We start from the raw sequence: 283,618 nt of genomic DNA on the forward strand, positions 1-283,618 counted from the left end.
AATCCACACCTCAGGCAGGAGGGTTTTTGGCATCTGGGAGGAGGGGCCAAAGTGCAGAAGATTCAGGGAGTACAAAATCAAGCCAGCTTTCTTTGATGGGGAGGTGGAAGGCCTGTGGCACGATTTTTGCTGCTGTGTTTTCTTCGGCTACCCTAAGCAAGTATCGGGCGTATTCCAGGTCTAGGTGGGCCCTGGGGGAGCCAGGAGAGTGGCCATTATGGCCAACATCTGCACTGAGTGCTGGAGGCTGCTGTAAATAGAGCACGGAACATGCTCAGTGCTCACAATGGCTCCGTAGGGTTGGTTCAGTTATCATTTCCACTTTTTACAGAAGAGGAATCTGAGGCTCAGAGAGGTTAATTAACTTGCCAAAGCCACACAGCGAATAACTGGTCCCTCTAGGATTTCAAAACCAGGCGTCATGCGTGGCTCCAGGCTGTGTCCCCAGGGAGCTCTCAATTAAGCAGAGAAGACAGAGGGGCCCACTGAGCGTGAAAACATGCTGTGGCCAGTTAGGGGGTGCAGAGGTCCCCAGCGATGCAGAGAGATACCCGAGTAGAAGAAGAAACAGATCAGTTGGACTTTATCATTATTGTAGGTATGCCCACTCGTCCAGCATAGGAACAATCTCAAACTTCATAACAAAGATCAACGTGCAACACGCCACCTGAGGTCAGGGAGGTGTAATGGGTGGGCTGTGCCCAGGTCCCAGCGCTGCCTCTCTTGCTGGTACAGAGGCCAACGGCGTCCTGAAGCCAGAGTTCAGCCAGGGGTGAGGCAGGCCCTCACTATGAGCGACACATGTATTCCTGAGATGCTGCATGTGAATTTTAATAAATCATATGTTTCATTTTCAAAGGAATATATGTTTAGAAGGAATGTTATGTTGACTAACTCTTTGTAAACTAGTACCATTTTCTCAATAACTCCTGGAACTTGTGTGTCTGCGGTGCGGGGGGAGAGGGACAGAAGGAGAGGGAGGCGGGAGAAGCGTCCTCTCTGGTCTCGTCTTTCTGCTCTCAGGTTCCTAATTGCTAGCTGCTCCCGCCAGCCTGTGCCAGCAGCATCCCAGGCTGAGGCTGGGAGTTAGCCGTGCCGCCCTGAGCGCGTCACCACCAGGGCAGACCAACGGGTCAGGACCCTGCAGAGAAGTTTCCAGATTCCCTTTTCTGCCCAGAGAACCCAGAGTTAGGTCTTTCTCATTTCCTCTGATGGTTCTTGAGGGATAAAATCGGGATAAAATTAAGTGACAGTGTTTACTTTGATCCACGGAGTGTTTGTAGTTCCAGGTGCTTCTGAAGAAAATCTCCTCGGTTATAGAATTGAGGGAAGTTTAAAAGTCGTTATCATGGTGCCTGCACTAATATGGGAATAGGGCCTGAGCCCCCGAGAGCCCCAGGTGAGCACTTCGGGGACCCGGACACAGTGAGGGGGCAGATGCTGCCTCAGGAGGGGGACAGAGATGTGGGAGGGCTCCCTCCTAGGGTCTCCTTCTCCACGGAAAATGGCATGATTGCCCAGAACACTAGGAAACTGTGCTCCAAGCCCCCTAGACACTGTGGTACACTGTACAAATGACACAGCGGGAGCTGTAGGAAGGGTGCTGTGAGGACGAAATTCGCTCCCGGATGTGCTGAGCTGTGAGTCGGTGAAGGCCTGGGCCAGGAGCTGCCACGCTGGCAGGCCTGGGAGGGGAAACCGGGGAGGCTGGGCAGACCCCACAGTGGCCAGTGGACCTGCTGGGCTTTTCTGGAGTCAGGACGTCTGCACTAAGTCTAAAAGGGACAGGAGGGGCCCTGCCAGGCAGAGTGACGGGTGCCAGCCTGGCCTGATTTTCCCTACATGGGAGTCCTGGCCGCATCACGTGTCCGCAAAGTGCTTCAGGCTTCCCGGTGGAAAACTGCTGAGCGAACATAAAATATCTGAGCGACTCCTTCTGTGATTCGTAACTGTTTAAAGGCCAAAAAATAAATAAATAAATAAAAACAAAGCAAAACCACAAAGCCCCAGGCCAATGGTCTGTCTGCTTTGGTAAATATTTATTTCTATGATGTCCTCTGGAAATGGGAACAAGAGAACGGACTGGCCCCAGGCCCCATGGGACCAAGCAAGGTTAGCAAACCAGGTCTCTCCCGGCACCCGGCCCTCAGCCCCACCCTCAGCCAACCTCCGCATCCCACGCAGTCACGGCGACCAAGGCTGTTCGTAGTGTTCACACTGTGTGACACCCTGTGCGAGGGCTGCAGGAGAACCGTCTCAGCCGTCCTCGGGCAGGCTGTACTTCAGGTTTTTTGGGGTTTTTTTTGTTTTTTTGCGGTACGCCGGCCTCTCACTGTTGTGGCCTCTCCCGTTGCGGAGCACAGGCTCCGGACGCGCAGGCTCAGCGGCCATGGCTCACGGGCCCAGCCGCTCCGCGGCATGTGGGACCCTCCCGGACCGGGGCACGAACCCGTGTCCCCTGCATCGGCAGGAGGACTCTCAACCACTGCGCCACCAGGGAAGCCCTGTACTTCAGTTTTAATAGCCTTACTTTCCCGATTGGAAAACCGAGGGTCACAGACGTGTCTGTGGTACAGCTCCAAACTTCTTTGTCAAATTCCCCTCCTTGCCCTGGACCTCGTATCCTCCAGCTGGGCTCTCACCTCTGTCCCTGTGCTGTCCGCTCCAGGCCACGTCCTCGAATACCTGTGCCCAAGCTCAGGAAGGCCACCCTGGCCCCCCATACCAAGGCCCCTGCTTTGTGCCTGCAGTCTGCTCCCCGCTCTCCAGGGGTACCCTGCACACTCCCAGCTCCTCCAGGGAGCTTCCCCAGGGCATCCGCTCCCGCCCTGTGCCCCGTACCCTCTGCGGAGTCTCCAGAAGGGCCTCACTGCCAGCCAAAGCCCTTCCTCACGGGAACAGACGGGCGTTTCCGAAGCTGGGTGGTCTGCACTGTTGGAAGCCTTCAAGCTGAGCCCAGTGAGCCTGTGTCAGGGACGGTAGAGGGGACATCCTGGCAGGCAGGGCAGAGGCGAGGGACTCTTCCAGCTGGAAGATTCTGGGATCCTCAGACCCACCCAACTTTGCCTACTGTCAGTCACCTATCTCAGGCCCCGGCCTCTCACTGGGGTGATCCCAGAAGCCCGGGCTGCCACAGGATGAGGGTAAACGTTCAACTCTACAAACACACCGTGAGGGCTCGGCATCCAGCACAGCCTGGGCAAGCATGTGCGCTCTGGAAAGTTCTGTCGGCTGGATGTTAAGTGAAGGACCTGACAGCATCTAACTGCCCCGTGCCTGATGCAGAGTGGTGTCTGGTGACCGACCCTTCATTGAATACACAAATGCATGAATGAATGAATGAATCAGAGAGTGATCTCCATGATGTGCTTTAAGCCAACAATTGGGGCCCCTGCATTAGTCTGTCTGGACTGCAATAACGAAGTACCACAGATTGGGAACTCAACCAACAGTTTATCTCCTCACAGTCCGGAGGCTGAAAGTCCAAGATCAAGGTGTCTGCAGGGTTGGTTTCCCCTGAGGCCTCTCTCCTTGGTGTGTCCACGGCCATCTTCTCCCCTTGTCCTCATAGGCTCTTTCCGCTGTGCGTGTCTAGGTCCCAATCTCCTCTTCTTATAAGGATACCAGTCAGATTGGATTAGTCCCCTCTAACGACCTCATTTTACCTTAATCACCTCTTCACAGGTCCCATCTCCAAGTACAGTCACAATAAGACACTGGGAGGTAGGACTTTAACACATCCATTTTTAGGGGACACAGTTCAGCCCGTAACAGCCTCTGACTAATAAGTCACTAGTAGGAGGTGGCTGAAGATGCCTGTGAGCTGCAGGAAGGGCTGCCTGATGGGGCTCCTTGCTGGGGAGCTCCTGCCTGCTGCCCCTCATGTGGTCTTTCACCCCTTGAGCCCCGAAGCTCTCTTCTGCGTGCTCATGTCCGTGTCACTAATGGCTTTGGCAGTGGCGGGGACTCTGTGAAGCCCTTCTGTCTTCAGTTTTGGCAGTCCCGTTCCTCTGTTCTCACTGTCCTCTGAAGTGTCAGGCCCGGGACTGCAGACCGGCTCGCAAATGTTAGCGCAAGCTTGTGTGCCCGACACACGGTGAGGTCCAACAAACCGAAACATCAGAGTGCGGAGCAGAGGAAGGTTTATTGCAGGGTCATGCAAGGAGGCGGGTGGCTCGTGCCCCAAAGAACCCCAAAGTCCTAGAAGGGTTTTGGCAAATCACGTTTAAAAGCCAGGTGAGGGAGTGGTGTCGCAGGGTGTGTGATCACCTAGTGCACCATTCTCTGATTGGCCGATGGTGAGGTCACAGGGCATTGCCACAGGGGTTAACATGATCGATCCTCAGGCTCCAGGAGGCCTGGGGGCTCTGTGCTCGTGGTCATCAAGTAGTTAACCTCTTCCATTTGGTGGGGGTGTTCACATCCGTAAAACAACTCAGGAAATGTGCATCAAATACTATTATCTAGGTACCTCAGAGAGGAGCTAAAGCAGAGGATATGGGGGAGGAGTCTGTCCTGGGAAGGCCCCATGGGGTCCTGCTTGGTTACACAAACAGGCTTTTCCTGGCCTTTCTTGGCCTCAAACAGGGGGCTTCCCTGAGTTTGAGTGGGAGCGAGCCTTCCCTAACGAGGGTCCCCTCCTGACCCGAGGACGTGATCTGTCTGAGGCCTTGCAGGTGGGGCTGACACGGGACATGGGAACATGTCTGTGGGTCTATAGGGAGGGGGGTCTCTCTGTCCACTACCCTGGGCCCCGCCCTAAACACCTTCATTCTTCTGTTCTTTGGTGGGGAAATATTGCTGTCCAGGTGGTCCATCTGGACACTGGGCGGGTTGGTGATAACTGTGCAACTGGCCAGGAGATCCAAGCGCAGCCTGGTTCTTGGTTGGTCAGCCATGGTCGGGGGGCTGACCTCAGCAGGCCTGGAGGGGTCTGTGCAGGAGATCAGCTCTCAGCGGTCCTGGGCTCTGTCTGGGTGGCCCCCAGAGCCTGCTGGGACCTGAGAGCACAAGTGGGCAGCCCAGAGACAACCATGAACTCCCCTTCTGCAGGCTCTGTTGGGGTAACCCCTGGGTCTTCTGGGGGCCCCCGAAGATGGCACTGTGCAAGAATCATAACTTATCTTGACGTGAATGTCGTGAACCGCTCATTTCACGTATTTTTGAATTAGGTGCTGAGCATGAAAAAAAAAATTGAAGCACCATAGATTGGATTATTACTGATTTCAGCAATATAGTAGGCTTTACTGGTTAGATACATATAGAGCATAAAGGAAGAGGACGGGAATATATTTGTTTAAAATGAAATTGCTGTTATTATTATAAAACACTGCTTATCAATTCATTCTGTCTGATTTTGTAACATGTAATGGGTAAAACGGATTACTGTATTTTTCCTTTCATGTCCACAGGATAAGAGTCAGATGTTGTTATATTCTAAATTTGAATTAAATATCCATGTTATCTTAAGTAATCATGATATGTACGTTTTAACGATTATCTTTAGCAAAGACTAAATCATGTCTTTTTTCACAGTGTGTATCCTGAATAGTGCCTATTATTAATGCTTAAAAGTATAAATATAACCATTCGGCCATTTATTTCCAAGACACAGATTCAGAAGTAATATTATTACACAAATGCTTCATCCAGGAAATTTCATTTCTTTTTGAATAAATCTAGAATTTCACTTAAAAAAGAAAACTTTTAAGAAGTGGTGAAATATGGGGCTTCCCTGGTGGCGCAGTGGTTGAGAGTCCGCCTGCCGATGCAGGGGACAGGGGTTCGTGCCCCGGTCTGGGAAGCTCCCACATGCCGCGGAGCGGCTGGGCCCGTGAGCCATGGCCGCTGAGCCCGCGCGTCCGGAGCCTGTGCTCCGTCACGGGAGAGGCCGCAACAGTGAGAGGCCCGCGTACCGCCAAAAAAGAAAAAAAGAAAAAAGAAGAAGTGGTGAAATATGAAGGTGAACGGGAAACTGAGGGAACTAGCTTAGCACTTCCATGAATTCTAGTTTGGACAATTTCCCCTGGGTAAGGTAAGCACGTTTCTTTGTAGCCAGAGGTTCATAGAAAATTTGGGAGGACTTGGGTTACCCGAGGATACAAAGGGCCCATCCGCAGTGACAGCTCTGCATTGGATATTTGCAGTCAGAGAAGCACAGCCGTGCTGCCACCTGCAGAGAAGCCACTTTCTTCCTATAGCTTCAATAGCATTTTAAAAAATAAACGTTTTATTTGGGAATTGCTTTAGATTTACACAAAGGTTGCAAGGACTGTACAGAGTTCTGTTCGGTTGCCCCACCCCAGTTTTTCCGGCCCTTAACGTCTTATATCACGATGCCACACGGTCACGGCTAAGGAACCAGTATTGGGACATCGCTCTTAGCTCAGGTCAGCAGCTTATTTGGAGGCCACACCTTTGCCCGTACTGTCCTTTCTCTGTCCCAGGATCCCATCCAGAACACCCTGTGACATTTACTCATCGTGTCTCCTCAGGCTCCCGGGCTGTGGCAGTTTCTCGGACTTCCTCGTTCGTGCTGACCTGGCCAGTGTTGAGGAGGCCTGGTCAGGTGTTTTGTCCCTCAGTTGGGACGTGTCTGATGCTCACTCACAGTTAGGCTGGAGTTCCTGGTTACCGGGAGGAAGACCTGAGCGCCATTCTCGCCACGTCTGGTCAAGGGCACACACTCTCAAGGTGACTCACCACTGGTGACCTTGATCACCTGGCTGAGGTCACGTCTGTCAGGTTTCTCCACCTTACAGTTACTCCTAGACCCCCTCCACCCTTCACACTTGACTCTTTGGAAGGAGGTCCTAAGCACAGCCCACCCTCTAGGGCTGGGGAATAAAGGGCCTCTCCTTGGCAGGGGGAGCTATCTACAAAGCTTATTTGGAGTTCTTCTGGAAGAGAGTTTTGCCTGTTCTCCCCATTCGTTCATTCATTCATTCGTCAGTATGGACTCATGGGCATTGAAATTTACACTTTTTAACCCAAAATTGCTCAGGTTTGGCCACTGGGCGCTCTTTCGAGTTGGTCCCTCCGCTGTGTCCCTTCAACGGGGCGGCCCTGATCCTTTTGTTCTCTGAACACGTCCTTACTTTCTGGCGCTACAAGACCCTCCGGCTCACCTCGTAGGCTGCCTGCCCCGGTCTTAGAACCAACCACATCCCCCCATGTCTGCTAGGGATGCAGAGCTGCGAAACAGAGTCCCTGCACACAAGGAACTAGTGGTCAGTCCAGCTAGAAGGCAGGGGGATGGCTTCGTGAGCAAGGGTCCCCCGCCGACCAGATGTGTAAGGCGAGGACTGTGGGAGTAGAGGTGTTGGTGGTCAAAGAGAATGGCGTGGAGGGGAGGACGAATCTAGCCGCTCCTCCTTGAGTGGACCTGTTACCTCCCCTTCCCTCCAGATGGTGCGAGAAGCACGGGCAGACGGATCCACGCGTCCTGATTCTGTTAGGAGTGCGCTCGGCTGCAGGGACGGCAAACCCCACTGTTGAGCCTTTGACAAGCACCAGATGTTCACAATCACACACACACATCTGGCTCGCGTCTGCTCAGGACAGTCCGTTTTTCTTTCCTCTCTACTGTTGTCGTATCTGTCCTCATGCTCTTTGCCATGGTTTCCTGGGCTGCTGCTCTAAGCTGGTCACCCTGGGGGACCAACAGGTAGGAAAGTGCAGCACTCCTGCTTTCCCCATGGGGCCTGCTTGTCACGGGGGAAGGGAAAGCACCCCAGCACTCGCAGGGTGGAGCCCAGCAGGGTTCGATCAGCAGGCTGCTCCTGGGACACAAACGGGGTGGGCAATCCTCCCATTCTCAATATGGAGAGAGAATGGAGAGACCAGTCAGCTGTTCCTGGGGTAGTCCCAGCGCTGGGCACAGCTCTGGGGCAAAGAGCATCCCAAGAGAGTGCAGCCGGCCCTGCAGTAGTGACTCAGATCCCTCCTCAGTGAACATTTTTTTGGCCCGGCCACTGGGAAGCAGCCCTCTGTCATCAGCCTCCTTTGGGGACAGCCTCAGCTGCAAAGGGTGGCCTTGCTGCAGCACTCCCCAGGGCGGGTCTCAGCACTACCACGCCACGTCTCCTGCCCTCCTTTCACTTCCCAGGGTGTGATCCCTGATCATGGCTGTCTAGGAGCCCACTTCCCAGAGACCGGGTGGTACCAGCGGCACAGAGAGTTAATCTGTGCCCAGGCAGTGGTCTCCTGGAGCCCACCGTGCAGAAGTTGGTGTGTCTGTGCATTTTCGGGGAGAGGGTACCAAGGTTCCATAGGTTTGCAAAAGGTTTGCGGATATAGAAAAGGCGAGGCGTGTGGTTGTGGGTAAGGACTGTGCGTTGAGGGGGAGAAGGAAAGTGAGGAGAGGGTGACAGTCCCAGGGAGGTCTTTTTTTTTTTTTTTTTTTGCGATACCCAGGCCTCTCACCGTTGTGGCCTCTCCCGTGGCGGAGCACAGGCTCCGGACGCGCAGGCTCAGCGGTCATGGCTCACAGGCCCAGCTGCTACGCGGCATGTGAGATCTTCCCGGACTGGGGCACGAACCCGCGTCCCCTGCGTCGGCAGGCGGACTCTCAACCACTGCGCCACCAGGGAAGCCTGCCCAGGGAGGTCTTGAGGGTATCTTAAGGCACGTGCACCCACTCCTGCCCCACCCTTTCCTCACAGCATTTGTTACAGCTGGGACCAAGAATCCCAGCTTCCTAGCTGTGAAATCTTGGGCAAATTTACCAATCCACCTATATCGCATGTAATGCTTCCAGCTACCCCTTTCAGGGGCTCTTTGAACAATATTAATTTTCAGGGCAAGAAAATAAGAAATAGGAAAAATATCCAAGTCATTGCTCACATATTCCCTTTGATCTAAAGGACAAAAATGGGGCTTCCCTGGTGGCGCAGTGGTTGGGAGTCCGCCTGCCCATGCAGGGGACACGGGTTCGTGTCCCGGTCCGGGAAGATCCCACATGCCGCGGAGTGGCTGGGCCCGTGAGCCATGGCCGCTGAGCCTGCATGTCCGGAGCCTGTGCTGCACAACGGGAGAGGCCACAACAGTGAGAGGCCTGCGTATCGCCAAAAAAAAAAAATAATAATAAATAAAGGGCAAAAATGTATCAGACTTCTGCCGTGGCCAAGACCATCTTTATGGCAACGACAAGCTTCTAAAAAGTTCTTTCAGAACTCCTGGCTGAGAAGAACAAGAGTGAAGCTGCAGAGAGGAGGGACAGAGACACCAGGGTTTCCTGCCCAGACCTCCCTCCTCACCCACCCCTGCAACCTGCTCCCTATGGAGTGCTGGGAAGGGAACCGCCATTCTTGGTATACGCCTGCTTTTCCCTCATTTAAATTGGTTTGAGACTTTTCTTTTCAGGTTTGAGACATTTTTGGGTGGGTAAGGACGGAAAAACTGCGCATTCTCTTTTAGATAATTGCTGCGTGCCTTGTTTTTGTTTAAATTCTTGGGAACTCAAAGTTTCAGCCTGTGAAGTGTGGAGTCCCTGGACCCAGGGTGGCTTCGTGGGGCATGGGTCACCCCTTAGGAGACTCTGGGCCAGGTGTAGAGTCTGCACTTTGGTGAATCAGGGAGCCAGTTGCATGGGCTAGCAGAGATGGCGAGAGGACACCAGGTCCAGGGTGCCTTCTACCTTCTGAGGACACTGTATAGGTGTGAAGACAGACACTGCGTGAATTGGCATCTAAGTCACTGTGGTCCCAGAAATAAGGGTGTGGTCAAGGCATCCAGCCCAGTAGAGGGCAGCAGGGTCAGTGGGACTGGCTGGCCCTGGTGGGGGAGGGGAGGGGAGCAATTTGCGGGTAGGAGGGCCTTCCCGAAAGGGACAAAGAACCCCAGCTTCGTAGCTGTGAAATCTTAGGTGAACTTACCAACGCAGCTTCTGCAAGCGGATGTTGGATATTGTAACATCTCATGAAGTTCAAATTCACTCAATCAGTCGGCTAACACGGACCTTGATGTTGTGATAGATTCCGCGATGCAAGATGGATAGACTTGTTGGCTGTGGGTCTGAAGGTTCCCACCACCACCATCACCCCCTGCCCCCGTCCTGGGAGTCTAGTGGAAGAGATATTTCAGCAAAGACACAACTCAGTGCAGTTGAGCTGGATGGATGGGCAGAGCAGGGCAGCTTGGAAAAAAACCAGGGTAGCTTTTCGGCCTGATGGTCCTGGGTCCTTATCATATTCTGTAGCTGACCAGCTGGTGACCTTGGGCAAGTTCCCTAGGATCTTAGCCTATCAGTAAAAAGGGGATAGTAACAGGACCTGCCTCACTCCCACTGAGGGGTCCACTGGCTGCGACCTCCCCAACTCCCCTGAGGCTCTTTTCCTCCACACCTCCTGTTTCATCCTGTCACCTCTTGGGCTGGGGTGTCCTAGAGGGCAGGAAAAATGTCTGCTCTGTTTCCGAGGCCTGGGGCTCAGGGCCTCAAGGAATGAATGCCCTACTCAGCTGGGAATGAGAGTCCAGGGATTCTGACTTCTTGAGAAATCAGAGCATTGCAGGGATTCTTCAAATCCTTCTGAAGAGACGGTGAACAGTGCGAGTAGAGTCTGAGCGTACCTGGCCTGGGCCCTCAGGGATGCGAACAAGGGGTCTGTCGTGTCTCCTCCCTGGACACGCTTACTTTGTACTTTGGATTCAGGGCCACAAGGTTTTTGGTGGCTGGCTACTTTTAAAGAAGCCCATTCAGAGATGATTTTCCTGCTCAGTCTCTCCACTGGTCCCGACAAGCCATGTTTTTCCTGCTCTGTGCTCGGACAGGACAGGCAGGGCTGCTTCTGAAGAGCCAGGGTGGGCCTGGATGTTGCATTCCTGAATCAGGGACAATTCCTGGTAACTGCGCTCCAAGATGTGCCCACTTTTCCAGGTGGGATTCTAAGAACATTTGGTCCGGGTGACAGATGCAATCTATGTCTCTTCCGCAGGAAGTAGGGTGGAGTGCCTTCCGGGAAACGTCTTCCTCGTGTAAGGGGCTTTGTGCGTTCACAAGATAAAGTGTTGATGAAACTGTTCTTTTGTACGGGAGGAAGAGCACTTCTAATTCTGCAGAAGGGCCCACATTTTACAAGGGGATCTTCAAGAGCATGCTGTCCACTTCCCAGTTTTCACCAATGGGGAAACCGAGGCTGTGGGACTGAGTAAGGGGCATCTGTGTCTTGGGGATGTTGGCATCTATCTGCCTTTCCTCCTCTGAGCATCCCTCTGTCTGGGACCTTCTTTCTTGTCCACTCCTGGCCTGCCTAAATCTTGCTAATTTCAAGAAGACGTGACTTCTAAAGTCTTTCCCGACCCTCTGCCTCCGTTGGCCGGACTTTCCAGGGCTTCCAAAGCATCTTGGGTTTCCTCTGTTACGGCCGTGCTGCTTTATGTGTGCACTACCCCCAGCAGACTGTAAGTCACGGGCGGGCAGCGAGGTTTCGCTTTCTTAGAGCACAATAATTATGGCGCCGAACGAATGAATGAACGAACGAACCAGTTGTGCAGGAACCAGGACTTTGCCTGCCTATTCGGGACCCGCCAGCCCGTGAACACTTTGAGTCTGGGCTGCTCAACGGGTCTAATAATTCTCAGTCCCACCTGGCCAACGCAGAGAGGTCGCAGGGCCGCACGGGGCCCCGGGCGCGCCTGGAGCGCGCTGCTTTGTTAGGGCGATGAATCCAGGTGACCGGCCGGCCCGGGCGTGGCGGCGGCGATTGCCCGCGCCGCCTCGAGGGGGCCCTGCGGCGGGCGCGGCCGCGAGCCAGGAGGACGGGCCCGCCCGCGCGCTGCTCGCGCTGCTCGGCGCCCTGTCTGCTGCGGCCATCGCCCCACGGGACCGCGCCGCCGCTCGCCCAGGTACTGGAGGGGGGCACGCGCCGCCAACCTCTTTGTCTCGGGCGGGCGGGCTCCGGCGTCTGCTCCTGGGGAGCGGGCAGGGGGCTCTGGGCGCGCAGGGGAACGGAGCTCTGGGCGCGCGGGGACCTGAGCTGGGGGCGAGAGTTCGGCCGGGGTCCGGGAACGGGGGAGCGGGGCTCAGGGACAGAGTCGGGTGAACGCGGCGGGGGGCGCGGGCGGGCTCGGCCGGGGTCCGGGACGTGGTCTGGGGACGGGGGCGCGGGGACGCGGCTGGGGCGCGCGGACGCAGCCGCGGAGCGGGCCGTGTGCGTCAGGGGCCCTCTGCGCCGGGGCGCCCCGGACGGCGGGCGCGGGCCGGAGCGGCACTGTCGCGGCGGCGCCCGGGTGGACTTCGCTCTCCAGGACGGGTCCCGAGACTCCGGGGCGGAGAGCCAAGTTGGAGCTTCAGTGGGAAGGCTCAGGACCCTTCTCCCGCTCTTTGCAAGCGGGCTTTCCGGTGCGTCTCTGTTTCCCTTTCCCTGTGTTGGGCGGGAAGTAGGGGGTCCCTTGGCGCTTCCTTCCTGACTTCTGAAGGAGCGGGAACCGGGCGCGGGCGTGCGGGGCCGGGGCCACCTGCGGCACGTGCCTGCTGCCACGCCGGCGCTGTCGCTGACAGGCAGGAAGAGGGAGGGTCCGGGGCTCGGTGGGCGCCGCCTGGGTCTGATAAGTGAGATGGGGTCGTTTGCCTGAAGTGATTTGAAAATCTGTGTGGCGGGAAGGGGCTGAAGAGCTCCCGTTGAATTCTTGAGACAGCGCTGGCGGGTGCCCCCCATTCTTCAGTGTGGTTAAAAAAATAAAAGCCCATGGGGTGTGTGGCCTGCAGAGACCGCTGTTGAGGGAGGTCACTGCCCACTTAGAAGTCCCCCAGACCCTGAGGGTGTCCCTGTCCTTCACACACTTTGATCTTCTGGCAGAGTTTCCCCCCATTTTCGCTCTTTTGTCATGTGAATGCGTGTTCATGGAGGACTCTTTAAATATTCTGAAAATGTGACTGAAAATTATCATTGCATGGATATCGCAAAGCCCTTCAGAACTAACCGTCTTGGCATTTTGGTATACATGGTCTGTGTGTATTATTCTTCGTGAAGTGCTTTAGTTCTTTGCCTTTTGAAAGAGATTTGTGTGTCCTTGTGATTCTCTCCTCTTTAGGGCCTGGGAGGTTATATTTGCAAATCAATCAACAAGTATTAAGAAAGGCATTTCTGTGCGGAGGCCTGGAGGGGCCGGGGAGTCGCTGCAGCTGGAGGGTGGAGGGGGCAAGGCCATTCTGCGGAGAACGAGGGGACCTCTGTGCACAGGGAGCTGACTGTGGGATCTGGCAGGAGGCCAGGCTCCTGACCTCAAAGACAAAGTAACAGTAATCTTACTTAGTAACTTTACAAAGTAATAGTGACCCCAGAGACGAAGTAATAGCGAAGTCACAGCATGGTCGTAGCAAATGCTCATGGAGTGTTTGCTTGGGCTAAATGCTTTGCATCCACCTAACAGCCCTTGGAGGGAGCTGGGATTCGTGGTCCATTTTACAGATGTGCAAACTGAGAGGCAAAGAAAGGCTAAGTGTCTTGTCCAAGTTGTCGCCCCACGTGGGGGTGCAGCCCAGGATTCGGCCAGGACAGTGGGGTTCCAGGGCCCCGAAGTTGCTGCTGCTTGTCTGTCAAGTGGATGCATGTCCTGGCCGCAAATTCCTCAGCGGAGGTGCCAAAGTTAGCAGCAGCAGCAGATGAGTTATTTCTTTACAAACCAAGGAGAAGATAGAAAGAGTAGTAGCCTCAGGGACCTGGTGTTCCTGGGTGCAAACTGGCTTGGCTTTTACAGAGCGTAGCTTCGGCACCTACGGGTTTTCAATGGACCTATTTGCACACGTGACCCTGGGAGCTAAAGGTCACCAGGTCAAAGTATGTTCCTGGGCTGCAGGAGATACTACTGATGGGATTAAAAATGGCCTGGGAATAAGGCAAAAAGGCAAGAAAAGAGAGGGGAAAGGCCAAGAGGGGACGATTTCTGACCCACCATGTGGCGACGGCAGCTGGTACACAAGGCCCATTTTACAGGTGCCTACATTTATTAAAGTGCAAAACAGCTGGGGACTAGATCAGACCCAGCCCTCTGGCTCTCCCTGCGCGCGCAGCTCCTCCTCCAGGGTCAGCCTGGCAAAAACCACCACCACGCTAGGAGAAAGCCTTTTGTACCCGAACCAAACCCTGCTCCACCCCTGACCCCTGCCCCCAAACTCCTGTGCGGGCGAGGTGCCAGCTCTTCCTGCTAGAGAAATAGCCCGCCTCCAGCAGGCAGAAAGTTACTGTTGTATCCCAGCCACCCAGTGCATCCACAGCTCCCTGAGTAGAGAGGCTTCCTTACAGCGGCTCTGCTTTCTCTCGGAGAGGCGCCTGTTTTGTGGCTGCGTTTGACGGGTCTTCTGGTACCAGGCGGTGGGTTGGGATGGGGTCCCGGAGGTACACAGACCCTGAACCCTAGGCTCTTTCCTGTGCGACCCGGTAAGCACGGGAGTCATCAGTGACCTAGAGCCGGCCCTGTCCCCCTGGAGTCCTTTGCAGTTATCTCTGTTGATCCAGAATAAGGGGTCTGGCCAGTTGGTTAGTTATATAGGCATTCTGTTAACTCAGAGTCGCTACATGTTCCTGGTGGTTAGCAAGAGTGTTCAGAATCATCACTGCTTTCATTATTGTCCGGGTTCTGGGCACTACTCTGGCTACTGAAAGAGTCACCTCTTTGAATCCTCTCAGTTAAGCAGAGGCGGGTGTGAGAGGGCGTCGTGTGGCCTGTCCACGTGGAGTGACATTTAAACCCCAGCTGTCCGACAGCGAGGGTGTATTTTTCCGTGCTGCCTCACTGATTTTAAAACACCTAGACATTAAAAACTGCCTCAGGCAGAATGCTGCTGAATGTGAGTGAACCGTCTCTTAGGGTTCAGAAGATGTTTTGAATCTTCCAGGCTGTTGAGTCCCTAGAAAAGGCAGATTTGCTGCTCTGTAGTTGTGAGTGAGCTCAGCGTGGGAACACTTACTTCCTTGATGTCTGTCCTTTCCCCATAAAAGCAGAAAACTAGAATCTCCAGGTTTCTGGAGCTTCCTTTTGCACTTGCGTTTGGCGAACCGCACCCCTCCCCCTGCCACCCGCACGCATCATTTTGCTGTGGGTCGGCCGGGTGTCCGCCTGCCAGGGCCACGAGCCAGGCCCTCTTGCAGGGACATCTCTGTCTCTTGCTCTGTGTGCACTCGGGGTCCCCACTGCACGCCTGGCCCTGGTGCGGGCCGGCCGGATGTCTTCTACCTGCTGTCCCAGACCCCCGCTGGGGACTGCCTCTGCTGGATAGGAGGGAGGAGGCCAGTGAAGGTGAGGGTGACCGCCACCTGGGGCCACTGATCGGAGCCATCAGAATGCCCTACTGTGTCACTGAGGGGAGGATAGTCATTGTGATGACCCCTAGACATTTAAAAAGAGCTATGTTAATTTTTTTAAAAAGAAGGCGATGATCTGGTATTAATATGTTTGGTCCCAAATGGGCTAAATTAATGAAAAATTTATGTCTAAGGAGTCTGTGTCAGTGATCAGGAAAATTCCCTCTGGTGGAGCATTTCCTGATCGTGCCAAGGAGGTGCCCCCCAGAGCCACCAACTCTGGGAGAAGAGGTTTCCTCACATTCCGTGCCCACCCACCCCAATCCCCCTACCCCTGCCCGCCTGGGCTGGAAGCCCTGGGAGCCCTTGGCAAGTATCTCCCCGGCTCCCAGCCCAGTAACCTTGCAAGATTAATGCCTTCTTTTGATGGTGTGGTTACCCATGCGCGATGGGGTGCTTGCTATCCGCGATCAGAGAGATCGTCACCCAACGTTGCAAGATAACATTTTTGTCTCTGTTTTCCGGAATGGACACTGAGACGCAGTGAGCTGAAGTCATTTGCCTGTGTCATGGGGCTGGTTGGAACCCAGGTCTGTCTGGGGACAGAGCCTGTACCTGGCCCTCATCCACAGAAGGTGAGTGCCCCCTTGGTCACAGGGGCCTGAGCCTGTGCATGGAGGGGGCGGTGTGGTGCTGGGCGGGGTCCCAGAGTGGAACCCAGGTCCCTCCGCGATGCTGGGGCTTCTTCCCAAGGCCAGGGGTCTCCATGGTCCCCTGCCCGTGTCACCCCTCCTTGAGGGCCTGGCGAAGGCTCTGAAAGCTCTCGAGTGCCCGCCGTCCGTAGCTGGCCGGGGTTCCGGCCCCAGCTGCTTCCTCGGATGTGGAGCCTTCGCCCCTCTTCCTCCTTCCTCAGCTCTGACTATGGCACGTGGCCAGCTGCCTGCTTTCCCCTTCCTCTTCTCCCTGGGGGAGCTGATAGCACTCAGGACGCCCTGTGCGGGCACGGCTCTGTTTCTAAGATTGAGGAGACATATGAGGGAATCCTCATTCCAGCTTCCCGAGTGGCAGCCTGTTGGTGCCACTCCCAGCCAGTCTGCGCCCGTGCGCTGGGGGAACCCCCCCAGGTGGGAAGGGTGTCACCTCCTTTCGTCGCGTCTTAGGGGGTGGCAGCCACAGGGTATGACCTGGAACCTCTTGAGCGTAGGTTTTCCGAAGCTGGTGATGAACAGCAAACCCCGAGGTTTTAAAGACACACGAATGAGTTAGGTGCCCCAGTGGAAGAAGGCGAAGGCTCTGGAGAAGGGGCAGAGGGGGAGGCAAAGGCAATGCATGCAGTGAGGCCCGCCTGCCTCTTCTTTCCAGGAGAGGCGGCTGTGCCCCAGAAACTCGGGAGCCGGTCGTTTCACACTGGAGGATTCAGGAATCCGCTCCCCTCATTACCCTGGACCACAGCTGCTCTGTGTTGCGTCTCACTCATGGTGGAGCCTCCCAGGGCGCGGGGGAGCAGCCTACAGCTGGCCGTGCGAATCGCCCCGGGGCCAGGCTGGGCCATTAGCTGGGGCGTCTGCGTTCTGTACACATTCCTCCCGTCGGGCTGCGGGAACAAAAGGGCCCCATTGACTCGGTCCTGGCGTTCTCCTCCGCTCGCAATCCATCACCTTTTTCAGAGGTTTCCTGAGTGCTCCCCCCTCACCACTGGTGATTCTGGATGCACATCAAAGGCAGCGTGCTGGGAGGAAAGAGCTGGGCTCTGGCGGCCACAGGTCTGGGGTAGAAGGCGCCCTTTGTCCCGTGACTGCCCTCTTCGTTCCCCACCTGCAGCCCGGGGACATCGCCGACCTCTGCGTGACTCGTACCGGCGCTCCTCCTGGGCGCTGTTTTGTCTGACTGCGGGGGTCCCGCGCGTGGCCCTGCACATCCCTCCTGCTTGCCAGCTCCTGGGCCGCTAGGTACTCTGGTTCTGCCAAATTTCCACCGCCCCAGGGGCTCCGGCTGAAACATCACTTCCCCATTCTCGGAGGCCCTATCTGGTCCCCCTGGGGACAAGCCTTTGTGATAACAGGAGGACGCGGTGGGGACTCAGGAGTTTGCCCATGAGCTTGGACAGGTGTGTTTCCAGTTTCTCTTCTCTGGAAAGACCAGAAGCGCCCAGTGGCTGGGGGTGGAGGAAAGGGAACACACCTCTGCTCGCGTCCACTGGGCTGGCGGCTGAGTGAGGCAGGCCCGGCTCTCAGCTGGCCAGGCACATGTTTTCTCTTGTCCTGCCCTAGGAGGGGAGGGGACGTTTGTTATCTGTGTTGCTCAGGGGGTGGGAGAGGATTCGCAGGGAACGGACATGCCTTTGCTTCCTAAATTATTTTTTGATTCTTTTTCTACAAAGTAATTTTTGTCTAATACGTTTGCTGTAGACTTGGAAAAGAGGGAGAAATGTTAAGAATGCAGGAAAAATGTCCTAATATTACCACCCAGGGAGCGATGTTTTCACCCTCTTGGATGCTGTGTACATTCTGTGCTTTTCATGTTTACCAACTTGAGATCAATGTATTATTTTAGCATCAATGTGGCGATAGAAGCATTTCCCCACTTGTAACTAACTCTGCATACACACGGGTGTTGATGACAGTACAGAGCCCAGTAAGTACGTGATGACCATTTGTCCTCTGGTCACGGACGGCCTGCGTGCATCCTTGCACGGAGATCGTTGGGCAAGATCCTGGCCAGTCATGTTCTTGGAGGGACTCCTAAGGTGGTTCGAGGTCAAAGAACACAAACTACTTTTTTTTTTTTTTTTTTGCGATACATGGGCCTCTCACTGCTGTGGCCTCTCCCGTTGCGGAGCACAGGCTCCGGACGCGCAGGCTCAGCGGCCATGGCTCACAGGCCCAGCCGCTCCGCGGCATGTGGGATCTTCCCGGACCAGGGCACGAACCCGTGTCCCCTGCATCGGCAGGCGGACTCTCAACCACTGCGCCACCAGGGAAGCCCCACAAACTATTTTTGATTGTGGTAAAATACCCATAACATAACTTAACCATTTTCAAGTGTACAGTTCCATGGCATTAGTACTTTCGTATTGTGAGACCGTCACCACCATCCGTGAACAGAACGCTTTTCATTTTGCAAAACAAACTCCATCCCCGTTAAACACTTACTCCCCATCCCTCCTCCGCCAGCCCCTGTCACCCACCATTCTACTTTCTGTTTCTATGGATTTGACTACTCTAGGTACTTTATGGAAGTGGAATCATATAATATTTGTTTTTTTGGAGGGACTGGCTTATTTCACTTAACATAATGTCCTCGAGTTTCATCTGTGTTGTAGGATGTGTCAGAATTTCCTTCCTTTTTAAGACTGAATGATGCTCCATTGTACATAAAGACCACCTTTTGTTGATCCATTTGTCCTCCAATGGACACTTGGGTTGCTTTCACCTTTGGGCTATTTTGAATAACGCTGCTCTGAACATGGGTGTGCAGGTATACGTTTGGATCCCTGCTGTCACGTCTTTGGGGTGTATACCTAGAAGTGAACACAAGGTTTTTGAAGCCCCTTGAGATACGTGGTTGGATTGCAGTCGAGAAACAGCGTGCTCGCAGAACCCTCTTCGTGGTCTCCCAGGGTGCCTGAACTCCTGGCCGGCTTGGCGCACGCTGGGAAAAACCAGGCCTGCAGGAAAAGGAAGAGGGAGACTTCTTACCGAGCTATTTTGACAGATTGTGTAAACTCAGTGATTAATGGAATGAGAAAGCAGGAAGAATGTCTTTCATTAAGAAAAAAAAAAAGAGCCTTTGGGGTTGCTTGGTTTTATTTTCAATTAAAAGGGTCTGATTTTGTTTCTGGAGAATGGCTTTAATTTGGATAAATGGTTCAGTCTGGGACCCGCATGCCAGAACCTATGATGTATGAGTGCAATTATTCCGGGTTTCCTCAGGAACAGCACAGATCCGGGCCCTGCTCTGGCCTGGCCTTGGTGCAATGGCGATGACGGCCGCTGTGCCTTAGAGGGACACCGCTCTTCTGATCAGTACTTGGGGCCTGCGGGGCCCGAGGCCCAACCAGGTGGATGCTGGTTAATTTTTACCCTCCAAGAACGTGTTCACAGTCTCAAGTCAGGAATGCCAACCAGCAGGCCCTACCCCCGGCACTGGAACACGTTGGACCAGAATTACTGGCATCTTTTCCAGTGTGGGCATTTGCAGAATTGGTCAGGCTTGGGGGATTCAAAGGCGGGGGGACATCCTTACATTGTCCCCTATTTATGGAGGCTCCCTGGCCCAGGCAGGGTTCAGGCCCTGGGCGCTGGGCTCTCTGCAGGGTGGTCCGGTGGGGCTTCTTTGGAAGGAGATGCTGGACTGAAGGATGTGATGGAGTCAATCCTGGGCTCTCTGGGAAGGATCCATTGGGTGGAGGGCCAGTGAGGGCAGAGGCCTCAGGTGGGAGCCGCCTGGTGCGTTCCCGGAGCAGGGAAGGGATTGAGGAAGGCGGAGGAATAAGAAGACACCAGCATTCTGCTCCTGATACTAGGAACACCGTGTCAAAGCCTTAGCCTTCCGTGCTAATGGGGGTGGCAGGTCCGCCATGAGTCCTGGCCAGCCTGGGGCCTGTGGGAGCTGGGGTGAGGGCGGGGAGTCTACACAGGAATGTGCGCGAGTGCAGCCCACAAAGGAAGGACAGTTTGCTGAACCGGGTGGTTGGAGAATCGTGGAGCCTGGAGATATTGTAACCCCGAAGATCCCGTGGCCCAGAATGAGAAGCATGCCCATTGCGGCGGGCTGGGGTTCTGGGATGCGTGGGCCTCGGCGTGCAGGAGAAAGGAGCGTGCACCCCGCTTTCGGGGGAGTGAGGGACTGAGCCCGCCAGACCGCAGGCCGCCCGCCTGCGAGAGCTCCTGTGTGCTGTTCTGCTCGTGAAAGGCCGCTGTGCACGGGCCCCTGAGGAAGGGCAGTTCTCAGCATAACAATAGGAGCGTCTTGGGCTGAGGGCTGGCCAGGCTGATGAAGACTTTGGGTGACATGGGTGACTGGCAACAAGAGGGTTGATGTCTCTTGCACTTCACTTCCCCCCACCGCCATTTAAATGGAAAAAATCCAAAATATAGGTCATCTGTAAGAGCCTAAGTCACTTCTACAGAATTCGTTTCTTGCTAGAGGCACTATCGTGATACAGGATCGTCTTCCTCTTCCCGGCTTGGTTTTTGTAACAGTTCAGCGTTAGGGGTGGGGTGTGTATTTGTATGCTGGTGGTTTTCCCAAACCTATATCCTATGCTAAGCATTTCCCGTGTATCTGCCTCGACTTCACAGTTCTCACAGCGATGACTCTTACAGCCCTTCAGCGTGATGACCGTACCTGCATGAGCTCCCAGCCGCTGGGCTGGCTACTTGCGGGTAAGTGATTCTCGTTAGAGCTGCTTCTTTCAGAAGGTGAAAGAAGAAGGCGCTTGGCTCCGGCTTGCTGGGGACCTGCCGGCCTCTGGTTTTGTGTGTAGCCCACGGGGAGGTCTGTGCAGCCTCAGGCCTGGCCCGGACACAGCCCCTCCCTCTGCCTAGGCTGCTTGTCCTGCCCCAAGGGGCCAAGTTTTCCTTCCAGCTTGCGGGGCCTGCGCGCCACAGTGGGCGGAGATGAGCGTGGCTCTTGCTTGGTTAGGTCCTCACAAAGGCACCGGGGTCAGGGCCCAGCACCGCACCCTGTGGCCCGCTGTGTGCTGATGGAATTACGTGCACTGGAGCAGCAGTGCTTCTGACCTCGGCTCTGGGAGCCTTTGTGACCAAGAATCTTGGCCAGTGTCCAGCTAGGACCTGTCGGGGCTGAACTCAGCTCTGCAACCAATAATGTTCTAGTGGGGTCCAGACAGTCTCAGCTTTCAGGTTTCACTGCCAAGATGAGTTGGATTAACGGGCTGGAGCTGACGAAGACTTTTGGCCAACGGTGATCTTTCTTGTGTGCTCTCCCGTGACCCCTGGTTTACTGCCTTCCTTCCATTTGGCCTCACTGGTTGTTTCTGATGTATTCTGTCTGTTGTCAGACCCGTGCGCTTTCAGAACCTCAGCTTCTCTGTGTACCCTGGTGCTGCTGGAAATGGCATGGTCCTGCTTGTTTGCTCTGGGGCCGCGGTACAAAGGGAGTGTGCTCTGCAGTAACCACTGTGGCCTGGGTCCTGCCTCTGCGTGTGACCCTGGGACGGCCGTCTTGCGCTTGAAGTGTTGCTGAACACGGGGGGGTTGGTATCACGGACCCCCCCCCACCAGGTTGCTGCGGTAACTGTGATGTCGTGTACACACTAGGTGTCGTAGTCATGACTCTTCTCTCCTCTTTAGTCATTAAGCCTTTCGAGGAGCTGAATCCAGGAGAAGCCTTCCACCCACTCCCCACCCCATGCTAGCCCGCCTCAGAGATAGAGCTCCTGGGAAGGAGGTGAGGGTGTGGGACCCCCGAGCTCTTCTCAGCCAGGCCCATGTCCTCTGGGTGGAACCTGGCAGTCACAGGCCCACGCTGCCCTTCCTGACGCCCAGTTAGCACATCCTTGGTCTTCTGACGTACTCTGGGATTGGGCTGTATATATTTTGTTTGTATCTCTCCTCACTAAAATCTGAGTTCTTCCAAGGACAAGATCCAGGGCGTCCTATATCTTCGTGTGATAAGGGTTTTGGAAGGAGCCCAGGGACAGCTCCGTGACCTTGGGCAAGGCCTTTGCCACTGGAGCCTCCCTACTCTGAGGCTTCAGCATGGGAGTGGACGATGCCACATCTAAGTGGAAACATTTGAGAAGCTGGCTCTTTACTAGAAGAGAAGGAGGTGCTTGCATATTTTCCCAGGGTTTCATTAATTTTTTTCAGGGCCACCATTTTCTACTTCCTGGGAGTTTTGCTTTGCAATGTACTCCATGAACTTTCAGAGGAGGGCAGTTGACGCTTATCTTACAGACTTGAGAATCTAGCCCACTGTAATTTTCTTGGAAAACAGCCATGTTCCAAGTTGTCGTATTATAGAAAGTTGATGGTAAATGTCTGCTAGGAATTCATGAGGGCTCCCTGACAAGAGTTGGGAACACAAAACCGTTACTTTACTATCTTGGTAGCACAAAAGAATATTCATGTCGGACAGAATGTGTTGTGGGATTCCTTGAAATCCACAGTGCTAAATGGCAAGAATCATTTCCTTTGTCTTTCTCTCAGAATGGATTCCAGTCTCCATACAGATCCACTAGCAATGTATAAATCTCTTGTCCGATATTTAAATGAGAGTTTTGTTCTTATGAAAATGGTGGGCATCCACCAGACTCGTGCTGAGAAAAGAGTCACCTCTCCCACTTACCTGCTTTCTGCCCAGGCTGCCCAGATCATGTTCACAAATTCTTTCTGTGGGACTGAATGCATTTTAAAACATGGCTACATTTGATTTATTTATTTTTCAATTATTTATTTTTAATTTTTTTGGCTGCGTTGGGTCTTTGTTGCTGCGCGCGGGCTTTCTCTAGCTGCGGCGAGCGGGGGCTACTCTTCGTTGCGGTGCGCGGGCTTCTCAATGCAGTGGCTTGTCTTGTTGCTGAGCACGGGCTGTAGGCACGAGGGCTTCAGTAGTTGTGGCACGCAGGTTCGGTAGTTGTGGCTCGCGGGCTGTAGAGCGCAGGCTCAGTAGTTGTGGCGCACGGGCTTAGTTGCTCCATGGCATGCGGGATCTTCCCGGACCAGGGCTCAAACCCGTGTCCCCTGTATTGGCAGGCGGATTCTTAACCACTGCACCACTGGGGAAGTCCTAAAAAATGGCTAGATTTTAGAGGGAAGTTTGGATGTGCCGTATGATACCCTTGGTGCCTGGAGGCACACAACTCGTTCAGATGAAGGTGGGAGCGCTGATGGCAAGAGCGTGGCTTTGATTGCCCTCCACAAGCTGGATCTCTTCATCCGCTGATCCATCCATCCTGCCCCAAATGGCCGGCAGGCGCTTCAGGGCCTTAGCCCTGGCTAAACGCATGGCCGGGTGGTACATGACCCCCCATCACTCGCCTCCGTCTCCATGATGCTGTTCCGTTCCCAGCCTGATGAATGAGATGTGGTGTGTTGGCAGTTCATAGACCTCAGGCTGGTTGCTGGGAATAAAAGGTACACACCTGAGGGTGGCAGAGGCGGGCTGACTGACGTTAATTATTGACTGTGTGTGAGGCTCTGTCAGAGAGTGACTCCTTGGTTCCTTCCTTTGTTGGTTCACTCACTCCCTCACTCTCAGGCAGCTAACATTTATCGAGTGCTGACTGGGTCCCAGATACGGTTAACCCTCACAAACACTGAAGAAAGGAGCACTCAGCAGGGCTTGCTGTGGCTTGACTGCTGTCTAAGCTTGGATGTGGCAGAAGAGCGTGGAGGTGGGGGGTCCTGAGGGCCACGGGGCTGGTGGGCGTCTCGAGGACCTCGGGGTCAGAGCTGGGGGATCCGTCCCTTCACGGCTCTCTTCGTATCCATCTCTAGTTACTTCTGATCGTCCGATTCTGAATGCTCACTGTCATTTTGAGATTGAGGCTACATCTGCTAGAGGCTCTCTCTCGGGGCCAAGGGGCCCTTTGGCTCCTGTGTGTGAGGCTTCTTTGCCATCGTTCGGGACCCTGAGAACTTAGCACTGGCTGGATCTGTGCTTTCACATGAAAGGAAAAGGAGACTGCAGAAGTACAGATGGACCCAGTGGATGGTTATTGAACTGAAAAGGCTGTTCTTTCCCCAACTTCCTGTTTTGAAAATGGTCACATTTTCTGGAGATAGCATAATGAACACGTGTATACCCTTCACCTAGATTTGCTGGGTTTTTTTTTTTTGCCGTTTTGTCACATTGGCTTTATCTGAAAAGTGAAAAGTTGTACCCATTGTGAACGGTACCCACAAATGCTTTAGCCTGTGTTTCTTGAGAGCAAGGACGCTTTCCCACATCCCTCAACCTCAAGACCATGATCCCTTTAAGCAATTTAATGTTGATTTGTGGACACCAGCTAATGTCCGGTCCCTAAAGTGCTTTCCTGCTGTCCTTAATCTGGTCTGACTTGTGGTTACGTGTCACACTGGGTGACTTCATTTCTCTGTGCCCTGAAAGTGAGAGCAGGCTGCCTGCTTTCTTTCTTTAATATTATTATTATTTTTCATGACTTTTCTTTTTCCTGAAGACATTTTTTTTAATTAAATTTTTTATGTTGAGGTAGTTTTCGGGCAGTTGTAAGAAATAAGACAGAGAGATCCTGGGTAACTTGACCCAGTTTCCTCCTATGAAAACATCTTGAAAAGCTGTAGGACCATCTCACAACCAGGATGTCGGCATCGATAGAATCAAGGTACAGAACATTCCATCCCCACAGAGATCCCTCACACGCCCTTGATAGCCACCTCCACTTCCCACCCATCACACCCAAACTTCACCCCAGCAGTCTTCAGGTCGGTAATTTTGTCATTTAAAGAATGTTCCATAAATGGAATCATACAGTGTGTAGATTTTTGGAATTGGCTTCTTTTAGTCAGCATAATCCTCTGGAGATCCATCCAGGTTGTTGGTGTTTTAATAGTTCATTCCCTTTCATTGCTGAGTACTGCTCTGTGGTGTGGATGGACCACTGTTTGTTCACTGGTTGAAGGTCATCTTTACTAATATGTGTCCCCAATCCATGAACATGGTATGTCTCTCCAGTTGTTTAGATCTTTGATTTCATTCACTAGCATTGTGTAGATTTCAACGTATGCGTTTTGTTAGATGTACACCTAAGTATTTACTTTTCTTTGAGTGATTGTAAATGGTACTGTATTTTTCATTCTGGTCTCCGTGTGTTCACTGCTAGTACATGGAAATACAGTTGCCTTTTGTATGTTTATGTTGTATCCTGTGTTCTTGGTAAACTCACTTATGAGTTCTACAAGTTTTATTTTGTAGATTTCCTGGGATTGTCTATGTTGACAATCATATCTGAAAATAGGGACAGTTTTAGTTCTTCCCTTGCATTGACCTTTTGAAGAGACAAGGGCAATGTCCTTGTAGGATATCCCACAGTCTGGATTTGTCTGAGTCTTTTCTTATCATCACATTCAGGATCACGTAGGTGTGAGGTGAGGTACTCTGCTCACTTCATGTCAAGAGGTGCAGTGTCTGTTGTCCCACTCTTGGTCCACCAAGCTTAGTTACCTGGTGAAGCCTCCTAGAGGTCCTTGGTGTCAGGTACCTCTTCCCCTTCGTTCCTTTGAGACTCTGAGCATCCTGCTTCCTAACCACCTTTCACTCAGTGGTTCAGCATCCAAGGGTGGTCCTTGCCTGAATCAGTAATTATATTGGGATCATGAAATGTTGGACTTTAACCATTTAAGTACTTTGGAGACATTATCTCACAAGTAATCAGACTGTTAATTACCAATCCTCTTACCTGGGTAGAGTAAGAGAATTTTATTTATTGTGTTTATTCTTTAAATGGCCTGTAAATTTGGCAAAAGAAAAATGCTCTTTAGTTTGTCTTCCTCACACTGTAACTTTGCAACAGTGCTCTCCAGTGCACCCAACATAACCTTCCTCGGGAACGAGACTGTAGCTGTCATCACAGCCACGCAGCAGATACCTACCCAGGGCTCACTTGCCCAGCTCAGCCCACTGTTTGGGTGGCTTTGCTGAGAGTCTGTGTTTGCTGACATTTGTCTAAGTCAGGGCTTCTTAAAGTGAGGTCTCGGGACCAACGTGAGCATCCCTTGGGGGCTGTTAGAAACGCCAGCTCTGGGCTCCACCACAGACCTCTGTCACACACTCTGGGCTGGGAATGACAGTTACAGGGCGTCCAGATGCCCACTCAAGTCTGAGAGCCATTCGTTAAGTTTATCCATTCCATTCTCCAGTATGGAACACTAGCTGTGGAACTCCAGTGACATTGTTCAGTCAGATATCTTTAAAATTCAGTTTGGCTTTGCCGTAATCCACACATATTTTTGTGTCAGACTGTGGCTGGTAGCTGTTCCAAAGCCTCCCAGGGGTCTGTGCCGGGAAGGAGCTGCGTTTACTTAGGAGAGCTCCATCCTTCAGCCACCTGAACCCCCAATTCCCGTTCCTGCCCAAGGCTAGAACACCCAGCAGAGTGTGGGATTGCAGAGTGAGGTTCGCATTAACAAGTATAAATTTGGGCATGTTTTCAGCATTCGTTCATATTTAACTTTGTCCCCGACTAACTGGCTTCCTGCCTGAATGAGTGATACTCTATGTTTCTGGAGGCCTTTGTTGCCAGCTGTACTGGTTGAGGATAGTTTATTCTTCATCAAACACATGTAGACTGAACTTCTTTTGTGTGTAAGGCCGTGTGCTCTTCATACAAAGTGGGACTGGAGTTGCTTCGAGCTCAGGAGTTTAGCCCTGTGCACACAGGAAACTTGATGTAGGAAGGGGGCGTGTCCATAAGAGCAGAGGAAGGTGCTGTGGGCACTGAGAGGTGACTAAGAGTGAGGCAGCAGAGAGCCTAGTGTTTAAAGCAGGGTTCTCCAGAGAAACAGAACCAACACGAGCTATATAGAGAGAGATAGATATCTGTAGGCAGATATCTGTATAGATCTATCTATCTATCTGGATAAATATATGAATTTGTGGGGGGCTGGTGTGTTTGAAGTTTGCAGGGCAGGCTGGAGATCCCCACAGGTCTTGATGTTACAATTTTGAGTTGAAAACAATCTGGGGCAGAATTCCTCCCTCTGTCTCCTCCCTCTAGTCTTTTCCCTTAAGGCTTTCAACTGATTGGGCGAGGCCCACCCAATTATGGAGGAAAAATATGCTTTACTTGATGTCTGCTGATTTCAGTGTGAATCGTATCTGAAAAATACCTTGACAGCTATGTCTAGACAGACATTGGGTGCCATTACCTAGCTATGAGGACACATAAAATTCAGCACCGCAGAGGGGAATCTGGATTACACGCAGTCAGATTCAAATAGCAGAATTGCTGTGTGTTATCTTGGGTACCCTGGACAGTTTACTTTTCTCTGAGCCTCTGAGGTTAAGGGCTCTTTAGGTCATCCAATGGCTGTTTACTGATTTATATAAGTAGAATAACCAGAGGTAATGTGGACATCAGGCTTGGTTTGATCAAGCAGCTCAACCATGTCACTGCCCAGAAACTCTTCTCTGCCTTGTTTAGTTGTCACTTTCTTTTCCTAGTGGGCCTCCTGTGACTACAAGATGGCAGCCAATTGCCCGTTGCCTACTTCCAGAGAGAGTGTGTCTCTTCTGTGGCCATTCAGCAGATGTCCTTTGGCCACAGTAAGCCTTGCACTGGCTGGTTAAGCCTAAGTTGTAGGATTTTCCTGGAGTCAGTGACTGTGGTGGAAGAGGGGAAGATTTATGTGGGCTGGGAAATGTAAGCCAGAAAAGCCACCAACTGTGTCCCCTTGCTCAGTGGCCTCCGCCCAGGGCTGTCATGAGGTGATGCACCGTCTTGTTCAGCACACGTAAGTGCTGAACAAGTGGGCTGTGATGATAGTATCCCCTCCCTGGAGAAGCAGGAAAGGCCTTCCGGAAGTTGGCTTAGAATAGAGCTAGGTGGGGAGGCAGGGATTCCCCAGAAAAGGGTCCTTCTTGAAGGGGACTTGCTGGCAGGAGGGGCAGAGTTCTCTGCTGCCCATGAGCCCTGCTCGGTGGCTTACCAGCCCATGGTCTTCAGTTCCCTGCATGTCAGCGTGTTTCTCCTGGAAGACAGGTGATAAGGCCTCTGTAAGGGTGTGTCTTGGCATGATGGCCAAATGAGAAGTGAGTGAAAGTGTATTTTCTTCCTTCACTTCTGGAGTGCCTCTCAGCTTAGGAACCAGTTTTATATGTTTTGTCTCACTTGGTGAAGTTGACACAACTATTGAGTTTAGAACCGTTGTCATTGGCTTAGGGTTCGAGAGTCCTTGAAGGGTGAGTCCCAGGCAGCGGGTTCCAAGTTTCCTGGCTCTGATGCTGCTTCCTGCTTTGATGGGCTTGGCCCGAGCTCTGTTGTCCGTGGTAGCGCTGTGCACCGGGCAGAGAGCCTGGCCCTGGTGGTGCCCAGTGAGTACTGGCTTGGCTGCCAGGTGGGGGAAGAAGCAGGGTTGGCCATCACGGTGCCCAGAGCGGCAGTCTCTGGCACACGGCTGGGCTCCCCCCACCCCTGCTGGCGGCTTGGCATGTAACTGGCCACTGATGAGTTGTCTCCAGGCCCTGATAGAGTTGCCCAGACCTGACACCTACTTCCCTGTGCAAAGTATTGATAAAGTGACAGGCCTTGAACTTCTCAACACTGTTCTTACCTTCAGGCAGATTGCCTAAGAGACTGCTGACCTGCTCTGTAGGCAGTTACGAATCCTACTGGAAAGGCACACCATCTCCGTGGGTGTCCACACAGCGGATTGGAGAGCTTCACCCAGTGACCCACTTCAGCAGGATAAAGGAGGTGGCTGTCCAAGCATCTGTCCCGTCCATCATGGACCAAATAATTCTAATTCCATTTCCTGAAGTCTTTTAAAATGGTGGTAAATGGTGCCAGAGATATTCTTTGCAGAATCCCACTGAGGAAAAGTGGGCCGACTTTACATTTCCAAAGTGATCACCCTGCCCTGTGAGTTGTCGCCTTGGAGATAAGGCGGTACAGGGGGTGTTTGCCCTCACTGCTAAAAGGGAGAAGTGTTCTCCTATCAAACTGCATTGCATTGGGGCCCCAGTTCCCTGTTGGCCTTGAGCTGTCAATAGGCTTGACCTATGCGGGCCACTCACAGTCTGGCATGGGTGACTGTGCCAGTTGCCCACTGTGACACAGGCCACCCCAAACTTAGTGGCTTAAAGCGACAAGATTTAGTTCTCGTGGCCTGGGGGGATGGCTGCTGGCGGGCAGGCTGGGATGGGGGATGGAGCTGGGCTCAGAAGGGGGTCTGACCACCGGCCTGTCCGTCCTTAGGGCCACGGGCCCTGGGTGCTCCTCAGTAGAGAGGTTTTGGGTTGAAGGGGTCAAAGGCAGAAGCTGTGGGCCATCCCTACCTGCGTGCCAGGACTTCTAGCCGTTCCTGTGGGCCACACGCAGCAGGATCCACGCGGATTCAGGACCCCTGTTGGGTGGGGAGTACGGACCGGCGTTTCTTTCTGAAACGTTGCTAGGCGCCCCCTTTAGTGATGGAGCACATTCCGTTTTACTGTTTGGCCCCTTGCTGATACCAGCGGCGCACGCACCTCGGGAATCACCCAGCTTCTTCTGATTTGGGGCCTTGGGTCGGGGTGTGTGCTGGGGCCATGAGACCACGTCACCCAGTCTTCCTGCTGGAAAGAACAGGCCCTCACCTCGTCCTCTCCCCGCTCCTCCCGTGTCTGCACTGGGCTCTTCTTACTGCACCTTCATCCTCCTAAGGCCTGTAGGGATGGGCTGTGCTGTTGGCTAGCATCCTGGGACAGGGTTTGCTTCTCAGAAGACTGGGGGTGAGGTTACGTGCTCAGCACCACTTCCAAGATGGGGGTCCCCGGGGGCACGTGGCCGAGAGACGAGTCCAGAAGCTGACTCTGGGTCCCCGCGGCCTGTGGACCCCTTGTTCCATGGATGCACTGACTGTACCTGTCAGCTGATGCTCCTCTGAGCAGGTGCCCGGCTGTGAGGACAGGTGTGGAGCCTGCAAGATGCTCAGGGCCTAGGTCATGGCCACTTTCACCCAGAAGTAAGTGTGTATGGCCTGAGGATGTGGGAGAGCTGCTGTGTGACCGGGTCAGTTGATTTACGTCTGGGAAGTGTCTGTCTCATCTGTAAGCTGGGAGAGTAGCCTGTGAGGTCTGTGAGGATGATTTTAGTTCACGGTGATCTAGAAACAGAGAGAATAAATCTGGAACTGGTATGGCTCAGGGGAGGGCTGGTCCTCTGCTCTGGTGTCTGCAGTCTTGCTGGTGTTTGTGTGGGAGTATGGTACTCTCATGCTGCTGTCCTGGGTGGGAACCTGTGGGGCAGCCCCCAGAGCCCGGGTTGCCCAGACACATGCCTTTTAACACAGACATAAATGTGCTTGTTATGTTTATCCTTGAAACCTCCAAATCCATGTTCTAAACCCACAGAATTTTAAAATTTCCAAAATGATTTGAAAAGCATGCGGAAGTATATCTATCTATCTATCTATCTATCTATCTATCTGTCTATCAGGATTAAGTATTCAGAAAGCAATACAGAGAGAAAGAGAGAAAAAACAGATCTGAGAAGCCTGTGAGGCCTGTGGAAGGTCAGCATCCAGTGGGTATACCAAATATCCTGGTTACCACAATGATTTAGCTGTGAGCTACCTGGCAGCCAGTTCGATAAGGGAAACAGTTGTTTTCAATTGCTTCATAATGTCTATAGGACAAAAATAATGAATTCAAGAAAAACAGACAACAGAATCAGAAACAAGTTATTCCAAAGAGCAGAGATGTTTCTGAGACCGAACTTTTTTTTTTTTTTTTTTTTTTTTTGCGGTACGCGGGCCTCTCATTGCTGCGGCCTCTCCCGTTGCGGAGCACAGGCTCCGGATGCGCAGGCTCAGCGGCCGTGGCTCACGGGCCTAGCTGCTCCGCGGCATGTGCGATCTTCCCGGACTGGGGCACGAACCCGTGTCCCCTGCATCGGCAGGCGGACTCTCAACCACTGCGCCACCAGGGAAGCCCTGAGACCGAATCTTGAGGGAATGCCTCTGTAGGGTCCCTGCAGTGTTGTCAGTCACATCCTACAACCAACATGGTAGAGAAGTAGAGTACAAGTCTCTTTAACAACCTCAGTGGTGGCCAAGGGCATTGTGACGAAATGCGGGTCTGCAAGAGGAACATTCCAAGGAATATGAGCATGCTGCTCTGGGTGTACAACTTAGATACAAAGATAAAAGGCTAGAATATTGCCCTTGAGCTACAGGAGAATGAACTCTAGGGTTCTGCAGGGCCAAAAAGACATTCAGATCTATTCCGGTCCCCTCTGTGCCTGACAAGCTGTGTTTGCCCCCGCTGGCTTCCCCTGGAGGCACCGTGGGGGACCCATGCTTCCAGTGACTGGATAGCAACTGCCTCAACACTGCTAATTTAGCAGATCCTCGCAGAGAGCATTTGTGCTGCCTCCTTTGCGTTTTGCTTCATCTTCCTCTGAAAATGATGAGTGAACAGTTTCCGCTGAGGATGTGCTCTCAGGAGCCCAGGGCTGCCCGTCCAGCACGTTGATGACGGCCATGTGCGTGAAGTGTGGCCGGTGTGACCGGGGAAGGGAATTCCAAATTCCTTGTTAATTTTAAGTCATTTACATTCAAAAAGCTGTAGCAGGGTACTGATATCTTCCCACTGAACACAACTTTATTGTTTTGCTAGGCCTACATTTCACTTGAACTTGAAAATTTAGTGTCCAAACTGAGATGTGCTGAGAGCGTGATACGCACACAAGATTTTGAAGACGGTACAAAAAAAAAGGTAAAAAAGGTAACCTGAATAATTTTCATGTTGATTGCATGGTGAAATAATAACCGTTTGGATATATTGGGTTCAATAAAATAGATCATTAAAAATTGCTATCACCTGTTTCTTTTCAAAACGTGGCTACGAGAAATTGGAAAACGACCTATGTGGCTTTGTGATAACTCCATCCGGCAGCGTGGGTCCAGGGATGCCCAGATGTCCTCCTGGCTTTGGCGCCCTCTTGACCCTGGGGCAGAGAGGGTGCTGCCATGTGGGCCCGGGGTCCCCGTCTGTGGGTTGGACTCGGGCTGCACCCCCTCTCCAGCTAGCGAGTTAGAATAAGAGGGCCAGGGGGTAGAGGCCAAGTCAGTAGCCGTCCTCTCAGGGACAAGGAAGTGTTCCCAAGGCACCCTTGGACTTAGGGGCCTGGACTCTGGGGGGACGGTGAACATTTGTTGTAGTTATTCAGTCATCGTGGGTGTTATTTAAATTTCTCAGGTCCTTACTGTTGCTCCCTTGCCGGGGAGGTGAGAGGAGGTGAGATCTCACATGTTCTTGGGAATTTTGGTTTTGAGACTCCTCGCTCTTCTGAGCAGTTCCTTCGTGGATCCTGCTGCTGGGATCGACCATCGCCAAGGAAATTTTAAAGTTGGCCTACAGTCTGCCTTCACTCCGCTTCCTATTTGTTTATTTCGGTGGCCAGTCAAGGGGAGAGGAGGTGAGATTGTCCTCTGGTCGCCAGCACGGACAGAACTCTGCCTGCGCCTCGGGCTCCGGTCGGGTGCTGGGCGAGCTGGGGAGCAAGAGGCTACGGACCCTGGTGTGCAGGCCCCTGGGTCAGGCAGGCCCGGCCAGCTCCCTGGCAGAGAGGCTGCCCACCCAGTCCGGCACGTCCCCATCCTGGCCAAGGAGCTGACTTCTCTTTGCCTGTTTCCTCCTGGAGGTGGTATGATGGTTCGGAGAAATCACACGGGGAGGCCCAGGTGCGCACATGCCAGGAGTTCGTGGCGGGAGCCTGCGGGGTGCTGGGCGGGGCAACTCAGGAAAGCCGAGGGCTGGGATGCGGGACGGGAGGCCCCAGGCCAGCTGGTGCAGTACTCGGGGATGCGACAAGGCCCGGGTTGGGCCATGGCTGGCCTTGGTGTTGGGAGACCCTTCAAAGGGAATGTGAAGGTGTGTGTGTGGGCTGTGGCTTTCAGGGGCTTGGAGGTTCATCAGATAATCACGACCGCCCCCACCCTCCCCAAACATGAAGTCTCGTGTTGATGTGAAGGACCTGTCTCGGGCGCGGGGTCCAGGCTGTTAGGCACCTGCTGTCAGGCCCCTCTTCATCCTGGTCCCCTCTGCTTTAGCGAGGGCATTGGCTCTGTTTTCTCCCCTCCTTGCCAACCCGAGCCTCAGTTTCCCCAGCTGTAAAATGGGGCAGCTGTCACTATTAGTAGTTGTCCTTACTAACACCCGAAACCCCACAGAGTTATCGTGATGCTATAGGAAGGGAGCTATAGGAAGGGGGCCTGAGCTTGAGCTCTGTGCAAACCTGAGGCTGAGTGCTGTCCTTGTGTGTGTTACGGCTTCCTTCCTTTTAAAAAATATTTTATTGTGAACGTTTTCAAACATTTCCCAAAGTAGAAGGAGTATAATCATAAAACCCAACAGCCAGGTTCAACATTTACCAAGGTTTTGCTGTACTTGCTCCCCGACCTCCTGTCCCTGTGATGATAATCTTGGTGATGTTGCAGCCAACGTGACTTTTCACCTGCACGCTTAGGTGTGTGCGCTCTGGAAGTCCCAGGCACTTTGCTTATATTATGGTGACGGTAATTCTTTGGCATCGCCACCCAGTTGCTGTACTGTATTCAGATTTCCCTGATTGCTTCAAAATGACTTTTCCAGTAGGTGTGTTCGAATCGGGGTCCTAACGAGGTCCCACACTGCGCGTGCCTCTCTCTTAAGTCCTTTTTCAGCCATCTACTCTGCAGCCCTGTTCTCTCTTGTTGAAGACGGCTGGATGGAGTGGGTCTTGGCATGGGCGGAGGGGGTAGGGGGTGGGCAGAGATAGACGGGGCGGGGAGCAGCCTTCAGAGTCCATGTGGTGCGGTGTTGAGGGTGGGTCAGGGGTCATGCCCTTGACCTTGATGGAGGCCTCGAGGCCCGGAGAGCAGCAAGGCTCTCTTCTCTTGCTGGGTGGGTCACGGTGGTTACAAAGGGAAGGTCAGCTTCTTTGTGCCGCCTCCTAGCTGGCAGGACATCTGTATGTCCTGACGTGGTTTGGGGCTCTAGGAGGTTTTAGCTGGTTTTCTCACGCCCTGGTCCACGGACTGGCTCCCAGAGGTCCTGCAAAGCCCCCTCCTGCCCTGTAAGGAGGCTCAGTCTGGTGGCAGAGCTAGGTTTTCCCGCTGGGTGTGCACAGAGGGACACCCCACAGGGGACCCCCAAGCGGGCACTGAGGGATGGAGATGGTTGGGACCATGAGTGAGGCTAGCACCTCTGTACCGGTCACCTGCCTGTCCTATGCCTGCTGAGTGGGGCTGGGGTGATTCTGTCCCAGTTTTTCTAGGGAGGAAACACAATTGAATTTTGCAAGCAAGTGAAGGCAAAGGTGGGCCTCAACCCCGTGTCCGTGCAATGAAAACCTGGTGCCCCTTCCTGCCCCCCATACTATGTAGCTATAGTGAGAAGTGCGCCTGGTCGGGCTCCTGAAATCTGGGCTGATGGACACTTGTGAGGAAGGTGGGAGCGTCTGGTGAGCACGTGAGGCTCTGAAGAGTACCAAGTCAGCTGAAAGGAGGGGCACAGAAGGGAGCTTTGCATTTTGCCTTAGGCTGAGAAAAGAAAAGAAAACTGTGAGCAGAGGAAGCATTCCTGGTGGGGATTACCTGGAGGTGACCCAGAATCTTTGATCTCGCGTGCCCTGGGCTTGCTGCAACTTGCTACCATCAGGATAGCAAATTTCCTTTCCCCCTTTATGTTGAGAACCTGCACAGGGCTCTGAAATTGGAAGCGCTTCTTTCCTCTTGCTCACGGGAAGCATTGCCCTGTCTGTAGGGGGAGAACGTGCTGCGGCCTCGTTGATGGCGGTGGGAGTGGTCCCGAGGCTCAGGACTGACAGACAGACAGGCAGGCAGACAGCAGAGGTCCTGGGGACCTGCTTACCGCCCACCTCCTACCCGGCCCTCCTGAAATAGGGCATCCTTCCAGTTTGTAGACTTTCTGGAAAATTCCATGATACATGCTTTTGAACCGTGTGAGGGCACCCCTCAGGGCATGCTTCATTGCATTTGGTGGGATAATTCTTTTTTTTTTTAGTTATTTTATTTATTTGGTCGCGCTGGGTCTTCGTTGCAGTGGTGGGATAATTCTTGTTGGAGGGTTTGCACTAGGAATTGCACAGCATCCCTACCTGCTCTCAGTGCGAGTTAGTGGCTGCCCCCCTTGTGGTGATGATTGAAAGAAAAAAGATTCCGCATATTTCCAAATGCCTCCGACATCTCTCCAATTATTCGTGGCTAGGGAAATCACTCAGTGCTTAAAAAAAATGAACTAGGATGAAAAAAATTCCAGAGTGCTCTACAAGTTGTCAGGGTTTTTTTTTTTTTTTTTTTTTTTTTTGCGGTACGCTGGGCTCTTACTGTTGTGGCCTCTCCCGCTGCGGAGCACAGGCTCCGGACGCGCAGGCTCAGCGGCCATGGCTCGCGGGCCCAGCCGCTCCGCGGCATGTGGGATCTTCCCGGACCGGGGCACGAACCTGTGTCCCCTGCATCGGCAGGCGGACTCTCAACCACTGCGCCACCAGGGAAGCCCGGGACCTTTTTGTGTTCATGCTCTATTGCTGGCATCCAGCGCCAGCACTTGGACACATGGCCGGGGTCTTGAGGGGAATGTGCACGTGGGGAGGACCCAGCGGCGCCCAGGCTTGGGCCCTGGGTTTGTCTGTCTGCTGGGTGACAGGGGGCCCTGCTCCTCTGTCAAGAAAGAGCAGTGGGGGACTGCAAAGAGAGGCCTCCTTCGGGGGCCAGGGGCCTCGGGGGTGCTCCTGGGGTTCACCTGGAGGCCGCTTTGCGAAGTAAGTTCACACTCCTGGGCTGGGAATGAACCTGGACGATGATCTCCGTCACCCCAGAGCCAGCTGTCCTTTGCAGTGGCGAGATGCCTTGGGAGCGGGGCAAGACCGGCGGGAACGATCAAAACTGAGAAACTTGCATTCTTTTGTACCTCTGTTAATTTATCCTGGGTATTTATTTCCACGTCAATGAACACGCATCTGATTGCTGTTTTTTCTGACGGTGTACTATTACAGATTCCTCGGCCTGTTAGTGCCATCAGTTGCCTTAGGCACTTTGTTGGATATTAAACTGCGTCCGGTTTTTCCTGCTGTGCATACTTCTGTGATGAAGGGCCTTCCAACTAAATCGATCTACTTGTGTGCTCAGTGACTTAGAATGCGTTCCTGGACGTGGAATCGCCCGCCATGTGCTTGTTTTACACGAAGAAACGGAGATTTCTGTTTGCATGCGCTGTGGTGGTGGAGTCGCTGCCTAAGCATGTCTTGTGCTTCTCCTGCTTTGGGACAGGACCCCTGTGGTCTGGCTGCCGCCGACTTGCCCTACGTGCTTCACTTTGCAAAGGGCAGTGCGCCGAGCTGTCCTGCGGGCGCTGCTGGGCGGGAGCCCTGGCGGCGTCCCTGATCCCGTTTCCGGCCTCCGTTGCCCATTCATGCAGTAAATAGGTGCGGGCCTTCCCACGGTGACGCGTGACATGCTTGGAGCGGCGGCGAGCGCGGGGCGCTGTACGCACTTAATGGGCGGGGGCCAGCGGACGTCACCCACGTCACCTTGAGAGGACCCCGCAGGGAGACGCGTGTGGGTGTTTGGGATGAAGGGCCTCCGGGTGGAAGGCAGGAGGCGAGAGAGGAGACCAGGCGCGGGGTGGGCGCCCTCTGCCGGGAGGAGCCACACGCAGCGACTGGGCTCTGAGAGGTGGGGAGCCCTGAAGGGGTCAGGGAGGGGCCTGCTGAGGGCCCTCAGGAGCACCATTCATTCAGTCATTCATTCATCGCTCAGCTGGTACTTAGCGCTGTTCCAGGCATAGGGAACCCTGTGCCAGCCAGGCACGCGGGTCCCTGCCCTCTTGGATGGACAGGCAGTAAACCTATCCACATTGCCCCCCGGGACAGGAAGTTAGGTAGCCATAAGGACACTGAAGGAGAACAAGACAGCATAGGGGGAGCGAGTATGGGCCGAGGTGGGAGGGCTGTGTCCTCAGGTGTTGTGTAAGGCCTCTCGGAGAGGGTAACGTTTTGGCAAAAATTTGAAGGAAGAGAAGAGTAAGCCACACGAGTTGCAGGTGGTGGGAACAGCATGTACAAATGTCCTGAGGCAGCAGCTAGCCCAGCAGGTGGGAAAAGAGCAGGGGAGTTGAACAGGTCCAAGGTGGGCAGGGGTTGGCAAAAATGGTCTGTGGGCCCAGGGTCAGAAGTTTGGGGTTTTTTTGGTTAAAGGTGTCCTTGTGGAAGCTTGGGAGTGGCCTGTGCTGGAGCTTTGTCCAGTCCTGATTCCTATTTAAGGCAGGGCCTGTGGACGCAGAGAGCCAGTCAGCTTGCTGATGGGGGGACTGGGGTGGTGGGGATGGAGACCAGGGCAAGGTCTTTTGGGGGTTTGTTTTGTAGGGCTTGCTGACACGTTGGTTGTGTGGTCCTTGTGCGGAGAAAACCCAGAGTTCTGACTTGGAGGGCTGAGGTTAATGATGCTGAGGGGACGGCCCGGTGGAGGTGTGGAGCTAGCGATGCCCGGGACTCAGCAGGTCGGGAGAGAAGGCCTGGAGGGGAGGTGGGATGCCATCAGCGACGATAGGGTGGGTTGGAGGGGACAGCTGCGGGGGGAGCGTGCACAGAGGAGAGCCCAGGACATGTAGAGGTGCCCAGGGGACAAGAGCTCTCCAAGGGAGATGAGGGCAGGCCCCAAGAGAGAGAAGGTACCCAGGACACGGGGGCATGGACTCCAGGAGAGGGAAGTGTGGCGGGTGGGAAGCAGCCAGGTGAGCTGAGAGCTGGGGCAGGTGAAGAGCAGCGTCGGTGGCTGGGTGTCGCGAGCTAGGTGGGGGCTGGGGGGCAGTTTGGGTGGATGGGGAGGGAAGTCTGGCTGTCGACCCTGGGCATGGACCCTGGGTAGTGGGCATGGACTCCAGCCAACCCTTGAAGGAGTTTCCCTGGAAGGGGATTAGGAAATGGGCCGAGATGCGGGCCCCAGGAGGGCCATCTTTAAAGATGGGCGTCAGGCAGCCTCTTGTGTCTGCTGGGGAGTCAGCACAGGGAGGAAAACGCTGGTGAGGCTTGACCGCGGGGGAGCGAGAGTCAAGGCTGCTCGGAGGGCCTCACGGTGCGGGCGCCTGCCGTCCTCCAGGTGTACCTCCTGCGAGCTGGGCAAAGGGTCAAGACGTTCTTCTGCATTTGATTTGCCGGGAGCACCAGGCTCCGCGTGCTGGTGTGCACGGGGCAACGAAGCACCGCTGGGAGCCGACTGTGGAGGGCGGTGGACGGCAGCACCCACTTAGGGAGGTTTCCCGAGGCCACGCTGAGCGCTCCTTGCAGGCAGTGACCTTGGCTTGCGTCCCTGGCCTTGGCCTTCCCAAGCTCATGCACAGTGGGTGCGCAGTGGACCTGGCCAGCCGATTGAACAGAAGGTGGGCCCTGAGACCCCATACTCGTAATAGAGGAGATCGGAGAGCTAGTGAGCGGAGCCCTGCACCCGTGCTTACGGGGGCCCATCCGCACCCATCCCACCCGAGACTGCAGACATCTAAGATCTGAAGCTGCAGTCCCCCAGTGAGTGCTGATGACCTCTGAAGGTCCCGGCCCTACGCAGACCCCTCATCGTCTCCACCAAACTGGATCTTTCCCCCTTAATTCCCAGCCCAGCTTCGGTGGTTGTGACCCCCTCGGAATCAGCCTCCATTTTTCCTGCTGCACCAGCAGGGTCCTGGTTGAAACACCTTTCCCCTCTCTGCTGGCCCGTTTCACGGGAGGTCTGCCCCCTCCCATCCCCACCCTCTGCCCCCTCCTACCCCTTTGCTTGTCAACTTCTGACTCCTCATTTTCTCCAGAGTCAAGTCTGACCTTGAGCCTGGCACCCAGTGCCCCGACCCTCGCCTTCTCATCACTGGTACCATCTCCTTCTAGCGGGCTTTATCAACTCTGTCCCTCCCACGCAGTGAACTGTGGGGAATGAATGGAAGGTTGGGTGCGTGGGCGCTGTGAGTCATTGTCCGTCAGCTACTCAGAAATCAAAGGGCAGCAGATATGAGGCCACAGGTTCCAAGGCCTAGCCCAGCTGTGAGCACAGGGTGTGGCCTCCAGTGACCGTTGCCTTAAAACCTGGCGTCTGTCTTTATTGATTTACAGTCATTCATTCCGCCAGGAATGTGTGTCCCGTACAGCCTGGCTCCCGGGAGGACATGTGTAGTTTGCTGTGAGTGGGTGCAGGGCCTAGGGACGCCCAGAGAAAGCTGGCCATGGGACAGGGCCCAGGCAGTGTCCCTTGTCTGTCTGACCTCGACGGACAGGTGTCTGCTGCTAGTTTAGACACCAGATGAGAAGCCCCAGTGGTCAGGTGGGACTGGAACTGGAATAACTTAAAAGAAAAAAAAAAGGAGAATTAAGAGGATTGTCAGTACTGTGCTACGGATATATTTTTAAACTTATAAGCGTTAACTTTTTAAAATTATAAGTTATAAAAGTTGTATTAACCCTAAGTTTTAAAGATTATAAATGCAACCTGACTGACGTTTCAGCAAATTTGGGAACTGACAAAGAAATCACCAGCTAACCCACCACCCGGCCCATCGCGGGCTGTTGGAGAGTGGCTGATACGGGGCTGTTGTTCTTGGGGTTGGGAGCCAGCAGGAGACCAAGGCGCTGGTTAGGCGAGTGGCTGAGGCTCTGCCCCTCGTGTGGGGTGGGTGCTTCCTGCTCTCTGGGCATGTATGGAGGTTTTGCTGTTTCTTTTTTCTGAGTTGCAGCGAGCAGCGTTATTTACTGGAAACGTGCTTTCCACATGCCGGAGCATCTTGGGGCATGATTTGGGTGAAGTAGAGATTACTTCAAGTCAAGAGCATCACACTAGGCTGGGGAACTTGCTTGGCCAGGATTCAGATCAGAGAATTTAGTTATTCGCTCTCTTTGAGAACACGTTGATTGGGCCAGGTGTGTTCCCAGCTTCGTCATGGCCTTACCGAGTTTGAGGGTGACCCAGCTACCGGGGAGTCACCCTAAAGTCCTGGCTTCCCCAGAGCAAGATGGGACCCAACCCTGCCTGCCTCACCCCGGCCCGGGAATACAAACACCGGTTCACAGTGACAATAATAAACAGAAACAAGGTCTGCTTTTTTTCAACTTCAGGAATAGTCAAAACTTGTTCATATGGATGGAAACAGCCCAACTTTCTCAGAAACTGTGATGCTATCTTCCCATTGTCTATTTGGGGCCTCTCAACTTAGTCCCCCAAACTCTTCTGGCTGTGCAGGGACCCCTCTTAGCAGGGGAAGAAGGAATATTTAGTGGGCACCGTACCAAAGCCTCTCTGGGCATCATCTGGAGGGAAACTCACAGAACTGTTTGAGGTCAGTCGTGAGTTTATCATTCTCGTTAGCAGATGAAGAAATAGAGGCCCAGAGTGGTGACTAATAAACTCGCAGACACACAGCAAGGAGTAGAACGGGTCCAGGGTGCCCCGAGGTGCTCTCTGCGGCCGTTTCTCCAGCCCACCTCGGTCCAGCCCATCTCGGAGGAGGCAGCATAGCGCTTTTATGGGCAGAGTCCCTCCCCAGAGTTCCAGATGTGGTCTAGCCAGGTTTGGTCAAAGCCAGGGAATACTGGGGACTTTTTGGTCCGCAGGAGACCTATGGAGGAAGGAAAAGGCTGGGGTTAATCCAGAGATGAGGCTTGGTGACTCAGAGGGCGCTCTGTCGGTGTCTCCTTTCCAACCATACCCTCCTCGTAGGAGCCAGCTCCCTGGCACACCGGGGGAGGATGTGCTGGGGCCAAGTGGACAGGAGGGCTGCCCGGCTGCTGTGTTCTAGCAGAAGGACAGGCCAGGTGTGGCCCCTCCATCCTCACACCCCGCCTGGGGAAATGGCTTGGGTTTGGGACCACCCATGGGAGGCTGGCTCTGCTCACCAGGCTAAACTTCCCAGAGCCTCTGCTGGTCGCCGACAGATGGGGATGATACCCCCGCAGAACCGGCGTTTCTGGAGGGGGTGGGAAGTGGAGATTGTCTGTTGCACTGCTGGCATTTTGCGGCCCATCACCAGACCTGACCATGACCTAGATTTTCCTCTGTTAGGGGAAACCCACTCTGAAGCATTTCAATTTGATTGTACTGGCACACCTCAGAGATATTGCGGGTTTGGCTCCAGACCATGGCCATAAAGCGAATATCACAATGAAGTGAGTCACATGAAGTTTTTGGTTTCCCCGTGAGTATAAAAGTTACGTTTACGCTATACTCTTGTCTATTAAGTGTGCAGTAGTGTTATGTCTAAAAAACAATGGACATACCTTAATTAAAAATACTTTATTGCTAAAAAATGCTGACCATCACCTACGACGCAGGGTTGCCATGAACCTTCAATGTGTGAAAAATGCAGTAGCTTCGAAGTACAATCAAAACAAGGTCTGTCTATACTGGGAGGAATTTAAAAGGCCAGGTGAGCCATGTCTGTTCTCTTCGGACTTGCACGTTCTCTCTCCACTTCTGGTGTTCTGTGCTGAAAGCAGCAGAATGCGTCTTAAAGTTGTGGGTCTCAAGGTCTTGCTTAGGAGCTTATTCTGGGGGGTCTCTTTGCACTTGGGGTCAAGGGATGGTGCAGAGATGCCTGGTGGCGAGTGAGGAGGAAGCTCTGGTTGTCCTCAACGCTCATCTCCCCTCAGTACTAAACGAAGGCCACCTACCAGTTTTCTACTGGCCCATTTCCTGAGGTTAGCTAGGCTAGGATGGGGCCCCCGCTAGGTCCGGGACACTGTCAGAAACCACAGAGGTCTGAGAATGGACGTGGGGACTGGGGCCTGGGGGCTCGGGGTCTTCAGCTCTGCGACCCTGGGCAGGTCTCCGCGTGTGAGATTCTGGTGTAAGAGACCAGAATCGCTGGCGGAGGGCAGAGGGCCCTCCAGCCTTAGAGTTCCCTCCCGGTGGGGTCCTCTCGGCGTGCAGAGAGAAAACTCGACTTAATGCACTAGTCTGATATTTATTATTTCAATCCCCTGCCCCTTCCTGCAGATATTTTCCCCCAGAGCAGGGGGAGCCTGTCCGTGTTGAGGTGGGAGGATGGGAGGATGTCCTCCGTGCCTGTGAGGGCAGAGGCAGGAACATGGTGCGCGGGGTTCGCTTTCCTCTCTTAGGTTTGAGTACGAGGCCTTGGTGTCCGCTCGGGCAGGAGCGCACACAGCCAGGGCCCCCGTGGTTTGCTGGTGTCTCCACAGACCCTGCCCTTATCCTCACTGCCGCACCCTTGTCTCCCTCCACAGGGCAGGTGAGGCAGCTAGGATGCCTCTGCCGCCCCGCCAGGAAGCAGCCGTGTCTCCCTAGCCCCTTCCTTCTCTCTAGGGGTGACAAGGAGACAGAGGAGGAATGGCTGGGACAGGGGGACATAACCGCCGGGGGTGGGGGGAGGCGCCAGCCTTTTCATCCATCCCTTTCTTTTGCTCTTCTCTGCCTGTTCTTTAATGAAACAGTTGTTGTTTTTGAGCAGGAAAGGGGGGAAAAGCACATACCGGAGGCTGATTTTTGTAGAGGAAGCACGTTTTCTGTGCTTTTTGCAGGCGAGGGAAGGAAACGCGTGAAAGGGGAGAGTGGAGGGGAAATGCGAACCAGTTCTCACTTTCTTAGCGTCGGCCCAAAGCGGTACGCCGAGGAGGTCCCCTTGTCCTGAAAGGGAGCCACGAGACGTGCCCGTGAAGAGCCGCACTTGACGCACCCGAGGATCTGGGTCCCTGGGTGGTGCGCCCACCCCACGGGGCCGCCGTTGTCGCCGCCGCAGGACTCCCCTTGAGGGGAGGGGCTTGTGAGCTCAGGCTGGGAGTCGCCTTGAATTCTGTAGCCAACTAAGACATTTTGGCTTAATTGGCTGGACAAGATGACCTCCCGTGAGGTCAGGGGACTCATGGTACAGGTTCATTGAGGTTGATTTACTATGACTTTGGTGAGACACAGAGGGGTGTGGGGGACAAAACCTGGAGTGGGAACACAGCCCTACAGTCCTGTGTCCTCTGGACTGTCCTCGCCGATCCAGCTCCCAACATGTGGCACCTTTAACCTGACTCTTGCCCCAAGGATGTCCCCGGGTTAGGTGATGTGCCTCTGCTCGCTGGCTCTGCAGTCTTCTGCCCCCTCACCCCACATCCCTGGATCCCCTGGGGACTTGGTTTCCCCTGTGTCCTGTGCCCCATCCTGCGCTCCCTCATCGTCTGAGGAACAGGCCCTACTGCCATCAGTGAGATGGACTCATGGGGCTCCTGGGTGTCGTCAGGAAGTACTGAAATGCGACCAGTGCCTTCGAGGCCCACTGTGTCCTGTTGCCCTCCCGGGTGTGGGATGGAGCAGGGGCCGGCTGAGCGGGGAGGGGTGGAGGCGGATGGTCTTGAGAGTTAGGATTCGCCCAAGGGCTGTGCTTGTGCGGGGCCCACGTGCGAGGCCGGCCTCTAGAGATGATCCCTGGGCCTCCAGGGCCAGCATGACTGGTGTCCCTGCCTTCCGACCAGGAGAGAAAGCGAAGCATGGAGTTTTCTGCAGATGAGAGCTGGCGACAGCTTACTGGTATCAGAAGCTCCTTAAACTCAAGCAAGAGGGCTTCCCTGGTGGCGCAGGGGTTAAGAATCCGCCTGCTGATGCAGGGGACACGGGTCCCATCCCAGGTGTGGGAAGATCCCACATGCCGCGGAGCAACTAAGCCCGTGCGCCACAACTACTGAACCTGCGCTCTAGAACCCGTGAGCCACAACTACTGAGCCCACACGTCACAACTACTGAAGCCCACGCGCCCTAGAGCCCGTGCTCCCCAACAAGAGAAGCCACGACAATTAGAAGCCTGCGCACCGCAACGAAGAGTAGCCCCCGCTCGCTGCAGCTAGAGAAAGCCCGCGCGCAGCAACGAAGACCCAACACAGCCAGAAATCAAAACAAAAAAATAAATAAATTTATTTTTTTAAAAAAAGGATTGCATTAAAAAAAGCTCAAGCAAGAGTCTTTTTTGTTACCAGAAGCAAAGTGCTTTTGAAAGTGCTTTAGGTGGTTCTTGGAAACACCTTGGCACTTGGAGTCACAGAGCCATGGATGGGTGTGACCGGCCCGTGGCGGATCTTCTGTGTGATGGGGATGGAGGGGTGAAGACAGGAGTCATTTGCCCGGAGTGTTTGGTGACCCCCACTGCAGACTCTGGGGCTGGGAATGAGGGTGTATCTAGCCAGCAGATGGACCCTCCACACTCAGCTCCCAGGGACCCCAGATTTTGGCCCCTGTGTCCCTCGCTCGGATCTGGTGATACCTGGTCAAGATCAGGGTCAGGCTGTGCCTCTGCAGGAGCACCGACGGTAGAGCCGTGCTCTCATGGTGGGTGTGTCCCATCGAAGGCCACGGTCGCTCAGGCTGGCATGGCCAGCCGGCTCTGTCGCAGACTTGCTGTTTTCCCTTTTATAACAAATAAGGGACAATGCTTTGAGGCTATGTGAATCTTCTCCAAAGAGTGACGGGGCAGAATGGTGGCTCATGGCTCTCCTCTGTGAGTTCCCATAATGAGTAGAGGCTAAAAACCTCCACGATCTCCGTACCCCGCCCCCTCCACCTGTCTCCTGCCACCCTCTCCTGCCCTCGTCCCTCCAGGTCAGGAGGTGCCTTGACACCATGCAGGCATCTATGTCTCATCAGACCCACAGTGTGTTCATTTAGCTATTTATTTCTATCAGTAGGACTCATGAATTCCTATTTAATTGAATGGGTTATAATCAATATTATCACTATTTATTTCGATGTTCAAGCTGTCCCAAGTTTGGCCAGGGGCAATGTCTGCAAGCCCACTCCAGTCCCCTGGTGATGCAGCCCCGTCATTCTGGGAGCATTCCTTTACCCTCTGGCAAAAACAAACAAAAAAAACATTGCAGGTTCATTTGTAGTATCCCTGGCTCAGATCTGAAACCAGCCATGTCTCCAAGGAGCCCTGATTTCTTTTACTGGGAAACAGTACTTTAAAACCGGGACGTGGGTGCTGGATGTAACCACTACTGTTGGGGGCCGCTTCGGGCCACCCACCACGGACAGAGCTGGGGAGTGTATATATGCGTGTGTGTATATGGGTGCATGCTTGTGCATGGGTGTGTGTGCATGTGCGTGTGCACATTTGCATCAGTTTTGATTTCTGTAAGTATCTGTGTCTCTACATTGAAACCACGAGTTACACCAGCATCCGATTCCAGTCCCCCAACACAGCAATCACTGTCATTTTCTTCCTTTCCGTGTTAGTAAACCCCTTCACCACCAGGTGGTCCCCAGGACACAGGGTGTTCACGTGGTTCCTTCCCGCTCACCGCTAGAGATTCCCGCTGCCCTCGGGGTCAGGCCCTGGCTTGCACTGAGGGTCCCCTTCCTCTCCACTCCTTCCGGGACCGAGCTCACCCCATGCCCGCCCTTAGGATGCGGCCTCTGCCCGCCTGCCTGGGGTCCACGCCCCGAACGCACACTGTGCTTCAGTTCATGCAAACACCCTGCCTTATGCACAGTGCTTGGTCCCCCGGCTCTTTTCCTGTCCACTTCTCCTCCAGGTCTCAGCCCACCCGTCGCCTGTTTTCCCGAAAGTCCCATGAGTGGCTCAGTGCCCCCTCATAACGCCACATGCAGATATTTCTGCAGTCGTTCGTCACCGGAGTCCCCGTGACGTCAGGCACACACAGGCTGCTCGTCAGCGTTCCGGGATGGCTGGGTGAGTGTGTGAGCGAGAGGCCCTGTGGCAGCAGCCCTCCCTCCGCTCAGTCGGACGAGAACCCCGGGGTCCTGGATGGGCCAGCCTCGCATCCCGTGTTAGGGTCGGTCTCACTGCAGGGCTTCTGTCCCCAGTCCAGTCTGGGTTCCCAGCCCGGGTTGGTGATGCAGCCCCGAGGCCTGGCGTTGTAGCTTTGCCCGCACAGTCTGGACCCGGGCCCCCTGAAGTCCGTCCTGAGCACAAAGAACCTCCTTTGTCGCTGGGGACTCGGTGCAGCCGCAAGGCAGAGGCAGGCGGTCCGGCCCGCGAGAATCAGGGAGGACCGCCGTCTTACCAGGGGCAGGCCAGGCTGGCAGCACAGCAGTGGGTGAGTCCGGAGAGGCCAGAGTAGCTGGCTCCGTACCTGCCCTGGTTCCTGGGGTCCCCTGGGGTCCCTAGGCTGAGCTGGCCTCAAACCCTCACACTTCAGCTTGCCTCTGAGGGACGCAGAGCAGGAGAAGCCTGGGGGTGGGTGGGGCCGGCTGGTGCAGGAGGGTGGAGGTTAGGGGGCTAGAGAGGGGGCCGGCTGGCAAAGCGGGGCGTCCGACAGGGGTCCCAGTTTTGTATTTGGGGAAGTTCGCTTGGGCTGGGGTGGTCTGGGCTGTAGCCCGACGACTGTCTCTGGTCCCTGGTTCCCACTTTGTTGTCATTATCTGTGAGGTGTGGTCGCATGCATCTGACGGGTTATTAGTAATAAAGTGTGGGAATCTTCTGAACGATGTACCTTTTGATCAAGTGAGAGGAGATTCGGATGTCCCCTGTGGAAACACCTGTTTGTCTTCCAATCTGCCAGCCACGGGCCTGGGAGCTCTGGTGCTCAGGACCATCATTTCCAGGGGCCCCATAGAGTGTGGAGCCCGGTCCTCGAGTTCACGGAGCTTTATCATTCTGGGAGTTACCTGTTCTTTGCTGGGATTCAGGTTCCTTCTGCTGGTTCCATGGGTGAGACTGGTGATGGATCCAGCTGACGTCTGGAAGAAGTGTTTGCATCGCGCGCCCCCGACAGCAGAATCATGTGCTTCTAGCTCAGCTTGCAGACACGGCTCTGGGCTCCATCTTGTGTTAGATGTTGGGGACTCAGATGAAGCTGATACAGATGTGCGTTCCTAGGGATCCTGCAGTCACATGGGGGTGAGGGATACCTATGAAGAAATAGCACTGGGAGATGTTTGCAAAAACTAAAGTTCAACTACTCTGTAGAAAAAGTGAATAATAATGAATGAATCTAGAAAATGAATTAATGAACAAACGAACAAATGACTATAGAGACAGATGAATAATCATCTTATCTGAAGGATGGAGGGAAATGAGAATGAATGGGTGGCTGCCAGGCAAGGAATCAGAATGGTGTGTTCCTGTTGTTTCGTGTGTGTGTGTGTGTGTGTGTGTGTGTGTGTGTGTGTGTGTGTGTGTGTATGTGTTTGAAAGTTGAAGAGCAGCTTTGCTATTCCACCCCAGAAATGGAAAGATGGGTATTCAGTGCCAGAACCTGAGAGGTTAATGCTGGCCTTTGAATTGATGGCTGGAATTCGCACATGTGTTAACCATAAAGGCCCAGGTCTAGCCCACCCAGACTGCTCTCCGAAGCTAAGACATTTGGAGTTGCAAGCGGAGTTGAAGATCTGAAGTGTTACACCAACACAGGTCATTAGGATCGCACCCTGGGCTGGGCGTGGAGGCCGGCCAAGCCACTAGGGCACACAGTTCCGCTATGGCTGAGGCCATTCAGCTCCCGAGGCCATGTGCTGCTGTGCATGGACCTCCTCTACAGGACCCCACGGGAGGGAGGACGTGGCCCCAGCCGAACATGTCCACGATCAAGGGAGCCTTTCCCAGGAGTGGGTTCCCAGAGCTTTCCATGGTGGAAAGCTTAGATCCACTGCTCCACGACCCCAGCCCAAGACAAGTCAGTCCTGTGGGGTCTGACAGGCATCGAAACAGGGCCATTCTGTCTGTGGATCATGCCCACCCACCCCTCTGGGCTGTCCTTCAGGCGAAGTGACCCTTCCACTTTCCAGGTGTCTGACTACCTCTTCGTGTGACACCTGGACCCCACCATCCCAGTCACCTCCATCTCCTTAAAAAAACATTAAGAACAGGCTTTTCATTTCCTTCTAAAATCACAGACCCAGAGAGGAAAACGGGTTGTGCTTTGCTGGGAGCTGGATGGCACTCTGGATGGGAAGGGGACGGAGGGGTGCGGTGGATCCCAGACCCCAGGTGTGCAAGGCGCCATAACCGTTCACTTTGAGCTTGCTGGGACCTCTACCTGGTTCTCAACCCTCTTTGGCAAGGCTGCTAATGCTTGCTTTCCTTAGTTGAAGTAGCAAATTGGAAAGAGGCCTTTCTGCATGAGAGTTTTCCTTCTTTGCACTCCAAAGCCACTGTTTGCTAGCAGTGTAGATTACCAGTGATACTGACCCTTACAGATGCAGGTTTACTGGACAGTATACAAGATTTTAAAATCCCCGAAGGCAAAGAGCCTGCGGGTTTTGATTTTAAGCCCCAGGGCCTGCATTCTTGGAGAGGTCTGAAATCCTAGTCAAGCTGTACTCCAGCCAGAGGCGGGGGTAAATCCAGTGGGAGGGCGGAGGGCGACGGAGGGCAATGGAAGGTTTGCCCCCCAGCCCTGCCCTAGGAGGCGTTTCTTCTCCACTTTTCCCGGGTTTGGCTGAGAAGCCTTTTGCCTCCTCTCTGGAGCTGCGTCTGGGGTGGGGGAGGGAGGGCTAATTCGTGTCAGATGGAGGGGCGCCGGGGGACCGTGCGCTCACTCTTCTGGCTTTTGTTCCCGGCATCTGACTTCTGACGGCAGAGTGGACTTGGAGTTGGCGGCCGCTTCTTTCCGGGGCTCACGGGGTCGAACTTTTCCTGACGCCGAGGCGCAGGGGCTCAGGAGGCATACCTGCCTGGCACCGCCGCCGGAGAGGTGTCCGCGCCTGCCTCTGCCTTCCTCGCCCGGCCCGGCTCTCCGCGGGCCAGGGCGGCCATGCGGCTGCGCGCCCTGACACCCGGGCCGCCTGGAGGGTGCGCGCGCGGGGCGCGGGTGCGCCGGCACCGGCGCCAGGTGAGTGGGAGCCCCGAGACGGGGGAGGGGCGCTGGAGCAAGGGTCAGGGTGCTGGGAGCGGCGACGCGGGCGCGCCGGGCGCTGGGACGGGGTGGGGGCACTTTTGGGTTGGTGTGCGCGTGTGCTTGTGTGTGCCCGCGTACCCCAGTCTGAGTGCCGACGTGCAAGTGTGTACGGGTGCCCGTGCACTCTTGTTTGCGCGTGCACGTTCGTTCACTCCTGTGCCCTTGTCTCTGCGCGTGCTCATGTGTCCGCGAGTGCGCGTGTGTCCTTGTTTGTGCGCGCGTGTGCACTTCCGCGCGCGTGTCCCCCCACGTGTGCCCGTGTATGCGCGTGTTACTTGCGCAGGAAAGGAAGAGAGAGGGAGAGCAGGGCTTTGCCTGGTGGGAGGCCGGCGGCGCCCTGGTGAGCCCACATGGGGTGGGGGACAGTTCTGGCTTAATTTTCTGATTCAACTCCCTCTTGAACACACTTCCTTGGACTCCTTTCCTGGAATGGAAGTAGGACATTGGCAATTTCGCGGACTCGCTTCGTAGCCTGTGTTTCTTGTAAAGGAAGAGGGTGCTTAGCTCTATGGGTATGTGAGGGTGCACTAGCATTGTTGCAGAAATGTAAGTTAACCAGAGCCATGTAACGATACCTGGTCCTGGGACGGTCCTCCATGGCGTTTGAATTAAACAGAGCAGATGCCGGGAGGCGGCTCCTTACTAGGTTCAGCAGTCCTTTCTCTGAGTCTAATAATTAGGCATTTATTGCATTCGTCTTCCCGGAAATTTATGTAAGGTTCTGAGGAGTGAGAGTTTGTCAAAATGTCAGCTACTTCACATCACTTTGAGTTGTGCTGCATTCTGTTTTTAGTTTAACAAACACTATTGCTGGGAAGCTTAGGGACAGTGTGTGGTATGCAGAGGGTGTCCCTGTACCCTGGGTCCTGTGGCTGCTGGTGGGTGGAAACATCTCTGGGCAGGAACACCCCAGAGGTTTGAGGTCCACTCTGCCTATGCAGGAAGTTTTTTTCGCGTTTAACTTCAGAGTCAAGTTGCTTGGTGTTTTTTGCTCAGTATCTGCCCCCCCCCCCCCCCCCCCCCCCCAGAATGCTACTGAAAGCTTCCAGGTATGAAAACCCACACCTAAATCCTCTTTCCTGGAAGGAAAATATAGCTGGATTGTGCTAATTTAGCCTTTGTGTGGGTAACTGTTGCTTCCGGAACATTAGCCCAGAGAACCTAGCAGAGAGGTCTGTGAGGTTTTGCATTCTCGCAGAGCAGAAGGTTACCCTTCTGCGCTGCTGTGGAGCACTTAAACTCGCTCAATTCTGCAGAGATTTTTCTTTCTAAAAAGAGACCTCACAATCAAGACCGGCACTAATTACCCCGAACCCCTCAGGGAGTCCTTGTGGAACCCGCAGCCTTGCTCTCTACCCTTCCAACTGCCTGCTCCTAACAATTAAATGCAATTTAGATTCCTGAACTGAGCCTGCTAAATGCTGCAGCATTTTGGCCTCCCCCTCCCCCTCCCCCTCCCCCCTCCCCGTCTCCCCCCTCCCCCCTGCACTCACTGGCCCCGCCTCTTTGGGAGAAATGAAAGCACAGTATCAGGTGAAAACAAAGGCAGTCTAATCCTGTCTAGGCTCACTTCACAATGGAGATGTTATGTACAGATGAAGCGTGAGCAGATGTTATTACACTATCTGAAATGAATTCCTCCGCCATCCAGCCATTGAAATGGCTTCGGCCTCCCTACAGCACCTCTGCTGTTTCCTTCCTCCAGGCTTCTAGCTGTCGCCCAGCCCGCAAGACTATCACAGGAACACAGTGCCTCTTTCTCCCTCGTTATAATAAAGGTATTTGCAAGGAATAAAAGGTCACAGTCTACCCCGCTGGCCCACAGAATACGGCCAGTTCATTCAGTCAACAAATATTAATTGAGGGTCCGTGGTTCACTGTCTGCCAGGCACTGTGCAGGGGCCTCATAAGACACATGGATAAGCGCCTGGTGTCCTGCCTCTAGGAAATGACACAGGAGAGAAGGCGTGTAAACAAATAACTGAAATATGAGGGAGGGGGCGAGTATGTACCAGCTGCGGGATCACGATAGAGGGCTGTGTTTGTCAGCTACCTGAATGCCGACTCCTGTCTGAGCCTGAGACCCGGGTGGAGACTGGGTCTGAGCCCATATCCCTTATCTGTTGGCTGTGTGGTCTTGATCTTGCATGCTGGTGCCCCGTTTGTTGAACAGTGGTTACAGTGCAGAGGGGCCCTGCCAGTGTCATGAACTTCATGATAGCGGTACCTTCGTCCCTCTTTTGTAGGCATGGAGTACAAGAGCCCTGCTATCAAACAGTATACCGTCTCTTGAGAAAACCAGAAACAGACATGTGAACAAGCACGTAATAACAGTGCCTTACCACGTAGGAGGAATAGCTTCTTATAGTGTGGTCCATTATGTCGTGGAGGCTCTCAGTCCCAGCTGCAGCTCAGAATCCCTGGAGGAGATTTGAAAAAATTTGTCGTCTGGTCCCACCTCCAGATAATCTGTTTTAATTGGTCTGGGGTGGAGCTTAGGCACCGCTGTTTTAAAAACTCTGCCCAAGTGATTCCCATAGACGGCCAGCGTTCATAACTGGTACCTGCCGTAGCATTTGACTATTTACAGTAGCTTGGTTAATAGGTAGGAGGGGGCGGTATCCTTTCCCTTGAAGAGAGGTATGACTTGCCCTGGGTCATAGAGCTCGTACTGCAGGTGGCAGAACCGGCGAGAAGACTGCTGCTTGGGGCAGGACACTTTGCCTCCTTTGACAGGCTTGACAAGATCGACACCAGGGGATATGTGATTGAGTGATGAGACTGCTGTAGGATTGCTGAGGGACTTGAAGTGGTCAGGAAGGACTTGGGGCAGGGTGGGACTAGAAATGGTCACAATAGAAAACTAGAAGTTACCAGCATTCTAGACAATTTGAATAGCAGGGGAAAGTTTGGGGATGGGCAAAGCATGCTTTAAAGTTGGAATGGCATGTCGGAAAGGGTTCTCTGCCAATTCCAGTCCATTAGTAGTTGCACATGGGGTTCTCCTTGTCAGCCGTTGGTCAAGGAATACGGGGTTGTGGTCTGTGTGCTGCGTATTTGCTTTTCCTTTTTTCAGTATCAGAGGAGCGTTTGCTTTGTTGAAAATTAGGATTCAAGGTGTTCATTCGGTACCTCATGTTTATTAGTTATGTAGAATCCCAAGAACATACTTTCTTTGAAACTCTTTAATGTTTTTGTACTAAAGACACATTTTCAAAATATAGAAAACATCACATTGTACACTTAAATATGTGCAGTCTTCAAAGTTGTTTTGGGAGTTTTAAGTGCTTTGCATTTAAATATGAATTTTAGAATCAGTTTGCCAATTATAAAAAAAGAACCTTCTGGGATTTTGATTGAGATTTTGTTGAATCTATAGATTCTATGGGAAGAATTGTGTCTTAATTACATTGAGTCTTCTGACCCATGAACATGGTGTATCTCTCCATCTATTTATATCTTCTTTAATTTCTTTCCACAGTGTTTTGTAGTTTTTAGTTTAGAGGTCTTTTGCAGTCTTGTTAGATTTATCCCTAAGTATTTCATATTTTTCATACTAATATAAATGGTAATATTTTTCGAATTTCAATTTCTGGATGTTTATTGCTGGTATGTAGAAATACAATCAGCTTGTACATTCATTGATCTTGTATCCTTCATCTTTGCTAAACTCACTTGTTAGTTCTGGAGCTTTTTCATAGATTTCATCAGCGTTTTCTCCATAAACAGTGATGTCATCAGTGATTAAAGACAGTTTTTACTTTCTCCTTCCCAAACTGGATACCTCTTATTTACTTTTCTTGCCTGATTGCACTGATTAGAACTTCTGGGACAAGGTTAAATAGAAATATTGATTGCAGAAAACCTTGCCTTGTTTCAGATCTTAAAGGGAATGCATTTAGTCTTTCATCGTTAAGTATGATGTTTGCTGTAGGTTTCACATAGACAATTTTATGAAGTTGAGGAAGTCCCTTGTTATTCCTATTTGGCTTTTTTACCAGGAAATGGAAGTTAGATTTTATAAGAGGTTTTTTGTTGTTGTTGTTGTGTTTTGTTTTGTTTTAGTTAATTGATTGACATTTGAATGTAAAACCAACCAAACTTGCATTCTTGGGAGAAACCCAGTTAGCTATGATGTATCGACTTATGCACTACTTAGAAGTGTGTTATTTAGTTTCCAAATACTTGGGGAATTTTACTGAGATCTTTCTGTTTCTGATTCCTAATTTAATCCCATTGTGGTCAGAGAACGTATTTAGTATGACTTGAATACTTTTAAATTTATTTAGACTTGTTTTATGTCCCAGAATATGGTCTACCTTGCTAAATATTCCATATGCATTTGAAAACAATGTGTATTCTGCTGCTGTTAGGTCAAATGTTCTATAAATGTCAATTAGGTCAAGTTTTTGATAATATTGTTCAAAGCTTATGTATCCTTATTTTCTGCAATAATTATCAATTATTATTATTGATAAAAATAATTATTAATTATTGAGAAAGGGTATGTTAGTTTGCTAGGGCTGCCATAATAAAATAACACAGGTTGGGTGGCTTAAACAACAGAAATTTATTTTCTTACAGTTCAGGAGGCTGGAAGTCCCAGATCAAGGTATTGACAGGTTTGGTTTTTCCCAAGGCCTCTTTCCTTAGTTTGTAGATGGTCACCTTCTCACTGTGTCCTCACATGAACTTTCCTCTGTGTGCAAAGCTTCCCTAGTGTCTCTTCTTCATATAAGGACACCAGCCCTCTTGGGTTAGTTTCCTACCCTTATGGCCTCATTTAACGTTGATTACCTCTTTAAAGGCCCCATCTTCAAATATGGTCACATTGGAGGTTAGGGCTTCAATATATGAAATTTTGGGGGACACAGTTCAGTCTATAACAAGGGGTAATGAAATTTCAGACTGTGTATGTTTGCCTATCTCTGTTTGCAATTCTGTCAGTTCTTGTTTCATATGTTTTGAAAGTTTTGTTATTAGATACATAACTGTTCAGGTTTGTTATATTCTCTTGTTGCTTTTACCCTTCCATCATTATGCAGTGCCTTTCTATATCATTGGGAATGTTCTTTAATCTAGAATCGACTTTGTTATTAATATAGTCATTTCAGCTTTCCTTTGATTAACATTATCATTGTATATTTTTTCTATCCTTTGTCTTTTTTGAAAAAAAAATAATCTGACAATCCCTGCCTTTTAATTAAGAGATTTAAACTATTTACATGAATGTGATTACTAATATGGTGAGGTTTAAATCTATCATCTTGCTACTTGTTTTCCATTCCTCTCACCTGTTCTTTATTACAGCTTTTTCTCTTTTTTTTTTATCATTTTAAGTTAATTGAACTTTTAAAATAACTTTGTTTTATCTTCTTTGTTGTATTATTACCTATAACTCATTATTTTAGTAGTTGCTTTAAGGTTTATATTATACTTTTTTAGCTTGTCACAGTCTACCTTCAAGTGATAGTGTTATTACTTCACGTGTATTATGAGAACCTTACAGTAGAATACTACCATTTCTCCTTTCCTGAGTTTTGTGCTATTTTATCATAAATTTTACTTCTACTTATGTTAAACCTCACATCACATCATTATTAGTTTTTGTTTAAACAGTTAATTTTCTTTTAGTGAGTTTTAAGTAATAAGTGAAAAATCTTACATATTTGTCCATGTAATTACCGTTTCTAGTGGTCTTCATTCTTTTGTGTAAAGCTGTATTTCCATCTGATATCATTTTCCTTTCGCCCAGACTGTCTTTAACATGTCTTGTGTACGTGTCAGCTGGTGATAGATTATTTCAGCTTTCAGCTTTTGTATATCCTAGGAAGTTTTTTTTTTGGCGGTAGGCCTCTCACTGCTGCGGCCTCTCCCGTTGTGGAGCACAGGCTCCGGACGCGCAGGCTCAGCGGCCATGGCTCATGGGCCCAGTGGCTCCGCGGCACGTGGGATCCTCCCAGACCGGGGCATGAACCCGTGTCCCCTGCATCGGCAGGAGGACTCTCAACCACTGCGCCACCAGGGAAGCCGCAGCCTGAATTCTTAACTCCTTTCCTTCAATCCATGTAGTACGCTGGTTCCCCCTTCCCTCTCTGCATCCTGGAAGCTTTCTCCATGTAGGAGTTTGGGGCATTCGTAGAGCTCACCTAATTTTTTTCCTGCCTCTGAGGCACTAGATAGGTTAATTTACCTGTTCATGAACACCCTATAAAGAGAATCTTTCACTGTGTGCTCGTGTCTGACTTCTTTCATTTAGCGTAATAATGCCTTTGATGTTCATCCGTGATGTTACACGTATTAGTAGCTTGCTCTTGTGTATACCCAAATGATATTCCATTTTATGAATATACCATGGTTTGTTTATCCAGGCTCCTTGTGATGGGCATTTGGGTTACTTCCTGTTTGGGGCAGTTTTAAATAAGGTGGCTCTGATCGTTATTGCACGTGTCTTTGTGGACGTATGTATCTTGGTGTCTGTAAGAGTGGAATTGCTGAGTCATAAGATTGGTGTAGGTTTAAAAATATGTATAAGAAATTGTCAAGCCGTTTTCCAAAGTAGTTGTACCATTTGTCTCCCATTCTCGGTAACATGTCATCTTAATGAATTTTAGTAGCTATTCTGGTGTGAGTCATGGCCTCTGTGAGTCCATGTGGATACAGGTTACGTTAGAATACACTGTCACATATCAGCAAATGGGAATATGATTGGTGTTTGGTTTCGAAGGCAAATTGAATTTTTATAAGATCCTCAGCACAGCTGTGAGCCTTGACGCTACAGACACGGATTTGGTGCGTAAGTGTTTCCCCTCGTCCCAGTGCCGGTGTGTGTAATGGGTTCAGTTCTGTACCAGGTTTAAGGAGGAACTGCTATCTTGTCACCCTGGTCTGGTGACAGCTTCTCCTCGGTACAGCAGTTCAGAGAGGCTAAGTGGCCAGGAAGGCCAGTTGGTTAGTGACCTCTGCTATAATTGTGCTGTTTGCTGATCGTTTCTTCCAGAGGAAGAAGCGTTAAGATTCTGGGAATGCATGTGGATTCCTTTGTCACAGAAGCAGTGGCTGTAAGCCTGCAGTTTGTAAGCTAATACGCAATCACATAAGCCCTTCACCCAGGCGATTATGAACTGGTAGCGTGTGGGCCGCCACCAGGGCCCTGGCACCGGGCGTGCTGACGGGGCATCCCAGGCCCCTGGGATCCCGGCCTTGGCAGGGTGCTGTCTTGTTCTTTTGTGTTTGCCTGGTCAAGTTCCTGTTTCAACCCTTCACCAACTCGGCTGGATTTATTATCTCCTGAAAGGGAAAAGAAAGAGCAAACGGACTACGAAGGGAAGAGCTGACACTTTCTCTCTCTACTTTTTCAGCCAGAAGAATTAACTTCGAGTCTGCACAGTTTTAAGAACAAGGCCTTTAAAAAAGCCAGAGTCTGTGGGGTTTGCAAACAGATTATCGAAGGTCAAGGGATTTCATGCCGAGGTGAGTCCGCGTTTATCGTTCCCATGTTGATGAAACCGAAGCAAGTAAACAAACAAAAAACCGAAATGAAACCTTCTTTCAGGAGTTTCCAAAAGTTAAATCACGGAATTCCCCATCTCAGCCTGAGTTTCCCCCTGTCCTCACTGGACCGGGACTGACCATATTTACACAGATATGCACTCATGAGAAATGTTTCCAGCAAGAGCAAAGCTAGTCCTGTGGGAGAGGGCGCAGCAATGAGTGGCTCATGACGTACCTTCCGTCTGCCCTGTAGTGTCGGGAGCTCGGGTTTTTCTACTTTCTGATCTCTTACCAGAGTTTACAGATGAAAACTTTCGGCTCTTTTGAGTGAGGGTCATCGCGTTACTGCCCTTTCAGCGTGTTGTCAGGCATTGCTCCTGTCGGTAAACAGCCACCAGCTTCACTCTTTGGTGCTCAAACCCCAGGTAATCAAGGCAACTTGCTACTTTTTGTGCTTTCACGTTAGTAAATCTGTCTAAGGGACATGTGAGCAGGACGTCTCTTGTTTCCCTTAACCCTAGAACCGTGGTTCTGTGTCACAGAGTGGAGGCAGGTTGGGGGACCTGGCAGAAGGCTTTGGGCCGTTCCGGGGCTTCTCATCACCGGTGGGTTTAGGATTTCCTCCGTAGAACGTTTTCAGGGCTGCCTCCAGGCTCCCTTTCCCCCGTGTGGACACCCTGGCACATGGTCCCTGATGGCTGCTTTGGGGTTGGGCAGCCTCGAGGAAGGATGCACGATGGTCACACTTCGTTGGGACCCAAGAGCGGGCAGGAGGCAGCTGTGGCCCCTCCTCTGAAGGGCCCCTCCACGGTCAGTGATGATGGTGCCCTGGTGCCGTCAGCACGTCACCAGCTCCCACCTGTCCTTCCCCCGCTGCGGCCTCGTGGGGATGCCAGAAGGCCCCTCCCTCCCCGGCCCCCCAGGGGTCTCTCTTTCAAAGTTGACACACCTGCTTCTCAGAGTGCATGGCCCTCTCACCTTGTCCCTGGATGCAGCCCGTCTCACGGGGCCTGGTGTCTCCTCTCCATGTAGAAAGGGTGAGCCGGGCCCCGGGGGCTGAGGGGTCACCTGTGGAGGTGCACATGGGACATGGATCCAGCGCCAGGCCTCCTCAGCACGGGCCCTCTCCCCACATCAGCAGGCATGCATGGGTGTGTACGTACACGAACACACATGTGTGCGTGTGCAAACACACATGGACACGTGCTCATAGGCGCATATGCACACACACGGAAACGTAGAGGAGGGTGTGACAGAGACGTGGCTGGGCTAGGAGCACAAGCTGGTGCTCTGAGCCTGTCAGGGGCAAAGTCTCCTGCTGTGAGTCCATGACGTGGGTTGTAACCATTCCTCCTCGGGACGGCTGGTGCGAGGTCCGAATGAGACGGGTGTGAGGTGCTTAGCCCACGTTCTGGTACTTAGCTTTGCAGTTGCTGTGAGGATTCTTTTTCCTCAATGCCCCCAACTGAATGTGCCATGGGCGATTCCCACGTGGGTGACACCCGGGGTCCTTGGCTGGCTGCCGTCCACACGTGCAGGTCATGAGCACAAGTGACGGTGGTTTAGCTCCATAGGCGCAAGGGCTCTGTTTCCCACATACGTTTAACACGGCCTGGTTGTGACAGATTGTCTCTGTGGAGAGCCAGTTTCCTTCTCGTCTCTGCACAGCTGAGGCCCGAGCTGACTAAGGCCCAAATGTCCTTTTTAAAATCTCAGTGCCTCTGCTCTAACCACCTACAAGAAACAGTTATTCTTTTCAAAGTAAATAGAAGCAGTGAGATCTGACCAGCTTGGAGACGGCGGTGCCCAGTAGCCAGGCTCTCCTCTCAGGCCAGGGCCTGGCTCCCTGCTTGGTCCCGAGGATGCTCACGGCCCCCAGCACCGTCCAGGGCTTGGCGTGAGAGTGCACGTCCGGGCTTGTGCCTCCCTCCCTGTCCTGCAGCTTCCCGGGCCCATAGGGGCCAGCAGGGGTCCCAGATTATCCTTTGGCTCTTAACGGTCTGTTTTAGGGCATTTTTAGTGTGTAGTGCGTGAGATGTCAGGGAGGACCGAGGGGCCTGTCGGAGTGGTGTGGATGGCACGTGGCTGTGCGTGCACCTGCTTCTGCACCCTCTGGAATTCTGTTGGGGGAGGGCAGCCAGATCTCAGGATCCCACTGGGTGCTGCGCTGCCTGGGGCCGCCTTGGCCCCGAGGACCCTGTGCGTGCCCAACACGGAAGGGCGGGAGGGCGGCAGGGCGGTGACGGTCCGGCCTTGTGCAGTGCCGTCTTGTGACCTGTGTGGCCCACGCTTCTCTGCTCCAAGAATCGCCGTGTGGTTACGTTTTATCTCACAATCTAGCCCCATGGAGATCACTTTTTTGACCCACCTAGTTTTCTTTTCCTTGAAGAAAATCATTCACTGACAACGGTCCCGTAGGTGCCCTCTCCCTCAGGGGGGTTCATCTCCACGTCTCATTTCCCCTCAGGGACACTCTGCCACGGTCTCCTGTGCAGGGAAGCCAGGGCAAACACAACGTGACCCCAAGGCGCCCGCGCCCGTGTGTCGCCCCAGCGCTTGGCTGGGACGGTTTGCATAGTTTGGAGGCAGTGGAAACAGATCAGGGGTTGGGGGCGGGTCCCGGGGCAGCTCCTCTCTCACGCTTCCCTTCCCGGTGCGTATGCCCCAGCAGACGTGCCACGCTCCCTGTGTGCACACCTGGCCTCTCCTTGTGTTATCTCAAGGCCACGTTCCTCTGTTCCGAGCCCTCCAGCCAAGGGGATGTGTACGGACTCTCCCTGAGGGGCCCTGGGTCCATCCCTCGTGGCCGGGTGGTAGCATTTGCTGCCCTGAAGCACGTGGCCGGGACCGCTGGCTCGCAGAGGCCACCTCTGGGGTCTGTGTGGCTTGGGGAAGCCACGTCCTTGGCCCAAGGACTCAGCCGCCTGGATGTGGGCCCCGGAGAGCTGTGCTACTTGGAGAAGTAACCGGGAGCAGGTCTGCGTGAGGGCCAAGGCCTAGGACTTGGTGGGGAGGCCCGCTGACATCAGGGATGCCTGTGTGCCCGGGGCCCCACGTGGGTTCCAGGGCAGGCAGTGGGCGGTGTGGAAGGAAGCCCAGTGGCGGGTGCCTGTGCAGGCATCAAGTCCTGATTTCTGGGTCCTGCATGGAGGCCGTTCCTAATGTGCTGAGTGTCACCCCTTGGGCCCATGTGCATTGAGGGGCTGGGGACTCACCTGTATCACTGTTAGTGAGACGTCTGCCGATTTCTCTTCAGAAAAAGGTTTTCTAGAACTTCGCGCGGCGGAATTTAAACACCTTGGAGAATACTCAATGGAATATCGTATTTATGTACCTAACTGTAATAATTGTGTGAATAAACAGTAGCTACTCTTTTCTGAGAAGGAAAGAACTCTATGTGCCAGGAGTCCTTTAGACGTTACCTTCTTAACTTAAACTGCTGTGTGCGGGAGATGCAAGACTCCATCCCAGGGTGGTTGTGACAGTCTGCCTCTCACGGATGCCATCGTGTGTGAAGTGGGGCTGCTGCTGGACTGGGAGCCCGGCAGAGTCTCTGCGGGTGTAGACGGGGCCTGGCAGGGTCAGTGGTTGGCTCCTGCAGAAGTCGCTGTGGCCCTGGACAGGCCCCTTTCCCGGCCCTGAATTTGGTGACCTTTACAATTTGCGTGTCGAGTAGTTAATGTCTAGGATTTCTTCCTTTTGTCAGTAAGCTATACAGGTACCGTGAAACACTTGGACAGTATAGTCGTTTCCTCTCCCTGTAGTTTAGATGTATGTCATATACATTTGCACGTCGAGGCCGTGTGTGTGTGCTGCCTGTAGACATCACGTGTCTTCTCTCAGTAACCACGCACAAGCTGTGTGAGGTCTCGGCGAAGAGACCCTTCCTTTGGTTCATTTCTGGAGAAGCAGCAGGGCATGGTGGAGGGGAGCATGGACCCTGGAGACAGGCTGCCAGGGTTCCTGCCCTGCCACCCTGTGCTTGAATTCTCTTTTAGAGTCATTGTGAGTAACAGATGAAATGCACGAGGAACACAAAGAACATTGATTGGCTCAAGGAAGTGTCCAGTAGTGTTAGTGATGACGACCGTGTCGACGTTGTTATTCCTGTTGGTCATGGTGACATTGGTGATGGTGGAGAAGAGTTAGGTGTGTCTTCTGTGACTCGGGCTTAATATTTTTACTGTTTTTTTCTAGTTCCTTCCTGACCCTCAAGTCCCTTATTTTCACCTATTAACCTATTTTGCCACAAGTTTTTTATGTGGTTAACTTAGAAGAAAAAATTTAATTTTTTTTTTTTTTTTTTTTTTTTTTGCGGTACGCGGGCCTCTAACTGTTGTGGCCTCTCCCGTTGCGGAGCACAGGCTCCGGATGCACAGGCTCAGCGGCCATGGCTCACGGGCCCAGCCGCTCCGTGGCATGTGGGATCCTCCCGGACCGGGGCACGAACCTGCGTCCCCTCCATCGGCAGGCGGACTCTCAACCACTGCGCCACCAGGGAAGCCCGAAAAAATTTAATTTTTAAGCAGCTGTCGTTTGCACATCGAGGCTCCCTTACCCCTACTTCTCAAACTGTAGCTACGGGGAAAGCCGCAGATGGCCGGTGAGTGATGGGTTAAGTGTCTGGTGTGGTTTGCCTTCTGCTGCTCAGAACCCCGCTGAAGTGGTTCCTGCTCTGCCCTCCCCACCAGCCAGGGCTTTGAACAGGTGACCTCTCCTCACTGCTCCACCCAGATCCCTCGGGTGGCTTACGTGGCCCAGTTTCCACGGACGGTCTTGCTCCAGACCCACACTTGAGGGCACTGGCGTGGTGGCTCTTGGCGTTCTAGACCTCAGCGGGTGAGTCTTTTCCTGGGTGTCGAGAATTGTGAGTTCTGCGAGATTTGGCCCCTTGGGGGAGATGGACCCAGAGAGGATGCAGTGTCAGATCAAGCCTGGATCTCATAATGGAATAGGAGAGAACAGACTGGAATGGAAAAAAATAAAGAAACGCTTCTCAATCGTAGGGAGGAGCCTGGAGGGAATGAAGGTTGAGAAAAGGAGCGAAACCAGAGGGAAAAGGGCACGGAGGGGGTTTTGTAAGGAATATTTGATAATGACTTTCCCCCTTCAGTTAACGGAACACATGTTAAGCACCCGCTAGAATAAAAAGGTGGAAAAGCTGTGACCTGTGAGGGGGGAGCTCCGAGGCGGAGGGGGGAGTCCTGTCTGTCAGGCCGTCACTGTCTACCATATCCTAAGGGATAAATAGGCAAAGCTTAGGGCTGGATGGGCAGATCGGTAAGTGTAGATAGCGCTGCTTTGTGCCAGGTGCTGAAATAGAACCGCAGGACCTGGCGGCAGTGATGACCAACAAGGCAGGGAAAAGGAGCGAGTGGCCAAGCAGTGAATGTGGCGTTGGGCCCTCTGCCCTCTGCTGTGGGCGTCCGGTCCCCTGTCACATGTAGCTGGTGACTGTGGACGCGGATAAGCTGGGGAGCTTGAGGGCAGAGGCAGGAGAAGCAGAGGTGACGCCCGGGGCTCGTCTCTCTCTTGGTAAATATGTGTAGAGTATTGTGTGACAGGCCTGGAAGCCAGTGGCCTGGCTTCCCGAGGCTCCTGGAGACGTCGGGAGAATAGCAGTTCCAAGACAACGTGGAACAATGTGGGGCGTTTCAGAGCCAGACGCTCTGGGCAGCGGCTGCTGTGGGAGCGGATTCCTCCCCATGACGCTGGAAGCCCCTGTTTGACCAGGGAGCCGAGTGTGGAATGCAGACCCCAGACTTGTGGAGGTGAGGATTCGTGTGTCATTAATTGCAGGAAACTCATGAGAAATGCACTGGGAACATACCCCCTCCCAGGGTGGAGAAAGGCTCCTGATGGGAAATGCTGAGGGAGCGTCAGGGAGTCTACCCTGGACCTTGGCCTTGAGCTCAACCCACTCTTTCACTTGACTGCTCTCTGCTTTTCATTTTTGCAAGTCAATGGATGAAAAATGCTGTCTCGCTTTATTAACGTTTTTCATTCGTCTGGTTATCGCTGAGGCGCAGCATCTGAAGAAATACAGAAAAGATGTCTGTCGTGTTTATTTAGTAAACTAGCCTTCCAAATCCTTGGCTCATTTAAAAACTTAGATAATTTTTCTTCTTGATTTCTAAGAATTCATTATATTATAATATTAATCTTTCTATCATTAAATTAGGTAGGACTTTTGCGGATTTTTGATGGATGTTGACCTACAGAAACGTCAGTTCCTTACCAATTCCAACTTACGTATTGCAGACATTGCGAGCAGTTGCTTGCCTAATTTTGTTTGTGGAGTGTTTGTCATGTGAAAGTTTTAAGGTTCCGCTTATTCAAATCTACCCGTCATTGCATTTCATTTCTGTTTTTGTTCCTATTTAAGAATGCCTTCCCTTCTCTATGGTCGTAACGATGTTCTACCGTACTTTATTCTAATATCCATTTCTGCTTTTCCAGTTCTCATCCAGTTTCACAATTTCATGGTTGATTCATCTGGAATTCATGTTATTTAGGTTATTTTTAACGAGCGAGCTGGTTTTTCCAGCATGATTTATTGTGGAGCTCGTCCTTTTGTAACTGAGTATGACGATGTCTTTCCCCTATGCCGCGTTCGCACATGAGGACCAGCCCATGGCACATGTCTGTTTTTACAGAGTTTGTACTGTACATAGTTTTATATCTTTTCACCTTGCCTGTTATAAGCATTGTCACACATTGGCTCTTTAGAAGTTATGATTTTTCAATAGTACTCAATATTTTATTTGTGGATATAAATTTTCTTCTTTATTGCTTCAGTAACTTCTTTTTTCATGGCAGAAACGAGTCTTTGGTACCCCTGTGTCCTGCTCCTCATTACGTACAATGAGAGGAGTGGCATTGTTTTGCATCTATACATATGGCGTATGCTTTGTGTGACTTAAGAGGCTGGATCTTCCTAGCTGTGTCTGCATTCAGTGTTTTTCCCCACGGTATCAGTTAAAGTTCTTCAGCAAAAAAGAACCAACAGGATGTATATGGAGAAGGAAATTTACTGTAAGGAATTGGTCCACACAGTATGGAGGCTAAGTCCCACCTGTAGTCGGCAAGCTGTGACCCAGGACAGCCACTGTGTAGTTCCTTTCTGAGTCCTAGTCCCAAGACAGGAGAAGACCGATGTACCAGCTTGAAGACAGTCAGGTAGGGAGAAAGAATTCTTTCTTACTCCCCCTTTTATTCTGTTCAGACCCTCAGTGGATTGGATGAAGCCCACCACATTGGGGGGGGACAGTCAGCTTCACTCAGTCTGCAATTCCCAATATTTTCCTTATCCAGAAACACCCTCCCAGACACACCCAGAATAATGTTTAAGCAAATATCTGGGCATCTTGTGGCTTAGTGAAGTTGACACCTAAAATTATCCATCAGAAAACATGGACAAAACATTGTTTTGGTTGAAGTATTTGAAGAAAATCCAGCTCTATACAGATACGTATTTGGAAAAGAAAGCATATTCTCTTTTGATATTACACCAAAAATCAAATGATAGTTTCTTAAAGTTTAGTTTCCAAAGAAGACATGTAAGTGGCCAACAGGTACATGCAGAGGTGCTCTGCATCACTAATTCAGAGGGAAATGCAGATCAAAACCATGATGAGATAACACCTCGCGCCCGTCAGAATGGCTGTCATCAAGAAGACAAGAAAAAACAGGCTTTGGCGAGGATGGAGAGAAAAGGGAACCCTCATACACTGGTGGTGGGAATATAAATTGGTTCAGCCACTGTGGAAAACAGTATGGAGGTTCCTCAAAAAGTGAAAAACAGAATTACCGTATGATACAGCAATTCCACTCCTGGGTATATATCCAGAGGAAACAAAATCAGTATCTTGAAGAGATGTCTGCACTCCCATGCTGATTGCAGCATTATTTACAATAGCCAAGACATGGAGACAACCTAAGTGTCCATCAGTGCACGACTGGATAATGAAAATGTGGTGGGTGTGTGTATGTGTGTGTGTATAATGAAATATTCAGGTATAATGGGTGGGCCTTGAGGGCATTATGCTAAGTCAAACAGAGAAAGATAAATACTGTATGGTATCATTTATATGTGGAATCTGAAAAAAAAGAAAACTCATAGAAACAGAGAGTAGGAGAGCGGTTGCCAGGGACTGGGGGCTGGAGAAATGGAGAGATGTTGGTCGAAGGGTACAAACTTCCAGTCATAAGGCGAATTGGTTCTGGGGATGTCATGTACGGCGTGGTGCCCGTAGTTAACACCACTGTTCTGTGTACTTGCAGGTTGCTGAGAGTGTAGATCTTAAGTGTTCTCACCACACACACAAAATGGTAACTATGTGAGGTGATGGATGTGTTAATTGACTTGACTGTGGTGAATGTTGCAGTGTGTATGTATATCAAATCATCATACTGTACACTTTAAATACATACAACTTTGTCAATTATACCTCAGTAAAGCGGAGAAAAAACCAGCAAAGTAGGAGCTGCCAGTGGCTGGCTCCTGAGAGAAGGGGTAGATGAGAAGCTGACGGTCAGAGTAAACGTGTACACTTTGTCTTTTCATGTACGTTTTGGCCTCTGCAGTTGGGGGGGTGCATTCTGTTGGGGAAGTTCTGGTGCCTTCCGGGGCCTTCCTTTATCCTGGGGGCTGTGCTGCACAGAGGGGCAGTCGGGTGAAGAGGCTCCCGCCCTGTGTGGTCCTGCCGGCACTGGCTTCTGAAAGCAGACTCGGAACAGAGAAGGGTCATACGCCGTTGTCCAGGGAATGACACCTCAGGTCTCATCCATGAGCTCCAGGCTCCCATCAGGAATTAGGCAGAAGATCTGTAGCACCTTTGTGGGATATGGTGACATTTGGTGGTGGCTGTGGGATGAGAGCTGTGATCAGACTGTCCATGGTGGGCGCTCAGTCTGTTAGCCTCTGTCCCTCCTGTCATGTCGCTGTTCCAAGAAGCTGGAGGTACACAACAGATGATACCTTCCCTGGATGAGCTTGGCCTGGTCAGGAGATACGGACGCACAGAAACTACTTTGAAATGATGCACGATGGGATGGGTGCTGGAGGGAGAAATGTGGCCAGGGCTCCCGCAACCCTGTCAGGCACTTAGCCTTGCCTGGCTGGGCAGGGTGGAGGGAGGGAGGGCTTCCTGGAGGAGGCGGCAGCACTCGCAGTCTGAGGAGGGTGTGTCCGAGGTGCTGGAGCCGGGGAGGCTGGGAGTGCTGGATGTCGTATCTGTGCTGAGGAGCTGCCCTTGCTACTGTGGGCAACAGGACTGGAAACCGGGTCTGGACGCTGTTCCCGTCAGTGTTTATAATATGTTGGAAAGGCAGTGTGTGGCGGGGTGAAAAGTGGGGGCAGATACGGGCTGGAATGCCAGCCTGCATAGGCCCTGCTGGGTCCTGGCACTTGCCCAGTTTCTCTCTGACGGTGGTCCCGAGGATTGAAGGCAAGGGGTCGCTTGGGGTCGCCCACAGCTCCCACAAGCTGAGGGTGAATTGCTACTCCGAGGAAAACCTGAGGGACCATCCACGCTGCTGGCATTTGGGTGGAAAGTTCATAATACCGTGGGGTCACCTGATTACATCCCAGGAACGGTGAGTTCACCTCTCAGGACCCCCGCCTTAGCGCGCGGGTGGTTTATGCAATTCACTATGATCAGTTAAGCTTTGTGAATGTGATGATTTGCCCTATAACGGCCTGAGGCTCTCTCGTGGCCCAGCCGTCCACCATGAAGGTGTCACACCGCTGTCATCCTGCTTTCCACCGACCACAGCCCTTTTTGGGTTGAACTGGTTTGTCGATCTGCTGCTGCATAAGCAGTTACCCCCAAAGTTAGTGACTTACCGTGACAGTAGGTTCTCTTCTCACTGCTTCTGTGGATCAGGAATTTGGGAGTCACGTGGGCCGGCAGCGCTGGCTCAGGATCCCTTAAGAGGCTGCCTCATCTGAAAGCTCTCCCGAGGCCGGAGGACCCACTTCCCAGGTGACTCCCTCGCACGCACGGCTGGCTGGCAGAGTGGAGCTGCCTGCTGGCGGGAGGTCTCAGTTCCTTTAGGTGGGCCGCCTCCCCAGGGCTGCCTCAACGCCTCACAGCGTGGGCCAGGCTCCCCTCAGAGGGGCGATCCGGGAGACCAGGGTGGAGGTCACTCGCCATGCCCTGTGCCATCCTGCCTCGGCGCACGACCAGCTCTGTCACTGTGAGGGGACTGCGCGGGGTCACAGGTGCCAGGAGGATCCCTGAGGCCATCTCCCGGCTGACAGCCGCGGGAGGTCGTGCTCCTGTCCTGCCTGCTGAGTGGACAGGCCTGCCCCATCCAGCGTGTGTGGACAGAGCTTCCTTTGGGGCAGGGGGAAGTCTTCACCTGCATTTCTGCTAATTTTCACTTTCCCAAAGGCCAAAGGGCCCCTCAACTGCCTTTCTCTCTATCTCAGTCCTTCCGGCTGGCCTCTGGCCCCTGGCTGTCCTCTGTCTGAGATTTTAATCTGGTGTGAAAGCCTCTTTTATTCCCATGGCCAGCTTATCTCAATTAGAAAATCACTCATCGCCTTTTCGGGGGGGAAGGGGGGACCCGTTAGAAAATGTAGAATAAATATTTGTTTTTGTGAATAATTTCACAAACCTCAGATGCACAGAGAGAGTTCAAAAAATAGATCTTGCAAAGATAATAACCCTGGCTCTTCCCTGCTGGAGTTCCAGGGACCACCCCCCAGGCACGGGCTGTTTTTGTTACTTTGTTGTACCCTCATTCGGGCCCAGGTAGACTACGAGTTCCGGCTTTCTGTCCTCAGCTCATACACAAGAGAGGGGGAAGATACGGTGGGTGGGTGGGGGGGTTGGTGAAAAGTTTGGGCCTCGAAGCGCTAACCAGGATTTTGGGCCCGTCTCCTGCCCTCCAAGGCCTTATTCTTCCAGGACCACACACTTCTATACGTTGACATTGTGCTTTGCAGTTTCAAAGCAGCGTCCCGTGAACGATTCCGTTTTGGCATCACGATAACCCTGGGAGAGGAAAGAGGCCCAGAGAGGTCACTGGTCCTGCCTAGAGCAGCCCAGCTGGACAGGGCCAGGAAGCCCCCAGGTCCTGTGCACCTAAGCCCAGGTCCCTGTTCCCCATCTCACAGCTGCCCCACGGGTTCGCCAGATGGATGCCCGCTTGGAGCCCCCATGGGAGCTCGCACTGGGCTTATCTGGTGCAGTGGCTTCATTCTGTGCCGTCTCGCTGTCCTGCTGCCTCTGCCTGGAAGCATCGGCAGGCAGGCCCCCGTGCCCCGAGCCACCGCGGTGTGGGTGAAGCCTTTCATGTCCTGTCAGCACAGCTGCAGCCTCTGGACGGCGGGCCTGTGAAATCCGCATTGGTTCCGGCTCTATCTGCATTGTTAGGGCCTCCGAACCAACACATGCCTCTCTCAGTCCACACAATGGCCTGGGTTGAAGGATCCCCTGCAGGAATTTAGACGTGGATTTGTTCTGACAGTCAGTTCTTAAGTTGTCCGGAAGCGGAAGGAGCGTGGAACTCAAATGTCCAATTTCTGACTAATTTAAAGGCGCCAGTCCTGAGTCTTCTGGGGCACTTTCAAGTTTCTCTCCTTTCTTCAGGGAGAAGCTGTGATTTCCAGCCAAACACGGATGCTTTCTACTGCTCAGGTTCACCGCCTTTCTCCTGCAAGGCCCTGATTTGGCCGCCTGAACCCCTGGAAAAGCCAGTGTGTTTGTAACTGCTCCCCAGCGTCCCCACCTGCGCCCTCTGGGCCGTCGCCGACACTGCAGAGGGTGGCTGGGTTCTTGGACGCCGTGTCCATCCATCCCACACTCCGTTGAACTCGGCGTCGTGTCTAAGGCGTCTAAGTGAAAAACCTCCCTCAGTCCGGACGTTCTCCAAGGACTGAGAATTTGGAGATGCAGAAAGTACTGAGAGACTGCTCAGCACACACACATTCTTTCTCCTTCTCTTGCAGCCTGCAAGTACTCCTGCCACAAGAAATGTGAAGCCAAGGTAAGTGTTGCATTGCTCTCCCATGGGGCTTCTGGAGCCGAATTGGCCCGCGTTGAATGATGTACATGGGAGGGGACTGCTCTGGACCGTGGCCACAGAAACGGAACGCTTAAGAAACGGCTGCTAGATGCTTTTCGATAGGGTGTATAGTTTTCATCTGAAGAATAAACTGAGGAGCTATGAAATCCATGTTTTTAATTATAGAAAAATAGCTCTTAAGAATTTGGTTTCAGATAAGAATTCGGTAATTTTGTCCTGGCCATCTCACAGCCCTTTCTCCACAACAAATGATCCCTTCTTTCCAATCACATCGACGTACTGCTTTTTTTTAGTGGCAGAGAGGGGGTGGGGATAGGGGTGAGGGCACATGCCTGGCCTTGAGAATTTTTCTGGCTTCTTTTCTGAGGGTAGTTCATAGATGGGCTGGGGTTTTCAGGCTGTCGTGGACGTCTGGGGATCCTGAATCACGGAGTCCTGCGTTCCCCGGTAGGGTGGCCCTACAAAGTGCTTGAGGCCTGGGTGTGCTGGGTTGGGTGTAAGGCTTTGATTAGTGGGGAACGAGGAGGCCTGGAAATGGCATATGGAAGCTGCAGGCACCCCTAGACGGGGCCCTGGTTTTCTACGCAGGTCCAGGTGTCTGCACCTCTCACGCTTTCCAGGTACGATGTTACCTTCAGTGGAGCCAGGGCCCACGCATCGCTCCTTGCTGACTGGCCGGTCCCACCTTTGTGGGACCCCCTCAGGTGCCCTGCAGGCTGCCCCTGGTGGGTGGAGGTCCAGGGAGATGGGGTTTTAGAGAGTCTTGGGATTTTGCTGCTGCTCTGGACCTCACGGCTCAGCCTCTCCTGAGAGTTTTCGACTGGTCCTTGGGCTCCGAGTGGAAGGACCGTGTGCTGGACGCGGGCTTCGTGGAACTGTGGGCTGGCTTCACGTGCGTGCGTTCTCCCTGTGAGGACCAGGATCCTGCTTTCCTCCACTGTCCCCACGATCCACACAGGCGCGCACGTGAAGTCACACACATGCACACGCTTCACGTTCATACGGGCACTCACACACAGTCCACACTCACACGTGCCCACATACACTCACACACACACACACACACACGTCACACACATGCACGCAGTTTACCCGCACGGGCACACGCACACACAGATGCACACGCACAAAGCTAAAGAAATTACAGGTGGGTCTAGCCCTGCTTTATTTTTCAAGAAAGAGATTAAATGACTTTGCTTATTAAACTTCTCGTCATGGAGCATTTGGGACGCATGCAGAAGTGGCGAGGCTATAGGATGGAGCTCTGCGCTGCACTGTTATCCAGCCCCCAAGTCGGCAGCCCCCTTGCCCCTGTCTCTTCCGAGGTGTCACGTGATGTGTGTTTTAGTCGTCTCAGGATCAGGCCACGTGGCGGAGCTTTGGGACATTTCTGCTGTCACTTGCGGTCTCACTGTGGAGAAGGCTTCCCCTTCCTGTCCAAGGCCAGGCATTCTTACTCACACTGACCTCTGGGCAGGACTGATTTCTGACCTTGGTTATTCTAGGTCTGCTTTGCCCACAAATTGCTTGTCTTTCCAGTGTGCTGTGTACTTGAAACCTAAGTGACTGTGTCAGAGCAGAGATTCCTGCATGCAGTGGAGGTGGGGAAGATGCCACCTTGGGGAATACTTCGGATTTCCCAGAGGGTTATCCCCCCGTCTGCCTGCCGAGGGTTTGGACGCGCCCCCAGCCCCCGAGGGTCCCAGTTGCAGCAAGCCTTGTCCTGCGGAGCTCGTGCCTCGTCACCCCGGTGGGGCGGACGGTGGGGAGAGCCACTGCCAGAGCCCTGCTTGTCCCGTGTCATGCTGCACGTGTGAGTGTGCGTCGTGTGCACGGGCCTCCTCCCGTGACACTCTGCCTGGCCCGGCCATTCTTGACCCGCAGCTGCAGACTGAGCCCTGCTGCCCTTGGCACTGTTTCTCAAAGGGGGCCCTGTGCCAGCTACTTAGGGGATTGAATTCTTTGGTTCAAAGAATATTCCAAAAGTCTTAACTATCACTGATTATGGCATTTCTAGCCACAGTAATTGGCAGTTTGCTAGGGATAGATAAGCTTTTATTCTTATTAGATCATGGTGGAGGGGGAAATGTATCCGTAGTCATTTTTTTTTGGATAACGCAGCTTTGAATGGCAGGAGAGAATGCCACTAGCAATAACAAAGACTCTTCTTATTCCAAAACTATAATGCCATTGCTGCTGAGCAGACGAGGGCCGCCCCTGGAGATAAGCACGGGGTTGGGGGTAGGGCAGCTCAGTCTCCCAGGAGCTGAGACGCAGCTCCCGCAGACGGCTGGGTCCTTGATCACCACACGTCTGTGCCTAACCGTGCGTGCCCGGATTTCTTTGAGACTGAGAAAGCTTACGTGAAGCTTTGGTCAAAAACACAGGCTTTGGCCTAACGTCTGGCCCATCCATCCACTTACTGACTTGGGGATAGTATGGGCTGTGGGTCCCCTCTGCGCTGGGAACACTGAAGGCGAGGGCACGGCACGAACCCCGGAGCGTGTTCGTGTGCGTTTAACCCAGCTGGCATTGTCGTTGCCCTGCTGCTGCCAGGGCCACCATCAGAGGCTCCCAGCCAGGCCCGGGATGTCCTCTTGGTAGAGCAGGAGATGTGGAAGGAGAGGGCCATCCTGCAGAAAAGGGGCTGAGCTATGGACTGGGGGCTCAGGCAGGGAAACGGAGCCTTGAGCTAGGACCGAGGGCACTTTCTTCCTGGCCGTCGGGTAGTATGACCCACCCCCCAGGGGAGGCTATGCGGTCCCAGGGTACACGGAGGCAGAGACCTGGGCTTTCATCCTCCTTGTCTCCTGGAGCAAGTCCGGTTCCCCAGAGCCTCAGTTTCTTCATGCATAAAATGGGTCAATAAAAACTTCTGCAACCCACCTGAGACAGCTTGCTTTTAACTGTTGATTGTGGTAGTAGTAATTATTTAAATTTTAAGGAAGCAGAATAATGTACGTATAATTACTGGAAAGTTTGGAATTCTAACTGTCTTGCTCCCTGGGAGGCTGTGCTTGTTCATGGGTGCCACATGAGCTGTTTGGGCAGAGTGACTTGGTTTTTTTTTTCCTGGCCCCTGGTTGACTCCCTGGCAAGAGAAAAGAGGAAGTAGGAGAAAGAAGGCTGTTTCAGGAAGGCAGATGTTGGTGCGGAGACACTTGGGGGATGGGGGTACGGCAGAGGGGGTGTTCCTTGAGCTTTGGTGCACTGGCGAGAGCACCGTGCCTCCAGCAGGTTTCCGCACATGTGAGGCCCCGCATAGGGGCTGAGCCGGCAGAGCTGGAGCGCACACGCAGTGTGGAATAGCCCTCTCTGCCCTGAGCTGCCTGCCGCCGGCTCAGAGACTGTCCTCGGACCCCCTGTGTCCCGTCCCTGGCCTGCACAGCACACAACCCGGGGCCAGCTGTCCTCTTCTCTTTCTGAGCCTGCCTTGACGGGGCGCCTTGTTGGAGATAAAGACCAGGACCGCAGGTGCTGCCACTTGGTTTCCGGACAGGAGAGGATTCCCGGGCTCGGCTGGCTTCTTCGTCCGTCCACCACGCGGTAGCTCTGCTGCCCACTTCCACCTCCACCTCCCACTGCCCACTTCCACCTCCCGTAGAAGCAGAACTCTTTGTCATGGGCTCCTCTCCCTGAAGAGAGACCATGTGAGGCAGGTGTGGCTCTGGGCGACCCCAGGACCCCTGGGGCCTCTCCTGCCTCGGGACCCCTGCAGGATCTGCTGTCGTCACCTCCTCTGCCATGCTGGCCCCTCGGCCCAGTGACCCCAGGTTCTGGCTGTGGCTGATGCAGGAGCCTCAGTGACCTCATCAGACAGGCTGGCTTCAGATGGCATCTCTGTGCCATGGGAAGGATGAGGGCCACAGCCTGCGACTTCCTCGTAGACCACCCTAGACGTCTCTCCTGGGTGTCAACAGCTACCCACCGGCTTCATTCATGAGTTTTAACCATTAACTTACATGTCTGGTCATTAACCTTTGTCTGCAGACAGCTCTCTTCTCCGAGTAACAAGGGCAGCAGCTTCCCCTTTGGGGCCTGCTGTCCCAGGCTTTGTCGGCCAGCCCCTCCCTTCACTGGATGAGCAAACAGAGACCCCCGGTGGTGAAATGACTTACCCACTGTCACCTGGCATCCAGGTGCCAGGGTTCAAGGGTGTTGGGCTTCCAAGTTCAGGTTTTTGCCGCCCCACGTATTTTCGCTCTTCACGGATCAGCCGTGGAGCTGATGTGGGCCTGTGCACCTGGTGCAGCTGCTCTGATGCCTCCAGAGCCCCCCTTGGGAACCCCAGCCCCGTGGCCAGCTTCCCTGAGACACCCACACGTAGGTATGGGCAAGGCTCCCCCTTGGCTCGGGGGTCGAGTCCTTCCCTGTCCCGCGTCTTCTTTCTCTGCCGTGAAGGATGCCCTGAGGATCCGTGCCCCCTGCCTGCCCCCTCCCACACGGCTTTGCTCACCTCACATGCATGGCATCTTCTGAGACCCCAGCCCTCCCCGGAGACACAGGCGGGAGCAGTTCCTGTCAGCCGTGCGGGGCCCGTGCTGACCGGGGTGCGTGGGCACGTCCGATGGCCTTGCCGCTGGAGCTCGGCGCGTCCCTGCACAGAGGAGGTGGAGAAGCCAGCCTGCCCGAGCGCTGAGCCCCCAGCCCCGGGGGGCCTGGCACTGCCCCATCTTCATGTCCAAATCCTACTGTGCCTCGAGGCCCCGAGGCCCTTGCTCCCCAGAAGCCCACCAGCCGGCCCCGACCTGGGCGAAGCGCCCCATCCTTCCCGGCTCCAGGGCCGCCTTCTCCCTGCCTGCTCGGGGCCTTCGGAGGCATTTGGGGAAGGAATGGGGGCGGGGAGTCTGTCTTTACCTCCCCACAGGATGTTGGTGATGACCTTTCTTTCCTGGGACACAAATCGTTTCCTGGGAACAAATGACCTGAATTAGTAAAAAGGAAAGAGTGAGAATGTTTTCATAACACTCCCGGTCGGTGGAGCACAGAGCCTCGTGAGGGTCTGTGTGTTCATCACCCCAGGCCTCCACATACACAGGCAAGCCTGAGAGTCTCATTTGAAGCACGATGGCTGACTGTAATCCCGCAGGGTGGTTTGGGGTGACGTGAGGTCAGAGAGCTAAACATCTAGCCCGTGAGTGGCTTCTGACCTGGGCTCAGAAGGAACAGAAATCAGCTACGGTACTGAGGGATGATCAGTAATGTGCTGAGCCTTTGCTTTTCTATCTTTGATCGTCACAGCCTCCCTTGGAGGGCATCGTGTCCTTTGTCCCAGCCTTACAGGTGACCCTGGAACTTGAAATAGTCACACCACCCGCCCCGGGGATGGGACCTGAGAGCCGTGTCCTACGCGGGCTGAGCTGCAAACCCTGGCCTGGCCTCTCTGCCCTCTCAGTGAATGTTCACACTTCTCTTCCCTCCTCCCACCCCTTGCCCTAAGGCAAGAGGAGGTTAATTTTCAAACTGCCCAATTCAACAAACACTTCCTGATTTGCTGTCGTTCAGGCCCTGGGCTGGGTGCCCCGGTGTAGCTTGCTGGACCGCAGGTCCATCTTGGCCTGCTGTAGGACCACCCAGGGAGGCCAGTCCTGGTAGAGGATTCCAGTTACCCACCCGTGGTAGACAGATGTTGCCTCTGTTTTGATGCTTGGCTGTTGACTTTTGTTTGATTGTTTTTTATTAATAGTAAAATAATAAAATCGAGGGGAAGGTACGAAGAATTTACATACTCTCACAGAACCCCTCTTACCATCAACCTCCACACAGGTGTGGTGCACTTGTTGCACTCGATGAGCCCGTATCCAGGCGTTACTATTAACTGAAGTCCATTGTTTACATTAGGGTTCACTCTTGGCCTTGTTCATTCTGTGGATTTCAACAAACAGTATAATGACACGTATCCATCACTAGGGTATCACGTAGAATAGTTTCACTGCCCTAAAAGTGCTTCCCCTCTTCATCCCTCCTCCCCCATAACCCCAGGCAACTGCTGATCTTTTTACAGTCTCCATAGTTTTGCCTTTTCCAGGATGTTATATACTTGGAAGCATACAGTGCCTAGCCTCTTCAGACTGGCTTCTTTCACTTAGTGAAATACATGTAAGTTTCCTTCATGTCTTTTCATGGCCTGATAGCTTGTTTCTTTTTAGTGCTGAGAAACATTCCATTGTCTGGATGTACCACGGTTTATTTATCCATTCAACCACTGGAGGACATCTCGGTTGCTTCTGTGTCTTGTTTTTTATTTTTGCCCGTTGTCACTGGGGTCAGAAGAGCCATTAAGCCCTGGTAAGTTCTGCACTTCTTCTGGGCATTATTATTTCTTTTCCCGTTCAGATCCCTTCCCTGATAGGCTGTCCTCACTGATCCTTTTTTGACTCATTACAACTAGAAGAAGAGTCACCTTACCCATTTCACGCTGCTAAAGGTACATTCACGGCTGTGGTTCTTGCCCCACTGGAAACGGTTACTCTGAGGCCAGAGTTTGGGGAATGGCCTCCATGTGCCCGTTCCTACCAGGGGGTTCTGGGTCTGCTTTTCAGTCAGCAAGCCATATGCAGCTGCTCTAGGAAAATGCTATTTTATATAAACCTGGCAGTTTTCTTTGTATGGGAATTAATGTTTTTAAATCCCAGATAATCTGGGCCTGAACAGCGGCGTTGGTTGTGGGGTCTTTGGGCTTGAAGGTGGCCGGCAGGACGGAGCCACTGTAACGTGGAGAAGCTCATCCCCTGAATAGCACTGTTCCAGGTGGTTTTGGAGCCTCCTTCCTTCCTTTCTTTTTTTTTTTTTTTTTTTTTTTTTTTGCGGTACGCGGGCCTCTCACTGTTGTGGCCTCTCCCGTTGCGGAGCACAGGCTCCGGACGTGCAGGCTCAGCGGCCATGGCTCACGGGCCCAGCCGCTCCGCGGCATGTGGGATCTTCCCGGACCGGGGCACGAACCCGCGTCCCCTGCATCGGCAGGCGGACTCTCAACCACTGCGCCACCAGGGAAGCCCATCCTTCCTTTCTTTGGGCACTTCTCTGTGCAGGGCCCTTACCAGACCCTGACGGGCAGCACTGAATAGGCCGGCAGGCACTGTGTTCATTTTACACGGGGGGAAACAAACAGGCCGCTGAAGCTGGCGGTGGTGTGTAGCCAGGTGACAGGACCGAGTGGCCGTGTAGTTGACACTCTCACTCCATCACGACTGATTTGCTCTCTAGAGCAGCCTACGTTTAAGCTATATTTATGTAGGATTCACTAGCCCTTTCCCAAAAAAGCCCAGAGGGAATTATAATCTTCATCTGAAATTTATTTATTTTAAATAAGTCATATAATTTAAAAATAGGCCCTTCTGTTTTCTCGAAATCGTCACTTTTCATTCCGCATCACGTAGTGGCTAACAGGGCAGCCTCCACGCATACTTAACTGCACTCACCTGCTGCACAGTTGACCTTCTGGCTGGTTACCGAATGGGCAGGGGTCCTCCATCCTGAGCAGGGCGCGGGGAGGGCAGCGGGAGGAAGCCTGGGCCGCTCTGGGTCCAAATGCGCTTTGTTATTTAGACTAGGACCTCTGGGGTGCCCTGGGAACCTACTTTTGAGCCACATCCTTCTCACTCCAGGCCGACTCCCCTGGAGCCAAACCCGAGGTTGGGGGAGCCCCTGGGGCCAGCTGTCACAAATTCTTGCTTGGCGACATCATCTGTGAGGGGAGGGGCGCCTGAGCCTAGGCATTGCTCAAGTTTCCCAGAATACCTTTTGAAATCCTGGGAGCAGGTGTTTTTGTGACTTCATGAGTGGCGGGGCTCCGTGCTTTCTGGGAGGACACTTGATGTTTGCAGAATCCTGCGATCGATCGTGGTGCTCGCACGCTGTGCAGGTTGCCCCTGCCTGCAGTCACAGCTCTGCTCCAGGATCTGACTCAGATCCCAAAGGCAGTTGCAGCAGGGTTTTAGTTTTAATTAATAACACAGTGACTGGAATATGTGTATAGTGTCTCAAGGTGACTTTTGAAGAGCTGCAGTCATTTAAATGTGTCTATTCGGGAAGGTTCCTTCAAAAACAGTGCTTCCAAAAAAAATAAAAAAATAAAAACAAGCAAAAAAACCCCCAGCGCTTCCTGCACCGTCATCTTCGGCCAGTGCATCTTGTGGTCCTTTCTAGAGAGACCACTTGGGTGAGGCCCCCGTGACAAATTAGCCATTGCCCTGCTTCCCCGTCATCTGTAGGACTTAGAGGGGACGGGAGGAACGATCGCGGTAATGTTTTGGAATATTTTTAGCGCATTGATCCTAGTTAATTATTGGAGCCGCCTTGCGAAGGGGACTTAGTTACACAGGAGATGATCAGACGCGGTCAGGCAAGCGTGCTCACTGAGGCCGGAGATGGGGCGGGGACAGGCGCCTGCCCGCAGGGCGTCAGGAGCGTGGTACCATCTGACCCACGCAGCTGGGCTCTGATGACAGAGCAGGGGCACCCAGGACTGCAGGGCCCGGCGATTCAAAGCAGACGTCACTCTTGTGATGCGAGTAACCAAGGTGTGTGTGTGTTTGTCCTGGGTCAGACAGCAGGGCGGGAGCCCGGCCGTGGAGGGTGCCTTGTGCGGCCTGGGACACCTCGCAGAGGAAGAGCTGTCCTGGGGCCAGGCTGCTGCGGGCACCTGTCCCTCAAATATAAAGAAAATCAAGAAAAAGCGCTCAGTGACGGTTTCCCTCCCTCCTCTCTGAGTGTGAGTGACTGGATTTGCTGGTTCATGAAATTCTGTAATAGGTGATTATTTCCCTGCACCTGCAGTCTTTTGGGGAGAATAGAAGCAGAAAATGGAAATTTCCACACGTAGCTGTTGGAAGCAGCTCCGAAAGCCACGAGAGCCAGGGGAGAAGGGGCCCTGGGACCTGGGTCTGTGTTCTGATGGCCCCGTGGCATCTCTGTGACCCTGGGTGTCCCCCTCTACAAATAGGAGTAAAGCAGCGTGTCCTGCCGGCCCTGGCCCACGCTCTAGGCGCTGCAGCGTGTGCTCCATGCATTGGCAGACGGTCCTCACGGCGCCCTCCTTCCGTGCCCATGCCCTCTGTTCTGGGGCCTAGCGTGCGGTCTCCAAAGGGGCAGGTTCCAGGAGGTTCCTGGAGGTTTTGGGAGTGCGCTCCAGCTCTGGCCGGCGACACGTCCCGCCCGGTAGAGGAGGTGCAAGCCAGCTCTTGTTCTCCAAGGTCACCTCTCTGCTGCCCTTTCCCTCTGTTGTCCCCAAGCACTACGTTCAGGCTGGGAGAGGTGACCGAACCCTGCACGACTTCATGGTCCCCTGTTCCCTGTGGGGAGGACACGCTGGTGGGCCTTGGGGACCTCTGCAGGCCTTGTGCTCAGGGCGCTGGCTTTGGACCCATTCCCACCGTACCTCTGGACACCCTGTGCCTCACGGCAGTACCATCGACCCGCTCCCTGCCTCTGAACATGTGTGTCTGTGGACAGCACCGACACCTGGGTGAGGGCCCCCGAGGACAGAGGGCCAGCACTGAGATCAGAACCTGCAGTGTGGCTCGCCCACTTCTGGTGATGACCAGCGTGTGTTTGGAGGTGTTTCACGCGGGTTTGTGTCGGCATCTTTGAGCCTCTCATTTGAAATCGCTTACAGTTGTACACGAAGAAGGACATTTCTAATCAAGTTGCTGGTTTTGTTTTTGTGTAGCTACTTCTGGAGGATAGGTTTCATATTAAAAAAAACCCAGTTCTTTTACATTTTTAGCAGCAGGATGGAAATAATCAACTACACATTTGAGTCGCCAGCTTCACGTTTTAATTTGTAAAGGTAAACTCCAGTTGCACCCTGTGCTTTGTTTTTTCTCTAGTAAAGCTATTTATTTTGAGCAGGGATTCAGGAAGTGCTTGCCTCCCATTTTCCTTCAAGTACAGAAATAGCTCCTGGGATGCCCTCTGGTCACCTCTGGGTGCAGCCAGCACGGTTCATTTTTGTGTGTTTCTAGGCACTTTGACTCGGGCCTTCTCATGTGCCCTGTGTATCTCTGCACCTTTCAACTCCTGAGTCCCCCAGGAACTTCTGGAGCTGGCAGGCCTCCCTTCTGTTCTAACAGAGCTGAGTACTGGGCTCTGGGCTGTCAGCCTCCCCTTTCCCTGCTCAGACCATCTTTAGGATAAACCCACAATAGCTTCTTTTTGGAGGGTAGGAGGTAGACGGTCTGAGTGCCTCGTACAGGCTATGAAGTTAGAAATTCTGATTCCAGAGTCTTTATCTAGAACCTTTTGTCCTTTTAGAGGTTTTCTCCTTTACTTTTTTTTTTTTAAAGCATTTTAAAAAATATTAATTAATTAATTTCTTTTTGGCTGCGTTGGGTGTTCGTTGCTGTGTGCAGGCTTTCTCTAGTTGTGCCGAGCAGGGGCTACTCTTCATTGCGGTGCATGGGCTTCTCACTGTTGTTGGGGAAAACGGGCTCTAGGCATGCAGGCTGCAGTAGTTGCAGCACGTGGGCTCAGTAGTTGTGGCTCGCGGGCTCTAGAGAGCAGGCTCAGTAGTTGTGGCGCATGGACTTAGTTGCTCCACGGCATGTGGAATCTTCCCGGACCAGAGACTGAACCCATGTCCCCTGCGTTGGCAGGCGGATTCTTAACCACTGCGCCACCAGGGAAGTCCCTCCTTTACTTTTTTTTGGGGGGGGGGGGTATGCGGGCCTCTCACTGTTGTGGCCTCTCCCGTTGCGGAGCACAGGCTCTGGACATGCAGGCTCAGTAGCCATGGCTCACGGGCCCAGCCACTCCGCGGCACGTGGGATCTTCCTGGACCAGGGCACGAACCTGTGTCCCCTGCATCGGCAGGCGGACTCTCAACCACTGCGCCACCAGGGAAGTCCCTCCTTTACTTTTAATAAGTATTTCTCGGGGGAGTTGCCCGGCCGAAGGAGGCCCGTTGGAAGCTTAGCGGTGCCCAGCAAGGGCGGAGGGCCTGGTCCGGCGGACGAGGCAGCAGGAAGGGACTCGTGGGCATTTGAGGGAAGAACTGGCAGGTAGGATTGGCGTCCTGCTTAGATGGGGACAGGGTTGCCGGCAGTTCTTAGGCTTTCCGTTTGGGATCCTGGGTGGAGAGTGACACCATTAGCAGGATTTGGTAAACGTGGATAGAGATTTAGCTTCATCAGGGTGAACGCCTGCGGGTTTAGTGGGACATATTTCTGTGGACATTCAGAGTAAGCTAGCTGGCCCTATGCAGCCTAATGCTAAATTCAAAAATTTTTCTGGGCTTCCCTGGTGGCGCAGTGGTTGAGAGTCCGCCTGCCGATGCAGGGGACACGGGTTCGTGCCCCAGTCCAGGAAGATCCCACATGCCGCAGAGCAGCTAGGTCCGTGAGCCATGGCCGCTGAGCCTGCGCGTCCGGAGCCTGTGCTCCGCAACGGGAGAGGCCACAGCAGTGAGAGGCCTGCGTACCGCAAAAAAAAAAAAAATTTTCTACTAAGATTTGAGGATAAGTTACGAGCTATTAAAATTTGTCATTTTTTTTCCTTTTCTTGTCAGCCAAAGGGCAAGTGGCAAAAACCACACTATTCATTATAGTATTCTTAGACACTTTAAACAAAATATTTTGGGGGAAATTTCCTTGGTATCCCACTTTGTGGCATGTACTATTTCCATCCTTTAAAAACTGTTGTTTCTGTTTGTGCCTTTTCTTCCTTTCCTCTTTGTGACAAGAAGGAGGGTGTTAAAGTCATGGGGGTGGTGCCATGATCATTTCTAAGCTCTTCTCTTAAAAAAAGCAAAAGCACACACTGTATTTGTCCTGAATTTTTGGTGCAGCTCCTGGCTGTTTCTCCTGGCTCCGCCCACCTTGTACAACACAGAGTTGCTGTTATTTAGGCTGGTCTGGTTGACCTGTTCAAGCCTGGGGGAGGGGGTCCTTATTCCAGTGTTGCTGTTTGCAAAGATGTCCCAGCCGTGCAGGTGTCTCTGTAAAGTGAGAGAGAAGGCAGGAGCTTGGTGCCTGGTGCTGGGGAGAGGGGGGAAGGGAGGAGCTTGCTGGGGGCGTAGGAGAGGGGGAGGGGGAGAGGAGGGGCTTGGTGGGGGGAGAGGGGAGGGGAGGGGCTTGCTGGGGGTGGGGAGAGGGGAGGGGAGGGGCTTGCTGGGTGTGGGGAGAGGAGGGGAGGGGCTTGCTGGGGGGGGGGAGGGGGGAGGGGCTTGCTGGGGGTGGGGAGAGGGGAGGGGAGGGGCTTGCTGGGGTGGGGCGAGGGGAGGGGAGGGCCTTGCTGGGGGTGGGGAGAGGGGAGGGGAGGGCCTTGCTGGGGGTGGGGAGAGGGGAGGGGCGGGGCTTGCTGGGGGTGGGGAGAGGGGAGGGGAGGGGCTTGCTGGGGGTGGGGAGAGGGGAGGGGCGGGGCTTGCTGGGGGTGGGGAGAGGGAAGGGGAGGGGCTTGCTGGGGATGGGGAGATGGGAGGGAGGGGCTTGTTGGGAAGAGGGGAGGAGAGGTCTTGATGGGTGGAGGGGCTTGGTGGGGAGCAGTCCCATCTATCTTACCTGTGGGTCTCCTGAAGAAGGAGCCTCTGGTCTGGCCTTGAAGTAGGGGCGTGGCTAGGTAGGAAGGGAGAGGTGGGCTTTCTCAGCAGAGGAGCCAGCCTGAGATGCCTCAGGGAGTGAGATGACCTTGGGCCTGTGTCGATGGAGAAGGGGAGGTGAGGGCGGAGTGGAGTGGCAGTACGGGGTCCCATGCCCTTCCGGGGCCGTGAGCTCCAGGGAGGCCGGGCTGCTGTGTGCAGCCTGCCCACCGCGGGCAGTGATTTTCTTTCTCTCTCTTCGGCACCCCACCCCCGGGATGGGGGGAACGGGCAGGACCAATAGGCTTAATTGCATTGGTGGGGTGGTGTGTTCTTATGGGGATTAGACAGGTTAAATTGGGCTTTAACGCACAGTGGGAGAACAGTTTCCTGAGGAATGTGAACCTAATTAGGGATTCCAGGGTCACACCTGATAAAGTTAAGGAAAAGTGCTTGAAGGAAGCAAGTAAGTTAATAAAGCCTGGAAGGTCGGCATTTTGGGAGCCATCCCTTTGCATGGGTCCTGCTGTTCTTTGGAGGTTTGTGTTGGACCTCTCGCTGGAGCTCCCCTGCCCCAGGTGCTCCGAGACCCCAGAGGAGCGTTTACAGGCCACCTGCCCAAATCTGCCTGGAGGACCTTGTGAGAATGGCCTGTGTGGCCCTCTCAGGCCTTTGATGGTGGATGCTACGGGATGAATGTGTGCCCAACCCCCAAATGCATAGGTAGGAGCATCAACCCCCAGAATGAGATGGTATGGGTGGGCCCTAACCCTATACAACTGGTGTCCTTGCAAGAAGAGATCACACAGGGGCTTCCCTGGTGGTGCGGTGGTTAAGAATCCGCCTGCCAATGCAGGGGACACGGGTTCGAGCCCCGGTCTGGGAGGATCCCACATGCCGCAGAGCGGCTGGGCCCGTGAGCCATGGCCGCTGAGCCTGCGCGTCCGGAGCCTGTGCTCTGCAACGGGAGAGGCCACAACAGTGAGAGGCCCACGTACCGCAAAAAAAGAAAAGAATCCGCCTGCCAATGCAGGGGACACAGGTTCGAGCCCTGGTCCAGGAAGTTCCCACATGCTGCGGAGCAACTGAGCCTGCGCTCTGGAGGCCACAAGCCACATTTACTGGAGCCCGTGCTCCGCGGCAAGAGAAGCCACCGCAATGAGAAGCCCGCGCACCGCAATGAAGAGTAGCCCCCACTCGCGGCAACTAGAGAAAGCCCGCACGCAGCAAAGAAGACCCAACGCAGCCGACAGTAAAAAATAAATAAATAAGTAAATAAATTTATTTAAAAAAAAAAGAGATCACACAAAGGGGAGACCAGGTGAGGAGAAAAGGTGGCTTCTACACGCCAAAGAGAGAGGAATCTGGAGAAGCCAGCCCTGCCAACACCTTGGTTTCCGACCTCCAGCCTCCGGAACTGAGGAAATACATTTCTGTTGCGTTAAGCTGCCCAGGCTGTGGTGTTAGTTACGGCATCCTGAGCCTCTAAGATAGCTGATATTTAAGCAGACGTGCTCTCTCTCATGATGTGAGCACTAGGGCAGAGGGGGGCTTTCCTCTTCTCATTATTCTACCCCCCTATTTATAATAAATGGGGTCATAGAAATAATTGAACTTTTATCTTTACTCAATCATCTGTGATGGGCGCATAAAACACCTTGCTACTTCACTGATCAGTATCATAAAATGCAAGAAGTAAAAGCTGTACATAATACAAGATAAAGGTGACGATAAAGTTTCTGTCCCTTGAGGAAAGGCCCCACCCTCCTCCCACCAGGCTGCTGCTCCGTGCAGAGATGAGGGAAATGTCACCCTCCCCCCCCATTAGTGTGACGTCCCCATGGCCGGTGTGTCCGTACCCGTTCCTCCAGCTCCTGACTCAGAGCCCGAGATGGAGAAGATGGCCTGTGACTTAACAGGCTGATGTGGGAAAGAAAGTGTTTCAGTCTTGATCTCCCTGTGAGTTTCCTTTGTAAAGAATCACCTTTGCAAAGATAAAACAGAGGTAAACTTTACTGCAGAGTTTGCACAGTCTGTGTTAGAATTCGAATTACTGTGCTGAAGTGATTTTATTTAATGATGCAACGTGTGCACAGAGCGATGCCTTTATACTTGACGTAGCTCAGCAGACCGCCTGGCATCCCCCCTGCGAGCAAGTCGGCTCACCCCGTCTCCTCCCCGTTTGCTCATCTTGCACTTCCGTGCTGGAGGACCATTCTGCCTTGGCACGTGTGTGCAGTTACAGGATGCACTTTGATAACTATTAGCTGCTGCTTATCCACCCTTCCAAGATCCTGGCGTGAATCGGATCTGCTCAGGCCGGCTTGATGCCAAACTGGAGGGATTCAGCCGTGGGCAGAGTTAAGTACATGGCAGGAGGAGAGACCAAGCCGGGGACTTTTGTGGTAGTGGCTGAACATGTGGTACGTGCCACGCGCTCTAGGGCACTGATGTCTGGGCTTCTGTGGAGCTCATTCACAGGACTCAGCAGAATTGGGATCCCCGATGGTTCAAGAGGTTGTACTCTGATTTATCTCTACTCTGTGCACACAGTGATAGGCAGGGCACCAGGGATGCATGCGTGTTTTTGGAGAAGCTGGTGAGAAAACATCACTCTTTATATGGCTTTGTCCATAGTAAAATTTAATAAGAAGCAATGACAGCACAGCTGAGCTCATCGTTTCGTGGCACTCATGAGAAGGGAAGCAAATCTCCGTAAGGCACGCGGAGACCTGAGCTGTAGTCTCTCTCCAGGATTAACCTCCAGAAGCAGGTAGACGTGCCCCCGCGGGCTGTCAGAGGCGGCCTCACGCCTCCAGAGAAAGAGCCTCGCCGCAGACAAAGCACCATGGTTCCCCCCGGGAAGTGAAGTGCAGGGCTGGGCTTTTGTAGTGTGTACCCACACGCACACTCACACACTCAGTTACACAGACACACGGTCACGTAGACACACACACAACGCTCACACTCACCTTCTGCCCTCCCTCCCCCTCACACGCACTCACCCACACTTCCATCCCCCAGGGGCACAGTCACTTCTGGTGCAGGGCCCCCTCGTCCCTCCTCTGTCCTGCTCACCTGTCCACCCGCTGGCTTCGGGAGAGGTTGCTGATATCAACAGGCAGCAGGCGCCACGTCGCCAGGTGTGCTGGGCACGGCCCTGTTTGTTTGTGGTTGCCCTTGGTAACGGTGACTCGGCCCTACCTGGAGCCCAGACAGGCCAGGCCTCCGGGGCCTCCTCTGGGGCCACCTTAGTCACTAGTGGGCACTGGCTCTGCCTCCTGCCCTGTCCCTCCCACATCCTGTGTCCCCCCCACCCGCTCCCGGGCTCCTTCCGGTGAGAAAGGGGATCCGTTTGTATCAGGAGAGGAATGTGGAGTTTGACCTCTGTGGCCGCGCGTCTCCTCCCTGGAAGGATCCGTGGCCCGGCCTCTTTGGGACTCAGCGCCCCGGGGCACTGACGGGACGCTCACCAGCTACCCGGGTTGTGCGGGGCCGGGGAGAAGGACCTGCGGGTGCCCTGGCCCAGTTGTGACTGAGCTGCAGGCGTCCCCGGGGGGTTGCCCTGCCGGAGGTGACGCAGCCCTGTTCCGCTGCCACTGGCTCAGGACACCTCACAGAGCAGGCAAGGGGCTCGGCGAGGGGAGGCACTGCCAGATCCCTCTGAAAAAATGCGCTGGCCATGCCCTCAGGGAGCTGTGGGCCTGCTCGGTTTTCAGCTCCATCAGTGAGATGGGACTGGCCCTGCAGAGGCCGAATGCTAAGGCGGCACCAGCTCCTTCATGCTGAGGATGACCAAGGCCACCCGCAAATGACCCAGAGCCACTGTCTTTCCTTTTGTCAAACGAAAATAGAAGACCCAGACGGTCCTGTGAGGGATGCGATCAGAGGACGCCCTGGAGATGGGGAGAGAAAGCAGGTGAGCCTGCACCGCCCTTACTGGCCCGACCTGAACCCGGGACAGCAGCCCTCGGCCTGGTTACCTGGTAGCTCCATCCCGAGGACGTGCAGCCCCCGAGGGGGAAAGCAGGCGGGTCTGCAGAGCCGAGGGGCGGTGGAGCGCCTGCAGCCACGTGGGCCCCAGCACTGGATGTAGCCCCTCCGGAGAAGCCGTGCGCTCCTGTCCCTCTGGTCAGGCTGCACAGTGCTTACGTTTTCTGATGCCGAGCAGGGTGGTCCACGTGAGAACATGCTGTGTCCTGACCATGATTGCTCCGTGGTCCTGCCAGACCGTGGTCAGCTGCTTCCCTCTTTCTTATTTGAAGGGAGGAAAGAGGAAATGTACGTGAAGAATCTCGTCTGTTTTCACGTAGTTCCCATCCTGGGATTTTGGTGTGAAGGGACACGTGTCAGTGTGTCCACTTGATGACGATCTTTACTAAAGTAGGTGTTTGCAGTTCTTGATGTAAACATTAGTGTTCTCTGTACGGACAGGTTGCTTCCCCCCGCCACCCCCCACCATCCCTTTTTCTCTGAGTTGGTACTTCTTATGCATTTTCATTTGCAAGTTCATTCTAACTCAAGGTCCTTCCTCAGACATTTGCTGTCTGCATTTCACAGCAGCGTGTAAAAACAAGACAGTAGGGCTTGTAATCGGTTCCCTGGACCAGAGGCTCTTTTCTGGCAGGAACGCAGAGAGTTGCCGCTTGACATTTGCTCCCGTGAACTGGGGAGCCCCGCTCACCGCACCCCACGCCACAGCTCACTTCCCAATGAAGAGTACAGTTTATGCAGTTTGTGTTAGCCAGTGTCTCCTTCCTGAGGACTTGTCCGTTTTTCTACTGATGTATTGCCGTGAAGACCAGCGAGCGCCTGGCAACACAAGGCACTCAGTATAAATGAGAAGATTGGGGTGCGGACTGCACAGCGCTTGGTGACGTCAGCCACAGATGGGGCTTATTGTGGTGGTCCCGGGAGGTGGGACTGGGAGAGCCCCAGAGCACAGAGCTCTCTCTCGTTTTCTGGGGGACATTCCGGGGCCACGCCAGGTGGTCGGTGTCATTGCACTTCATGTGGCTCTAGGGGACACGGGAGGTGCAGGACACGCCTGGCTTCTGGACTGTCTTCCTAGTGGTTGCTCTTTTTAAAACTCAAGTTTCTGATACTGCATAGGGCTTTTGCTTTTGTTCTCTTTTTTTTTTTTTGTGGTACGCAGGCCTCTCACTGCTGTGGCCTTTCCCGTTGCGGAGCACAGGCTCCGGATGCGCAGGCTCAGCAGCCATGGCTCACGGGCCCAGCCGTTCCACGGCATGTGGGATCTTCCCGGACCGGGGCACGAACCCGTGTCCCCTGCATTGGCAGGCGGACTCTAAACCACTGCGCCACCAGGGAAGCCCTGCTTTTGTTCTCTTAACAAGCACATCTTCCAGACAATGAATGAAAAATAATTAACGGACTTTAATTTTTAGGCCAGTATCAGATGGACAGAAAAATTAGACAAGTAGTATAGAGAGTTAACCTATACCCATTTTCCTCCCTCATAATTTCCCCTATTATTAATATGTTGCATTAACGTGGTGCATTTGTTATACTTGATGAGCCAATATTGATACATTATTAACCAAAGCCCATAATTTACATGGTGCTATACATTCTAGGATTTGAGCAAATGTATAGTGACACACACCCACCATTACAGCACCACAAAGAAGAGTTTTTCTGCCCTAAGGCTTCTCCGTGCTCCACATCTCATCCCTCTCCCGATACCTGGCATCCACTGACCTTTTTACTGTCCCCATAGTTTGCCTTTTCCAGAAAGTCACAAAGTTGGAATCCTACAGTATGCCGCCTTTTCAGATTGGCTTCTTTCATTTCGCAAGTAGGTATTTAAGCTTCTTCCATATCGTTTCATGGCCTGACAGCTCACTTCCTTCTATTGCTGGATTAGTATTCCATTGCGTGGAATACAGATAACGATTTGTCAAAGGCAGGACTCTGGTGGCTTGCACACTTCTCACCAGTGTGTCAAGCGTTCACTGAAGCCCCAGGACACAAGCCTGCACCACGTGAAGACTGTACACAGGGGAAAATTAATCACCGTGCTCCATGACCACAGGGGCTCCTTGTCTGACTGCCAGCACCATCCTACGTGCATCTGTGTGTAGCTCCCTCTATTTCCAAAGACTGTTCCTGCTTCCTAAGAATTCTCAGTGTAAAGTGAAGCAGCTCTGAGCTCAGCGATTCTGGACAGTGAGAGCGGCTGCTAAGTGTATGCTAGGTAGGGGGGAAGAAGATGGGGTGCCAGGAGAGAGGGCCCCTGTCCCAGATGAGAACATGAGTCAGAATCCTGGTGGAGTAATAATATGACCCAGACAAATGACTGAGTGTGTATCACGCTCCTTAAGGAACTTTGTAAGACAAGCTGAGGACTATATATAGTTACCATGGCAAGAACCAAGGTTGCACTGCTGCCCACTGCAACCCACGAGGACAATTAGTCAGATCCCTGGGCGTTCTCCTGCCATTACACATTTTTAGAAAACTCTTTGAGGATGGGGCTACACGTGGTCCGGAGGGCGGAGAGCCAGGACGCAGCTATGGGCAGCTGAATCCTGCTTGCAGGTGCCAGGATCGTGGCCTTCCAGAACTGCAGGAAGCAGGTCTGATTCCCTCACCTGCCGACAGCCCTTTCTGCTCAGGGAGGGCACCGTGTTCCCCGGAGGAGAAGCTGCCCTGTGTCAGCCCCTGTTCTCAGCGCCACAAGCTCTTACAACTTCCAGTTCTCCAATGGGGAAACAGAGGCCCAGAGCGATTAGAGCCCAAGGGCCCATGGCGAGGAAGTGGTGGAGCGGAAGTCCTACCCAAGACGGGGTCTCCAGAGCTGGGGTCTTTATCTCCACTGGGTCTGTTGTCCCAGGTGCCTGTAACTGCGTTTCTTCTGACGTGATTGCAGCTGTGGCCTCATCACATTGGCCTGTGTGTCTCTCTTAACGTTCTTACGTCTGCAGGGGCCCGGGGTGGAGTCCAAGGGACTCCTCCCCACTGTCTGATCACTAAGCTCCAGCCTAGAGTGAAACGTCCACATTTAGACTCTGGTTTTGGTTCCGCTTGTGGAAATAGTTCTAGAAAAGGCAATCTGTTTTGTAGAGAACGCGAGCCCTGAGCGTGTTTGTGAGGTCCTGGGGCAGCTGGAATACCCCCCCAGGCAGAGCCCCCAGCTCCCTCTCCTGGCCCCCGTTCCCCCTGCTCCCTGGTGAGGAGAGGCTCGCCCCAGTCAGAAGTTCCCAGCCTGGGAGTCTGCTCCGTCTTCCACATTAAAGAGGAAGTCCTGTATTTATGAGCGATGGACATCTCTCTTGGGGAGAGGCTCCATGGTTTTCATGACATTCTCTGAAAAGCTTGCGGACTTTACAAAAGTGAACAAAAATCTGGACTCTGTAAACGCTAGGTCTTTTTTGTCTTGAGATGCGAAACTTTGTGTGGATGTGGTCAGAGGTAGTTTCAGGTTTGGGAGCCTCGCTTGATCACGATGCTGCGTTTTTTTTTTCTTGAGAGAACCCACCTGTTTACCGTATTTCTTCTCCCTTTAGGTGGTGAGTCCCCACTGTGCTCAAGTCCACCTGGAACAGGTAAGTCCCTGGCATTTCCTTGGGGCCCTTCCTGCCGTGCCCTCTTTGGGGAGTCTCCCGACCCCTCCAGGATCCTCTCCCTCTGTTTGAGCTGTAGCGTTTGTTCACAGAGCTCTGTAGGGACCCTGGACCACCTTGCAGTAGCTGTTTGCACACTTTCCTTAAGATGAGTGAATCATACACTCCTTTGTAAGAACTACCTTTCCCAGCAGCGATAATTACTTCAGGGGTTCATTTCCCTGAGCCCGAGTTTCCCCTGTTGTAGTGCAAAGATGCTCCTCGTTCATTTTCTTAGTGATAGAGAAGTGGGCAAAGCACTTGTGTCCAGGGTGTCCGTGGAGGGCACGATGCAGTGGCTTTGGAGCAGAGGCTCTGACCGATGCCTGCTTTCTATCAGATTGAAGGTAAACTCCGTGATAACACTTTCACTTTGGCAGATCTTTATTCTTGTCTGCTCTTTAAATGGATATGTTCCTTGAATGTCATTGTGCCGCTGGGTGTTTTCTTTGCCCCCCACCTCCTTACCAACCCTCGGAGGGGGTTGAGCCTGGTGTTAATGACGTAGCAGCAGCTTGCGGGACACCTGGCGCAGCGCACTTTCGGGACAACAGGATGCCGACAGCCCTCTTATTGCAAATTGGAAGTGACTCACTGTGCGGGGAGTGTGTGCCTTTCCCAGCCTCACCTGTGAGGAGGGGAGACAGGTGTGCCCCGGCGCCTTCTCCAGGATATCTACTAGGTGCGTCCCCTGTGCTTCCCAGGCTGGACGCGGCACCTTGCCCTTGGCCCCGGTTTCGCCATATGCAGAATCCAAAGTCCTGGTGGGGATTTCGCCCACCTTCCTGCTTCCTGTGCCTCTGATGGCACGGGTGCCCTGCACCTGCTAAAGCTATGCTCTGTGAGAGTCTTTGCCGGGCAAGGCACCTCTGTGACCACCTGGGGTGTTTGGGACACAGGAATCAAGGAATCTTCATGTGGTTGTCATGCTCTGAACCCTTGGATGTTTGCCCCATGCTCGTTTTCCTAGGCCTTTTCTGGTAGCAGATCCTCTGTTTTATTGCGATGCCTTAAAAAGTGGGTGTGAAGTTCGACTAAAAATGGCAGGCAGTGGGGCTGAGAAAAAGGTCTGGGAGGCAAACCTCCCTTTGTAAATGTTAACTGAGCGGATGAAACGTGCAAACAGGCCTCCGAGATTCCTGGAAGCCAGTGTAAAAAGGAAACCACATTATTGGCATGTGCCTTATCGGCAAGGAGGGAAAAGGCAACTCAGTGGAGAAAGTGCCACGTGGGAAGTTACGCAGGGTGTTGACTGCGTCTGGGAAAGGTGCTGAACCACAGCTGCACAGAAATGCTCCAGCCTGTGCCCAGATCGCGATGAATTATTGTTTTAGAGGGACATCGGATACAAGCTTTGAAGGGCAGCTTATCAAACCCGTTGGCATTATGTGGCCGTAACCATTGGCATGGCGTTTAGAAACAGGCAAGGGGACCCAATACTTTATTGCCTGTTTGGGTCATACCTGTGGGACTTGCACGGAACGTGGTCTACTGGGCTGTACAGTGGACGCATCACTGTTTTTCTAGGTAACCATGATCATTAGTGATGGGCGAGGTGGTTAGGCTCTGTAAGACTGAGTCATGTGTATGTTCTAGATGTTTCTATAGATCTACAGACATGTTCACATGCACGTATAGCACAGAATATAGCAGCGATTATGTGGGGCTAGAGTCAGGTCGGGGTCCCACACGGGCTGTGACAACAGGAGAGCGGAGTGACCTTGAACTGAGCCCTCTTGCTTCTGGGCTCCACTTCCCTGTTCGGTACAGTGGGGATACGACCCGCTTCCTCGCAGCTCGCTGATAAGGATGGGATGAAATAACGTGTGAAGATTCTTAACTCCGGCTCTGGCACAAGGAAAGTACACAGTGAGCGGGGAAAAGCCTTATTTGTTGTTCGGTGAATTCAAGAGGGCGATAACAGGTCTCAGTTCCCGCAGCCTTTGCTGTTGGTGTTTTGCTTTTGATGGTTGTTCTCTTGCCGTCTGCTGGGAGAGAACCAGTTCGATCGGTTCCAGAGCGTGCCCTCTGCTGCGGGAGGGTGATGGCCCCTTGACGGGCACTTCTGAGACCTTGATTCTTGCATCCCTCATTTGGAGGCTTAGAGGAACTCAGTAAGCCCGTGGAAAAGCGCCTGTGGTCAGGCTGTAGGTGGCGTGAGAGCATCCAGCTGGTGGTCGGTGGACTGATTGCAGTATCTTTCCACAACACAGGCCTCGTGGAGCTCTGTACTTGGCCTGACAGCTTTTTTTTGACGTCGGGGCAGTGTTGTTTGTTTTTCCATTTTATCTTTGCCTTTCCACGGCTACCCAAGGGAGTGGATTCATATCAGGGCACCAACGGAAACTCTTTCCCAGGTGCCAGTGCAGCTTTCGCTGGGACACTGTGAGTCCACGTGTATGAGTCGCACCCACGGGCAGCACACAGCCACCTCCCCAGAGCATCCAGCCCTACAGAAGCCCCGCGCTGCTTTGCGTCTGAGAGGTGCATTCTCTTCAGAGCAGCCGCCGTCCTTGAAAGAGGCCGTGTGTCTGCCTTTCGGCCTCTCGGGGCCACGTGCGGGAGGCGGTTAGGGCAGTGCCGGCCTCCGCCGAGGACGCAGGTGCAGGCCCTCACCTGGCGGCTGGCACGCACACACCCATTGTCTGGCTGGGCCATTGTGGTCTCTCCCACTGGAGAAGAGGTTGTCTAAGAATAGCTTCTGAAATTTGAGTCAGCTGTTTACTGAACTCAGATGGCTTTATTTCTCCTTGTTTAATTAAAGTGAAGGCAATGGGTGGTTTCTGTCAAAGGTGACCTTAGGAATCAGATTACACTGTCTGAGGCTGGAGGTTCCAACCTGGGTTCTGACAGCTACACCTCTGTATTGGCGTGTATGTATGCGTGTGCAAGTGCGTGTGTGTGTGTGTGTGTGTGTGTGTGTGTGTTGGGACTTTGTTCAATGTCATTTGCTTAAACTCACAAAGTCAGAGGAAGTGGTGATGAACGATGAGGTTAACACGAGGGCAGCGTGACTGTTGAGGACACATGCCCATGCGCATGTGCTGTCAGTGTCACATTTCCCACCAGTGGCTGCATGACAGCGTCTCTCAAAAGGATTGCATTCTTTCAGAAAGAATGCCTACCAAATTGGATAACTGGAAGTTTGAGATAGAGGGAAAGGAATCTACTCTGATGACATTCCCTTTATTTTATTGCAATTTGGTAACAACTACACATTTCAAGGTTTCTATCTGTCAGATATTGATTTGTAAAGAAGTGTTACTGCAGCTCATGGAAGCTTGGTCCCTCCTGCTGGCTCCTTTCCACAGCAGGCTCTCTGTACGAATTTCACGTCCTCATCTATAAGTGCAGGTATTCGACTGGATGCTGGTTATTCCTGCTTATAGGTTGTTTCCACCCCAATAGTAAACCTTCAGAAGCGTAGACATGGATCTGCCTACCACAGCAGAGTCTTAGCTGAGCGATAGATAGATGCTGTTTTCTGAAAGTCACAAACACATGTACACGTGTGCACGCACACACACGTTGGGACGCACGGCTGCCCCTTCAGAGGCTGTATATCTCATAAGAACGTATTTGACCAGAATCACAGTGATATTAATTTGTTTCAGGCCAACAGAGACGTGCAAACTTCCTTTGCTCTTTAATCTCTCTGATCTTTAGGAAGTAGAGAAAAAGTCTCAAGAATCCTGTTGGATCAAAGTCCAAGTCTTCCACTCGGTCAAGAGAACCAAACTTAACATCTATGTTTTTGGTAAAAGCCGGGTGAGACCCAGAGATAAAAGTATAAACGATGCTGCATTCCCGGAGTTTAACCTTGAAACTAAGTCATCTGATAGCTGTGCTCCAAGTAACCTGTCTACACAGGGATGGGTCATCTGAGGAGCCCCATGGAGGATCACTGAAGGGGCCTGTGGAGACTGAAAGGCTCAGTTAGGAGGGGAGAAGCATGACAGGCACACCTGGACTCGGGGGGCCGGGGCACGCCCAAGCACTCGAAATGGAGGGACAGGTGTGAGGCCAGAGCTTGGGGCACCATCTCCGCTGGAGAGGCGGGGTGTTCTAGCCCTGCGGTGCTGCTGGAGGCTCTGTGTGTGCTCGCGGACAGCCTCACGCCCTATTTCCGCAGCTCCTGCACCCGAGTGGGGGCACACGCTGGCTGCTGCTGTGTGTTCAGCAAGTACGGATGGACAGGAGTGCCCGGGGATTTACAACTTGGGGGAAGAGTGAGGAGTGTTGAGGAAAAGCTGAACAACTGAGTTGAGAGGCGGCCCGGGGGCTCCCTGTTCCTGAGGTTCCCGTGCGCTGGTGATCCAGATGCCCGCCAGCCCCTCCAGGGCATCTCAGAGCAGGCCGGGCTCCTGGGCTGGGTTGATGACTTCGTTACTTCCTTTCTCAATTGCTCATTTGTTGTACTTTTCTCAGTTCAGGGTCCTTTGTGAAGCTTGGGGTGCTGGACTGGCCTTAAGTCAGGGTGAGCCCACAGTGGGAATGGGAAGACCCCCTTCCATTCCTTCCGGGAATCAGCAGGACCCAGGCCAGACTGGTCAGGGCTCAGCCAGTTCGCGTTCCGGGAAGGGGGCCCTGACCTTTGCCCGGTCTCTGGCTGCAGCTGCCGTCAGCACCTCTCCTAAACGCGGCCCTGGGCCATCCCCACAGCTGGGTGTGGGTTCTCGTAGATTTCCAGGAAGGAGGCACTTGCCTCCACCCTTTCCTTACCCCAGGCCAAACCTGGGTCTACGCTAGCTTTGATTTCACCGTTCCCTCCCTCACCTGAAATAACATCCAGGCCCCTGGCTTTGTTCCCCTTTGCGGGTGGAATTGTCAGGATTTCTGGGAAGGTGGCCCGGTGAAGAGGCCCGGCGTTTGCAATTCCTTAGTGGGAAGTCCAGGTCGGCCATCAGGAGCCTTTCCTTAAGTTTCAGTTCAGGGACCTTCTGAGAAGGAGGGACAACCCTCCGCAAATTAAGAAAACCCCCCGCCATAAGCCACCCCCTTTGTAGCTGGGGTCTGAAAGCTGGTGGCTACGCGTTGCTGGCCGCCAGGCCCGCCTGCAGGTGTACGAGAAGGCTGCAGGGGACACGTGAACTCAGGGTCAGCTTGCATCCAGGGCAGCACGGAGCCCGGCTAAAGATTACAACCCACCCCGACTGCAGACGGTCACTCCGGCGATTGCTTCCCCGTGTCTGTTCCCGTCCTTGTGTCAGACGTCGGCATCCCCTGCACATCCACCGCCAGGTGTGGCACACACGGCGTGGCATCGCCACCACTCTGGCTCGGGTTGCCCATCCATGTCCATCCTTGTCCTGGGCCCCCGCGCCCAGCGCTCTGGGGTGACAGCGGTCAGCTCGCCAGGGCCTGCAGCGTCCAGCGTGACAGCTCCTTCCCAGGGAAGGGCCTTGGGAAATGTTTTCAAGGAATGACTGGGGTGTCCCCAGGTCCGAGGGCTGGAAGTCTGCAGTGGATAAGAAAACGCAGGTTGAGTGTTGTTTCTTCTCTTTTATGACACTGGTTCCGCAGCAGTCACAGGTTTTAAGTGTGGGAGGGATGCTTGAAGACGATGGTTCTGTGTGATCAGTGGTGGAAATAGCAGTAACCATTGAAGGGGAAAAACAACTGCTTATTTTTTTAATGCCCCGGATTGGGACGAAGGAGAAGCATCATATCGCCATAGCAGTTGAATTACCTGAGTGTATTTTTACCTGCAAGAGGAGTACTCCTTAAAAAATGCACACAGCAGCGAACTCGCCCAAGTTTAAGTCTCTGCCCGGGAGCAATGGCAGGGGGGCGAGTGACCCTGGCTGTCATTTTGGCAGCCCAGGGTTGTGGAGTCAGATTCTTCTCCAAGTTCTATATGCCCTAGGGCCCTCCTCCCCGGCCCTCTCCTGGGACCCAAGGAACGTTGGGACACGGGGGCCCGTCTCCGGAACTGGGTCTGGAGCGATCCCCCGAGTGCAGACATTTCCCGAATCGGCGTTGTAACAGCTGTTAGCTTTGTGACTTTGAGACATCATTTTCTGACCTGTACAACAGACTTTAAAAAGCACTTACTTAAACAAGCAACAAAACTTTGTTAGTTACCCTTGGTGGGATGTTAGGGGACCAACTTGTGAAATCGGATGAGAGAAGCAATGAAGCATTTGACCTTCTTTTCTTGTACGAACTGTACCTCAGAGTTAAAAATAGATAAAGGGCGGAAGTTTAATTTGGTGAGGAATTCCGCTAACAAATGTTGAGAAAATGATAGCGTTAGAACAGGTCATGTTTCAGACCACTAGTAACTGAACAGCTGGCTCTAGGCTGTGACCTTCTGTAACCTCCTTGTTCACAAAAAGGAAGCTGCTGGGGTCACGTGGACCTCACGTGAAGGACAGGCCGCCTCTTGGCCCAGTCCCTACCAGAAATCAAACCAGAATCACACCAAGCCCAGACCCACCCACAGCTTACAGGAAATACGGGGCCACAGTGATCTGAAAAATCTTTCCAGAGGGGTCAGCAAAATCAGAACAGGGAAATTCTACTGGGTAAAAAGAACCCCAGTTGTTTTCCAATACACTGCAAGAAGAGGAGGAACCTGTGCTCCTCCGAGGAAATGAAGAGACAGGTTAAATAAACACTGTAAGACTTGATGTGGGTCCTGATTCAAACCATCAGACTGAAAAAACAAAACCACAACAAAACTTGTGAGACAGGGACATCTGAACATTGATTCCATATTTGTGTACAAACATGATTTCATATTTGCTTACATTAAGGAATATATTGCTAACGATACTGGTATTTTGTTGTATTTTTTTAAAAGTCTTCATTCTAAAGGTACTGAAATCCTTATCAGATGAAGTGATGTGACGTTTGGGTTTGGCTTTACAGTGATTCAGTGAGGAGCTGTGGGGATTGGAAGCTGGTGGTACCTGAAGCTCAGGACCCTGGTCTCCACATCCCAGGGTTATAGTGCAGGATGCAAGTAATAAGGCACAGAGCTCAGGGTGGGCTGGTGATGGACACCCAGTGGCCAGTAACTGTTTCACCATATGAATCGCCCACCATGTTTCGAGATCCGCTGCCAGCTCCCCATCCTGCCCAGTTATCTTCCTGAGGGCTCAAGGCTTGCCCGCCAGCGGCCAGTGTGGCCTCCTGACTAGTTGACATCTGGAAGGACACTGTGTCTGCTTGATGAAATGCTTCACTGAAAACCTGCTGAGTTCGTCAGCACAGGACACAGAGGTGATACGTTGTTTTCTAAAATGGCATGTTTGCTTCATAAAGCCTTTTTAAAACAGTCATTCTACGTGAAGTTAGTTTCAAACCAGCCAAGTGCATTCTTACTCTTCTCTTTGGGAAGATCGTACATCTTCCTCCCCAGAGGGACTGACTTCAATATGATTTGCTCGTGAGGTACAGACGTTGAGTGAGCACAGATTTAGACCCAATGTGACAAAGGACTTTGGAAAATTAAGAGTTAAAAATGGACTTGGAAGTGTGTGAGGTGGCGAGCTCCCTGTCCTTGGGGATATTCAAGTAGAGGCTGACAGCACTGCTGCAGTGGTCATTCCGAATGTGATTGGGAGATTGGGGGACTGAGTGAAAACGACAGCGAGGGTTGCTTTAGCAAAGCCAGCAGCGTATGTGATAACAAGGTTTTAGTCCAAACCAAGCAATGCAGGTAGTTTATTTAGTCAGTGGTTCTCAAAGTGTGATCTCAGAACAACAGCGGCAGCATGAATCTGGGAACTTAGAAACGCAAATCCTCTGGTCCCACCCCTGACCCCAGATCTCTCTTTTCCTAAGCCTGCCGAGTGACTGTACTGCCAGCTGAAGTTTGAGCACCAGCTCTACGAGGAGATGTCTTCCAGGGGTGCGGCCACGCTGAGCGAGCCTGGCGGGCTGTGCGAGCTGGGCATGGGGATGACTGAGGACGCTGCAGCCTAGGGGGACGGAGAGGGGGTGGGCTGGGCTGCCTCACCGAGATCCCTTCCTCTTGGGAACAGTCTCTCACCTCCTGATGCCCTTGTCCTCTCCCTCCTGCATAGACGATGTTGTAGTCCTTTTGTCCGCTTTCTAGAACACAGAGCCAGCTTCTTCAGGGTCTCTGTCTAGAAAACTCTCCAAGCGGCTCAGTGCATGGCGTCGGAAGTCCTCAGGTGGAAACAAAGCTCTGGCAGAGACAGTGCACGTCTTCAGAAGGAAGCGTGGCAGCATCAACCTGTCAGCCTCTACCTTCCAAAGAGGAAGGAGAGGGCTTCCCTGGTGGCACAGTGGTTGAGAGTCTGCCTGCCGATGCAGGGGACACGGGCTCGTGCCCCGGTCCGGGAAGATCCCACATGCCGCGGAGCGGCTGGGCCCGTGAGCCATGGCCGCTGAGCCTGCGCGTCCGGACCCTGTGCTCCGCAACGGGAGAGGCCACAACAGTGAGAGGCCCGTGTACCGCAAAAAAAAACAAAAAACAAAAAAACAAAGAGGAAGGAGAACTCCAGGGCTTAGCTTCCCAAGGAGCATAAGGCACCCTTGGTATAAAAAAATGATATCACATAAACTTACAACTATGACTGGATACTGTGATTATGATTCTTGTCATAATGTTATTGTGACAAATATGGGGACATTAGAATTGGGAAGTTTTCCAGATAGTTCTTAAGTGAATCAAAGATTGAATCACCTACAAATTTAAAAAGATTAAATTACAGTCACACCTCATTGTTAGTGGATTTTATGTTTGCAAACTTGCCTGTTTACTAAACTTTATTTGTAATCCACAAATCAACACTCACTGTGATTCTGTGGTTGTCCAGGGATGTGCGCAGAAGGGCAAAAATTTTGAGCTGCCTGTGGGCACGTCACCAGCTGAGGCTGTACAAGGTGCCTTCTTGTTTCAGCCTTCAGACTAATAGTATCAATAAACAGGTGTCCTTTTCAAGGTATATTTCTTTCAGTGCCACATTTTTTTCTTTTTGTTAGTGATTTCTGTTTACAATGGCTGTTGCTCATAGGCACAAGAAGGCCGGCCAGTGTCATGGTGACTTTTTAGAACATGACAACCTTGAATGAACTACAGCTGATTAGTTTTTTTTTTAAATTATAAATTTATATATTTATTTTTGTCCGCATTGGGTCTTCGTTGCGATGTACGGGCTCTGTCTAGTTGCGATGAGCAGGGGCTACTCTTCGTCGTGGTGTGCAGGCTTCTCATTGCGGTGGCTTCTCTTGTGTGGAGCATGGGCTCTAGGCGCGTGGGCTTCAGTAGCTGTGGCTCGTGGGCTCAGTAGTTGTGGCTCGCAGGCTCAGTAGTTGTGGCTCGCGGGCTCTAGAGCACAGGCTCAGTAGTTGTGGCGCAGGGGCTTAGTTGCTCTGTGGCATGTGGGATCTTCCCAGACCAGGGCTCAAACCTGTGTCCCCTGCATTGGCAGGCAGATTCTTAACCACTGTGCCACCAGGGGAGTCCCCAATTGATTAGTTATTGATTAGGGGTCCTCAGACCTTTTCCCCTCACTTGCCCATCAGAAAGAAGAGACCCTAGCCCACTTCCCAGCTGCCTCCCCACGAACCTGCAGTGGGCAATTCTCATACAAACCTGAGAGGTGGGCAGGAGGAGAGGCCAAGCTGGGAGGAATCCACGGTGGAGGGCTGAGTGGTCTTGGTTTTTGGGGTGCTAGGGTAGCCGGGAAGTTGGTGGCCCACCGTGGTGAGTAAGAGCTGGGAACCTCTTATGCATTTGGCATAAACAGGTTTGGGAGCAGACATGGTGGCCTCTGGGCTGAGTCCCATCGCTGCTTCTCACTGGCTGGGTGACTTTGAGCATGTGGTCCTCAGCTCCCTTTTGGCAAAGTGTGGATGGTAAGGGTTCCCGGCTCAGGGGGCCGCCATATGGGTCATGAGAGATAGTGCAAGGAAGACACTAGGATGGGTCTGGGCTCGAATAGGTCTGGGATAAGTGGCTTTAACCATTTCTCTGCTCCATGTAATAACAGTCATGAGGAGGGTTGTCACATGTCATCGATTTGCTTTCACATTCAGTCAAACCTGTCATTAAAAATGATCAGAATGTGTAGGTGGTTCTTGAATTGACCTGTCAGTTAACCCGCAGAATCCTGACCGTGACTCACTTTAGTATTTAACTGTGTCGACACAGACAACAGTTGTCGACACAGACAACAGTCGCCGTATGTCCTTGGTGTATTGATAGCCCTGTCTTTGAGTTCAGTCCAGTGGCTGAGGCTCCCCTGTCCTGTTTTTGCATAATGTACACCCACAATGAGTCCTCTAAACTTCCCTGCAAGTGTTATGAAAGCTGAAGGAGACTTAGGAGATGACTGGACCACATCAGTCCTCTGGATTTGCCCTGGGTTTTACACAACCTGGTTAGGTCGAGAGCGCTGATGACTGTGCGTTTCCGGGGACGTGAACACCCACCCGTGTTTGTAGCAACAACAGATCTCTTTCTTTTGAGGCTCACGTTTCAGTGGTTTGCACAATGTTTCCTTAAACTCGGCAGCGACAGAAGCCAGCGGACGTGGTCGTCTGTGGGCTGGTTGGTGGATGAGGCAGTACAGGATTGTGGAGGCTGGGCAGCCCCGGGTAGCAGGCATTTGTCTTCCAGAGTGAATGGAGTGACCATACAGTTATTGATTGGTGGGGGGGCCAGTCAGTTATGGTGTGACCTCATTTATTTGGTTCTCGGAGGGCAAGACAGAGTTTAAATTCCAATCAGTGAGCAGTAGGTCCCAAACTTTGACGTGGCTTCCCAGCTGCTCCAGCCAAGACTCATCTTCCATTTTAATTCAACATGTGTTTGTCTTTTATTTATTTATTAAAAAAAATTTTTTTGGGGGGGGGCTGCGTTGGGTCTTCATTGCTGCACGTGGGCTTTCTCTAGGTGCGGCGAGCGGGGGCTGCTCTTCGTTGTGGTGCGCGGGCTTCTCACTGCGGTGGCTTCTCTTGTTGCGGAGCACAGGCGCGTGGGCTTCGGTAGTTGCAGCACGCGAGCTCAGGAGCTGTGGCTTGCAGGCTCAGTAGTTGTGGCTCACGGGCTCTAGAGCGCAGGCTCAGTAGTTGTGGCGCATGGGCTTAGTTGCTCTGCGGCATGTGGGAATCTTCCTGGACCAGGCATCGAACCCGTGTCCCCTGCATTGGCAGGCGGATTCTTAACCACTGCGCCACCAGGGAAGTCCCTGTTTTTTCTTGAATGTGATCCATTGTCATCCAGCATTTAATTCCACATTCACAGTCTTATATTTACCTCTCTGTTTCATTTTAAGCAACTTAAATGTGGGAATTATCCTCACCTATAAAAAGGGAACACCATTTCAGAGATGTTCTCAGAAAGGGGGCCTGCCTTTTCCTCTGGACCCCTGGATTTCAGTGGGGCCATCCTTGGTGGGAAGCTTGGGCACTGGCGCAGGATGGGCCTACAGGACAGAACACTGCCCCACTGGGCACCACCTGGAGTGGCCTCACGTCACTGCTGCTGAAGCCCTCTCTCTGCAGAGAGCTCTCGCCCTCCCAGGATGAGTGACACTACCCCAGCGATAATCACGCAGGTCCTTACTTCCTAGAGAGTGTGTCTGGTCTCTCCTGGGGCTGCACGTCACTCCTGGGCTCCTCATATCCCTGGCTGGCACCGAGAATGCTCCTGTTGGGAATTTGATGGTGTCTTTGAGAGCTGGATCCTCAGGCTTGGCGTGTTCTCCATCACCACGGAGTAAGGAGTCAACAGCCTGTCCTTGGGGCACCACACCTGGCCCCGTCTGCTCCCCCACCAGAGTGCACTTCCCCTCCCAATCACGTCTCTCACGCGTGAAATGCGGGAGTTGGGCTAGGACCGTCTCTCCCTCTGGGGCCCCTGATGGTGAAGAGTCTGGCTTTGAGCCGATACCGCCGTGAGACACGGGGCTAGGTGCCTCTGGACTTCTCCGGTCCTCTCATGGAGCCAGGGGGCTGCCATCGTTGACCCATTTCACAGACGTGAGAAACGATGCTCAGAAGAGTTAAAAATCCTGCTGACGTGACAGGTAAAGGGACAGGTGGCCCGATTACCCTTCACCCCCGCGGCCCCTCTCAGGAAGCCCCTGCCGTCCTGTGGGGACCGAGCTGGCCTAAGACAGAAACTGGAGCCCCTCAGCTCGGGGCCTCCACTGCGTCTGGCCTGGAAGGAGACCCCACGTGGTTTCCTCCAGCGCGGACCCCTCCACCCCCTGGCCATCCTTCCAGGGACAGGGCTGTGAGAGCCTCCCACAACCCTCCCCGTGGTCCTCTATGGGAAGAAATGAAATGTCCTTGTTGTGGAATAATTGACAAAGAATAAAAGAATGCCTGTTTAGATGTAACTATAAAATGGGCCTACATGACTCTCTCTCTCAATTTAAGGAGCATATCCGACCATTTCATAAAATGAAATCCATCAGACAGCCTCCAGGGTAGACAGCTGGGGAGGGGAGGGCGGTTCTGAAGTGGGGGATGGGGCCCCGGTTCCGACGTGGGGGATGGGGCTCTGGTTCTCGGCCGCGCCTGGCCCGGCACTGGCTGTCCTTCCTCTTGTAGCTCCGGGTGTCCCGTGAGCAGGTTGAATCCAGCCTCAACAGGTTGGGCCACCTGTTCAGCCACAGTTTTCCCCACGGTCTGACGTGTGTCCAGCCACCACCTCCTTTTTCCTTTTGGCCTCCTGGAAACTCGGGGCCCAGGGAGCGTGACAGTTCAGGAGCTAATGGAGGTATCGTGGCGCCTGCTTCTTCTTTCTGGTCCAGCTATGCTCTTTGACTTCGTTTGTGTGTTTGTTTCTTGGTTTTGTGCTAATTAAAAAGGGCAGAAGGAGGGCAGGCGGGCGCGTGGGCACGCACCTGTTAGTTTCTGGGACACCTGCCTTCCCAGGAACCCTGGCAAGTTTCCTGGGGGAACTTACGAGGATGGGCCTAACCTTTCTGCACCCCAGGGAGGTGGGACTCGGCAGTGCCAGCAGGACGCGGCTCCCCGCCCTGTGTGGTCCTTCCTGGTCCCTCTCCGGTCCCTGCAGGGCGCTGGCAGGCAGCCCTCAGCCAGAGCCCGTGTCCCTGCCCTGAGCGCAGGCCTACGTGCTTTCACTGAGCCCTCTGCTCCGCTGTGGGGCTGGGGCCCCTGTGCTGCAGCCCTGAGACTGTGCTCCCAGCCACCCCTCCTGTCACCACTCCTCCGCCTGCATCAGGCCAGTGGCAGGGAGGGAACAGGGCGCGAGGAGGGAGCTGCTTCTGCAAGGAGAAGCTGCCTGTGCCCCTCCGCAGCACAGTGAGTTCCTCCCCAGAGGGATCTGCAGGGCCTCCACTTGCACTTGGCACGGAGTCTGTCCCTGGTGTCTCTCCTCTGTTTGCCCCTGTCCTCGCTGGGTGGCGATGGGGCAGTGAAAGTCGCGTGGAGCACCGAGCCCTGGCCCTGCCCCCCGCCCTCTGCTTCCTGGGGGCGGCCACTGCCGGAGCTGAGGACCTCTGCCCATCACCCCCTCTGGGGACATCGGACTTGATTGTGAAAGCACTGTCTCCACCCTCCTGCCCTGGGGACGCCTCCCTCCCTTCCTTCATCAGCCTCGGGGTTACGTATGGTTCAGACCAGCCTATGCAGCTCAGAATTCTGATTATTTGGTGACAAATAAGCACAGACATAATCTCAGTGTGAACAAAACCTTGCTTCTCATAGTTGAGCTTGGGGGTTACCTTAGTTTCCTAACTTAAGAGGGGTGTGTATTTTCTAGTAATTCATCGTAATCACTGCTCACCTGTAGGAGCATTAAGAAAAGAATTCTTCAGGTGGGCAATCCTAAAAAAATTCTTAAGGTGGGCAGTCCTGATAATGAATTTGTTTTCTGGTATTCTCGTTCTGGAAGGGAACGGTGTCTTGCTGGCTGTCTGACTTTGGGAAGATTTCTTTCCCAGAGTCTTATTTCTTTGAATGGCGCTGTGGTCCTGGATGGTTACTGTGTTTGATGTGGGCTTGTGGGGAAGTTGCGTTTCAGGGGCCAATCCCTGCCTGGTGCCCGAGTGCAAAGCTGATATTCATTTAGCACTTTCTACCTGCTAGGTGCTGTTCTCAGCTCTGCACATGTTTCCTTATTTAATCCTCCCAATACCTCCACTTTCCAGATGAGAAAACTGAGTAACGCAGAGGTAATTTCTGAAGGTCAGACAGCTGGGGCCTCACCTAGGCGTTAGGATTCCAAAGCAGGTGCACATCACCCCTGTACCCTGCTATCTGGGCAGTGAGTGAATGAATGAGTGAACAAATGAATGCCTTTATATTTGAACTGGATGTGGGTAGCTGTTACCTTTCAAATTTTTTTTTTTTTTTTTTTTTTTGTGGCTCTGCCCCACAGCAAGCGGGATCTTAGTTCCCTGACCCGGGATCGAACCCATGTGCCCTGCAGTGGACGCGTGGAGTCTTAACCACTGGACCACCAGGGAAGTCCCTCAAAAAGTTTTTAAATGTACTTTTAACTCCATTTTCCTGGAGAAACAAACACAGAATGTACAGAGATGTTCAGCTGATCTTAATGGAGCCCCCTCCCCAGTCCCCAGCCTGGCGGTGGCCTCTGTGCACTGCCACCAAGTCCCGTGCTTCCTTGTGAATCTGGCTGTGGTTATGCAACGTGCCTTTTGTTCCTTTTTATAAGACCTTTCACAACACAAGTTTCGGGGCTGGTCAGCGTGGCTGGGACCAGCACACAGGTCCGGCAGCTCTGGGGAAGCTGGCACCCTTGATGTGTCCTCAGGCCCGCCAAGGTCCCGGTATGGCATTCGCTAAAGGTCTTTCTTTCTTTGCTCTTCACCCGAAAGCCAGAGGGGGCGAGGGGAGGTGGGAAGCAGGGGTGCAGCCTTCACCTGCTCCAGCCCAGGGATCCCGGTGCCACCCTTCTCCCCGTGAGCGGGTGCAGGGAGCGAGCCTGGTGAGAGCTGCGACCAGCTCCCCGGTACGGTCGGCAGTGTGCCTGGAGAGGATGGCCCCTGCTCCGGTTTCGCCTTGCGGGGATCTCACCAAACGCTTCCACGGGGTGATCTGGAGGATCCTGTTGGTGAGCACGTGTGTCACAGTAGCCAGTACCCGGGTGGGCGCAGCATATGAGAAGAACCCACATTTGACGGTCTGTGGGGACAGGCTGTACTTGATGGTCAATGGGTTGTCTGAAGTTGGTGTTTCACCACCTGGCTGTGCAATGGAAAATTTCTTCCTAATAACCAACCACCCCCCTTTCATTGAGTCCATATGTTATAACCTTGGGGCGGTGCAGAGAGTTGCTACTCTTCAGCTGCTATTCTTTTTAAATTTTTTTTTTTTTTTTTTTTTTTTTTGCGGTACGTGGGCCTCTCACTGTTGTGGCCTCTCCCGTTGCGGAGCGCAGGCTCCGGACGCGCAGGCTCAGTGGCCACGGCTCACGGGCCCAGCCGCTCCGCGGCACGTGGGATCTTCCCGGACCGGGGCACGAACCCGTGTCCCCTGCATCGGCAGGCGGACTCTCAACCACTGCGCCACCAGGGAAGCCTGACTGCTATTCTTTTAGATGATGAGTCTGTTTAAGCCACTTAAATAGTAAATGTACCCCATGTATTTATTATTATTATTTTTTTATACATTTATTTATTTACTTATTTATTTATTTTTGGCTGCGTTGGGTCTTCGTAGCTGCGTGCAGGCTTTCTCTACTTGTGGTGAGCGGGGGCTACTCTTCGTTGTGGTGCGTGGGCTTCTTATTGCAGTGGCTTCTCTTGTTGCGGAGCATGGGCTCTAGGTGTGCGGGCTTCAGTAGTTGTGACATGTGGGCTCAGTAGTTGTGGCTCTCAGGCTCCAGAGCACAGGCTCAGCAGTTGTGGCGCATGGGCTTAGTTGCTCCGCGGCATGTGGGATCTTCCCAGACTAGGGCTCGAACCCATGTCCCCTGCATTGGCAGGAGGATTCTTAACCACTGTGCCACCAGAGAAGTCCCCCATTTATTTTTGTTATCCTAAAAATAAAGCTAGGTAGATATTCGTTACTGAAATGTTAAACAGTATCCCCCTGCCTCTTAACATGGCCAGATCACCCCTCTGACTCTTTGAAATTATTGCTTGGTTTATTCCTTCCTTCATCCTGCAGACCTCTGTGTTTTGCTGCCTGCTGCCTTCAGGACACCGCTCCCAGGGCTGAGCTGCATCTGGGAGCCAGCAGCCAGTGCCTCTGCTGTGTCTTCAAGGGGGGAATGTAGAGCTTAGACAAGAATTCACACCCTGGTTGTTTCTGTGCAGTTGAGGTCAGTGCGGTCGAGAAGACCAAGGTAGACAGAACATGCATACGGGACCCCTTTGCTGGGGAGATGACATCTGAGCTGAGAGCTGCAGGTGGGGCTTGAATAAGTGGGTGCAGAGCATGTGCAAAGGCCCTGGGGCAGGAGGGAGCGAATGTGTTTGGAGAACTGAAAGGAGGGCTGCGAGGTGAGGATGGAGAGTGAGGGAGACTCCATGAGGTAGGCTGCTGGGTTGGGGCTCACCCAGGGCCTCCTGAGCCAGGCCAGTCCCCACCGTTCACCCCGTGGCAAGGGGACATGAGAACGCTGCATTAGCATCAACCCCTGCAGCACAGGCTTGATTTGTCCACCGTGTGTGTGTGTGTGTGTGTGTGTGTCTAAGTGTGCTTGTGACAGGCATGGGTGCTGCTGTGTCTTCACGGGGAAGTGTCCGTGGCTTCCTCTCCTCTGCCGACATGCGTTCACTGACCCCTGAGTGGTTCTCATTAAGGCACTGCTTTCTCTGTTCTCATTTTCCTTTCACACCATTTCATGCTTTCCCAGAAAACACATGAGAATATGTCGCTGTAAATGCTATCAATGCGTTTACTCTGTGCTGGGCCCTGTTGTGGGTCTGTGACAGGCCTTTGCTGCTTTAACTCTACAGCAACCTTGCGGGGACGGTTGCTGTAGTGATCAGCCCATGTTATGGGTAAGGAGCATGAGGCACAGAGAGGGCATGCTGCCTGCTCGAGGTCACACAGCTGGAGCATTCAGGGTTCTGTTACCTGTACTTAGAGGCCTTCATCTGAAGGAGAGCAGGGCCTGGTAATGCAGGGACAGCCTACGTGGCTAACCCTGGCCTTGGGTCAGCCGGCTGTCCCTGTGTGGCCCTGCGTTCACAGCCACCAGGGCCGGAAGGGACTCCGGGAGATACCCGGAGGGTGGCCATGGTGAGCAGTGTGGGTGTGGTTCTAGCCCAGGCCGCACTGCTTACTTGCTGTGTAGTGGGGCTTACTCCGAACGTCTTCCCTTCCTCTTTCCTGCCCTTTGCGTTGGAGGGTGACGGGGCACATGGCCTATAGCAGCTGTTGTCTCTGCACCCTGAATCCGATCCCTCACGTAAGCCTTTCAGGTTGTCCCCGAGGCTCTGCTGGGGCCCTTGGCGATGTGGCGTGGGTGCGGTGTCCTTGCCGCGTTGGATTTGTCAAGCACTTTTCGTGGAAGCCTACAGGAAGGCAGCGATCCGCCTCTCATGGATGGTTATTGGAGACGCGGAGCCTGGCGTCCTTTGGCCTGGACACGGTTGCTGGCTTTGACTGCAGCACCCTCCTCCAAACCCTTCGACGGCGCATTCTGCATCCAGAGTAAGGTCTTCAGGGGTTTGTTTACTGTCATGCATCGACTACATCTTTTCCTTGAAAAAGTATAAGATACAAGGGCCCCTAGTAATTCTTGGCCTCCTGTCAGGGTAGCAGAGGTTCGGCTGTAGATTTGAGGTGGTGCAGGATGTTTGACTGAATCAAGTAAGCCTCAGGTCAGCTGGGGGCCCGGCGGCCCGGAGCCCCACGCACCCTGGGGAGCCAGCGGCTCCTGGGAGGTGGTGTTGCCCAGTGGATGAGGATCCCGCCTCCCCCTCTGCCCCATACACCACGCACGTCTGTGAGCGCAGGGGACCACCTCCCCGCCGGGCACCGTGGGTGCCTGTCTTTACTCAGCCCGGGCGGGGCCCGCAGGGTGTGCGCCCGGGGAGCAGCTGCCCTCCCACTCTGGACACGTGCTTTGGCCTTCGTCCCCCGCGAGCTTCCAGTGGCCTTTTCACGCCGGTCGTCCCCACCAGGACCCCAGGACCCCACTGTTCTCTCCCTCTGTTGTTTGGAAGTACGTGGCTGTCCCTCGTCTGCTCCCAAACGGTGGAGTGCCTGTCTGAACCCCAGCCTTCCTTCCAGCGGTCTGCCCTCTTAGAAAAGCGCCGTTATCAGTGGCAAAGTATTTCTCTCCCAGCGATACTTGGGCCAGTGTCACCATGTGTTCTGGACTGAGCTACCCCTGGTCTTGGCGAATGGTGCACCAGTCTCTGTTCTCTCTTTTTTTAAAAAAAATTTAACTAATTAATTTTTGGCTGCATTGGGTCTTCGTTGCTGCGTGCGGCCTTTCTCTAGTTGTGGCGAGCAGGGGCTGCTCTTCATTGCGGTGCGTGGGCTTCTCATTGTGGTGGCTTCTCTTGTTGCAGAGCACAGGCTCTAGGTGCGCGGGCTTCACTAGTTGTAGCTCGCGGGCTCTAGAGCCCGGGCTCCGTAGTTGTGGCGCACGGGCTTAGTTGATCTGCGGTATGTGGGATCTTCCTGGACCAGGGCTCGAACCCGTGTCCCCTGCATTGGCAGGTGGATTCTTAACCACTGCGCCACCAGGGAAGCCCTCTCTGTTCTCTTTTAATAACAGAAGTTTGTGTCGGCATGCAAATGTCATGGTGGTCACTGTGCTCTCTTGAAAGATGGCCACATGATTGCAGAATTGCTATTGCTACATCTATTTCAAATATAAAAATAACCTCATTAGGAAAATAAATGAGTTTTAATAATTTGAAAAATATGTTAAACGAGAGAGCCCCCGGGCAGGTCATCTAGTTCTTTATCTGGTGGATGGCTCACTCCTCTCTGTTTTGGATCCGTGGACTCAGGGTTTGCAGGGCTGCACCAGACCTTCGAAGCGCTGGATCCAAAGCTGTCATTTTATCAGGGAGGCCAGTGACTTCATTGGGGTCCCAGGACTACATAGTGGTCTAAGCAGATGAGCTTTGGGCCTCAAGCAGCACCTTTAAGGAGAAGCAGCCCCTCGAGCAGCCCAGGCTTTGTGGGTTACCTTTCGTATGTTTAACCTTTAGCACGGATTCCACCTGTGTCTCTTCCCTTTGCCCTTATTTTTCTTAGCACATTTAGAAGTTGAGAGCTGTGATAAGCATGTGCCAAAGGGGACACAGGTGAAGGAGGCTGGGCAGGGCAGAGGCAGGTGGGGATGGTGCTGCATCGCCCTGGAGACCAGGAGGAACGCGGCAGGTGCTGTGCTGCTGTCACCCCGGGCGCTGGCACAGGTCTACGGAGAGCGGTGGTGGCCTGCAGCCCTCAGCCTCCGAAGGCTCCCCAGGAAGCCTGGCGGACAGCTCTCTTCTCACAAAACAGCAGGAGAAAAGGCGTTTGCAGCACAGGTCGGGGGACCAGGGGGCTACAAGTAGAGAGGCTTCTTCAGACTTCCACGAGCTCAGGATGCAGGGTTTCTCATGAGCAAGGGACTGTCTTCAAGAATCTTTTGTACGTTGGTTCTCAGTTATTACTATTTTTTTTTTGCGGTACGCGGGCCTCTCACTGCTGTGGTCTCTCCCGTTGCGGAGCACAGGCTCCGGACGCGCAGGCTCAGCGGCCATGGCTCACGGGCCCAGCCGCTCCGCGGCATGTGGGATCTTCCCGGACCGGGGCACGAACCCGTGTCCCCTGCATCGGCAGGTGGACTCTCAACCACTGCGCCCCCGGGAAGCCCTCTCCGTTATTCTTAAGGCATGAAATATACTGTGATGATAAAGGGAGACTTTGGCTTTTTAGCCCCCAAAGTAGATAAATTCTCTGCTTCCAAGTAAAGACTCACAGAGACATCACATGTCAACTTCCTGACAAGCACGGTGTTTGGGCATGGTCAGGCCCCTTCCACTGGGCGTGGGGCGTGCCCCTCTCTATCTGCTCACGGCAGAGCTCCCCGGGCAGCCAAGGGGCTTCTATCCAGTGTATCCGGGGTCCCGTCCCCTGCGTATCATCTGCTTGGTTCCAGATACAGCCCCAGAATGAAGTTTTCTCCCGTTGCAGGATTTCATGCACATCAAATCTCAGAAACTGGCTTAGAAGTGGTAATTTGCTCACGGTTGCTCTAATCCTCCAAGCGTAGGGCTAGACTAGCTCCCCAGGGAAGAGCTCCGCTGACTTCAGTGATTCCAGTCTGACCCAGGGACAGGCTGAGCAGGGTGGGCTGTGGACCATCGGGGGCCGGGGGATCGAAAGAGTCCAGAATTTCGGTGTCAGAAGTTGCTACTGCATCTTCACTGTGATATTCTAGACACCTAATGGTACTTCTGAGTGCTTTTTCCCAAACCGTGAAGTGAGGAGAATCACATCTCCGTCCTGGGGTTCCTGCTGGGAAACAGGTGGCCGACCACGAGTGGGTCTGCTTCCTGACCTCAGTCACCTGTGGCCTCTTACAGGACAGTGCCGGTGGAACACTGCTGCCTCCCATAGTGAAGCCCGGGGGGCTGCGTGGTCGATGGACCCAGGCCCTGTCGCCCCAGGCACGGCTGGCTGCTGTGGGGTGCAGGGGCAGCACGGCGAGGAAAGGAGGCAGGGACTTTCTCTCCAGCCTCTTGGGGGCCCTGACTTGCCGGAGGGCCTCCCTTTTTCATCCTAGAGATCCCCTCCTCACTCTTCCCCTCCCGTGTACCTGTTCTGGCCTCACTGGTTCCCTTGCTGGTCCCTGAGATGCAGACAGTCCCACCGCAGGGCCTTGGCACTGGCCACACCCCCCTGAGTGGCATCGCCTTCATGTGATGTCCCTCAGCCCACCTCCACGCTAGGCTTCTCACCTAAGGAGTGGCCAGGAGCCTCACCGGCAGGCTGGGGTGCACAGTCGGTATGTATGTGGCAGTCCCAGCCCCTGTCATCCAGTTAGGTGATGGGGGCAGGTACTGGAAGGCATAGAGGGCCTGCCTTCAAGGAGTTCGTTCTTTATTGACAAACTTACGCTTACGGATGGTGTCAGCTTATCCTAAATGGGTGTGTGTTACTTCAGTGTAAGTTGGCAAAGGACACAGCTCAGGCTGCAGGTGGAACTGAGAAATGCTGGGAGGGTAGGCCGAGGCCTGGCCTTCTGATTGTATTGCTTGTACGTATGTATGTATTTGTGTAATTATCTTTCATGCGTGTGTGTGTGTGTGTGTATGTTTCTATCATCTATCTATCTACCTGACCCTATCATGTATCTGTCACCTATCCAATCTATTTGTCTGCCTATCTACCATCTAGCTGTGTATTTATCATCTATCTAGCTGACATCCATCATGCAAAGGGTGGTGGAGCTCAGGACTTGCTGTGGGTTTGGGCTGTTTCGGACCCTCTGTGAAGCTGCTGAGCCTTGAGGCTGCTGCGGGGAGTGTGGGTGCTACCCCTCCAGGCCCACCCTCACTGCCCTCTTGGGGCCTGGTGTTTCCCAAGGCCCGGAAGCTGCCCAGCCCTCTGCCTTCTAGAGCAGGAAGTATCTCGCGCTCCTGTGCTAATTCTGGGGGAATTACAGAGCAAAACTAAAACGGTTCTCTTGGACCGACCTTCAGGTCAAACCAGGAGAGAGTATGGAAGGATGGGGCTTTTGGAGGAGTCTCTGTGGCCCCCTTGAAACTCAGCTTCCGTGTGTCAGGAATGACAAGGGACGTTCCCTCTCCGGCTAAGCAGCGAGGAGGGGGCAGCCTGGCGGCGAGCAGCTTGGCCTGGTCACATCCGTGCTTGGACGTCAGCAGGTGGGGCTGGTCCGCAGGGCCCCCGTGGCCTTCCCTCCCCACAGGGTATTGTCTTCTCTCCTGCTTTGCTTTGTCACGTGTGTTCGCACAGACCAGTTTGCAGAGTGAAAACGCAGAGAGGTTTGTAAGTATCGGAAGACAGAATCAATCCCTCTGTGCTGGTTGGTAGTAGGGAGCAGCGGTCTCCAGTCAGCTTTGCGTACTCACCCCCAGGTTGGCAGCTTCCTCCCTGTTTGCCTTCCAGGAGGGCGTCTGAGTTCTGTGACTGTGGCCGTGAGGCCTGAATGCCACACCAGGAGCTGGAACTTCATCTGAGCTGACCCTGGAGGCATTACACTTTCTCCAGTTACAGAAGTGAGCTATGTTCTAAGCAGAAAAGGAAAAAAAATGCACATAGAAGAAAAAATGTAACGGGACATTCCAGAAGCAAACTTCTGCCCCGTCAGCCTGCACTCTGGCCACACATTGCCGGGTGTGCGTGTATAGGAGTGAGTGGGTCTGTGTGTGAATCATACTCTGCACTGGTGAGCGGCCATGTGGCCGTCTGGGGTCGTCAGCGCTGTTGCCGTCACAGGTCACGGCCTCTCTCCAGGCTCACACACGTGTCGCCGTCTGCAGGGTAGCGTGGTTTATCTAATGTAACTGAGGGGCCGTGGTTGACCTCTTAGGCTGTTGTCTATTTTTTGCTGTTACACACATCACAGCGCAGTGAGCGCCCCGTCCATAGAGACTCACGGACTTTTCCATTAATTTCCTCAGCGTCATTCCTCACATTGCTAAGTCACATGCTTCAGACCTTTTAAGGGCATTTTATATTTACGGACAAGCTGTTTTCTGAAATGCTGAATCAGTTTACATTTCCCCAATACTTAAAAAATACATTTGACGCAGCGGGCAGGGAGGAGCTCACAGAAGGCAGTAGAGGAAGGAGCCTCCTGAGAGGAAGGCATTCGGGGAGATGAGACGGGGACGTCTGGGCTCTCCTCCCCCTCTGCCATCTTCGACAAGATCTCACACCTCTCAGAGCCTTGGTTTCCCGACTTCTGAAACGTGGGGATAATTCCTCCTCACAAAGTTGCTGGATGCATCTCCTGAAAGAGTGTATATATAGCCCTAGAGTATAACGTAACCCTTACAACGCGCGCGCGCACACACACACACACACACACACACACACACACACACACACAGGGAAGGGTTATGTAAACTGTAAAGTAATTATAACCTGAGTTTTCTTTTTTCCCTGTTGGATAAGCTTTTTTACAAAAAAGAGTGGAAAAAATTGAGAATTCTCTCAAAGTCATTAACTGGCTCTTTCAAGTAGATATCAATATTAACAATAATGATAGTAATAATGCCCGATGTTGACTGAGCGCCTCCTGTATACCAGGACACGCAGGACAAGCGTTTACATGTGCTGGGACCGCTCACCTTGCCCCGACGCCCGACGGGGATTGTTGTGCTGTCCCACGTGGGAAGCCGTCCTGCTGTTGGTTAATGGAATTGCGTCACTTGGGATCTGGAGTCTTAGGGCCGAGATGACCTGATGAGCTGTCGACCCTCCCGGGTGATAAGAGGAGCCAGTAGTTCAGGGTCTGAACCATTTATGATTAAAGAGAGGATCGGGCTCCCATCCCTCCTTTGTGGTGAGGTTTGCGATGTGCGGGCTGGCAGGACAGGGGACTTGAGAATGACCCTTGTTTTGTCATTTGCAGACTCCGGGGGCCTCCTCACCACCTGCCTCTCTGTGCTGTGACAAACCACCCAGGTGAGTGGCCATCACCGAAACTCCTTCGTGTGCCTCTGGCCTTGGGTCAGATCTCACAGACGAAGCCTGGGCACAGTGTTATTTTATTCTGTAGTGAGCTTAATGTCGTTTTCATTTTTAAAGATAAATGCTCAAAGGTGATAAATATCATGTTTATGTCTCTTTCTGGATGTAATCTCCCAGCATTAGAAACGCTGGTTGTGGAAACACTCAATAAATAATTGGGTAGCTGTGATTGGATTGTGAAACGTAACATTGGGGATGAGCTCTTTAATTTTTAACACCAGTGTCAAAAAATGTGATTTGATTTTTTAAAGTAAACAAAACTCTTTTACATGCATGTCTGATGCATAAGGTAGAGAAGAAAAATCTCGGTGATTGTTTGAATTCGAATAAACCAATTAAAAATACATTTATGATAATGGGTATTTAAAAATATTGTTTCTTTCAGGCGTGATCATGGCATTGTAGATATTTCTAAAAATATCTTTGTCTTTTAGACATAAATGCAAAAATATTTATAAGTGAAATGACATATAATATCTGGGATTTCTTCAATGCCATCAAAGTGATGGAGGAGGTAGCAGGGAGTGTGGATGGAAAAAGGTTGGCTCTGTGTCAGTTTTGAAGTTGGATGACTGGGTGCCTGGAAGTTTGTTAAAACCATTTGGTGTATTTTTAAAATTTTTTCAGAATTAGGCGAGAAACCCATGTAACAAGAGTCGTAAACGAACAACAAGTACAAACCCCTAAAGCTGGTGGTGGGGAATTTGATGGACGAAAATCGCTCTCCCGTGACTGTCCTGCACCCTTCTGTAGTTTCACTGTGGGCTGTCACTGTCTTGGAGTTGACCCCGGCACCCCTCCGCTGGTTGTTTTACCTTCCGTCCCTGACACCACCCGCGGTCCTAGGGCCCTCTCCTGGGAGGGGCTCTGGGGCCCGTGGTCCCCAGAGCCCCGTCGTAGTGATGAGTGAAGCAGAGCCTGGATGCTGTGTGCAGGAAGCATTAGCCCGGGCTCACCGGGCTCCGGGCTCTCCCCACACCAGCAGCCCTCCCCTCTGCTGGCTTCATTGCTTGGCGTTTTTACCCTCCTCCAGGCCCCATCCTCCCATACCTGATGCCTGCCCTTGTCTGCACGCCCCGGGTTAACCCACGCGCGGTCTCAGCAGAGCCTGCGCACAGCCCTTCTCAGAGACGCTAGCGCTTGCCTCCCAGCTGCTGAGATTCCCGCCCAGCTCATCCCCCCTGCAGGGCAGGCCAGCCTCCTGCCTGGGCCCGCGGGCCCTCCGCACCTGCCGCAGGATGCTACATGTCGCCGTGACGAGTCACTTGCCGGTGTCTCCCAGTCTTGGCCTCTGCTCTGCCATGAGCTTCTCCCCTGCTGCCTGCTCCTGCCGTGATACCCAGAGCAAGGAAGGCTCCTCCCTCCCAGGTCCAGGCTCTCTGAGCCGCGCCCGCCCACTGAGGCCCTCCCTCTGCAGGTTCTCCATCAGGCCTGCTGCTCTGCCACGAGCCTCTCTTCCTCTGTGTATTCCCTGCTCGTAGCTTATAGTGCCCCAGTCGTGACCGTTAAGGAAGTTGAGATGTGTGCCCTCCTGGGATGGGGCACAGTAAATTCCCAGATGCCTGTAATCAGGTCCAGGTGCGAACAGTGAGCGAAGGTCCCTCGACTTCTGCTGTCCTGGCACTCGGCCCCTCCCCTGACAGCCTGCCGCGTGTCTCCCAGGCCTGCAGGGCTGAGCCCCGCCATGGAGGACGGCCGCGAGCTGGACCTCACCTACATCACCGAGCGCATCATTGCCGTGTCCTTCCCCGCGGGCTGCTCCGAGGAGTCGTACCTGCACAGCCTGCAGGAGGTGACGCGCATGCTGCGGTCCAAGCATGGGGACAACTACCTGGTGAGCGGGGACGCAGAGCGTGAGGACGGTTGAGGGGACACCAAGGGTGGGGACGTTGGGGGACACTGAGTTGGCTGAAACTTGGCGAAGGCGCCCACATGCGTGGACTGAGGAGCTTGTGGGCAGGAAGGCGTCTCGATCCCTGCGTAGCTCAGCGCCCTTGGGGGCCTGGTGGATGGGGAGAGGTGCCGGGGAGGGGGACGCACCGCACAGAGGCCGCACTGGCTGCCGCGCACGGCCCGCGGTGGTCTGGGGCGTCTGGGCTCCGCACTTGCGCCCCGAGGGCCGCCGGCTTCTGCCCCGGCTGCTGGGCTTGGCGTCCCCGTCTCCAAAGCCCCGTTCCTTCCCTCCTGCTGAAGGGAATCGGGGGACGGAGGGTGGGCATCCAGGAGCCGGCGTCTGTCCCGGCCCCACTTCAAACACACGTGAGGCTGTCGGATGGAGCCCCCAGTTGAGGAAGACCGCGGAAGAGCAGAGTCTTCCTGGACGGCCTCCTTCGCCCCTTGCTCTTGCGTGTTCCCTCCGTGCCAGTGCCGGTCCTGCAGCAGGGCCCTGCGGCTCCGTCTTCCGCTCTTTGAGTTAAATGACAGCTTCTCGCACCTCTCCAGACCCGCCTGTAAGACCTCTTTAAACGACAGGGTAGTTATTGCCATCCTTATCGGCCTCCTGGAAGGGCTGGGCGGGTGGCCCTGGAAGCAGAGCAGGGGGAGGTGACCTCCGGGTGGCTTCCAGCAGCCCCTGCGTGGCCCAGTGGCCTTTCCCCCTGACGCCCGCCCGTCCTCAGCATGGCCTGGTGACAGGCAGGGAAGGCGGGGTCCAGCCCCTGAGATCACCCCAGCCCATCCTCGCTCCCAGAGCCGCCTGCCCTGCAGGAATGGTGTCCTCGTCCTGACACCTGACCCAGGATGGGGGGTCCCCTCCACGCCTCGTCCTTCCTGCCCCACGCGCGGTTCACTGAGCCCGCGAAGGCCTGGGGCCTGGGCCCCAGGAGCTGGGGCAGTTCTTCCCTCCACGCTGGCCAGAGGCCCCCTTGCACAATGGCGAGGCTGCCGGGTGCTCACCTTGTTTGGGGACAGGGACCTTTTTGAACAATCTGAAGAAAGACACACCTGTGTGTCTTCCATGGCTTCTGAGTTCAGAACCCGGGGTGAGTGCATCTCTTCCCCCGTGTACGTCTGAATTGTGTGCCCTGACAGGTGCTTGTGGGGACAGAATTCCTCCCAGCCCACAGCTGTCTTGTCAGGCCACAGGCCTCGGCCCTCTGAAGAAGGTTCTAACGGGGCCCACGGTCCATAGGTGTAGGAGACAGCTTGTTCTGGGGTAGAGGGACCACGGGCCCTCACCCCAGGAGCACCCCTCCTCTCAGCTCTCCGCAGTGTCCATCTCCGGAGAGAGAAGGCTGGGGAGCCCCTTCTGCTCCAATGTTGTCCTCATTTGTTCCTTTCCTCGAGGTGTGGTCAGGTTTCGCAGGCAGCTCTGCTTCTCCGTGAGCGCGAGGGTCTCTGGGCTGCCTCGGAGTGTCAGGGCCTGGGCTCCCTGAGGACCAGGTGCCCTCCTTCCCACACGTCCTTCCTCTGACGAAGCCCATGCTTTCTGGGGGCCAAGTCCAGTTCCGTAGGATCTGTGTGCTGTCATTCTTTATTTTGTTTGCTTTTCATTCTGTGACAATTACATATCTGTACATTCCAATCTTTTATAATCCTCTATATCTAGAAAGCAAGTAGCGTGTGAGAATGCAACTGTATCCTCTTTGATCTCTGAGGACCGTGTTTAGTCTAATAGCTTCTTATTTCCCCTTTGTAGGTGTTAAACCTTTCGGAAAAGAGATATGACCTTACAAAGCTTAACCCAAAGGTATGCATCTTAGCCCTTTATATTCTGAGTTTTGTTAAAGGTCCACGATGCTTATCCTGCTTGTGCAAAAAGGGTTTGTAACAAGTCTTTGTGGAATATGACTTAGTGAGGGGTATTAGGAACTGTTCATATCCATGGCTTATTTTTTTTTATTAACACTTTTTAGTTTGAAATAGTTATAACTTCACAGGAAAATGCAAAAAGAATACAGGGAGATCCCACATACCCCTGGCCCAGTCTTCCCCAGTAGTACTGTCTTGCATAACTTATAGTAAAATATTAATGCCAGGAAGTTGATATTGGTACCATCCACAGATTGCATGCAACTTCCGCTGGGTTTACGTGCAGCAGCTGTGTGTGTGTGTGTGTGTGTGTGTGTGTGTGTGTGTGTGGTTCTGTACCATCTCAAATATGTAGATTTCTGTCACCACCACTGCGATCAAATCCAGAACATTTTCACCTCAAAGATCTTCCTGCCACCTCCCTACATCCATGCACTCCCTCTCCGTCCGTTACTCTTTTTTTTTTTTTTGCGGTACGCGGGCCTCTCACTGTTGTGGCCTCTCCCGTTGCGGAGCACAGGCTCCGGACGCGCAGGCTCCGGACGCGCAGGCTCAGCGGCCATGGCTCACGGGCCCAGCCGCTCCGCGGCACGTGGGATCTTCCCGGACCGGGGCACGAGCCCGTGTCCCCTGCATCGGCAGGTGGACTCTCAACCACTGCGCCACCAGGGAAGCCCCCGTTACTCTTTTTAACAGCAAAGATTTAGGGGGAAATTTTTAAGATTGCATAAGCATAAGTTATGGTATATATGGTATATGTATGCATACCGTATTCCATATGTTGGAACATTTTGCAGCCATTAGGATAAAAAAAATAGTAACATGGGGAATTGCCTGTTTTAATGCTCGTTAACAAGGGCAGAGTATAGAATTTATGTATTTGCTAAATGTACATAGAAAAAGAGTGTAAGGATTTCACCAGAACAGGCTTTTGCTCTGAGTGGTGGAAGGGGTGTAGGCCTTTCCCTGCTTCCAGCGGTTTTCTGAATTTTTCCATCATTTTACACAATTTCTATTGCTTTTATAATAAGACAGAGCTCTGCCTTCCCCTCCCCTCTTAAAAAAGTAAACGGAAAGCAAAAATAACAGCACTGCGTGGCCCTCAGCTTTAGAGCTGGGAACGTGTCAGGTGGCTCAGAGATGCCATGTTTTGCCCACAGACCTGCCAGGTTCCTTATCTCGTGATGATGACTTTCTTTGTTCCTGAATTGTAACCGAGGTTTGGAGGCCTTCCTCCCTCCCTCCTGGGCACATTCCTCTCCTTTGGGGAGTGTCACGTGTGATAGGCATCTCCCTCTGAGAAGTTATCTGCCCTTTGTGTGGAGGAATGGCTCTCAGCGTTTTCCCAAACTGCGATTTTAGTCTGAAGGGAGGAATTTTGGCAGCCCCTGCGGAGAACTCCTGTTTCAGATCTTGCCAGACCTGGGCCTCTTTCCCCATGAGCCACGCACCATTAGCGGCTCCCGAAAGCCCTTTCTAGAATTGTCATTCCAGCTGCAGAAAAGCAGATAAGACCCGGGAGGAGATGTCTCCTGGGGAAAACATAATCCTTCATATTTTTCTTTCCAGTAAAGGAGCCATAATTCCCACTGAGTTTTAGAAAAGGAGCATGCAGCCTTGTTCTTTACTCTAAAATGAAATATTTTGGTAAATAAAAAAAAACGTCATGAGATGGCTTCGTAGGGCTTCTGGAGATGGACACCAGGAACCCTCCTCTCTCTCCCCGCAGATTCTGGATGTGGGCTGGCCAGAGCTGCACGCGCCGCCCCTGGATAAGGTGTGTACCATCTGCAAGGCGCAGGAGGCCTGGCTGAACAGCGACCCCCAGCACGTGGTCGTCATTCACTGCAGGGTGAGCACCCGCTCGGGGGCCCAGGGGGCCCACCTTTATCGCTCTAACTTCCAGCTTCTTTAGGGGTTTGTGGTTAGGTTTTCATACTTATTCTAAGGGTCGGGGGGCGGGGAAGAGTCATCCAGTCTCCCAGAGTGTGGCTTCAGAATGTATAGGATGGAGGCCCCTGCATGCGTAGCTGCACATGGTGAAGCTAAGATTAGGGACCCCTGGGAGGGAATCCTTTCATTTTCATGCATTTTTGTTTTGCATGGGAAGCGCTTTTTAAAAAGTGAAGGGGGCTCTTAAGGTGCACGGCATTGGGCTCTGTGCCGCCTGAGGTATGCCAGTCGACTGGCTTGGCATTGTGGGCACGATGCCGCTGCAGCTGGCTTGTGGTCCTTTCCAAGCAGGTCAGCCCGAAGGGGACGTGACATGTCTACCCTTGCAGGGTGCCCGGGGCTGGCTGTGAGCGCAGCAGCGCATCGTCCTGGCTGCGCTGACCTGCTTTGCACCCCTCCCTCCTCCTACCGCCCTCCCATCTTCTGGAACCTACCTCTCCTCTTACTTCTCCAGTTTCTCAACTGCCTTGGATTGTCCGTAGCCTTTTCCTGCACTACCCTGGATTCCTCAGATCTGATCCGTTTGCCCAGACACCTGGAGCTCATGCAGCGTGTGGGAGGAATGCTTTGAGAAGGGGGGGCGGGGAGTGCAGTGGCTGGGTCTCCTTCCCAGAAGAAGGGGGCTTCTCCCTGCCCTGTATATTTTACACCAAATTCTTATGACCATCAGGACGTCTCGAAAAAATAGACATTTCCACCTTAAAGTGTTTCTTCCTTCAGACATTTCACACTCAAAAGCTGCACAAAAACCCTTTGCATTAGGGAGCTTAGTGTAAGAGAACCTTCCCTTCGAAGGATCAGACTTGCTGTGTGAGTTTCCTGCAAGGGCACTGAGATCTGCCTGTAGAATGAGGAGGGTAGACAGGGCCGACCATGTTCAGAGCTCCCACACTTGGGGCATTTGAGGGTCACTCGGCCCAGAGGAAAAGCCACTGGGAGCACACAGTGCGTTTGCTGCTCTCTGCTTTTGTTCCTTCTTCTGACATCTAACTTGATTACATTCTCCCTCAGACAGCCAGGGAGTCCCGTTAGTACTAAATTAAGTTAACCGGAGCTTTTATTCAAGGATTGTGTTATATTGAGGAGCTTCTCTCCACATTTATGTTTTGGTGAAAACTTAAAGAAAGAGACTTTAAAAAAAAAAAAAATTCTTGTCAATTAAAAAACGTCTGTATTTTTCACTGGGCTTGGCTTGGTGATTTTGACACAGTGAGGATAATACTGAGGGGCCGTTGTTGCCTAAGATCCCTTCACAGGCCTGTGAGGCAGTGGCCCCTAACCCACCCGGAGCAGCCGCAGTGCCTGACCCTGGGGAGAAATGCCCGCCCGGTGCACCCAGACCTGCTGCCGGCTGTGTCTCCAGAGGATTCTGGTCCCTGGACCTTGAGACGCACCCCCTTCACCATGAAACAAATTATAATATTATTTACAACATCCGGGCCACAAGTGATGGACTTAGCTCACAGAGTTCTCTAAAACGTGTCCCTCCTCTAAACTACGCTTGCCTCTTGGGAAAAGTCTTGTTGGTGGGATTAAACTGGAACATGTTGAAACTTTTGGGGAACAGTTTGCTCATCTCTTGCCCTAATTCTGGTGACCTATGAACCCTTTGCAAGATGAGCTAGAAAACATGCCATGAGAGAGAAGCCCTCTGGTGATTTGAACTTACAGATGTTGACATTAAGGGAAGTTCATCATAGTTGCTGCGGGGGGTGAGATTGCTGACTTTCCCAAACCTGCCAGCCCTGCAGAATGTGCTCTTCCTGCCAGGAGTGCCAGGCATACCGTCTTGGCCTGGGGAGGGCAGACTAAGGCCAGACGGTGAGACCCCTGTCTCCCTGCCGGATACAAAGGGTGGTGTTTGTTCCCAAGTCCCCCCTCACACTAGTTTGGAGTAGGAATTGCCTGCGGTTCTGCTGGACAGTTTCACCCACCTCCACACGGTTTAGTCTTGAGCTCTTGGCGGAGGATACTCGCTGGGACTTGTGTAGTCAGCGATTCTGATTTTTGGTAAGAGCAGACAAAAGCTGTTCTGGTCCTAAAGAACGTTGTTTGCGCTCGAAGACTTCCTGTGCGCACGTAACGAAAAGCACTGGAGATGGGGGCAGTGAAGCCGCCCCGCGTGCCTGACTTGCAGGTGAATTTATACAAGAAACATACCAGTAGCTGCGCAGTGGCAACTGCAGGTGCCAGGGTTCAGCAGTGAAGGACTGAGTGTGTGTCTGCACTGAGTTTCTGTAAGGCATGCCCTTGATGAGACAGAGAGGAGATCGCTCCTGGGTGACAGTCACATGCCAGATTTGGACCTGAATTTCCTCCATCGTTCCCTTTCAAGAATAGACGTACGATCTGCACGTTGTTGTCACAGCCATGGTGGCTCATGGGACTCTAGATCAGGGGTTGCTGCCTCTTCCTGAAAGACCCAGACAGGACTTTCAAGGCTTTGGGGCACCACAGTCTACTTCCTTCCACCTGCCGCTGCCGTGTGGAAATAGCTCCTGAACGAACAGGCGTGCTGGGTCCCAATCAAACCTTATTTATGAACACTGACATTTGGACTTCGTATGATTTTCATGTGTCATTGGAATACTATTCTTTTGATTTTTCTTCAACTGTTTAAACATGTTAAGGTGGCTCTTAACTCGTAGGGACACAAGTGGTGGGCAGAAGTGGGCTGGTGGGCTGTGGTTCGCTGGCCGCCGTTCTGGGTCATGGCAGTGTGTTTCAGAAGGTGGCAGTCCACAGTTCTGGTCGAGGTGGCCTGGTCGAGGTGGTGGTCGAGGTCACGGAGCTGCGGTGCTCCCAGGCACCTTCTCCTGTTGGCAATGTTGGTCCGAGGCCCTGCTGGGCTGCCTTGTCCGGGCTGTGCATGTCTGTGGTTACGGATCGAGTGATGCGTTTTCCGTGACGCTGCCTCGGATGGGGGTCCCCGTGTGTGACAGGGCAGGGCTGGGTAGGTGGGGACAGTGATGCTGGCAGCACCCTGGGATCTGTTGTCCTGCTACTCTGGACGTCTCAGGGCTCTGTGTGCAGCCCTCAAAGCCCTCTCAGCCTGTGCGTGGGGCATTCGGGTCTCTCTCACCTGGGTGATTAAGTCACGCTAATGGCTTCTGCCCAACACGGTTTTTTCCAGCCTCACTGGGAAATGAGGAACTGACTGGCCGCCTCTGTGCAGACCTGCCCTCGGGGGTGTCCTCGGATGTCCCGGATAGCACCTGCTCCCGCCATCAGCACCCCATATGTGTGTTCTCTGCTGAGTTGGGTGCTGCCGTCCCCCAGAACAGGGACCAGAGGGGGGTAACGCTGGCTTCCCCTCCGAGGCAGGCTCTTTGCCATCCTGTGCATGAACGAGTGCTTTCCTGTTCTAATGACCTCTCTTGTCTCCTGCAGGGCGGAAAGGGACGCATCGGCGTGGTCATATCATCTTACATGCACTTCACCAATGTCTCGGCCAGGTAAGAGGGGAGCGTCCTCACCGCCGTGGGCATCGGGACGCTCTGAGGCTGGGTGGGCGGGGGGCGGTCAGCCTGGGAGCTGACCTGGAGGCCGAGGCTCGTGTCCCTGGTGCCTAGAAGCTCAGCTGCAGCTAAGGGTTTGCACTTGTGAGAAAGACACTGTCGTAGGTGTGCAGTGATTCACACTGAAGACTTCATGGAGGCGTCAAAGATAAAGTGAGTGCACTGTCGTTCTCTGACAAGAACAACAGGGACAAACATTACCGTGAGTAAAGAAGAGCAGTGCTGTCTCCCTGGATGCCTCAAATTCTGTACATGGCCGTGGCCACGGCCGCCATGGTTTGCATGCATGGCTGCCATGTTTGTATGCAGTGGGCCTCTGGGAAGCACTTTGCACGTTTCCTTTTTGTTGCTCAATCCTCCCAGGTAATCTAGGAGCGAGCAGTCATTGCTCCCACTTCACAGGTGAGGAAACGGAGGCTTGGTGGACTTAGGCAGCTTGCTCATGATCTCATGGCCCGTGAGCGGGAAGCCTGGTCTGGCCCGGTTCTCAGGAGGTGCGCCGTGGGCGTGTGGGTGCCGCCAGCAGGAGGCCGGTCCCGTCTACTGGGGACGACAGGCACCGCGAGGCCAGCGAGTGAGGCAGCGGCCGCGTGCCAGCCCTCCTGGCGTTGGCTGTGCTGGTGGACCCAGATGCCCTTTCCGAGCACACGTCTCCGCTCACACTGAGACCCAGTTCAGAAATATCATTCTTTATGGGTTTTGCATCTGCGTCGGCTCCCTCTGTTCAATGGCCACTTTGTGAAGCATGAACCGCTCCATTCTGAGGAAATATAAGCCTATTCACATTAGCCGATAAACCCTTTCCTTTCTAGCGTTAAGGAGTGAAATTTGACTTTCCCAATGTTTTCTCTGGAAACAAACTGGGGAGCCCATGGCTTGCCAGGCAGGAAACCCAACCCCAGAGCAAAAATGAGATCCTTTCTTGGTGATAATAAGTACTTGTGTGCGTGCCAGACAAATTGAGATTCCTGGTCACGTCACATCCCTCTGCTGAGCCAAAGACATTTGGTCAGAGAGCAGACTTCACCTGCTCACAACAGCGCAGCTCTGTCTGGAACCAGAGTTCCATGCGCCATGGGCAGTCCTGGCATCTTTGGAAAGCATAGAGGCTAAGCTTCAGTCACTTACAGCTTATCAATGACGCTGTCTCTAAACGCACCACTTTTTCTGAATAATCGAAGTGTGTCTCAGCTTCACGTGTCAGGCAACTCACGTGAAAGGCTCTAAGCCTCAGGGTCCTCACCTGGGAAGCGGGGATGATGGCTGTGCCTCACAGGGTTTTGTGACAATTCAGTGTGTCGTTTCGCGTAAGACAGTTGGAATAGCATCGGTGCTGGTATTAGCTGCTGTTAACGCTGCTGGTACTAGTAGGACTAACAGTATGAATAGATGAATAGAATATTATGTATTTTAGCATTTACCGATTCTGCCTATCCAGGTCGTTTGCAGGTTTTCTTTAGAATTTCAGTTGCTTCCGTCTAATGACCTTGTACGCTCAAGCATGCCGTGGTAACAAATTCTCCTCGATACATCTTCGATCATTTCTACTATTTTCCCCTTAGCTACTGTTCTCAGAAGTAATCATAGCGAGCAGACGTTTTTAAGGCCTTTGTCACAAACTGTGTCCAGCTCCAAACAGACACTTCACGTCACAAAGTAAAGTAGGAAGAACATTCTGGTACCAGCACCAGAAAGATAAGAGTTCATAAAGATGGAGTTGTTGCTAATATTATGAATACTGATAACAACATTAATGCTGAACGTAAACCTTGACCAAAATGCGTTATCAGCATTTAATAAAACGAGTGAGTTCCAGAAAAAGGAATACTTTTCAATGTATAGGTGAGGGACTTCCCTGGCGGTCCAGTGGTTAAGACTTCGCCATCCAGTGCAGGGGGGTGTGGGTTTGATCCCCGGTCGGGGAGCTAAGATCCCACATGCCTCACAGCCAAAGAACCAAAACATAAAACAGAAGCAATATTGTAACAGATTCAATAAAGACTTTAAAAAAATGGTCCACATCAAAAAAAAATAAAAATAAAATGTATAGGTGAATATGTAACTATACTTTTTACTCTGAAAAACTTACATGCTCTGTATGTTAAATATTCAGTTCTTAAGTGACCCTTGCTTTTGTGCACCCCTGCCAGCCCAGCCCCTTATTTAGACAACGTTATTATTTTAGATGGTTATTTAGATAGGACAGTGGCCTGTGCCCACAGGTGAGAAAAGGCAGGCAGGTGACTCCCCCACCTGCCGGACATGCTGCACAGAAAGTGCCACATCCTAGGATCGGGTGCTGCTGTTGCAGGGGGGACTCCGGACCTTGCAAGCCTGGCTTCCACTTGGCCCTGAACGTCTTCCTGGGGGAGATGAGGCCCTAGAAGAGAGGCTAAAGTGGATTTTCCCTGGGGAGGGGGTGTAGCAAAATGGAGCTCTTAGTGGGTGCCAGCCACTCAGAACAGCCTCGGGGCCTGTCTCATGTCACTCCCCACAACCCGGCCTCCTGCGGTGGCCATGGAGTTAAAGCGTGTGCGCTCTCTCTCTCTCTCTCTCTCCCCCCCAGTGCTGACCAGGCCCTTGACAGATTTGCAATGAAGAAATTTTATGATGATAAACTTTCAGCTTTAATGCAGCCGTCCCAGAAACGGTATGTATCTGTCCCAGAGCCAGAGTGAAAAAGTGAATGAGATTTTATGTTTAAAAGCGTGTGTGTGGGGCTGGGATGAACTGGGAGATTGGGACTGACATACATACACTACCATGTGTAAACCAGAGAGCTGGCGGGAACCTGCTGTATAGTGCAGGGAGCTCACTGGGTGCTCTGTGGTGACCCGGATGGGTGGGATCGGGGGGCAGGGCCAAGAGGGAGAGGATATATGTATACATGTAGCTGATTCACTTCCTTGTACAGTGAAACCAACGCAACAGAAACCAACACAACATTGTAAAGCAACTGTGCTCCAATTTAAAAAAAAAAAAAATGTAGGGACGGAAGACGCACCTCCCCTGACCAGCCAAGATTAGGAGGGAAGGGATTCTCGGTGTCCAGTGGTGAAGGGTGAGCCACCCTGCGTGTGGGTGCCGGGGGGGCCCTGGCTGGCTCTGGCGTGGACGCAGGGCTCCCTCCCCACACGCGTAGCCATCGGGTCTTCCGAGCTCTCTGCTGGTGTTGGTGCCATTTCTGTATTGGGACTGGCTGGTGTCTCCTGGACCAGGGGTCTGTGAGCTGTGTCTGGATGGCGGCTGCTCTGGGCTTTGCAGGTCACGTGGTCTCTGTCACGGCCACTCTAACAGGGTCTGTGGGCAGTAGGAAGCAGGTGAAAGCGGCTTATGTCCAGTAAAGCTGTCGACACACGCAAGTTTGTTGATGGCCAGCTTCAGAGGCCCAGGAGTCTTCTCTCTCCTCGGCGCCCCCTGGCCCACCTCCCCTTCTCTCCTGCTCGGCGAGGCCCCTGGCACATGCTGCAGAGGGACCCTGGGGAGCAGACTTCCTCTTGCCGCCTGCTCCCAGGCGAATCCACGCTGTCACCAGGCCCAGGTGGAGAAGAACCAGAGGAGGGTCAGGTGTGTGGCCTGAGACGAGCCAGCAGCCACTTGCCTTCCAGACCCACTTCCTCTGCAGATGGGGGCATGGAACCAAGAACACTGCGTTTTTTTTTGTTTTTTTTTTCCGGTACGCGGGCCTCTCACTGTTGTGGCCTCTCCTGTTGCGGAGCACAGGCTCCGGATGCGCAGGCTCAGCGGCCATGGCTCACGGGCCCAGCCGCTCCGCGGCACGTGGGATCCTCCCGGACCGGGGCACGAACCCACGTCCCCTGCATCGGCAGGCGGACTCTCAACCACTGCGCCACCAGGGAAGCCCTGCATATTTATTTTAAAGCAAGTGGCAGGGCATTTGCACAAGCATTGTCCCCGCAATTGCCAAGATGGTTTTCCTGTGCCTCGCATCTTTCCCCCCAGTGCCAGAGGGCTGGACCTGCGGTCTTGGGTGGACTGAAGGTTCCAGGAGGTAGGGTCACAGGTATATTTTGGTCAAGAGCCGAGTCTCAGTATTTCCACTTGGGAAAAAAGGGATTTCAGGGACCACCAGAGGCACCTCCTGCTTTGTCCCGGGTGTCTCCCATGGCTGGGTCTGTTTGTGTTCAGACCAGAATGTCTGGTGGATGTAGGACCCACGGGTCAGAGCTTGGCCGTGCCCTGGCCATCCCACAGGGCATGTGAGCTGCCTGGGAAAAACCAGCATTTTATTAGTGTTACAGTTAAACAGACCCTTGAGCTATTTCGAACCATTAAGTGTCATTTCTTGGTTGAGCAGTTTCCAAAATGGTTACATTCATGTGAGCCCCTCTGTGAGACGTGAGGGTAAACAGGGGCTAACCCACCCCAAAACTCAGCGTGCACCGGGGAAGGGTGTTTGCCTCATTTTCTCCTTTTTCTTCTTACTACCTACTGCAGCATTTTTTTTTTTTTTTTTTTTTGCGGTACGTGGGCCTCTCGCTGTCGTGGCCTCTCCCGTCGCGGAGCACAGGCTCCGGACGCGCAGGCTTAGCGGCCATGGCTCACGGGCCCAGCCGCTCCGCGGCATGTGGGATCCTCCTGGACCGGGGCACGAACCCGTGTCCCCTGCATCGGCAGGCGGACTCTCAACCACTGCGCCACCGGGGAAGCCCCATGCTTCAGACTTTTTAATACCATTGAAGGAGTGTGGAAAAAGGGAAACATCTCACTTTAACGTGCCCATGGTTCTCCTGCATCATTGAACGACGGAAGCTGTAGTATTTACATTTTATGAGGTGGCATGGGTTAATTTTTGCATTCTGAGGCTAATCTCCCCGCACCCACAGACTAGGGGAATGCCAGCCCGCCCAGCGCCTGCATCGGAAGACGCTTGCCACCTCGTAATGAAGCGGGTGAGCGACTGAGTGAATGTATAAGTACCTCTGGAGGAATATTTCAGACCCGGAGGATGTGTGATGACCGCATTTGTGGGGACAGGCACAGTGGTGATGGGACCCATCGCCGTGGTCCCAAATGCCCACAGGGGGAGGGAGCGTTGCAGGGTGTTTTAGGACTGAACTCAAGAAACCATTTTAAAATCCATCTTGTGGTGAGAGCTTGGGTTTGTGGTCCAAGAAGTTTAGAGCCTCAGCAGTAAGCCTCCTCCGCCCTTCACTTAATACTGGGTTTAAGAGCTCGAGAGGCAGGAGGTCCACTTGACAGGCGGCAAATTCTCTGTCACTCTGTGCCTCACTCCTAAAAGCCACCGAGCCATTGGCCTGCAGCAGCCTGGCCAGCAATGGCCCATTGGAGGTTGCTCGCTTCCAGCAGAATTCCTCCGGCAAGAGCGCTTCTCTCTCCCTGCACCTGCTGCCTTGAGCAAACCCCAGGAGCAACTTGTGGAGGTCCCGAGGTAACCTCCTGCAGGGCTGCTGAGCCTGCTGTGTCAGAGAGGCGCCCGTTAACTTGGAGGCCCTTTCACTTCGATAAGTAATTAAAGAAAATCCTCCTCCAGCATTAGTTATCATCAGCATCATGGAAGTGATGAGTTAAACAATGAAATTCTGACCTCCTTTCCTTCTCCGCTTTTCCTTTCCTTCCACGAAGGAGTTGGGACAAGCGGGTCCCATCCCTTTGGGTTTAGTGGGGAAAATGACAGGTAACCGGCTTTTTCTTGGGGACAGCAAACCTCTCCTGAGGGTGTGTGGAAGAAGGGAGCCCAGGGAGGTCCTGGGCGGGGGTCATTCCTGTGTCCCACGAGGTAGAGGGAAGGGAGGCCAAAAGTCTGGGCATGCAGACACCAGGATTGGATTCCTGGGTGTTTCTAATTGCTGGAAAGTTCCCCAACATTACAGCATTATTTGGGTTTTGATATTTCTGTAGTTTTTGACATGATGCCTTGAGTGTCTGAAAGAACCTTGAACTTGAAGCCAGAAGGCTGCCGAGAGAGGCAGATGTGCAGATCCTTCCTCCGAGGATGTGTCTTTGAGGGAGTGCGGCCGCTGAGGCCAGCAGGCTCCCTGTGCCTCGTCCACTCCGCACGTCCTCTTGCCCCGGCTTGCAGGGCGGGCTCGAGGAGCGGGGCCATCCCTCAGCGGGTCGCCTGGAAGAGGTCTGAGGTGTGTTATCCTTCCAGCCTGGCCGGGGCGGGGAAGTGCCGGGGAACGTTAGGTAACCAGCGAGCCTAGGTCTGGCGCCCAGGCCAGAGCTGATGGGGCCCTGCCCCCGTCTCCCCGCCATCCGTGCTTCCCCTGCAGCTGTAGCCACTCTGAGTATATGGAGGTGACACCGGGAAGCCTTAGGGAGAGATGGGCCGACACAGTGGCTCCTTCTGCTTACAAAAGTATCATTTCACACTTGTTTTCAGGGATATTTAAGCTTATGTCAAGTACAACTCACATATGTAGGAAGATTTAGGGAAACTCCACATGTAAGTTTCTGCTTTGGAAAGAGGTTATAAATAATGCAACGAACAACTGCAAATTTCCAGCTGCTTTGGAACTTGAAGGAAGCGTGTGCTCTTCTGTTAGTGCCCTGCCAGCTGCAAGCTTGGTTTCTTAATCGTACTTGCTAGTTGCGATGAAGTGGGGAAAACCTCATCCCCAGGGAGCTATTTCCCTTGAAAGAAAGAAGAGCACAGCTGGGAGACAGGTGAGCTGTCTGACGTGTGTGGCTGTGAGAGCTGCGCTGACCAGGGAGGACTTTCTGTTTTGGGTAAGACACTGGGATGGGCTTTGAGAGGCCATCTGTCCGTTCATTCGTACACACCTTTCCTTCAGTGCTGTGGGTGAATATCACATAGACAAGAGTTGACATTCATCCTTGCCACACTTTTCTGGAGGAACTAATTGTGGAATCCTTGCCTTTGCTCTTCTTCCCTCTTATTTTCAGCCGTGGCCTGAATTGTTTTTCTTTGGGAGTGATGGCGGCTCTCCAGGTACTTTCCTGCCACACGGGCCCTGTTTACCTGTCCTCTCTCTCCCACGGTGCAGGCGGTGGCTAGCTCCACTGCTGACTGCAGCAGCAATTACGGCGTATATTAGCAATGAACTTTGTTGTTTTTATCGGGCGTTTTGTATGTGATGTCTTTGGGACTTAAGAACAACGTTCTCTTTTCCGGGTCACGCTCGGGTGGCCTGCAGCAGAGCTTCTGAGCCTGCTGGTCAGAGGGACCGATGAGGGTGTGAAAGGGTTCTGGGAAAAGCAGGATGAGGCCACGCCAATGAAAAATACTTGAAAAATGTGTTTTCCCATACAAAGGTTTTCTTTACTCTTCCCCCATCACACACACTCATCGGTGGTGCATAGAGGGGAGATAGGCTTAATTTATGGCATTGAGTGTCCCCTCACCCGCTGCCATGAGCCCCCAGGGGGCCAGGAGTGCCCCTTGGACTGAGGCCACAGTCACCGGGGGAGCCAGGGCCGACGGCTGCTCAGCTGTGCCATCTGGAGTTTCGGATTTGCCGGTAGTTGCCTGCAGGCCCTGGAGGAAAGCCCCGGAGATAAGCAAGGGGCCTGTGCTGTCCCCGGTGGCCATGCTGACCTGCCTGGGTGCTTGGTGGTGGGCTGGGGTCACAGGTGAGGCACCCCCAGGCTTACGTCCGGCTCATTTATGTCCACCGTCAGCCACAGAACTGTACTCATCACAGCTGGAAGGAAGGGACAAGGGTGCTGTCTCCACTCTGTCCATATGCTTTACAAAAGTTAGTACCTATAGGACCCTTGTCACCTGTCCCTCTCTTAGGAGGTGGATGGCGGGGTGATGGGGTTGGCGTGAGGTTTTCTTTAAAGGCTGTTCTGATCTCAGTCATGCCGCTAACAAGCCTTATGGTAAACTTCTGCAGGATCACAAAATCCAGAACTTGGACTCAGAAATTGTGCTTGTATTGCATCCTATGAACAAGCACCCAAAATGACTTTAGCTCCACAAAGGTAGGCAGTATAATTGCTGGAAAGTAGCGCTTCATTAATAGAAAATGCCGTGAAATATAAAACAATTTTATATTTTTTCCTTATCAAGGAAGCATGTGAAGGAAGAAGTAAGTTGCATTTTATAATAACATTTGACGTCTTTGATTTACCTAAAATGGGAATCGATATAAAGCAGACTTCTCTAAAGGGCAGATGAGAAGGGCTTTTTTGCACTGGTTCCATGATGGACTGGTCAGGAGGGCAGGCGTCCGTGTCTGGGTCCCAGGCAGAGGACTGGGCACTCCCTCCCTTCGGTCCCTAACCCCATGTGAGGGCTGGCCCTTGTCTTCCGGCTCCTTCTTCGGGAGCTTGCAGGGAATCAACATTCTTCTGTGGTCATGCCGACACGCCACCTGATAGAAGCACCTTCTCATATCCCCTCTGGCTGCTGGGCAACGGCGCCGGCCAGGCTGTGTCAGGGCAAGGGGAGGACCCTCCACGGCTGCATCAAAATGTAAAACGGAAACTGACCCTCACCCCCCTCCGTGATGCCCGGTCTGTGTGCTCGTGGGTCCCTTGGATGTCCAGAGAGTGAAGGGCCACCTGAGGTCAGTGTAGAAGGAGCGAACGGCCAGGCGCCCACAGAGTGAACACAGCAGCCGGGCCACAGACAAGGCCGAGGAAGCGGGTTGTCTGGTGACCAGTGCTGGAGGAGGGGAGACTGCTGTCCAGAGCAGGTGGCGACTCATGGCCCCAACTCAGCGTCTGTGATCCCTTTTCCTGTGCTCGTGACCCGGCGGTGGGGAGGGGGTGGCCGGAGAACCCAGAAATCTGCAGTGCGTGGCACTTAGGTGATAAAAAGTAGCTGGACAGGTCACCTGAATATTCTCGTGTCTGCACGTCTGCTGTCGAGATAGAAGATAAAATGGGAAGGCACGTGGGGCCATCTGGTGGCCAGGCTCCTGCAGCCACGGCCCGGCCACGTGGCCTCCCGGGCCCTCCAGGGCTTGCGTCTGGACTCTGTGACTTGGGTGAGGTTTTGTCCTCTTCTGAAAGGGAAGAGCTGTTTGCCACCAGGAAAACTGAAACACCGGGAGGGGCCCCTAAGCTGAAGTGAATGTTCTTTTCTAACATTTTTTTCTAAAAGGATAGATTTCAAGTAGAGTTTTTAAACTTTGGTTTTGAAATTTCCTAGGAAATTTCTCTTGTTCAGTTTCCTTTGTATGCAAAGTCAGCTGCTTGAGATAACGGACTGCATCTGAATTGCTGGTGTAAATTCGATATTTTTCAAAATGTAGGTGTATTTGACAAATGACATTGTGTAAATTTAAGGCTTACGGGGTTAATTTGTTACATTCACGTATTGTCATAGATTGCCACTGTAACCGTACTTAGCACCTCTGTCGCGTTACAATAATTATCATTTCTTTTTTAGTGGTTGGGATAATTAAGTTATATCTCTTAGCAAGTTTGATAATTATACTACAATATTTACTACACTGGGCATTGTATCTCTAGGGCATATTTACTACTTACTGCAAGTTTGTACCCTTTAAAAATTCTGTCCTGTCCCCAAAGCCCCCGGCCCCTGGTAACTGCCATTTTACTCTCTGCTTTTACATGTTTGGCTGTTTTAGATTCCATATATTATGAGTGATATCATACCACAAGGAGATATCACCTCACACCTGTTAGAATGCCAGTCATCAAAAATTTAAGGGGCTTCCCTGGTGGCGCAGTGCTTGAGGGTCCGCCTGCCGATGCAGGGGACACGGGTTCGTGCCCCGGTCCGGGAGGATCCCATATGCCGCGGAGCGGCTGGGCCCGTGAGCCGTGGCTGCTGAGCCTGCGCGTCCGGAGCCTGTGCTCCGCAACGGGAGAGGCCACAACAGTGAGAGGCCCGCGTACCGCAAAAAAACAAAAAAGACAAGAAAAAACAAGTGGTTACGAGAACATGGAGAAAAGAGAGCCTTTGTGTACTCTTGGTGAGAATGTAAATTGGTGCAGCAACTATGGAAAGCAGTACGGAGGTTCCTTAAAACATTAAAAATAGAACTACCACATGACCCAGCAATTCCGCTCTGGGTATATATCCGAAGCAAATGAAAACAGGCTCTTGAAGAGATATCTGTACTCCTGTGTTTATTGTGTGTGGCCTCATTCACAATAGCCAAGATACGGAAACAACGCAAGTGTCCCTCAGTGGATGAATGGATAAAGAAAATGTGTGTGTGTGCGCGTGTGTGTGTGCATGTGTGTGTGTGCGCGCGTGTGTGTATACACACACACAGTGGAGTATTCCTGAGCCATAAAGTATAATGAAATTCTGCCATTTGTGATAACATGGATGGACCTTGGGGACATTATGCGAAGTGAAATAAGCCAGAGAGAGAAAAGCAGCATTTTTTTAAGCTAAGTAGGTTGAGCCTGACTAGCCTTCAGTCCTAGGGAGGCGGGGGTGGTCCCTGGTCCTCCTAGTGGGGTGGACTGCGGTGGGCTGGCTGGAGGGTATAGAGGACGCCGTGCTGGCCGCACAGCCTGGTGATTCAGTGGACGCTTCCTTCCTGCGCCTGCGCGGCTCTGTGTAGTCATTAGAGGTGCACAGAGATGTTGGATAGGGTAGGCTTTGGCTCTGCTCCGGAGTCACACACTCCAGGTGGTGGCAGAGGCCGAGGCCAGGCGGCATCTGAGAGCTTGGCAGGTGTGTGCCCACTTGGGGTCACAGCTGCCACCTTGTGCCCTGGGAGGAACCAGGGAGGCAATGCTTCCAGGGTACAATCTTCTCTCCAGGCCGCCAGGCACCCATGCAGGGTGCGGGGCCGTCAGCATGGCGCGCGAGGCTGTGTGCGGTGTTCAGAGAGAAGGCAGGTCCCCCGGCACACGGCAGACGTGCGCTCTGCCGCTGAGATGGGCCTTGAGGAGGGAGGGCACAGAGAAGCCGGAAGACGGGAGGGCAGTGCAGCTCAGGCGGGCTCGTGCCCTTTATGGTAGGGGAGGCTCTCACAGTGGGCTGTGGCATCCGAAGGCTTCCTGTGGGCTGGAGTGTGGACTCCAGCCTCCCACTAGGCTTCCTAGTGTGAGCAGAAGGCGGGGTGGGTAGGACTGAGAGTTGAGCCGAGTGACCTTCATGCCCTCAGAGGTGTGGTTTGGTTCAGAGAGCGCGCCCATGGGACGGCAGGTCTCTTGCTTTCCTCTTCTCTGCGGGGAGACCGTGCCAGCCCCGTGGCCCAGCCCTGCCTGGCTGTGGGTTCCGTGGACAGAAGCGATGCCACCTGCACTCGGGGTGCAGAGCGAGAGGCGCCGCGTGTGAGGGCTCACGCTCAGGAAGCACCCTTGGCCGTGCTTCCAGGTCATCGGCCACGTCAGCGTGCAAGGCCCAGAGACGCCCGGTGGGCTGTGGGCTCGGCCGTGCTCTGCAGAGCGTGGGCCGGGGCCTGGGGTGCGTCCACCCTCCTTGCTGTGAGCGGTTAGGATGGGTTCTCTCCCGGAAGTGCAGGCGGGTTTCCTCATTGCCCTCCGGCCCCACCTGGGCTTGGGAGCTGTGCAGGGGCCCTGAGCTGACTGCCCTTCGCAGGTACGTGCAGTTCCTCAGCGGGCTCCTGTCGGGAACGGTGAAGATGAACGCCTCGCCCCTGTTCCTGCATTTCGTCATCCTGCATGGGACCCCCAACTTCGACTCTGGCGGAGGTGGGTGTCTCCCACGGGGTGAGGGTCTCGAGACGCGCCGCCTGGCGCTGGCCCTCAGTTCCGCGTGTTGACAGCCGATTCTGCGTGTCTTTCAGCATGCCGGCCCTTTCTCAAGCTCTACCAAGCCATGCAGCCTATGTACACGTCGGGGATCTAGTAAGTGTGGCTGCTTTCCTGGGGGCCTCCGGAGGGCCCGGGGGGGAGGGGGCCTGCTCCCGGCTGCCTCTCCCTCTGGAGGGGGGGGGGGGGAAACCAGGTGAGCTAAGAGCAGGGGACGGAAGGGGAGCCGTGGGTGCAATGCCCCCGTCATCCTGCCCAGCAGGTGTCTCGCCGCAGTCACACAGTTGGCTCTGTGAAGGGACGTGGACGCTGGGACCTGGGGGAAGGAGAGGGCCCCGCACACCGTGTGGAAGTAAACACATCGGGGTCTTGGGCCAGGGCCACGGTGGTCTCCCTTTCTCTCCCCTTTGCAGTTTAGACAAAGGTCAGGCAGACATTTCCAGAATATGTACTAATTCTAGACTTATTTGCTTTTTTTGTTTGGAGAAGCGTTTTATGCACATCAATGGAAAATGAATAAAGGTAAAAAATGTTCTTAGCACGTGTCCTCACTCAGAATGAACTGTTATCACGTGTCCGGACCCTGTTGGACCCAGGCACCGGTGAAGCTCGGGCAGCCTCCCCCTCTGCTTACCACAGAGGCTGCTGGCATCGGCATGCCAGTTCTCTACGCCGCGCGCTCCATCGTGCACGGGCCTGGGGCGGGCCGGCGGGCACTGGCTGTGACGTTGCTCTCAGGGCCCTGCCTGGCCCTGTTGGTTTTTCATACGTTCTTTGGACTCATTTTCATAGGAGAGAGTCTGAGGAATTGGATTCCTGGGCCAAGCAGGATAGTTTGTTTAATTTCAATGGTGGGGTTGCTTTTCTCAGAACGTATTCTTTCCATTAAATCATGAAATCGCGTAATGATGTACCTTCTCATTTATTCCAAAGCAACGTCGGCCCAGAAAACCAAAGCAGGATCTATATCGCCATAGAGCCAGCCCAGCTCCTGAAAGGGGACATCATGGTGAGTGTCACGGCCTTGCCTCTGCTGCCAGTAATCATACCTGGAAAGGTAAAAGCAAGTTCATCTTAAAGCAAGAACATGAACGCCGCCTCCCACCCTACCCCGGCCCCGACAAAACCCGAGGGAAGAATGGAAAGTCGCCTCTACCTTAAGGCAGTGGGTTAATTTTCTGAGCGAACCTATTTTAATGAAAGGAACAGATCAATTGGTAGAGCCGCTTGCTGTGTGCACCCTTGAAATTACAGTCCTAGCTCAGCCACTGCGCTTCCCAGGGTTCCACTTACCTGAGCACGGTGTGCAGTCTTAACATGACCTAGGCCTTCCAGGGCTGGGCATAGACATAAAATGTTTTTTTATCGTTAGTGGCCTAGGTGGGAAATACAGCTAGTGTATTGCAGCTTGGTTTATGACTGAAACAGTGGTTTCTCCAGATAGTTTTGATTCTTGGGGCAGAAGCAACACCCTGCTCTGTTCCACCTTCGCCTTTTTTCTATCTTGAATATAAAAAAGTGCATGCATCTAAAAAAAGAGAAATTTGTCTGAAATCAGGAAAACCTTTAAGGCACGTGCGTGCTTCCCGCGGGCACAGAATAGCTCTCCTGGAATCTGTTTGAGCCCCAGGACACCCCATGACGAGAAGATAAGACGGTTCACAAGTTGGCTTTTTATTGTTTTAAGTGGCTCGTCCAGTGTTTTTGAGGAGTCTCGTTAACTTCTCCTAATATTTTGGGTTTTCCACCCTTTCTTCGTGGTTGGTGCACTCCCGCCTTGCCCCATCCTGCGTTCTCAGGAAGGTTCTCGAAGGTAAAGATCCCGGGCACATTCACAGCTGACGCCCCCTTGGCGGGCTCCCCAGGGGGCGCCCCTTCCACCTCCAGGCCTCAGGGGTCTGTGTCCAGAGAGGCACCTGCAGGCCCAGAAGGCGCATGAGGGGGAATAAGAAGCAGACCAACCGCAAGACGGCTCTGTTTCCAAGTCAGCACGTTGAGCACTTTACAGTCATGGTCTTTCACCCTCTCCTCGACCTTGAGATGGAAGAGCCAGTATCCCATTTCATAGGTGGGAGAGCCGAGGCGCAGGGCGGTTGCTACGTTTCCACGAGCCTGTTTTCTCAGCCACGGTGTTGCGCTGCCCCGAGGGAGGAGGGCTTGGGGCTGGGTTCTCCTTCCTGGCTCTGCACAGCAGCTCGTGGCCTCCCCATCTCTGTGGTTAGGAGAGAGGGGAGGGACGCCCCTGCTCTTGTGCTCCTCTACCCAGCATGCAGCCCTGGCCGAGTCTCCGTGGACCTCCCGAGATTGTTGGGCAAAGGGCTGAGCACTTATTGGGCCCCTGCTGTGTGCCGGGCGCCAGCCGGGGCTTCACCTGGCTGTGACTTTTGTCTGCTCACCAGCTCTGTCCTCTGGGTCTAGTTTTCCTCCTTTAAAAAGGAGGCCAAGAGACCCAGAGCGTCTGCGAGAGGGCGGAGCTGCTGCTGGGACGTGCGCCCGGCTGGGCATTGCCCCTGGTCTGGGAGAGGGCTTGGAGTCGGCATGGCCAGGCTGGGTGCTCCCTGGGGTCCGTGATGAGTAGTGGGCCGGGTCCCTTCGTGATGACCCGAGGGAGGGGCTCCGCCTCCAAGAAAGAGCACCTGATTGCGGGCTGGTGGCTGCAGGGTCTTCCCGAGGCAGCAGGAGGTTGCCAGCCCAGAGGCCGGTGGTGGCGAGTCACCTCATCTGCCCCGGATCCCTGCCCCTCCCTCCTCCGTCCTCCTTCCTTCCCTCCTCCTCCTTCCCTCCCTCCCACTGTCTCTTCCCTCCCTCCTTCCTTTCGTACTGTTATTTGTCCAGAGGTCCCGTTTTGAGCTTTCGGAACGTCTGAGTTGGGCCCTAGCACAGGAAGGAAGGGAGGGACGCAGGGACGTCTGTGTCCTGAAGGAGCCTGGCGGGGGAGGTGGACGTCTCGCAGCTGGGACATCCAGAGAGCGCCGCAGCGTGGGTCCTGCTGACTGGGGCCGGCGGCCGGGGGTCCAGCCGGAAGCGCCCTCAGAGGTGTGCGTGAGGCCCTGGGCAGGGGTGCAGCAGTCCCCAGGCCTTGAGGATGACCTTGTGGGAATTACTTGTCCTGGGAGGTTGAAGCCAGATCGTGCAGGGCTTGGATTTTGCCGTCTTCTTTTGGGAAACGTGGTGTTAGCAGAGCTCTTTTCTGTGTCCTGAAAATGCCCTGAATCACCCCTTGAGAGTAACCCTTATAGGACTGTGACTTAGAGAGGTAGTGAGAACGCGGGGGAGGAAGCCCTTGGTCTCGAGTGGAAGGAAGGAAGCCCTGCAGCTACGTACGAGCGACAGCAGACTGGGAGCCGCAGGCCCAACAGGGGCATCACGCAGCCGGGCAGGCCTTGGGTCCCACGCCTAGGCTCCCAGTAGGTCTACGGCTTAAGGGAACTGGGTGGCCTCAGACGGGTCTTGTCCATGCTCGAGTCCCCTTCTGCTGCTGAGTACCGTAGGCGAGCGTCGTGGGGATGAGATGAGCTGGGGCAGCCGGCGGGGGGTGAGGGCCTCGCGCTGTGACCGAGGGCCCACTGAGGCTTGGCCTGGGGGTGGCCACCACCTCCCCGTGCCCCCAGGCGATCGCCTAACGCGCCTCACTGCTGTCCTAGGCCCACGTCGGCACCACTGCCTGCGAGCAGGGTGCCTACCTGAGCATCACGTGCACCCAGCTTCAGCTGGGATGTGGTCTGAGCAGGCGGGTGGGGTCGTTCTGAGGGGACCCAGGTGGGTGGTTGCCATTTGGCCCCGGGGAGCTGGGAAGCGGGGCTGGGGGAGGAGGCGCTGGCAGACATGCTTGGACCCCGCGGTGTCCGCCAGCCAGTGCCGCTGCAGGCGCTGGGAGCCGTCCCCCGGCACACGGCGAGCTTGTCGAAGCCGGCCCTGCTGCAGCAGGGAGGCACCGGCCTGGGAGTTTGGGATGCGGTCGCCTGCACCGTCTGCAGATGAAAGATGGTGCCTCTGGGCACCCATGGCCACGTGAAAGGCGCCTGTCGCCGCGTGTGCTCAGCCCATGGCTCTTTTCAGGTATATTGGTAAGTGGCTTTGAGCCAGTGGCCCAATGGGACTCGCCCTTCCCTGTGCCTGCTTTGCTACTTCTCTGCGGGAAGTCCGCAAGTGTGATTATCAGGCCCTGCTCGAAAAGTTTCCCTTCCAGTGGACACTTGTGCGTCTGCTCGGTGCTGAGCATCCCGAAGCACCAGCTGCAGGTGAAGGCGTCGGGCCAGCGAGGGTTCGGGGAGCACCTGCCCGAGGCCTCTGGAGGCGCACGAGGCCCGGGTGGGGAGGGTGAAGGGCGGACATCGGTGTGGCTAGGGGGCCGTCGGCCTGGGGCCATCGGCCTAGAGCCGTCAGAGTGGGTGGACCTCTCCTCCTCGTACAGCGCTGGGAGGGGCCCTCACGGTCACGGGTGCACAGAGGTGGGGTGCGGCACAGGCCCAAGTGGGAGCAATGGCAAGAAGGCTGGTGTGGGCCTCAGCACGTGGGCTGCAGCCCTCCTTGGAGGTTCTGGGGAGGAAGAACTGGCCCCTCTCTGCCCGGCGATCAGGCCCTTCCTCCCCCGTGGGCACCCCTGCCTCTGCCTGCCCGCTTTCCTGGCCAGGTTTTAGCAAAGGATGGTTTGCGCGCCCTCTCTCCTCCCTCCGGCCGCATCCCAGGGACCGCGTCCCCGTGGCCGTCTCTGTGGCACTCCCTGTCACGTGGGCCCTTTCTCTTTGTGGAGCCCCTCTGCCGGTTCCCCTCCGGCTCCTGGCGGGTCTCCGCACTGCTGTCCTCTGGGCATCCGTCTCCCCCGAGTGCTGGTCCTCTTGGCCCCGTGTCTCTCTCGCTGGGTCCACACTGCCTCTTCTTCACTTCTGCCTTCGGTCCTCGGGCCTCAGGTTCAGCCCTTGGTGCCCGCCAGCCCCCCGGCCTCCATTCTGCTGCTTTCTAGGACCATCCCCACCGGTTCCCCAGACTCCGCGTGGGAGCTTCGTCCTGGCGTCCCCTGGCTCCACTTCTCTCGTCAGTCGTGCAGATCCTCTCCCCACATGGATCCTGAATCCCTGAGCCCTGGCCCTCGCAGCGTGACCCCGTCCGAGCACGGCGTTCCGCAGCCGTGGCCCACCATCCTCCCCGCGGGGGGAGGAGAGGGTCCAGGCTCCCGTATGTGGCATAGGATCCCCTGGGTGTCCTGCGCCCTCAATCACTTAGCCCCAGAGATCCCGTATTATCTGGTTTGTTCTGCACACGGCCCCATGGCCCTTTCCTCTGGGTCTTGCTAATGCCTCGCACCCGTGTCACCCACATCAGGCACGACTGGGGCACACGGCTGTGCCCTCCCCGAGGCCGTGTTTGATGATGCGTCGTGGCTGGGTACCTCGTCTGCCTCCCTAGTGGGTGCCCAGCCCTTGAGGCAGGCGGCTGACTGGTCCCAGCCTCTCCCGAGCCAGTAATTGTGCTCCTCAGGGGTGGCGGCTCACGCTTGCTGGGAGCCAGGAGGGGACCCTGTGCCCAGTGTGCCATCGTCCCCAGCTGACTGCCCAGAGTTGCCCCTGAAGCGGGAGTCCCTGGGCAAGTCCACACCCCAGCAAGAACTGCAAGCTGCCTCTTGCGTGAGGGGACAGCCGGCTGCATGAGCCCTGAGCGACGCTGCAGGAACCCGAGAGGGCTGGCATTCAGGTGTCCTGTCGCCATGGGGTCTCTTGAGGGGAATGTTCTGGGCCGTGAAGTCACCCTGTCTGTGAACTTTTGCTTTCGTTGGAAAGGCCGGCAAATAGGGATCTCTTCACAGGAAACGCTTAACTTGATAAAACCAGCCCCTTCCTGCACCATGTTCTTAACATGGAGTATTTTCGGACTGAATTATTATTTGATTTATACTTCCTGTGTTTACAGTTCATTTTTGTACACTCTGCACTTATTTTTTGCAACGTTATCAGATGGGAGAAGGACGATGCGGGTTACAGCTGGACATGGGTAATTTTCCATCACACAGGGTAATTTTTCCTTGCACCATTCGTGGAAATGATTACCTAGGAGGTTTAGTTTAGCTATTGATCTCTAAGAAGCCTCAAAAGTAGCTCTAGCCTCTTGTATTCGTTTCCCAGGGCTGTCATGACAAAGTACCACAGACTGGGTGGCTTAAACAATAGACATTTCTCACTGTCCTGGAGGCTGGAAGTCTGAGATCAAGGTGTCAGAGGGCTGGTACCTCCCGAGGCTTCTCTCCTTGGTATGTAGATGGCTGTCTTCTCCCTGTGTCTTCACATCATCTTCCCTCGTGTGAGAGTGTGTGTGTGTGTGTGTGTGTGTGTGTGTGTGTGTGTGTGTGTGTGTGTGTGTGTTGTATCTGTGTCCTGATCTCCCCAGTCAGATTGGATTAGGGCCCACCTATATAACCGTACTTTACCTTAACTACCTTTAAGACTTCACCATATGAATTCTGGGGGCACAGAATTCAGCCCATAATACCTGTGTCCATTGAATAAACCCATTCTAGAATAAACCTATTCTAGTAAGGTTAATAGTGAGATCAGGTACCATTGGTTCTCCGGCACCTTAGGCTCTGATTTGTCATTCGTTCTCTCGTTCATTCCCCACAGCGTGTGTCCTGAACAGGTAACATGGTGGATGTGAACGGGAATCACACACAGGTCCCACTTCCAAGAGTTTAGGTTCTAGTTGTTGAGTGAGATGAGCTGGCAGATCACTCTCGTGCAAGTAGGCTTTGGTGTGTGCGCGAGTGCACAGAGGCAGGATCTGAAGGTCCACGGGTGGGAGAGAGGATTCCAGTGTGTCCGAGGAGGAGAGTCTCTGAGGCCGTGCTGTCCGGCCTGGAGGACGGGCCCAGGGCATCCCCACACTCAGACCATAATCTCTGGGGGACACATTATGCTGCATGATCTGTGGGCTCCTTGGAATCCCAGGGCTGTTGGTTCAACCTGAAAATGACCTCAGGGATCAACACAGGGTAGTAGCTGGGCGGCAGAACGTTCCTTGGTGTTTGCCGAGCTTCCTGGGGAGCAGCGTGAGCCGTCTCCCCTCCTGCTGTGCAGGTTGGCTCTGGTTTCCAGTCTCCAGGCGGGAGAAGCCCCTGGGCGCAGATGAACCGTGGGAGACCCCTGCACTGCGGTTTGCCCCGTCCTTCAGTTTTAGGGAGTCATAGCTTGGTGCTCACCTCTGCGAATCCGATGGGCGTTCCTTCAGTGGAGAAAGCTGCGGATGGGGAATGTCTCAGGGCCTTTTCTGTGTAAAGGTTCAAATGTGTAGGCGGTTTAATTTCTCATCAAGAATTTGGCAATGATTGTGACTTGGACAGAATCCTAAGCTGCAGAGAATGCTTTGATAGGCTGCCCACCCCCCCAGCGGCAGAGGGCTCGGCTGGGCTGGCGTCTGCAGAGCCTGCCTCTGCTCTGCAAAGTGGAAGGGAGCTCCCAGGGAAGGTTGACACTCTGCTCACCATCCTGTGAGGCGGAATGTTCTCCTTTGATTTTTTTTTCCCCTCCTTGATTTTGGTAGATGTCAGCCTCCTACACAGATAAACCTGCCTCTTTCCTCATGAGGGATTCGGCATTGAGACTGGTTAACAGAGGTGACAGGGGTCCCGTTTACAAGAAGTAAGGCCTCGTGAGCTCTTTGGGTTGAGAATGCTACGTGGGAAAGCGGAGGGGCCTCCGTCTGTCATTCCTTCGACTTGGGGGCCATAGTGACACCCACCCGCTGTCCAGCTTTGCCTGGACACTGCCGGCACCTTCCCACTGCACACCTGACCCGCCCGTCTTTGCGATGTGCTTGCACCGAGGGTCAGATTTTCGAGTCCACCCCAGAACTTCTAAAGGGCAGAGCCTCAGGTGTTCAGTAAACATGCTTCTGTCGGGTGGGAGGGCAGAGGCGTTGGCGAGCACAGCCGTGTCATTATGTAACCTCGCTAAGGAATTCGCATGGGCCGCAGGCCCGTCAGGAGCCTGGCTGTGGTCCAGAGCCCTGATGGGCTTGTAAACACTTTCCCAGCCACATGCCTCGTCTTGCCGCCTCTGCTTGTGCAAACCCCGTGGCCACTTACGTTCTGTCCTTGTGGGGCGGGGCTCCGTGACCTGACTCCAGCGACCCGACGTCTAAACAGAGGGGACCTTTCTCAAGGAGCCATTGCAAACAAACAGCACCTGAGTTTATTGTTTCTCGCTAAGGGCACTTACGTAAGATCAGGGAAGATGAAGGCGTCCGCAGGCCCCTCTGGATTTGCTCCCGCGGGGGTCGTTAAAGGACTTCTGTTGTGCCGCATTGTCCTGGGACTTGCTGTGTGTACATCCTTCTCCGTCGCTGTGCCGTGGGTCTCCTGGACCTGGATCGGGCCTGATCCGTTCTGCATCTCAGCCCAGCGGATCTACTTGTGTTTTCCTTCACAGCCAGTACTGCTGACCTACTAACGGTTTAGGAAGCGAGTTTCAGCCTTGCCACCCTCTGAAATCATTTTCACCTCCAAGTGAAATCATGGTTAGTGCTGGCGCTGGATACTGCAGGTGTTTTGACTTAGGTAGGCAGCCGTCCAGCTTCTTAAACCTTTAAGCCTGTGTGGTTGTAGCATCGTCTTCGAGCACGCACATTCCTTGACGCCTGTGTAGACGGCCGCCGGGGCCGCCAGCAAAGCGGGTTGAAATTGTTGTTTCAAATGCAGATCCTCTAAGATCCAAAGGCAGAGGATGGATGTGCTCTTAGAAACTCTCTGGGGAGACCTAGGTAAATAGAACTGCTAAGCTGGAGGGATGAAGGGGGTATTACAGACCTCAATCTCTAATTGGTGCAAAATGTGACCAATACTTCCTACCTTAAAAGGCGCATGTTGGGCACTACTGTGAAGCAAAATGCTGACGGTTCTTTCCGTGGAGTGCTAGGAGCCTGAGTCTGGGCTCCTGTCACTGATGCTACGAAGATTTATTGGTGCGGATGATGCTTCCTTGCTGGCTCTGCAGGGGGTGCCAGAGGCCCCCGGGCGGGGCTCCTGCTGGGTGGGTCCGTCTCCTTTCCAGCTGGAGCCGCCAGGACCCCATGTGACCGAGATGTCTGCGGTTTTCTTGCCTTCAGGAGACAGTGGGGGTCATTCTTGAGGTGGCCAGGAGGACTGGAGGGGATGGCGCGTACCATCCTGAGCAGTGGGAAGAGAAGTCCGCGGTGAAACAACGGGTGGGAGTGTGGGAGGCTCAGGTCTCCGCCAGCGAGGGCTGTCAGGAGCCCCGGAAACCCCGCGGCGAGGGCACGTGTGCGCAGAGGGCGGCTGCTCTGCGGCAGTGGGATGCCCCTCTGTTCCTCCCACCCTGAGCCCTTGTCGTGTGAAAAACCGGGAGTCTTCAGACACTAGGGTCATGCTGGGCCTGGGGAGGTGCCGGTGCCCCAGAATGATTGGGAGCTAGCAGCCTAGGGAGGGTGAACCCGTTTGCTGTCCCTCCCGTGCCCCAGGGCGTGTGGTGACCTCTGCCTTCCCCTGCCCGGTGTCTGGAGTGGGCTGGGATTCGTGTGCGTGTGTGCGTGCGTGCACGCGCGTGTGTGTGTCTGCTGTGATGAGTGATGGTGAGACCAGAGGAGGGGAGCCCACAGAACGTCTTGCGTTCTGGGGAAGGTGGGAGCCGGGCCCGGGGGCTCTTGGTTGGCATGAGCTGCCGTCAAGAGCTGTCTGCAAGATGAACCCTTTAACTCAGAGCAGGAGAAGGTGTCCCTGTAAGGGAGCTGTCGCTGGGCCTTCTGCACTGCCCGAGGCTGCGTATGCCTCTACCCAGCGCCTGCGACGCCCCCGTGTCCACCTGGGGCCAGCTTGGGGGAGCTGCCAGCTCTGTGCAGCGTGACCCCGTGGGCTGGCCTGGGGCTGCTTCCCTCAGTGGATGTCAGCTTCTGGAGGCCTTGCTGGGTTACTTTACAGCCTCAGTTCCCCTCAGTATCGATAAAGATTCAAGGGCCAGACTGGTGCGCGCCTGAAACTCTCTTTCCTCTTCTCCAGTCTTCTCCCCTTTTTCCCTCGTACTTCCAAGGTACCAGTGGAAAAAGGCAAACGGAGGGGGGGGGTCCATCACCCCACAGAGATGGGCACGTCCTCTGCGTGGGAGGCTCCACCGCAGCACGTGTGGGACCTCTGCTGAGCGGTCAGCGCGGTCAGTGTGGGGCAAGGGCCTTGGAGGGGTGAGGATGCGGGTAGCACACTCTGGAAGGAAGGCTGAGAGGACAGCCTTTGAGGGGGCCTTGCTGAGGATCCAGAGACCCCAGACGGGGCGGGAGAGGACTTGCGGCCGGCAATCCATTTGCTGTTGGAAAGCAAATTGAAGGCTTCACGCTTCTGCAGAATTCTCGTTGGCCGGTTCCCTGGCCAGGGGCCGGAGGCCAGGCCTGAGTCTCGATCCCCACCGGCCGCGTGTGCACAGGCCGCCTGGCACCTCCCGCCTCGTCAATGCTCAGCTCGTGTGTGTCAACGTGAAACACTCCCCTGACGGTCTGTTTACGTTTTTTCATCAGACTGTCTCCTTGTAGATAGCACAAAGGTAGACGACCTCTGGGTCCACCCTAAGGGGCACAGTTCCTGACACGCCGGCCGCGGCTCCTTGGGCCTTTATTTTTTCTCTCGACTGGTGGTTTCACTGGTGAAGGTTCTAGACCGGTCGCGGGAGGCATGCTCCCGCATCGCTGGTCTGGACGGGCAGTGGCCTCGCACAGAATGGTTGAAGCCCGGCTTTTTCCGAGCAGAGTCTCTCTTGTGAGCGCGGCTACCTCTGAGGTCCCTGCACCTCCAGACTCCCCTCCTCCCGGGCACGCTCAGTGCACGGAGTGGCCACCTCTGCTGAGTGTCTGAGGGCGAGATCCAGCCTGCTTCTGGCCTTGGCCCCCTGGGGACCCTGGAAAGGGGCCCTGCCCTGCCGGGGGAGGGAGGAAGGGTCCCCTCTCCTGCAGCACGCCACCCCGCCGTGACCTTCGAGCCCTCCTCGTGGCCAGCGCCATCCACAGACCCCTCAGGCAGGGGCAGGGAGGCCCCCGTGTAAAGGTGGGAAATGACGCCAGGGCCCCTCCCCTGCCCACCCTTCCCTGCCACGTGCCAGGAAGGGGTGCTTCCACCCTCCGGGGCAGCACAGTCACTCCAGGGGCCTGAGCTGCTCCCAGGGACCTAGGGCCACGGAGCCACAGCCTGAGTTCAAATCACATCCCTGGTGATTCTGGAGACTGGTCTCAAGTGGCCCTTCAGGATGTCTGGACAACCCAGCAGTGGAATTTCAATTCCAAGGCCTCTCTCCCTTTCCCCTTCCCTTCCTCTCCCTTCTCCCCATCTCTCTCTCTCTCTCTGAATTATAGCACGCAACATAAATATTGAGCGTAGTCCAGAAAGTGGTGACCACCTCCTCCTTTCATGAGAACAGAAAGGCTTTAAGTTGAAACATGGAGAGTTTAGATGAAACGAGGAGGAAGAGGCCACGGAATTTCATTCCTCAGCCGTCTTCCAAAGTAGAGGTGTGGGCCGTCTGAGGACGGAGGACTGTGGGATTCCTGCCCTGTTGGGACAGCGCAGGTGTCCTCCGGAAGGACCAAAGCCGCGGTGACGTTTGCAGCCCGTCTCCTGGGTTGGGAGCTGCTGGCGGCTGCGCGCACTCCCAGCCCCTCCTGGAAGGGAGCGGCCTGTGTACCCCCCGACGAGCGCCCTCCGCGGGCACGGGCTCCCCTGAGGACACACCCTCTTTACCGCAGGTCAAGTGCTACCACAAGAAGTACCGCTCGGCCACCCGAGACGTCATTTTCCGCCTGCAGTTTCACACCGGGGCTGTTCAGGGCTATGGACTTGTGTTTGCAAAGGAGGATTTGGACAACGCCAGCAAAGGTGAGGACCCTGCCCCGAGTCCAGACTGTGGGTATGGGGAGTGGACCCTAGGCGGGCGACCCCCGGTGGCCTCATGTGTTTCTTTCACTGTTCTCCCCCGCTCCACCCGTAAGTCAACCTATTGACAAAATCATTACCAGTCTCACAAAAGACTGGCAACTGACCCAACAAAGAAAAATTTCTAGAGAAACGGTGAAACTACTGATACTTCCTCTGTCATTGGTGCTCTGTTGGAGATTTGAGAAGGGTGTTGTCCTGGTTGGAATATGAGGACAAAATTCATCCACCCTTTCCCGTCTCATTGTCTCCAAATTTGTTGACATAGGATTTCTTTTTTAGATGACCGTTTTCCTGATAATGGGAAGATTGAGTTAGTCTTCTCAGCCACTCCTGAGAAGATTCAAGGTGGGTAGAATGCAGAATGCTGCAACCAGGGGGCAGGATGCTGACCTGGTTGGGCGATGCATAGGCTGGGGCCTCTGTCTGGCTTCCCACCTCTGCACATAATTGGAAATATAATATATTTTAAAAAATAGTAGGATATTAGACAGTGGGAGGGCGTTGCCTTAGAGACAGTAGGGCCCAGGTGGGTCAATAAGACCCCAGAGGTGGTGTGACTCACCCAAGGAAGGGCCCAACCTTAGGACCGGGGCTGTGTCTTGATGCCCTGTGTACTTCTCCCTCAACAAACAGCGACATGTTTTTACAGAGGATTAGAAATATAGTAGACTGCAAATATTTATGAGCAAAACAGACTCTCTCCTTCCTTCTAAGAATATATTTAAAGGGAAATCAGTCCCTTTGTCGTGGAGGCAAATGGTTCATTTCCATCACCAAGAGCCATACTCGTGAAAGTTTTAATTCAGTTTTTAATAGCTGTGGAAAAGAAGCACCCTACCTCTGTGCCCAGTGCCATAAATTTAGGCGTGAACTATTAAATGCAAGGCTGTGCGGTGAGAACCCTCCTGACAGCCTCAGAATGATCAGGGAGCCTCGAGGGAGGGCCCAAACCTGCCCCTTCCGCCCACCTGCCCTGAGGCCGATCCTCTGGGTCCTTGACCTGCCAAGCCATCCGGGTGATCCCTTAGTGCAGAGACAGCGCCCAGAGCCCCGTCCCCGGTGGGGTGGAGGACCGATGTTCGTCTTTCCTTTCTGCCAAGTGGTGTTCACTGTTGGTCAGTTCATCCCAAACAGTGCACAGCAGCTCTGATGACTGGAGGGCTTGTGGGAGGGGGCTGGGCTTGGACACTCAGATGCGGCGGCTTCTCTGCCTCCTCGCTGGCAGATGCCCAGAGGCACCGGCTTCTCTCTAACTAACTTACCCCCATCCCACCGCCCTGCAGGGTGTGAGCATTTGCAAAACGACCACGGGGTGATTGTGGACTTCAACACGGCAGACCCGCTGATCCGCTGGGACTCGTACGAGAACCTGAGTGCAGACGGTGAAGGTGAGTCTGGTTACCTTGTGTCAGTTACCAGAGAATAGGGCCCAGAAAAAGCAGCCCGTTCACGTTTAGATCAGAAATCTCCTTGCAGTCTGCTTGGAGGCTGGGAACCCTGCCGTCCGGGACCCCTGCCGTTGTGAGTCTGAGGGCACTCGTGGGAATCAGGCTTGGTTTTATTTCTGTTTGCTCATTGCACTGGTGTCCTGGTTGTATGGCTGCATCATTTAATCTCTGTTTTTGTGAGTCTGTCTCTCTCAAACATATTCTCTCTTTGCCACGGGATATGCAGTTTGGGTCACAAGTATCATGAAGGAGGAAAGGAATGAAGGGGGGCGTCTGCCAGGTTTATAGAAAGAAGCCCCTGGAGGCTGATTTCAAAGAAGAGGGATCAGTCTTCTTCTAGGCACTTGAGAACACTGGCCTTTCGTCTTTTTCAACCACCAATTGAGAACAGACCTGATTTGGGAGAGAAAAATCAAAACATTTTTGTCCAGTTACTTTCATCCAGACATTAAATAGCTAAAAGCAAGTCTTGTGGAGGTAACTCCGCCAGTGCCCATCTTTGTGCATCTCTGGGCTCGCAGGGACCGGCGGCTGGGGATGTCTGCGGTCCACGCCAGGGGGCGTGAGGCTCCTCTACTTGTCCACCGGGGATGTCTGGGCTCGTGTCAGTATTTTTGCGATGCAGACCCTTCTGCTGTCTAGAGGTGAAGCCCGCGTCACTATCGTACTTCAGGCGCGGTTTCTAAATGCCGTCTGTGTGTTTCACGGCAGGGGTGGCCCCTGTCTGGTTTCATCACCTGACTGCTCCCTTGGAGCCCCTGACAAGCATCCGCACATACCTCTAAGCACTGTTCCAGTGCCTGGTACACCCACCACACTGCACTCCATCAGAGGGAGCTCTTGATTTTTTTTCTTAGACCGCTCGAATCTACTTTTTTTCAAAATTGAGGTATACTGTTTTGTTTTTTTTTTTTGCGGTACGCGGGCCTCTCACTGTTGTGGCCTCTCCCGTTGCGGAGCACAGGCTCCGGACGCGCAGGCTCAGCGGCCATGGCTCACGGGCCCAGCCGCCCCGCGGCTTGTGGGATCTTCCCGGACCGGGGCACGAACCCGCGTCCCCTGCATCGGCAGGTGGACTCTCAACCACTGCGCCACCAGGGAAGCCAAAATTGAGGTATACTTGATGTACAATATTATATAAGTTACAGGTGTACGACGTAGTGATTTACAATTTTGAAAGGTTATACTCCATTTCTAGTTATTATAGAATATTGGCTCTATTCCCTGTGCTGTACAATATATCCTGTAGCTTATTTATTATATACATAATAGTTTGTACCCCTTAATACCCTACCCCGATCTGGCCCCTCCTCAATTGCACTTGATCTCGGTGGAACTCATGTGGCGTTCCGAGTTCTCGTGGTTGTTAAGTGCTGCCTCTGTGGCCCCTGCTGCCAAGGCCCTGCAGCCCCTCGCATAGCCACCTTCCAGGAAGCAGACACAGCTTCCGTCACATGGAAACATTACCCTTCCTGAAGTTCCCTCCCTTCCCCCAGCTCTCCAGGGCTCCTCGGTGAGGCTGACCTGCATCGGCGAACTCATTCCTGATGCCCTTAGCTCTCACCTGGAGCTGCAGCCCCTTGCTTGGGTCCCTGGAGGAAGGCGCAGCTGGGCCCCCAGACCTGCAAAGGCGGGGCCCTTGGCCGGCAGGAAACAGAGTCTCAGCCATGCTTCCATCAGGGCAAAACTCTCTCCAGGGTTTGGTAGCCTGTGGAACCGTGTCTTTTGGCTAGAAAATGATGCTGCAGCCCTCTTCTATCTGCACTTCCATCCCTAGTCCCTACTGATTGAAAAAAAAAAAAAAAACCAAAAAACGCACGCACACAGAAGCATTACGTAAGCTGTATTTATCTTTGGAAATCCCTGCTGTCCTGGAATGGACCCTCCACAGTGGCCTTCTGTCAGGGACCTTGACCCCCCTGTTATGTCTGAGTGAGGATGTGGACAAGTGATTCCAAGTGTCCTGTCTTCATTGTGGAGAGTCACTCCTCTGCTCCTGGCTCTGTGGCCCTGGCAGGGCGATGGGGGTCCCGCTCCCCCATCAGCATTTCGTGGGGCGCTATTTCAAGGAGAGAGGAGTTGGGAGGGGTGAGGGCAGACAGCGGGGCAGCCTGCCGGAGCCTCTCCTATGCCATTTTATTTAATCCACATCGAACCTGTGACCCATTTTAGAGATAAAGGGGGCAGTTCCCAAGAGAAATCAAAAGCTAGACATTGGTGAGGGGTCCTGGTAGCCATTCGGGGTTGTGTACTCTTGGTGATCACGGGTGAAGCTGGGTGAGTTGTTGTGTGTTCGAGATCACGCAGGACAGAGACCGTGGAAACGGGACTCAAGTCTGGGCCTGTTTGACCCCACTGCTATTTGGTGCAAACCTCATCCTTCCAGCTGAAAACCTGCTGGTTCCTGGGCCAGGGTGAGGCCTGCAGACAGCATAATCCCCTCTAGACAGTTTGAAGAGAAAAGATACATTTCTAGGGCACTGGGTGGCGAGCTTCTGGACAGATGTGACTGTCTACCCCAGTGGGCTTGACCGTCTCTGGGCGCTGCCCTCGGGGCCCCGGCTGCACGGTGAGCCGTCTGCTCGGGGCCCAGGAAATGGAGTTGAGCTGCGTTGGGCGGCCCCACTTGCGTCGGGTGACAGGACAGGGCAGCGAGCGCCGTTCTGTCTAAAGACCCCTTACCGACCCTATATTGGTGGTTCATTAATACTGAACTCCTGGCTGGCAGCCCTGTAACTCGTGCCTGAGCAGAGCTGATCTACACCCGTGTTTCCTCCATAAGGCACCTCGTGGCCTCCGGCTCTGTGGAACAGCGCTTCAGCGCTTTGCTGGGGGGCCACTGTAAATAGAAAAAGCACCGACAAAGTGCACGGAAATGCAAAAAGTGTGGCATGAAATAGGCCTGGAGAAGGCCACTTTATGGTGTGAGAGCTGAAAGGAGAAGGCAGGGGTCCCTTTGTTCCGCCACAGCTACGAGCCTGTGTGTGGGACCCGGGAAACTTCTACCACTCTGTGCATGTCAGTGAGTGACCACGAAAATGCTGTGTGTATTGATTTGAGGGTTACAAGTAAGGAATTCTTAGTGAGCAGGTGAATTTTCAGATATGGAATCACGAATGATGGGGACTGGCTGTACTTACTGTTTCTGTTCCTTTTGTCCCTCCCGCGGGGCTAAGTCCTCTGCGCTCAGGGACCACAACCGGCCCGTCCCAGGGAGGTCTAAGCGTCACAGCTCTGCCCCAGCTGCCTGGGTTTGTTTTCCTGCCTCTCTGCCTGTGCTGTGTGGCCTTGGACAAGTTACTGTGTCCTTTCCTCCTCTGCGCGGTGGGAATAGTGTAGCTCCAGAGCTGCTGAGAGGATGCAGTGAAATGGTCAGCACGAGGCACTGAGCACATCCTTCAGATGACGGGGTCCTATAAACAGTGTGATCACTTCCTCTGAAGCCCAGAGATTGATGGAGACCCTGGTGTAACATGAGGTCGGTGAAGGTGTGTGGCACCCTGAGATGTGGGAGAAGCACGTGTCTGTCTTTCCCTGCACGGTCGGGTGGCAGCACAGCATGGCGACACCAAGTGGGGCCTTGCTCTCGGCTCTGGTGACTTTTCTGTTCCACCCAGAAAACCTTTCTCTTCCCGTCTCTCATCTTGGCGCTGACGCTGCTCAACGATGAATGTCGCTGCTGCTGCAACTTCTCGTGGCACAGAGCGCGTTGTGCCAGCAGGCTGTGATGGCTGGGGGGGTGCCCACCGCACCGCACGGGTCCCTGGACTCGGGGTGCCACGCCCAGAGGCAGTGTTGAGCCCCCGCTGGAGGCCGGGAGTGACGCAGGATCCCAGCAAAGCAAGTGCGCACAGCCCCGCCCCTCTCTCCCACGAGGGCTGCGGCTCTGGGGCTGCTCTCCTGCTCTTTCTGTCTCGCTCGACGAGGCACGTCCTTGTCTGAAATGGCCTATTTTAATTAGATCATCCTAGAGATAACCCCAGCTCTGGGAGTTCTTTTCTATTCTACATACATTTGCCCTTTTTCACGCGTCTCATATTTCCTTAGGGGCTGCCGTGTTTCTGATGCTGTGTTGAGCTCAGGGAGAGAAAATAAGCAGACATACCTATGTGTGTATTTGTGTATGTATGTGTGCATGTGTGTGCGTGTGTATATATGTGTTTAATATACATGGTGTGTATGTGTGTTCGTGTGTACATATGTGTGTTTATGTGTACATGTGTGTATGTGTGTGTGTGCGCACGTGTGTGTATGTGTCATCAGTGTCTGGCCACGGCCACCACTCACTGAACGCCTCCACTCTCTGTATCCAGACTGAGAAGAACTTGCTTAGATCCTGCGCCCAGCCAGGCTTTTCCGAGCATGGCTTGCTTTGACGGTTCAGAGCAGAGTGACGGCGTTGACCCGGCCCACGCTGTGTCAAATGCTGATGGCATTTGCGTTTAGATGGATGAGGTGGGCCTCTCGCTCGGACCTCAGCAAGCACCCTCCTTGTGCTCTCTTGATTTATAGCCTCTGACCCCCTGGCCTTGCCAGGTCCCCTTCCAGGTGTGAACCCCTGACCCAGAGTTAATCCTCCCCTGATAAGGGATTTCAGGCAGCAGTTGGGATGGAGGGCCTTCATCTTATCTGAAATACAAGAGTCTCACCATCTGTGCTAAGAACCGTAAAGTCCTTCGGGCGTTAGCGTTTTGAAATGGACTGGATCCTGTCAGAAGAGTTAAGTGCGATGTCAGAAGCTGGTAATGAGTCATGACCGGCCCTGAGCTGCCATCTCAGAATCCATTGCTTTTCTAGCCCAAGTGGTGTCAGAGAGATCGACTCAGAATTCATGTCGTCCTGGACGAGTTTGCATGAAGTAGCCCGTGTCAGTCTCCCGGGGATGGCTAGAAGCATTAAGTAGCGTTACCCCAGGACAGACCGTGAACAGAGGCACTGAGAGTTGGCTTGACTTCACCGGGGTCCTTGGCCCCCAACTTGCCCCCATCCCTGTGGGACCCACCGCAGGAGCGAGCGTGTCCTGTGGGACCTACCGCAGGAGCGAGCGTGTCCTGTGCTCTGGGGCAGCGTTCTGAAAGGCAGGTGGCTGTTGACCTGCCCGCAGCTCCAGTACCTCCCTAGACTCCAGCCAAGTGCATGTTTATCCCGCTCTCACTTTTTCCTCCTGCCCTTTATGACTGGTGTCGGCATCGCTCCTGCCCTTCGATGCTGCACCTGCTGTAGCAGCAGGCACCTGGGGATCCCCGCCCGTGCCCTGCATCCCGTCTCTGGAGCACTCTGTCACTGGCGCCCTGCCTTGGGAACCAGCAACTCGTGGGTTCTCTGAGAGATGAAACTAGAAGTGGGCCCGACCCCCTGGTTTCCCTAAAACCCCAAGTCACACAACTTGTACATGAGAGTGAACTCAGAGCGTGTGTACATGTGGCGTGGGGAGGGGTTTGTTTCCTGTCCCCTTGTTTAAAAGCTCTTGCAGACCCACTTTTACCAGATTGCATCTCAGTCGAGCCCCTCCCAGACGCTTCCCTCCCAGCCTGGACAGTGGCACGTTGGCTGGGTGAGTTAAGCTCAGATCCAATCTGGTGAATTTCCTTCTGTGTCCTCCGTGGGGAGAACTTCCTCAATAACGGGCAGGACTGCAGCCTTCCCTGCAGAGCCTGCTGGTGCATTTCTGCCAAGACAGGGCTCAGGCATTTTGGCAATGTCACCAATACGGGAATGACTCCAGACTTGAAGTGTTTGACCACCAGAAGCAAAAGCCTGAGAGAGAAAGGGGCTGAGCTGCTCGTGAGCGTCCTCCTCCCAGCACGTGCACGCATCCCCTCCTTCCGTCTCGTGCCTGATGTGGTTGCAGTGTCACCCTGCCTCCCATCTCTTCAGACTTACCGAATGGAGGGGGTGGGCTTTTAGATCCCACAGATGTGACTTTATCACACGTTCCCTTTGCAAAGGGCTGCAAATTGGAGCGGACCCAGGGGTCCTCAAGAGGGTAAAGTTCCCCACGAATTAAGGGAAAAGGGAGGTGTTTTGTAAGAAGGGGCAGCTGGGAAAATCCTTTATTTTGTCTCTGTAGAGACAGTTATCACGTGCCTATTCCTTTTAAATAAATGGGTCTCTGCCATTTATTGGGATGCTCTCTTGGCGACGGTATTGATGGTGGCAATGAGGGTGTTCCTGGGGTCAGACTCTACGTCCTGTAGCTCTAGGAGTCCAAGCAGGTACTTCAGGAGGGGCTGGAGGGAAAGCATGGGCTTCCAGAGGGAAAGGAGTTTTGGAAGGAGTGGGGCGGGGGCAGAGGTACCTCTTCCGGCCTCGTGGTGGGCAGCTGTCCCTCTGGGGCCTGGGGCCGGGTCTGGCCAGGCAACTGTCACCACTTTCTAATTCCAGAACATTTCTGTCAGCCCCAAATGAAAGCCCGTGCCCACTGGCAGTCACTCCCAGTCCTTCTCTTCCAGCCCCAGGCGACCTCGTCTTCCTTCTCTGTGAATTTCCCTCGTCTGGGCATTTCACACAGTGTGTGGCTTTTGTGACAGGTGTCTTTCACGTTGCCTGATGATTTGAGCGTTCATTCATTTTGTTTCGGTACTTCCCTCCTTTTTCACGGCCGAATAATGTTCCAAAGTGTGGCTAGACCCCATTGTGTTGGTTCATTCATCAGCAGGTGGGCATGAGGGTTACTTCCACCTTTTGGCTATTGTGATTAATGCTGCTGTGAGCCTTCTTATACATGTTTTGACCTTGGGCTGTTCTTACACTGCCGATGTTTCCTACTACTTTGTGAAATTTCCACTTCTTTTAGTCCCAGTTGGTTTTCCTTTTCTGGATATTTCTTCTGTCTTTATGGGTATCACACCAGGAATCACACTGAACGTTCTGCGGGTCTCCTGTCCCACTTTGCCGACTCCTCCCAGGAACATTCGGGAACCCACCAAGTCTTTTTCAGGTCACCCCACGCACAAAATTCTACCTCTGTAGCTTTGAAAGGTTTGAGGCCTTTCAAAAACACTGAGCCACAGGGCTCCCTTTTGGCCACACATCAGCAGAGTGTCCCAAGACCATGTTGTTTCAGGAGAGGCTGACACTAACAGCCTGAATGGGCTCTGTGTGATGGAAACCCACAGGTGGGAGCGGAGGAAACATGACGGTGTTTTGGGCGCGAGTAGCCGCACAACTGCCAAGATCTGAAGGTCACACTGGTGCCAGTTGCCATGCATTCATGGAGGCTGTCGTGGTTCATTTGTGAAGCTGCCGTCAACATGAGGAAAACCCACCCTGCGCCCCACGCAGTAGAAACTGAGCCACATGAAAGGCCAGGCTTCTTCTGACACACAGCTAGTCACGCAGCTTCGTTCTGTTAGAAATGGAGAAAAGAGACCACTGGCTGGGGTACGGCTGTTTCTGTCTCTTCCTCATTGTCGGTACCTTATTCTATGTTTTCTTCACACGATTGTCAGCTTTGGGATGCAGAGGTCTGACCTGAAGACTCTCTCCTGTAGAAGGCTAGGACCTCCACGCCCTCTGGACGTGCTGCAACGCGGCCAGGCCCCATTTTTCTCAGTCCTCAAAGCAGATCTTTCAGATTTCCGTTTCTAACGTCTTTTCTTTTGATGTGAATTCTTTGACGCAAAGTATTGTGTGATCAGTTAGTCACTTCCTTTATTGCAGTGACCGTGTTATTTGCAGAGTGGGCACAATGATGTCAGTTCCCTCGACAGGAACGGCGGCTGGTCAGGACCCTTTGCCGAACACCAAACTGAATAGACCTTCTTGCACAAGCAGTTCATTGTGTTCCGCAATAAAAGAGACGCTTTCTCCTGAGCACAGGTGTAACCTGTGCCTTGGTGGCCGTTTGGGGGTTTGTTGGGGAAGTCTGTGTCTGGGACCTGCTGGCTCTGTCCCGTGTCCCCCCTCAGGCTGACTGGGTGGTACGTTTGTGAAGGTTCCAGTTGTGCTGTGGGACCCTGGAGGCATCAGAACGGCTTTGCTTGTTTGCTCTGGTGTCTTAGGTTCATTTAAGACTCGGAGCGTTTGGCTGTGCTGTGACCAACACGCGATCAAAGCACAGGGGGAAACCGTGCGCTGAAGCCCACCTAAGTTGCACATGAAGAGGCCTGAGGTGCAGCGGTGCTGCTGGGCAGCACGTGGAGGTCTGGGTGTGCGAGGAATCCCCGAAAGATAGGCCGTGTGCAGCTAACACTGACAGTGAACTTGGCCACATCGAGCTTGAAAGAGAGACACAGCCCCAGGAGACGGAGGGTGTAAAGGCTAAGACTTCCTGGCAGATATGCCGAAGAAAGCAAGCGATGCTGAAACTGTGCTTTGTAAACCCAGGCAGCTTGGTGCTGGCTCTGCACGCCAGCTTGTCAGCCCGGGAAGCTTGGAAGGGAACACTGGTCCCGCTGGGTGGCTCTCGAATAGAAGCCTTTTCCCCGCCTCCTGAGCCTCCAGGGTTCAAATTTCACTAAACCTGATTGCAGGAAACCCCGCCCTCGTGTTTACATCGCACTGGCCTTTTTGGGTGGAACCAAAGTCCTTTTCTTAGCTAACAAGATCTTCCACCTTCCACTACCTAGAGAGGGAGGCTGGGTCCCTGCGGGGGACACATGCCCCCATCCCGGAATGCTGCGTTCTGGGGTTGAAGGCTTTCTTCAGGGCCCAACAGATGTGGGCTGAACAAGCCGCAGGGCTGTCTGGAAGGAAGGTGAGCAGGGAGCATGTGTGTGTGCATGTGTGCGCGCGTGTGCACGGCTTCTGCTAGGCTGCAGAGACCCTCAGTTGAGACCAGAGAGTTGCCAGCCAGAAAAAGTACCAGAGGGATAGGATGGCGCTCCCGGGAGAGGAGAGGGTGTTCGTTGGTGAGGAACGAGCTGAACAGCAGTTTTAACCTGGCAAGAGGGGAGGCCAGGGAGACCTCCGGGAAGACTGTTTGCAGTTTAGAGGAGTCTTAGCTGCTTCTGCCCTTGGAGATTCAGTGATGGTTTGAAGTGGGGTTTATGTGCAGAAGCTCGTGGCCGGCTCTGCGGCTGGCTGGCCCAGGTGGCCTCAGAGTGGGGCCGCAGGACCTCCTGTTTTCACTGGAGTGCCTGGAAGGGAATCGGTGGCCAAGATAAGCGCCCTCGACAGGATGGCCCGAGCTGGGGTGTTGGTTGGACAGGAGAGGGGCCCCCTTAGGAGTGGTCCTGCCAGCATCGTGTCTGGGGCATGGTCACTGCGGCCGGGACACGCCTGCTGCCTCCCACTGTGAAGCCCAGCGCTCCTTTATCACAGCATTCCGGGCCTCGCCCAGGGGACCGCCAGGAGCGCTTGGAATCGGTGTGGCTCCAGCTTCCCAGGTGCTGGGCCCTGACATTGGCGCGTCCCTTCCTGGACAGCCCTGTGCCTCTCTGGCTGGAACGCCCCCCCTCCTGCTCTCACTGTTTTTTTCAAGAATTTACAGCCTGCCTCGGTTTTAGAAAACATTTACACAGAGCTCGACTTGGCGCCAAAGGGAGCGGTTTCCATCTGCCCTCCTGGCAGGCCAGGTGCCACTTCCCCGCCTGGCATTCAGTGGGGTAGTTTTGGGTTCGGGGGTTCGGGCAGGCGTTTGCTCGCAAGGTATGAGGATAGCATATCCAGAGACGCGCCGTGCTCTGTGGAGTTATTTCTGGAACTCGGCCTGAGGAGGGGCTTGGGCCAGGCTCTCACACCCCTGGGGTTCCTAGCAGCTAATCACCATCTTCTGCCTTTTTGTTTAGGGGTAGAAGGCACCTTTCACCTCCCCTGTGACGTATCAGTCACCGTCTGTGCTGTTGTAGGCTAAAGGTAATATTCTCAGAGGCCCCAGTGTGGCCATCCTTTCTTAGCTCTCGATAGTTTTGGAATAGGAACTAATTCAGTACAAACACAGGGTAGTCTCATTGACTTGGTGAGATGACAAGGACTCCGTTGAGAGGGACGCCGGCCAAGCCTGGGTGTTTCTCCTGATTGTGAAGGTTCTGCAGCCTCCACAGGCCCCCAAGGGAAGAGGCATCCCTGGGACACTTCCAAAGCCACCTGCAGCTCTGAGGGTCACTGACCCCGCCCAGCCCAGCCTCCTGCCCTGGGCCCATCCCCCTTCCAGCTGCTTTGCCCTGTGGCAGTGCTCGCCAGGCCTCAGAGACTGGGACCTCAGGTGCCCCCTCTGCCTGCACACCACACAGCAGGCACTGAGATGCTCACCCGCTTCTCGACATCTTGCAGGGCTGGGCCAGTGCCAGGGCCCATTCTCAAAATTGAAAGCTGGGCAGTTTGTCGCCGGTTCCACAGCTGGTCAGTCAGAGCCGCTGCAGCAGGTCTGGGAGAAACGGTCTCTAACCACTAGGGTGAGGGTCCCGAGATGTGCAGAGGTAAGGAAGGCCCCTGGGTGTGCTTTGGAAGATCCGCCCATGTGGCTGTCATCCTGCCTCTGAGCCCTGTGGAACGGGGCACAGTTCCCACGACCGCGCGGCTTCAGCAGAGGCAAGTTTGTGGTGAGCCCACTGAGACGATGCAGAGGCCCTCGGCGTCACTCAGCTAGCTTACTGCTACCGCTTTTGTCCTCGTGGTTATTGGTCCCAGAGGAAGCTGAGAAGCCGAGCAGATCACGTGGCTCGAACAATGTTTTACAGCTGGTGAGAGCTGGAGGTGGGCTGCTTGGCCGGCCGGAGGGCCGCGCTGTGCAGTTTGGGTTATAGAACCTTCAGGTAGGTTTTGTAAAATTCCGTCTTTTACTTTAGGTCTCTATTAAAAAGCAATTCTTCAACATAATTCCGAAGTGTAAGGTCAGTCAGGCTGAGTCAAGAATACTCATTAACGGGACAGCATGAGGCATTCTTATCATTCCCCAGGCTCTGGGCTGGAGGGAACACGGACAGGAACCCTGAATCACCAGGACAACTGTGGGGATGGGCAGGGACAGTGTTCACCCAGTGCCCACCTGTGCTTTTCCCTTTGTGTTTGGTCTCACCGAGTCGCCATGGTGATCCTGGGGCAGACCTCATCAAACACCTGTTGCCTGGCAACTTTTCCAATAAGGGAAGTGAAGCACAGAGAGGTTGAGTAACTCGCCCAAGGTCACACAGCCGCGGGGAGGATTTTTAATTAGGATTCACACCCAGGTGGATTATGCCAGAAAGTCCAGAAGGGGACTGAGGATGTGCACATAAATCACTCCAGTGAAAAAGTTAAAACAAGCTCTATGCCACAAGGGGGGCACGAAGGGACCCTGACAACTATCCCGAAGAGGAGAGAGCTCTCACCATCTCAGGGAGTCTAGGAGGAGGAAGGAAGGTCCTGGAAGAGAGGGAGAAAGTGGAGGAATTCAAGGCGGTGGGGGCGGGAGCAGAGAGAAAAGGAGATGGGGGGGCAGGAGGGGGCAGGCGGACACAGTGCATGGGGGGTGGCCCATTGCACTGTGAGCCTCATTTCTGTCTTGATTTCATGACCTTTTTAAAAATCGAGGTGTAATTTATTGAGTTGGCCAGGAAGTTCGTTTGGGTTTTTTGTAGCATGGAGACACCCGAACAAAGTTTTTGGCCAACCCAATACATACATAGAGTAAAGTTCACTCTGTTTACTGTGCATCTAGGGGTTTGACTTCCTATCCTGCAGCTCCCACCACAGCTAAGACAAAGAACACGTCTGTCACCCCAATCATCCCTGGTGGCCCTTTGTAGCCGCCTCCCTGCCGCGAGCCCAGTGCCTGCCCCCGATCTCTTCCCTCAGGATGTCAGTGGAAGCGTCTGGAGTCCGGCTGCTCACTCAGTGCTTTGGGTGTAGTTGCAGGTGATGGCATCATTTGTCTTTCTTTCTTCTCAGACACTTTTCCCGGGAAGCCCGCGGCTGGTAGACTCATGGCGTCTGGTATTGGGACATTTTGATGGGGTCAGTTGGTTTAGCTGAGTGGCCTCGAGTAGTGAGTGAGCCAATTGGAGGGGCGAGCTGGAGGTGGTCCATGCGGGGCCGGCCGCAGGAGGCGGGAGTGACCAACTGCTCAGCAGTCTGCGCCCTGAGACGCAGCCTGTCTCCTGCTGAGTCAGCGTGGGCGGGGAGCCTTCCCTTTATCAGAGCTCCCAAGGGGCTGTGGGTGCGGTAGGCAGGGACCAAGTGGTGTACCCGGGAACAGCTCATTCATTGTAAGGACAGAAACGCACAGCCTGCCATGGCTCTTGCTGCTGTAGCCTAGGAAGCAGACATAACACTGCCGTCATCAACCCAGCAGCCTCAGAACACAGGATCCTGTCCCGACGGTGCACCGTTTCGGGAGTTAGGGAGGAAAACAGAGTGCTTAAGTAGTTTCTAAGGAGTGTTTGTGTGTGTGTGTGTAAAAAGAAAACATTTAGGGAAATTCCTTTCCGAAATTAAATTGTTAATTTCACATGAAAGTGGTTGGTCAGGTTTAGAATTCCAGTGTTTTAAAAAAACAGAAAGCATGGATTTGGGAGTAGGGCAGAGGTAGGTTTGAATTCCAGATGATCTATTCAGTAGCCTTTTATTATCTTAAATATTAGCATAACCTCTCTGAGCCTCTGTTTTCTCATCTATAAGATGGGCTTGTCGATTACTGCCTCACAGGATTGCTTGGGGAATTAAGTGCGGTCCATCCCTGGAGCGTGACAGCGTCCTGGCACGTAAGAGGTGCTTAAACAGAGCCTTTGTCTTTACAGTGTCAGCCCCGTCGCAGGAGATGGCTTTCCTGCATTCTCTCTTTCTCTGATGATAGAAATAGCGATTCCTTGCAGCCTCACCTGAGAGCCGCTGTTCCCAGATGCATCCCTTCTTGCAATCCTGCTCTCTCTTTCTGCCTCTGCTAACCCATCAGATGCCGTGAAGTGTGCCTGCCGCCCTCCGTATCTTGACCCCTCTCCCTGTTCCCCAGGCTGGTTCATCCCAGCATGTAGTCGGGACTCTACTGAGTATTCCATTTCGATCTCCGTCAACAACTCACTAGCAGCCGTGGCGAGTGCGCAGTATACTCGTGCGACCGTTCCTGGAGAGGAGTTTTCTGTTTTTCTCTGTTGAAGACTTGCAGGGAGGATCCTGTTAGCTCTTTTGAAATGAAAAGTTGCTTTTCAAGCAAACCTTTCACAAAAGTAAAACATAAGATGCATAGAGTCAGTATATAGAAGAAAGAAAGATTTTCAGCGAGCTTAACGAAGCCCTCAGGTTTGCTCTTTGGTTTGAAATGGATTTTTTGTGTTGGCATCAGGCCCAGGGGACAGCTGAACTGACTGCAGATCAGTTCTACACCTTCTTGGTAGCCGAGTGGTTGGTGCTCGGATGGCGGTGGAGCTGAGATGCTGCCTTCCCTTTGGCTAATTCTTCACACACCTGTGAGCGCATACCTGTGAGCACAGGTGGGCATCGGTTAATCTGCGTTCAGCCAGGATGAGAAGGAATGTTTTCGGTTTTTTTTGTTTTTTAGGTCTGCCTCATTTTCTTTGCTTACTTTTGAAATATTTGGGGGGTGTCTCTTTTCCTTCTTGTGAGATAGCCCCGTTTCAAAAGTCGGGTGGGAATGGGCAGGGAACCGGCACACGGTAGCGGAGCAGGGGCGGGGAGTCCGTGCTTCGGCTTCTGCCCTTTAACGAGGCAAGAATGTCCACTGGCTCTTCTCTTTCTTCTGGTTCTTTTCCAGATGGGAACCTTCCTGGTGTGTCATTCAGCGGAAGCGATCAGAGCCGTAGTTAACATTTGTTTGATTTTTAACTAGGCCCCCGGATGCAGGGAAATCATTACCAGAAAACTCACAGGCCTCCTTTTGGAAGGGGCCCTGGGTTCTGGTCGGTGGGGCAGGGATGGCGGGAAGGGACAGGACACAGAGCTAGTGGTTGATCCTGCACTGGCACAGGCAAAGGCTCTTGTCCTGCATCTGCAGTGGAAAAGCTGGGGGTCCTGGGCGGGTCACATCTCTATCTGGAGATTGGGGTCTTCATCTGCAGAATGAGGATTCATTCAGTTCCCCCAAACTCCCCTTGAGCTGGAAGCACAAAGTTAAAATGGGTCATTTAAATCTACAAAAGGATGCAAGGGGCGGATGAAGTGACTGCCTTCCAGACGTCTTCTGCTGGCCCCGCGCTCACCCCAGCTTTGATAGCACTCTGAGCTCCGAGATGGAGCTGAGCTTCATACCCACAAGCCTCCTTCACCCCAGGGGTCCCACCTCCTTTCCCCTGGGAGCCCTTGGTGGTGGCAGTGGGACCCCAGCCGTGCCAGGGATCACAGAGGGAGTTTGGCTCTATCGGTTCTCTGAAAATTACTTTCTGCATCACTTTTCCAAATCTGAATTAAAAGGGGCACTGTACCATCAATTAAGTCAGGGTGTCCTTAGAGACTGACCAAGTTTTGGGGGGCTTCACACACCAAGGCTGGGGCTTGCGTCTCACTTTCCATGGAGGGTTTGGCAGTCAGTCAGTCGTGCAGTGACCCCCTCCCCCACGCCCCCCAGATAACTTTTGTCCCTGGCTGTGATTCTGTTTTCATTGCTCTCACCCTGCAGTTTTCACATGGGGTCTCAGAAAACAAAACACCAGCCCCGTAGGCGAGGTCGTCCTTCTCTAGATGTGGTTTAGAGGGGGGCCATGAGTAGGTGGGTGCACCCCGCCCATCCCTGCAGCTGTGGGGACGAACCTGCTTGGGAAAGTCCATCTCAATGGCAGGAGGATGGAGGAGACGGGAAATGGCAAAGATGCGGTGCCATTGTTATGCACCTACTGTATGCCAGGTCTCTGTCTTGCCCTCTTCACACCCGCAGTCCTGTGGCCGCACAGATAGTGCTCAGACGTCCCTCGGACCTTTGCCCCTCTGCCTGCACACTGGGTCACAATTAGGTTTGCACCTTTTGTTTTCTTTGACATTTTGGAATCCACTCGTTGACTTCGGCGTCTTTCCAGTCGGGTTGCATTTGAAGGCCCACTCGCTGGGGCTGTGCGGTCTACCTGGGGGAGAGGTGGTTATGACGTCTGGGGAGCGGAGGCCCTGGGGCTGCAGGTGGCCAAGGGCTATGGGCACTTCTACCTTCAGAAGGTTGGTTAGTTATTTTTAGTCTTTTAACCAGCTAAGGCAGCTGAACATCTTTCCAAAATAGCTCCCCAGGCTTTGTCCTGTGAGAACAAGCCAGAGCATTCAGTCTGTCAGTACTCGGTGCCCACTGGGTGCCAGGGGCTGGTTCCTAATGCTGGGGACACCACAGGGAGCAAAAAACAAACCCTGCCCTCCTGGAGCCCACATTCTTGTGGGGGAGACAGTCTGCAGTAGGTCTGAAGGTAGGTGTGTGCCACAGACAAACACCCAGCAGGCAGAGAACGGCACGAGCAAAGGCCCTGGGGCAGGGGAGTGCCTGCTGTGGTCTGGGAGCAGCAAGGTGGACAGGGAAGAAATGAGCACAGTCAGGGAATGCCAGACCTTGTCCACCTTGGAAGGGGCTTTTAATAATTATGGCTACCCTCAGGACTTCCCTGGTGGCTCAGTGGTTAAGAATCCGCCTGCCAGTGCAGGGGACACGGGTTTGAGCCCTGGTTCGGGAAGATCCCACATGTCGCGGAGCAACTGAGCCCGTGCGCCGCAACTACTGAGCCTGCGCTCTAGAGCCTGCGAGCCACAACTACTGAAGCCCACTTGCCTAGAGCCCGTGCTCCGCAGCAAGAGAAGCCACCGCAATGAGAAGCCCGTGCACTGCAACGAAGAGTAGCCCCCACTCACCGCAACTAGAGAAAGCCCGTGCGCAGCAACAAAGACCCAACGCAGCCAAAAATAAAATAAATAAATACATAAAATTAAAAAAAAAAAGATAATTATGGCTACCCATCTCAGGAGCCTAGGTCCTGGGTTCTTTATATATGTTCTCTAATTCTTATAAGTGCATTGAAAGATAAGACTAATTATTCCCTTTTATAAGTGAAGAATCAGGGGATCGAACAGTCTAAATGTCCTGACCAGGAAAGTACAGAGTAAATGCAGAACAGGAGTCCATCTCCGGGTGCAGGGAAACTCAGTCCGAGTCCTTTTGCAAAGAGTGCAGGGCAGCGACAGCGGGTACCGGAGGCCCCTTTTCCTCCTCACCCCAAGTCTGACTCCCACACTCCCCGGGATCACAAAGCATGGGTGCAGTAGGGTGTCTCTGGAGGCCCCTGGACAGCCCCCCAGAGGCCCTGTGCCTTTGGGAAGATTTGAGCTCCTACAGAGTGATTCAGAAGTTTGGGCGAGTCTGACTTTGAGGGTTCTCGGAGATGGTTCGTATCCTTTTCCTATAGATATACCATTTACCAGACATTTTCTGACATAGACAGTCACCCGTGTGTGTGGTAGGGCGTTTAGCAAAGGGTCTGCGGTGGTGTCTCGCCACCCCCCGCCCCCCGAGCAGCTCTGAGAGCCCGTGAGACCGAGACCGAAGTGCCCAGCGCCCGGCCTCGCACAGAGCCAGTGTTTAGTCCGTGGCAAGCGGGCTGTTTTTTAATGCGTTTATTATCATTTTAAGATTTCTGCTACTAATAAAAATAATAAGAATGGGATTACTCGTAACTCGTAGCCAGGGGGAAATATCCTGTCCTGTTTTGTTTCCTGCAGGCCCTATGGACTGTTCCTCACGTGGGGTCGCCACGGGGTTCTACTCAAAATGATTAACGGGCACTGCGTGAATTTAAATCAGAAGAATCTTTGTACAGCTGCTTCTTGGCTTCCTTGTTTCCCCTTAACTCATTGCGCCAGTCCGTTTTCATTTAGATTCAGGGAGAAGGACTTGAGTCATGGACGCATGGACATCTGTTTCTAGAAATCCCCACTGGCTGGCTGTGTGCTGGTCGTCTGGCCTGGCCTCCCCTCCGCTCTGGTGGGACTGGGATTCTTACAGAGGGGAGTGTGCTCTCCTGCCCTCTCTGCAGAATAGAAGGGAAACACCTGGTTCCCCAGGTCTTGCCTTAGTTGAGTTTTCCTGGCCACAGAGGGTCTCCCACAGAAGCCACGTTAGAAGGCTAGAAGGGCTGGAAGGACACTCGTCTGTGTGCTGTGACTTTCAGTGCCCGTGTTTGAGCTTCATGTAGAGCACAGCCAAACCCTTGTTGTGCAGCTGGGCCGACACAGGGTTGGTGGCCCCAGGCCGGGCTGGGGTAGAGCCAGGACTTGAACTGGTGTCTGTTTGACGCTCCAGCTCCCGCTTCACCCACGGGCCGTTCTGCGTGAGCCCAGCAGCGTCCTAAGCATGATGACCTAGTGGCTCACACATGGGTTGATTCTGCACCTCCACGGTTGTAGGGGTGACGTTTGCAGGTGCCCTGTAACTTGGGGGCGCTCATTCCGGGGTCCTTGTGTGCAAAGCTGGGTGCAGCAGGTCCTCCCCCTGGCACCTTTGGGTCACTCGCTGACCCCACGCAGAGCATCATGACCGAGTGCTACCTCTTTGTGAGCAGGGCCCCGGGCGGCCAAGGGCTCCCAGGCTGCGGAGCCAGAGAGCATGGGTTCTGGTCCCACCTGGGCTTCCCCTTGACCTTGGGCAAGTTACTGATGCTCTTTCAGCATCAACTCTTTTTCTTTAGAAGGGGAATATGCTAGAAGGTTAGAGGAAATGTGCTGAGTGCACACCCCGTGATAGGTGCTCTGTGGTCACCAGCTGTCATTGACACCTGCCCCAGTTACCCCGCAGCTGCATCCAGCTCCTGCCTCTGACTTAGATGCTCACGTCACCAGTTGCCTGCCTTGAAGACTTGGTTTATTTACCGTATTTTATGTATCATTTCTCCCCCCAGCCCTCCCCTCCAGGCGCTGCATTAAGGTGAGGGTCGCTGAGATTCATACCGGCCTGCACTCCGGTGTTTGGTTGCCATCCCCCATCACTTCTAGCCCCGCTTCTTCCTCTCGGGCACAGTTGAGATAAGAAGGAAGCCGGGCTCGCATGTGCTCTCAGCACAGCACCCCCAGATACCCCACAGATCTCTGTCCTGGCGTGTCACCCCGGTGTTTTTTAAAAAAGCCGGAAGCTGCTGATGGTGGAGTGCACGCAGCCCACCAGGGCCAGAGCCGAGCCGGGTCCCTCCAGAGTGGCTCCAGGCCCGGTTGCTGCCGGGAGGCAGTGGCTCCCAGGACCCCAGACAGCGTGGGTCAAGCCCTCTGCAGCTCCGTTATTGCGGTGGTATGCCGGCAATTTCACAGTTGGGCAAACAGGGAGGCAGAGGAGGATGGAGCGGGAGGGAGGTGCTGACCTCAAGCTCTCTCGTGCTGTTGGGTGCCCTCCCGGCTCTTTGCTGTGAGCCAGGGAGTGGTGACTGTCGCAGCCAGTACTGATAGGAGCGCTCTTCCCATCTGCCTCTGAGGCCTCATTTTGTTTTCTCGGCCGTCCTGACGCGTGGAGATCAGTGCTTCCCCTTGTGTGTTCTGAGGTCCTGCCGTCCTGTGTTCTGAGGTCCTGCTGCCCTGAGGTCCTGTCTTTATCAGCACCTCCTTGGCCCAGAGATGCTGCCCTGACGGGGAGGCAGGGCCGGGACGAGTTCTGTGTTTTCTCTTTTCGTTGAGTCGCATATTTAGGTTTCAGAGGATCTCAGAAGGTTGAGGACAGCAGGCTCCTAAATCAGATGTTCCGCTTACCAAGGACTGTCACCCGCATCCCTGGAGGCCGCTTCATAGATGCTGACAGAAGCTCTCTCCTGTCACAGGCGCCACCCATCCTTGAGTCTTAGAGATTTGTGGGCAGCGCCGTGTTCAGCTTTCAAACTAAGGACGCCATCAACAGTGAGCCCTCGAGGCAAGACGAGTCCAGTGTGGAGAGGCCCAGAGGTTCTCTAAATGACCGTTCTCTTTGCATAAAAATGTAGAAGCAATTCAGGGCCTGAAAATGTTTGATTATTCAGTGTTTTTCGTTGGCGTTTGCTTCGCAGGAGTGTGTGTAGAATTGGGGGACCCTAGAGGCATCTTTGGCCCTGATTGTTCTAAGTTGTCTGTTGTGAATCCGTTTATTTGTTCAGACAGAAACATAGGCCTGTTCCAAGAGTGCGAAGCCCCTTTCCGTCCTTGACTTACAGTCCATCTCTCCGTCTCTCCTTTTCTCCCCACCAGTGGTGCACACGCAGGGCCCTGTCGACGGCAGCCTTTATGCCAAGGTGGGAAAGAAGAGCACCTCGGATCCCAGTGTCCCAGGTGGGTCCCCCGCTGTCCCGGCCGCCAGCAGCCCAGACCACAGCGACCACACCCTGTCTGTCAGCAGTGACTCGGGCCACTCCACGGCCTCGGTGAGGACTGACAGGACCGAGGAACACCTGGCTCCGGGACCCAAGAGGGGCCTGAGCCCCCAAGAAAAGGCCGAGCTGGATCAGCTGCTCAGTGGCTTTGGTCTCGAAGATTCTGGAAGCCCCCTCAAGGACATGAGTGATGCTTGCAGCAAGTACAGCGGGACCCGCCACGTCGTACCGGCCCAGGTCCACGTGAACGGAGACAGCACCCCCAAGGACCGAGAGACGGACATCCTGGACGACGAGATGCCCAGCCACGACCTGCACAGTGTGGACAGCATCGGGACCCTCTCCTCCTCCGAGGGCCACCAGTCAGCCCACCTGGGCCCCTTCACCTGCCACCAGAGCAGCCAGAACTCCCTCCTGTCTGATGGATGCAGCAGCGCCGCGGGTGACGATCAGCATGGCGCTCTTGCCCCAGAGCTGGGCCTCGCCGTGGAGCCCCCGTACGAGCGCGAGCAGGCTTTTGGGAGCCGCGAGCCCAAGCCGCCGCAGCCTGTGCTCAGGAAGCCCTCCGTGCCCGCCCCGACGCAGGCCTACGGGCAGAGCAGCTACTCCACGCAGACCTGGGTGCGCCAGCAGCAGATGGTGGCCGCTCACCAGTACAGCTTCACCCCCGACGGGGAGGCCAGGCTCGGCGGCCGCGGCACCGCTGACGGTTCCGGCCTGGCGCAGACCCAGCCTAGGGTCCCGCTCACCCCTACCCGGGGGACCAGCAGCAGAGTGGCCGTCCAGAGGGGCATAGGCCCCGGGCCACATCCCCCCGACACGCAGAGACCCCCTCCCGGCAAAGCAGCGCTCAAACCCAGGATTCCAGATGTCAGAGTCGTGAATGGTACTGGCCCGGAGCTGAGCACAGACCCTTCCCCTGGCTCACCCACCCTGGACATCGACCAGTCCATCGAGCAGCTCAACAGGCTGATCTTGGAGCTGGACCCCACCTTTGAGCCCATCCCCACCCACGTGAACATGCTGGGTAGCCAGGCCAACGGCCCCGCAGCCCCAGACGGTGTGGGAGGTGGGCTGCGGGCGAGTGGCCGCCTGCAGGACACGGGAGAAGGCCCTGGCAGGGCCCCCGCGAGGCAAGGTGAGCCGCTGTTCCATGGGATGTATGCTTGCCCGGGTCTGGGTTTTGCAGAATGGGGATTCATGGAAGAGCGCTGGGCTCGACGCAGGGTCCGGGGGAGGGGAATGAGGAGGACGGTTGGGGCCCTGGGCACAGCCTCATGGGGACAGGCAGGTAACCGTGCACTCCAGGTACCGAAGATGTCTCCTGGCTGGCCACGCAGGGGACGGGAAGGCTGTCCGTGGGGCAGCAGCCTGCGAGCTGGAGAGCCAGGGCCATGGGGGTGGCTGGAGGCGGGCAGTGGCAGGGATGCCAGAGGGGCAGGTTCCGGAGAGTCGGGGCCGAGAGGCGCGGCGGGAATCCCGGCCACCAGGCCCGGCTGCAGGGTCGCGGGCCCTGAGGGCATCCCTGTGGGCACCCTGCAGCTCTGGGGGCTGTCCTGGGTAGGAGGTGGGCACTGTGCAGGCTCTCACCCTTAGGGCACGGCTGTGCAAGGCCAGGGCCAGGCCTTCCTGCCCACCTGCGAGACCCGGGAAGGCTGGGGGTAGCTGTGGCGGACAGAGGTGGCCTCTGGGTGTATGGCTGAGTGGACGTGGGGCAGGGAGTTGGGATCCGGCCTGTGACTGGCTCTCCACGTTGGTGAAGCAGAGGCTGTGGGCCCCGGAGAGCTGGCCAGGGCGGCCTGGGAGGGTGCCCCGCAGGCCGGGGGCACTGGGACAGAGGTGGGGTGTCCGGGTCAAGGAATGGAGTGTCCATCTAGAAGCTTCCACACAGAGGAGGCGGATGGGGCCAAGGCAGACGTCCAAGCCTGCTGGGGTCTGGGGGAGGTGTGGCGCTGCAAGGACCCAGAGGTCACCTCGGGGCTGAGAGTGAGGCCAGGCCCTCCCGCGTCGGCGTGTTGGCGTGCGTCCACCTCTGGGGCAGCAGCTGGTTCCCTAAAAGTAAAGACAGGAGGGGTGACAGAGCTCTGTCGCCTCCCCCTACTCCCGGGTCTGACCCTGAGTGCCGAGCCAGGATAATGATGGGGCAGGGGTGCCGCTCTTCCCACAGGCATTGTTCTCGGGGCCCTTTCATCTTCTTAGGCCCCTCGGCTACAGGGGCGGATCCTGTCTTACAGTTGAGTTTCCAGAGGTGTCAGGAAGTGGCCTGCCCAAGGTCACATAGGTCATTCGCAGTAGAGCAGGATTCAGCCCCTGTGGCTGCACCCAGAGGCCCTGCCCGCTTTGCAGTCAGATGGAGTGGATTTCAGACCCCCCCCCCCCACCGCCGGGGTCCAGATGGCCTGGGTTACCTGAGTTTTGCAGACCTTGGTCCTGCTTAGCTGTGCATTTGGCTGACTGTGTGGCTTTGGGTTAAGGATGTAGTCTCTGAATTTCTGTTCGCTCTATCTGTTAAAAGAAACCCTATCACGTACCCGGCTGGTGGAAGTGCAGGACGTGCTGGTCCGCACGCCCCTGTAGGGTACCTGGATCATAAGTGTGTGGCATCCCCTCTTCCCGGAGTACCTGTGCCCCTGGATGCAAGTAACTTGGAGCTGGACGGAGCTGGAAGAGCCTCCTGGGAGTAGATTATCAGACTTTACCCTGTAGCCGTAGGACAACGGTAGTAATGGTAGCATCTAAATAGTTGGAAGGGTTTGGATGTATGAGTTCATAGAATCAGACACATTCAGGAGATTCTGAGTTTAAAAAAGGTTTCGGGGCTTCTCTGGTGGCGCAGTGGTTGAGAATCTGCCTGCTAATGCAGGGGACACGGGTTCGAGCCCTGGTCTGGGAGATTCCCACATACCGCGGAGCGACTGGGCCCATGAGCCACAGCTACTGAGCCTGCGCGTCTGGAGCCTGTGCTCCGCAACAAGAGAGGCCGTGATAGTGAGAGGCCCGTGCACCGCGATGAAGAGTGGCCCCTGCTTGCCACAACTAGAGAAAGCCCTCGCACAGAAAAGAAGACCCAACACAGCAAAAATAAATAAATAAATTTATAAACTCCTACCCCCAACGTCTTCTTTAAAAAAAAAAAACAAACGTTTCATTGGGAACAAAGCTATCTTCATCCTGTCTCTTATCTCACCAAACCTACTTAAAAGAAATTGCTTGGAAAAATTAAAACCAGAAACCTTTTTTTTGGATTAAAACCTCCTTTGAGATTTGGAAGCAGTTGGAGGCAGCTGAGTGTATAGGGGGAAAAGGATTCCAAGGCTCAGGTTACAGTCTGACAGCCTCCTTTAGTTCATTTGTTTTCCAGTTGATGGAACTCAGTCCCTAGTGACAACTTCTCCTTTATTCTTGTAGCAATAAAACATAGAGCCTGGGATGTTAGAAAGTCTCTTCATTTCCTCCACCCTTTCGTTAGCTATTCTTAAATTACCTGATAAACTCATCACTGTAATTATTGGAATATTAATTTTAGATCTTTTCTAGTTCCTTGTCTTATAAAAATAATGACATTTTTTAAATTAAAGGACTTGAATATTTCAACAGACCCGTAACATTCAGCACGTTAGGTTATTAATTATGCAAATTCAGTTAGAGTGTTTATTAATCCATTCATGTTTGATAGGAACCTCGGGCTTTTGCCGGTTTTCTTTTATACTTTTAAAACTACGGTGATGTCAGTAGATTAGGTATAAGCAATGTGTGTGCTAATCTTCTGAGACCTTTCTGAACTTTGCACGTGAGCTTCTGGTAAGAGGCCTGAGCAGCGATGAGCACCTGCCGGCGGGGCAGCTCATAGCTCACAGCACGAGGACTGGCCTTCTGACCCGGAGCTTGGCTTTCAACTCCAGAGTCAGCTCCTGTTTTAGGAGAGTGCCAAGCCGGGAAGTGTAGTGCCTTTGAGACTTGCAGTACGTTGATGAAAAGGATCTGGACGGTGTAAAGGGTTCTCAGAACAGCCTGCATGCAGACTTCTGGCTCTCATTCCGGGACATCTTGTATCGATAGAAATCCCATCAAAAGAATGTGCACGTCTGTAGCTTTCGGCCACTTGAATTGAGGTGGAGAGAGAACTTCCTTCCCTCCCTGGCTGGTATAGAGGACACTGGAGCCCGTTTGATTTTAATATTTAAATGTCAGTATTGACACCTCTCGGTTGCAAAAAGCTAGATCAGCCAGCAGCAGAAAAAAAAAAATCACTGGATGGCACGGAAAGTCATAAAAGTGTACCACTAACCAACTGATTCTGAGTTGTGGAACATTCCAGAAGGTTTGGGGATGCTGGAACCCTGTGCTTGGAAGATGTCACACATCCATCCCCTAGGTGGGGGAGGCCAGGGCTGCCGAGCTGAGCTGGTCCACATGTGGCTCTCGGTTCTGCCGTGCTGAGTAGGAAGGGGACGATGAATCTGAAAGGCTCCATGACATTCCCAGGATGGTGGCTGTCATGCCCCAGATGCATTGTCCCATGTCTGTGTGCCTGAGGCTCAGCCCTATTGATGTGGGGCAGTATCTGACCAGAGTGGCCTCACGTCTTGCACACAAATGGGAAGTAGGCCGGAAAGTTCCAAGATGCTGTATCTTCTACGGGAGACCCTCCCTGGCCTGCCTTGCATCTTGCCCCCAGATGCTGACTGCTGCACAGTGTCTTAATTCTGGCTGTAAATAAAGGTGTGTCGCAGAGACCTCAGCACCCTGAAGTTACTGAAATCCTTCACTCTTTGCAGATCATGTCCTGACTATGAGAAAGACCACCACTTATCTGGTGGTAGAGAGTTGGGAATGGTATTACCTGGAGCTCCTTCTGGGGACGGCTGCATGTCCTGCACAGCTCACATTGCACCAGCCCTGCAGGCAGCAGCATGCCCACTGTGGCTCTGCTTATTTCTGAGATGAAAATTATTTGTGAAGGCTAAGCATCTTCTGAGAAAGTCTACTTGCTATCAACACAATAATAATACTGGTGAGGATGGTGGTGGTGGTAGGGATAATGATGGTGGTGATGGTGATGATGGTGGTGAGGGTGATGGTGATGATGATGATGGTGGTGATGATGGTGATGATGGTGGTGAGGGTGATGGTGATGATGATGGTGGTGGTGATGATGGTGATGATGGTGGTGATGGTGATGGTGATGATGGTGGTCATGGTGATGGTGATGGTGGTGGTGGTGATGATGGTGGTGATGGTGATGGTGGTGATGGTGATGGTGATGGTGGTGATGGTGATGGTGATGATGGTGGTCATGGTGATGATGGTGGTGGTGGTGGTGATGGTGATGATGGTGATGATGGTGATGGTAGTGGTGATGATGATGATGGTGGTGATGGTGATGGTAAAGATGATAGTGACCACTGCCACACAGCTCCTGCCCTGTTCTAGGCGCTATGTTGAAGCTTGTCTGCATCACGCCTGACCTACATGCCCACCATAATGTGTAAACAGCGTCCATCTGTCTCACTATGCATCTCATGGCTGAGCCCTTATTCCACTAAACTCAGTTTTTGCCACAAGATCAAAACCCCTGGAGGGCAGTGCCAGTGACTTACTCATTTTGTTTCCTGACACGTGGAATGTTTGTAAATAGAGGGGATCTGGTGTTGGTGGAAATGCAGGTGACCCTCCAAAGACCCATGTGTCTCTGCTGAATTGGCACGGGGACCTTAGCGAGGTTTATCATGGGCAGTGTAGGGAGCCAGTCCCCACCCAGAGGCGAGAGTGGCCCCTCAGAGGTGGGGTCTCAGAAAGCCCTGGGAGACCTTGTAAAATGGGTTGAGATGTGGTGGCGTTTCACTCCCTGTAGGCGCTCAGCACCTCTGCAGCTCCCCTGCTCTGGGCTGACACCAGACCATGCTTCAGCCACAGCCCGTCTGAGCGCTGCTGTGGCCTCATGCCGCCCCAGCCCCCAGGTCGCCCAGCTGCACTGCAGCCCTGCTCAACGGTGGGTTTCTTGGATCACATTTTTTAAATGAGGGGAGATTTCAACTGATAGTACCCAAGCAACAAAAGAAATGACTCAATCTGTGAAGTTTATGAATCCATGGATGGCAGGAAGCCAGCTCTGTTCTCCTCATACCTATGGGCTCCTTGTTTCCTGTTGTCAAAATATTTTATTCATGGTACATCAACCCCCAACCCACAATTGTCGGACCCTGGCAGACCCCGTGTTCTGCTTGCAGATGGCACTAGGACACTGTGCCAGGGCTCCCCATGTGCTTCTGCAGACAGACAGACATCCCTGCATGAGTGCTCCTGGCAGAGAGCTCATTTATGCTGAAGGAAATTCACAATATATCAACTTTCAGTAATTGATAGTGGAAAGCCTGTCAGTTTAAATTATACGTTAAAGGGGCTTCCCTGGTGGCGCAGTGGTTAAGAATCTGCCTGCCAATGCAGGGGACACAGGTTCGTGCCCCGGTCCGGGAAGATCCCACATGCCGCGGAGCATCTAAGCCCGTGCGCCGTAACTACTGAGCCCTCACGCCTAGAGCCCGTGCTCCGCAACAAGAGAAGCCACCGCAGTGAGAAGCCCGCGCACCGCAACGAAGAGTAGCCCCTGCTCGCCGCCACTAGAGAAAACCCGTGCAGCAGCAATGAAGACCCAGTGCAGCCAAAAATAAATACAAATCAATAAATTTAAAAAAAAAGGCACATTATAAATCTGAGAGTTGATGAATCAGTTCCTTTCGCTGCAGTGACCCTCACCACACAAACAGGCAGATTCGGGTGCCCCACGTGGTCACCTTGACGGACATCTTCCGACGTCCCTGAAAGGCCTGGAGTTGTGGCCTCCCCTGCCTGCTCTGAACCGCCTGGGCCAGCCTGCAGCTGTGGTTCTCAACCCCTCAAGCCCATGTTCCTGTTTTTAGAACATCTGTTTTCTGATGCCATCTTCACTACCCTGAAATCAGTCATAGCTGATGCAAACTACTTAAACACATAATTTAAAAAAACCTATGTAACACCCTAACACTCGTGTTAAAGGATAAATAAAAAGAAAGCAATTTAAAATAAAACAACGTGCATCTCAAGGTGAAAACCCTTGGGCAGGCCAGCCTAGGAAACAGAAATCACCCCCTCAGATCTTTTTTATTGGGGAAAAATGCACCTAATGTAAAATTTACCATTTTAACCATTTAAAAATGTACAATTAAGTGGCATTAAGTACCTTCACAATGTTGTACAACCGTTACCACTGTCGAGCTCCAGAGCACTTTTGTTATTTCAAAAGGAAACCTGTACCCATGGTCAGTCACCCCCATTCCACATTCCCCCAGCCCCTGGCAGCCCCTAATCTGTTATCTGTCTCTAGGGATTTGCCTCTTCTGGACATTTCACATAAATGGAATTGTATGATATGTGGCCTTTTGAGTCGGGCCTCTTTCACTCAGCATAAGGTTTCGCAGGCTTAAGGCTGAGTGATATTCGACTGCATGGACAGCCCACACTGTGCTTATCCAGTCGTCTCTGGATGGTGACCTTTTGGTGGTTGTGAATAGAGCTGCTGTGAACGTTCACGTGCGAGTATTCGTTTGAACCCCTGTTTTCAGTTCTTTGGGGTAATACCCAGGAGTGGAACTGCTCGGCCATGTGGCAATTCTTTTGTTACCTTGCCGAGGAGCTGCCCCCTCAGATGTTTGAAAGTCCGCTTTGGAGACCCCTGGAGGCCAGTAGTGACCTTGCCTTCTGGTTGCTGTGCGGCTTTTTACATCTGTGCTTTATATTACAAGCTTACTTTGAGTAAAACATGAGCGTAGGGCTTCACTGGTGGCGCAGTGGTTGAGAGTCCGCCTGCCGATGCAGGGGACACGGGTTCGTGCCCCGGTCCGGGAGGATCCCACATGCCGCGGAGCGGCTGGGCCCGTGAGCCATGGCCGTTGAGCCTGTGCATCCGGAGCCTGTGCTCTGCAACGGGAGAGGCCACGACAGTGAGAGGCCCGCGTACAGCAAAAACAAACAAACAAAAAAACCAAAAAAAACCATGAGCGTATTCCTGAAATTTCTTATAGTAGAAGGGTATCCTTCCTAGCTTTTTGGACACAATCATTTCCTTTTAAATATGTCATTCTAGAGGAAATGCTACCACGTAACCAAGCACTTTGGAGTTCCCCAGTGGAAAGGGTTTTCACTTTTGCAATCCAAAAGGTAGGCTTTTTTTTTTTTTTTTTTTTTTTGCGCGGTACGCGGGCCTCTCACTGCTGCAGCCCCTCCCATTGCGGAGCACAGGCTCCGGACGCGCAGGCTCAGCGGCCATGGCTCACGGGCCCAGCCGCTCCGCGGCACGTGGGATCTTCCCAGACCGGGGCACGAACCTGCATCCCCTGCATCGGCAGGCGGACTCTCAACCACTGCGCCACCAGGGAAGCCCTAAAGGTAGGCTCTTTTACTCGGCCTCTTGGTGTGCTTTTGCTGGAGCCCGCTCTCGTTCCTGTACGCTTTCCTAAGGCTCTGGGGTCGGTCGGGTCAGAGAGGGCACCCCAGAGCCACTGCTCCTGCCGAGGTCTTCAACATCATTCTGCACTCTGACTAGGGATTTCCAACAGACGTCACCCAGCTCTTCAAGAATATACCCTGCCGGTGAATCAATCCCTATTTCAGCTTAAGGGAGGAAAATCTCCTTAAGTCATCCTGGGAACGTTTAAGCTGGGAAGAGTGTTTGGGCTTTTTGTTGTCGTTTTCCGTTTTCCACTCTCTCTCTAGAGGATGCACATGTTTATTTGAATGAGCTGAAGTCAGGAGGCCTCAAACTAACTCTGGAGCCAAGTAATCCAAATGAATCCTTGGTGATTGTTTTTGCTCCTGGGAATTCGAGGAAGTTTCCAGAACCCATCCGTGCAAGCCTTGATGATGCAGGCTTCATTCTTATACAGTCGTATAAAGATAAATAAATAGCTTAAGGGTGCTTCAGCTTGCAGTGGCCCAGATAGAAGATGAAGGTCATGTTCTAGGAGCTCATGAGTTTCCACCTGCTTGTCAGAGCAGGCGTTTGCCGCCTGGCTGCACAGTGCACTCACCCGGGAACTTGACAAAACGCAGGTGCTGAGAGTGTCCACGCAGCTTCCGCCTCCGAAAGGCCTGGTTGAATTGGCCTGGGTCGTGGCTCGGGGGGTCAGAATTCTTCTAAATGCTCCCCACTTGTGTAACTCCAGTGTGAATCCAGGGTTGAGACCAGCCCTGGTTCTCGAGCTTGTCTGTGTATTGGAAACGTGGGAGTTTAAAAAAAATGCTGACGCCTGGGCCTCACTCCCGCGGGTTGTGACTTCACAGGTAAGGGGTGAGGCCCGAGAGTCGCATTTTTAGTGTGATTCTGGTGTGCGGCCCCGTTTGAGAATCACTGTTTCACATTTGTGTTTCATCCTGGGCCTGTGTCCCAATCACCTGGAGGCTGACCCACTGTTTGGTGAGGCAGGAGAACTTCCCCCTGCTGTAGAGCTTCAAGGACAGGCGGGTATCCTGTGCCAGAGGTCTGGGCAGTGACTCCCTGTGCTGGCCCTGCTGCAGGTGCAAGCTTTGTTTGGGCAGGCAGAGTGGGTGCTGTGACCCCGCCTCACTGCTTCTCAAGTTCCTCTTTAAGTAGGATCAGATAGTCGACCGGATAAATCTGAATCTGCCCTAGCACAGCGCAAGGAAAATACAGGTGTGCTCTGAGTTACCTACGACCGTGTGTCTGCACTCTGTTACATAATTGGGAGTTCACTGTATTTCGGTGCAGAGTAGCCAAGGGGCTCCTGGCTTTGTAAAATCCAGTTTTCTGGTATTTTTACAGTTTTCTAGTTGTCCGAGAAAGTCGCCGCTTGCACCTCTGTTGGATCAGGGGTAAACTGGTGAACACAATGCCACCCACCTCCCGAATTAGGCTGGATTCAGTGCTAGGTGCTGAGTGCTTGACGGGCACCCCGCAGTCTTGGCCTGAAAACCCCACGTCTCCAGGGCTTAGTGGGGGCATCCGGGTGCCCCTGTATGAGGACTGGCCCTCCTGCTCTGTCCTCAGCACCCCCGAACTTTCCCGCACTGACCCCGTGCCACTTTCTTGTGGTGGCCCGTGTAAGGTTGCAGTACCCGACCCCGATCTCAGCAGGGCTCCATCCCTACGAGTGGCCTGAATGACCGGACGAGCAAGCCTTGCTTGTCTCTCAGGCTCAGCGAGCTCCTACGTCCCATAGGGAAGCTCAGCCCCACCCCCCAAGCCTGGCTTGGGCTAAGGCAGTGCCTGGAAAAGCCGGATGCCCTCAGGCCCAGCACGTGTCCTTGACCCCAGCTCCACCTGTGAGTAAAGTGAATTGTTAAAATGCTGAGATTTTCAGGTCTTTGGGAGTGGCAGTGAGGGGAACACCTGGGGACACCTGCCCCCCTTTCCAGCCTGGGTAGGTGGGTGCCGAGGCCTGAAGTGCATCGTTCCGGTGACAGGAGGAAAGGAGAGAGGTCCGAAGACCAGCGTAGGGACTGGCCAGGAGTGGGCCGTGTCTGGTTGTGTGGCCATTGCAGACCACGTCACAATGCCACGTGTTGGCGGAAAAAAGCAGACCCCGAGCACGAGACTGGAAGGCAGCATTCTGTACAGGAAGAGCTGCTCCCACACCGACCCTCCACGGGCACCGTGGCCGAGAATGTGAGCGGGGCTCGTGCGGGGACGTGCGGGTCACTGGAGATTGTTGGTAACTCTGTGGTCCTAGGTTGCCACGGTTTCTGCACCGAACCCTACTGCTTCTGTGACTTGGAGGGCGGTGGTGTCCTGGGGCGTTTTCTAGTGGCCGCACCTGGGCCGAGCAGGGCAGGGGCAGGGGCACCGGCTCCAGCTGCCCTTTGCCTGAGGAAGGCCCGTGGGAGGGGGCAGTTTGCCGAGCCACCTGCAGGGTCCCAGCCGGCACAGGCACAGGGCTTTAGTGCAGCGACTCTTTCCTGCTTTCATTCAATCTCCCGTTTCCTCTTTTCTTGGATCTGATTTCTCTACTGAGAAGGAGAAATATGGTCATGGCTGGATTTATGGAGTGGATTCTTGAATACAGTTCAACTCGTCGAGTGAAATGGAATCAAGGCCCTCCCTTGGGAGGGTGGGCAGCCTGCATCCGGCCATTGTTGGATGACCCGAGGGGTGGGGGCCCCCACCCAGCGGTGCTCACGTCCCAACCTCGCGGACACCCTAGTCCTTCTCTCTTTAAATTAAGGTAACTTGTACAGCTCCTCTGAGCTTATTGGTGCAGAAAGCCACCTCCCATAGGATTGTCTCTGTATCGGATGAGAAGATCCAGCTGACTTGTCAGAATGATAGATTAATCAAACACCAAACACGTTTGTGTTTATGGATCTTCACATAGAGACTAAATACGGGCACAGACCTCAGGCATATTGCAGATTGGCCTCCATACCATCGTCATAAAGCAAATATCGCCTCAATAAAGTGACTCAGACAGATTTTTCTGGTTTCCCAGTGCATATAAAAGTTATGTTTACACTATACAGTAGTCTATTAAGTGTACCATAGCATTATGTCTAAAAAAAAGTATACATCCCTTAATTTCAAAATACAAAACAAAAAAAGTAATTACAGGAGTAATATCATAGACCACTGATTACAAATTACCATAGCAAATATAATAATAATGAAAAAGTTTCAAGTATGGTGAGAATTACCAAAATGTGACACAGAGACGTGAAGTGAACAAATGCCGTGGAAAAATGGTGCCGATAGACTTGCGTGATGCAGGGTTGACACAAACCTTCAATTTGTAAAAAACAGTATCTGCGAAGTGCAGTGAAATGAGGGTGCCTGTACTAGTACAGAGTTAGTTCTACTAGAATTAGAACTAGGAGAGAAGGACCTGGGGACGTCTGTGAGGTCAACTCAGAGTTCTACAAAATGTGAAGAAAACTTATTCTTCTTAAAAATGATCTGGATCTTGTGTTCCTCATTTTAAAAGTAAGACCTATTATTAGTGAACACTTTAGAAGATATATTGGGTGGGCCAAAAAGTTCGTTCCGGTTTCCCGTAACATCTTACGGAAAAACCCAAACGAACTTTTTGGCCAACCTAATAGATATTTAAAAAGGAAACTCTTCACAGTGCCTAGAATTCCACGACCCAGAGACAGACTCTTGTGAACATTTTGGTACATTTTCTTATTTTTAAAAATCAAAATGAATTCATAGATAGAATGCCACATGCTCACTTTTCCACGCTGCTCTTTTCACATAAAGTTTTAGCATGTTTTCTCCCTTCACATTCCATCAAACAGGATTTTCAGTGACCGCATGAATCTTCCTCTGGCATGTTTGGTGGCGCAGTTTTCACATTTGGTTCTTGCTGTGGGCTTGTATCCTGCACTGGCTTTTGTTGCATTATCTCATCGAGCCTGGACCCATCCTCATTTCATCCCCGAGACGTCTGTCGGACCGTCCAGTGGGCACAGAGGCAGACCTGCTCCGCGCTTGGCCAGAGGCGGACTGCCCGAGCGGGCCGGGGAGCCGGCATCTGCCAGCGGGTGGGCCTGGGGTCACATGCCCTTTGCCCAGCCCCACTTCCACCGTCAGACCAACGATTCTCGGACAGGAAGGCCTTTAAAACCCGCCTCCTCCTACCTTTGGTCCAGGCTGCTCTGCGCTCACCTGCTCTGGGAACTACACCCCCAGCCAGTGTTTTTACTCAAATGCCAAAGGGATCGTTTCCAGAGATCGTAAGGAAGAAGCCATTGTTGATCTGAAATTCACTTGAGGGGTAGAAGGATTTGAGAAGCAAAGCGGGCGTCCACTGCCCCTTGGCACATGGGCAGAAGGAAGGGTCCCCGATCTCAGCCGGTGTCCCTTCCATCATCCGCGTTAGCCATCATGAATCACTGAGGTGCCGACCTCACCACTCGTCTGTGTGGGTGGGCCGCGCCGCCCAGGCCTGTGGGCCACCGTCTGCACTGAGCAGGCCTTTTGAAGTGGGAGGGGACAGTGGCACCTCCTGGCTGACCCGCCCCTCGCTTGGCACCGGTGGGCGAGGACAAGCCGCCCTGGGGGAGTGGAGTGTGCAGTGGGGGGTTTTTGTTTGGCTCCGCGGCGCACTAAACCCCTGTCTGTAGCTTGCTGTGTGGGATGGGGCAGGTCTCAACTCGAGACCCCATTTTCCTCGTCGGCAGAAACGACACAGCACACCGCCTGGCTGTTGTGAGGTGGCCGGGCTCTGCTTCCCACTTTCCTCCCGGGCAGAGGTGGGCACATGTGGGCATATCCCGGCGCCACGGCTGCGTCGTGCACCCCTCATCGTTTCTCCAGGAGCATCACCCTGGGGTCGGGGTGGTGCTGGGGACCCTCCTGTCTACACTGCAGTCTGATAGGAGGGCAGGGTCTGTCGCCTGCGGGGGCCTGGTCTCTGATGACCGTGGTGCCTGTATCTTTGCCTCTTTGGGAAGGGAAGACACACTCTGCGGGGAGAGCGATGCTCTGTGCAGGTCACAGCCTGGAAACGGGGTCTCCCGTGGAGCTTGTGTGCGTGCCCCGACGCCTGCTCTCAATGTTGGTCCTGGCATAGACCCTCGGTGTCCGCCTGTGACCACACTCTTGCAGGCCGGGGAGCGGTGAAGTATTGCTTCATGATTATTGAAGAATGAAACCCCTAACTGCTGAACCACATGCCCTATTACTTAGGTTCAGTGAAGGCACTCGAGGTGGTATTTGATACGAAGAACACTTTCCAGGAGATTTTTTTTTTTTTTTTTTTTTTTTTGCGCTACACGGGCCTCTCACTGTTGTGGCCTCTCCCGTTGCGGAGCACAGGCTCCGGACGCGCAGGCTCAGCGGCCATGGCTCACGGGCACAGCCACTCCGCGGCACGTGGGATCTTCCCGGACCGGGGCACGAACCTGTGTTCCCTGCATCGGCAGGCGGACTCTGAACCACTGCGCCACCAGGGAAGCCCCAGGAGAGATTTTTAAGTGAAGAAAAGTCTCTTTGTTATCTTCATTTGTGCCCGAGAGAGAGAACATCAAGAAATGGTTGCAAACCCCTGTGTTCCATAGGGACATTTCTGGGGCCACTCACGGACGCTGTCTCAGGGCCTCATCTGGAGGAAGCCCAGGACTGAGGCCACACGTGGCTCCGAATCAGCTGAAAGGACAGACTGAGTTCCCCGGCTACTCTGAAACTGGACTGTTACAGGAAACCTGAAGAGAGGTTTTTAAAGTCTAATTAACATAACATTGTAAACTATCCTTCAGTTAAAAAAACAAATCTAAGCTTCCTTCTCTGGAACTCCCTCCTCAGTTCTGCATATTCCCTCTTGGGCCCTGGTGCCACCTGGACATGTTTTTATAGCCGGGCCTTTGCAGTACATCCTTGAGGCTGTGCTGGCTGGTTTTTATACGCAGGGCCGTACACGGAATGGGGCCTCAGTTCCTGGAACCCTCTGGTTCAAAGGTCAGGGCTGAGGTCACGGGGCACTGAGGTCGGGGAGCATGCCCACACTCTCCGCACCTTTCTGGGGCTTCACGCCACACAGCGTGTTGGAGTGATGGCAATGTGCTGTTTCCACAGAACACCATTTATTATCCTGCATGTTGGACAGAAGCTGTCTTCCCGTCCCCAGGTCCCTTGTCCGGAAGGCTTTGGGGCAGCGCGGGCTCTGGATCTCTCGGCTGTGATGGGCTGCAGGTGTCAGTGCGCGATCTGGGTGGAGGTGTTTCTTTGGATGAGGTGCTCCGTGCTCTGTGTAACCCCTGCAGCCTTGGAGGAGGGCGTTGGCGCTCCGCCTCTCAGGGCAGCCAGGCTCGCACGGGCCCCTTCTGTCCCCACTCTGCACCTTTGTTGCCCCGGTGACAGCACGCGAGCCCGTGCCTGGGCCCCGATCCTCTGGGGGGCCAGCCTCTCCCTGCGGCCTCACGCCTCCCGGCGCCCGCTCCCTCCAGATGCCCATCCAGGGGCAGGTCTGTGGCCGTCGGGCCAGTCCTGCAGCGCCGGCCTCGTGGAGGGCGGGAACCCGAGGAGGGACCCGGAAGAGGCCCGCAGGACGGCGGTGGCGCTGTGTCAGTGTGCATGTGTTAAACCCATTTTATGTCATCCTCACCCCAGTTTTTCTCTGCAGGGGAGAAAAGGGGGCGAGCATTGTGCTCGTTTTTCACATAATGAAACGGGAGCTGGAGGATGCCCTGCGGCTGGTCCTCCAGCTGGTGAGGGTGGACACGAGCCTCCAAATCCCGAATCCCAATGCCCTCTCCCCTCGCCCCTCCAGGCCAGGTCTTAGCGGTCAGCTGTTGGAAACGGAGGAAGGATGTCAGGAGGGGTGGAAGGATTCTTCTGGGAGGGGCCGGCCACTCGGAGACCGGGTTTAGATCTCGCCCGCTGGGTCACCAGCTGAATGGCACCCAGCAGATGTCCTCCCGTGTGACACGGAGGGCTGTGCCTGGCTGGCCTCTGTCCGAGGAAGGGACCTTCGGGAAGCTGGAGGGTTTGGGGAGGGGGGGCGCCCGCGAAGGAGTCGCACTCCTCTCCTCACTGGGCACAGCTGTTGAGTGTTCTCCCTCTGTGGACGGAGCTCCCTTCATGCGGCAGCCTTTGAATTCCACGCAGCTTCTGAAAGGCCCTGCTGAGGGAGGGGCATGATGCTGCCGGGGTGCTCACGTGACAGCGTGTTCACAGCCGCGGGCAGAGTCTCTCCAGATGAGCCATTGGTAATTTAAACCCCACCTTTAAATGCAGTGTCATCGTGACCGTCACAGTTGTAGGGATTACATCGCTTAAATCTGAACTGTAGGGGAAACCCTTAACACGTCTGAATTTTCAGAGGATATCATCGATAGAAACATTGCCATCCTAACAGCCTGCAGCAGGTTTCCCAAACCACCAGTCGTGAGAGTCCACAGATCGATTGCAGCCCCCGACCCCTCCCCCATCCCCCATAAAGTGAGTCTTAGTTGGTTGGAGCAGGGCTGAGGATCTGTGACATTTCTTGCACTGGACAGTGGGACAGTGAATGCCAACTGTTGGTGCTTGAATTAAGCTCTTTTTCCCCCCAGGATTTCTTGCTGTTAAGCGTCAGGGTGTCACGTGCAGGGTCCTCACTCAGCCCTGAAGCTCTGCAGGTGGTGTGGCCTTCGGGCCACTCTGGCCCTGACGGGGCGCAGGCAGACAGGGCTCGCACACAGCTCTGGCATGCTGTAGGTCACACCCAGCCTGGTCGTATCCCAGAGCCCTGGGTGCCGTCCTAGTGCCTGGTCCTGCCCAGAAGCCGGTTCCGGAGGGAGTAGGCCGGCGCCGGGGCTGCTTCCTCCCTGCCCGTGAGTCTGAGGATGCCCTCGGTTGCACGTCCACGTGCAGCAGCCCCCGTGGCTCCCCTGAGCAGCCAGTGTGGACCAGCTATGAAATACGAAGTATCTCTGACACTTGGAAATAAAAGGTGTACAGGTTAACAATTCTGATATCACTATACCTGTATACTGGGATTGAGCATAAACAAATAGGTGATTCATAGAGGTCACAAAGAACAGATACAATTTTTTGTAAAGATGCAGGACAACATATCAAGAAGGTGACCGTTTGTGTAGGGAAATGGATATGTGACTCAAGGAAAGATTTCTGTGTCTCTGGTCTGAGTGGTTGTTACCTCCTTGGTGGTCATAAGGCAAGGTGCAGGCACTGTGACCCCAAAGTTGACCACAGATGCCCTGAGAAGGGGAAGACGGATTATGCGGGCAGAGGTCTCAGACTAAGTCCCAGGGCCTGTGGCCATCAGGGGGCCCACCCTGGGTTCTGTGAAGCTTGACCACCACCAAGAATCTGTCTTGCTCGCTTAGCCAGGGGAAAGAAGCCTCGATCCTGGGTCCCAGCCTTTCTCTGTTCCTTATGCTTCCTGAGCACTCCTGTGTGCCGGGCCCTGGGGAACCGGCCAGGCACGATTCCCTGGTGGAGCTAACGCTGGGAGAAACAGCCACGAACGTGGACAACGGCCAGTTCACACAGTAACAGGATGAGCCTCGAGAGGGTCACGCTGGGTGAAAGACGTCAGACAGCAAAGGACGTGGAGTGTGTGATTCCGTGTACATGAAGTGTCCGGAATAGGCAAATCCATAGAGGCGGAAAGTAAATTAGTGGTTGCCAGGAGCTGGGGGTCGGGAACGGGGAGTGAACGCTCCCCTTAATGGGCATGGACAGGGTTTCATCTTGGGTGATGAAAATGTTCTGGAACTGGAAAAAATAAAACAAAGAATGCCTCTGAGAAGTTTTAAAGTCAGTTTTAACTGAGGGTCAGTGCTCTCCTCCATGATGAAAACGCCTGCGGCCCACGTGTCTCTCTCCTAACAGGTGACGAGCCGCTGGGCGGAAGATTCCGGAAGCTGAGCCTCGAGCAGTATGACAGCAATGCTGGGGAGCAGCCAGCCTTCTCCACATGCGGCTGGGGCAAGACTACCAGTGCGGACCAGGCCCCGAGCCTGGCGCCTTTTCTCTCTTCAGACAACGCCAAGGAGGTATACGCACCCCGCCACCCAGAGCCTGGCCTGAGCCCCGTCCCAAGTCACCAATTCAGCTCCCCACCCGCCTTCGCCCCCGTCTCACACACGACGTTCCTCCCTGAAGGCAGGTGGTGTTGGGGGGAGCCCAGCTGTGCACCAGCCGGGATCCTGGGTGGGATCCCCGCTCTCCCGAGGGAGCCGTGCGGGCGTGCACCTCACTCACTGCGGTCACCTGAGCCTCTGTGTTCTGATCTGTAGAATGGGGATGAGGGGCCCAGCATGCAGGTGGGCCATGAGGGTAGAGGTCTCAGAGCTCCATGGCTGGACGGCGGCAGCAAAGAGCAAACAGAAGTCATCGCAAAGGACCCCAAGTCCCCAACCCAAGGCCTCCCGGCGTCCCCGGGAGGGAGGAAGAAAGTGGGTCCGCGTGGATGTGTGCTCCGTGGGGAGATCTACATAGCATCTTTGGGGAGGCGTACTTAAGGCTTTTATTCAGAATTGAAGTAAGACAGGTTGGCAAACCCCCGAACGATGAACCCTTTGAAATTAGGGTTTCATTGACTCTCATGGTGGAAAAGTTGGAACCTAGAATAGACGAGAAAAGAAAGTCACCAGTAGTCTTAACACACACACACACACAGAACCAGTGTTAATATCTGGGCTACGTCCTGCCAGCCTCTTTTCTGTGCCTGTGTTTTTAATTCATTGGGTATTTTGCGTATCTGTGGACACACCACAGGTGACAATTCTTTTACCCTGCCTTTTTCACTTAACGCTCACTTTCCCTCTGCTGCACAGACTCTCTGCTAACTCCACTTATGAGCTGTGTAATGTTGACCACAAGACACTTCCCTCTACCTTGACTGTTATTGAAGCTTCTTCCAGTTTTCCATGGCTGCCTCCTGTCCCCAGTCTCAGACGAGGGTTGGCTCAGTGGGTGCCAGGGGCCCCCAGCTGTCTGGAAGTGGCCTTCATCTAACCAACGCCCCCTGCCGATTTCAGGCGGTGATCACCACGTATCCCCCAGACCTGGGTGTGATCGACGGCAGGATCTTCTGTCCAACCAGCAGTGGCAGTGAGTCCATCTCTCCCACACCAGCATTTCCTGTGTCTCCAGAAACGCCGTATGGTAAGAAAGAAGCAGAGCTCGTAGCGTGCAATCCCACCCCTTGAGGGAGCGGAGGGGAACAGCTCGTCACTCTGCTTTCTCTTTCCAGTGACAAGAAGCCCACGTTTTCCTCCGTTCAGCCCATCCGGGCCGCAGATGGGCAGCCCCAGTGGTCTGTACAAAGGAGCTCCTGGTAAGAAACCCATCTCCTTTCCTCTGCTCTGGATGTCCTCTCATGCAGAAATATTTCCACGTGTGTCACATCTCAGCAATGTGGCTGTGGCTGTGGCTGGGGAAGGTGCAGGGACACTGCGGTGTAGTCCGCTGGGGTTAGCAGTGGTGTTGAATCTCTGCCTGGCGTCCTGCAGGTGTGCTTCTGTTTTCTTCTGCTCACTGAGCACTTTCAAGCGTTGATGCGGAGGGTCATGGTGCTCTCAGCAGCCGAACATCGGTGCTTTTCAACTCCCTGTGGCATTACTTGGAGTTGAAAGAAGAAGCTGGAACACCCGACCCTCCCTTTTCAGAGGAAGTGGGGGCCACAGAGAGCAGCGAGCTCCCTGCTCTGAGTGGCACGGCTGCCCTCGCCCGCTCACACAGACCTGTCCTGGCCCCTTACGTTCTCGGCCACCATCCTGGATCTCCCCAGCGAGTGGCCGCTTCTGGATGGGTCTGCTTCCTCCCTGGGCACGTGTCATACTTGCAGGGTCGAATTTGTCTTTGCACCGGCCCCGGAGAGGGAGTTAACGCAGCGGTGGTGGGTTCCTCAGCACCTCTTCCTGGTATGGACATTCCCCACCTGCCTTGAGAGTCCAGGACGGGCCTGGCCCCGGGCAGGAGGGGAGGGGACGTAGCTCAAGCTGAACTTACACTTTAAAATCGCTCTTCTCTGTAACTGTGGATTCCTTATGCGGCTGCTTTTCTGCCCTGGGGAAGCTGAGTGAGGGTTCCCACTTCTGCTCATTAGATGCACTTTTGGGGGAGGGGGAAGCAGACATTGTGTTTAAATCCCACCTCTTACGCAGGGGAGGTTGTAGTGATGACGGCTAGCTCCATTTTCCTTCTTTTTCCAGAGAAAACGAGATCCATGTGTCATTTAAGAGAAGGGCCAGTTTTCTTCCCAAAGATGCTTGCTTTTAGCATAGAATTAAACTGCACGTCTTTCTTAGCAGGTGTAACTGAAATGAAGGGTAAGAAGAAATGTGTGCTGTGTTGGTGCATTTGTTTGTACATGTAGGAGCACAGCATGAGAAGTGCCTGTGTTCCTGTGTGTGTGGTGCACGGACTCACACACGTGAAGCCGTGTGTCTGTTCTTCTGTGTTTTAATAATTTAGATAGAAGCAGAGGGCCATGCCTCCATTTCCACACAGCCCCCTCCTCCCGGAGTCGACCACGATTAATGGCTAATTTGAACGTATTTAGTGGATTCCGGCTAGAGCCCAGCCTCTGACACGGAATTCAGTCAGATCCCACCACTCCAAGACCAGGTTCACTGGAAACATGCTGGTGACAGCAGTAGAGGGTGGATGATAAGCTTGAGGAAGGAAAGTACCAGAGAAAACCTTCAGACTCACTAACAGCTCCGAATGTGGGCCGCTAGGGCCCTTGGGTGGAGGTCACAAGCCCTTCCTGAACTTGAGAAGGGCCTGGGGGCTGAACGAGCTCGGCGTGCCCTGTGTGCGCCGCGGGGTGACCGTCCTGGCCTGGAGCATCAGGCCCTGGGACAGACGTGGGCTGCGTGGGCCAGCACGTCCGTGTGTGACTGTGCGGCCCTGCACATCCAGTGTGGATTAGGCGTCTGTGCAGCCCGTGTGTCTAAGGAACTTGGGTGTGCAGGTGTCCGCTTGGAAGAAGTAGGGCTTTGATTTCAGATACAAAAAGCAAACATGTGAAATTGGAGCCGTTTAATCTTAAGAACACCTTCCGAGTCTTCCGTGTTTTCATTTCGGCAGTCCCTGAGGACGTTAGCCCAGGGGGAGCTCAGAGACACACACACAGCACTGGCTGGGGGCCCCGTGTGCTGTGCACAGTCGAGGGGTGGGTGGTGGCTGACCCCTGAGACACAGCGATGGTGGTGGCTCACACTTAGGGGCTATATTCACCCCTCTTCTAAAAATATAAGCAGAAAGCAGTGCAATTATAAACGGGGAAACAGAAAATAACCCGAAGAGCTGATTCTTGGAAAAGATCAAAGAATTTGACAAACCTCTAGAAAGACTGGCAAAAGAGAGGGAAGACACATATGCTAATATCAGAATGAAATAGGGCTATTGCTGAAGACCCTGTAGAAGCCAAAAGGACAATAAGGGAATATTACAGACAACTTATGTAGTGTTTAATGATAAGCACAAATTTTGAATACCCGTTTGAATACCCTGTAACTATTAAGGCAATTGAATTGGTAATTTATTAAAACTCCCCAAAAAGAAATCTCCAGGCTCAGATGGTTTCACTGGGGAATTCTACCAGATATTTAATGAGGAATTAACACTAATTCTACATAATCCCTTTCAAAAAATAGATGAGGAGGGAACACGTTCCAATTCATTCTTTGAAGGTCATGTTGCCCTGATAACAAAACCAGACAAAGGCAATGGCAAAAAAGATAACTATAGACTAATTATCCCTTATGAACATAGACACGAAACTGTTTAACCAAATAGAAGCAAATAGAATTCAGTAATATATAAAAAGAAGTATACACCATGGCCAAGTGGGACTTATTCCAGGGATGCACGACTGATTCAGTATTTGAAAATCCATCCGTGCAATACACTGTATTATCTGGAGAAAGAAGGAAAATCACATGATATCAATAATGCAAAAGAAGAATTTGACAAAATTCACACCCATTAATGACTAAAAACAAAATAGAACGGAGCATCTACAAAAACCCTACAGCTAACACCACTATTGCTCCACATGACGCTGGAAGTTCTCCAGGGGCACCATGCAAGAGAAGGAAATAAAAGATAACAGACTGGAAGGGAAGAAATAAAACTGTCCCTTTTGGCAGATGTCATGACTGTCCATGTGGAAAATTCTAAGGAATCTACTAAAAAACCTCCCGGAACAAATAAGTGAATTCAGCAAGGTTGTTGAATATTAAGATAAGCACTCAAAAATCAATTATATTTCTATATGGTAGCAACAAACATGTAGAAACCTGAATTTAAAATACAGGTGTCGGGACTTCCCTGGTGGTCCAGTGGTTAATAAGACTTCGCCTCCCAGTGCAGGGGGTGCAGTTTCGATCCTTGGTCAGGGAGCTAAGATCCCACATGCCTCGCGGCCAAACAACCAAAACATAAAAACAGAAGCATCAATAAAGACTTTAAAAAATAGTCCACATCAAAAAAAAATGTTAATAAAAAAATTAAAATACAGCGTCATTTATAATAGATCAGAATTGAAATACTAAAGTATAAAACTAACAAAACGTGTACAAGACTTATATGCTGAAAACTACACAGTGTTGATGAAAGAAATAAAAGAATATCTAAATAAATGGAGAGACATGTTCATGGGTTGGAAAACTCAACCTGGTACAGATGTCATTTATTCCCAAATTGATGCATAGTTTTAACACAATTCCTATCAAATTCCTGACAAGGTTTTTTTGTAGATATGGACAAGATAATTCTAAAATTTATATGGAAAGGCAAAGGAACTTGAGTAGCTAAGACAATTTTGAAAAAAAATAAAGTGGGAAGAATGGATTTGCCTAATTTCCAGATTTATTATATAGCTACAGTAACTAAGACTGTGTGGTGTTGGTGGAGGGATAGACACAGAAACCAATAGAAAACCCCAAAATAGACTCATACAAATATGCCCAATTGATTTTTTTTGAAAAAGGTGCCAAAACAAGTCAATAAAGGAAAGATAGCCTTTTCAACAAATAATGCTGGAGCAAGTGGGCACCCACAGGCAAAAAAAAAAAAAGAACATTAACCAAAGTCTCACATCTTATACAAAAATTAATGTATAATGGATCAAAAACTTAAATGGAAAATGGAAAACTATAAAACTTTTACCAAGAAAATAGGAGAAAATCGTTGGGGTACAGGCTGGGCAAAGGCTCTTAGATTAGCACCAAAAGCGTGATCCGTAAGAGGAAAAATTGATAAATTAGACTTCATTCAAACTGAAAATTTTTGCTATATGGAAAGAACATGTTAAGAGGATAAAAAGACAAGCTACAGACTGGGAGTAAATATTTGCACTGTGAATACTCAGCAGTAAAGAAACAAACAATCCAGTTAGAAAATGGGCAAAAGAGACGAAGAGACGTTTCACCAAAGAGGATGTACAGGTGGCAAATAATCACATGACAAGATGTTCAGCATTGCTAGCCTTCAGTGAAATGCAAATTAAAGCCACAGTGAGACATCACTACAGACTTGTCAGAAAGGTTCAAAATAAAAATAGTGACAGCATCAAATGCCGGTGAGGATGTGGAGAAACTGGAACTCTCATTTACTGCCGGTGGGAACGGACAATGGTGCAGCCTCTCTGGGAAAGAGTTTGGCCGTTTCTTAAAGAAACTGAACATGCAACCACCATGTGACTCAGCAGTTGCCCTCCTGGGTTTTTGTCCCAAAGAAATAGACTTACACTCACACAAAAACGTGAACAAAAATGTTTATAGCAGCTTTATTCTAAATGGCCCCAAACTGGAAACAACCTGGGTGTCCTTCAGCAGGTGGATAAATAGACTGCAGTCCATCCACACCATGGAACACAGCTCAGCCATGAAAAGGAACCAGAATGTTGATGCAGCGGTGGTGCCACACCTGGGTGAATCTTCAGAGCAAAGCCATTCCCCAGAGTTTACATCCTGCATGGTTCCACTTAACATAATATCCTTTAAATGGCAAAATTATAGAAATGGAGAACATATTAGTGTTTCCTAGGAGTTTGGAGGGGGTAAAGGTGGAGGGGGAGTGGAGGGGTCCTTGTGGGGTGGGAATGTTCTCTATCTTGACTGTATGAATATCACCATCCTGCTATAGCTTAGTAAGATATTACTATCGGGGGGAACTGGATAAAGAGTATAGGGGATCTCCGTGTGACTGTACCATGATCTCAACATTAAAAGTTTAATTTAAATCCCATGCGGGGAAATGGTGTGGCTGTGGTTGAAACAGTATTTATTGGCTGTGAGTTGACAGTAGTTGAAGCTGGTGACGTCTTCACAGAGGTTCATCATACTACTCTGTCTCCTTTCGTATTTTTTGGAATTTTCTATAATGAAACGTGAAAGTATAAAATGAAGGAATACTTGGTGTGGAGTGGACCTGGGTGCAGTCTGCCCGTGTTTATTATTGAGCACTTCTGTTCCGCAGTGCTCTGCTGGGTTGGTGTGAGCCCAGAGACCCAGGCCTGCCCTCCTGGAAGTGCAGTAGGTACAGCAGGGATGCGCCCAGTGGTCCCACGACAGGGAAGAGCCCAGGACAGGACGATGGCACTCTGCCAGTTTGTAGTGGTTGTTTACCTGGTGAGGAGGGCTGAGGGTTTGACGGGCGAGTAGGGTAAGTAGGAGCTAACTAGGTGAATGGAGGGGGGCGTTTGGGATGGAGATAAAGCAGGGGCGGGCCTTGTGGCAGAGGGTACTGCGGACCAGGACAGGATGGAGACGGGGCTCTGGAGGGCACTGGAGGGGTGAGAGAAGGCCCAGCCGCAGCTGTTCTCTGCAGCCACAGAAGATGGGGTATGTCTTGAGACGGGGAGACAACTGCTCAGACTTCTGTTTTCACGCATTGATCCGGCTGCGGTATGCACAGCAGCAGTCGGAGTAGGCAGTGGGGTAGAGCATCAAAACGATTTCAGAAATGGTGGGAGGAGGCGGGTTGGATTTGTGGGAGATGCAGGTGGTGTGATCAGCTGACCCTAGCAGAATGGATTGGGGCCTTTGTAACGATTTCTGACTTTGTTGCTATTAATATTACGATGGCAGCTGTGTTCTGACTTCTTTTAGTTAGTGTGCAGTTAGTACAACACTAAGGACATAAAATTCCTCTGTGTGTCTTATTACATCAAACTGAACTAGGTACCCGCTTAGTCAGTGTAAACCCAGGTGTGTCGGGTTATTTCCCAGACAACCAGCAGACAAGTGTCGGGGAGAAACAGAGCAGGACACCAGTGAAAGGTGGTAGAGACAGATTTTATTTGGTACTGTTGCAGCAGGGGAAGGAGCTGAGCTCAAATCCTAATGCAGCAGATACAGCCAAAGAGCAGTGACAGGGTCAGGGGATGAAAAGTTACTAAGGAGCATCAAGGAAGGGACATTCTTGCCAAACTGGCCCAACAGGATCTTGCTGAGGACGGGCAGAGGGCTTAGACATCAAGGAGGAGTTGAGGAACTTGATCAGAGAGCACGCAGGGGGGATGACTTAGCAGAATCCTTGCTAAAGGCGGGGCCCTCCGAGGACAGACATCAAAGGCCAAGATCGAGGCTCCAGGACCCTATCTCCGGTTTGGTCAGGGAGGGAGAGTTTGTCTCAGGAGAGGCCCATGTTATCCCCTGGAACCTGGCAGTGCACCTTTGCCTGCAGCTCTTGCCCTCTGCTCTGGGTAGCACACATCCTGTTCTGTGTCCCTCCAGGTCCTGTGGCACTTAGTTTAAGCCCCCAGACTCCAGTGCCCGGGGTCCCGGGAGCCTGCCTGGCTCGTCGCTGCCACAGGCGGCTCATACCAACCCCTCATCACTGCAGTAAACAAGCAAAGTAAACAAAGCAAGCTGAGGTTGGTGATGGGTGGACCAGAGCCCAGAGTAGCCTGCCCTTCCCCAGCATGTGCTCCTGATGCCTTGGGCCTGGGCCTGGCAAGCTCCTCTTTTAAATTACGGTACCTGCCCCAGGAGAGTGAGGGATATTTAAATGTTTACTCAAATAATGAATACTTAAATATGAATTCACATACTGCTGAGTTCTCCTAGCAGTGTGTTGTAACTAGAAGAGGAGGCCGTAACTTGAAGGACTGGGGACGGGTAGCGGGGGGAGATGGCAGGGCGGCGGTAGGTGCTGGGAGGACAGCTGGCACCAGGGGCTGGACCGTGAGCTCCATGGGGAGAGACAGCAGGTTCTACCCACCTGGGACCCTCGAGGAGGAGCCTGGAATGGCCGCCCTCGGGACTGTATGTTCAGTGCATCCCTGACACAGCCTACATGACACCCCAGGAAACACATGTCTCCGGGGCCACCATCCTTAGAAATGCCAGATGTGAGTCTGTGATACTCTTATTTGTAAAAAGAAATATATATTTGGTTTTCCTTATCTCTGGCACCAAGCTCCTAAAGCCTTTGGAATTTCTTAAGTGATTAGAGCATAACGATGTTTGTCATGTTAATGACGTGACTTTTGGAAAGGATGGAGGGCAGGTTGCCAGGGGAACCAACCTTGTGATTAGAGGGTTGGAACTCTCAGTCCCACCCCCCTGACCTCCAGGGAGGGGAGTGGGGCTGGAAGTTGAATCAGTCGCCAGTGGCCAGTGATTTATTCGATCCTGCCTATATAATGAAGCCTCCAGAAAAACCCAAAAGGACAGGGTTCAGGCAGCTTCCCAGCTGGTGACCATGTGGAGATTTGGGGAGAGTGGGATGCCTGGAGAGAGCATGAAAGCTCCACGCCCTTCCCCATGCCTTGCCCCATGCATCTCTTCCGTCTGGCTGTTTCTGAGTTATAGCCTCTTAGAATAAACTGTTGATCTAGTGAGTAAAATGTTTCTCTGAGTTCTCTGAGCCACTCTAGCAAATTATTGGAAGCTGAGGAAGGGGTCGTGACCACCTCTGATCTATATAGCCGGTTGGTCTGAAGGGAGGGCAGTCCTGTGGGACGGAGCCCTTAGCCTGTGGGCTCTGACGCTGTCTCCAGGTAGAGTTGAGTTGAATTGTAGGACCCCCGGCTGGTGTCGGAGCGTTGCTTGTTGGTGTGGGGAACCACCCCCAACATTGAATTGGGTGCAGAACATCTTAGAGCCTCAGCAGGAAATGTGTTTCTTGAAAACAAAAATATTAGTAAGAGTTTAAGTAAAGGGGTCATTTAATCTCAATCCTCATGAAGGCAAAAGAGAGAAAATTGTGAAGTTCAAGATATAAATTACTGTCATTCGTAGCTGAAAGGCTAAGGAGTCTTGACGATATTTTCAAAATAAATGGGAAAAAAATATGAAGAAAGGTTTCATTAAAAATTTGTTTCTGCTATATCTCAGCCTCCAACTTAGTTGAGGTAAAATTCACATAACATAAAGTGACCGATTTGAAGTGAAAAATTCACATAACATAAAGTGACCGATTTGAAGTGAACGGTTCATTGCGTGGAGGACCGTCATCTTTATTTAGTTCCAGAACATTGTCTTGCCCTGACGGTTTTACAAGTGGGATTTAGGGAACATTTGGGGACTTTTGGCTTCAATGAGCACCATTAACTGTAACGTTAGTTTACTGAAAGAGAAGGCCTTTATACATTTTGCAGCTTCTAGTTCATATACCCTTGTTCTGGAGAGAAGGACTGGTGTTTTCAGGGCCCTGCCTGGGGCTGTGGGCAGGGACTGAAGGTGGAGGAAGACCTCTGACCCAGGGCTACTCTGAACTGGCAGGAAGGAGGCCCTGGCCTGAGGGGTACAGGGTTTGCTTAGTGCTGTCAGCGACCTCTTGGAGTTGGATTCAAAGGGTAGAAATGGGTGATGTTTTGCCAGAGGGAGGAAGAAAAGGGATATCCAGGAAAGTCTTGTTGAGAGAGAGGGGGAGAGAGAGAGAGAGAAAGAGAGAGGTTACTTTGAGGCAATGCTTTATTTTTGTTTTAAAAAAAAAGTTGTCCTTCTTCAAAGCTTGACACATTGTAAAATGTTTCTACCAGACCTCCCCTTTCTTCCTGGACCCAGCTCAGTTTTTCTTTTGAAATTTTACAAACTTAACGAGAGTGTTTATAATAGGAATAAAAGCATGTACTGAATGTGAACGTGTGTGACATTTATAGATGTCCCTGATGACTTTGAATTTTGCAGAACCTACAAAGCTCATACATTTATATATGTATTTATAACATGTTTATATTTAGGTACGTATGTGTGTATAACTACGTATAGGAATATCCACATCTGTATACACATGGGATACACTTTGCCCTCCGATTTGTGCAAAAGGACGCCTGCTGGTGAATGTGACCCCGTGTGACTGACATGGTTAGTAACTATTGCTACTACCCCCATTGCTGCCCCAGATTTAGAAAATGGAAAACAGGAAGGTTGATAGCTTCAAACTATATTTAAAAATAAACATCAGTGTTGGGCTGCTGGAGCTCAGTGTGCAGTGCTGGCCTGTGCCTGTGCAGCGAGCAGTAGTCTGCAGAGATGAGAGCACTCATTCACTCGAGTGGGATGAAGCTCAGAACATACAAGATGTTGGCATTCTGTGCTGACACCTCACCCACCAAACAGGCAGGCTTGGAAGTGTCCCCACGTGAGCCGATGATTTCCCAACCGCGTTGAATGCCGTCTTTTGTTTGTGTGCTCTGAGTTTAAAGGCGTCTTTGTTTCTCTAGATTTTTTATTTTATTTTTTTTATTTTTGGCTGCATTGGGTCTTCGTGTTGGTGCCTGGGCTTCTCAGTGCGGTGGCTTCTCTTGTTGTGGAGCACGGGCTCTAGGCGCACAGGCTTCAGTAGTTGTGGCCTGCGGGCTCAGGAGTTGTGGCTCGCGGGCTCTAGAGCGCAGGCTCGGCAGTTGTGGTGCACGGTCTTAGCTGCTCCGTGGCGTGTGGGATCTTCCCGGACCAGGGCTCGAACCCGTGTCCCCTGCATTGGCAGGCGGATTCTTAACCACTGCGCCACTAGGGAAGTCCCTCTAAATTTATTTATCAGCTCGCTTCATCCCCCCTCTGGTGGACTGTTCTCGAATCTCAGCGTGTAAAAGTTATTCTGATGTGCTTCCAATGGGGTTTTTGCTGCTGTCCTGATTCTGAGCCCCGCAGGCCAGTAACCTGGGACCAGGCCCTAGACTTGGTGACAGACACATGTGGGCCCACAGTCGCCATTATACAACTCTCGTACAAGTTGCAGACCTCTTAAGACATTTTTTAAACTTAAGCCAAAATAATCATAGCAGTACTGTGCATGGTGTCATCTCTTAGAAATGAAGGTAGATTTCAGCTTACATATATATGAAAATGTACCAAATGTACACTGATTTGTATGTGATAACGTACGTGAGAATGTACCAGAAGCTTGTCTTGCAATATAGTTTTTAAATGCCAAACGCACTTTGTCATTAAAGCGTTTCCAAAGCCTCGTTGTCTATCAAAGTTGTGCTCTGCCCCGGGGTTGGAGACGTGGGTGGGTCTCGGCCCTGGAGTGGGCTGCAGGCCTGCAGACCCAGCCACCACTCGGGCCCTGTGTGTTTTCACCTTCCCTCTGAATGGGGATAGGATGCCTCTGAGAACTGGGAACGACTTGAAAGAAAATGCACGTGCAGCCTTGGTCCGTAGCAGTCGAGGTGTTTTCTTACTGGAAGCACTCACCCCATGCCGCTTGCAGTTCTTCCTTTCCTTACAAAGGCGCTCCCCTGCCCCGCGTGGATTCCTAGCATGGTGTGAGGTAAATGAATCTGTGACTCGTCACCTCAGGCTGGCAGTCCCGGTGAAAACTCCACATTCTGCTGGATACGCTTGGGAAGATTTTGGATTAGGAGACCTGAGAAGGGTGAAGATTTAAATCTGCCATCTGCCTCTCACCCTTGGTTACTGTCTGTGGTCCACCCGGCTCAGTGCCTTTGGAAGCTGGTACCCCCAGATTAGGGTGCCTCCTTGACAGAGAGGGGCACCGGCCAAACCACCGCGATGAGGTAACGAAGCTTTGTGTTTGGTTGAAATCCTGTCACGGGCTGGTATGTTTTTGCGTATACATATTGCATAGCACTCAGCTGCACCTTGGATGTATATATTCACAGTCATGCTCGGACTGAGGAATTCATTGCTTTTTGAGCTCTTACCACGTGCCGTGCACTTACATAGGTGCCTGTGTAGAGAAAGAGCAAGTTTATGGAAAACACAAAAGCCAGGGGAATATGAGAATTCCATAGTTTGACGAAAAGGAAAACCTTTCCTATGCTCCAGGGCCCGGCAGGCACTTGCTGGGCATCTTGGGGTGAATGTCGTGTGTCCTCAGGTCTCCGTGGGTCACGCACTGGGACAGACGGACCGTGCGATGTTACAGTTAGATTTCCTGGAGGAGTGTGAGGTTGGGCTGCTGTGAAGTCAGTGTATAACTGAGGTCCTGGGGGATGGCTTTTTGGGTTTGTCTTTAATTTCTTCTCTGCAAAAGCAGACCATTGAATTGGACCTTAAGAAGCCCAGAGCAGTGCCTCCCTGGGTGCTGGCGGGCACGTAATGCCTGGGAGAGCAGCAGGAGGGTGTCAGAGTGGCCCTGAGGATCCCTGTCTGATGTACTGGTCATTCGGGGTCTTTCTAAGATCGCTTCTCGTTCTGTTTCACCAGGGCAGAGCCTGTGCTGAAGACGTGCAGGTCCCTGGGAATCTCCTCTCGGTGGTCCCCGCCCTGCCCTCCTGTGTACACGGGAGAAGCCCACAGTTTGTCTGCATGGCCGCCTTTCTCTGAAGGAGCTTCCTCATAAGGCTTCTGAGCTTCCTTTGCTGTGTCACGTACCGAGTCCTAAGGGAGACCCTGCAGATACCCCATTGTTGGGGGAGCAGCGGCCCTGGATTCCATGTCATTGAGTGCACGCTGGGCGGGACGGAGTGCTGAGAGGTGATAACATGGCCCCCCGTAAGGACGTGTCAGGCCGGCAGGCCCGTCAGGGGCTGGGGGGCTGGAAGACACTGACCAGCTGGTGCCTTTGGACGGCACACGCCCCTCTGGAGACACAAGAGGGGGCCGTCGAGGGGGACCCTGCTGGCCTCCACGTGCCCTTCCAGGTGCTTTAGCCATCACTTTGGCGTCCGTGGCTCACCTCACGCTTCTCTGCCCTCCCTCTCACATCCCAGATGGCTAAGGCTTTCTGAGGCTTCCCCCGGAAGAGGAACTCACGTCGCCTCTCTCTCTGCCCTGCCACCTCGCTCCTCTCACGGCAGCCCAGGCCTCGCCCTCCTGCCCCACAGTTGCTCTCTGCCCCTTCCCTCCCCAGCAGTGTTTCACGGTTCCGCGGTCACCTCCCGTGATGCGGCCATGACCATGCAGTGTGTCGGAGGACCGTCCGGCCCCGCCTGCCACGGTGGAGCGGGTCCCAGGCCGTCCCTGGGACAGCCCGCCGGCCCTCACCCGCCCTGGGATGTGCCTCCCAGTGGGGTGGGCTCCGTAAGGACCCAGCCTGCAGGAAACGGGGACCTGGATTGGGGTTATGTCCCTCTCCCTCTGTAGCTTCCAAACTATTGTCTGTCTGTGTTTCACTCATCAGTACGTCCCGGCATCTAACATAGATAAGGTTCGACATGAAAGTTTGTGCTGTTTTCTCATAAGTGAGTAAATAAGTGAGTGAGTAGGAGAGAGACGCCTTTTACTTAAAGGGAAGCAGGCACACGGCTTCTAGGAGTGTGGAGGACGGCAGCAGGGGCCGATGGCTCGCTGGCCGGCACGACGTGTGCAGGGGAGGGTTGGCATTGCTGACAATGGACAGTCTGTCTGCACTTGATCCGTGATTCCACTAGGGGTGCGTGGGTGACCTTGCAGGTGTGAGCACCCATGGGTACCCAGCTCCCGCTGACCCAGATCCTAGGTGCTAGGTAGGGGCAGCATAGTCTTAGGGGAAGAGTTTTCCGAACGTGACTTTTCATCAGAATTGCTGCCACTTGCAGCACAAGCACGAAATCTTTTTCCCTGCTGCTCCAGCTAAGCATGAGAGAAGGCAAAGGGGTGGACAGATCTCCAGAAGGTTGTGAAGTGTCTGTAGATCCCCACCGGAGTTGTCCTGGTCACAGATGCTGCAGCGCGCAGGCGGCATTCTTCCCCTCCACCCGGCCATGGGCTGCCCCAGACTTATCAGGCCCACAGAGTCCACCGGCATGAAGGGAAGGACCCACCCTGGGGAGCGCTGCTGCGTCACTGTCCTTCCTGGGCCTGGCTGCCAGACGGCTGCCTTCCTCTCTGTTCAGGGAGCGGTGGGCCGTGGGAGAGGCCTGTCCATCCGCTGGCTGGGGCTGCCCTGGGCTGTGGTCAGGCATTTCCTACAGATCCTGTGCAGGAGCCACTGCCCTGCTGGCACATAAACAGGCTGGAGGATGTGCCCTGCTCTGACCTCTGGGGCAGAGTGTCCTTGGGATCTTCTTGGCCTGTAACTTAGAGAGCCAGCCTGCAGGTCCCAGGCATGCCTGTCTCTCCTGCTGAGAGGTGTGTACCTGTCAGCTGTCACCGGGTTCATGAGTGTGTCCGAGGGTCGCACCAGGGCGGGGCGGGTGTGACTCCGCACAGTGTGGTTGGAGCGTGTTCTGGAAGCCTGCTTGCAGGCACCTGGTCCCATCGTGGTGTGCTGTAGGCAGTGCCAGTGCCAGCCTGTGAGCAGGAAAGGGGCCTCCCGGGAGGGGTGTGGGGCCTTCTCTTTCAGGGAAGACTTTAGGGTATGTGACATGAGCACCAGGATTTAACAGATGAGTGGGACGGTGCCCAGCCCGAAAGGCAGGAGAGGCAAGGGGCGAGTGCCCACTCCCTGCTGCGCTTGGTGGGTGTAAACCTAGTAATGCACGTATCTACTGCCTGGAGCTTCGGCCGCAAAAGCCACACACGGGACAGAGCCTCTCTACTCTGCTATAGAGATTTGTTACTGTCAGATTTCAGGTCACGAGGGACAGAGCGTGGACTCACCTGAATGAGGGGGATAGTGTCCCAAGTCTTATAAAAATGTGGGATCATTTGAAACGGGCTTTGAAGAGTATATAGGAGTCCACCAGATTGCTGCATGGTGGGGCTGGCCTTTCAGAGAGACGGAAGAACATGAGCAGAGAAGCGGGAAGAAAGGGATAGAATGTGTTTAGACCCACCAACAGCCTGTTGGTGGACTAAGCTACCAGCCAGGTGAAACAGGCTACGTGGTTAGAAAAGAGACTCTGCAAACTGGGAGTGGTAGGGCATGGGAGCCGCTGCGGCCAGGAGGAAAACCTGCAGGGTTTGACAAGAGGAAGGTCCCCCAGGCTGCCCTGGGCAGGGGATGGAGTGAAGGCCGTGGGGCTGGGGACTGGGGCAGAGGAGAGGCAATGCCCCTGCCCCGGGGGGAAGGGACGGGGCGTGGACCCTGGCTGGCAGGGGTGGAGTGCGGAGCTGACCAGGGACTCCGGTGGTTGCGGAAGCTTCTCTTTTGTGAGCATCGGATCCCGGGGAAGCAGGTCTGCCTTTGGGGGAGATGCCTCTTGAGGCGCAGATCCTGGACAGGAGGCCCGCTTGAGGGGGCGGTTTGGGGGGGCTGGCGACCCCCAGGAGTCTCCAGCCCTGCGCGTGCGCTCAGGCTGCTTGTCCCTTGAGTAGTGCTGGGTCTGGGGCTGAAACTAAGCTGCAGAGGGTTTCAGCTGGGAGTTTGCAAGAGATTAGAGGCAGGGAAAGGGGAAAAGGGGAAAAGAAATGAAAAGGAAGCAAACTGCGCAGCAGAGCGAGGCGGGGCCACTGCCGTTTGGAGGCACTCAATGGGCAGGCTGCCCGCGACAGCCAGCGGCCGCCCAGCAAGCCCGGATTCTTTCCCCGGACGAGCTCTTTCCCTGCCGCCCTCTGAATGGGCCTCCTCAGAGGCGGCCATTCCGCGTCCCGCCCCAATTCCCCCGGGACGCCGGAACCCAGAGTCGCCCTGCCCCGGTGGGTGGGGGACGCCGCTGGGGACAGCCCTGGGAGCGCCTTCCACCCGGCCCCTGACCTCCCGGGCCCGTCTATGGACTGACCAGCACCCCAAGGTGCCCAGGTAAGCGCCGCGCTCAGCCCCAGCTCTCCTCCACAGCCTCTGGCCACGTCTCCGGGGGCGATGCTGCTGAAACCTGATCTCTGGGGTTGGGGGGTGGGGAGGGGACGGGGACGGGGGTAGTGGGAGGAGGTGGGATGCAGAGTCCCCGGGCCAGGAAGCAGGGGAGACCGGACTTGGGAGGAGGGTGACCCTTCCAGTGTCTCCTGTCACTTGAGGACAGCCCTCAGGTCCGAAGGCTGTGGGACAAAGCGCCGCAGCCCCAGAGCCTGGAGGGCTCCTCCTTCCAGGAGAAAGCCATGCTTTGTCTTTGCCGAGACTCACTGGGGCAGAGGAAAGCCTGGTGTACAGATGTGCGGCTTTCCGGAGCCGGGGCTGCTTCCCAGCACAGCACATTCTTTTGCTGAAACCGAGAAAGCCTGCCCGCCCGGTTCCAGGGCCGTCCGTCCACCCCCAGAGCCCGTGAGGGATCTTGGGCTGCCCCGAGGGCAGAGGGCCCCGAGGCTGTACCCAGGTGCCCCTGCTTCTTAGGGGAAGCAGTGCTTTTACTAAATGCAGCAAGCCGGCCTCAGGAGCAAAGCTGGGGTTTCAAAATGAGTTTGCCCGTCGTGTTGCCCACTCTCGGAGCAATCAGAGGGAGGGTTTCAGAGTCCATGACTGTGAAACAAGACACACGGTCACTGAAATAACCTGCCCACAGTATTAGCAGAGCTTCCAGACGGTAGAGTGTCTGGGCCCTTCCATGCATCTTACCTCTGAAACGTCCGAGGTGAGCCGGGCCAGCACCATGGGCCCAGCCTCTGAGGGTGGCACGTGCCTGGATCAGGGTGGCCACCCTGGGGCATCTGTGCCCGAGGACCCCGCTGGTGTTCAGCATTCTGCTGACCCTGCTGACACAGCGCTGTGTGTGTGTCTTAGCTGTCTTAGCTGGAAGGATGAGGGTGATCAAGAGGGAGACAGAGGAACACTCCCTCTAAGAAAGGGAAGCGCAGGCCAGTGAGCGGTCTGCCTTCTCACTTTTTCCGGCCTGAAAGTCTTGTAAGTTCTCCCTTCTAGGACTGGGAGGTTTCTCCGCAGCTGAGTGGATGATACTGTCTGTTCAAATGTTTCCTGACATTTTAGTGCAGTATATACACGAGAGTAGTTTTCCATGAATTCCGTATGTATATCAATATGTTACAAATTATCTGGTTAGGATGGAAATACTTTTCCAACTCCGAAGGTGTATTTAAGAGAGTTTTGGTCCGTTTCTATCAGGAGAGAGAGATCTTTCTCTTCCTCTGTGGGTGACGGTGGCTGGTGGGATCCCAGGAGCCGGCTTCTGGGGCACTTCCTACAGACGCTCTTTCTAAGTGGGAGCTGCGTTCCCAGGGCTGCAGACTACTCCCAAAGGCCCCGAGCCTTCTCTGCACGCGGGGAACTCGCACAGCAGGCTCCTCCGAGGTAGCGTTACGCTATACTTGGAGGCAAAAGGCAGTGACTTTAGGACAGGGTTATTCTGTTACATTAAGGCTGCTGACTTTGAGATCTCCCTAATGCGGGGCAAGGGTGTCTTGTGGAAAGAACACAGCTTCCCAGTCAGAGATGAGTCGACTGCCTTTGAACAAGTTTCTTCACCTCACCTTTCAGCACCTCTCTTTCCACGTCCATAAGATTGGGGTGATAAATTTGCACATGGAAACCTTTTTCTGAGGATAAATCAGATGATGGCTGCCTATAGCTTAGCACAGCGCCTGGCATGTAGTCGTAGGTACTCAGCGAAAAGCAGCTATTATTCTGATTTCCATTATCGTTCTCTTTGTAAAGAATGTTGATATGCATGATATAAGCGGGATTTTAAAACATCTTTGAGAAATCTGTGATTTACAAGTCGTGGACATTCAGATCTGCACCTGTAGCCACCGCAGCATTGCTCTGAAAGCATGAAGAAAGTAGGACTTGGGTTTGATGATCAACATAAATTCTAGGCAAGCAGTTTACACATTAAGAAGTGTTTACTGACCGTCGTCCTGACTGTCGCCCACGTTGTCTTTTTTCTCTCCTACCCTTCAGTTTCCCCTCCCTGTATTTTAAGAAAACAGTAAAATAACATCCAAAGGCGTAAAGCCACTCAGGTGAGTTGGAATCAGGTTGGCTGGTGACGGTGGTTTTGTGTGTGTGGCTGAAAGGTGTTAAGTGACATGGAAGCCGGTGTTCAGCCATCAGTGGCGCGTCCAGGGTTGGTTCTGAGTCCCCGGTCCCACTCACTTTGCAGAAGGCCCCTGAGACAGTCTTTATACCAGGCATTCTGTTGTGACTTAAAGGTAACTGAGTCCCAGTTTACAGAGGAGCTGGGTTCCAGAAGACCTCCTTTCACAGACTACACTCCTGTTTCCTCCTTTAGGGCCATCACCCACTTTATCCTGCAGATGGAAGTTTAAGGGCACTGGACGAAGTGGAATTCAGGGAACCAGTTCAGCTTCCAGTTCTGCCACTAAATACCAGGGAACTTGTGGCCTGGAGCAGTGTTCTCTGATATCTGAGACTGCTTAGCCGCAGGGAGGGCACGTGGTAGGATTTTACAAACTTGGAGTGGGAGACAGCGGAATGAGTTGGAAGGACTGGGGTTAGGGTATGATTAGGACACAACTGGGTGGAGGACCCAGGCATCTTGGGACAGCTGGCTTTCCTGGGTGACTGAGTGTACACAGAGAAGCTTCTAGAATGCCATGGGGCTCCTTGACAGCTCTGAGAAGGTGAGAGAGCAGAGTCTCCCCCAGGACAAGATTTGGTCCTGGAAGGTGCGGGTCTCGGGGTCCCTACCTGGGGCGTCTGTTGGTAGGAGTAGACCTGATGTCACCCAGCTGTCCCTCTGTCTCAGAGCAGTCGCTTTGAGAAACTCCCACAGTTTTCCAGTTGTCCTGTAGGTTCTGATGCCTGTTCACGTTCTGGTTCTTGGTGTGATGAGTGGCTTTTAGGTTTTACCCTGGACTTTTTTGATACCGTGCTGTGAGCTCTCGATTCTCTTTCATCCGGTCTTCTCGTTTTAGGCGGTGTTCCTGCCCAGGTGCAGTTCCAGGGCCACGTGGACATTTCGATGTTTAGCTGCACCTTCCCGCTGGCCCTGCTGACACAGGCGAGGAGCAAATGCAGCTCGTCTGCTCGCACCACTGCACTGGGGCCTGAGGCTGGGTGTGGAAGGAGGCTGGCTCACCCTGCGCCCGGCTGACACCTGCCTGGTGGGGAGGTCAAGGACCACCTCCTCCTGTGCATTGGGGGATGGGGGTCCTGTGGGTGTTTGGTTGGAATAGGACAGGTATTGCCGAAAAGGTTTTCTGCTGTTAGGCTGCTCTTTTCGGATGGGTTGGTTTTGGATCTTTGGCTAGACGAGCAGGCTTTTCCTGGAGCTGCTTTTGTCTGACAGTTCTGGGATCTATGGGAGGCAGTAAGGAAACCAAGGAACTCACCACGGTGTCCTTCCTCACCTCCCCAGGTGCCCAGGTCCTTCTTTCCATCTGTCAGAGTTCCCTGTGCGTGTGGTTGTGTGATGTCCAGGGCTGCAGTGGTAACTTCAAGGACCGGGGGTGGGGAGTGGGGCTACTCCATCTTGGCCGGAACCACAAGTCCCCAACATTATTATTTTCGGCATTGCTAATGTGGTAAACGTTTACCGCACAGACACCTACCATGTGCTGGGTGACTGTGGAAACCAAGGTGAAGCAGGCATGCGTCTCACTGCAGGGACTTCACTGGCTGGTTGGAGAAGGGATGCACAGACGCCTGAAACATCCAACGCAAGTTCAGGAGATACATAACAAAGTTAGTGAGGAAGAGGAATTTAGTAGAAGGCCTTCCATAATCAGATCCTTGTGTGGAATGTGAAGCCTTAGCTCGGGACAGAATCCTGTTTCCTAGAGCAGGTGGGGTTGAGGTAGCACATGGGCAGAGTTTTATAATAAAAAGATGAAAACCAAAGAATGCCACCTGTTGCCACCTCACTGCCCAGAGGGAAGAAGGGGAGGCTCAGTCCCAAGACCACAGCCCCAGAAATCTCCTGGACAGGAAGTGGGAGTGGCGTCCCACGGTCATCTTGTGGGGAGGCCGTGACCCCTGATGACGAGTTCTCCAGAGCACGCCCCAGCCCCGTGGAAGGGGTACCATCGGTTCACGTTCCTGCGGGGTCAGGGGCAGCACGGACCCGGCTCCACCGGACCAGGGACACTCAGCCCCTTTGTACCCGTCCCTTAGCGCCGCCTCCTCTGGAAGATGCCCTGTCCCGTGGGAAGACGCCACGCCCACCCTGGGAACGAGAGAGGGTCTCTTACATTGAATCCAAGGCAGGTGGATCTCTGGGGCACTAGAAGGAGGAAACAGTGTGCGCTCCGGGTGTAAGAGAGAGCACGCCCTGAGCCTTAGCTTCGTGGGTCTGCCCAGGACATGATGCCCCTGAGGGCTTGTTTCGAGCGCCAAGGAAGCCTGTTAGGTACCCCCCAGGTAGTAATTAGTAGTAGTGTCTTGGTAATTTATGAAGAAAGCTTGCTTTTTCTGCACACGTTGGGAAAATCCAGTTAAATTACGCAGCAGTGCCACATACTGCAGCGAGCCGCCCGTGTGAACCGAGAGGGCTGGTGCCCACCTAACGAGGGGTTCACGGCGCTGCGTACGTTGTGTAATCGGGGTGATTTAGAAGGACCGGGCGAAGACACCACTGCCTGGGAAGGGACCTGGTTTTAGAACCTGAGCAGTGATAATCTCTGGAAAATAACAGACTTCTGGCTTCTGAAATTAGGGGAGAAATTGGCCGCCTAGGGCCCAGTTACTGTGTAGGGTGGGAGGTTAATGGATGCGGGTCCCCCTGGTGCCCTAGGGGTTCTGAGAGGTGAGGATCCTATGAGGATGTCTTGGATGCCTTTAAGTCTTCCACAGGAAATAGAGCTTTCCACTCACAACAAGACACTCTGTGAGATGACAGGAGGGTTTTAAGCCCTGGCCCTCTGTTGGAACGTGGTTTTGTTTTGTTTTGTTTTCCGGCACGTGGGCCTCTCGCTCCGGACGCGCAGGCTTAGCGGCCGTGGCTCACAGGCCTAGCCGCTCTGCGGCATGTGGGATCTTCCTGGACCAGGGCACGAACCCGTGTCCCCTGCATCGGCAGGCGGACTCTCAACCACTGCGCCACCAGGGAAGCCCTGGAACGTGGTTTTAAGTCTCCATGGTACGGTCCTGATGAGAGGAAGCTCTCATCCCGATGAAGATGCTTCAGGGCTCCTGTGTCAGCCATCTTCTCCAGGCTGATGGCTCTGTCCTTAGAAGATCCAGGACAAAGTTTAGCATGAAGGCCATGTCCCATTTCCAGAGGAAAGCCAGAGCCACTGGGGACTCTGCCTGAAGGAAGAAAGCGGTTTTTCTGAGAACCTAAGACTTCTAACCAACCGGGGGTCATGGGTACAGCATCTTCACCAAGATAGATCGGGCCTCATCTCGCATGTTCTGTGCCTCCTGCTGACAGTTTATCCGTTCCTGGGTGAGTCTCGTGGCTCCCCGCACTGTCGCCCTCATCAGCCCCTTACTCTGCACATGAATTATACAGGTTCTCCCTCTGCTTGGAACACACTCCCTCTGGTGGTTTTTTTTTTTTGGCTCAGCCCAAGCAAAGCTTCCTGTGTCAATGCCTCTTTTCTTCTCTCTGGCGCCATCTCTCCCCATAGCCTGACAGCTGCCGTAATCAGTCTTGTCTACCTGGATTCCCGCTGGATTGGAAGTAGCTTTGAGGCAAGGCTCTTGTATCCCTGAGGCTGCTTTCTGGTGCAAGTAACCAGTCCCCACTCAATCTTGGGCAAAGGAACATGAAAGGAGGACATGAAGCTATTCACAGAAGCCAAAAGGTGGGAGCAGCCCAAGTATCCGCCCACAGATGAAGGGCTGAACACGATGCGATTCATCCATACGATGGAATGTTACTCAGCCTTGAAAAGGAAGGAAGTTCTTACACATGCTGCCACGTGGATGAACCTTTAAGACATAGCCAGACACGGAAGTACAAATACTGTATGAGTCCACTTATATCAAGTACTTAGAGAAGTCAGATTTATAGAGACAGAAAGGAGAAGGGTGGGTGCCAGGACTGGGGGAGGAGGGATGCGGAGTCAGTGTTTCATGGGGACGGAGTTTCAGTTTGGCGAGATGACGAGAGTCCTGTAGATGGATGGTGGTGATGGTGGTGCAACATGTGAACCGTACCTAATGCCCCTGAACTGCACACTTACAAATGGTTAAAATTCTAACATGTGTTATGTCTGTTCCACCTCAGTTTTTTAAAAAACGGAAATGTAAGTGAGGCCAGAACAGAGGGCAGTTCCGGCCTCGAGTTTGGTGTCAGGAGGCCTCACACCCTGACCCCCAGTTTCTCAGCTCTGTGTGCAGGCTCCCTCATCCCTGGGCTCTGGGGGGTCTCAGGTATCCTCAGGAGCTCCAGGCCCAATGCCATTCTTCCTTGAAGTCTAGCAGGAAGGATGGGGTTTGTTTTCCTGAGAGCTCACTGCAAAGTCCATTTTGGAAAGATGTTCATTCTTTACAGGTTGCTAAGAGCCCTTGTTAGTCATTTGAGAAGCTGGCCTTGCTTAGTGCATCATCAGAGTAGAAACTGCCTGGAAAGACTCAATTGTGAAGAAAAAACTGTTGCCACTGTTGCCACATTAGAATTCCCCGCACAACACCAATGCAATGGGGGCAAATGTGTTTTCTTTCCAGCATGCTTGAATCAAAACCTCTGAATAGAAATGAGACATCTTAAAAGAATAAGAAGAAACAAGGTCCTGCTTGTAGTGAGCTATTTTATCTGCATTTTCTGGTTCTTCTGTGTTATTGAGTAAAGGGAAAACTGTGGCATATATTTTTTGAAGGGGGTAATTCCGGTTTGGATGAGAACTTCACAGAAGGATCCCCTGTCAGTTAGCAGACAGGGGCCCTGACTGCAGTGCTGGTTGGGGCACTTCTGGGTCTGCTGGGGGCATGAGAACATTGATGCTTCTAGAAGAGAGAGAGACAGTTCATCCTTGGGAGAGCACTCCTAGTACTTACTGAAAATGGTGACCTTAACCTGTGGAACACATTCGTATGATGTGATTGTGACAAAGATTTACAAAAGAAAAAATTCAAGATCAAGAAAGTATGTGTTTATCCATATGGGGGCCGTTGATCATTTCCTTCTCTGTTTGTAGAGCATCTCTGGGGCCAGAGATGCAGGACTTTGATTTTTGACAAAAAGCGTCTATCGCAGCATTGTTTTTTCAGTCTTCCAGGGTTTTTCTCTATTTAATTGACATTATATCTGGCTGACTGCCCATCTTTCCCTTGCTTTCAAGAAGATTGGTTAAGTGGTCTGTTGCTCATACACAAATAACTAAAAAATTATAAGATAAGAGTTCCCTTTAAAAATTACTACTATTGGACTTCCCTGGTGGCGCAGTGGCTAAGAATCCGCCTGCCAACGAAGGGGACACTGGTTCGAGCCCTGGTCCGGGAAGATCTCACACGCCATGGAGCCACTAAGCCCGTGCGCCACAACTACTGAGCCTGCACTCTGGAGCCCGCGTGCCACAACTACTGAAGCCCGTACACCTAGAGCCTGTGCTCCACAACAAGAGAAGCCACAGCAATGAGAAGCCCAAGCACCGCGACGAAGAGTAGCCCCCACTCGCCACCACTAGAGAAAGCCCCCGCACAGCAACGAAGACCCAAGGCAGCCAAAAATAAAAATAACTAAATAGCGCTTCCCTGTTGGCACAGTGGTTGAGAGTCTGCCTGCCGATGCAGGGGACACGGGTTCGCGCCCCGGTCCGGGAAGATCCCACGTGCCGCGGAGCGGCTGGGCACGTGAGCCATGCCCACTGAGCCTGCGCGTCCAGAGCCTGTGCTCCACAACGGGAGAGGCCACAACACTGAGAGGCCCGCGTACCGCAAAAAATAAATAAATAAATAAATAAATAGTTTGAAAAGTGCACGGTATAAAGCCTACAAAATTTAAATATCTAATAAATAATTTTAAAAAATCACTACTATTGAACTTCCCATGCAATCTTGCTTTTTAAAATACTTTAAATTTAGAGGTAGACAACAGAAAAAGGACCGTTTTACCTATGAAATGTTTTATGTAAACCTCGTGGTAACCATAAAGCAAAAATCAAGAGCTGAGACATGACACATATAAAAGGGGGGACTGAGCAAATCACCATAGGTGGAAACCACCAATTTACAAAAGGAGACAAAACCAGAAGGAAAAAGAAACAATGGAGAGATAAATTTAGTGCTAAAGAGACTCAAGAAATCATCTGCTCTGATCCTAATTGATGGGATTCTGTGAATGAAGAACCTAAGGTCCCAGAGGTTGAGAGTGTGTTCAGTGGTCCATGACTTGTGGTGGAACCCAGATTAGAACTTGGGAATCTGTGTGCTCCTTCCCCAGAAGCCCCAGTTTCACACCTAGCACTAGAGTGAGAGAGAAAAAAAGGTTTGGTAGTGTTCCATTTTGCAGAACTCTCTCAAATGGTGGAGAAGGGAACTTCCTGGTTAACTACATCATCCCAGGAGAGAAGGTCAGAGGGATGGTGATAGATATAGATGTGAAAGATAGGTAGATAGCTATAGATAAAGGATAGATGAAAGGTGAACAGATAGATAAAAAGACAGATGGATGATAGATAGATAGATAGATGCGTACACATGTACCATTTGGTCTATCAGAATGCCACCAGCCTTCCAGGATTCCATCAATAGATTTTCTCATTCACTTCTAAAGGTTTATTGTGAACATGCCAGCCAAAGGTTGAGACGGTTTAGATAGTTAAATAACAAAACTCAAGTGTCATCACCTGGATAGGCAAGAATAACCTTGACCTCAGCTAAATATATTTTCTTTTTCATTAAAGGTCATATAAAAATGTATTGGCAATTTGTAACTATTAAGAGTAAGTAATATATGAGTGAATAATTTTTATACGTTTTAAAGATTTTTTTATGTACCTAGGAGACAGGAAAATGTTGATTTTTTTTTTTTTTTTTTTTTTTTTTTTTAAATGTCACATGCCCTGACTTTTGTTAGCAAGTAGTGGTTCCTACATCCAGGACAAGAGGCATGCGGGATGAACCTTGATGTGCGGGCGCCTCCTTTACTTTTTCTGCCCGCCCATTCCCTTCCCGTGAAGGCCTCAGCACCGGGGTCTGGATGACAGTGAGCTGAGAGCAGCGAGGGTTCCCTTTCTTCTTGTTAACTTATACTATGTGATGTAAATAGTGGTGACCAGAGAGCAAATGTCACCCAGCTTCCCACAGAACCTCCTGTAGCGGCCCAAATGGAGCCTAAAAATAGGCCTTTTGGAAAAGAGCCTGTGACCCTCTCTCACCCTGTTCTGGGTAAAGGAAGTGCAGGAAGGGGAAGCAGAGGGGAGATGGTGGGCTGGACATCCCGGGAGCCCAGAGGGAGGCCCCTCCTCCCAGCCCTCAGCCCAGGACGCACCATCTGCACAGAGAAAACCAGGAAGTGAGGCGGTCGATGGATTTCCAACCACTGAAGGTATTATGCGGCCTCCTCTGGGCGTCAGCAGAAAAGGGAAAATGTGAGAATGTGGTGAGAGGAGGAACAGACTTGCCACTTTGCCGGGACGATGCCAGGGACCCAAAAGAGCCCGGATCGGGTTGGGCACCAGAGCTCTGACGTGCACGGGGTGTACAGCAGGGTCCGTGTGGTCCCCAGTCCCCCGACTCTGTGGACACGCCCTAATGGGGGCTGTGACCCCAGAAGTCTGACTACCCTGGAGCCCCTCATGTGGTTGGTTTAGGACAGACAGACGTGCTCTCTGTGGCATCTGGAGCCAAGGAAAGCCTGCCAGCCGCAGGCGGGAGGAGGGCAGCCGGGACCAACGCCTGCACGCTTGTCGCCTGCAGGACCTCCCTCGTGTCAGAACTCTCGTCTGCTCCCGTGGCCGTCACCGCACCCCTGAGCCTCCTTCTGGGTCCAGAGCTGAGAAGACGGAGCCCCGATCCCCACCTCCACCCGGCAACGGGGCTCCCGTACAGTCGTCCTTCTGGAAATTTCACCTATCGTTCAACCGTGAACAGCAAATGTGCAAGTTGAACAAAAACCAACCAGGTGGGGCTTCCCTGGTGGCGCAGTGGTTGAGAATCTGCCTGCCAACGCAGGGGACACGGGTTCGTACCCCAGTCCAGGAAGATCCCACGTGCCGCGGAGCAACTGGGCTGTGAGCCACAACTACTGAGCCTGCGCGTCTGGAGCCTGTGCTCCACAACAAGAGAGGCCGCGACAGTGAGAGGCCTGTGTACCGCGATGAAGAGTGGCCCCCGCTCGCCGCAACTAGAGAAAGCCCTCGCACAGAAACGAAGACCCAACGCAGCCAAAAATAAATAAATTAATTAAAAAAAAAACAAAAGAAAACCCCCAACCAGGACACGTTCTGTCTGCTCTCGGGCGTGTGCGCTTCGAGAAATGAGGGGAATCCACGCAGAAGGGTCTGCAGGCTCGACTCGCGCAGCTGGTGCCTCTGCCTGGGCTTGGAGTCCGATTTCAAGGTCGTTCTCCAGCCACGTGGGTCTCCCGTTCTTATGTCTCTGGATTCCCAGCAGGGCCGGTGGCCAGCGCCCCATCACTTGGAGAGTGAAGGGTGTACCCTTACCTCCCACGAGGTTCCCACTCCCCGTGCTGTTAGCATCTCTGAGCACGTGGAGGGGCCAGGAAGCCGGGGCCTCCACTCTGAGGTGCTTGGCCGCCCCCTTAGGGGTTAAATCCTGTTGCCCGGGCAGGGGGCAGAGGGCGATCTGACCAGAGGGAACAGAACCCAGCCACGTGCCCCGGAGTTGGCTCTAACTGAGTTAGGAACAAAGCCACTTTCATGGGAAGCACTGTGCTGGTTGTTTTCTGGAACAGGCAGCATGATAACAGCACAAAGCAGGATCTTATTTCCCCTCGGCTTCTCCTCTTTTGCTGGGGCTCTTGGGCGCCGTGGGAGTGTGGTGCGGGATTCCTGAGGTGGCCGCGGCCCTGGGACTGGGCCAGCGTACGGCTCCCGTCACTGCACGGGGAGCACGGAGAGCAGCCTCAGGACTGGAGGAACTGATCCTGCGAGGCGCTGCTGTGTGCATGCCCGTGCCACGTGCTCTCCGGCGCGCCGTGACACGCTCAAACAGCCCGAAGGCGGGTGCGCTGGACTTGATGGGGAAACTGTTTTTCTGATCCCATGGTTCTGTGCTGCTCCTTGACGTGGGGTCGTAGGGGCTGCTTGGCGTCTCTATCCTCCTCCCACTTTTCCGGCCAGCCTCCTGAACCATATTTCCACGCTTGGCCCTGCCCTGTACTTTTCCGTCGGTGCTTTTGTTAACTCATTCATTAATTCATAGCATGACTGATCTGAAGCTCCCACCAGCTGCAAGCTCAGTGGAGGGGCCAGCAGTGAACATTGGGGGCTTCTCCTGCCCTGTGAGCATGGAGCCTGTTTCTGAAACATGTTCAGTTTAGTTATTTTGAAGTCTGTATCTTTTAACTCCAATGTTTGTATTAGCTGTGGGTGTTTTTCCTTTTCATTTTTTTGTTTTCATTTTCATGTTTTTGTTTTGTTACCTGGCATGCCTGATCAGTTTTTTTAAATTAAATATTTGATATTATCTCCATAAAATTGTAGGTAGATTGATAGATGCATAGATGTCAGATAGATAGATGGGTGGATAGGTGACAGATGGTTGGATAAATGGATGGGTAAACGGATGGATAAATGGGTGGATGGATGGATCGATCGATGATAGATGGAACTGAGTGATGTGAATTTTTTCAACTTTATTATTTTCTGATCAGTCCTCCCTTGTTTTAAGACAGAAAGCAAAATAACCTGTATTTCTCACAATATTATTTTATTGACCATGGTAGATTTGTCCAGTTCTCAAAGCTTAGTTTTTTAAAAAAAGGCAAAATATTAAAAAAAAAAATACCCAGAAATAGTGGAGATGCTAGGCTGCGAGCGGGACGGACATCTGGTCAGCGGATCGTGTGAAGTTCCCTGTGGTGTGTGGGTGTCAGACAGGCAGGCTTTCCTGGTGCTCAGCTTCTCCTCCTCCTGTGACAGGGGTCAGGCCAAGTGGTCTCTGCACCTCTTGGGGGTGAAGACACCGCAGGCAGGACCGTGCTGGTGGAGGGAAGCGTTAGCCGAAAGCATGCGACCCAACCTGGGGCACAAAGTGCTGCTGGGCGGGCACTTTATGGAAAGCGGGTCTTTTCTGTGGTTTGCACAGAGGCCTTGCCCTTTCTAGGGTGGGAAATGGCTTACCTCATCAGCACGGTAAGTATATCAGGGCAAACTGTTCCTCGGGTGAGACACTGGGCTCCTTCCCGTCTCACTGTAAACGCACATCGTCAGTGGGTGGTGGTTATCAGTACGTGTTGACAGCCGCGCGCAGGGACTGGTCAGGTGTGTCTCCTTTTGGAAATGTGCCAGACACGAGGACGCTGCACTTGGCGGAGCCGGGGCACCTCCTCCTGCTGCAGAAAGCTTCGGAAGTGGCACTGCTTCTTACAGCCTGCTCGTGTTTCCTTGATCCAGAACCACGAGGCTGCCCTGAGGTTCTTGGTCACTCTGTGGGGATGTCAGAGAGCCCCGTTGGACCCAAACCTGCGACGCTCCGGGCCGACATGCCCACGGCGCCCTCCTTCCAGCGGGCGTTCACGTCCTCCTGCACGATTTCTGGCCGCAGCCCCAGCCAGCGGAGGGGGAGGTAAGGTGGTCTTTGAACCAAACACAGGCTGCTCTTACAGACCCCAAACCCAAGCACCACGGAGGGAAGGCGGGGGCTTGTCCTCCACATGACACCGGGCTGCCTTGTGGATTGATCACCATCACTTTTCAAAAATGCAGTCAAAATAAAAACTCCTGAGTCCACCCTCACTGTTAGCAGGCGGAGTGCTCAAGGAACACACTGCACTTAGAGTCTGGGCGCAGTGGCCAGCTCAGGACCGAGCATCTGTGAAAACGTTATCTGAGCTGAGGCTGGAAAGGGGGTGCAGTGGCCAGGCTGGGAAGGGGCCTGCCCGGGGCTGCAGATTGGGGTGGACAGGGCAGGCAGGACGTGCTGCTCTCGGAGACATGGAATTTGTGCAGGTGTTCGGGAAAGCATGGGGGGTGCAGGAACACCCCGCAGTGGGATTGGAGGACAGAAAGGATGGGCCACGGACAGCCAGAGAGAAATGTCCTATTTCTCCTTCACAAAGGACTGCCGCTGAGCAAATTCAGATGCTCAGGGTAGGAATCATTTCTTAGTATTTTACTTGTGGGCACATTGGCCTACAGTTATTTACCACCCTAATTCCACCTCCTTTCTCTTTACAAAAAAGGGGGACATTGCGTATCGGGACTCGACATCACACACAGAGCAAATACATGTTTGCTAGTGTGTTAGCTGTCTTTCTATATTTCGAAATATAGAGTAATTTCCAATATTCTTAATATTGGAATTTCCCATTTTCGATATGGCAATCTCCCATGTATCCTTTATCAGCTGGTTGTCCTGCAAGCACTTACGATAACTGACTGTGTCAGGCACTGGTGTTGGGCATCGGGAAGAAAAAAAGAGAACGGGGGGAGGGAGGTTTAAGCAGATCCCATGGTTGGTGCCTGCGTGGTGGGACCAGAGGGAGGACACAGCTAACCCCTGTGCGCACGTGGACACGGGCTTCAAAGTCAGGACACAGTTGAGCTACGTCTTGAACTGAAGAGAAGAGGGGACTTTGCCAGGTGAACAGCGAGGAAGGAAGAGGCACACAGGCTGGGGAGGCAGGGTCGGACCCCACCCCCCACCCCTTCCCTGAGGCTGTAGACCGAGCATCTGGGGTCAACAGTCAGGGGGGAGGCTGGAAGGGCAGGGCCTGAGTTCAGATACTCGGGGAGTCTCGCGCTGCTGCCGGGGGAGCCTCGGCACCCAGCCTCCCCGCCCCCCGCCATGTGGGAACCGTTGCTAATTTCCAGGCATCTCCCTGGACGTGTCGTCCCCTGACGGTTTGTCTTTTGAACAGCCCTTCCTCGGCCGAGCACCAGTGGGTGGACACCAGCCCCAGGTCCACGCTGACCCTGCTGGGGAGCAGCCGGCCCGGCAAGGACGGCCCTGGGCGGCCCCACTTCCCGCCAGCCGAGCTCCAGACGTCCTTCCACGGCCACGAGCTGTCCCTGGCGGAGCCGCCGGAAGCTCTGGGCCCCCCAGGCAGCCAGGCCTTCCTGAGCTTCGGCACTGCCCCTGAAGGAGGTGGGCTCCCCCCCGGCGAGGACCCGGGGGCCTTGCTGGCCAATTCCCACGGAGCGTCCCAGGCCCCCGGCGCCCCGCGGACAGCAGCTGAGGCTGCCGACAACGGCTTCCTGTCCCACAGCTTTCTCACGGTGGCACCTGGACAGAGCAGCCACCACAGCCCCGGCCTGCAGGGCCCGGGGCTGACCCTGCCCGGGCAGCCGCCCCTTCCCGAGAAGAAGCGGGCCTCGGAGGGGGACCGTTCTTTCGGCTCGGTGTCTCCATCCTCAAGCGGCTTCTCCAGCCCCCACAGCGGCAGCACCATGAGCATCCCTTTCCCAAACATCCTCCCGGACTTCCCCAAGGCTGCGGAGGGAGCTGCACCTTCCCCAGGTAGGCACTTCGCCACGGGTAGGGGGCCCACCCCTGTGCTCAAAGGTGCACTTGGGCAGGGACGGACCCTGGGGCTACAGCTGGGCCTGCCCAGTGAGCACCAGTGCTAGGGCTGGGCTGAGCGGCTTGAGAGAAGAATCCAGAGCCTTCAAGGGGTCTTTTCCATCTCACTAGCCCGAAGCACAACACCACCTCGCAATTCATCCGGCTTGTGCGTTCTTTCACGTTAGATTCATTCCAACAGCAGAAAATGCAGACATCTGGGGTGGTTCTGTTTTTTTCCCCTTTGACTTGGAATCAGGGTTCTGTGACAGTAACTGTAAAACAAAACATTAAACAAATACCTTTGAAATTTAATTATGAAATGTTTCAAATGTAAAAGGTATAATAAGACACTGACAGGAGTAAAGCAACACCAGCTCTGCTCTGTGCGCTTCCTGTCTTTCTAACTACGCGTTGTTGAAATGCGTTGCAGAGGCCTGATCGCAGTGTCCTGCTGTCTTTGTGTTTTCTGTTATGAAACAGCCACTCCCTGCTCCGAGTCAGGCTTCTCCCCTGTAGTTAAAGAGAGCGCTCTCCCCAGAGCACCCCGTCCTCGCCCACGGTGGGACTTTGAATTTCTAGGTCCCTTTGAGGTGAGAGTTGCAATGAAAAACGCCCTTCACAGTTATTGTTTTTGAATTCTGTTTTGCAGATAATCCAGGTGATAAGCACGTGTCCGTGAACTTTGTCCAAGATACATCCAAGTTCTGGTACAAGGCAGATATCTCCAGAGAGCAAGGTGCGTGGGTGGGACAAGGGCTCTGCATCCGGGAAGCAGGACCGCGGGGGTGGGAGCGTCAGGGTGGGACGGATGAGCTGGAGGAAGTCACTTTGTGACTCGCCTTGAGGGAAAGGCTACAACCTTTACGTTTTTCTTGGAAAAGCTCAGTCCTAATGAGGGAGCCGGCCGGGATGGGCACCGGCCACGATCGTTCTAGTGTGTGGGGTGTAATTTCTGGTGGCTTCCACCAGACAAGGTTTGGCCAGCGTTGCCAATGATGACGTGATGAGAAGACATCATGGGCCCCAGCCGGTGGGGGAAGGAGAGGTGTCTTTCTAACACCGTTCATGGGCACACCTGCCTGTGTCACGCTGGAAAGACAAGCTGCTGGCGGACTCAGTCCAGCATGTCACACGCACGCATCACAGCAGCTCTGGGTGCGCGGTACAGTCGGAAGACAGCTGGCAAAAATGAGAAATGGTTAATATCTTTGAGCAGCGAAGTCGCGTGTCACTTTTTACTAGAACACGAATAGAAGAGGTGTCCCAGAGGGACGCTGGCATGCCGTCGGTGGTGGTCCCTCTGGGGCAGCCCTTCAGGCGAACAGCACTCACTCCGGCAGAATTCGTGGGATCCCTGCGACGTGCTGGCCCCGCTCACGGGAGCCACCGTCCTCCCTGGGGGTGACGACACGGCCGCCTGTGGGTGGGCTCATCACTCCCGGACGTCCCTCCGAGAGAGGATGCCGTGGAGCTGGCTGGGGCTGGCAGATGCTGGCCAGGATACCCAGAAAGGAGATACCCCAGGGGCTGCTCTCAGCCAGTGGGGAAGAAATCGCAACTGCTCTCCGGGGGAGTGTTTCTCAAAAGTGCCTGGATGTGAACAGTTAAATGGCTGGAAAACAGCACTGTCCAACGTTGTCACTGAAATTCTTCTACTCAATTAGGCAGATAATAAAAATGGTAAGAATGTGCCTTTCTTCCCATGAGCTCAATGGACCTATTGTCATTTCCTATGAGGGGAGCTCGCTTGGCCTGGAGAGGTTTCTGAGTCCCTGAATTGGCCTTTGTGCCGTGCACTCCCCACGTTCCAGGCTCTGTTGTGGCCAGATGCTCCTCCTCGTCCCCTCCCTGCTCTGGTCACAAGAACCCCCAGGACTGTGGCCCTTAGCTCCAGCTGTCTCATCCAGCCCGACAGACCCTGAGAAGTGCTTGTTGGGGACCCTGCCCTAGAGTATTCTGAGCAGACCCTGCTACTCTGGCGGCTCAGCCTTTCAGACCAGGGTGAAGGCTGGGCTGGGCTGCCCCCTTCTCTGACAGAACAGCCAGGCTCCGGCTCCAGAAGAGGCAGGCTTGGTTGGAGAGCACTAGGCGGGTCGTCCTGCGCAATGGCGATGGGAAAGCCTTCCGCGTGGGGTTTGGGGGAGACGATCTGGGTGGAGGGGACCTCCCTTGGTGGTACCTGCTGGGCGGTAGCAATTACTGTTGTCATTTGCCTAATCTTAGCCACACATTTAAAAATAGTTCTTTGGGGGGCTTCCCTGGTGACGCAGTGGTTGAGGGTCCGCCTGCCGATGCAGGGGACATGGGTTCGTGCCCCGGTCCGGGAAGATCCCACATGCCGCGGAGTGGCTGGGCCCGTGAGCCATGGCCACTGAACCTGTGCGTCCGGAGCCTGTGCTCCGCAACGGGAGAGGCCACAGCAGTGAGAGGCCCCCGTACTGCAAAAAATATATATATATTTCTTTGGGGTGGATTCCATCTCAAAATAGTTAGTATGTGCATTGGGCATTGATTTTTCCAGTTGAACTCCAAAAGCATAACTTCCTCTATTTTCTAGATATTTTGTGTAGACAACACCTACACAGATGAATGTTGGGTGTGCCAACTTCTCCAGATGGAAGAAAGCCATCCCTGGGTTTTGTTGTAACTGCTGGGATGTGCCTTTTTCTGGAAAAACTGTACTGAAATTTCAGGGAGATTCAGGAGGGGAAAAAAAAAGCCCTATAGCCTGTTTAGGGGCACAATTGTTCACATATTACTATGGCAAGATTAGGACCTTGGGACTTTTTAAAGGTGAACATAAAAACCGTAGGAGGAAAGTGAAGTAGAAATTAAGTATGGTTGTTCCAGCCGTGCTCTCAGGCCTCTGCCCTCGAATCCTTGAAAACACCAGCTGCAGGGAGAGAGGCGATGACGATCCCGTGGGTGTGCACGAGCTCCTTCTCACACCCTCAATGCGGGCCCATTTCTGTTCCAGAAACAATGAGCCCAGCATTGCCCTCAGGTTCCCTCTGCGGGCGCGTGAGACCCCGGCTCCCTTGTGCCCAGCTGGCCTGGCTTCAGGGATGGGGTCTGGGAGGGGAGGACGGGCTGGAGCAGAGCTGGCCTTCTCTCTGCTGCCCAGAAGTCGGCCTCCCATGAGGCTGGGGCGCTTATTTCCACCACAGTGAAGTAAAATCATGACTTACAAAGAAAAAGCTCTGGTGAGGTTATCACAATTGAAAACTATAACTTCTGTAAGTGGTCTTTCCCCTACTTTAAAAACATAATAGGTCTTCAGCACCCATATTTAGAAAACATGCTATGAGATAAAACCAGCTGCGAAGGCCTGGGGTCCCCCGTGGGGTCCACCCACCCTCCCCTCCCGGGCCTTGAGTTGCTGGAGCAGCAGGTGGGCTTTCACTCCACTGTGTCAGGCTTGCACCCCCCAGGGTCCTACCAAACCCGCTCCCCTTGGAGAGCGCTGTGCTTTCCTGTCCCTCGTGCCCTGTGTGTGTCAGTGTACAGGCTCCTGCCTTACGGCCTTGTCCTGCGGCAGGGGCTGGGACAAGCAACCAATTGTTTCATCCTGCAGCCGAGCAAATGCCATGCCGGGGGCTTGGGGCTGGAGTCGGGATGCACAGGGGCCTGGGACAGAGGGCTTCCTGGGGTTATTTCCTGAGGCGTGACGGGGCTTCCTGCCACTCCTGAGTGTATGTCCGGGCCCCCCATCTACTCCAGACAGGGCCTCGGGCTCTCCAGAAAGGCGGCATTTCCACGGCTGTAATTTTCTAGTGCCTTATATTTTAAATCCCTAGTTTTCTTTCTGTAAAATGTAAAGTTTATAAGAGACATTCTGAGAGATGTTCTGGTTACTAGAGAAAACTCTCGCCGGTGTCTGGGCTGCGTCACCTTGAGGTTACTGTCACCCTAACCCATCCATCCATCCCAATTTCTTCCCGTATCCTGAGCATGGGACCTGGGGGAGCCAGACTTTGAGCTTGAAGGGGAGGGATGTTCTTTATAGGTGACAGTGTGACATGCCTCCCAGCCTCACCAGGGGCAGGTGGAAGGTGCAGTGCCAGGTGCAGCTCGTGGCCCTGACTGGCTGGTGACGGCCGCATCGAATACGGGTTCACAGCCTCGTCCAGGCTGGAAGCAATTGGCCATAACTGCCACGCCTGCCTCAGAGCCACGGGACGGAGGGCCACCTACGCTCCCCCTGGGGCAAATCGTGGAATTCGTATTAGATATTCAGTAACTTTTGGGGTACACTCTCACAGTCTTCAGAAAGTGGGATTGGAAACTTCTTACCTTCTTTGGAAAGTTGAAAGCGCACTTTCTAAAATCTCTAAGAAAAATGCCACGTGGGGAGACGTAGGGCAGGGCCACGGCGGGGAATGCGTGGCGGCCCCGCCTGACTTCCTGCCGGGTCACACTGTGTGTACCGGGACCTGGTCTGGGCACTTGAGCCAGTGAGGCTCGGTTTCCTGGGCTGTCAGGTGTGTGTGTGGGGGGGTCCTCATTTGGCCTTCACAGGTGCTGCGGGGTTAACAGGAGTCGTGTGTGAAGGCAGCACTTTTGTGATCTAAAGGGACGTGCCACCCTGTGCCCCTGTGTCCTTTACAGTCAGGCCCCCAGGAAACCTCGGGTCATCACAGAGGCTTCCCTCACCCTTGTCACGGCCCTGAGTGGAAACAGGCCGTGGCCTCCCCCGGCACACATCAAGTCTCTCTGTTCCCCTCTGCAGCCATCGCTATGCTGAAGGACAAGGAACCCGGGTCATTTATCATCAGGGACAGCCACTCCTTCCGAGGCGCCTATGGCCTGGCCATGAAGGTGGCCACGCCCCCGCCCTCCGTCTTGCAGCTGAACAAGAAAGGTGGGTCCCGCCGGCTCTTCTCAGCGGCACCTCGCCTGTCAGTTACCTTTGTGCCCGTGAGGTGGTGGGTGACCCGGAACAACACTCATAGGTTTTCTTCTTCTTATTTATTTTTTCTGGTGTATTTTGGTAAGTACTGTCTTGGCTCAAGAAGGAAGGTTAATTATTTGTAATTTTTTTTTATTGCTTTGATGGGTGATCAGATGTGAGAACAATGGAGCAAATCCTCTGATAAGGCACCTTTGCTCCCATTTTCAGCCCTGTATGCCTCAGTTCCCTCCTGCTTCCTGTGGGTAGACATCTCTAATAAATTCTTCTCACTATCTGTCCAATGCACACACACATGCATTTTTCCTTTAAGCTTACATAGAATGTGGCATACTATATACACGGTTCTTGTTCCTACACCCAGTGGAGTATTTTGATGGATTGAAGGTGAGGCCAGTGCAAGCCTGGAGTCATGAGATTATCCTTCCTTAGGGGAAAGGACAAAGCCTTCTTCCTCTCTGATCCAACACTGCACAAGGGGCAAATACTAGCCGAATAACGTGTAATACAGGCAAGGCTTCTTCTTACCTTTTTAATGCTTTTTGTCATGAACATAACCATGTATAGAAGAGTTTGCGAGGCCTGCATGCACAGGTAAGCATTACTATGAAGCAGACATGCATGTACCCAAACATAGGCCACAACCTTGTGGGGAAGCCCCTACATGCCCTTTCCTGTGTGTTGTAATCCATCGCCACCATGACTTTTTGGTTTCCAAGGATCCTGGATTTGACTAGGTGAGGCCCTTCCAGCGGCCCCTTGTCCTTCTGACATACCCCCCATTAGTCCCTGAGCACGCCAGCTTTCTGAAACAGCAGACGTGTTTTAGGCTTACTTTGTACTTTCCCTGCCCCAGCCATTTCTCTAAAGATCCTTGGTTCTTTTTATTGGGGAACGGTATCTAGAAACCAAGATCTAATCGCTAGGTTTGCTCTTTGCTATCCGAGTACCACTCCTTCTCTCTAGGACCTGAGCTAGGGAACGTATCCTTTTAAAAAATTCCTGAGCTCACGTTGATACCACCCGTTCACATACAGTATCACCAGGTCCTTTCTCACCTCTCCTTCAGGGATGAGCTCGGTTCCCAACAAATCAATACACTTCTTCCCTTTCTCTGTCCCCTAATATGCGGTTTCTGGTTTATTCTTTTTTTTTTCTTTTTATTGCACCCTGCCCTCCTTGCCCTTTTTTTTTTTAACCAACTATGCCACAAACTCTAAGGAAAGGGAAGAGATTCTTTTCCCCTAAATGGAGATTGTGTACTGGAATGTCAGCAAGTTACATGGCTCTTCCTAGGGCACCTGGGCTCACCTGGGTGGGGCGAGGGTAGATCAGAATAAGCACAGATTCTGAACCTTTGGTGTTTAAACCAAATGACACTCACCTGCTTCACTCACGCTCTGTGCCCAGTACCAAATCCTGGGATGAAATCTCTGCTTAAAGCTTCCTGGAGAAAATTGCCTTGGAGTGAGTTACACCTTGAAGAATGAGATTTGGTTTCCAAGGGGTCCGGCTTCAGGCATGGCCAAGGGGTTTTCAGGAAACTTCGATGGTCGGTTTGGGCAAAGGTAGTGGTTGTGTGAATAGAAGGGGGCGGGATGAGGCTGAGAGGAGCAGGTGATTCAGAGGCCAGATCTGTGGCTATTGTCATGTCTGGAAGTGAAGGGGGAGGAGGCTCTGTGCAGATCAGGCAGAACAGGGGAGCCTCGGAAGTAGGGCCCCAGGGCATCCAGAATTCCTGCATGAGAAGCTCCACCAAACACTCCACTGGCTTTAGAGTGGTTTAAATAGAGGCTTTTGTAGCTCAGGAGCTGACTCGGCCCTGATTGTGGAGGATGTAAGGCACTTGGCAGTATTTGGAAACATGCTGAGTGATGATTATATCAGAAAAGACTCAGGACCGGAACCTCAGGGATGGGTGATGAGGGAGCAGAAGTGAGTGCATGGCAGCTCCCAGGCTCCTCGGTTTCAGCTGAAGCTTTTAAAACTTTTTTTTTTTTTTTTTTTTTTTTTTACTGCATGCATTATCTTTTTGGAAATACAGATGGTGGTGTATAATTCTTACCTCCAGACATGCATCCCGCCTCTAAGGCCCACTTTGTCTCAATCTTCAGGCAAAGGCAACAAAATAGAGGATGTTAGAATAGCAGAGTTCAGGACATGCAACATTGCCAGGCGCATCCTCTGGGCGAAATTTTGTCTGGTTGCCTTGCCTTCACCCGACCCCTGGATTTGGCATTTGGATTTCACAGTCTAAGGATAGATCTGAGAGGACAGTTGACCGGGAAAAAGCCCAGCAAGTCACCACCCACCCCTGGCACCCCGGAGACGGGACAGCGACAGATGTGTGGGGTGCTGGTCTCCGAATCCCCATGCAGCTGGGTTCCCCACTGACTCACTTCTCACCACTGGCATCCAGACCACACTCTGTGTCTGCCTTCAGTTTGGAAGCCGTGGATCATTTTCCTCCCACAACTGAATGGCAAAATGTTCTTGTCCCCATTTTTATTCAGTACTGCCTTTTATGGAATCTGATCATCTCCTTTCCTACCAGCTATACTACCCCTGTGAAATGCTGACACCGATGTTGTTGATATTTGTCACTGTTGTTTAAAATAAGCATTGCTGGGGAGCCTGCCATGGCCCAGGTGTGGAGCCCAAACCCACCTCTAGCAGGTCCTGCCATCAGAAATGTTAGAAGTTACCGCAGGCAGACATGTTCCCATGGGGACACGTTCTCATGGAGACACGTTCCCATGGAAACACGTTCCCAGGGAGGGTGCTGAACGAGGCAGGACGGAAACACTGCTCAGTGTGAATGTGAATGTCTGTGGGACTCATTAGCATAGTGCAGTACTTTTCCACCATCAGACAGTTTGCCATTCTGTGGCTTTTCGTGATGCACTTTCTCTTTGGGCTCGTGGGCTGGCATGAACACAGGTCTGTGTAGCAGCAATATGATTACAGGGGTTTGTGTACCTGACTCCTGGCTAAATCTTACCCAGAAGACTGGCACCCTTCCCGCTCTTTCCAGTGATTCATTCTTGGTCATCATGCTGTGTCTGGGTCTTTCTAAGTTCTCCTCTTAGGAGGCAAAGGAGCTGGAGGTCCATGTTCCCAGTTCTTAGCTGCTCATTTCCGTCGCTGGGAATTCTGCAGTGTTTGAGGCTGTCTCCTAAGGACTCCTCCACCTGTAAGCACAGTCACTGGAGGGGGTTCTAGCTGCCCATCGGGCAGTGCTCAGCCAGCCTTCCTGCAGCCCAGCTACCATTCCTAGAGTGGTTCTTGGCAGCCAACCTACTGCGGGGGCCAGACTCTCCTTCCTTCTCTCTCATCCTCCCCTGCTCTCATGTTTTAAAACTCTCTTCTCTTTCTTTTAAACCTCTACCACAGCTGGAGATTTGGCCAATGAACTCGTTCGGCATTTTTTGATCGAGTGCACCCCAAAAGGGGTGCGGTTGAAAGGGTGCTCCAACGAACCGTATTTTGGTAAGTGGCTGAGAGCCTGACTTGGTGTTCTGAACCCACGCGCACGCGTTGCCTCTGCTCACTGCCATCGCTCCGCTGGGGCTTCACGCAGAGCATTTACTTTTCATCCCCATTCAGAGATTCCTCAATTATCCTCTCTAAAATAAACTGGATATTAAATTTTCTTAAAAACTTTCTCAAAACTAAGCAAATAAAATGCACGGCGCTGGGACTGGAAATGCAGATTCCACAAGGTACGGTCCAGGCAGGCGGGCAGAGAAGGGTGGACTAGGTTGGGGCCTGAGTGTGACCCCACCCTCCGGGCACAAGAGAAGCACAGGCGCCCTGTAAGACAAGAGCCTTCCCGCCCCCGCGGGCATGTCCGAAAGACGGCATGAGCTCACAGGCAGAGCTTGAGCGAAAAGCATCACCTTACAGAGATGATTCGGTGGTACCGGTGGGAGCTGCCTCAGATTCAGCAGACTGTGCGACTTGTTCGTTATGAATTGGTGATGAAGTGTCTTTGCTGAGAATCACCTGCAGTTCCCTTTATCTGCCCCTCTGCCGTCTGCTGAACTTATGGCTTCATTGACGTTTTGCACAAATTCCCACAATAATGGGGCACGTTGGGTGCTAAAACTATAAGGGGTCACCCTTTGCAGCAGCCTCCTTTCAGGAGATAAATTGGCTATTTAGGGCAGTGCTAACGCCTGTTTGCTCTTCATCTCTTCACAGGGAGCCTGACGGCTTTGGTGTGTCAGCATTCCATCACGCCCTTGGCTTTGCCCTGCAAACTGCTCATTCCGGATAGAGGTACGCTGCCGGGGCCTGAGGGCTGCTCTGGCTCTGTGTGGGGTCACCCGCAGGGTGTTGGGATCCGAAGAGATTCCTTGAGAAAAATCAGACCAGAACTTCCTTGCCATCACGTACTCTGTGGGTAAACCCTGAATAGTTTACCCAGGTCAGGTAAGAAGAGGTGGCCTGCTGCCCCTGCAGCCTCCAGTCATGTCTTTATGTCATGGCTTTGTGAAAAGTTTCCTTGGAGCCAAGATTCTGTAGCTCAAAGTTATAAAACGCCTGGGCTCAGAGACCTTCCAGGTCATTTACATTTAAATTTTAGAATTCTACAAAATCAGCAAAATGTTGATATTGTTGACGTCAGGTGCTGGATGAACTATTGTCTTTACCTTTGTGTTTGTTTCAAAGTATTCATGGTGAAAAGATTTTTAAAAATAGCACCCACAGCAGGCGATCAGGCATATCCCCACTTTCCTAGACAATCTCAAGTTCACATAATTGTATTATATTCCAGAAACATCATTAATTTAAAATACAGGCAAATGTGACTTAACTTTTTTTTTTTAAGGGAAGTCCTTTATTTTTATTATTTATTTATTTATTTATTTATTTACTTACTTACTTTTGGCTGTGTTGGGTCTTTGTTTCTGTGCGAGGGCTTTCTCTAGTTGCGGCGAGCGGGGCCCACTTTTCATCGCAGTGCGTGGGCCTCTCACTATCGCGGCCTCTCTTGTTGCGGAGCACAGGCTCCAGACGCACAGGCTCAGTAGTTGTGGCGCACGGGCCTAGTTGCTCCGCAGCATGTGGGATCCTCCCAGACCAGGGCTCGAACCCGTGTCCCCTGCATTGGCAGGCGGACTCTCAACCACTGTGCCACCAGGGAAGCCCTGACTTACCTCTTAAAATGTAATTGTTCACATTAATTAATTCGGAGGTGAGAAAGCTGTTTTGCTGGGCTGCGCCATCCCAGCTTTTGCTTGGAACGTGGTGATGGTTCTCTGCGCTGGGCCCTTGTCTGCAGGAGGAAGGCCCAGCTCTGCAGAGCCTGTGCATCACCGTCCGGGCCTCGGTCCTGAGCATCCACAATGTCATGGTCATTCTTGGCCTGGGAGGTGGACTCACTTCTGCGTTTTCTCGCTCCTTCCTGCAGACCCGTTGGAGGAAAGAGCCGAAAGTTCTCCGCAGACGGCAGCCAACTCTGCGGCCGAGCTGCTGAAGCAGGGGGCAGGTCAGTCCCCGCTGCGTTTTCCGCTCCTCCAGGTTCCTGGGCAGAGACGGGCTCAGGGACACAGCTTCCTTTCTTACCTCGGTCTGGGTTCCTCTCCTTGCTGTGTCAGAGGAGGTTTCCTTCTGTAGAAACCGCCACAGGGCTGGGCTGGGTGGGGCTTCAAGTGTCCTGGCAGCAGGGCCAGGACTCTGCAGGCCAAAGATGACCAAATTCAGTGGAGTAAATGTCACAGCCTGTGTTTCAGTTGGGAGAATGTGGGCGACCTGCCCCTCCAGCTGGAAATGTTAAAGAGATCAGTGAGTCCGCAGTTTGACCCAGGGTGACACAGACCTCCAGACAGCGAGCTCCCCGGGGCACGTTTCTTCTTACTAGACTACTTTTTAGTGCAGTTTTAGGCTCACAGCAAAATTGAGAGGAAGGTTCAGAGAATTCCCATATAGCCCTTGCCCCTACACATGCGCAGTCTCCCTCATGACATCCCCCATCAGTGGGACATTTGCTACAGTTGATGAACCTACATGGACACATCATAGTCACCCGGAGTCCATAGTTTACATTACTGTTCACTCTTGGTGTATATTCCATGGGTCTGGACAAACATTTGATGACGTGTATCCACCGTTATAGTATCACACAGAATAGTTTCAAGGTCCTAAAAATCCTCCGTGCTCCAACTCTTCATCCTTCCTCCCTAACTCCTGGCAACCACTGATCCTTTTATTGTCTCCGTGGTTTTGCTTTTCCCGAATGTCTTATGATTAGAATCATACAGTCTCCGTAGCCTTTTCAGATTGGATTCTTTCACTTAGTAGTATGCCTTGAAGATTCCTCCATGTCTTTTTATGGTCTGAGAGCTGTTTCCTTTTAGTGCTGAATAATATTCCATTGTCTGGATGTACCACAGTTTGTTTATCCGTTCACCCACTGGAGGACATCTCGAGTGTTTATACATTTTCGTAATTATGAATAAAACCGCTATAAACATCCACATGCAGGTTTCAGGGTGGACGTAATTGTCAGTGCCTCTGGGTAAATACCAAGGAGCACAATTGCTGGATCGCATGGTAAGAGTATGTTTATTTTGTAAGAAACCATCAGACTGTCTTCCAAAGTGGCCGCACCATTTTGCATTCCCACCAGCGATGCATGAGTCTTCCTGCTTCCCCACATCCTACCAGCAGTTGGTGCTGTCAGTGTTCCGGATTTTGGCCATTCCGAATAGGTGTTTAGTGGTATCTTGTTGTTTTAATTTGCATTTTCCTGATGACATATGATGTGGAGCATCTTTTCATGTGCTTGTTTGCCATATGCATCTCTTCCTCGGCAAGGTGTCTGTTAAGGTTGTTTGGCCATTTTTCAATAGGGTTGTTTGTCTTCTTGTTCAATTTTAAGAGATCTTTGTATATGTTGGATAACAGTTCTTTGTGAGATTTGTCTTTTGCAAATACTTTCTCCCAGCATGTGGCTTGTCTTCTCATTCTCTTGACAGTGTCTCTCAGAGCAAAAGATTTTTTATTTTAATGAAATCCAGTTTATCAATACTTCCTTTCATGGATCATGTCTTTTGTATTGTATCTAAAAAGTTATCACCAAACTCAAGGTCATCTAAATTTTTTCCTAAGAGTTTTATAGTTTTGCATTTCACATTTATAGCCATTCTATTTTGAGTTAATTTTTGTGACGGGTTTAAGGTCTGTGTCTAGTTTTTTTCACACGTGTTGTCTAGTTGTTCCAGCACCATTTGTGGAAAAGACTATTTCTGCAATGCTGTATCTCCTTTGTCCCTTTGTCAAAGATCCATGGACTATTTCTATGGGTCTATTTCTGGGCTTTCTGTTCTGTTCCATTCATCTATTTGTCTATTATTTCACCATTACCACACTGTTTTGATTACTGTCACTTTAGAGTAAGTCTTGAAGCCAAGTAGTGTCAGTCCTCTGACTTGGTTCTTCCCCTTCAATATTGTGTCGGCTGCCCTGGGTCTTTTGCTCTCCATATAAACTTCAGAGTTAGTTTGTTGATATCCACGAAGTAAGTTGCTGGACTTTGGACTGAGATTTCATTGAATCTACAGATCAAGTTGGGCAGAACTGACATCAGAATTATATACTGAGTCTTCCTATTTATGAATGTGGAATATTTAGTTTATTTACTTTGATTTTATTAGTGGGAGTTTTGTAGTTTTCCTCATATAGATCTTATACATACTGTATTAGATTCATACCTAAGTATTTCATTTTGGGGGTGCTAATATAAATGGGATTGTGTTTTTAACTACAAATTCCACTTTTTCTCTGCTGTTATATAGGGAAGTGACTGACTTGTGTATTCACTTTGTATCCTGCAACCTTGCTGTAATAGCTTATTAGTTTCAGGCCAGGTCATTTTTGCAGCATGAGATGGCAGTCCCAGTGACCCCAGCTTAAGAGGGTTGTGGACGAGCCAGAGACCACAGGGCTCTTGTGGGTGTGTGGCTGTGAGGGAGAGACACAGCTGGAGAGAATTATGGGGCCCCCTGGCTCCAAACCTTGAGTTCCCCCACTAGAGGTCTTTCATTCAAGGTAGACATTTGCTCTCAGAAATGTTGGAGAGGGGTTCTCTGAGTCTGCAGGAGGACTGACTAGAAGTACTTCTATCTGTGCCTCACGTCTGTAGAGTACTTTATAGCTGTGACTCCGTAATGAAGGAATATGCAGATACAGGTATTTTCTTGTTGCTTCCTCTGTACAATTTGCATTATTCGTCTGTGCAGTTTTTCTCTGTAAAACTATACATCACTGACTCTATTACCCAGCTAAAGTCAAATCCCTCTGTTTTCAAAAGGAATTTTTTTTTAGTGTTGAACTCTTCATAGACTATCCTTAAAGGATAAGTTATCCGTGGCCAGAACAAAGGTGACAGGAGTTTGTCCAAGATAGCAAGCATGCTAGAACTTGAAGCCTCAAAAGGAAGCGTCTGCCTGTATCCAGTCTGGGTTCCAGTCCAGGCCCTGCCACTTGGGGCTCAGCCTCTGGCAGGTCACTTAGCCGTGCAGACCTCAACATAATCATAATAATCGGTCCCCGACACAGTGGCTGCAGGACCAGTTGAATAGGATGTTGAAAATGCCTTGGGAACTGTAACGTGGTCACGTAAGCTGTAGTTGTGCTCCTGCCGCTCTGCTTTCGTGTGAAAACACTTGTGTTGGCCCAAGAGGAGTGGCCTTTGCTGTGCAGTGGCCTCATCCTTTTCCTACGTAGACGCGATTGAAAGGGCTGGTCCCACAGCAGCGTTGCGAGGCATTGTCCCCACGCCAAAGACCGTGAGCTCACAGCCCGCAGGTTGTTTCAGGGGGTCCCTGGAGCCCACTAGGGCTCATTGCTACCTTACGTTAAAGCCGCAGCTTTGTCCCCATGTCTGTGGGTCCCAGCAAAGTTGCGGGGAACATGCTGGACTTTGCTGCAGGCCTTACTGGTGAACTGCTCACCCATGCACTTGACCTTGGAGGTGGGCTGTGAAATCAGGTCTGCTCCGATTGACATGTTTGTTTCAGCTGCACCTTTAAAAAAATGTATTAAAAAATTTTTAAACATGTCATTAATGATTTTTAAATTGCAACCTCATGTATCAACCTCATTCAAGAAAAGTGCTCCAGAATGATGGCAGCAAACCCTTCCAGAGTACGTGCCCTGTGAGGCTGGCAGAGCCTGGGCTTCCATCGGAGCACCACCTGGTGTCTCAGGGTTACAGCCCTGCTCACCCACCCCAGGCAGTTAGCACTGGGACACACACGCCTCTGGGTTCTGCACTTTGGTTCACTATCATCTCATTACAAGCAGCATTTCATGTTTCTCCTTAAGCTTCCTTGTTACCTAACATTTTCCCAATACATGTTGAATTAGTAAATGAATCAATGAATTAGTTGATCCTAATGGAACTATAATAGCCTTTATTTTTAGATATTAAAGCTTTTTCTTCTGCTGTGGCTTATAATTTTTAGTTACACTCTATCGTCTTTTCAGATAATCTATGGCACGTATCAGTAACTCTGAAAGCTTTGCTTTTTTAAAGGGTGAGCCTCCCAGGGACAGGACTTCACGCAGAACCTGGAGGTCTTATTTAATCATCTGATTGGGCATTTACGTCTGGGGGTTAAATTATGACTGCCCTGAGCTTAGGTCCTTTTAAAATCTCTTGTTTCTAGAACACATCCAAAGGTTTAAATGTCCATCCAGCTACCTTCACGGCTGACAAGGCAAGGAATTGAGTCAGGACACAGATATGTAGCTGGAAGAGTGAGGATGCTACAGAGAGCGCTGGGTCCTAGCTGTTGGTTCGAAAAGTGCAGAGTGACCGTGGTGAGAAGATGATCAGGCTGTCCGGTCTCTGACCACCTTAAGGAAACTGAGTGGTTCTTTCTCCCCTTAAACTAAGTTTCATTTGTTGTCTGAATTCACTTAGAATCCCAGACCCCTGGCCCTGCAAGGGCTCCTCGAGATTCTCTGGCCTGTGTCCTCTGCGTGGAGGTGAGGCGCTGACACTCAGGGGTGTCTGCAGCGTTCAGTTCTCTTCAGTTTAATCCCTTCGAATCTGATACCGAGGCCGTTGTGAGTTGCTGCAGTTTCTAAAAGAATTGCTGTTCATGTTTTTAGTGTCAGCTCTTAATTGGTTCTGTTGAAGCAGTGGAATGCAGCTGAAGGCCCTGGCACCAGACCCCACACGATATCCCATAAACGTTAGGGCTGTGTCTTTAACGTACCGTACTGTAAAGGATGTTTTCTTTATAAAAGTAATAGGAATTCTTCCAGTTTAAAAAAAAAAAAAAAAAGGAAGACACAGAAAAGGGAGAAATGAATTCCCCACAGACCTGTCGCCCAGGCACAACCACTGGCTGTTTTCCTTTTCCCCCTTAGCATAAGGGGTTTACCCATGTTTTTGGCAGACACAGCCTAGGTCTCACTTTCAGTGGCTGAGGAACCGTCCGCCGGCTGATTCCACCCCTTACGGTTGCCCAGTAAGCGTGCGTCTAACTTCTCAGTACCACAGACAGCACTGGGAGGCTACCTTTCTGCATCACTTCCTTTTTCTGAGTTCTGAATTGTGACCTTCAGACCCTGAATTTCTGGCAGCGGTAGGACTGGGTGAGAACCTGTGACCTTAACACTTCTGCTTCCCGCCGCGGGTTTGACGGGCGCTTTCCCGTTCAGCATCGCACCACAGCTATGCACCCTCAGGTGGAATTGGACGAATTGGGCCAGGCCCCGGGGGACAAGCACAGCAGGCCCACCTGTCCTCTGCTGGGGAGGGAAGGGGCTGGCGTGGGCTCAGCAGAGCTGCCCCAGACGTGCTTGGGAGAAGGGAGGGCTCCCCTCTCTGCTCCGAGGAGGGACAGTGCCGCTCTGCGTCGGGGGGAGATGCCCCCCAGGCTGGCTGTTCCTTCTCAAAAGGCGATCTGTGCTGCTACAAGGAAGCAGGAGTCTGGGTCGTGGCAGACGTGCGCCCGCTCCAGGTTCAGCTCGTGCCAATTTTCTGGGATTTCATTGTGACTAGATCAGAATTTTCTTTTTTCTCTTTTGTAACTGCACGAGTAGCATTATAGTAATACTAATGAAATCCAAGGCAGAATATTCACCCTCCTAAACTCAAACCGTCTTAAATTTTCCAGGCACACCTCCAACCGTTCGTAGGCACACAGGCCTTTCATTGTATAGGTCTCATCATGGCACAGATAGTTTTATTCTGCTTTTCCCAGAAACCGCTAACATTTTTCCACGTTGCTATACAGGGTTCGTGGTTACCATTTGCTGGTTAGTTGGTATTCCATTGAGGGGCTAATTTCACCATTCCCCTCCTTTTGGACATAGTTTGTTTCCAACCAACTTCCCACCAAATGAGTATGGGGCTCAAATATCTTCACCTCTAGGTTAGCTGTCTCAGCTGGTTATGGAATATTTCCTGTCTCAGGTCTCTCGGAGCGGGACCTCCAGGTTACCGAGTGCAGGCAGGTCTTCAGATCCTCCTGACAAATAATGCCGAATCATCTTCCAGAAAGGCTGTCCGGGTGGACGTGAGCATTTCATAAAAGCACCCGATTTCGTCAAAGCTTTGGGCAACTGCAATTTTAAAGACTTTGGCCAACTCACTCTCTTTCCCAAGACGACACAAGTAGACCCCTCAAGTTCAGACAGGAGCTGAAGTGCAGGTCAGCCTCCGGCCCTGCAGTTCCCTGGAGTGTCTCATTGCCCGGCGTCCTCAGATGGGGCAGTGCCACCGGCTGGGACAAGAGGACGCAGAGAGGGCAGCAGTGGCCACAGCAGCTCAGCCGTTCAGGGAGGGCTCTCTGGTTTCTCCCTGCCTCTCAAGATGTGCAGGAGGGACAGTGGCTTAAAAGATGTCAGGACAATCACATGGGGCTGCTGGCGGGCGTCGTTATGGCTGAGGAATGTCTCGAAGTAAAATTCACAGCTCAAAAAAAGAAGAAAACATCACAGCTCATCCTCAGGAATGGTACGCGAAATTTCTTCCTGAGCCCGTGTTCTCTACCTGGCACCTGGCACCTGGTGGTACCAGGTCCCTCAGCACCGCAGGAGCCAGCACGAAGGTTGGGTATCACAGCAAGCCCCCTGGGGAGGTGCCAGGCTTCTGGCATATTTCTCTACACTTCAGTTTCCTCGTCTGTAAATTGGGGATGATAACAGAATCTTCCTCACAGGACCCTGATGCAGATGTGATGAGATAGTCTGTCTCAGACGTTCGGTCGAGGCCTGACACAGAGTAAGTGTCCTAATGAATGAGCCGTGTCAGGTGGAGCTCGGAGAAATGAAAACTGGTGTGTTGGGGAACTTCTTTGAAGACTGCGTAATGGCACCATGTCATTTTAATAATTATGGGAGTGAAATACGAAGCTCTATTTCAGAGAGTAAAAGTGACTTGTTCAGTAAACGTTATAGAGGGAAGTTGGTGTCTGGGATGAAACTCTCAGTTAACATGCGTTTGGGCGGTTCTCTGGTATCTCCCACCTTCCCTCAAGACCCAGCCTTTCCACTCAGGCCTCTTCCGGCAAATCAGAGGATTGTAGCTGCTCCCGGCTCCGGTCTGCCCGCTTCTGATGCCCCCACCCAGGGTAAAGGGAGGGGCCTCGTTCTTCTGATGAATTGGTTACACGCACCCCAGGCCTTGCTTTCTTTCTTCATCATCGTGTCCTCGCTGAAGTGGAAGTTTCCAAATCCTCAAACTTTCTCAGCTTCTTAAAGAGTACCTGTGGATTGTCGCCTTGGCCGTGAAGAGAACAGAGGGTTGGCAGCTCCTAAGCGGCCCTGCATCTCGACACCAGGGACATTGTACGTTATTTCCGCTCTTCTTAACCCATCTTCGCGGGCCTGCGGTAGCACACCTGCCAACAGGTGTGACCGCTGCTGAGTCTTAGAATTTGGGGTGGAGACGGAGCCCGTCCGAGGCTGGGCCTCCGGGAGGCTCTCCCAAGGAAAATGGTGCAGGCGAGGGCACAGCGCTCACCTTATTGCTCCAGTCAAGGGGAAGCTTTTTCTTTTCTGTTTAGTGAAAATCTAAAGACCTTTAGAGATGGAGTTAAGACAGCCCACTCACTTGCAGAGGCTGCATCCGGCAGAGCGGGGAACAAGAGCGGCTCTGTTCCTGGGGGGACATGTCCTTGGTGGGTGGCCAGGCAGAGCCACAGCTCCCGCAGGACTGAGCTTGAGGGAGAGTCTGAATGTCCCACAGTCACACAGATGTCACACGCCTCGAAGTCCCACGTTAGCTTCTGCATGAGCTGCAGGGATCCAGGCTCAAAGGGCCATCAGTCTGTTTACAAAGTCTCGTTCGCACTCAGCTGTTTGCTTCCCCCAAGGGGAGGTGGCGGTGGACAAACCCCAGTCCCCTTGGCAGCACGTGGACGGGACAAGCCATCCCAGCTCTTTGCGCGCAGACCGTGTTCTTAGTCTCTGCAAGTCATTCGTTCACAGCAACTCCTTCTGGGTGCCTGCTGCTTTCAGAACTCCGTGCGGGGTGGATATTTGGGGTTCCAGGCTGCAGGCTCCCCTCTGGGGACGTTTCCTTAACTGCAGGTGTGGTGGGGTTCTTATCCCACCCAGACCCACACTGAGACGGGGGAGGGTGCCTCTAGCCCACCCTTGGGACACCAGGTGTAAATAATGCCGCAGGGGTGGAGACGCATCCTGGGCCACTGGGAGGAGTTTCCTCGGCTCCAGTGTGTGTGTTGGGGGTGGGCGGGACGGGCTGTTATTCTCTGCATTGGCCCTGGGGCGTGTGCATCTCTGGGTCACTCCACACCTTGGGAATTAGGGGTAAAGGGCGTTTGCCTCAGACATACCTGGCCACACATATGTGCATGTTGTTCGTAAACCCCGGGGCCCTCGTGTCTGGCAGACGCGTTAACGCCGCTTCCCCCTGCGTCTTCCAGCTTGCAACGTGTGGTATCTGAACTCCGTGGAGATGGAGTCCCTTACGGGCCACCAAGCCATCCAGAAGGCCCTGAGCATCACCCTGGTCCAAGAGCCGCCTCCTTTGTCCACGGTCGTGCATTTCAAGGTGTCAGCCCAGGGCATCACCCTGACGGACAACCAGAGGAAGTGAGTGTGTCTGGCGGCCAGGCTGCGGGGAGGGCGGGGCTTCTGACCCCACTTGGGGTGAGACCTTCCACCAGCTCTGCCCAGGCCCCTGCACGTGCGGTGGTCACCCCGGCAAAGCTCAGCGGTCCTGGAACGAATCAATGATCTAGTCACTCTGTGCTTGGTCCTGTATGTCCCCAGAGACACATATAAACTATTGACATTGGGCCCAAATGCTGTTTTTTTAGAAGTCAGTAAAATTTTTAAAAAGATACATGGATCTTTGAGTATCTCTTACACACGCACACACACACACGTACACACACACGCACACACACACACGTGTGTGTGTGTGTGTGTGCGTGTGTGTAGTTTGCAAATGCAAAAATCTTTTGTCATTTCTGTAAAAACACTCAGAGACTATGATAGAATCCACTCATCTTTGCTTCTGTATCGTTGGTCATCCCATTCTAACACTTGGTCATCCCATTTCAGGTGAGAGTGTGACCTCGATAGATATTATTTCAGTATCTAGATAATGTTAATTATTATGTAATAATATTATAGTATATAAGAATAATTAATGTTAATTATTAACTATCATCTAGATATTGTCTATTGTTATATCTTAGTTAACAACATTTGAACATCTAGACAGTAGATGCTGTTTCAGTTTCCAGGTGAGCACAGAGCAGGGTCAGGTGCGTGGACGGAACAATGGCAAGCGTGTTCCTCCCACGAGCAGAGCCTTTGACCTCAGGATCCAAGGCATTTCAGAGGCAGTTATTGTTTATTTGTTATGGAAACAGCCTGCTGTGATTAATGAGGAAGGCAGGTCAGCGACCCTCAAAGCAGAGTGATGGCCGGAGCTTCAAGGGGCAGGCGGCCAGTCCCCGCACCAGCCGGTGGGGCAGCGCTCACCCCGGCGCCCTGGAGCTCTTCCTGCCACGGCCCCTGCTCCAGAGCTAGTCCTGGGCTTGGGAGGGTCCCTGACCCAGAGCTCCCACCCACTGCTCTCAGGATGAAGTGGGCGTGGAGTGTCAGGTGCAGCGTGGGTCCTGCCACTCGGACTGGGGTCCTTGCTCCCCGCGCTTCACCCGACGGGCCACCGTGGCACGTTCCTCATGCCATGCACTCGGTTTCCTCTCCTCTCAAGCTGCACTGAGGTAACCGTCTTGGGATGTCAGGGACTCGAATGAGATATCCACGAGCAGGTGCCGGTACGGCTCAGCTGAAGCGTGGACAGGGGGTCGGGCAGGAAAGCACGGCTCCTTCCTTCACAGCCTCTCTATTTTCTCCTGCTACCTGTGTGCTTTTTCTGTATCTCTAGTTTCCCTGTGTCCTTATAAAACCATGGGGGTGGGCCGCGTCCGTGGCACCCGGGATCTTCCCTGTCGCAGGAGACGGAACGCGCGTTCAGCCTGGCTGACGCTGGACAAAAGAGGCTGTGTCCTCCGTGTTCCTGCTGAAAGATGCCCGGCTCTGCCTGTGCCTTTCCCGTACGCTGGCCTCTTTCTTTCCTTCTCCTGATGAGCTCTCTCCTTGCCCAGATCAAAGCCACCAGCCTCTGGAGATACCACCTCCCCCAAGAGGAGAGGGGCGCTTGCCCAGCTGGAGTGGGGCACACAGGGCAGGCCATGCTCAGAGGAGCGGGGAGGGCTGACAGTGAAACAAAGGACGAGTGACAGGAGCCGGGACCGAGGACAGAGGAGTCCCCTGGTGGGTCCCCCAGCGGCTGTGCTGGCCCGGCGGTGGTAGCACCTCCCAGTGGGTTTCACGTGCACAGCCCTTGACAGTCTACAACGTGCTGTCAGATGCCTCGTTGGGGCTGACTTGGCTCCTGTCCTGGGAGAGTGGTGGTCTGTACCAGGCGCCCTCTTCACAGGCAGCTGCGAGGGCTGTAGACAGTTGCTGTTTTCCTGGGATGAGGGCAGGAAGGTAGGGCCTCACTCAGCTTGGTCCCGCCCTCCACTCGTCTGGCGCTTCTCCATTTCACTCGGCAAGGTGCTTCCCTTCGCCCCGAGACGCACTCCTTTCCTAGTGCCCACTTTTCCCGGAACCACTCTGCCCAGCCTCATAGGTCTGCTGATTTCTAACAAACGTACACTCTGCTCTTCTCTCCAGACCACCAGTAAAAGCATAAAATAGGCTTCTTCCCCCCCCACCGAACCTCCTCCTGGGGGTCTGCCCAGGGCAGCATTGTCACTGCAAAACCCCAGTCATGGGCTCTCCCTCTCCCTGTCCCGGCAGGCTCTTCTTCCGGAGGCACTACCCCGTGAGCGGCGTGATCTTCTGTGCGTTGGATCCACAAGACAGGAAGTAAGACGTCTGTATCTGTACTAAGCAGTGCATATGCTTCCTTTGCTTTTTGAGTTAATGAAGAAATTAACGTGACTCTTCTCTTATTCTGTAATTTGCAAGGTGGATCACAGACGGCCCTTGCTCAAGGTATGTTGCCAGCCTGTCTTCATTCTTTCTTAGTAGACGCTTGCCTCCAAAGCTGAATTCTGCCCCGGATTTCCAAAGAGGAAAATGACTAAATAATGCCGATGGGTTTGGGTGTGACCTTTTTAAAAAAATTTTATTGGAGTATAGATTTACAATGTTGTGTTAGTGCGTTTGGCATTAAACAGAAATGAAAGTGTTCTCTTTATGCAGAAAGGGCCTGCAAAGGGTTAACTTTTCTGCTTGCTCTTCTCTGAATGAGCAGTACTTACCTGTGACCCATAAAATATGGTATAAATAGCGTGAAGAGATTGCACAGCGTTTCTGGCCATTGAGGAGGGGTAGAGTCTGCAGCAGCGCTGAGGCCGTGGTGTTGGAAGGGGGCGCTGCCTGAGTGCAGCGGGCGTCAGCGCAGAGGGAGCACGGCTCTGCCCTGGCCCAGGCTCTGTGATGGCCACGCAGCCTCGGAACCCTCCAGAGCTGTCTGCATGCCCACAGGTGGGCATCCTCCGCGTCACCTAAATTTGATTACCACGAATGTCTAACTGCAGGGGTCCAATCCCAGGATTCCAGTTTCACGTTGGCCGTTTGTCCTGGCATCTGATAAAGTGGTCGGAGCCCCCCGGGGGGGGGGGCGGTGCCCCCAGGCCGCTCTGGCTCACAGGGCCCACGGGGATCCCAGCCGTGTGGAGTGTGTGGTCCCAGCGGGGCTCACTTGAGTGCTGTCAGCCAGTCCCTCCCGTGGTGTGGAAACCACTCAGCTCATACAGAAAAATTCTTCATTGTTCTGAGAAGGAGAAGAAAGACCTCAGATAAGGAAAAACTACCATTATCCAAGTCCAGGGATTTGGATTTGGATAATGGTAGTTATTGTGTTAAGTTTGCGGCTTCTGAAAGCTTATTCAGATAAAGGCTTCTGTTCTTCTAAGAAAAATATTAGATTGTTCTGTGCTTTTTTGTTTTGTTTTGCGGTACGCGGGCCTCTCACTGTTGTGGCCTCTCCCGTTGCGGAGCACAGGCTCCGGACGCACAGGCTCAGCGGCCACGGCTCACGGGCCCGGCCGCTCCGCGGCATGTGGGATCTTCCCGGACCGGGGCACGAACCCGCGTCCCCTGCATCGGCAGGCGGACTCTCAACCATTGCGCCTCCAGGGAAGCCCTGTTCCGTGCTCTTAAACAGTTTCCTCACCTGCACGTAGTTTGTAACTCAGGGGTATGAGGCTGGAGAAGGGAGCCCCTGGCGTGTTTTTAACCTCCCATCCTCTGGCCCCAGTGGGTGGGATCGTGGGCATCCAGGGAGAGCCCCCAGCACCCCAGGAGCCGAGCCTGGAGTTTTGTGTGCCCGTCTGCTCTGATGGTGTGAGCAGGGAGTAGGCGGCTCCTGAGGTAGAGCCAGGGTCCTCCCCATCAGAGACTCGGGAGTGAAGCTCAGGAGCTGGCAGAACCGGAGGGTTCTGGCCAGGTTGGAGCAGCGGCTTTGGTTCAGGTCCCAGACCCGTGACTGGCACTCCTCGGTCCTGCCCGTCAGGTTCCTCCCTTGTGAGGTCTGGGCACAGCATCCTCCCTGCAGGGTCTGCGAGGCAGAGAGGACGCAGACCTGCGTCTGGAGGTGTCCGGCAGGGGACTCGGCCCCTGAGACTTTGGAGAAGCAGAGGTTAGAGGTGGCGGCGGTGCGACAGGAAGCGGAGGTTTGTATCCTGTGGGGTGGACAGGACTCGGCTGGCACGCTGACCTGGCTTTCCTTTTGCAGGGTCTTTGGATTTGTGGCCCGGAAGCAGGGCAGCGCCACAGACAACGTGTGCCACCTGTTTGCAGAGCATGACCCCGAGCAGCCGGCCAGTGCCATCGTCAACTTCGTGTCCAAGGTCATGATCGGCTCCCCTAAGAAGATTTGAGCCCCCACAGCCTGGAGACTCCAGAAGGGCCTGTGTGACCCTGACGTTCCAGGCCCAGGAGGGAAAGGGGTTCCTCCAACCTTACAAACAAACAACCCTGCCACCAGCTGGCCTTAGCTGAGAGCCACTGCTCATGGACGCATTTCTGTAGCCCAGTGCTTTCCAGGTGGAGGAAGTTGGGCATCGGGTGTGCCCGCCCGGTCCCCATGCAGGAAAGGACCATGCAAGGGGACGTGGGGACCCGTGTTCCTCGAACTCTGGTGTTTGTGGGAAGGAGGGGAGCCCGCCCGCTCCTCAGTGGCCCTGAGTGACCGGCTGTGCCTTGCCGCTGTCATGTCAGAGGGCTCCCGTCCAGCGGGCACCTCAGGGCCTCTGTCCTCCCACGACGGAGGTGCTGATTAACCTGAGAAGGGGATGCATGTTGGATGAAGGTTTATGCGGGTCAGGCTCTCCCGGGGCACTGGGGCATCATGGACAAGGGGACGACGTGATGGGCGGTGAGCACGAGGGAGGTCGTGCGGCCACTGTGAGGCCGGAGCCTGGGCGTGGGGACGGCTCCCCGCGTCTGCGCACGTGCCTCAGCTGAACGGCGCCCTGGGCCGTGAGAGGGGAAAGTGAGAAGATAGGAGTAAAACCCCATTTCCGTGTAATTTATGTGTTACGTAATGCCAAGTTATTTATGAGAACGGTTTGCCATTGCTGTGCTGTACTGGTGTCCAAAAGCTGCCGCCTGCCGCGCCGGGGCTCCGGGAGGAGCATCTGTCCCCGTGTCGGATGCACGAAGACGGGTGGTGCGGACTCTGTTGACCGCTCCGTGGGCCGTCGTTGCCTGCGGGCGGCTGCCGAAAGCTGACTTTGCCTCAAGCCGCCTTCCCGAACGCTTGACCATCCACGTGTCTTTTCCAGGCTGTGGGTACATCCTCGCTGCGGGGGGAAGGGTCCTGAGGGGTGGGACACGCTTACTTGGAGACTCAGCTGTCCTCCACGTCGCGGTTCTCGGCCCTCCGGGGGCCTGGGAGAGATCATCCCGAGAACCACTGACCTGAGGGAACACTGGTCTGTCTCCACCCAGCCTGTTGGCGCCCGTCGGGATCCCTGTGTTCTGGCCCCTGAGCAGGGTGAAGATGAGGACGAATCTCAGTCTTTCCGCGCTGTTTCCAGCTCTTCTGCATCATCTTAGCCACCTAATCGGCTGTGCTCTTTACGCTGATGTGCATATCGCAGAGCCGTGGTCTGTCCACCTGAATCCGGCAGTGGTCAGAGGTTTGGGAGAAGAAGCCAATGGTCCTGCAAGATCCCATAGCAAGAGGCCCCAGTCTCCTTCCCCGTCACCCAAGACACTTGCACCATGGCTCTCCATCCCCCGTGAACTGCCCGTCTCCTCCACTTCGCAAATCAAGCACCAGCTCTTCAAACACCAGGAATCACTGTGGCGGTCACCACGCTGGCGTTTGGAAACGTGCTTTGTGGCTTCTGTTTTCAAGTGGGGCAGAGACAGACTCGGTGACAGCAGAGGTGGGATTGGCCGAGTCGCAGTGGGCGTTGTACGCGTGTATGAGTGTGAGTGTGTGCGTGAAAGCAGGTGGGTGAGTCCACTGTTTAGCTCCTATTGATGCACCAACACAAGTGCCTCATTTCTGTGCCAAATGTTTGCCTTGGTCCTCGCGGACCCTCTACCCTGACGCAGGGCGGCCTGGCTAAGGAGAACGTGCCGGCATCTTCCAGAGGCCTGATGCCTTGGTACCCGGGGTTGGGGGTGTCTAGCATTTCCGTTTTTCATTCACAGCTAGAACTCAGCCAGGGGGAGCGGAGGTTTGTGCTGTCCCCCAGAGGGGCCTCCTCCTGAGATGCTTGTCCCCAGATTTGACCCAGGGACCGCAGGCCAGGTCCCTTATCCTTCTGACGAAGGTAGAGAGGGCTCATGTTGAAATCAGAGCAAGAGAGGGGTGCAGGACTGAGAAACGTCAACCACCCCAATCACAGAGGCCGTCCTCGTCCAGAGCATACAAGCCATGACATTTGCTTTTGAAACTGACTGGCAGCTGAGACTTTTACTCTCAGTAGTCAAAGGCATCAGCAGGTGTCCTCCCAGCAAATGGCTCTCCCTCTGAGGTGGAATGAAAGGAAGCCAATTCCCTGTCTTCTGAGGAGCTGGTACGACAGTGTGTTACATATGCATGAAATGGAACGAGTCCATGAACTTCGTGCTCAGACCTCAGGCAGCCCCACCGCCAACACTGACTCTGGGGCAGGCGGGGGAAGGAACATCCCCAGGCATCTGGCTTCTGGGGTGCCCGTGGGCACAGGGGTACTGTCCTGGGGCATGCACGAGGACTGCACCCCACAGGTGTCATAGCCAGGGCCTGTTTACCTGCTCATTAACCTATGCTGTATTCCTCCAGTGTTAACCTATAACTGTGTTAAGTCACCGCATTTAAGGGTCTCCGTGTGTATCCTCGGCATCAAAGACCTCATCGTGTCTCCTTATCTGCCTTACCTAGTAGTGGATATCTTTACTTTTCTTATATTGTAAAGAATGTATCCCGTATGTAAATGAATGTTCTATAAATCCTTTGTATAGTCATTTTCTTTGCTCTTTAAATACCATCTCTATTCAGAGTATAATAAAAGTATAAACTTGGGAAGCCTCAGTGAGGCAGGCATTTGTTTGTCGTTTTGAACGGGAAGACCCCAGAAGGCGTGTGCGGGTGTGGACATGCGTGTGCGGGTCTGGGTGTGCCCGTGTGTGTGTGTATTTGGGGGTTTGAAGGGGATTGTTTATGGATCAGTGGATTATAGTTTGATTTCTGCCCAGAGACTTTTGAAAATTGTATTCAGAGATTCTAAGAATTTCATAATAATGTGTGGTACTGATCATAGGAGCTGCTACATTTTTGATGTTGATAGAAAACCCCTGTTCCAGTAGCTGTAGGAGAAAGCTACCCGTGTAGATCAGCCTCTGACGGGACTTCCCAGGTGTCTACCGAGTTGGGTGCTGAACCTGAATATAAGATGTGTGGTGGGTTCACCTGTTTTTTCAATAGATACTGGTGACAGTCCCAGCGCCACCCTGCCGCTCTCCTGGGCTAGCGGGGCTCGTCCCCCAACCAAGTGAAGCCCCACTGTGCTGGCTTTCTGCCCTCTCAGGTCTGGGCCCCCTCCCGAGGTTGACCTCCCTCCCTTGTTTGGTGATGGACGCAGGACTCTGCTGCCCTCGTTTCCTCTGCGTCCTAAGGCCTGGAGCAACTATCATAGCACGATGCCGGGTGGCCACTGGACAAGCCTTGGCGCAAGTCTGCATCCTAGCCAGGCCCCAGAGCTTCACACACACTGGGTCACACCTGGCCTTGCCTTCCTCTCCTCCTGCAGGCTCTGGCACAGATGTGGCTCAGGGCTGAGGCTTGACCATCCACGTGGCTTAACCCCCATGGCTGCTTCTGTTCCAGCTCAGGAAAGAAACAGAGCCCGGGCCCATTTTGGTCATGGACAGATAGGAGCTGGCTCCCTCACCCAAACTCCATTTCCTCGCGGCAGGGTGAGCCTGTGCGGGCTTCGCTTTCTGCTCTACTGAGGTGCCCAGGAGACTCTGCTGTGAAGGGGGAGCTGCAGTGGCCCCGGGGTTGATGCCAATAGTGGAAGGCAGAGCGGGCGGAGATGGGTTGAGTCTTGTCCAACAGAAGTTTCCCACTGGGCCCTGGACCCTTGATCAGTGTCACAGCAGAGAGTGAAGTGGGAGGAGCTCTGGTTCTACTGCCCTTACGGGTGCGCTTTCAAGGACACTGTCTGGATTTGTCACCACGGCTCCAGGCTGCACAGAGGACTGTCTGAGACCCCGCACTCCCAGCCTTGCTGGACGGGCCCCTGCCATGTGGGGAACGTCACACTCCCTATTCATCACTTAGCCACCTATCAGTGACCACACCCCCTGCCCCGCCCACTCGGGGTCCTGGACGTATCAGTGACGGCCCGTTTGCCCCGCCTGCTTGGGTCCTGGACCTATACATGAACACCCTTCCACCCTGCCCACTCAGGTCCTGGACCTATCAGTGACAGCCCCTCTGCCCCGCCCATTCAGGTTCTGGATATATCCCTCCACCCTGCCCGCTCGGGTCCTGGACCTATCCGTTACCACCTTTCCGCCCGCCCACTCGGGTCCTGGACCTATCAGTGACGGCCCCTCCACCCTGCCCACTCAGGCCCTGAATCCATCAGTGACAGGCCCCTCACCTGCCCACTGGGGGACATCAGTTCTGACCCTTTGTCGTCGTGGTGTTTTGTCTCCTAGAGGTTTGTGTGTGGTTTCATAGGTCGTCGGATAAATTGCCCCCATGGCCCAGGGGTCACATTTCACAAAGCAAGGGCAATGGAGCCTGGGTCAAGGCTGAATTGGAGTTTCCAGGCGCACCTGGGGTACTGGGAAGGGACATTTTACGACCTGGGAATGGGCTGTATCTGGACACAATTGAGGCGCAGGGTTGTTGAATTGGTAACAAGAAAAAAGGTCCAAGAACAAATGGCCTTAAAGTTCCTGAGGAATCAGACCACAGCCCAAGCCTGGGCTGGAGCAATAGTAGGGGTGGGATGGGCTCCCCCAAAGCCTGTCACCTGTGGTGGTTCAGTAAAAGGGATTCTGCCACAACTGACCTGGCTCCCAAAGCCTCTTGTCCCCATGGACCTGAGACTGCCTTCCCCAGCCCAGAGACACTGGAGTGGTGGGGACACTGCCAAGGGTCCTGCCCCATCCAGGAAGCACCCTGTGTCTCCCACAGGCAGGGGGTCCCCCACAGCAAATGCCAGGCCAGGGAAGGCTCTCTGAGCCACAGGCCTGCCACCCCTCCCTCACTGAGACCCCCTCCTCCCCTCAGGCAGTCCCAGGGGGCCAGTGAGAGCCTCAGAGCAGCAGGTGAGCCAGGCTGAGCAAAAGCCTGAACGGTTGATGGGAACGCAGCCCATAGCGGCTGGGACCTGGTGCTGCCCCTACACAGGGCCATGCCCGCTGACACATGAGACTTAATCTGGACCCAGGGTCTCCTAACATAACAGCCCAAGTATCCAGAATACGACAGAAAATTACCTGTTGCACCAGGAACCAGGAAATTTACAGCTGAATGAGAAACAATTGACTGAGGCCAGCTTCCAGAGGAATCTGGTGTTGGGATTAGCTGGTGAGGATTTAAAGCAACCGCTGCAACAGTGCTTCAACAAGCAAGTCACAAATGCACGGAGAAACAGAAACAGACACGGCAGAGAACTGGAAGTGATGAAAAAAGCCGAACAGATTACAGAACCAACATGTATGAAACAAGTTAAAAGCCCACTGGAGGGAGGCTCAGTAGCAGAGTGGGGATGAAGGAGGAGAGAATCCGAGAACTTGAGGACTGAGCAACGAGGTCTCCAAGCTGAATGGCAGAGACTTTAAAAGGATGAGGGGACCTGTGGGACAATCGTCCTTTGTATCACTGAGTCCTAGAAGGTGAAGGGAAGGAGAGTGGTAGTATTTGAAGAAATGACCCAAACTCTCCAAGTTCAGCAAAAGACATGAACCTGCAGATTCAAGAAGCCGAGTGAACCCCAAACAGGAGAAACAGCAACAACAAAAATCCACGCAAAACGTAATCATCATGAACCTTATGACAGCTAACGACAAAGAAAAAATCTTGAAAGTAGCCAGAAAGGAGTGGTGGATTATGTATACTGAAGGACGACAGTGGATTTCTCATATTAAACCATGACGGCCAGAAGGAAGTGACACAGTTTTCAAGCCTGAAAGAAAAGAAATATCAACCTTGAATTCTATGTTCAGTGAAACGACCTTCAGGAATAAAGGGAAAATAAAGACATTCTCAGGTGAAGGAACTAAAAGAATTAGTTTTTAGCAGGCCTCTTCTTAACAATTTGGCTAAAGGAAGTTCTTAGAACAGAAAAGAAATGATGAAAGAAAGAAACTTGGAGCATCAGGGAAGAGAAAGGAACCATGGAAAGAACAATAGACTCTGCTTTTCTTCACAGGTATTATAAATCAGATATGATTTGATGATTGAAACAAAAATTACACCACCATCCGATACACAAGACAGTGATATTGCAAAGTGAGGAAGGTGAAGGGACCTCAATGGAGGTGACGTTTCCACATATCAGTCCAAGTGGTAAAATGCTGATACCAGCAGAAAATGACAAATCACACACACACACACACACACATATATTTAGTGATTAAATAAGTGATTTAACAACCACCACAGAAATTGTACAAGAAGTTATACTTAATAGCACTAAATACATCAAAATGAACTTTTAAACAATAACCAAAGGAAGGCAAGGAAACAGAAACAGAGAAACAAAAACAAGGCAAAAACAAAACAATAATATAGCAGAATGTAGCCCTAGCTTATCAGTAATTACCTTCAATGTAAATGTTTGGACTACACCAATCAAAAAACAGAGATTGCAGAATGAAAATACAAAAACAAAAAGCCTGGCCCAATTACATGCTGTTTACAAGACATTTCAAATTCAGTGACATTGGTAAGTTGATATTACAAGGATGGAAAAATACGTATCATGCCAACATTAATTTAAAAAATACAGAAACCACTGTACCAACATCTGATAAAGTGTACTTTAAAGCAAAGAATATTACTAGAGACAAGGAGGGACATTATACGGTCATAAAAGGATCAGTCCACCAGAAAGGCATGAGGACCCTAAATGGACACTCATCAAACAGCAGAGGCTCAAAACATGAAGCCAAAGCTGGTTGAGCTAAAAGGAAACAGAAAAATCCATAGTATAGGTGTGGACTCTACATGCCCTTCTCAGCATCTGATAGAACTACTGTAGACAGAAAATCTGGAAGGATATGGAAAGCCTGCACAATACAAACAGTCACAGGATCTAAATGATAAATCCTGAACCCCACTCAACAGCAAGATAGACATTTTTTTGAGAACCCGTGGAGCATTCACCAAATAGACCAGAATTTGAGCCATAAAGTGGAGGGGGGGGGGGATCCTGGAAAGGGCGTGGGTCCTCTCTGGGGAGGCTTCAGGGTTTCACAGACCATGTCAAGTTGCCTAGAACCTGGAGAGTTGGTTAGGACAATAAAGCAGACATTGGTTGAGCGCTTACTGTTTGCCAAGTGCAGGGCAACCACTTGCCAGTTAGCTTGGTTTATGGGGCCAAGCTCCCCTCCGCTGAAGAGCCCAGGAATCCACCCAGCACACACACCAGAGTGGGGCTGGATGGGAGCGTGATTCCTGCTGACTGGGCCAGGATGTGAGCCCCAAACAGAACCCCCCGAGAGGCATGGGTTGAGTCTGCCAACAGCCTCGGCCGGAAGCTATGGAAGCTGGCTATGGTTACCTTTTTCACGATACAGCAACAGCTCCCAAATGGGGCGGGGACAAGTCAGGTGATCTTAGCTGCTGCAAATGAACAGCTGCAGATAGCTGCCGGCAGTGGGGTCTGCCCTTTTACAGAGAATGAAGCTCAGGGTGGGAAAAGCGTAGTGACTTGACCACAGGCTGCGAGCAGGCAGCAGGCAATTCCAGAGCCTGTGTCCTCCCTGTGGCCCTGAGAAGCCATCCCTGCACACTCTCCCCCAGTGAGCCATCTCCGTGAACTGGTTCCCTCCTTCTGCACTTTGCCTTCCATTTGGACAGGAAGATTCTAGCTGAAGGGATACCCGCAGTCTCCCAGGATTTGTGCTGAATCTGGTGGTGGCTGAGTATATCGTGGGCAGCATCTCCCCCTGGTGGCAGCATCGCTTACTACAGCAGGCAAAACCGCAAAGACCAGCGCGGTGTCTGTTAGCTGTTAACCTACAAATGGAGAGCGTGTGGAATGGAAAAGAGATTAATACAAGGAGCGTGGATGCTGCAGCCGAGTTGTCTGGCTTCAAATTTTGGCTCTTCTGCCTGTTCACTCTGTGACTTTCACAAGCTACTTGACCAGACCAGTTTTCTCCGTCGTCCTGAGAATTAAATGAGGGAACCCATGTAAACAGTTTAGAACAGCAATTCTTTAGGGACTGGCACTCAATCATAGCTATAGTTATCTTAAAAAATATTATTAGAGTCTTTAATCCTTGATAGGCCGATTGATGGTGTTTGTGGATTAAAGTTGAGACCCACTGTACAAAAAGTGAGACAGGGGCTTCCCTGGTGGCGCAGTTGTTGGGAGTCCGCCTGCCGATGCAGGGAACACGGGTTCGTGCCCCGGTCCGGGAAGATCCCACGTGCCACGGAGAGGCTGGGCCCGTGAGCCATGGCCGCTGAGCCTGCGCGTCCGGAGCCTGTGCTCCGCAACGGGAGAGACCACAACAGTGAGAGGCCCACGTACCGCAAAAAAATAAAATAAAATAAAATAAAAACCGAGGCATTATCCATTGTAGCAGTGACCCCCTACAATAAGGGTGGGAAAACTTTGCCAAGTAAGGGCAGATGTGCTGCACTGGCGTAAAGAAAAAACGTCAGGATGAGCCTCAAACTGCTGGGGCTGAGAAGGTTTCTGTCCCGGAGTGACTAACGTGGCGGTCTGGTGGTCTCCCTGTCTCAGCATGAATAGCGGCTGAGCCAGCAAAGCTCCTGCAGGAAGGAGAGGGTGCGCCACACTCTCTTTCCCTCCTGTCCCACCTGCCGGCCTTTCTGCCCTCCACCCACGTCCCAGCCATCCTTGCCATCTGAGCACAGGTATAAAGAAATACCAGGAATGAAAACAAAGGAAACCTCCTTTATGAGGTGTTGAAAATGTTCTAAAATTGATGGTGTTGACAGTGAATTGTGGTGAAGATACGAGAAACCATTGCATCTTACACTTCAAATGGGTGAAGTGTGTAGTGTGTGCATTGTATCTCAATAAAGCTGTTATAAAAGTAAAAGCAGAAAGAATCTACAAGACTAAGAGAGCCCTGGGAGAAATAGACAGCGATCCAAGCATCCCTGCGTGGAGAGAGCCAGGGAACCGAGCCTGAGAGCCCAGGAGCCGCTGTGGCCCTGCCACGCCACCCGAGGCAGCTGCCTCCAGGACCTGAACTTGATAAGCAAGCGCAGATGTGCTTTCTCTGACCAACACTCTCCAGCTGGGAAATACGAAGCGCCTCCAGAGGACGAACCTGTAACTGCAGGGCCGGCCTCCTCCTTTGTGTCATGGGAGCCCTTGGGCGGCCTGTGCAGCGAAGTGAACCGGGGGGGGACACCTGGGTGGGGGAAGGGAAGCTGAGAGACAGGAGGGGAAGATTAAGAAATCCAACCCCAGCAGGTAGGACTTCCTGGGGGCACACAGGTGGGCACCACTGCTTCAAGCCAGGTAAGGAGGAGTCTGATGTGGTTTTTTTGGGTTTTTTTTTTCGGTACGCGGGCCTCTCACTGTTGTGGCCTCTCCCGTTGTGGAGCACAGGCTCCGGACGCGCAGGCTCAGCGGCCATGGCTCACAGGCCCAGCCGCTCCGCGGCATGTGGGGTCTTCCCGGACCGGGGCGCGAACCCGTGTCCCCCCCATCGGCAGGCGGACTCTCAACCACTGCGCCACCACGGAAGCCCGAGTCTGATGTGTTTTTGGTCATCCTTTTGTCATTGGGAAACTGGGGGCGGCAGAACTTGATGACAGTGAAGAGGAGACTGGTGAGAATTTAGCAGAGGCTCGGGCTTGACCAGCAGGTGGGTGGGCTCGGGCCTGGGCTGCGGGTTTTGCTGCAGGAGGAGACCTGTAGCCGGGAGAGAGCCTTCAACCTCGCACGTACCTCAGCGGCCAGAGGGACAGGTCTGAGCAAGGAGAAGCTGGAGGTGGCCCGGATTTATCGGGGCCCAGGAGGGCGGCAGTGATTTTCGAAAGAGAGAACTTTCGCCCAGGTCCAGGGAGGTGCAGGGCAGTGGGGCATCCAGGCTGTGAAGACCTGTCAGAGGCCACGGGGAGCTCAGAGCCCAGCTATGAGCGCCTTTTCACTCTCTTCCCTCTTCCCTCCCAAGGCCCCTCCTAAGGGCCCAGCAATGAATCCTGGGGGAAGGTGAACAACTCTGAGTTAGGTTGGAAACTTGAATTCTTACGAGGGCCTGCATGTCCTCGACACCAGTTGGATCTTTCGTTGAGCAAGAGTGACATTTTATGTATAAACGTGACCAGAGTAGTCACTGGGTCCTCCTGAAGTTTCAAGTGCCTGCTCCCCTTGAGCTGACATGAAGGAAAAAGAAAGACAAAAGTCCGGCTGCTGTGCTATGACCCCATGGGCCCTGCCTGCTCCACGTCTGCTTGGCCTTGGCGGGCAGGTGACAGCCAAGAAGCCGTGTCTATCCCAGCAGGTGTGCTGCACACACACGGCCCGGGACCTGGCAGTCCTGGGAAACAGAGGAGCAAGGTGACGGAGGGGAAGGCTTTCCTCGTCTATAAGATGGAAATACCAAGAAAATCACCTCTCTGGATGGTGGAGAGGGGCCAACCAAATAAGTGCAGTGAAGGTATAGTTGCTGATCTCATTGCTTTTTTTTTTTTTTCCTGCATTGGGTCTTCATTGCTGCGCATGGGTTTTCTCTAGTTTCAGCGAGCAGGGGCTACTCTTCATTGGGGAGTGCAGGCTGCTCATTGCGGTGGCCTCTCTTGTTGCAAAGCATGGGCTCTAGGCATGCGGGCTTCAGTAGTTGTGGTGCACAGCTCAGTAGTCGTGGCTCGCGGGCTTAGTTGCTCCACGGCGGCATGTGCGATCTTCCCGGACCAGGGCTTGAACCCGTGTGCCCTGCATTGGCAGGCAAATTCTTACCCACTGTGTCACCAGGGAAGTCCCCCCATAGCATTTAAGGACAAAGAGAAAGCAAAGCAAGGAAGTACTTTGAAAGTGTTTTCACTTTAAACAGGAATGACTTAAAGAGGAATGGTGGCTCTGGGTGGCAGAGCGCTGCAGCGTCTCAGAGGTGTGCACTGATGAATCTCCACGTTTTCCACCGCTCTGCACGTGGGTGCGGTCGGGCTGCTCAGTCCCCACAGTGTGATCACGGGCCTCAGACTCCAATTCTTCAAATGGTTGCAATGAAGATGGAATGAGGTTTTGCACAAGATAAACCAGTGCAAAGCCTGGAACATAGTGGTCACCATCATCGTCACCATTACCAACACCACCAGCATCTTCATCACCATCATTGTCACCCACCATGCCTGTCATCATCACCACCACCAGCAGCATCGTCACCATCCCCATCAACGTCAGTGTCATCGTTGTCATCTTTCCTGTTACGAGATGTCAGGTATGACGAGTCCCCAACCCTGCTTCCTAAGAGTTGGAGCATGGGGGTCAGATTGGGAGTACTCGGTTCCCTCCTCCACCAGACCCAGTTGAATGGAGGGGCAGAGGTAACCAGCGTGAAATAGCTGAGGAGTGCTGACTCGCTGTGTGAGTGCGGCTCCGGGGCGTCTGCTTGCCCCCTTGGTAAGGAAGGAGAATTACAAGATCTCCTGGCATATAGTCAAACATCAACATGTGTTTGCATTTTACATATGCTTAGTCTCTTAGATGGGCCTATCATCCATCCAGTTATCCAAAGGAAAGCAGGAAAACATATGTGGAAAATGGACATAGTTACACATAAGAGTGAAGGTTGGAAAAAAATGGGGAAAGATTTGAACAGAGACTTTACCAAGACGAGATACAAATGGCAAATCAGCGCAAGACAATCATCTCAACGTCATTAGTCACTAGGAACGTGCAAATTAAAACCACAAGGAGATATCATTCCATCTCTCTTAGAGTGGTCAAATTAAAAAAATGCCGAGGAGACCAAGTGAGGGCACAGGAGGACCTCCTACCCATTGCTGGTACGAACGTAAAAGGCATGCAACCACTTAGGAAACATTTCTTATAAACTTAAAACATGCACTTACCACGTAACCCACCAATCCTAGTCTTGGGCATTTACCCAGTGGAAGGGAAAGCTTACGTACGCACAAAAACTTATACATGAAAGTTTAGAGCAGCTTTATTCGTAATTGCTAAAACCTAGAAACAACCCAACGTCCTTAGACTGATGAGGGGATAACAAGCTGTGTCACACCCACGTGAAGGAATGTATTCAGCGAGAAAGGAACAGTTGTAGGTACACTCAGCAACTTGAATGAATCTCAGAAAAGCTATGGCGAGTGAAAGAAGCCAGGCTCCAGGCTACCCACTGTATGATCGTGACCTTCCGGGAAAGGCAGAACTGCAGGAGGGAGAACACGCCAGGTTAGGGGTTGGGGACAGGGTGACGAGGGACGTCTGGGAGGTGGGTGGAACTGTTCCCTATCTCGTGGCCGTGGTTACGTGACTCCACACGCTTGTGGGGACTCACAGAACTGTACATCAACAAGAGAGACATTTCACTGTATGTAAATTAAAATAAATACAGGATATGAGGCCTCATTTCTGGACAGAGGCCCATGAGTTTTCTGAGCAATAGGAGTCTTTAAACTTCATTTAGCGTTTACTCTGTGCCAGGCATTATCTCCTCCAATCTTCAAAACACCCCAGTGAGGTGGATTCTCAGAGGTAAGCCCCACTGCAGGGCTGAGGACCTGAAGGCGGCTCAGAGAGTAGCGGCCAGCAGAGCTCAGGTCATCCAGAAGATGCTCACAGCCTGAGCACCGCTCCGCGCGCTGCCGTCTGCAGCCGTCCCACTCCCTTCCTCTCCCGCCTGCTTTATGGGGCACCCTCACCCAGGGAGGTGACAGAGGCACGCCTCTCCAGGCCAAGGTATAAGACAAGGGACGCACGTGCTTTGTACAAATACAGACATTTACCAGGGTGAGAAGGTGGAAGTTAAGGCGATCGCTGACCGTTGGTCTCTGTGTCTTGGAGGACCCTCTGTGCTCCCAACAGCAGGAGCCGTGCCAGGCTGCAAGCATTGCTGTCGGAAGACACCTTCTCTTCCTGGCTTTGTGGAAGCCTCTCCTCCTGGAGGGGATTGTGCCCCCAGGCTCAGAGGGCTGCATCCCTGTCCATCATTCTCCTCCCCTTGCCACCACTGGGCCCAGGGATTCTGGAGGAGGGGTCTGCTCTCTAGAGTATGTGTGAGTGCGTGCATGTTTGCTGTGTATATGTGTGTGTGTATGTGTGTGTATATGCATCGGAGGTCTTCCTTATCACCCTCAAAGCCCTGCAGGTTAGTGACCGCGGTGGGCCAGGACGGACAGGGACCACAGAGTTTCAGGGCTTCCTGCCCCTCAGCAGCCACCAGGCAGGGAGGGTCACCTAGGACCCCAGGACCTTCCCTCTGCCGGGCAGGGGTGTGAGAAGCGGCGCACAGAGCCTGCACTTCACAACCACTGTCCGGTGTCTACAACCTGCCCGACTGCTGCCTGTGGGACCTTTCCTGTTACTGCCGTCATATGTGGAAGCACAAATACCGTGGAAGGAAGACTTGAAAGAAAAACACAAAATGATAGCTGTAGTTGGAGGGGGTGTCTTTTTTTGGGGGGCGGGTATTTTCAGAATCGGCTGTAATGCTAAAAAAGCTTTATATTAAGGAAAATGCCTCCTTGCCGGGTCTGCTTAGTTTCCCGGAGTGCCTGCAGGGGGCGCGCGCCAACCGAGACTCGCGCGGGGCTGGGGGAGGGGTGGGTGGTCTGCGCGGGGGACGGGGGCGGGTCCTGGGGCAGCCCGGGAGGGAGATCGCGCGGAGGGGCTGGGGTCCGCGGACCGCCCCCTCGGGCCTGAGCCCTGGCTCCGTAGTCCAGCCTTGTGAAGAGCCTTCCGGGGAGGCGATGGGGCCCCAACGGGACCTCAGGGCCGGGGAAACGGGATGCTTGGCCGGGGGAGGGCTTCGTCATCCGGAATAGACGGGAACCGTAAGGAACTCTCAGCCCCGCCTGAACCCCTCGGGCGTCCGCTCGGCGGAAGGAGAAGGTGGCGGGGGTCCTCCACAGAGCTTTCTTGGGCCCGGGCACGTGTCGGCGCTTTGCACGATTAACTCGCGGAATTGCACAAGGCGTCTCCATCCCACAGGGGAGGCCAGGCTGCTGGGGACCCCCGCGCCGTCCTGGGGGGCTCACATCGCCCCCGCCAACCTCCCCACCTCTGCAGAAAGGGGGAAGAAAAGCGATTCCCGTGACGTGTCCTGAGTTTTAAGTACAGAAGCAGAAGGGGAGCATTCTGTACGTAGTGACTGAGGTTGTGAACCTGCAGAGGGCTCGCTGTGCAACTAAGGCTTCCTTTCCCTGTAAGGTCACTTGTAAGGACCCCAGTGGGCGCCTGCCCAGCCCAGCTGCTTCACATGCCAGTGCAAGCAGACGATGTGATGCTGCAGGCAGGAGGACGGTCGCCCCACCCTAGCAGGGCAGGGTCAGGAAGGGGCCTGGGCTACGGCACCCCACGTCCCCTCTCGCACCTTGATTCCCTCTCTCTGAGTGAAGACGGTACTTTCCCAGGGCACGTGAACCCTGTGACCTGGCCCTAGCCTGGCTGTCCTTTGGGACATCACCCGTTCCTTCACCAGCTCACGGTGGATGGCTTTGTGGGAGAGGACCCCATGCTGTAGTTTCTGGAGTTCTGACAATCCCCCACGAGGACTTCTGCTAAACCAGATGGCTTATCTTGAGTCATCCAGTTGTTTGAGTCTGGCTGGGCCTCCTGAACTCCTACTTGCTGACTCTGGTAACCCTGACTGGGGCCGCAGCTGAGGTTGGCATAGGGGTGCCTAGGTTGCAAGGCAGCTGCCGCCTTGGGCCCGACTCCAGCCCCCCAGCAGGGAGCCCTGGGGGGGCAGGCTGACTCCCGCTGCCCATGTCTGAGCTTCCTGAGCACAGGGGCCATGGCTTGATGCCAGTTAAATGTCAAACAACCAGCAGAGTTCCTGGCATTTAGAGCATCAGGAGGCCAAAAAGACAGGAGGAGAAGAGAGTGGAGGAAGGGGGGCGGTGAAGGAAGGGAAGAAGGAAGGCAAGTGGGAAAGGAGAGAGGGAGGGAACGGGCTCCTTCTGCCCTTTCGGAGCAACCATTAGCTGGTAGACAATGTCTCTCCTATCTTCTGAGGACGCTCGTTGAGACAGTGCTGGTGTCCAAGAAGAGCAACAACACAGCAGGTCACCTTCACAGAGGCTTGCTCAGCGCGTAGGAAGGGGGCATTTTGTTTCTGATGGGGTGTGGGGCTGAAATCCTCAAGTTTGCGAACCTGGAGCTGGGGGATCCACAGAGCCTGCCGACTGTCCTGGTGACGCAGGGAGGCTTGTCCGGGTGGCCATGGAAGGAGAAAGGCTTTGAGGAAGGTGGCATTTTCTAAGTGTTTTTTTTTCTTTTTTTTGGATAAGCCACGAGGCTTACAGGATCTTAGTTCCCTGACCAGGGATTGAACCAGGGCCCCGGCAGTGGGAGCGCAGAGTCCTAACCACTGGACCACCAGGGAAGTCCCCTAAGTGGGGTTCCAGAGCTGAGCACCCCATTGATGCCAGCTTCCCCACTGCCAGAGTCGTGGCTATCACACCTGGAGACGGGGTGGGGCTGGGGTGTCTGAAGCCTGATGCTGTCCATGGAAGAAAGTGAAGGCGGGTCTTCTTTAGTGGGGGAGGCTGGACTTTATTTTAGCAGTGGGACAGCGGAGGAAGGTGCAAGTCATCTGTCAGCAGAAGAGGCTGCCTGGAGGGGTGGGAAAGGACTGACACAGGCGCTCGGGCACCCTTGAGGCTAAAGGTCATGGATCCAAGGTGGTGGCCGCCCTCTAGCTCAGCCAGCCCAGGGCCGCCTGCATCAGGCCTGTGGTCCCAGCGTGAGTGTCATTGCTGCCCTTTCCTGCTCCCAGGAGACCTGGACTGGAGGAGGAGATGGGTCAACCGCCTCAGCGTTAGGGGAGGCATAAATCATGTTCCTGACCTTTCCCCGCAGCTGTATTAGATGTTACTAGAAGCAGAAGCTGTCTCCGGGGCTGGGTACCAGGGAGGGCCCTGCCCCCAGCTGGTAGAGTGACCCTGAGCCTCTGTTCCTGCCAGGGGAGGGGGACACGCTGACAGTGACTGGAGATGGGACTAACTAGTACCTACAGCCTCATCACCCTTAAAATTGACCTCACTTCCCTTGGGTGGGTCCGCCCCAGGCGGGGAAGCCCTCCCTCTGTCCCCCACCGCGAGGGCCCACTGGCATCTTTGTCCTCCGGCCCCTCCACAGGCAGCTGTTCCTCTGAGACCAGGAGGCGTCCCTTGGCTGTGTCCCCTCAGACACCTCCCAGAAGGCCGTTTGTGTTTGCTCTGTGTCAGACGCTGGGGACACAAGGAAGATGACACAGACCCCTGTCCAGTGAGGGAAGCAGGACACCAGTGACTCAGTGTGATGAGCTGTTCCCTTCTGGAACTGCTGTGACCTAGAGCTGGGCTTATCCTTCTCCCCCCACCCCCCCTTCCCCTTTGACCTTTTCATCTCGCTGTACTGTCTTTCCCTGTTCTGTTTCCCACTCCTTCCATCCTCTTTTTTTTTTTTTTTTTTTTTTGCTGTACGCGGGCCTCTCACTGTTGTGGCCTCTCCCGTTGCGGAGCACAGGCTCCGGACGCGCAGGCTCAGCGGCCATGGCTCACGGACCCAGCCGCTCCGCGGCATATGGGATCCTCCCGGATCGGGGCACGAACCCGTGTCCCCTGCACCGGCAGGCGGACTCCCAACCACTGCGCCACCAGAGAAGCCCCTTCCATCCTCTTTTAAATGGAGCCTGGTGCATGTCTTTACGCTGTCTGCTCTGTTCTTATCCAATGACTGTGTCTGACAGTCTGCGATTCCCGCGGATTCTCCATCCCTCCTGGTGCTCCATCCCGCCTGGCCCCGTCCTGTGCATGCTGACATTTCCTCTCAACCCTTGGCCCTTTCAGAGGCACTAGCTCCGTTGCTCTGTGATCTCTGCTTTCCTGGGTGTCGTCTCCCCCAGTCCCTGGGGCCCAGGCTGTGTTTCATGGCCTTTGACAACCTGAACGCTCTCTCTGAGTCCCTCTTCTGGTGAAGTGTCCCCCTCCCAGGTGTTTCTGGGCTTGGCCATCTCCCTGGGGGGTCATGTCTTGGGGTCTCTACTTGGGTGGTGTGCTGCACATTGACTCCAGGTTTTACTTTCGTATTTCTGGGGTGGGGGTTGCCACGGCAAGGGTGAGAATTTGAGCCCTGCCCCTGGGTGCCGGCCAGCTGTGGGTTCAGTTCTTGGGAGAGTGTCTCTCTCCCAACGGACTGGGCTGGGTGACTTCCAGATGGCAGCTCCTTCCAGCTCTTACGCTGGGCCATCCATCCCGCACCGGGGACACTCTCCCGGTCCCCTGTCCCTGGGGGCTGGGAGGCCCTGGCCCTGCCGACTCTTGGGGTTTCCTCTTCATTTCTCTCACATGATGTCACCCTTTCTTGAGTCAACGAAAAAATCAGTAGATCTAAGAAATAAATGGAAAATTTTATTTGAGCCAAACTGAGGATTAAAATCCCGGGAACAGCCTCTCAGAAAGCTCCAGGAACTGTTCTGCCCATTAGAGGTCAAAGCACAGTTATGTAAGTTTTTGAGACAGAGGGCTGTACGCTAAATGATGCGTTATTGACCGTTTACACAACCCAGATCTACACGTACAAAGCGAGTGGTGGGTCATGGGTCACCATGGCCCCTTACAGGATTCAGAAGGAAGGTTCTCTCCTGAGGGGTTCCGGTTAACGCAAATGCGGAATACACACCTAAGAGGAGGGAGGAGGCCCAAAGGGGCAAAGACAAATTTATGTTTCAATTGTTTTTCATCTTGCCAGAAAACATGAATTTTATTTCATCAGTTGTTTCTGAAATAAGGTAGTACTTTTACCACCAAAGCCCCCCTTGGGGCTGCTCTGTACCGCGGCTGCTCCCACCGTGGCCTTCTCCACCCAGCAAGTTGCACATGGGACTCAAATCCCAAGAACCAGCGAGACCTTCCCCTCTGCTGTGGGCTCAGCATCAGTCCTAGGGGCACTGCTGCTCGCCGGTCACCTCACGGGACAACAAGGGGGTTTCTGTGCGTTGCTGCCTGTGAGAGGTTGCAGCTCCAGCTGGACCACTGACCTGACGGAGGGGCTCACACAGGGGTTCCCTCGGTCCTCATCTGTACAGGTGAAGTTTGGACTAATTGATCTGGGATGTGCGCTCTCATACTCCTCGATGTGTAGGGAGAATTTACGTGAAGGCGTGCATGGCGACTTAAAGTTCTGCACCCAGTGCGTGCGCGCGCGCGCGCGTGTGTGTGTGTGTGTGTGTGGCATGGGGAAGGGCATGGAGCTTTCATGCTCTCTCCAGGCACCCCACTCTCCCCAAATCTCTACCTGGTCACCAACTGGGAAGCTCCCTGAACCCTGACTTTCTGGGTTTTTCTGGAGGCTTCGTGACATAGGCAGGATTGACTAAATCATTGGCTATTGGCCAATAGATTGATTGATTCCCTGGAGGTCAAGGCAGGTGGGACTGAAAATTCTAACCTTCTAATCACAGGGTTGGAGCCACTGGCAACCATCTCCCACGCCCCAGAGCGGTCCAAAATCACCTCATTAACATAACAAAAGACACCCTTATTGATTTTCTCACTTAGGAAATTCCAAAGTTTTTAGGAGCTCTGTGCCAGAAATGGGGACAAAACCCAAATAAGAATATATATATATATATTCTTATTATAAATCACAGCGTCACTCAACCCCAGGGCAGTGAGTGAGGTGGAGGAACCCTGGAGTGGATTGTCCCTCGGAGTATTCAATTCCATTTTAGGGCAAATTATTTCTCTCTTTTATGCAAGCACCGTATTTCTCGTAATGAACCAAATTCCATTAAATATGGTGTCTTGGCTCTGTGGAACTTGACAGTTCTTCAAAATCATGTCATTCCCCAGTGAGCCATAAAAAGGGATGAGTCCTACTTTTTCTTACCCCATAACAGATTTTTTTTTTTTCATGTTCTCTACCCTCTCTTCTCTTACTCTGAAAACAGATATTTCTTAAAAGCCACCAGTCTGTGGTATTTTCCTGAACAAGTGCACGTTTTAAGGTAGTAAAATTTTCTGTCATGTGATTCAAAACCTGGAGCTGGCCCCAGCAAGGGAAAAGTTTGGGCCAGTTTCAAGGATCTGTTTTTTACATGCTGTTTCTGTGACTGCTGAGGCAGCCCATGGCGTCAGTTCTGACGTCACTTCTTCCAGGGTGGGGGGAGACTGCCAGGACTGAGGCACCTTCCAAGGACAGCCAGGCCGCCTGGCTTTCTGAGCGGCTGCGAGGGGTGCCCGAGCGGACCGGGTTGTGAGGGGCTGCTAGGAGTCAGGGTTCACCCGGGTCGGGTTAGGATGCTGTGTTCCTCGACTGTCATCAGTGGACGCGACAGAAGCCAGCAAAGGCCGCTGCTCAGCAGAAGCAAACTTTTCCCGCTCTGCGTCCCCAGGGCCTGCGGCTCTGTCTTTCCAGCTGCAGGTCAGCCGTGATAGTGGCTTCGATCCTCGTGGCCCCGGTCCATGGCAATTCTGCATCCTCAGTCAGGGACGGGGCCTCCCTCTTTACGCGGATCTGGGACATCCCGTTCTCACAGCAGACGGAAAAGGAGGCCCCGGAACATCAAGGCGAATGAACACCTCCAACGGCATCCGCTCGAGTCAGTCCCATGTCACACCTGCTCCCATCCTGTCATTCCTGGCAAGTCACAGGAGGAGAGTGCCGCCCAAGGCCGGGAAGCACACAACATCTAAGAGGCCGGGCACTGACCCTCACGTGGTCATGGGTCAGGGGTCACAGTCCCCTTGCATGAGCAGGGCCAACTAACTGGGACAAGAATACAGGTTCCCACGTGGTCTTTTAGGTGCCGAGGGCAAAAACCCAACCTCAGCCAGGCTGAGAAAAGAACACAAAAGAAAGCCAGATGTACAAAAACAGAAGCAGAGGCTCACCCCACTCCAAAGATGTTCTGCTTCTGCAGGTCTGACCAGGAGTTAATGACCCAGCCTCCACGTTGGGCGTCTCCAGGGGGGCTTGCCTTCTCCGCACTGACCCCATCCCCTCTCGGGCCTCCCACTGCGAGCCTGACGGCCGGCCATGGCAGCCCAGCCTGCATCTTCTCAGCATCAAGCTTCCCCCACATGAGAATCGCTTTTCCCGGGAGTCCAAAGTCTCTTTGCTTCTTGTTTTTGAATTTAATTTAATTAATGAATTTTTTATACAGCATGTTCTTATTAGTTATCTATTTTCTACATATTACTGTATGTATGTCCATCCCAGTCTCCCAATTCATCCCACCACGACCCCTCCCACCCCCGCTTTCCCCCCTTGGTGTCCATACGTCTGTTCTCTACGTCTGTGTCTCTATTCCTGCCCTAAAAATAGGTTTATCTGTACCATTTTTCTAGATTCCACATATATGCGTTAATATACGATATTTGTTTTTCTCTTTCTGACTTACTTCACTCTGGATGACCAGTCTCTAGGCTTCTTGTTGAGTCAGATTGGGGTCACCCTTTCTGGACCCCCCTTGGGGTCAGAGGATTGTTCTGATTGGCCAGGCCCGAGGCCGCCCTATTGGACTCAGCTAGATGAGAAGCGGGGAGAATGGGTCCTGGGTACCAAGGCAGAACCCAAACCAGTCTTCTTAGTCCCTGGAGTCAGTGACTCGTTTTGAGACCAGGCGGGTCACTCTTGGTGCATTTTATAGCCGATTATGTATATATTTGCATTGGCTACTCAGAAGCTCAGAGCCAATATTTTTCCTCCAAATTTATTTTGAATTTTTCAGCCCTCACGGAGCTTGATTCCAAGAGAGCACAGCCCACATCCATCAGTCATCCCAGCAGTCACTTCTGATGTCCTCGTGGGTATCACCCATGCTCACCCACCACCTAGGACCCCATAAACATACAGGTGCTTTGAAAATTAAATCAGATGATTATACTTTGGAATAGCTTTTGTGTTTTTCCTTTGACTATAAGCAAATGTTATTTTCTTAAGTTAGTTCTGTACCCTGAAAAAAATAAATAAAAGAAAAAAGTGTCTGCTAGGATATAGAAAATTCTTTATTCTAGACTTCAGAAAACTCATGGGGAAATGGTTACATCTTCCACAGTTTCTCCAGTCCGCATCCTGAGTAGTGTCAGTGGAGAACGAACACCTGAGGCCACTCGATTAAAAAGATTTAATTGCGGGGGAAGAAAGGGAAAGGAAAATAAAAAACACAGCAGTGCTGTCAGTTTAATCAAGGTTTGTGAGTACGAAGCGGGGTCTCAGACGGGCCCTGGTGGTCACTGCCAGAACTTCGGAACAACTGAGGAAGGCTGGCAGGGCTTCCCCATCCCTCGACGGCCATCTCTCTGTTTGTTCACCTTTGTTTTCCCAACACCCAGGATGATCCCTGGCACGCGGTGGGTGTCCGGTAAATGTTGGGATAAATGCGACTGAAGCAGCACCCACATCGCCCCATCCTGAACTCGACTTCACTTCCCTGTTATCACTCCCAAAGATCCTGATCACGTTCCTTCGTTCGCCGTGTTTTCCCTTCAAGAAAGTAAACTCCCGCGGGTGTAGCTGGCTTCGCTTCTTACTGGTTTTCCTCCGGTTTGCGCAGGGCCTGCCCACACTGGGCCTCCCAATGTCCTCTTCCGTGGTCAGGAGGGGCCACCACGGATTTGAGAGTCAGACAGTTCTGTGTTAGCTTGGCTGCCATCGCAGAGCACCACAGGCCGAGGGTCTTAAATAAGAGATATTTGTCTTCTCATGGGTCTCATAGCTGGAAGTCTGAGACCAAGGGGCAGGGTTGGTTTCTTCTGAAGCTTCTTCCCTTGCAGATGGCCGTCCTCTTGCTGTGTCCTCACGTGCCCTTTTCTCTGTGTGTGCTTAGGATAGGGACAGAGTAAAGGGACAACGTAGGAGATTAAATACTTAATCCCACCAGGGAATCATAAGTAGAGGAAAAGTATGGGAGACCCTGTAAGTTAACGATCCTTCAGGAAAGCAGGCTTGTTTAACAACAAACCATGCAGACTTGCTTGGCAACAAAACCGTGCAACAGAAGCACGAGACGCGGCCAAAACAATAAAACGATGGTGCAATGAGACCTACATCCTGCCCATGGAGGTCAGCAAGTTAATGACCCTTGAGAAGGGGCTTTTTCTTCATGTACTCAGAGCAGAAATATAGGGGGAAGGTGACATTCTACTGAAACTTGAGATTTACCCCATTTTAGTATATGTTACTGGCTTTTTGCTCATTTCCGTAGCACCGTGACAGTCCTGGTTTGACCAGGTAGGGACAAGGAAACTCCCCTGCCCTATGTGGAGGAGAAGCTGACGATGGAAGCTTGACATCCACTCAAAAATGAGGAAGAAGGTGGTCTTCCCCCACCCCCACTTTTCCTTTGATCATAAATATGTAACCCACCCAGGTTTCCGGGTGGCACTCCCTTGCCTGCCCGCTGGTATCTCTCACAAGCGTCCTGTACTAATAAGCTCTTTCCTTACCTGTCACTCTGCTTCTCCCTAAATTCTTTCTGTGCTGAGACAGAAGAACTTATGCTCTGCTCAGTCCTGAAACACGTTCTGCGGTTTCACTTCTCTGCTCTCTCTCTTCTTATAAGGACATCAGTCTTACTGGGTTAGGGCCCCACCCTCATGATCTCATTGAACCTTAATTACCTCCTTAAAGGCCCCATATCCAAATACAGTCACATTGGATGTTAGGGGTTTGCCCTATGAATTTGGTGGGAGGGATCACGACTCTGTCCATAACAGTTATCCAGCAACGGGGAGCCTGCCTGAACAGAGGGATGCAGGGCTCCACGGACCCTAGGGGAGGTGACCAAAGGGAAGACCCATGTCCTCCCTGTGGGAGAGAAGGGAGGTTATTTCAGTAGAGCAGCCATGGGTGTTAAAGCACAAGGGATGAGTCAGGGTTGCAGGGCAGTGGCTGAGATGGGATGAAGCTGGAGAACTAGGAGAGCCTGGAATCCCACCTATGGAGATGGGGACTCCCCAGAGTGCTGTAACTAGAGAAGACACATGGTTAAGACGGGTGGTTGAAGACGTCAGTCCGATGGCCTCTGAAGTTTCTCTGGCACCTGGCCACCCATGTGCTTCTGCCAGGCAGCACCCCAGAGGGAGCCCAGAGCCAGTGCTCGGTCTTCTTGGGGCACCAGGGCGCCATCTCTTCACCAACTGTCAGCTGGGAGCGGAGGCCTTCGTTCCCTAGTAGCTTTTCAAGGAAGTTGCAAAACATTGTGAGGGCTTGTGGGAACCCGGGCCTCTCCTACCTTCCTTTTTTTTGTAAACAGAGAAATTGCCAAAATGGAAACTCTCTCTCCCTTGTCCTTCCTTCAAAGGGCAATAACACGGACTATCCATCATTTTTATTTCAGAAGGATCGGCACTCCTTTCCCCATTGGCCCATATGCACTTTTGTCCCCATCAGCAATAGGATCTGGCATCTACTGATGTTTATTTCAAAACTTCATAATTAAAGAAGAATGTTAAGTGTGCAACTCGACTCTATTCCAAATGCTGGAAAGATCTGGAACAATGTAACCCCTTGGGAGAAGCTTAGGAAAGAAAGAAAAAAAAAACCACATTTACAAATAACAAATTTGGAAATAACAGCTCATCTCAGTTTGGGACACATGCAACTTTCCTAGACTTTTTTTTTTTTTTTTAAATCGAGGATCTTCTGAAAATCAACAAAAAGAGGTCAATTGTAACAACAATTTCAGAATAACCATTAGAAACAAAACAAAGGAAAACATCTGGGGATGATGACTAAGAGGATGTGACAATCTGAATCAGGATCATTTTATAAAAGTGAGTGATGAGTAAATACAAAAATGCAAACCCACAAACGATCCTGTATATTCATTTGCGCCAAGTTACAGAATTTTAGCACAGTATTTTACAGGAGTATTTGTTGCCCGTGTGCCCTACATCATCTCATGAAACTGCAACTACCCAATGCTATTCTAGCATTGCTGATCAGGAAGCTCAGGGATTCTCCCTAAATCACAGGGTCTGCAGCTTGTTTTAGAATCTGTCTCTCTTGGCTGCAAAGAGAGACAGCCATTCTGCCCTGGCCGGCCCAGCCCTACCCAGCAGGTAACATGCGGAGGGGGTAGCTTCAGTGGCTCCAGTGACTTGTGAAAGGGGATGCTTTGGGTCTGGCGCCGCTCCTGCCTGTGGACTTGCTCAGAAGCAGAGTTCAGCCCCTGGCAGTGGCATCTGCCCACGCCTGGTCTACCGGGGAGGCTATCTGTTGTGATGGGGAACATCTAAATGAGATTACAGGCAGGGAGGCTGATGCATATGTCCTACAGTTGTTCCTCTCCTTGCATTTCTCTTGTATGTTCTGTTTTAGAATATTAGCTTCTCTGGGAGAGGTGAGGAGTGGCAATTCAACTCTTCACGGCGCCGTCAAAATGCCCAAACTCGTTCTTGTCAAGGGGAAGACTGCACAGGAGCATTCACAGTTTAACACACATAAGAGGGATCCTGATCGGCCTGGGTCTGCTGGTGGATGCCAGTGCCCAGAACTCCCCTCTCCCTGACTTGATATGAACGGGATGGTCCTCATGTGCGCAAAAGCCCAACATCCCCGAGGCAGCTCACTCAGACCTGCTCTTCCATTTACAGCATTCTCTTTTGTCTTGCCTTCTTCTGTCTACAATGTTGGAGGCCGGGATAGCTGCCTTCTCAGCTCCCCTTGCTACTGTGGATGACTTGTGACCTCGTTCTGGGCCATAGCATGCAAGACAAAGCCTGTGGGTGGGATTCAGAAAAGCTTTCTGCTGGGGACACCTGGTCTACCTCCGCCTATGGCCTTGTGCCCACCCACCCCTCTCCCAGGTTGTAAGAGGGTGTGATGCCTGGAGGTGCTATGGCCACGCTATGCCCACGGTCATTACCGTGCCCACTGATGAGCCTGTGGCAAGAGAGAGAGGGGGCATCGTTCTTTAGTGATGCCATTGACTTCTAGAGTTCTACAAACTCCTAACTTGTTTAAGCTTCTAGAGTTGGGATTATCTGTTATTTGCAGCATAATAAAAATCCTGAGTCTTACACATGATAAGTTAAAAAAGAAAAGACTGAATGGGGAGCCCCAGAAAGAAAATTCATTATAAAGAGAAGCGGGTGTGACACAGCTAAAGGGTTCTGCTGGGGCTGTTAGGGTTGGAGCCTGGAGCTCTCTGTCCCCACCTGGCAGCACATGGGAGGCAAATGCAGGACTCTGAGCTAATAGTGCTGTCTCCACAAACAAGGAAATCATTTGGGGTCCAGGCACCTTGCTGTGGGACTTGACCCCAGGCGTGATACAGGTGGCAGGGGGAAGTCTCCCAGCACTTCTGTGAGGACGGAGAGACTGGCACTGACAGTGGACAGTGTCTGGCAGGAGTCTGCTCTTGGAAACAGCCTGAGATGATGGGGGGAAGGCAGCTGAGGTCAGAGCAGTTGGGGTGAGAATTGCCCTTGGCCAGAATATGAATGGTGTCCTGCTGACCACCTGCAAGGACCACCTGTCACGTTAAGGCAGCCCCATTCCTCAGCTCAGGATGCCCCTACATCTTCCTCACCTTCCTGATCTCTTTCCCAATTGGTCAGACGCTTCACCTCCCAGTTCATTTTGAACACCCTTCCTCTGAGCACTTTGCATTTAACAGGAGCCTGGGGAGATCCTTTTTAAGTTGTTAATCTTTGGAAGAGTTAAGATACCCCTTTTCTGATGTAAGTAAAATGTAAATGGCTTGGTTATATCCCACCTTATAGAAAAAGCACCCCCTGCCCCCCCCCCCCCACCAACCCCCGGAGTTGAAGCTCTTGGAAGGTAGCCCAGCATGAGCCCTGGAGGGACTGGAGCGTGAGTTGTTCTGCACAAAACAGTAGGGAAATGGCGAGGCTCTGGGGACCGAGAAAGCTGAAGACAGCTGGCAGGGAGGTCCTGCAGGAAAAGTGCCCTGGGAGTGGCTCCCGTCAGCACCATCCTGACCTTCAGCTGCAGCTCTACATGATGCTCTGAGGGGACAGGCCTCCTCCAGAGGCCACTCCCCTCCGGATAACTGCTTCCCAGGCAACAGCCTCGTGCTGGTGGCTGCTGTGGAACCGAAGGGTCTGAGATGACAGGAGCAGAGTAGAGGACACCAGGGGCAGTGCGTGTCCCCAGGTCTGCAGATGGGTGGGTGGGGAAGGGATGGATGGAGTTTCCCGATGAACTTGGGATACAAGGCACTGAGCCATTTCCATTTCAGTGCTCCAGGAGTGTGACCCTACAGGGTTGGGGATTTGGAGAAATACAGTTAGCTGATGCCTGGGGGTTATAAGTAAGTAAGAAAAACGGAAACGTTACCTATTGTGCACATAATTCAGACTTTGGAAGGATCAGCCTCATTGCTCCCCAGGAGACAACTTTTTTTTGTGGGGGGGTGGGGGGGGAGGGAAGCAGCCTTTGTAATAAAATTCGATGGCATTAGAGCCAAAGCCAAAAAAACAGTGCAGAATCCATAAACCTGTCTGCAACACGCTCCAGTGGCACCTGGGCAAGGGCGGCCGGCCGTCTTCACACCGCGCTCTCCCTTCCCAGGGCCCCCTGCTTTGCTTTCTGGCAACATCTGTTTTTCCGTGAGGCCACTCACCAAAGCAGTTTTGGTTTCTTTCCTAAGGCCTTGACCAAGTGAATCCCAGAATCGCCCTGAGACCTGGCAAACTCGCTAAATCCTACTATACACACATGTATACCCGTGTGTGTGTGTAGACAATGCTTTCACTTCTAGATTTAAAACTTTTCTCTCCTGTGCATTTAAAAACTGCGGGCTTAGGACCTCAGAGAAATGATCAGAGCAGTCAGCAGGGACAGTGTCCAGTCTGAGACTGTCCTCTGGGGCCTCTATTTCAGCACCGTACACTGAGCACAGATTAATAGGACCCTGGACCCACAGTCTCCACCGGAGGCTGGCTCGATGCAGCCCTGGGACTCCTGGGTCCCCAGTCTCAGCCACCCCTCATGTTCCCATTTTGTCTGCAACTTGAAGTTTTGGCTCCGCCGTCCACCTGGCCTTGCAGGTTAAGTCCTGTCCCTCATGCTGTTGTTGTGATGTTTTTAGTCCGCAGTTCTCCCTGCTTCTCATCCGGGTTCCATCCAGCCCCCCAGGCCTTTCCGACTTTCTTCTGCTTTATAAGCAGACGCACATGTTGTGGAGAAGATCCTTGAAAGTAAGCAGAGGCACAGTGCTTAGAGCCCTGAAGCTTCAGATCCTGGAGTGGCACATGCTGGGGTTTTATATATGCTATTTCTGGGTTTGAGCTCCTGGCTGCCCTTGATCCACTGACATAAATAAGCCAAGTGAGTCTAGACATATTCTGTTAGTTTGGATGAAGTATCATAATCAGGAGGTGGTATTCTGATGGGTCATTATGTACAATATTTAATCCTGACAGCAGGTCAGTGACATCTCAGGTGTCCAAGATTGTTTAATTATTTGAGAGTCTGTGCATTTCCTTATACATTGGGCTAGTTTGTCAATTGCAAGCCTGCTGACATTTTGATAGGAACTGGATTACATCTAAAGACCAGTTTAGGGAGAACTGCCATCTTGAACAATATCGTGTCTTCCATGGACATGGATGTCTTTCTATTTATTTAGATATTAAATTTCAGCAATGTTTTATAGTTTTCAGTGTACAATTTAAATTTATTCTTTCGGATGCTATTGTAGAGAAAATTATTTTCTTAGTTTCATTTTCAGATTATTCATTGTTAATATATAGAAAAGCAATTGACTTTTATTTATTGATCTTGTCTCCTGTGACATGGGTAAGAAAGCTGGTTTAGTTCTGACAGGTTTTTGTTGTAGTTTGTTTGTTTGTTTTTGTGGAGTGCTAAGAATTTTCTATACAGATTGGAAAATTTTAAACCAAAAATATAATTTCTTTAGTAAGTGTAATAAGAATTATTCAAGTTACTTCTTCTTGAGCGAGTTTTGGTAGTTTTCGTTTTTCAAGGAATTGGTCCATTTCATCTAAGTATAGGCAATCTAACGTATAGGCAAAGAGATGATCCTTGCATTTCATTATTACCCTTTTATTGTTTGTGTGTTCTGAGTGATATCCCCTCTTTCATTTCTGGTATTTGTAATTTGTGTCTTCTTAATTTCTTTGTTGTTCTTGTTAGAGTTTTATTGATCTTTTCAAAGAACAAGCTGTTTTTCCATTGATTTTCTCTATTGTTTTGTTGTTTTTTAATATCATTGATTTCTGCTCTTATTATTTCCTTCCTTCTGCTTGATTTGGGTTTATTTTAATTTTTCTTTTCCAGATTTTTAAGGTAGAAGTTTGTATTACTAACCTGAGATCTTTCTTCTTTTCTATTATAAGCATTTAACGCTATAAATTTCCCTGTACAATTATATACAAAATATTTATATGTTGTATTTTCATTTTTGTGAAATTCAAAATTGGTTCTAATTTCTCTGGAGACTTCTGTTTTTGACCCATGTGCTATTCAGAAGTGTATGATTTAGTTTCCAGATATTTGGGGAATTTTTCCAGATTTCTTTTTGTTTTTGACTTCTAGGTCGATTCCATTTTCGTTAGAGAACATAATATATATGATTCAAAGTTTTTACACTTGCCAGTGTTAGTTTTATGAAGCTGGATATATTTTATCTTGGTGAATGTTCCTTGTGCTTTAGAATGTCTTCTGCTTTGTGAAGTGAATTGTCCCATAAATTTCAATTCAGTCAAGTTTTAGATAGCGTTTCTTTAAATCTTTTATATCCTTGCTGAATTTCTGTCTCCTTTTTCTATTGAGGACTAAGAGTAGAGCGTGGAAGTTTCCAAGTATAATTGTGGCTTTGTCTATTTCTCTTCTCAGTTATATCAATTTTCACTTGATGTATTTGGAGTCTGTTGTTAGCTGCATCTGTATTTAGGATTACTCTATCTTCTTGGTGAATTGTTTGTTATCCTTGTGTTGGGTCCATATTCATTTCTGGTCATTTTCTTTGTTCTGAGTCTACTTTTCCTAATTAAAAAATTTTAAACTAAACATTTAATTTTGGAATAACTTTAGATCAACGGAAAAGTTGATTACTTGGAATTCACTAGTTTTACTACTAATATCCTTTTTTATTGCTCCAGAGTCCAGTCCCAGATGCCACATTGCCTTTGGTCCTCATCTCTTCCTGGTCTCCTCTGGTCTCTGACAGCATCTCAGTCTTTCCTTTTTCTAGATCTTGACAGTTTGAGGGGCGCTGGTTGGGGGTTTCGTAGAATGTCCCTTAATTTTGAATTTGTCTGATGTTTTCTCATTGTTAATCTGGGATTGTGGATTCAGGCTTTCTTATGATTAGCGCTGTTTTCAGCACTGCATTTAAAATGGGCTTCTGTGCCCTTGCTGTCCCTTAGCTCCCCCTGTTGCCTTCCCAGGATGAACTTCACCCCAGCCTCACTCTGAGAAAACAGCTCCCCTTGTCTCAAGCTCAGTTCCAAAGCCTCCTTCACGAGGTCTTCTCTACCTCTCACCCCAGAAGGCGTGGGGTTTCCTGAAGAGTCTGGCATTCAGTGGATATATTTGCCTCGTGTGTCTTTCTCTGTTAGACTTGTAAGTACGTCAAGGTCAAGGACTATGTCTTACTCATTTTGGTTTTCTGTCTAGCCTCCCTAGGGCTGGCTGGCTAGCACTTACTACTCAAAATGTGACCCGTGCACCCTAAACATTGGCATCACCTAGAAGCTTGTTAAATGCAAATGACTAGGCCCCGCCCCGGCTGGCCACTGTAGGCACTTCCCCAGACATTTCACATGCACACCACAGTTTGGGAAGCACTGATGTTATCAGTGCTTCACTAACTTTGTGTTGAGTGAGTTAATAAATGAATGATGGCAGCTGGCCTTTCTTCTCCCAAGTAATGCAATTAGGTTGATCTCTTCTATGCTTTCCCAGGTCTCCCAGCAGTCAAAGGCACACGTTTGCAGTCGGGCTAATATCAGACATGACATCTGAGCCAGTGGGGTGTCCCAAGTCTCTCCTTCTTCCTGTATCAAATGAAAGCAATAGCCTAACTTCCCTGGATGATCATGAGTGTTAAATTAGATAACATGTGTGAAGCCCCTAGCACCATTTGCTTGGCACATGGCATGGACTAAACAATGTATTTGCTCTTGCTTCTTTAAGGCACCTGATTGTTTATTTCTAATGAGAAGATTTACTTCTGTTGTAATCAGTACATTCAGTTCTTGTTTTCAGGCCATTGCTTCCTGGATATAAATATATCAGAAGAGATGATAGAAAGCCTTCCAGGGGGATTTCTGTTCACCATATTAGGATAGAAATCACATGAACATCTGACTGCCCATGAACGCATGTTCTACCTAGAACAGTTCTAATCTGCCCAGGATAATCCCAACTTTGAATATATCGGAATAGCCTGGGAATCTTTTCAGACTTCTCTCATTTTCAAGAGTTGGCACTTGTTATTCTGGAGGGAAATACTACAAATATAGCCTCCCATGAAATTTCAACACCTCACATCACAATAATCACTTGGTTTATGGAAAAATAAACTTCTCCAACTCCCTTGACTCCTCTTGCTTTGTTCTTTGGGCTCTTGGATGAGTGGATAAGCAGAGAACAAAGGTCAAAGGACCATGCTGATCTTTTCTTGCTGCTCAGGGTCTCTACTGGTACAACTGCCTCTGATTTTATCGAGCAGATTGGGCAGCATGAGAAGACAGAGTGTCATTATTGCAGTTTGATCATCACTCATCCTAGAATGTGACTTTTAGTAGTTTCTCATTTGCTTGATGGCCTGCTCTTTGGGACGTGATTGTGTCACTCTTTGGAGCTTTCTCTGGAAAACAAATGTGTGTTTTGACTCACCATTATAAATGTTATAGAGAAACTCATAAATTTATAAAATATTGGAGCTGGATGGAAAGGTGAAGTGTTTTGTTCAAAGTTACAGAGGTTTGTGTGTGGATGAGTCAAGACCAGACCAGTTTTCTGGCTCTCAGTTTTGTTCAAAGTTTTAGATAGTTGTTACCCTAAAGTCATTGCCATCAGACAATCCTCTGCCCCCTCCCCTTGTCCCATGCTACCTCTTGTAATAAGTAGCCATGACAGCAGTAATGGCAGGAGATTTGTCTGCTCCTGTGAAATACTGGGAAGTGTTTTCATATCATAATGAATGCTGGCACCATTGGAGCAGCGTATCTATACTTTAATCATAGGTCAAAAGAATATATTTGACTAAAGTTTTTATAAGAGAAAATTCCCTTCTCTCACTGCAAGACTCTATACCATCTCTCTAATTCAACACTTTTCTCATCAACCTCTTGATTGGATTAAAATACAACTACTTTATTACATTTTGGTTGGTGTTTTGAATCTGTAGCTTATTTTCCATTATACAGATTCCATTTGAATCTGTAGCTTATGTTCCCTTATATTTTCTGCATTAGAGTGTGGAGAAATGCTATTACATTTTATATATTAATCTTATATCCAGAAACATTGTTAAATTTGCTTACTTTTTTTCTGTAATTTATTGATCCTCTTATATTTTCTATGTAAATGATCATATCATATTCAAATATTGACAGTTTTAACTTAAATTTTTTTTTTTTTTTTTTTTTGCGGTACACGGGCCTCTCACTGCTGTGGCCTCTCCCGTTGCAGAGCACAGGCTCCGGAGGCGCAGGCTCAGCGGCCATGGCTCACGGGACCAGCCGCTCCGCGGCATGTGGGATCCTCCCGGACCGGGGCACGAACCCATGTCCCCTGCATCGGCAGGCGGACTCTCAACCACTGCGCCACCAGGGAAGCCCCTTCTGGCTTATTTTTGTAAAGCAGCTATTTTCATTTCACTCTTTCTTTTCTCTTTTTCTCATTAACTGGGAAGTGGAGATAAACGGACCCAAACAGAAGCCCCACGCTGAGGATGGCAGAGCTGCCCCATCAAACTACAACCGTTCACCTCATAAGACAGAAATGAACAATGCTTACAAGTCCTGTATGGATTTTTGGCTAATAATCATTCTAGTGTGAATATTAATACTAATTAATAATACTGTAAGCTACTAAGGTGGATCAATGGAAGTGATACGTCTCAGAGCTGTTGAGAGGATTAAGTGAGATACTACATCCTAAATCCTAAAAATACTGTTTAGAGCAGTATTTGGCAAAAGGTTGGTGCTCCAAAACTATTTTTTAAAATAATAGTAATGACAGCTAATATTTATAAATATTACTGACTCTAGAATGATGAATAAATCTTCGCTAACTTAAACTTATTCAGACAGAATGGGGCTAACATTTGTTTCTGAGAACAGTAACCAGCTAGTCTTCAATCCACCTGTTTTGGTTAGCTAGGGAGAACAGATCTAAACCTCTTTCTGTGATTGGTCTTTAGATGTTCAAATACATCTATGTTGTCCTTTCTGAGACTCCTCTGCTCCAGATTAAATTGCCTTAGTTTGTCGACTCTTCCTCATATGACAAGCACTGCATGACAGGTGGCAAATGGAAAGGCCAAATGGACCTTATAATTATGAGTAGTTTTCAGCTAAATTAAGCATGTGTAGGGTATTTGTTTCAGAAATGGCATTGCTTTTTTTCTGTGGTGTAGATAAAATTCTGTTTTGGGACCAGAACCCCATGTTTGATTCCATTGTCTGCCATTTATTAGCACTGTGACTTTGAGAAGTCACAACTTCTCTAAGTATCTGTGTCCTCAGAAGAAGCGATGTAACTTGTGAGAATGAAATGAAATCTATAAAGACACTTTATACAAAGTATGGACAAAGAATAGATATGATGATCTATACTGACAGTGCTCTAGGGATTCCCAGAGCTATAAACTGATGGAATCAATCACCTGAGATTTGCCACCAGACAGGTGTATCTCACTCTGGGACCCCTTAGGCAGGAGACATCACTACTGTTGGAATTGAGTGTCTGGAAAAGCAAGTACTAATGTGGCTTAAGATGCAGCAATCATTATTCCTCTGGTTCTCTCTGTGTTGATCTTTTCTCCTTTATCCTGTTGTAGAGGGAGTACTTCCCACCCTGGTATGGGGATGGCTAAACACATGACATGATACTGGACAGATGAAATGAACAGCAGTTTGTTAGTCACATATGCTCACAGCCCAGGGAGGACACCACACATCACACAGGACCACACAGTGGTTCTACTTGGAAACAGAATCAACAGACAGGGGCTCTGGAGTGAACCTTGTACTATCAAGAGGATGAGGTGCCCCCTGGTTGCTAAGGGAGGATGTGATTGACTTGCTTGAATAATTCTGGGAGCTGGCATGGAATTGAAATTTGCTGTTCAGGGACAAGCAGGCACTGTGCTTGGTTCCTGTGATGAGGGTTTTTGGCTAGAGAATCTTATCCACAGGAGCAAAGTGGGGAGGGGGGACTTGCAATTAGTCCATGTACAAGCTTTCCAATTTCACCAGAGGTCAAGGTGGTACAAAAGGATGAGTCTAAATTTTAGGTCTTGTACCACAGTCTATACATACGATTAGAATTAACATTTAGAAAGCATTTTCTACAGGATACAAATGTTTAAATTTAATGTGGAAATGTAGTTATGAACTCTTTCTTCCTCCTCTCCCTTCTCTTCTTCTCTCTCTTCCTCCTCATCCTTCTTCTTCCCCTTCATCTTCTTCTTCTTCTTCCTCCTCTTCTTCTCCTTCTCCTTCTTCTTCCCCTTCTCCTTCTCCTTCTCCTCCTTCTCCTTCTCCTTCTTCTTCTCCTTCTTCTTCTTCTTCTTCTTCACTAGAAGAATGCAATGCAAATACTTCCAATTACATTCTGAGACTATTTGAAAATTAACCCCCATTTCCTCTAGAAAAAGATAACTAGTCTCTTTAGTTGCTAATGATTCAGTGTCTCTATTTATTAGACTGATAAAATGTGTGAAAAACCTGAAAGGATGATGGGGTTTAAGAAAAGAGTCTCAGGGTCTGGGAGAAGCTGGTGGCAGGAGGAACCTGTATCCCAGAGGGTACATCCCAGAGAATTGACCTCCTGGTTTAATTCCCTGTCAATGGATCTTTGGTGACAAAACCTCAGGAAGGTGCAAGGGCATGGGCACTTAGGGAGGTGAGACCATAAGTTCTCAACCAGACAAAAGATGTAAATGCCTCTCATGTGGCACAGAGCATGTTCAGAGACCACTACATCTAGGTAATTGTTAATATATAAAGGACACAGAGGGGAAACTTTGTCTTTTTGTGTATTTAATCCTATTAAGTAATGATCATCATCTGGGTGTAGCACCTGGAATGACATTTCATTTGCTTCTATGATTATTTTGATGTTGTTGATGCTCTCAGTGGCTATTTTGTATTGGTTTTAAATATGTGTGAGAGCATCTATATTATTATAGAGTTTGCATGGTATACCTTTGTTTATTCTTTTGCTTTAACCTATCCATATCATTCTATTTAAAGGGCGTTTCCTGTAGCCAGTGTGTGGTTGGGTTTTATCTTTCTCTTTATTCTGACAATCTCTGCCTCCATAATCTTCTTTTAGGCTCTGGGATCTTTGTATTCACTGTTCTCTTTTTCTGGAAGACATTTTCCTCTTTCCTCTTACTAATGAACTCTTTCTGCATTGCCCAGATGCATTGCCTTCTCCAGTCCCTGAGAACTGGGATAACTCTGCACTATGTTCTATCTGTACTCCATGCACATTTACATGACAGCATCTATCCCATTTTATAGCAACCATTCTTCTCCTCTCTACTGGAAACTACTTTAGGTTTCTTACTGAGAATTTAAGTCTCTCATTTTCAAAAACATGTTTCTTGTCCTCTGCCTGTAGGATTTCCCCCTTTCTCTCCACTCTGGTTAACTGCTAAATGGACTTCTTGTTTCCAACTAAATTTTGTTTTCTTGGTGAGGTCTTCTCTAGACACTCTACCTACCCAAATTAGGTTAGATGCTGTTTCATGTCCTTTCTCTACTGCCTCTTCCATGACGGCAGGTACCATGTATGTTTTGTTCCATCCTGCGGGTTTCTGCCCTAGAACAGCATTTGCACACATGCACAAAGGGGAACTTTCCACTATGCCCATTATAACATATTTGTAATCACAAAAAAGTTGGAAACAATATAGATTTCTAGCAGGTAACTGAAGAAATAATCATAGAATTAGATGGATAGATCAATTGGCTATGAAAACCATTAGGTAAAAACTCAGTAAAGAATGGATTAGGTTGATAACACTTTTCAATCATAACACAGAAACTGAGAGTCAATCTGACATGTGCTCCCTGCTGTGATACAACAGGAAGCAGACAGTACAGCACATGAAGTATTCTTGCCAAAAACTTAACCCTGTATATTCAAGCATCTAGAGTTAACTATCAGTTTACAGAAAAAAATGAAAGACAGAGGAACATGTTCTGCAACACCAGGGGGGATCGTGTCAGCCAAATCCATCATGTAGAAACAAAACCACAAAACAATACAGTACAAAGCCTGGGGTTCTTCACAAATAAAAGGCAAAAATAAAAAACAGAGAGGGCACACTATAGATTACAAGTAGGAGATACATCAACTAAATACGATGTGTCTGTTCTTTATGTCCTGACTCATACAAACAGTAAAAAAAAAACAAAAAAACAAGAAAACGATATAGTACAGAGAAATTTTAACACTGACTTGTTATTTCATGATATCAAAAATTGTTAATGTGTATTAGACATGATAATGACGTCATGGTTATATACGAAGAGTTCTTAATTTTGTGGACCCATACTGAAACATTTAAAGGTGAAGTTATATGATGTCTCAGATTTGCTCTAAATAAATTAGTCAGGTGGAGAAAGTGGGTACACGTTGAGAATTTTTGTCAGAAAGAATTTTAGAAGAAAAGAAATGGAGCTAACACAATAGGATAAAGCTGTATTTTACCATGGAACTTTATGTAGCATTTAAAAAGACCAAGGGAGATCTATATATTCTAATCTCCAAGACATGTCCTTATGAAAAAAAAAGTTGAAGAGTAATACATATTGTAGACTTTGAGCTTACCAGCATGTGAGTATAGAGTTCATACAGCTTTGTAGACATAAAGAAAAATGTCTGTAAGAATACACACCTAACTGTTTCCAGTGATTACCTCTGGGGATAAGGATTTAGAAGAGAGGTAAATGGGATGAAGAATGATGGTCAGTTGGCTTTATCAACACTATTTGATATTTAAATAAGGAGAGTGAATGAATCATTTGTGTAATGGCAATTGACCATAAGACAATACAAAATAAATAAGTCAGTGTAGGAGAAAACCACGCTAAACAAGAGATCACTCTCACGAGGAACATGGTAGTAGCAAAGCTTGCGGAGTGAGTCAGTTACGATGCATTTGGCAGAAATTAATAGATATATGGCTAAAAACTGCTTTAAATGTATGGGAATCTATGACCCCCTATAACAAAGAAGCCCAGATGTCAGTAGGTAGTCCCAGGTTGCTTGTAATTTTCATGTCTTTGGAAAGAACTGCATTCACTTTTTTTTTCAGTCATCTGTGGGCATCTCCTCAGCTGTCCTCATTCCTATTGGTTCATTTTAGAAAGTTTTATCAGAGAAGGAGAAGGAAAAAGAGGGAAAAAGTACCCAATCCCACTCCCTTCAGAGGCAACTCAACATTTTTGCATAATTACTTCCACAGTATTTGTATTATTTATAATACATGTGCATGATTTTATTTATTTATTTATTTTTTTTGTGGTACGTGGGCCTCTCGCTGCTGTGGTCTCTCCCGTTGCGGAGCACAGGCTCCAGACGCGCAGGCTCAGTGGCCATGGCTCACAGGCCCAGCCGCTCCGCGGCATGTGGGATCTTCCTGGACCAGGGCATGAACCCATGTCCCCTGCATCGGCAGGCGGACTCTCAACCACTGCACCACCAGGGAAGCCCCATATGCATGATTTTAAAAGTGTTGTAAGTTCACTGTAGGTGTTTTAGAAAATATTTTTAAAAATTTGCTTGAAATCTCATCATTAAGAGAAAGCTATGGTTTACACTGCTGGTGTAACTTATCCTGGTTGGTTTTCAGTGTGTGTTTTTGACTCTAAATCCAATACTAAGCAACTTCCCATAATTCACTGGCTGCTAGAAAATGCATGGCAAAGTCTGTTGCCTATCCTTTGTAGATTTTTCATATGAACATTTTCTCCTCTCATTCCTCGTGCTATTTGTTTTTCTTTCTTCTTTTGCCTTACTTTTAATTCTTATAATTTTGTTGTATTTTATATACCTGCAAAATCCAGAAATACTTTCTAGAACTAAGTAAGGTCCACCCAAATTTTACAGACATCCACACACAGAAAGACTGAGACCTTACTAGTACAATTTTGTACTCTAATTTTTACTAATTGGTAATATTATGAATGCTCCTATTATCCCATTTTCTTTAAAATTTAGTTTAATTGGCTGAATGTCACATCATTTTTTGTTACTCCTTTGATGCTTGACTATGTTGCCTCTAGATGTTTTATGATTCTAAATAATGGTGTAAGATCAGACTTCTACTTATATCTTTTTTTGCATCTACAATTATCCCTTAGACTATGTTTTAAAAGGTAAATCTAGTGTGTTGAGGGATCTGAACATTTAAAATCTCTTGAAACCTTTTGCTAAGTATATTTCTAGAAAGGAGGTTTTGACATACAATGGTGTATTCTATTGGAACGATTCCTTATCTGCACTGAGAGTATCATAAAAACTCTGCAACTATGGTTGATAAAAATGACACCCATTGTTCATCTCCTTTGCATTTCTTTGAGTTCTAGGGAAACTAGATAGTCTTTTAGCTTCTTGGAGTTTGGTATTCAATAGCTAGATTGGGGGTTGTCTCTCCATCATTAGAAAGTTAATGTAATCTGACCATTTCTATCGTCAAATGGAGGGGTAAGTTTCGGGATGCCCACTTTCCGATGAGTTCTTACAGTGTGTCTACCTAATGGAATGAGGTAGGGTGTGAAGACAACTGCAAATGGTCATTTAAGAAAATCTGTGAGTGGCGGGTGAGGAATTGTGTCCCAATCCTGTTTAAAATGGCTCCACTTGAGCTGTGCTGGGTCTGAGGTTGAGATTCTGAGCACGAGCTGGAGCGTACATCGTCCTTACAGAGAACACTGACTGATTGTGTCATCCCTGCTGCCCTGCTTTCCTGGTGTGATTGGCCCCTGTTACCTACAGGAGAAAACTGAAGTTTGAGAGCCTTAATCAGCTTCTCCAAATTATGTAGCTTATACCTGCTGGAGTCTGATGTGAACCTTCCCTCTTGACCTGCAGCCCTGTGCCTTTCCGTGATGTCATGCACTTCCTGGTAGACATGCGGCAACAATACCGGAGCAGGTTTCTGTTGTGGTTCTGAGCCTAAGCCTTTCCCACACAGCCACAGTAGTGGAAAGCCAGGTCGACATGATGGGAGAGCACAGAAGGCCCATAAAAACTGGGATAAACACCATCACAACCATAAATGAAGCAACTTCCTGAGCATGCTACTGACTTTCACGAAATCTGACGTCATTATTCCTGTGTGCGATCTAGGCTAGACGAGGATGTGAGGCCTTGGAGAGGATATTATTGTTCCAGAACTGTCAAATTCCGTGAAGTTCAGGATGTTCCATTCCTGAAGAGTTGGGAAATCTCTAGGAGACAAAAGTGAGTATGAGAGAGATCCAGAATAATTATGGAATAGCTAAAGAACCCAAACAGGCATTTGGATCTGACTTTAGAAAATCACCTGCTAGTTAAGAGGCTTTTTTGTTTTGTTTTGTTACAAATGTTATGGAGAATGTTATTGTAACGAATGTAATGTAACAAATGTTACATGTTATTGTAATGTAATATAATATAACAAATGTTACAAACGTTATAGTGTGTGTGCAGTGGTCTGAGATACACACACATAGTTCCAGCCCTCAATGCACTCATGCTAGATGGGGTTGTCAGAAAAGTAAGCACACAGTGATCAACTCAGTGTGAAAAATAAAATGTAATCTCCCACTGCCTGCTAGAAAGGCAGAGAACAGGGGCTGGAGACAGTCTGCAAAATCAGCAGACTTCCCAGACACACAAAGCAGCTAGTTCTGCCTTGAAGGATGAATAAGAAGCTTCCAGAGTCAAAAGAAAGGCTGGCATTCCAGCAGGCAGGGAATACAAGTGCCAGTGATGGAATTATGAGGGCACCGTGGCATCGTGGAGGGGCAAGTTGATTGGCTGTGTGTGAAGTACAGGCTGCAAGCTGAGGTGTGAAAAAAAGTGAGCCTGGAAAGGTAGGCTGGAATGAGAACACTCCACGAGTTGGGATTCTTTAGTTTCTTTTTATGAATATCAAATAGTCCCAGCTCAAGTACAACAGGCTAATTTATGCTAACAGACCATGTCCAAAAAATTCAAGGAGAGTAATTCAACCCAGCGCTTAGTCTGATCAGAGGGTGATGTTGCACAAAATAAGCATTGCTGCTCAGCGGAAGGGGGTGTTTCTCTGAGGCAAGAAGGAGCGTTGAGTTTGGGTGGGGCAGACACCGGTGCACTCATCCACTACGGTTATGATAGTTATTTCAGATGAAGGTGAGGTGGGTAACCTCTACTGTGAAGCTTAAGGGAAATTACTGAACGATTCCTGTCCTGGTAAAGGATGGAGAGATGACATGAGTACATCAGTACCTTATTTCAACATTTCAATTGTAAAATAAAACACAAATACATAAAACCACCAAAAAACAACCCTGAATATGTAGATTCATAAGCTGTTGTAAGGCAAATACCCTTATGATCACCACCCAGGCCAATAAATAGCCCTGTCTCAGCACCCCAGACACATCCACATGTGGTTCCAGTTACAACTCGTCCTTCAATAAGTAACCACTGTCCACCACTTTGTTGCAGTTTTTCCTCCAAATACAGCAACGCCAGACACTGTTGTTCAGTCCTGTACGTTTAAAACACTTTACATGTTTGAAGTGTCTTCTAATATGCTGATCCCCCCCGTCTCTTTTTTCAAATGTATTTTTTATTGAAGTATAGTTGAATTACAACATTGTGTTAATTACAGCTGTACGCACAGTGACTCAGTCATATATATATATATATATATATATATACACGCACACACACGTTCTTTTTCATATTCTTTTCCATTACGGTTTATCACAGGATATTGGATACAGTTCCCTGTGCTCTACTACTGTAGGAGCTTGCTGTTCCCTTCCATTTCTTTTTATTCCTGCAATTTATCTGTAGAAGAATCTGGGTTGTTGACCTGTAGAGTTTCCCACAGTCTCTGTTTTCCTAATTGCACACTCATGGTGCAGTTCAACAGACCTCTGTATTTTCTGCTTTCCGAATGGATCCAGGGGCTCCATTATCCAGATTCCGGTTGGATGTCTTTACCAAGACAATAGATAGTGCTCTATTCATTGATCACACAGCTGGTAATATCAGCTTATCTCTTTGTGTGATGTTTACAGATTTAGATGCTAAATACCTAGATTCATCAGTTCATTGGGAGTTACAATTTGAAGAGACTCTAATTACAGCACTTATCACTTCTTAGTTGGAATACTTTTTCAAAGAGGTTCTTCCTTGATCTACTGTTTACTTACCCAATGCTTATCTAGTTCATAAAGGGAAGGTAGGAAAAATGTTTGATTCTTTCCCCTGTGCTTACTAATTTTTGAGCTAATGAAAGGTCTTTTCATTCTCCGAGCTGGTTAATTACTTGCAAAATATATTAGAATTTTTAAAAAATCACACAAGTTTTCTGTACTCTTACAGATATTCTTACAGATATGAGTGGGCATGTGGAAGACTTGATGGAAATTCTCAAGTTCTGTCCATGGCTTATGAGCTCTCAGTGGCAGAGCCTGTTTGAGATTAGCGTCAGCCCATAAACTGATTTATGGACACTATAGTTATGAAAAGCAAAAACAATTGCTTTTTGTCTTTTTTCCTATTGTTTTCTCTCTCGTGTTTGAAGTGTTCTTTTCCCCTGGTGTGAGTAGCCAGCTGAACCATCATTATACACAGACTCTCCTGACAGTTTGTTTCTGTTGGTGTTGTCCCTCAAGAACCCAAATGTTAGAGTTTTTGCAAATGAAGCTGGCGTCCTGGCTTTAATTCTGTGCATTTCTTTGATCCTTGTTCTATTTCCTGGGCACAGGTGGTCTTCTGGTCATCACAAAATCTGGGGCATGGGTCAGGATACCCCAAGGTCATTTCTCCACCATGCTGAAGCCCTTCTGACTGCTCATTATAGCGGTAGCAACAGTTTTCCTGTGAACACTGGATCATTTCCTTTAAGAGACAATTGGTGTCACTGCTGAACTTCATGGATTTTTTCCCCTTTTTTGTTTATTCTTTGTGTTCTGGTTTTGGATAGATGTACACTTGTCAGTCAGTTCCTTCAGGATGGATTGGAGTTGGAAATCAATTTAAATTATGCTTTTCATTGAGTTCTGTTTCCTTGTATGTTACATACTCGCATGATGGAGGCATACACTTGCAAAATGCTCCTGCCTCAACCGAGCCGATTTCTTTCAAGACACCATGAGGCCGGAATCTCCGCAGAGGGATCTCTCAGCTTCCGGCCCAGTTGAGGGAAATGCCCCAGCCTTGTGCTCACTGTGTGCACCATTTCCGAGTTTATGAATCTCTGAGCTTTGGCTTTGACTCTCTCTCCCAACCTCTGTTTGTCCTCAGGTCTCTAACTTTCCCAGCTTGGCCTCAGCCTTTCCTAGGCCTGCTTTGATCGCCACCCTGGTGGCTTCTCCTGTTTCTAACCATGTCAATGGATGCCTACACCCTATGAAGCCCTGGTCTCTAAACACCAGCTCCAACCTTTTGTTTGGCTACAGCCAGCCTCATCCCAGGCCTCAGATGGCCATAAGGTCCAGTGAGTACCCTGAAATTGGGGGGGTCCAACCCACTTCAAATTGATGAAGAAACAGAAGCCCGTGGAGTGAATGGGCTGGTCTGGTTATGAACTCACATCCCCTGATTTTTGTACTGTGGTCTTATTGCCAAGCAGGACTGCTGCCTGCCTTCAGAGAGGGCATCTTATGCTGGATGAATTATTAAGGGGTGAACTGCTTGATTTAAAAAAAAAAGTGAAATGAATAAAATATACAGACAGATAGAAGACTGAGAGAAGGCTTCCTGTTCCTCGAGGCCAGCCTGGAGGGGACTGGTCTTTTCACATGTGGCAATGCACCTGATGGTTTTGCAAGTTTATGGAGGGATGAAGGTGACCCAGCTCACACGAGGGAACAAGTGCTAGATTTGGTTTATTGTATATGAAGATTTAATGTGCGTTGCAAAATCACAAGTGTTCTTCACCGGATCATGAAACCAAATTCCAGCTTCTCCAGTGTGAGACTTCCTAACCGGTGTGGTCTGATCACAGCCTTCTCCCACATCCACAGCATGGATAAAATGGGACAGATATAAAAGAGGAAATGGAACATTCCAAGAAGGTGACTAAAGCTCCACTCAAGTTAGAACTGGACAAGGTGGAGGTCAGGGTGGTCTGACCGAGCCAAAGTGGTGTCCTGGGCGTGGGGAGTTGGCAGGCTGGTGCGATTTCCAGGGAGAGAGAAGAGAAGCTTGAGTGTGGGCTTTGCAGGACGCACCAATGGGTCAGAGGCAAATTTAGGATTAAAATCCAAATTCCATGTAAGTTGGGAGATGTGGCTAAAACACAAGGTGTGCAGGTCACAACACCACAACCCGATACCCACAGCCTTTCCAAGTAGAACTGTACAGAGTTTGACACATATGTGTACTTACGGACACACACGTGCACACACGTGCCTGCATAGACACACACCTTCACACAGTCACTTGCATACTCACACACAATGCATGCACACACAAATACATGCACATGCTGGTGTGTGGAGTCCGTGTTGAACTGGCCCATGTTGACTCATCTTGAGCTCATATGAGGAAAGGACGCAACTTTAATCCCTGGGGAGGCTAGGAGCATGCAGGGCAATTTTGTAAGGGCCTAGTGTCCATCCTATAGTCCATGGAGGCCCACTGGTTTTGTCCCGTGAGTGGGATGGGAGGGCGGTAGTTCTAGTAGCTGTGGGGTCCTTCCCGTCTCGGCCACCCTGGCTTCTCCATCTCACTCTGCTGCCTACCTGCCCGTGGAGGGCCAGCGGCTCTGACAACGTCTCCTTCCTTCTGGGTTTGACAAACTGCCTGATACTCTGGGGGGACAACTTCTCTCCGTGAGCACGCCGCTGCCGGCTGTGTCCTCTAACTCGACGGCGCTCACCGCCGACAGGGCCCCATTCCACACCTGCCGTGCCCCCTGCATCTCTCTAACGTCCGTGGGCTTTCTGGGCCCATGTGAAGAAGTGGCCGTTTGTCAAAATCATGTGCTGGTAGCTTGGGGAGCACGGATTATGTCCAAAAGTTCCTGAGCTCTTCCTTCATGCCAAACACTGCACAGGCATCGCCTTGTTCAACCCTGATGACAGTCCTAAGAGGAGATGGTGAGTGTTGGGCTAGGAGAGAGGAGACGGCAGCAGAGGGCACGGGAAGGGGAGGAAGACCCCGTGTGCCAGGCTCGTGCTGGTGGCCTTTAGGCGGCTTTCCCCGTCGAGGCAGGAGTCAGGGCTGCTGGAGAGGACTTGCTGATGACCAAGAGGACAAGGCGGGAGGAGGCCTCCACTCTACAGCAGGCTGAGAAGTGGTGCTGATGGCGGGGGAGGGGGGCAGGCCGGCGGGTGGGCTGTGACTCCTTTTCTGCCAGTTCCGAGTTCCAGTCCCAGAGGGAGGAGATTAAACGCCTGGAGGCCCAGATGTGGATGGGAGTCTTACCTTACATACCTGTGACCCAGAAGCAAGTGACAGGAGGCAGTGGCGGGGAGAGGTAAAAGAGGGCTCTGGGGGTGGCGGGTGGGCTGGATGGGGGTTTTCCTGGTGCTCAGGGAGCAAGCAGGGCAGGAGGGTCCCCGGGCTCCTGGTCAATCACCCACCGGGCAGCCTGGCCAGCAGGTGAGGGCGGCCAGCCTCTCTGGCATTACCGTCTCCCAACCGGTGAGCACATGATTAAAGACAAGTTCAGCGCACAACAAACACTTTTAAAAGGGCTTCTTCGAAAGAGTTATTATTTTTTCTAATTCTAAAGATAATACATGCCAATTAAAAGGCCTCAGAAAATACAGAAGGATAAAGATTCCCTCTAAACCTACTAACCAGAGATTATCTCTTATTAATATATGGTGTAGAGACATGATGTATGGATTTATTTTTCTTATGTGAGATTTATTTTTCTCTCTGCTTAGATTTCCTAGATGGTATTTTAACTTGTGTGACACACGCCTAATGGAACGTTTACCACCTTAACCATGTTCAAGTGTAAGCTCAGGGCATTAACTACGTTCACATTCTTGTGTCGGCATCACCACTACCTATCTACACACAGAACTTTCTCATCTTCCCAAACTGAAACTCATTAAACATGCTAAGCATTAAACCTCCCCCAGCCCCTGACACCCACCCTTCTACTTCCTGTCTCTGTGAGTCTGACACTCCAGATATCTCATGTAAGTAGAACCGTACAGTGTTGGCCCCTTTGTGACAGGCTTATTCCACTCAGCATAATGTCCTCAAGATTCGTCTATCTTGGAGTATGTGTCAGAGTTTCCTTCTTTTTAAAGGCTGGATAATATTCCACACACCTTCTATATTTTTGACAAGCACTGGATCATTCTCCCTGTACTGTGTCTTCTTCTAATTTTTTTTTTTTTTTTTTTTTTTTTTTTTTTTCCCTTTTTGCGGTACGTGGGCCTCTCTCTGTTGTGGCCTCTCCCGTTGTGGAGCACAGGCTCCAGACGCGCAGGCCCAGCGGCCATGGCTCACGGGCCCAGCCGCTCCACAGCATGTGGGATCCTCCCGGACCAGGGCATGAACCCGTGTCCCCTGCATCGGCAGGCGGACTCTCAACCACTGCGCCACCAGGGAAGCCCTCTTCTTCTAATTTTTAAGTGGACTTGGCCAACTTCCAACCTATACCCCACAGCAAAGGCCTGATGAAAAGGTAGGGAGAGAAGTGACAGAAAAAGGAATAAAAAGACACGCTGTGCTTTCATTTATTAAATGCCCCCCACTCCATCCTGTCCCAGGCAAGCTGGCCGCATGGCCCTAGGGAGCTGCCTGCTACCGCCCTTGGGTGACCCAGTGCAGCCACTAATATCCACCCACCGGAGCCCGGTTTGTCCCGAGGGCGGGTCAGTGGGAGATGAATCACCGCACTCAGGACTGCAAACCTTGTCCCCAGAGACGGAGCCTTTGCTGGTGCCTGGTGCCCGCGGCAGGAGCAGGGCGTGGGCGGTCGCGGTTGGGTCATTTATGGAGGTGAGTGTTGAGCAGCTGTAGTCTGCTTGCCGGGAGCACCCCCGTGGGTCAGGGCCAGGCGCTCCCCACTTCTCTTTGTCCTGGACTCAGAGCTGCTGTGGCTTTTCGGGACCGAGGACGTTGCCTCATCTCTCTCTCTCTAGCTGGCTCTGTCTCAGGATGGGCCGCAGGGGCATCTGGGGGAACATCTTGTTGGCAATAGAGGAAGCCAGGCTGACTGGACTGGCCTGGGGGTCGGGCAGTTCTGTGTGCAGCGTGGCATCTGTCCCTGGAGTGGGTCCCCCAGCCCATGTCCTGGGCACTGCTCCTAGGATCCTGGGGATGGGAAGGCCATGAGGAGAAAATGGGGAGGTCTGTGTCCCTGAGAACTCTGCAAGGCAGCCGGATCAGGCCCCACCGTGTCAACTGGGGAGGAGACGTGGGCATTCTCTACCCTGCAGGGAGCAGGCATGGTCTGGCCCAGGCCTCAGCTGATGCCTATGTCTCCTGGAGATGCCCCAGGGAGGTGAGAGTGCCCGGCGGGACACACAGTGAGGGCAGCTCAGCTGCAGCCCTGGACCAGCTGGGAGGACTCCAGCCTGAATTTGTAAGGAAGAATGGAGGACACCCGGCCAGGAACACTGTGTGTGTGTATGTGTGTGTGTGTGGGGGGGGTTAGATATTCTCTGGTACACCCGGGAGTAGAGTTAAGGACGTGGGGTTTACTGCCTATGTAGCTTGATGTCTGGGAAGCTTGGGCTAGTCTCCCAGACAGCTAGTAAAGTAGGTCTCCTGACGCTCACTTTGTTGCTTGGGGGAGTGGAATCTAAGGAAGTAAGTGACTCGCCCACGTTTGCAGGGCGAGTAAGAGGCAGAGCCAGGAGGTGTCCTGAAGGTTGTTTGCTCTGAGTCCACGCTCTTGTCACTGGAGCATGTCTGTACCTTTTTGGTACATTAACAGGTTCCTGAAAAAAGAGGCTCATTCTCAGTTCACTGGTTCTCGATTTCATTCATTAGCCAAAGTCTAGGGACGAGACCTGATAGGGACACAACCTGATAGGGACACCTCAACATACCGCACACAAAACAACTTCCCAAGATCTAAGTTTCATGTCACCTGCTAATGAGTGGTTTGAAATGCATTTATTACTAATACTTGGGCAAGTCCCACCTAGTGGTACAACAGGGAATAACCCAGGTCCTGGAGTCAGGTGGATGTGAAGAGAGCATTTATTTAATTTTAAACCCAGATCTGTGATTTTTTGAGCAAGTTATTTAAAAATTTCCATCTCATTTTCACCACTCGTAAGGAGGATACAACTCTACTCCCCATGTATTAATTATATGAATTCAAGTGTGTAAAGGTGCCTTGGCTCTAAGTAGTTGTTCAACTCTTTTTGGATATCTCCCCCTTTCCTCGCCTCTCCTCTACTTGAAAT

General features: G+C 52.4%; 1 protein-coding gene and 3 long non-coding RNA genes across 13 annotated transcripts; 2 read left to right on the forward strand and 2 right to left on the reverse strand.

Annotated features, from left to right (window-relative positions):
* The first annotated feature begins 11,715 nt into the window (after positions 1-11,715).
* On the forward strand, positions 11,716-239,536 carry TNS3 (tensin 3). Of its 10 annotated transcripts, XM_033862804.2 has the most exons (34): positions 11,780-11,844; positions 20,546-20,629; positions 56,118-56,229; positions 56,546-56,675; positions 68,210-68,247; positions 84,655-84,719; positions 88,330-88,368; positions 111,902-111,954; positions 113,683-113,854; positions 115,658-115,708; positions 117,500-117,622; positions 121,114-121,178; positions 123,808-123,891; positions 132,727-132,839; positions 132,935-132,995; positions 133,833-133,908; positions 144,627-144,756; positions 145,096-145,161; positions 146,100-146,204; positions 165,300-166,559; positions 182,748-182,911; positions 183,899-184,025; positions 184,114-184,197; positions 211,466-211,637; positions 212,932-213,530; positions 214,225-214,311; positions 218,305-218,436; positions 221,878-221,973; positions 222,688-222,765; positions 223,901-223,978; positions 232,398-232,566; positions 234,796-234,864; positions 234,967-234,993; positions 236,741-239,536. In XM_033862804.2, the coding sequence occupies exons 9-34, from the start codon at positions 113,705-113,707 to the stop codon at positions 236,883-236,885; spliced, it is 4,311 nt and encodes a 1,436-aa protein (XP_033718695.1). In that variant the 5' UTR covers positions 11,780-11,844; positions 20,546-20,629; positions 56,118-56,229; positions 56,546-56,675; positions 68,210-68,247; positions 84,655-84,719; positions 88,330-88,368; positions 111,902-111,954; positions 113,683-113,704; the 3' UTR covers positions 236,886-239,536. The 10 variants fall into 10 exon arrangements, with proteins under 10 accessions (XP_033718691.1, XP_033718695.1, XP_033718694.1 ...); XM_033862803.2 differs by lacking the exon at positions 84,655-84,719; XM_033862802.2 differs by lacking the exon at positions 56,546-56,675.
* Positions 43,790-48,529, reverse strand: LOC109550574 (uncharacterized). The gene is made up of 2 exons (XR_002177117.2): positions 48,398-48,529; positions 43,790-46,741 (listed from the first exon to the last, which is right to left on the reverse strand). It is a non-coding gene; the product is annotated as an uncharacterized lncRNA (long non-coding RNA).
* LOC141279499 (uncharacterized) lies at positions 189,021-202,052 on the forward strand. Its single transcript, XR_012333833.1, has 3 exons — positions 189,021-198,890; positions 200,940-201,001; positions 201,917-202,052. It is a non-coding gene; the product is annotated as an uncharacterized lncRNA (long non-coding RNA).
* Positions 239,537-257,956: 18,420 nt separating the features above from the next.
* LOC109550664 (uncharacterized) lies at positions 257,957-259,365 on the reverse strand. The gene is made up of 2 exons (XR_002177255.3): positions 259,292-259,365; positions 257,957-258,667 (listed from the first exon to the last, which is right to left on the reverse strand). It is a non-coding gene; the product is annotated as an uncharacterized lncRNA (long non-coding RNA).
* Positions 259,366-283,618: the final 24,253 nt, after the last annotated feature.

Source organism: Tursiops truncatus, chromosome 9, assembly GCF_011762595.2.
Source record: "Tursiops truncatus isolate mTurTru1 chromosome 9, mTurTru1.mat.Y, whole genome shotgun sequence".
Lineage (NCBI taxonomy): Eukaryota > Metazoa > Chordata > Mammalia > Artiodactyla > Delphinidae > Tursiops > Tursiops truncatus.

Bases quoted from the DNA above. Each gene is read 5' to 3' on its own strand.
- TNS3 (XM_073809495.1), top strand. From the start codon at position 48,613: ATGCGGCTGCGCGCCCTGACACCCGGGCCGCCTGGAGGGTGCGCGCGC. The intron at 48,691-56,117 runs GTGAGTGGGAGC...CTACTTTTTCAG, and splicing joins TGCGCCGGCACCGGCGCCAG to CCAGAAGAATTAACTTCGAG. The intron at 232,567-234,795 runs GTGAGTGTGTCT...CTGTCCCGGCAG, and splicing joins CTGACGGACAACCAGAGGAA to GCTCTTCTTCCGGAGGCACT.